Source organism: Tenrec ecaudatus, chromosome 5 (assembly GCF_050624435.1).
Source record: "Tenrec ecaudatus isolate mTenEca1 chromosome 5, mTenEca1.hap1, whole genome shotgun sequence".
NCBI lineage: Eukaryota > Metazoa > Chordata > Mammalia > Afrosoricida > Tenrecidae > Tenrec > Tenrec ecaudatus.
In genome coordinates, this window is record NC_134534.1 from 132,815,158 (window position 1) to 133,103,515 (window position 288,358).

Here is a 288,358-nt window from a genome sequence, read left to right on the forward strand (position 1 = left end):
GCTGGCACGATCTGCATCTTTTTTCTCTTTTGATGACCTATGCATCAATGTGTTTGGCCTGGCTCTTGCCAGAGTATCTGGTCCTCAGCCCAGGACCTATGTATTATGTGTATTTCTTCCGGTGCCCGCTCTGCTAGTTGAACTTACCTCCATGGACCCATGTTGTACTCATCCTTTTGTGCTTGGCTAACTTCACTCAGCATAATCTTATTCAATTCTTTCCATGAGGCGAGGTGCTTCATCTTTTCTTCACTGTTTTTTGGTGATGCATAGTACTCCATTGTGTGTATGCACCAGAATTTTTTTAAAAATCCATTCTTCTGTTGATAGAAATTTATGCTGTTTCCATTGTTTTGCAATTGTGAACTACACCGAAATGGACATTGGAGTGCAGATGTCTGGTCATCGTCTGTTTCTTATTTCTTCTGGGGGATTACTGGGGTGTAAGGTCACTTGATTTTCATCTGTTTTTGGAATCGCCAAATCACTTTCCACAGTGGCTGTATCTACAAGACCACCAACAGGGAATGAGAGTTCCTATCTCACCACACCCACTTCAACATTTGTTGCTTTCTGATTTTTTAAAATTTAACTATCTTTGAGAGTATTAGGTGGTAACTCATAGTTGTTGTAATTTGCATTTCCTGGATGACAAATGATTGGGAATATTTCCTCATATATTTACCGGCCATTCAAGTTTCCTCCCTTGTGAATCTTCTGTTCAAGTCTCTTGCCCACCTCCTAAGTGGGCAAATCATATGTGTGTGTGTGTGTGCATGTTTCCCATTGTAAGCTTGAAGAATTCTGTAGATTTTAGTAATAAACCCTTTGCCTGATATGTCATTTAAATACCTTTTCCCAGTCTGTGGGTTATCCTATTACTTTCTGGATGAAGACTTTCAATGTACACAAGTATTTTATCTTTAGTATGTCCCACTCATCTATTTTAGTTTCCTCTGAGTGTGTATCCTTCCATATTTCCAATAGCCCATGGATTCCCTGAGCTCAGATTCTTAGCTTTGTCCCTATTCTCTCGATGATCCTGAGAGTTTGGGGTTTTACTTCAGGCCTGTGATCCACCTTGAATTTTTTTCTTGTGTATGGTGAGGTAAGGGACGTGCTTCATTTTTTTTCTGCAGGTAGATTACCAACTTTTTCAGCACTATTTGTTAAAATCAACTTCCCACTTGATATTTTTGGGCCCTTATCAAAGATCAGTTGTCTATATGCTGGTAGTTTTATTTCTGGGTTTTCTGTTCTTATCCATTGATTCGTGTCTCTATCATTTTACCAATAACATGCTGTTTTGACAACTGGCTGTATAATAAATTATAAAGTTAGATAATGCAAGTCCTCCCACTTTATTATTCATCTTGAGGAGTTCTTTGGTGACATTGGGCTTCTTCCTTTTCAAGATGAAGTTGGTAGTCAGCTTTTCCATTTCTTTGAAAAAAGAAGTTGTGATTTGTGTCAGGATTGCATTGTACTTCTTTAGTGTAGGGTAGGATTGACATCTTTGGAATATTGAGCCTTCTGATCCATGAACATGGGATATTCTTCCATTTGTGAAGTTCCCTTTTGGTTTCTTGTAATAATGTTCTGTAGTTTTCCTCATACCGATCTTTTGGGTTTTTTAGTTAGGTAATTGCCTAGATATCTCAATTTATGCTTGGCTATTGTGAAGGGTACCACTTTCTAAATATCTTTTCTGTAATCCCATTGGTTACATATAACAATCCTATTAACTTCTGCTTATTGATCTTGTATCCTAACATTCTACCACATTCCTCTATCACTTCCAGCACTCCTATTGTGGAGCCTTTGGGGTTCTCAATATATAGAATCATATCATCTACAAATAATGATAGTTTCACTTCTTCTTTCCCCAGACAAATACCTTAGATGTCCTTCTGTTGCCTTATGTTATTAGCTAGGACCTCTGGGATGATGTTGAATAAAAGTGGGGAAAAGGGACATCTTTGTCTAGTCCCCCTTTTTCAGTGAGAAAATTTTCATCTTTTCTCCATTGATTGTAATGCTGGCTGCTGGTTTTTCATATATAGTTTGTATTACATTGAGGTAATGTCCTTCCATTCCTATCTTCTTGAGTACCTTAATTAGGAAGGGTGTTGAATGTTGCCAAATGCTTTTTCTGCATCTATTGATATTATCATGTGGTTCTTATACTTCTTCTTGTCTATGTATTTCCTGTTGTACCAACACTAGGCTGGTTTTTTTTGTAGTTTGTTTTTAAATCATTTTATTAGGAGGCTCATACAACTCTTATCACAATCCATATATCCATCCATTGTGTCAAGCACATTCATACATCTGTTGTCCTCATCATTCTTAAAACATTTGTTTTCTACTTGAGCCCTTGGTATCAGCTCCTCATTTTGTCCCCTCTCTCCCACCCCCCACTCCCTCATGAACCCTTGATAATTTACAGATTATTATTATTTTGTCATGGCTTACACTGTCCGATGTCTCCCTTCACCCATTTTTCTGTTGTCCATCCCCCAGGGAGGGGGTTGTATGTAGATCATTGAGATGGATTCCCCCTTTCTTCCCCCACCTTCCCCTTCCCCTCCTGGTATCACTACTCTCATTATTAGTCCTGAGGAGTTTATCTGTCCTGGATTCCCTGTGTTTCCAGCTCTTAACTGAATTAGTGTACATCCTCTCATCTAACCAGATGTGTAAGGTAGAATTGGGTTCATAATAGTAGGGGGGAGGAAGCATTAAAGAACTAGAGGAAAGTTATATATTTTATCCGTGCTATACTGCACCCTGACTGCCTGATCTCTTCCCTATGACCCTTCTGTAAGGGGGTGTCCAGTTGCCTACAGATGGGCTTTGGGTCCCCACTCTGCACTCCCCCTTATTCACAATGATATGATTTTTTGTTCTTTGATGCCTGATACCTTATCCATTTGATACCTTGTGATCACACAAACTGGTGTGCTTCCTCCATGTGGGCTTTGTTGCTTCTCAACTAGATGGCCGCTTGTTTATCTTCAAGCCTCCAAGACCCCAGACGCTATATCTTTTGATAGCCGGGCACCATCATCTTTCTCCACCACATTTGCTTATGCAGCAGCTTTGTCTTCAGTGACTGTGTCAGGAAGCTAAGCATCACGCAGTGCCAGGGTACTAGCACAAAGGGTTCTTGCATTGAGGGAGTATTTGAGTAGAGGCTCAATGACAGACATGCATGTACACTACAATGTGGTTGAATCTCAAGAACATTACATTGAGCCAAAGAAATGAGAAAAATATACGTACAGTAAGAGTGCACTTATATGGCATATGGGGGCTGGAGGCACAGGGAATCCAGGGTGGATGATACCTTCAGGACCAAGGGTGTGAGGGGCGAGGCTGGGAGAGTGGAGGGTGAGTGGGTTGGAAAGGGGGAACTGATTACAAGGATCTACATGTGACCTCCTCCCTGGGAGATGGACAGCAGAGAAGGGGGGGAAGGGAGACTCTGGATAGGGCAAGATATGACAAAATAACAATCTGTGGATTATCAAGGGCTCATGAGGGAGGGGGGAGCGGGGAGGGAGGGGGGAAAAAAAGAGGACCTGATGCGGAGGGCTTAAGTGGAGAGCAAATATTTGAGAGTGATTAGGGCAAAGAATGTACGGATGTGCTTTATACAATTGATGTATGTATATGTGTGGATTACGATAAGAGTTGTATGAGCCCCTAATAAAATGTTTTAAAAAAAACAAAAAAATAATTAGAGCAAATTGAAAAAAAGAAGAGTGCACTTATATGAAGATCATGAATGGGCAGAGTTAAAGGCAACATAGGCACATACTGTTAAATACACAATCCCTCAATAGTAGTAATCTACAAGTAGATGATTAGACAGACCCTCGGGATGAATTGGTGTGGGAGGGAGACAGGAGGTAGACCCACTAATAAATATAGATTTGACCAAAGATATCTGTACATGGCTATTTATCTTTGCTGCAAAATATCCATGAATAGGGAGGAGCATATGGGAACAAAGCTATGAAAATTTCTTATATATAACTAACTACTTTGAGGCAATGAGGTGAAGGGCCTAGGGGCTCAGGATCACAGAATGAATATTACCAGAGACAATGATATAATACTGTTCACAAAGATGATGTTCTATGAGGTGGACCAGTCTCCCAACAATGGGTGTAATTGAGGGGTAAATTAAAAAGACATGAGACAAGGCATTCAAGGGCTCACCTCTTCCATGGCAACCGGAATGAGGCAGTAATGTATTCTCTCCAGATTTATATAATTTCGATAAGCACATATGTAACAGGAAGGGGTTGTAATTAGAGGCATACACTTAACATGAGGGGGAAGAGCTTGGAGTATACATGCAATAGGAAGGTGGGGTACTAGAGGCATATATATGACAGGAAGATACATATGTAACCAGATGGGTGGGTTCTAGTCAAGATGGCAGCCTAACCTTGGTAGTCTCTGAGTTGGCTTAACCTCTGAGCTCTTCTCCAGTGGAATAAATTATGATCCACATCAGAAAGGAGTGGGCCCTAATTAGAGTGGGACAGACAATAGGGTCTGATTGCTGTGGATGGCAGACAACCTTCAGGCAAGTAGCCTTCAAGATGTTGACCTTCAAGCATGTTCAGTAGCAACCATGTGCTTACAGGAAGCACCCCAAGATTTGCATTATTATAAGGGGACATTGTGGGGAATAACTTACTTAGGAGAATGTGACTGGAACACATCTACAACCTGTGAGCAGCCATCCTGGGTGTCTGCTGGTTTGGAGGAAAGAGGAATGATGAAATAAAAATACATGAAAATAATTAGTCCAAAGGGGTAATGGACCATGCAAATATCAGTTCCCACAACCCTAAGACTGGAAGAAGTAGACGATGCCTGGCTACCATGACCAGCTGTTTTGAAAATGATCACATTTGAGGGTCCTGGACAGAGTGGAAGAAAAATATAAAACAAAATCCCAAATAATAAGAGACCAGGTTTACTGGAAGTATGTCCCCCTTCAGGTCTAGAATTATCAACCATTGAGAATGAAAAGGCCTGGACACAGGGACCACAAAGAGGACGTGGTACAGTAACATGAAGGGGGCACCATGGCTTCACTGAAACAAAAAGTTATATGAATCATTGGATGTAAAACTGTTCTGTAAGTGTTCACCTAGTTCACAATGATAATCTAAACAAGAAACGGCAAGGTAAATCCTAGCGATAAATCAAAAGGGTAGTGGCTATGGAAGGCAAGGACTGACTGGAAAGAAAGCACCAGGAACTTGCTGGGATGACAACCCCCCCCCCCCCCCCCCCCGGTTTAAATCTTGCTTGGGCAATGGTTACACAGGGGATACAATTGTCGAACTTTGTTTAGCTGTACTCATAAGATCTGGGCATTTCCCTAAAGGCAAACCTTACCAGTAAACAAAAGATGAAGCTCAAAAGAAAAAGAAGGAGGCCATTCACAGTGGAAAAAGGATTGTCCCATTGGTGGCACTGGATGCTTGAGGACACAGGCAAAGGGCACTTCGGTTGACAGAAATGCAAGGAGATGACAGATAGCACAATTCTGCTACTCAAGAAGCACTCAAGACATTGGAGAAAAGGCCAGGACTTCAAGAAACTTTAGAAGAGTAACCTGAAACCGCATGCAAGAGTTTTATCAAATCTTAGTGAGAAGGTTCCAACTAACCTTCTCTTTGGTGCCTTTCCAAAAAAAGAGGTTAAACTAACGTGATCATCAGAAACAAGTTCACTTTCTCATTCTTCACATAAAATTTGTTTTTTGCAGCAAAAGTCCAATTGAAAATATACATATATGTATATATAAATAAGCAGGGGAAAATTTACTAGCTAGAGAACTTTAATAAATAATCACTCTTAATAGCCAGAGTATTTTTTCTCCAGGCTTGCCTTTTCTTTTCAAGCCTACATCTTTTCTTTCAAGATTATATCTCATCTTTTCAATCAGGTGGACAAATTTCCCTTTGCTGAAAACATTGTTGGGGAGGACTATAGATTCCAACAATTCAATCCTGTAATTAGTTGCATTTGCCCCTTTGAGGTGATCTTAAAATATCTTCTCAGGTGTCTCCTTTGCTAGCGATGGCTGTTATCTCAAGGCAATTCAATTTGCTTTTCACATTTTAGCATGCGCACCTTGAGATGTGTTCAATAATTTCAAGGGAGCAGGATTTCTCCGTGAGTGATTTCTGCCTAAAGATATAAACACCATTACTTGTATTTGCACAGGAAGCATGGCCACGAGCAGCTACAGAAGCGTGACTCTTAAAACGGAAGCATCAGAGATTACAAAATGAGTCTATTTCCTTTGATGGCCTTTTTGGTAGGCTGTGCACTTGTCAGTTCTTCAAAGCATCGCCGCAATGCCTCTGAGAGCTACCTTTCCCCTCTGGCGGGCTCTGTTAATATTCTTTACGCTATTCTCTATTAGAATACAAAGCAAGTGAGAGCCTGAGTGCCCAGAAGAGAGGGATGTTCACTGAAGATGTGTCGAGAGAATGAGTAAGTGCTCATGCAGTCATATTTGCTGAGTGTCTTCTCCCCCCTCTAACATCTCCCTTCTCTTTCCAGATGGCAAGGATGGTATGACGCTAGGGGTGTGGTGCCATCAAGTCAGCCATGATTTTTTTTAAAGTGTAGAGTTTATTTAAATTGCAATTAAAAAGGTCTACAAGGGAGCTCCAAGAGGACACAAGTATTTATTTTAAAGAGATCCCTCTGGCTGCATGTGGAGAATGGAGCTATTTATTTATTCATTCATTCATTTATTCATTTATTTATTTATGGGTGAGAGGAGACAAAGTAAAAGTAGGGAGACATTTCGGAGGTGATTATGGAAACCCAGGAAAGTGGATTGTTTCTGGATGGACGTGGGTGGAAGAATAATCAGGGGGCCCAGAATGCAGTTAGCAGGGACTAAACAAGCGATCGTGTCCACATGTCTTAGCAATTCCTACCATTTTATTCTTCACATTTCTCAGTTGATGTGACCCATCTCTTTCCAGAGACAGAGTACCTGATGGGCTTAACTGGAGGCCCTGCAGAGGGAGGTGTACTTCACTATGAATATCGCCTTTAGTGGGAAGAGAGTTGTGAAGCCAGAGAAATACTGGACTGCTGTTGTTAGCAGAGTCTCTGAGTCCTGGAAAAAAATAAAAAGCATGTAACCATTAACTAGAAGCACCTTGGGAGAAAGGCGGGAGATGTACATCCAAAGGGTCACAGAGCGACCATCCAAGGGCAGCTCTCCTGTTTTGAGAATAACTGGTTCGGGCGGCTATCAGGAGAAGACTGGTTGCTGGACCGACCAAAATACAACAGATAACCCTGCATGTGTTGTCTATAATCATATCATTGATTCCTCGTAGAAAAAGAAGTATAGGCATCGTTCTCGACTATGTTGCCATTTGTTCACTGCGGCTGAGTCCAGTCCTGTGTGTGGACTAGAACTATGGAATCGGGGCTTTGAGGCTGTGACCTTTTAGAGGCAAGCCATGAGCCCCTCTGCGGCTCCTCTGCGTGGGTTTGCACCACCAGTCTTCTGGCCAGTGGTACTACTCAGTCAAGACAGCACTGAAGCAGACTCATTGTCATGGACTCGCCTCTGACTCATGGCCACCTTATTCAGGCAGGTAAGCTCTGCCTGCTGGGATTTTGAGACCATAAATCATTCCTGGAGCAGAAAGCCCCGCCTTTCTCCTGTTGAGGAGCTGGTGGCTTTGAACCTTGAAGTTCGCAGTCCAACCTGTAACCACTTCACCACTAGAGTTCCAAAGAAAGCGTTAGAGAAATATAGACAATAATGTAAAAAAGAAAAAATTCCTAATGTCTTCTTCCTATACGTAAAACTGCTTCCAAAATCAAGTTCAAATGGACAGATTTTTACTTTGTCAACTTAAAATACTGTCCTGTCTTTTCTGTTGCTTTAAGTTGTTTTCAACAGTCTTATTGGGATAGAATTCACATATCATACAAGAATTCAATTGCATCGAGAAGAGTCGTATGGTTTTCACCACAATCAATTTCAGAACATTTTCTTCATTCTTGTCCTTAACTTTACCAGCTCATCATCTCCCCACATCCTCCCCTGCCATTCTGTTGCATTTGGGGGGAAAGATGAAGCTTTTTACTCTCATAAAGAGTGACAGTGTATATGTATGAACTGTGATAAGAATTGTATGAGCCCCTAATAAATTGTTAAAATTAAAAAAAAAAAAGAGTGACAGTCTCCGAAACCCATATGGGAAGTTCACCCTGCCTTAGAGGACCGACCGTGAGTCAGAAGTGACTCAGTGGCAGTGAGTGTGGTTTCTTGGTTACATTTCTGATCCTGATAGGCTTCCTAGTGCTTCAGTGATAAAGCTGTGTTTTCCTTCGAGCAGCTGTTTTCTCTTCCCTTTTCTTTTGTTCTGTGTGCCACTAGCTTCTCTGGTATAATGTGAGGGGGATTTTAAAAGTTCACAGAAAAATGGAATTGAAGGATAATGGCATTATCCCACAAACTCTGGACGCCTGTCTAAGGCTCTTTGCCTACACCAGCTAATTCAAAGAGGAGGCAGCCTTAAGATAGTGGGGAAAACACTTGGTTGGGTATCAACTAAGGGCTGGGCTATCTATTACAGCTTATGCTACCATGAGTTTTCTCATCTGTGAAACATTGTCCCTTGTTTATACCAGACAAGCAGCTGTTAGAATGGACTGAGAATGTCTGTGAAAATATTTAAACTGGAAACATTTGGCTAGTGGTGATAGTGGCACATGATGTTTAATGTAATTAAAATGACTGAATTCTGCCTGTAAAAAATGGGTCCTTGATATTTTTTATGTGAGGGTCTTCAAAAAGTTTGTGGAAAATAGTATTAAAAGATAATGGAGTTTTCCCTTGCACTTTTGAAGTTTGAAGCATATATTCCCCAAAATAGAATTTTTTCAAAAGCTATGTATTTAAAAATTTTACAAAACAACCTTATCACCTTTAAAGTACTCTCCATTACATTTAATACATTTTTCATATCTGTGACTCCATTCCTGGACACATTTTACTACCTCATCTGTCTGAATGGCTGACAGCACCTCCCTTGTTTTTTCTTCACCTCTTCTCTGTCATCAAATCACTGTCCTTTCATGTCCCTCTGCATTTGAGGAAACAAAAAGAAGTCACACAGAGTAAGGTCAAGTGAGTCAGGTGCATGGTGCAAGAGAGGCATGCTGCTTTTTGCTAAAACGTGGCACACTGAGATGGCTGCATGAGCAGATGCATTGTCGTGGTGGCAAAACCAGTCTCCCATCTGCCACAGTTCAGTCCTTTTTTTGTCATACACTGTTAGGCAATTTTTCAGAACTTCTAAATAGAAGGCTTGATTAATAGTGTGATCTAAAAAAATAAAATACAAAAAATAGTATGATCTAGTAGAATGAACTCCAAATGCACAATGAGTCAACATTTTCATGTTTGGGAAGGTGATGTACATCCAGAATAAGGTTTGTCATCAATCAACATCTCACCTTTTTTCCTTTTTTGAAATGAGAAAAGCACTTGTACATTGAGTTTTTCCCCATATTGCTGTCCTTGTAAGCTGTGTTCAACATCACAACAGTTTCTGTACCATTTTTCCTGAGCAGGAAACAAAATTTCACAGTTGCATGCTGTTCCCTTAAATCAGCCATCACAGAAAACAAGGTTGGAGTGAAAATGCTTTTGTGAAAAAAATTCACTGTGACCCGAGAGAACCTTCCCAGAAGACACCACTGGGTGCACTACCTCAGAGCAGGTTGCTCAATGCATTCCTAGCAGGCGAAAATGTGTACTAGGAACTCTCCCCTCCACTAAGCACAATCCTGGATTTGGGAAGGTATCCCCCTCATACTTGCCACAAATTAAGATAGAAACAGTTCGAAAAGTTATAAGAGCCATGTAAATGCAAAGTATGATTATTAATAGTGGGGTAATAAGGCCAGCCCTCCACAACTAATCACGGGTTCAACAGGTGCAATTATACGGTTCAGAAATATAAAGATTATAATAAAGTCATAAGCAACAAGAAAGATAGAGGAAAGATTAAAATAATGGAGTCAGACACATTTCATGGTAGCATGCTCATCTCCTGGATGGCCATGATCTTACCAGCCAGGTCTGTGAACAGCGTGGGCCAAGGTGAGGTGGGGCGGAGACTTCCGGCCAATTGGAGCCCCGTTTATTGCTCACCAAGGGTTGTATCTACTTAGGGGGCATGATTACAGGTAACCACACACGTCACCGGAAGAAGCTGTACAATAGGCATACACATCATAGGAGGGGGATACACAATGGGCATAGGCTAACCGGAAAGGGATGAGCTACGGCTGTACACATGATAGTAACGGGTGGAACTAGGGGTATACATGGTGTGACAAGATGGACAGACCCTAGATTCAATATGGTGGCCTAATCTTTGTCACCCTTGGGTGGGCTTGACCTCTCTGGGGTCTACTACAAGGAAACAGTCAGCTACTATCCCTATCAGAAGGGAGTGGGCCCTACTTGTTGTGGGATAAACAGTGGTGTCTGTTTGCTCTGGATGGCTGATAACCCTTAGGGAGAATAACCCCTGATCTACTTCTGATGACCTCCAAGTGTACAGTCATTCGCCACAAGTAGCAAGCAGCTGAGTTTGGCATATATTTGGGAGAGACAACTTGGGAGAAATCTTTCTGTTTCCCACAATTAATTATTAATGTGATTATTTTCAGGTGTCAGAATCCTTGTCTCTTTCCCTCCCCTATAAAATTCTCTGTCTTGCCTTCTCTTCTGTATACATTTGACCTGGAATACTGTCCCTGATCTATTTTTTTAGCTGACCCCAATATAAATTTCAAAGCACAGCTAATATCACCTTCTGCAAGTACCATTGTCCATTATTTTCTTGCTTTTGACCCCTCAATAGTTCTCAACAACGTTTGATGCCTCTATCAGGATCTGGACCCATTATTATTTCATGGATGCAAGACTCTTCGTCTCTTAGTACCGCTACTTCCCTGGGCATTTGTTTTTCTGCTAAATGATCCTGTTGCCTTTCTTTTATGTTGTTGTTGTTGTTTTTTAATAGTTTTATTAGGGGCTCATACAACTCTTATCACAATCCTTACATACATCAATTGTGTAAAGCACATTTGTACCTTCATTGCCCTCATCATTCTCAAACATTTGCTCTCCACCTAAGCCCCTGGCATCAGCTCTTCATTTTCCCTCCTCCCTCCCTCATGAACCCTTTTTAATTTATAAATTATTTTGTCATAACTTGTCCTGTCTGACGTCTCCCTTCACACTTTTCTGTTGTCTGTCCCCCAGGGAGGAGGTTATATGTAGATCCTTGTATTTTCCAACCCACTCTCCCTCCACCCTCCTAGTATCACCGCTCACACCACTGGTCCTGAAGTGATCATCCACCCTGGATTCCCTGTGTTTCCAGTTCCTATCTGTACCAGTGTACATCCTCTGGTCTAGCCAGATTTGTAAGGTAGAATTGGGATCATGATAGTGGTGGGAGGAGGAAGCATTTAGGAACTAGAGGAAAGTTGTATGTTTCATTATTGCTACATCGCACCCTGACTGGCTCATCTCTTTCCTGGGACCCTTCTGTAAGGGGATGTCCAGTGGCCTACAAATGGGCTGTGAGTCTCCACTCCACACTCCCCCCTCATTCACTATGATAAGATTTATTGTTCTGATGATACCTAATATCTGATCCCTTTGACACCTCGTGATTGCACCAGCTGATGTGCTTCTTCCCTGTGGGCTTTGTTGCTTCTGAGCTAGATGACCGCTTGTTTACCTTCAAACCTTTAAAGCCCCAGATGCGATATCTTTTGATAGTCAGGCATCATCAGCTTTCTTAGCCACATATACGTATGCGTCCATTTGTCTTCAGTGATTTTATTATGGAGGTGAGCACACAATGATATGATTTTTTTTGTTCTTTGATGCCTGATACCTCTGGCACCTCGTGATCACACAGGCTGGTGTGCTTCTTCCATGTGGGCTTTGTTGCTTCTGAGCTAGATGGCCGCTTGTTTACCTTCAAGCCTTTAAGACCCCAGACGCTATCTCTTTTGATATGCGGGCTCCATCAGATTTCTTCACCACATTTACTTATTCACCTGCTTTGTCTACAGCTGTTGTGTCAGGAAGGTGAGCACTATAGAATAGAAGAAATTTAATAGAAGAAAGTATCCTTGCATTGAGGGAGTACTTGAGTGGAGGCCCAATGTCCTTCTGCTACCTTAATACTAAACCTATAAATATATTCTGTTGCCCTTCTAACAATATTATTTTTCTCCTCTGGTCAGTGATAAGTCCATGCATTTATGATTCATTGTTAACCTACCATGAATCCTAATAGGTGCTACTGCATTCTGACTCCAGGAATTTGAAGTAAGGGATAGGTATTTTCTTGGCTATGATATGCTAGTACTGGATGTCTGGAGTCCATGGTAGTACAAGTCGGCCATGCACTTAGCAGCTAACCAAAAGTTTGTTAGCGGTTTGTGCCTCAAAAGAAAAGGCTGGTGACCGACTTGTGAAAAATCAGTCATCAAAAGTACTGTGTATCACAGTTCTATCTGAACCTATGGGTGCGCAAGGGTTGGCGCTCACTCAGTGGCAACTCTTCATCCTTTGAATGGTGGTGTCTTTGATTAACATGTCATTAACCACTTTCGTGGTGTGAAAGGGAAGAGAGATAACATTCTAATACATAAGAAATAAAACACAACTATATGAGTAACACTTGATCAAGATTTACTTGGAGATTCCTTAATTTCTTAAGAAGAAACAGTATGCCACTGTTTCAAACATCAGAAAGCTTTTTATAGATGAGGTCAACGTCTGTTCTTTATGTAGCTGCACAATTCCGTGAACACTAAACATTATTTGAATATTTTGGTTTAGTGTCTGGCCATCACTATCAGGTGTTTTGGTTGAATAATTGAATGAATGAATGAGCTATTTAAGTGGTTGGGAAAAATGGTAAATACAAATAGTAAGATTAATGTGATAAATTTATGAGGGCAATAGGAATATTGCAATTCATGGGTCCCCTTCTCTTTTCTAACATTTGGAACTGGGCCTTGTCACCTGAGTCTCTACAACACAACAGGGTGTACACAGGGGACTTCTCCTCCCACTCCATCAGGCCAGAGATCTCATCACCTTGCAATTGTATGCAGCTTGGAGCACACCCAGAGTGTCAGCTTACCTAGCAAGACTGGGGGAGGTTGTGTGAGATCTTTTAAACAACTTGAACCAAAAATAGCTCATCGCAGTCCAAAATAGCCAATCACACTGTCTGTAGTGGACTTCAAGCTACCCAGTTGAAAGCCAAAATAAATTCATCTTGTGGACTCTTGTTATTCTAAGTAAAATTGCGAGATAAAGAGTAAGAAAATGGCACAGATGATCAAAAGTGACTCAAAATCATCTTCCTCCCTGCAGGTTTAAGATAAAACCAATGTTGTTGTTGTTGTTAGGTGCTGTGGTGGGGACTCTGCCTTATAGCAACACTTTAGGGCAGGGTAGAGCTGCCCCATAGGGTGTCCAAGGCTGTAATCGTTCTCTGGTGGAGCCAGTGGGTTTGCTGTGTGGGATTATTTCGGAGCTTTTCAGGTGCTTGTATTCAGTTATCAGTCCATTTTGTTGAGTCGTGTACGTTTTAGCAAACGTCAAAACTCCCTGCCATCAAGTAAACTCTGACTAGGAGTGACCCTATAAGACAGAGTGGAACTGCCCACAGGGGCAGTTGGGAAAAAGTGTTGCTACTAAATCAGGGATTTCATGTTTGAAACGTATACATTCTTTTTTTTTTTTAATTTATTTTTATTTTAACAATTTATTGGGGCTGATACAATTCTTTTCACAGTTCATACATATACATACATCAATTGTATAAAGCACATCTGTATAGTCTTTGCCCTAATCATTTTTTTCTCTTTTCTTCTTTTACATTTTATTAGGGACTCAAACAACTCTTACCACAATCCATACATATACATACATCAATTGTATAAAGCACATCCATACATTCCCTGCCCCAATCATTCTCAAAGCATTTGCTCTCCACTTAAGCCCCTTGCATCAGGTCCTCCCTTTTTTCCCCCCTCCCTCCCCATTCCCCCCTCCCTCATATGCCCTTGGCAATTTACACATCGCTATTTTGTCATATCTTGCCCTATCCGGAGTCTCCCTTCCCCCCTTCTCTGCTGTCCCTCTCCCAGGGAAGAGGTCACATGTGGATCCTTGTAATCAGTTCCCCCTCTCCAACCCACTCACCCTCCACTCTCCCAGCATCATCCCTCACACCCTTGGTCCTGAAGGTATCATCCACCCTGGATTCCCTGTACCTCCAACCCTCATATGTACCAGTGTACAGCCTCTGTCCTATCCAGCCCTGCAAGGTAGAATTCGGATCATGGTAGTTGGGGGGAGGAAGCATCCAGGATCTGGGGGAAAGCTGTGTTCTTCATCGATACTACCTCACACCCTAATTAACCCATCTCCTCTCCTAAACCCCTCTATGAGGGGATCTCCATTGGCCGACACTTGGGCCTTGGGTCTCCACTCTGCACTTCCCCCTTCATTTAATATGATACATATACACATATATACACATACATACACACACTTATATCTTTCTTTTTTTGCATGATGCCTTATACCTGGTCCCTTGGGCACCTCGTGATCGCACTGGCCGGTGTGTTTCTTCCATGTGGGCTTATTTGCTTCTGAGCTAGATGGCCGCTTGTTCACCTTCAAGCCTTTAAGACCCCAGACACTATCTCTTTTGATAGCCGGGCACCATCAGCTTTCTTCACCACATTTGCTTATGCACCCATTTGTCTTCAGCGATCCTATCATGGAGGTGTGCAGTCAATGATATGATTTTTTGTTCTTTGATGCCTGGTAACTGATCCCTTTGGGACCACTCGATCACACAGGCTGGTGTGTTCTTCCATGTGGACTTTGTTGCTTCTGAGCTAGATGGCCGCTTGTTTCTCTTCAAGCCTTTAAGACCCCAGTCACTATCTCTTTTGATAGCCGGGCACCATCAGCTTTCTTCACCACATTTACTTGTTCACCCACTTTGGCTCCAGCCGTTGTGTTGGGAGAGTGAGCATCATAGAGTTCCAATTTAATAAAAGAAGGTATTCATGCATTGAGGGAGTGTTTGAGTAGAGGCCCAGGGTCCTTCCGCCACCTTAATACTTGACCTATAAATATAGACACATAGATCTATTTCCCCATCCTCCTATATATATTTGCATGTACATGTCTTTGTCTAGACCTCCATGAATGCCCTTTGACTCCTAGCTCTTTCCTCCATCTCCCTTTACCTTCCTCCTGCCCTACTACCATGCTTCATCGCCACCTGGGCTAGAGTATACCTCTTCTCTAAGCAACCTTACCCTTGATCATTTCCCACCAGGCCTGCCACTCCCCCTTCTCTACCATTTGGGGTCAGAAATCCGAATGGCCAACAAACATATGAGAAAATGTTCCCGATCTTTAGCCATAAGAGAAATGCAAATTAAAACAACAATGAGGTACCACCTGACACCCTCAAAGATAGCCCAATTCAAAAAATCAGAAAGCAACAAGTGTTGGAGGGGCTGTGGGGAGACAGGAACTCTCATCCACTGCTGGTGGGACTGTAAGTACGTACAGCCACTATGGAAATCAATCTGGCAATACCTAAAACAGATGGAAATAGAGTTACCATATGACCCAGCAATCCCCCTACTGGGCATATACCCAGAAGAGGCAAGAAACAAACCAAGACCAGACATCTGTGCTCCAATGTTCATTGCGGCACAGTTCACAATTGCAAGGAGTTGGAAGCAACCCAAATTTCCATCAACTGACGACTGGATTAAAAAACTGTGGTATATACATACAATGGAATACTACGCATCACTAAAAAGCAGTGATGAACGTATGAGGCACATAGCGGCATGGGAAGAACTGGAGGAAATCATGCTAAGCGAAGTAAGTCAGGCACAAAAGGACAAGTACAACATGAGTCCGCTGAGGTAAGAATTAAAAAAAAAAATTTTTTTTTAAAAGCAAAAGTGGCATAGGGAAATAAGTTACTGTATACAAACATTTTAGGGGTGAAGACGGTGTAGTATGGAAGAGACTAGACCAAAACCAGGGATGTACATGGTAGACAATGGTGGAGGAGGTGGGGAAAGGAAAACAAAAGGATGAATACAAGGAAGAAAAGGGTAGTGGGGTCATGGGGCATTAATCCACCCAAGGGGAGGGTATTGTTTATATCTCCACAGGGAAAGTGGGACCAGACTTCAACCCAGTGTCGCAAGGTGTGAATGCAATATCCCGGTGTGGAGGAGGGAACCGGTGGAGAGGTCTGGGAGGCTGGCCCCAGCACCATAAATTAAGTGGATTCCTGCCCCTCCCCCGAAAAGAATTTGTTCCAAAGGACGACATTGACTCTGCAGCTATGGGAGATGGACATATTTGATCAGAGCACACGGGAGCAGATGAAGGGGCAGGAGGAGAGAGTGGAGCACAGCCTGGCCCACCAGGCCGTGATGATGATGTTCCTGAGTAGAGCAGCCAGTCCACAGAGAGAACAACATGGCTGGCCCCACTATGAGACATGATGCCCCTCAGTGACTAAGGGCGATACAGGGGACAGCACTGGAGACACAGTGTGGGAATTGCACCTGACCTGATCCCACCACACCGAGGCAAATCACTGGGGGAGTGCAGCGGAACAGCAAGGGAATGGAGTGGCAAGGTCCCCAGGGAATGCTGAAAGTGGACTTTGGGGCCAGGGCGTGGTGCCCCAACAGACTGGACTGGAAAACGCTCCTAAGGGCCAGCAAACGACCCCTGAACTAACTACAAGCTTTTCTCTTGTGAACTGTTTTGTTCTGTTCTTTTTCAGTGGTTTGTTTTTGTTGTTTTGTTGTCTGGTTGTATGCTGTTGCTTTGTTTTCCTCTGTCTAGTTTTCGTGCATGTTAGTGACTCCACAGGTCTGTCTGAATAGGACAGGCTGGATGAACTATCTGGAAGAAAAACAACGGGACCGACAGTTCCAGGGGGACTTGGGGTGGGGGGGTAGGGGGGTTAAGGAAGTGGTGTTAACAAACCCAGGGACAAGGGAAAAACATGGGACCCCAAATTGAAACGTATACATTCTTACAAGAGTTTAGAAACTGAACCCACTGGGGAGGAGAAACAGCTCCAAGACTACGAGGAGAATTGGAACTAGAGATTGATTTATGGTCACTACGAGCACACTTATTTGGGTTGTTTTTGTTTTTTCATAGTGAGGTTATCTTCCTAATCTTGTGACCAATGCCATGTTTGAAAAATTATTCCTGAACTCTTTCACATACTTAGTGGGATTCTATTTTTAAAGTAATGAAAATGTTGTATGATAAATGCTTCCAAACAAAGTTCACACCATTGGCTTTAGTTTCTCCCTGATAAATACCATTAAGTGATTAATGTCGCTACTGCTCACCCATGTCCGTTGCCAGACATTCCTGAACATTGCTCAGCAAATGCTTCCATGTAACACAAACTAGCATCGCTTCTAAAAGTACTTGTAGGTATGACAGAAGCTTCTAAAGTGGAAGGAAACTGGATCTGCCACTGTCCACCTGAAATCCACTGACATGCAATCTGAGGGTTACAGAGGGTCAGACGGTGCTTTATAAAAACATCCCACTGGCAACAAGAGGAATCAAAGTGAAAGGTTATGGGGTCATAGTGTTGCATGTTTACTACAGGCACTACTTTTGGGGAGAAATTATCTGGCTGCAATTTTTACTAAAATAACCTTTGTAGCTTTTAATATAAGAACATGTGTGATTTCTAGTCATAATTCCCACCCTTTTAAAAGAATGGATGTCACATTGGACATACCCTTCCAGAAGGGTCACAAGGAAAAGGCCGAGCAAGCCAGGGTGCAGGATAGCACTGAGTAAAGATACAACATTCCTCTAGTTCTTGAATGCCCCCCCCCAACTATCATGACCCCAATTCTATCTTACAAATCTGGCTAGACCAGAGCATATACACGAATACAGATACGAGCTCTGGACACAGGGAATCCCAGCAGATAAACCCCTCAGGAACAATAATGAGAATAGCAATGCCATGGGGGTAGGGAAAGGTTGGGGGAGAGAGGGGAAACCAATCACAATGATGGACATATAACCCACCCGCAAAAGAGACAAACAACAGAAATGTGGGTACAGAGAGACTGTGGTTGGTGTAAGACATGAAAATAATAATAATTTATAAATTATCAGGGGTTCATGGGGACAGGAGGGTGGGAGAGGGAGGGAAAAACTCAGGAGCTGATACCAAGGGCTCAAGTAGAAAGAAAATGTTTTTAAAAGGATGATGGCAACATATGTACAGATGTACTTGACACAATGGATGTATGGATTATAATAAGAGCTGTAAGAACCCCCAATAAAATGATTTTTTTAAAAGAATTGATATTCTGAAAAGTGGACAATCTGAGAAAGAAGTGCATTGTAATATTTCTAGGGAAGAAAAGACTTATCGTTAGTGTATTTGGAACTAAAGGAGATCTATTTCTTGTATTCATTCAAGTGGAATTTCCTTCTTTCTCAGCGTTTGAATATGTTTAAAAGGCTTAAACTCCTCTCAAGCTGAAAGACTTGTGTATAATTTATTCAGTTGCTCAAACTGGAATTAAATTTTAATGAGTGTGAAATTAGTTCTTATACATTAGGCAAACTAATTAAACAGCAAAGCTCCCCTATTGATACCAATGCATCCAAGTAGGTTCCCAAGGCCATGTCAGGGCATGACCTGGCAGAAAATAACAACCACTGCCACTTGCTGAAGTTCATATTGCAGATTGGCGTTGACAAATACAAGGTACATCTACAGCTACACCTGTATGTCATGCCGAAGGCAGACATTCCTAACTGACTCTGATTCTGCTATTATGACCCAAATCACTGTCATTGAATTGATTATAAAACAACTTATAAGACTGAAAATAGGTAGTCACAGATATCAATCAACAAGGAAGATAATTAAAAAGTAACTAGAGGAGATAATGTAGAGATAAACCACCCCCCCACCCCAAGTATCTCTCAAGAGATAACTTACTGTTTTAAACTTGGGAAAGATGTCATGAATAACAAGGTAATCTCAAAAGACAAATCATACAAACAGTCCCCCAAAAGCTCAACAAAATAAAAATAAATAAAACTGAAAGACATAGTAAACAGTAAAACAGCAGCAAAGATTTTAAGACAAGAAAACCCACAAACAAAATGAATTCAGCACAGAATTTTTTTAAATTAAGAGATCACTTTATTGAAGACTCATACAACTCTTATTACAATCCACACATCAGGCATATTTGTACATATGTTGCCATCATTCTTTTCTAGACATTTACTTTCTATTGAGCCTTTGGTATCAGCTGCTCTCCTTCCCCCCACCCTTGTGGTCCCTTGATAGCGTATACATTATTATTGTTTTCATATCTCACACGGATCACTGTCTCTCTTTCCCCTTGGTTTCTGTTGTTCTTCCTCCTGGAAGGAGGTGTGTCAGCACAGAATATCCTAAAGGGCAAAGAAACCAATAGCAGCGTACAGAAATCACACTGCAAAACAATAGCAGTGAAGCCACACCTGCTCCTAGTGACACGGAGTGGAAATGGACTAAATGCTCCAATCGAGACACAGAGAGTAGCAGAATGAATTAGAAAGCAGGACCTATGGATACAAAAGGGTGCCCCTCCGAAACAGGATACTTTTCAAAGTTATACTTTTAAATTGTTCTTACAAAACAACCTTATCACCTTTGAAGTACTCGCGATTACACTTAGTACATTTGTCAAATCTGCGATTCCATTTTGGAAACATTTTTCAACTTATCTGTTTGCAGAGCTGACAGCACCTCCCTCATTTTTTCCTTCACTTTTTCTATGCTGTCAAATTGCTGTCCTTTCCTGTGCCTCTGCATTTGTGGAAACAAAAAGATGTCACACAGAGCAAGGTCAGGTGATTAAAGTACTTGCGACAAGAGATGCCTGCTATGTTTTGCTAAAACCTGAGTGCACTGAGATGGCTGCATGAGCAAGTGCATTCTGACGGTGGCAAAACCAGTCCCCCCACTGCCACAAATCAGGCCTTTTTTAGTCAAACACTGTTACACAATCTTTTCAGAACTCTAAATAGAAAGCTGGATGAACAGTCTGACCTGGGGGAATGAACTCCAAATGCACTATCCCCCTCACATCACAAAAAACAAACAAACAACCCCAAATGAGCATCGTCTTGATCTTTGATTTCACTTGACAAGATTTTGGGTGGGTCAAGGTGATGATGGCGTTTTCCACGGCCTTGATTGATGTTTGCTTTTGGGGTCGTAAGAAAAGCACCATGTCTCCTCACCAGTAATGACCTTGGAGAAAAAATTCTGATTCGCTTCGTAACTGTTCTTTCAAAGCAGGGCATGTTTCCACTCGACACCCTTTTTCCTGCTCAGTCAGAACCTGAGGCACAAATTTCAAAGTGGCCCTTCTCATTCCCAAATCTTCCATTAAAATTTGCTGAACAGAGTTCCAAGATAGTCCAGATAATTTCCCCATCTCTTCAATGGTCTTCAAGCACAAGTGCATGAATTTTGTCAACATTTTCGTCTGTTCAGGAAGTTAATCAATGTCCACAATGAGGTTTGTCATCAATCAACATTTCACCTTTTTTGAAACAAGAAAAGCACTTGTACACTTGAGTTTCTCCCATAGTGCTGTAGTGGTAAGCTGTGTTCAATATCACAACAGTTTCTGTGTCATTTTTCCCAAGCAGGAAACATCTCACGTGCTCTTCTCTTAAATCGGCCATCATAAAAAAACGAGGGTCAAGAGAAACTGTTTTCACGAAAAAGTTACCGTGACCAGAGAGAACTTTCCCAGGTGACGCCACCAGGTGCCCTAATTCAGAGTAAGTTTCGCAATGCTCACCTAGCAGGAAAAATGTCTATGCTGAAAGCTCCGCCCTGTGGAGCATTTCTGGGTTTGGGTGGGTACCCCCTTGTATGCTGCTCACAAGATATAACCTTAAGCAAAAAGAGACTAAAAATCAAAGGATTAATAACAAGATCAAGCTAATGGCAATAAAAAAGGTGTGCATGGAAATTATAATCTTTAATAATGAGAAGGACATTACTATAATAAATATTTATGCACCCAATGATAGACCTTCAAAATCCATTAACCAAGCTCACAGATTGGAAGAGAAAAATAGAAAATATTATAATAATGGGATATTTGCATACACTACTTTTGAAGAAAGACAGAACAACTCTAAAGAAATGAAACCAAAATACATAAGAACTGAACAAAACAATCAACTTTGACCTCACAGCCATATGCAGAACACCCCCGCCCAACAACAATAGGTGCATTATTTTCCAGAAAACATGGAATATTTGCCATAATAGATCATGTACTAGGCCACAAAATTAAAAACTCAAATGCACTGCAGTTGAGTTGATTCTGCTTCATAGAAAGCCTGTAGGACAGAAAGGAACTGCTCTTGTGGGTTTCCATAGCTGCACATCTTTATGGGCGTATAGCACGTCAGCATTCTCCCGCGGAGCATTTGGTTGTTTTGAATTATCTAGCAATGCATCACCCAGTAAACTACCGGGGCTTCAGAAGCCACAAAGCAAGGCGTAATAAATTTTAAAACATTGAGATATCACAATGCTATAAAATTAAAAATAAGAAGTTAAAAGGGGGGGGGAAATCCCCATGGAAACCAAGAGTAACTGAAGAAAAAAGTAATGAAACGTAAACCTTCCTTAAACAAGTGTGAATATAAATAAAACATAAATGTGAATATAAATACAACATACCAAAGCCTTTGAGAAACAAATAAAGCAGTATTCAGAGAACAAATTTTAATAATAAATTATGCTGAGACCACTTCCAACCATGGGCCTTGACAAAGTCAGCACATGAAGGAGGAGCATTCAAAGAAGGCTCCACCAAGGAAGGTCTCTTCTGCAAACCCTTTGAAATTATTGGCCTGATATCATTATTGATCATTGTAGCTGCTCTCTGGGTCCTGATAATTTTGATCACTTCCCCTCTTAGGAAACAACTGATGTTAACTGAGGAATATTCCCCAGAAGTTGAGGTTACTCCCCTTCCAATGGCTTTGGAAGATCCATGTTCTGACTGCATGCAAAGTGTATTGTATAATAAAATTAGAAACTGAAAGCCAGAACCCCACCCCCGCCTTAAGGAATTTATGTTAAATCTTGAGCAGGCTAAGCTATTGCAACGGAAACCCACGGAAATCTCAGAGGCTCGTTTGGACGCTTTTGTGCAAGACTCTAAAAAAGTTTATCATCCTCTTCCCACGGTTTTTCCTTACCTTATATTGGTTACCGCATAGGGGTAAAATATGGCATCCCCCTCCAGGAAATAACCCAAAGAGAAATAGAGTTTCTAGCCCTGATTTACCCTATACAGGGGCTTGTAATGGAAATGGCATAAGAATAATTAACAAAGAAGGTGTACAAGTTCATTTTCGTAGTTTAAGTTTTATGGAACGGTTAGCAAGAAGAGGGCCTCCGTGATGTTTGAAGTCCACTGAAGCAAAGCTGCCTATTGTGAGGCAACTTGAAGTCCACTGAAGCAAAGCTACCTATTGTGAGGCAACTCATGCCTTGGTACAGAAAGACTTTGGGGAGTTTAATTTATGGGAACTTAGTGGAAAAGTAAGAACAAGAAATGAAAGCCCTAGAGGAACAGCCTAAGAAAGAACAGAAAGAACAGCCAACGCCTGTCAAGTAATTTTTGATAATGAAATGTATTAATGCTTTATTGATTTCTTAGTTAGAACAATGCACCCTAGTTGGATGGAGTGTGCTCAGTTGTTAGAAGGTTTATGCCTATCGCCTTTGTAGTTGAGAACGTTTTAGTTTCAAGATGTACTAATTTTTAAACAAGAATCATGATGTGATTTATGTAACTTGTTATGATCTTGTGGCCTGAGAATTTCCTAATGTATAATCTCAGGTCATAAGCTTTAAGTCAAGAAAAAGAATATATAAGTTGAAGCTTTGCATGAATAAAATTGGAACAGTCACCCGCAACCTTTAAGTTGTGTGGTTTCTGTCTCCCACTCGCCGACGCCGTGGCCCACCTTGAGGGACCCCAGACCTTGCTGCAACTGGACTGCGACAAAATTAATTTATAATAATAAATTTACACATCAAAAAATAACCAGTCCATAAATTCTATATTAGCTCCTAAGTCCAATACTCGTCCATAAATTCATCTTCAGACTTACACAGCACATGCAATGATGCAAAATGCAGGAAGATCACAGGCCGGTGGGTGCAAAGTCTTGTGGCTCCAGTGGCGGTGGAAGCATCTCCAGGGCTCTTTCAGGTCTCAGTGAGGCTCCCGCAGCAGCTCTCCGAGTGACTGAGCAGCAGGAAGTGAAGCAGAAAGCACCAACTTTATTTTAATGTCTTTTTGTTTCTGAAATAACACAGAAAAAATTTAAAATTGTAAATATTCTATTTTTAAAAATCATAGAATAATTTATAACAAACCCTAGTGAATACCTCATCTAGTTTCATTGACCTATTTACTTCAAATATTTTCCAATGAAATAAATATTACAGTCAACGTTGTAACCCTAAGCTACTGCTTTCTTTCACTCATCTCACCCCTGCCCCAGAGAGAGCCCCTGTCCTGAATTTGGTGCTTCTCTTGCCCACGTGTGTTTCTATTAATTCTTTAAATCTATAAATCTAGGGATGACGTCAGCTGTCATTCTGATTTTTGTCATTGTGTAAATAATCTCTCTTCTCTCTGGTCATTCTTTTACATTCTGAATTTTAACTGAGTTTTCTGAGTATGACCAGGTGCTTATATATATATCTTTTCATTTATTTTATTCAGTATGTAGAGAAGACCTTCATTTTAAAGATATAGGTCTTTTTCCTGTTGGTAAAAAGAGAACCCATTTATCTTCAAGTATTATTTCTTTGCTATACCCTCAACTCTTTGTGTTTTTTTAAATTAAATACTTTATTGGGAGCTCTTACAGGTCTTATCACAATCCATACATCCATCCATTGTGTCAGGCACATTTGTACATATGTTGCCATCATCGTTTTCAAAGCATTTTCTTTCTACTTGAGCCCTTGATATCAGTTCATTTTTCCCTCCCTCCCTCATGAACTCTTGATAAGTTATAAATTATTATTTTCATATCTTACATCATCTGCTGTCTCTCTTCATCCACTTTTTTGTTGTTTGTCCCCCTGGGAAGGAGTTATACATCGATTTTTGTGATCAATTCTCCCTTGCTCCCCACACCTTACCCTTACCCTCCTGGTATCTCTATTCTCATTATTGGTCCTGAGGGGTTTATCTGTCCTGGATTCCCTGTGTTGCGGGCTCGTATCTGTACCAGTGTACATGCTCTGGTCTAGTTAGATTTGTAAGGTAGAATTGAGGTCATGATAGTGGAGGGCAGGAACCATGAAAGAACTAGAGGGTATTTGTATGTTTCATCAGTGCTATACTGTACCTTGACTGGCGTGTCTTTTCCTTGTGACCCCTCTGTAAGGGGATGTCCAACTGTCTATAGATGGGCTTTGGGTCTCCACTCTCTGTTCCCACTGCCATTCACATTTGTTATACCCTCCACTCTTATTCTGCAATTCGTGTTAAGCATTTTCCTGCCCCAGTTGATCTTTCACTTTTTTTATTAATCTTTCACTTTTTTGATATCTTATCACATTCTGAAGACCTCAGTCCTATTTTCCTAGTGTCCGGCTAGAGTTTATCTCATTGATGGTATTGATTATTTCAATAGCTATATTATTTTCTTCTCATTCATGGTATTGATTATTTCTATAGCTATATTATTTCTTTCCAAGGCTTTCCACTTATTCTTTTATGCTTAACTATTATTTAATATTTCTGATCTTAAAGTAGAAGTTATTCCTTTTTTATTTCAGTGAAGATCTTAAACATGATTATTTTTCTCCTTTTGTGATGAAAAGATTGTTTTTTGTCTTTGAGGTTATCTTGTAATTTATTTTCTTTCTCCCAAGTTTAAAACGGTCTGTTCTATCTTATAGCTTTTTGTTCAAATGATCCTTTTATCATTAGATAATATCTTTCTCTCTCACTGATGCTGGTTTTCATATCAGTCTATTTTTAGACTAAAATTAATATTGCCACTCCTGTTCTTTTTCCCTGCTCTCTTTTGATTGACATTAGTGTGTGACATATATTCTTCTACCCTTTAATATTTTAGTCTCTTTGTGTCTTTATGACTCATTCACCTATTGACCAGTTCTATTTCCTTAGCCAGTCTGCTATTCCGTCTCTCGACTGGTGTATTTAGTCTATGTATACTCAATGAAATTAGCAAGAGGCACAAGTTTATTACTATCATTTTGTTTGTGTGTGTATGTTGATAATTTTTCTGTTCCACATAATTTTCTGTTTGTGGGTTTTCTTATCTTTTCTTGGTTGCTACTGCTTTAATACTTACTAAATCTTTATGATTTTCCTTTCTCTTATTTTGACAAGTTATTTCATTTTAAGCATAATTATTTTTAAGTCTGTTATGGGTCCTATTTTCAGTTTTACAATATTTAATAACAAGCATTTTTACTTAATAAATTGTATACACCGTTCCACAATAATAAATATAGTTCAACATCATCCCACCAGGCATTCCAAAGGAGAAAGTTGAAGGTTTCCACTCCTATGAAGACTTACAACATCAGAAACCCACAGGGCAGTTCTGTGGAGTCCCGCAGCATCACGATGAGGTGGAATCCACGCAATAGCAATGCTTGGGGGGGGGGGGGGGTTGGGTTTGTATGCCTTTGTCCAACTATTTGGAAAATGCCACACCTTGAAGTATACCAAAACATACACCTGCTTGTTGTATAGGATATTAAGGATTTTGGGGTTCAAGTATCCTATTCTGTATGCCTGAGCAGATTTGGGTTTACTTCCTATCTGTTCACATCAGCATTTTCATAGCCTGCATTGCTGGGAAAATTAAGTTATTCTGAAATTGATTTGAAGATAACTTGAACTGATTTTTTGTGTTTAAAATATAAACACTATGGACTTGTTTTTCTGAAAATATTTTTAAAGGTTAGATTAAAAAAGAAATTGAATTTAATAAAAGAAAGATAACTGGTAATCCTTCCACCTCGTGTGACATTTTAGATTAGCCCCTTTAGTATTTTCTTCCTACACAAACACAAAATATATAGTTTTCCTTATTTGGAATTGCTTAGATCAATGCGTTATAAAGTGAGTTCTGAGAAACCCTGATCTTATAAACTGTATCCTGGGGGAGGGGGTTCTTGAGATCAACGAGATTCCCCAAAACCCTACTCTTCTGGTTTGGGTATTCACAAATCTCACAGGCGTGTTCACGGCCTTTGGGTAAGAATTTCTCGAGCTTCTTATACCACCACTTATTTTTTTCCAGACTAATTTGATCTAGGAGTCTTTCTACAGCCAACAGTTTCACATGCTCAGGCTGTGCCTGACAGCGGCAGCAAGGCTGCTGCGGATTCCAGTACTGGCGTCTGCCGACACCCTCAGGTTTGAGTCCAGCCAGCCATCACAGCAATGGCTTTCAGTGTGTTTTGATGCTATTGTTTTAAGGATGTGCAATATCACTGATCCTGGGCAGATGGGAGCACTAAGGGACACTAAGAGTCCTGACTTCAGAGACAAACAGTCTTTAGGTTTGTTTGTGTATTTTTGTTTTAATCATTTTATTGGGAGCTCATACAACTCTTATCACAATCTGTCCATCCATCCATTGTGTCAAGCACATTTGTACATATGTTGCCATCATCATTCTCAAAACATTTGCTTTCTACTTGAACCCTTGGTATCAGCTCCTCATTTTTTCTCCTCCCTCCCCCCTCCCCCATGAATCCTTGAAAATGTATAAATTATTATTTTGTCATATCTTACACCATCCGACATCTCCCTTCACCCACTTCTCCGCTGTCTGTCCCCCAGGGAGGAGGTTATATGCAGATCCTTGTAATTTGTTCCCCCTTTCTCCCTCACCTTCCCTCCACTCTCCAGAGGTTTGTTTGTTTTTAATCATTTTATTGGAGGCTCATACAACTCTTATCACACAATCTTCCGTTTTAATCTCTGCCTGAAACTCAATTTTTATCTTTGTAAAGGGGGCTTAATAAAAGTATCCATCTTTCAAGGTTATAGCATGAAGAAGTCTACATTTTGTATTAAAGGGTTTATCACAGGCCTAGCAGTGCTCAGTGCACAAGTATTAGCAGTATGGCTGTATAATTAGGTGCTGCAGTGCACTATCAGCAGGACTAGTAAAGTTCATCACAATACCACCTGTTACTCTCCAAAACACAGTAGCATAGTGGTGGTGGTGATAACAGTAATAGTAATACCAGTAGTATTTAACATTCCCCTACTCTTTTGGAGGGAGGAAGACGAGGCTTTCTACTCTGTAAAGAGTTACGGTGTTGGAACCCCACAGGAGCAGTTCTCCCCTGCCCTACAGGGTCACTCATCAGCTTGTTGGCAATGAGTTTGAAGTTTTGGATTCTGGGAAGCATACAGGAGGAAACTCATGGTCAATCTAATTTAAATTCAATATACTTTAAGAAGTTTGGGATGGCATAGGAAATAATTCAGACAAATTAGAAAATATCTCTTTATATTTCAAGATAGTCTGGGGTCTAATGAAAGCAAGGCAGACTGGGTATTTTGGCTTTGCAAGAGCATTTACCACATACATTTGGGAGTTCATCCCGAGGTAATGTAGCATGGGTCAGGGAAATTTGAGGAGCGAGCGAGGCATGTAAATGGCACTCATAACATCTTTGGGCACTTTGTAGCCGTAGGTGAGTCTTGGTGATCCCAATGGAATTGCGCCAGAGAGTAGCATGTCACAAACAGGATGGGACTGATTTATTGACCATCACTTAAAACCCATTTGTAGAAGTTGTATCCATTAGTAGCCAGTGTTTGGAGCTGAAGACAGACATGGGATGGCTTGTCCATAATCTTCCCAATTGTGAATGGGTGGGGAGTAGGAAAATAAATGGATCCAGGAAAAGGCATTTTGTCTTCACATAACCACTTTTTAGAAATGCATAAACTTTAAATTGTGTGTGTGTGTGTGTGTGTGTTATATGCACTGTTTCGGTGCAGGGTGCAAAAAAATAGGAAAGTCACTTTTTTCATTTCTTTGATATCAAACATTTTCTAGGCAAAAGGGATGAGCAAGGCACAAGTGAATGTTCATCGCCCCCCACACAGATACCACACACACACACACACACACACACACACACACACACCCATGCTACTTCCTTTGTGAAAGTATAATGATAACTAAAGTTTGTCAATAGTCACCATCACTCACGGCCGTCAAGTCAACCCTGACTCATAGTGACCCCATAAGATGAGGAAGCAGACTGCCTCATCTTTCTCCCCAAGAAATGCTAGAGTGGGTTCAATGTTTCACCTGCTGTATCACTAGATCGTCTGTGGTTGCTAAGTACTATCTTATTTAATGTTTTTCAAAACCCTGTAAAATAAAAGGCCTAGTTGTCATTTCACCATTTCAGGAGGTACCAAATAAGTAAGAACCAATGGTACCGAAACAAGTTCAAGCTGCGCTAAAGCAAGAGTCAAAAACAAGGCTCCAGGGATTGATAGAACACCAATTAAAATGTTTCAACAAGCTGATGACTCATGTACTTACTCGTCTGTGCTAGGAATTTTGGAAAGCTGGCCAATTAACTGAAACATGTCCAATTTGTGTCCATTCCCAAGAAAAGTAAACCAATAGAATGCGCTAACAATAGAACGATGTCACTGATATCTATCACAGGCAAGTACAATCATCCAACAACAGTTGCAGCAGTACAGGGGCAGGGGGCTGCCAGAGGTTCAGGCTGGATTCAGAAAGGACCTGAACAAAAGGCATCGTTGCTAATGTTAGATGGATCTTGGTTGAAAGCAGAGAATACCAGAAAGATTTATTTGTGTTATTATTGACGATGTCAAGGCACTTGACTGTGTGGATCCTAACAAACTATTGATAACCTCAAGAAAAATGGGAATTCCAGAAAAAGTCATTGTGCTTGTGTGAAACTTGTACGTGGATGAAGAGGCACTTGTGTGAAAAAGAACCAGGGAATCCTTTGTGGTTTCCAATCAGGGAGAGTGTGCATCAAGGTTGTATCCTGTCCTCATACTTATTCAATCTGTATGCTGAGCAAACCATCAGAGAAGCTGGTTTATATGAGGAAGAATGTGGCTGCAGGATTGAGGGAAGACTTATTAAACAATTTGCGATATGAAGATAACAAAGCTTGCTTGCTGAAAGTGAGGAGGACTTGAAGCACTTGTTGACAAAAATCAATGATTGAAGCCTTTAGGATGCATTACATCTCAATGTAAAGACCCAAATCCTCGCAATCAGACCAATAGACAGCGCAATGATAAAAGAAGAAAAATTTGAAGATGTGAAAGATTTTGTCTTGCTTGGACCCAGTCTAGAGATCAAAAGACACATGACATTAGGTAAATCTGTTGCACAAGACCAGGTTAGAGTCTTAAAACACAAAGTTGTTACTTTGAGGACTAAGGGGTGCTTGACCAAGCCATGACATTTTCAATGGCATCATAGGCATATGAAAGTTGGACACTGAATATGGAAGACTGATGAAGAATAAATGTGTTTGAAATCGCGATGCTGGAGAAGAATATTAGAAGTACCATGAAGCGCTAAAAGAACAAACCAATCTGTCTTGAAAGAAATACGGCCAGGGTTCTCCTTAAAGGCAAAGATGGCAAAGTTCCGTTTTACATCAGTTGGACATGTTATCAGGAGCGACCAGTCCCTGGAGAAGGACATCGTGCTTGGTAAAAGTGGGTAGGCAGCAAAAAAGAGGAAGGCCTTCAACAAAATAGATGGGCCCAGTGACTGCCACAATGGGCTCGAGCATGGGGACAATTGAGAGGCTGGTGCAGGCCTGGGCAGTGTTTAGTTCTGTCTTGCCAATGGGTCACTATGGGTTAGAAGTGACTTGATGGTACCTAACAACCACCACCATCACAACAACATCATGAAGGCATATTTATTACCCAGGTTCACAAGGAAAGTCACCGAGGAGCAGAGAGGATCTGTCTCTCAGAATGGCACAGGATAGAGGGGAATTGGTATTTGAAGCTCAGCATCCTGAATTCTAACTTAAAGGTTGATGACTCAGACCCACGACGGCTCCAAGGGAGAAAGATTTGGTGCTTTGTTCTGCATAAAGATTATAACCAAGTAAAGGCTGCGGGACCAACTGCTCTGTCACATGGAGCTGCTATGAGTTGAAACAGATCCGATGGCAGCCCACAGTAACTCCAAGTCCAGGCACCTGTGCTTAACCACATCATTACACTGCATTTAATGTATCCACAGGAGGAACTAAGACACAGGTCCAGTGGACCATGCGGTTGTTGGCAGAACCAGGGCCTGCCCTCGGGCTTTGAGGACCTGGTTTGATGGACTTGGGGTTGTGTTTCAAGTTTGCAGAGATGAAGGCCAAATGAATTAGGTTGCAGCTGTTTTGAAATGCCTGCTGTTTTGTACAGCAGCTTAGATGTTCCTATGGTTATAACATTTGGAGATTAGCTGGGGAGAAAAGTTCTGTCATTGAGCACTAGGTGAGGTGCCAGTGATGCGGGGTAAACCGGACCCCTGGTTCTCACAGTTACTGCCCGTCGGAGACTCAAGTGAAGTAGCAGTGACAAAACAAGAAGGGGACATGTGCATGGTCTGAGCTATGGACATCAGAGACACCAGACCTCATCTTTGAGGTCAGGGTGGACTTCCTAGAGGAGGTGATTTCTGAGTCACAAAAAGAGGGAGGCAAGAGAGAGAAGAGTGATTCACACAAAATGAAATGGGCACAAAAGTTGCTCATAAACAAGAATGTTTTTATCCTTTGAGGTTCTGCATATTGACTGTGGCTGGAACAAAAGATATGAGGTAGTGATATAGGGGAAAGAATCAATACTAGAAATATAACATATAAAAAAACATTTTAAAAAATCACACAAAAAAAGAAATATAACATAATTTGAGATTTAGTTGGTTGAAATTCAAAAATGTAACAGTCCCGCCCCTAGTAGTAAAAATTCCTTTTAAGTTTAATCAGCAGGAATGGTCCAACTCAAATAGGAGGTTCACAAGATCAGGAAGCTAAGTAACCAGACACGAATCATCATGCCGAGATCATACACAAGAATGCATGAAACTTCAGGGGATGGTGGTCTAATGGGGCCTGGGGAAATGTAAGTATAGATCATTTCCTAATGATCATTGCAAAACCTGCTTTCTAGAGTATCAGTTGTATCCTTTGACATTGCAAAAATCTGCTAATCTATTGCTATAAGCATTGTTTAAAAAACAAACTGATTGTGATAAGAGTCCTCAAAATGATTAAAAAAACAAACCAGCCCTGTTTCTTGTATCTTAACTTGTGTCATCAGAACTGCCCTCTGAAACAGCTCCGAGAAGAAACCTGGTTGTTTTCCTTCTGCAACCAAGGACTTGTAGGAATAAACTTATATTTCTGGAATAAACTTAGCATTTCTGGAATCAACCTTGTCTCTGTTTTTGGTCCGGTGACAGGCTCTCCTGGTCCCTTACAGCCTGACAGTATTGGGATTGCTGGGAAACACGGCTGGGGGAGGGAACAGTCAGCCTTCTGATGACCAGTGTAGGCTTGTCTATTGGCTACACTGGGGTGGGGAGGAGACACTGAAAGGACTAGCCAGGGCACCTTTGAAAAGCCACAAATGATAAAGAAGTCCCTGGGAGAGGGGCGTAACAGTTTGTGCTTGGTTGGTGACACAGAATAAGCAGACCTGGTCATCTGCTTCCATGATGACTACAGTCAAGAAAACACAAAGGTACAGTTCTCTGTTGATTCGATGGCACGAACAACTGCCATTTCAATTTAGGTGATCTTTTAGAAATGTGCATCATCTCGTGTGACTCCCTGGTTTGAGTCCATCCAGCAGTTTCCAATCCCACTTTGAACGAAATTCAATTTAGTTCTGATCCTAAAAACTAATCGGAGCTGACCCCCTGCCTACTTCCCCGCCCTCATCTCCATGTGCAGCAGAGTCTGGTCATGAGAGCCTACGCAGATCTGATGCCTTGCCTGCCTGTTGCCTCTGCTTAGGTTGCTGTTCCCTTTGCTTTCCATTCACCATGGGTCACCTCTTCAGAGGAGTCTTCCCTGATGTTATGAAAGGAAACTGAACCGAGTATTCGAGAAACGGGAGACCTACTCAGGATAGGGACCTTTAACACCACCAATGATTGTTTACTCATCTGTCTCCGCCACTCGAATGTGACTTTGCCCAACTTGCTTATTCTCAGATTCCTAGCACAGCATCTGGCACGGCAGACTGCTGAATGAGTGAATGAATGCAAAATGCCTTCGCTTTTCTGAGTCTGAGCTGCCAAACAAGTGCTTTGCACAAGCTGTGATGTCTGCCCTTTTACACATCAGGGTCACCTGGAAAGCTGTTTTAAAAAAAAAGGCAGAACCAGTCCGTTCTACACTTGAGAATTCTGATTCAGTAATGGCTAGGTGAGATTCAGGAAAGTTCATCGGAAGAATAATCTTCTCCAGGGGATTTCGCTACAAAACCAGATTATTTGGAAAGCCCTATCTGTTACCAATGGTTGTTCTCAAGTTGATTCCATCCCTTGGGCCCAGGGGTGCCAAACTGTGTTCCACGGGCCTTTCAAAACCTTTTGCAAGCAGACTGCCAGGCCTATCTTCCGAGGTGATTTCGGATGGCTTTGAACCTTCACCCAGGGACTCTTCCAGTTCCACCAATTATCCTAAGGTTTCTCGAGTGGGGCCTACCTCAGTTCTCGGCTTTGCCCAATGAAAGAATTCATGCTGAAGCCCATTTTGTAATCCAAGTGGGTTTTTAGGAAGGACCAGACAAGTTTCAGGTGGTACAGTCTCAAAAGGGCACATGCAATTTCAGGGAAGCATGCCAAGTCGTGCAGAGGCTGTGCTGAGGTTCACTCACAACTTGGCACCAGCAACCACGTGTAAGAGAGAGCACCCATACATGCGAACCTGGGGGCGATCCCCTGAGGCCAGAAGCCCCAGAATCCTGGAGGCAGGAGCATGTCCTCCCAGAGGCAGAGCGTGCTCCATGCCTTTATTCTAGCTCATCACCTAGCTGGGGGAAAGCGTGGTTGAAAGCATTGGTTGACCCCATTGGCTGGGTTGAGCCCACCTGGGTGATGTTATGGGCCTGGGCTAGTTTGGACCACCCAGGTGTACCTCCTACTTGGCTCCAGCGCTTGAGTAGGAGCATGCTCAATTTGGGGTCTTCATAGGCATCTAATTTGGTTGCCTGATTTCTTTACAACCTTTTATATGGGGGGGGGTCTTTGGAGACATGGGAGGGACAACACCCCCATCCCTTAATCTGCTTCCTTTTGATGCTATTGAGTGGATGCAGACTCATACTAACCCCATAGGACAGGGTAGAACTGCCCCTGTGGGTTTCGGAGACTATAACTCTCTATGGGAGCACAAAGACCGGAGGAGTAGCCAGTGGTTTGAACTGTTGGCCTTGAGATTAGCAGCCCAGTACATGACCACTGTACACAAGTGCTCCTGATGACATGATCCAAGCAGGCTTTCAAAAGTGTGGGGAGAAATTCCATTCTTGCTCCAACTGTTTGAAGCCTCCCCGGAGCTGGATCTGACAGAAATAGCTGAGGTGGAGAACATCATTAAGAGAAAGTGCTTGTAAATCATCTGTGTGTCGGCGAGGCTAATGACACTAGCAGAACCCTTTCGTCAGCATATGGATCCAACGCACAGTGGAAGCAGCTGGGCGAGAATGGCCCACTTCCTATCTCATTCAGCAAGATGCAAGTTAGCCGGAAGCCTTCTTTCCAGAAATTCCCAGTCAGCTTGATCATCAGGAGCAGAGTGGGCGCATGAAAACAGGTGGGCTTCATCAGAAAGGAATTTGAATCTGATAGCTTACAAGGACCATCCAGAACACTTCCTGGGAGAACTTCATATTTACATGCAAATAGCGGCTGTCTTCTCTTGTGTACACTTCCATCTACAAGTCTCTCAGCTGCGCTCTATGAAAACAACACCATTTTAAATGCCCTTTTGTTGGTGATGGCATTCTGCCACTGAAGTAACAGCTTCCATCATGAAATGCTTTGCAAATGTATTACATATTACAATTGTTTTTGATTTTCTTTAGATGTTTCTGTGTTTACCCATGAAATACAAGAGTAATAGCATATTTAAATATTTCTTGTGAGCTTACTACCCTACTAATTTATATATATATTCATATTCATATAAGCCTCTCAATAATTCTGTATTTGGGGATCAGATCCCTTTTCTAAATGAGGAAACTGGGTTAAGTAAATTGCCCATTATGACATGTGGAGAGTCTGGGATTTGAATGCAGGCCCCAGAGCCCAGGTCCTCTTCTTTTACAGAGAGATCCACATTTCACAAAGTATGATTCTTAGAAAGTGAATTGCGCAGCATGCTGCTCTTGTGTGCACGAGTTGATTCTGACTCTGAGTGGCCCTGTCGGGCAGCAGAAAGCCTCCATACAATTTCCAAGGCTGTTCATCTGGACGGGAGCAGGAGCAATGTTCAAAAGAAAACATGAACTATGGGGTTAAACAAATGGGCTTCTGTGGGATTGTGGTATGAGTTGGGGGGGGCATCCCCCCACCACTAATCACGGGTTCAGTAAGCACAATTATATGGTTGAGATATATAAATATATTATATTAAAGTCATTAAGAGCATGAGCGATAAAAGAGATTAAGATAAAGGAGTCAGACACAATTCATGGTAGCATGCTCACCTCAGCCCCACTTGGTGGCCCATGTGGAGAGAGGGGGAAGGGAAGGAGGACAAGGGGAAAGGGAAACGGGAGAGGGAGCTGAGGAGAGAGGGGAGAGAGACCAGCGAGAGAGAGCTTGCGCTCTCTATTGCTAACCCAGGCCTATATACCTTTGGGGGCGTGCAAGCCCACCAATTACAGGTAGAGACGTAGGTCACAGGAAGGGGTTGCACTATAGGTTATACAGCAATGAGAAGGGGTGGTCCAGTGTCAGGGGAAGCCAGCCCCTAACACATCATTACGGGTCAGGTAGGTGCAATTGTACAGCGATAATAAGTTAAGATCATAGTAAAGTTATAGAGGGCATGAGAGATAGAAGTGAAGTATTGAAATAAATGGGAGTCAGACACGTTTCATGATAGCATGCTCACCTCTGCCCCGCTGATGGTCCACGTGGAGGGAGAGAGAGAGAGAGTTTAATGGTAGCCCCGGCCCCTTTTATATTCTCTGGGGACATGCAAGCCCCCTAATTACAGGTGAGGACATATGTCACAGGAAGGGGCTGTACTATAGGTAATACAGTAATCAGAAGGGGTGGTCTAGGGACATACATGCAATAGGAAGAGGGATTGGGGGTATACATGTGACAAGATGGGCGGACCCTAGATTCAAGATGACGGCCTAACCTTGGTCATCCTTGGGGGGGTTTGACATCTGGGGTCTCCTACAAGGAAACAGACAACTACTATCCTTATCAGAAGGGAGTGGGCCCTATTTGTTGTGGGATAAACAGTGGTGACTACTTGCTCTAGATGGTTGATAACTCTCGGGGAGAATAACCCCTGACCTACTTCTGATGACCTCCAAGTATAGTCATTCCCAAGCAGCTGTCTGGCATATATTTGGGGGAGACAGTTTGGGAGAAATTCTTCTGTATTCCACAGTCCAGGGACAAACACGCAACAGGAAGAGGAGGGATTGGGAGTATACATGTGCTAAGATGGGCGGATCCTAGATTCAGTATGGCAGCTTAACTTTGACCTGTTCTCTGGATCTCCATAAGAACCATTAGCAGTAGGGTGTAAACCCCACCTACAGGAACCAAGCTAATGGTTGCAAGCTTCAGGGAGAAATAGTCCATTGCAGGGAGTGGGGGTACTGTGTAACTGCCTTCAGGGAGAATGTCTGTAAGCATCTGACCTCCCCCCACATGGGATCTCTCAGAGTCACCAAATAGAGCTTGAAAACACAGGGTACAGCATGTCCCAAACTACCTGGGGTTTCTAGGACTGTTTCTTGAGTAAGTGATGGATTTACAATATTTCAAATACTTCAATGTATAGACAAATACTTCAATATTCTATTATTATTAAAGAGTATACAACAAAATCACAAACAAACACTGCCATTGAGTTTATTCTTACTCATAATGACCTGTGAGCTTCCCGCATTGTCACTTTTCATGGGAGTAGAAAGCTTCATCTTTTTCTCACAGAGTGGCTGGCAGTTTCAAACTGCTGACCCTGTGGTTAGCAACCCAACTCATAAACACTAGGCCACCACTGTTCCTCTAGAATAGATAATAACAAAGTCTAGTTCCCATCCGTGTCCTCAGGTGACACAATTGGTTAAACACTAAGTTACCAACCAAAAAATTTGGTGGTTGAAATCAATCCATAGGCACCTCAAAAGAAAGGCCTGGTTATCTGTTTCTGAAAAGTCACAGACTTTAGAACACTATGGAATAGAGCAGAGGTTGTACACTGGTGCAGATAGGAGCTGGAGGCACAGGGAATCCAGGGCAGATGATACCTTCAGGACCAGGGGTGTGAGGGGCGATACTGGGAGGGTAGAGGGTGAGTAGGTTGGAAAGGGGGAACCAATTACAAGGATCTACATGTGACCTCCTCCTTGGGGGACGGACAACAGAAAAGGGGGTGAAGTGAGATGCCAGACAAGGCAAGATATGACAAAATAATAATGTATAAATTATCAAGGGCACATGGGGGGGGAGCAGGGAAGGAGGGAAAAAAAGAGGACTTGATGCAAAGGGCTTAAGTGGAGAGCAAATGCTTTGAAAATGATGAGGGCAAAGAATGTATAGATGTGCTTTATATACTTGATGTATGTATGGATTGTGATAAGAGTTGTATGAGTCCCTAATAAAATGTTTTTTAAAAAAACCACGATGGAGACAAGTTGGATAGTCATGGCCTGGAATCAACTTGATGGCAACTAATTTCTTTCCCCCTAGACAAACCAAACCCAACTCTCAAAGCTTTATTGGTTTCTTGTGTATCTTCTCAATGATATTTTACATCTTTAAAATGTTTAGATTTGCATATATTCTTTCCCTTTGTAGCACACAAATAATGTCATGTAAGATATACCGCTTCATCCTTTGCTACTCAAAATTGAATCATTTTATCTGTCCTTTACCCATGGGAGAGTTATCTGAAGGACGCAGTCCTAAAAGTGGAATTGTTGAGTCAAACAGTCAGCCATTTGTAATTTACAAATATGTTGTTTTCAGAGGTGTGTGTGAGAGAGAGAGAGAGAGGAGAGAGAGAGATTTCATGGCTTCTTGTAGGGCTTTCATGATTTGGGATTTTTTTATATTTCACCTTTTATTAATTCTATCCTAGCTTGATTGATGCTCAATAACAAAAAACAAATTGCTCAAACTATTAAGCTCTTCCCGCAGAGTAGAAATTCAAGCACTGGTTATCGCCATCCGTGAGGTCACAGCACCTAAATGCAAATAAGGACGCGCTGTGAGTTCAGCTTACAGAGCAGATGAAGAACGTAGCAGAGCCCTGTGCCAGCTTGACTTGCCTCCAGAGTCCACGTTGTAGTGAAGAGACAAGCCCCACGAGCTTGGTTTCCACCTTCAAGTGAGTTTTTCCCTTCAGTAGAACTCAGGGTGCTGGTTGGATTTCCCTTCTGAAATATTGTAAGTTTCCCTAATCATTTACATGAGAAGTGTGTGCACTTGTAATACTGCAGGGTATGCGGAGGGGGGTGGTGGCGGCGAGGCGGGTATGTGTGATTGTGTGGGCTGCCTGGATTTGTATGTTGAAACAGGAGAGCATATAGGAAAAGAACCACTTTCGTTCCCGCAGGACCTCTGTAGACAAGTTCCTCACCAGTGAGCATAAGCAGCTGTACGGAAATGTCAGATGGATTTGCACAGCTGACTCAAGTTGCCGAAAAGAGAGCAGCATAGTAGTTCCATAAACTGGTCCAAGCCAGTCAAGCCTTACTTAATATAGATTCGGCATGAGCTGAGCTGCAGTCTCCTCACTGCTCTGCAGACACCACTGAGATTCTTAAGGGGGGAACTCTCTCAAGGTGCAGTGGACCTGGGACACTTGTTAACAGGAGGGCCTTCTCGAGGTTTTTGTGTATGTGTGTGTGTTTCTTTTTTTTTAATCGCTTTTGATTATTTCTTCTTTTCTAATCGAAGAGGAAAATCATGTCAGGGCACAGCAAGCACTCAGATCAAGAAGAACTCTTGGATGAGGAGCTTGATGAAGACGAGATCTTGGCCAACTTGTCCCCTGAGGAGCTTAAAGAACTACAAACTGAAATGGAAGCCATGGCGCCTGACCCCAGGCTTCCTGTGGGAATGATCCAGAAGGATCAAACGGACAAGCCACCGACTGGAAACTTTGACCATAAGTCTCTCGTTGATTATATGTACTGGCAAAAGGCATCCCGACGCATGCTGGAGGACGAACGTGTTCCGGTCACCTTTGTGCCAGCTGAGGTAACCAAGGCTCTCTGTCCAGTAGAGAGACAGCTGCCTGGGGTCCGTGTTGTGGCTGTGACTTCTCAGGACTATGAAGCGTTTTCTATTCTTGCCATAGAGATGAGGGGTCTTCAGAAAGGTTGTGGGAAAATCCAATGAACTGCTCATGGAATTTCCCCATGACTTTTTTAAGCCCTCTCATCTATTAAAACATAATATTTACTCTGTCTCTAGAAAATAATTAAATACTTCTATGGAATAGTTTGGAGGAGAAAGTTGATCATGTCTTTTTAAGAGAATTCTGAGGGGTTTGCCATGTAAAGAAAATATGTGTCTGTAGTCTTGAGATATAGGGTCCTAAGTTGAACCTCAGAAGCAGTTGTTGTTAACTCTTCCTTTGCTCATAGGCCTCTGAGAGGTTGATGAGGGCCATTACCTTCATGTGCTGGCCCATTCACCCATGTGCAGTGTTTCCCATGCTATGTCACGGGTTTCATGGTACCCTGAAGTCCAGCCACACTCCTGGCCATTAAACCAAATCAAATCAACCAAAAGTGCCCAATATTCCTAATATGCCATTTAGAAACTGAGAGCTATAAAGCTGATTTTAAATAATATTTTACTGCGTTTTTGAGTGAACATTTACACAGCAAAAGAGAAAGAAGTCGCTTTCATTAAAGAAACGGGTTGAATTACTTTTAGCTTTTTTTTTTTCCTCCCCTTTCTCTGCTGTAATTGAAAGGATTGGCTGCGCCTGCTGGGTAATATGAGAATTTCAGCAGGGTAAGGCTCTCTGTGGTTATAGTAACTGTGTTACAACTGTCAACATAGAATTAAATCCTGAGCAAAAAGATTAAGTTCTTGCTTAGATGCACCTATGTCTCACATTGCTGTATCAACTTTCAAATGATACTGTTGCAATGCACACATTATAGAGAAAGCTGTGCTAATTGATGGGAAAGAATCCAATAAGCAGCATTGCTAGAACTCTGGTCATTTTCCTGACCAGTCTAAGCGATTGTTTTTCAATCGCAGGCCTCTTTCAATGGACCTGTCTCCTAGATGTCTGCCTTTAAGTGAAACCACATAGTGAACCTGCCTCAGGAATAGCCCACCCCTTGTTCACAGAGCAGAGGGGCTACAATGTAATTTCCAAAGTGCTGAACTGCTCTCACTTTTCCCACAACATTCTGTTTCCAGGAACCTTGATGTGCATGTCACACTGAATTAGTGAGCATTTTAGAAACGTACACATTAGGGCAATAAGGAAATTATTGTGTGGCCCACGGCTGCCTAGCACAAAGATGATATTCAGTTATGTGAAAAACGAAGAGTCCAGTGTGTTCATAGACAGCTTGAGAAAAGGTTTCAAAGCAGAGGATTTTTGCACTGCTTCTGGATTGAACCCCACTCTTAAAACAAAATAAAATTACTTGGGTTTTCTTGGAGCATGTCAGATGAGATTCATAAAGAGGGGGGGAAAGTCCACAGTCATAGAGTCGCTTCCATCTCCTAGTGACTCTCTGTGGGGTGTCTGAGGCTGTGGCTCTTCACAGAGCAGACAGCCTTGTCTTTCTCGTGTGGAGTGACTGGTTTGAACCACTGACTTTGGGACAGTAGCCCATTGCTTAAACCACAGCACTGCGGGGCTCTATTTATGAGATAGGGTAGACTGCCAAAAGTGTGTGCTTAGATACAGCTACTTGTATAAACATCTTTATTTTGGCAATATTTGCTTACAAAATTCATACGTGTGCTTTGTCAAAATCCCCACCTAGTAGAATGAATGTAGAAAATGCAAGTTGGCCAACTGCTGCCCCTCTTCATGTCCATCCGACTGATTATTTCCTTTGCTCAGAGATAGCCAGTAGTTACGTAGCCAGTCCAACAGTTTTTCCTACACGTGTGTAAACTTTCAAATGTATACTGTGTATTGGTACACATACACATACATTCACAATGCAATGTTGTTGTTGCTGCTGTTAGGTGCCATCGAGCTGGCTCCAACCCATAGCGACCTTATGCCCAACAGAATGAAACCCTGCACTGTCCTGTGCCACCCCCACAGTTGTCCCTGTGCCGAGCCCAGTGATGCAGCCACTGGGTCCATCCCTCCCATCGAGGGCCTTCCTCTTTTTGCACGACCCATACACTTTACCAAACACGATACCCTTCCTTCTCCAGGGACTGGTGTCTCCTGGCGGTATGTCGAACGTATCTCAGAAATGTGTGGACATTTTTCGTACTCTTAGTTCCGTTTCCCCACAGCTTTTGAACCCCTTTCATGCTGTTTATTAGATTATGTTTTTCACTTACTGTAATTACTTTTCAGATTTTTTCCTATCTGATATATACCTGATTTAATATTTCTTAACTACCATTTATTCTAACCTTCCAACACCTCTCTTTTAGGAGAACACACAAGAACAGCAGCAAGCAATAGCCAGACATAATCAAAACGTGTCCCAGTTTTTAAAAGAAAAGCTCAACAGTGAAATAGTTGCAGATAAAAGAGAACCAAAGGGCAATAACAGTGTTCATGAAACAGATAATAATGAAAGCGAAGAAGAGGAAGAGGAAGAGGAAGAAGAAGAAGAAGAAGAAGAAGAAGAAGAAGAAGAAGAAGAAGAAGAAGAAGAAGAAGAAGAAGATGAAGAAGAAGAAGAAGTAATAGATGATGGTGAAGAAAGTGATGGAACAACTAAAGAAGGTCAAACAAAGGCGCAAATTCTAAATGGCGAGGGCAACGGCCCACAGATGACCAATAAAACCTTCGGAAAACAAAAAGACGGATCAGAGACCCAAGAAAAAAGTGAGAAAAAAATCTCAAAGTTAGACCCCAAGAAGCTCGCTTTGGATGCCAGTTTTTTGAAGGTCAGCGCAAGGCCGTCCGGAAACCAGACAGACCTGGATGGAAGTTTGAGGCGAGTTCGGCAAAATGATCCCGACATGAAAGAACTGAACCTGAACAACATAGAAAACATCCCCAAAGAAATGCTCCTGGACTTCGTCAACGCCATGAAGAAAAACAAGCACATCAAAACCTTCAGCCTAGCGAACGTGGGCGCGGACGAGACCGTGGCGTTCGCCTTGGCGAACATGCTGCGGGAAAACAGGAGCATCAGCACGCTCAACATCGAGTCCAACGGCATCAGCGGCAAAGGCATCGTGGCCATAATGCGCTGCCTGCAGTTCAACGAGACGCTGGCCGAGCTCCGCTTTCACAACCAGCGGCACATGCTGGGCCACCAGGCCGAGATGGAAATCGCCAGGCTGCTGAAGGCCAACAGCACCCTCCTCAAGATGGGCTACCACTTCGAGCTGCCAGGCCCCAGGATGGTGGTCACCAACCTGCTCACCCGCAACCAGGACAAGCAGAGGCAGAGAAGGCTCCAAGAGCAAAAGCAGCAGCGGCTCCAAGAGCAGCGGCAATTAATAGCCATGCTGGAGAACGGCCTGGGGCTGCCACCGGGCATGTGGGAGATGCTGGGGGGACCGATGCCCGATCCGAGGATGCAGGAGTTCCTGCAGCCTCTTCCGGGGCCTCCCAGCCCGCGGGCAGGGCCCGCCAGTCACCGCAGCGAACCCCCAAAGCCGCCACCGCCGTCGCCGCCGCCTCCGCAGCACAGGGCTGACCCCGACTCCTTCCGGGTGGTGAAGCTCAAGCGAATCCAGCGCAAACCGCGCCTGGCCGCCGCCCGGGAGCCCGCCGAGAAGACCAACCTCAAGGACGTCATCAGAACCCTGAAGCCCGTGCCCAGGAACAGGCCGCCGCCGCTGGTGGAGATCACGCCGCGCGACCAGCTCCTGAACGACATCCGCCACAGCAACGTCGCCTATCTCAAACCTGTGAGTACAACGGGGGAGGACCGCGGAGCAGCCCCAGGAGACTGCAAATCTGTACCCCCCCTAACCCCCCAACACCCCTCCTCTACCCCCTGAGCTAGTCTGAGCCAGAGTTACCAGGACCTAGCTAAATGATCTGGTTGTCCCAACAGGTAAACATCGTCTTACCTTCATAAGGTGTGCGGAGCCCGCCCGCTGGGTCAGATTGGATGGGAGGTGCTGTGTTGAGCCCCCTCAGGGATGTGCTACCCGCTCCCATGTAAAGAGGAGTTCAATGGCACGCTGGGGAGACCCACTGGGGGAGTACTGGGGCTGACCTGAAACACAGTTCAGAGTTCAGGGTCAAGCCGGCTTCACCCCCGGTTCTGACAGTGACCTTTCAGAAGCAGACCACCAACCTTTCTGTTAGCAGTCGCTAAGTCACGGACGGACCTCCCACCTGCTATTTCGAACCCCAGAAAAGCATATTCAGGGAAACACCAAGCCAGCCGCCAGCCCCACAGGAGAGGCCAAGGCACGCACTGTCGGGGAGAAACCGGAGCACTCTAATCAGGCTGCTCTTTTGTCGATAACGGAGGTCTCCAAACAGTTATTTTATAGTGAATGGCGAGTGACCGGTAATCGCACCGATTCTCTGTGTTTTTAGGAAAGCAAATCTATGGTAAACTTAGGATCAGTTTGTCCATAAATGAATGGAGTTTTATTTTTTTCTCTTCCATCTTTTTTCTGAATGGAATTTTAAAATATGTTACTATAGTTCCATTTTTATATTTACTATTTTTCACTATTGATAGGGGGAGGGCTTCGCCAGCTATTAAACTGGCAGAACTTCGTATTTTTGCCCTTACTATGATGACATTTAGAGAGGGAGGGAGGTATGTGTACAAGAGCAACAGGTGATTGACGTTTAACTGCATTCTCTTCGTATCTCATGACAAGCTTAGCCAAGATGTTGCATTGATAAAATTTTCTTTTTAAAAATTTTCAATATATTATAAAGATTTCTGATTTATTATAAAGATTCCAAGTTTTCCTAAGACATTTTAAATAAATTTGCATGTAAATCCATTATGTTTCTGTTTAAAGAGGTTTACATTCTAAGATATTTATTTATTTACTTATTTATTATGTATTTATACACACACATAAAAGGGAGCTTTAAAAAAAAAAGAAAGAAAAGAGGGAGCTTTAAAATGTCCCTGGAAAATGGAATTTAAAAATAACGGAATTTCTCCATGAACTATTTGAAGCTCCAGGATACCTATGCATGTCCTATAGTCCCATTTCTTAGTAATGCAGAATTATCAACACTTCATTTTTCTAACTGAATGGAAGACTTCCATCTGTGATGAAGAGGTTTATCGATTGTTCCAAAAGGGGCCAGGGTAGAAGGTCACCCAAGGTCAGGCAGGAGCCCTTCCCCTGCCCTTGGGCACAGCCTCAGTGCGTTCTGTACCTGTTCTTCTTCTCCCGATGCTGGACTTCTATATGGGGTGGATCAGGGAACTGTTTTGAGAGAAAAAATTAGCGCCACCAATTTTTCCATAACCAGTTACTGCTAATACCTATCCAACTGCCATGGTGACGATACAGTTGAAAAATAACATTATCTCAGAGAAGAGAAAGGAAGTGCGGTTTGTTTTGTTTAAACTCAACAGGAAGGGGAGAAAGTGGACTCCCAAGTAGAAAAGAAAATGAAGTACAAATGATCATTTGAACCAATTCCCTGATCTACTGATAAAAATCTGCTTTCCCAGAATATGTTCCATTCCAACCCAACAATGCAATACATATTAATGTAGTAAATACACCTATTTATGACACCCCAGGTGTCAGGTACTGGCCAGGTAAAGAGGGATCAGGGCTGCCTGCTCTTCCTCATGGCGCATGCAATGGGACGAGTGGTTATTTTTTTTTGTAGTTGAACAATGCAGCCTTAGGGTCAGCAAAAGACAGAAAGCTAAATTCATGAGAATAACTGCAAAAATCCAACACATTGACCAATAGTGCAGTTTTCATATTTCAGTCAGATCTAAAATACTATTAGTTTTTTTTGTAATTTTAACAATTTATTAGGGGCTCATACAATTCTTATCACAGTTCATACATATACACACATCAATTGTATAAAGCACATCTGTACAGTCTTTGCCCTAATCATTTTTTTCTCCTCTTTTCTTTTTTTACATTTTATTAGGGACTCATACAACTCTTATCACAATCCATTCATATACATACATCAATTGTATAAAGCACATCCATACATTCCCTGCCCTAATCATTCTCAAGGCATTTGCTCTCCACTTAAGCCCCTTGCATCAGGTCCTCTTTCCCCCCCCCTCCCTCCCCATTCCCTCCTCCCTCATGTGCCCTTGGTAATTTATACATCGTTATTTTGTCATATCTTGCCCTATCCGGAGTCTCCCTTCCCCCCTTCTCTGCTGTCCCTCTCCGGTACCTGGGTTTGTTTCCTTATTTCTCCCCCCCCCCCTTTGTTTGTTAAGAAAGAAAGGCATGCTGCAAAGTAAACTCTGTCTCATGTAATTTTGAATGATTGTCTTGCCATACTTGCCTCTGCTTTGATATGACTCATCTATTCCAAGAAATTAGTGATTTCTTTTGCCTTGTGTTGCCTGGCTTGGCCTGTGAAAGGCATGGGGTTCTTTCTTTCTTCTTCTTCTTCTTTTTTTTTCTTTTTTGGCATGTACCTCAGCCCTATGTGCTCCATCCTGGAAAACACTCTGCAGCAAAAACGTGAAACCCGTTGCTATGTCCATAAAAACCCGCTTCACTAGCATCCATTTGTTCCCCGCTGCTCTGTTGTGAGCCTGTCTGTATCCACAATACATGTCTGTTTAATGCCGCATCACAGTGTGATCTTTCAGAAGACATCTTTGTTCCTTCTGTTTTCAAATCATCGTAGACTTACAGATAGTACAAGAATTGCTGCATTCATGGCTGATCAACTTAGCGGCACCATTTTACAGAAGGTATCTTGAGTGGCAATGCATCTTCCTGTGTGTAGTACCAACAGCACACTTAGCTCAACCGAGATCACGAGATTACATGAATGGCTATTTTTGACTCACGCTGTGGATAGCTATCGCAAGACATGGCCCGTGCTAAAATGCACCCTGCCCTCCAAGCTGCTCCAATGCCCTGTAATGTGAATTTTAGTCTAAATGAAATATAGGAATCATGGTGCAGGGGTGATATCCTGAAATCCCAGTAGAAAGGGGTATTTATGTTCAGATAAGACCTGATACCACTCACAATGTAGACATAAAAGAAAAAAGGAACATTTTCAGAATTTATTTTTCTGTCTTGCATTAGAGTAATGGGGTATATTCCAAACCCAGGAACTATCAAATATGAGGTTAAATTTAATACACATTTTTAAAATCTTGAGTTTTGTTTTTTTTCTTTAACATTTTATTAGGGGCTCATACAACTCTTATCACAATCCATACATATACATACATCAATTGTATAAAGCACATCTGTACATTCTTTGCCCTCATCATTTTCAAAGCATTTGCTCTCCACTTAAGCCCTTTGCGTCAGGTCCTCTTTTTTCCCCCTCCCTCCCCGCTCCCCCCTCCCTCATGAGCCCTTGATAATTTATAGATTATTATTTTGTCATATCCAGCATCTCCCTTCACCCACTTCTCTGTTGTCCATCCCCCCGAAAAGAGGTCACATGTAGATCCTTGTAATCGGTTCCCCCTTTCCAACCCACTCACCCTCTACTCTCCCAGTATCGCCCCTCACACCCCTGGTCCTGAAGGGATCATCCACCCTGGATTCCCTGTGCCTCCAGCTCCTATCTGCACCAGTGTACAACCTCTGCTCTATCCAGACTTGCAAGGTAGAATTCGTATCATGGTAGTTGCGGGGGGTCAGCGGGGGGGGGAAGCATTTAGGAGCTGGAGGAAAGCTGTGTTCTTCATCGGTGCTACATCGCACCCTAACTGACTCATCTCCTCCCCTAGACCCCTCTGCAAGGGGATCTCCAGTGGCCAACAAATGGGCTTTGGATCTCCACTCTGCACTTCCCCTTCATTCACTGTTTTGTTTCTTTTTTATACTGATGCTTGCTAGACTGACTATTGCATGTTAAAAGCATACTTAAAAATTATTCTAAGTAAAAATTTAATAAGAAATTTTCTTATTTATTCTTAGAAAACTTTTTTTAAAACTTGATATTTTCCTTTCCTGGATGTAGAAGTATTTTTTTATTTACTAGAATAAATCTCAATAAGTGCATTTGTATTTTAAAGTTGTATACTTTCATCTTAATACTTATTCCTCCCTTTCCCCATCCCTGTGGTTTGGAACTTCTGAAAGGAAGTTGCCAGCAAAGTATAATGGAAAATTTTATTTAACTTTTTGGATCAAATGTTTACTTCACTAAGAAACGATCCATCCAATTTAGTTTAAGAGATATTTAGTCTCTGGGCCAGGGATTGAGAACTGGTAGAGTTCAGGCCAGCTATTTTATGTGCTTAAAGGGTTATTGTATTTAAAATTTTTAAATGAAACTCAAGATTGCAGATATGTGGAGTATATATTGGAGATCAGATCTGTCCTCACTGGGCTTGCATTTGCACGGCACTAACTAATCAGCTGGTTTTCTCCCTTGAACTAGGATAATGGCATTCTAGTTTTGCTCAGTCCCCAGCATGCCCTATTGCCTAACATCTGGGACACTTACTTATTTACATGATTCTGTTATGTATTAAGGAGCTCAGGTGGCAAAGTGGGCTATGCATTGAGCTGCTAATGCCAATGTTAGTGGTTCAAATCCACCAGCAGCTCCATGGAAGAAAGATGAAGCTGTCCCATCAATATGTTCAGACAAAAAAGATGGGGCAGTTCTACTCTGTGCTATAGAATTGCTTTGAGTCAGAATCAACTTGATGACAGTAAGTCTGATTTTCTATCTGTTTTGGCATTTGGGTTACTAACTGCAAGGTCTGTGGTTCAAACCTACCAGCCACACTGCTGGAGAGAGATGAGACTACTTCAGTAAAGATTTCCAATCTCAGAGTTGCTGTGAGTCTGAATTGACTCAATGGCAATAGATTTGGAGTTGGAGGTAAACTTTTTAAGGAGCTCTAATAGTGCAGCTAAGTGTTAAGTGTAAAGCTGCTAACCACAAGGTTCAAATACACTTGCAGGTCCATGGGAGAAAGATGAGGCTGCCTGCGTCCATTAAGATTTGTAGTCTCAGAAATTCTAGGGAGCATTGGTATTGACTGGACGGCACTGGGTTTAATTTGGTTTTAATAGGTTTTGAACGGCTAACAAAAAGCACTTCAAAGCCATCAGTGAAAGATGAGGTTTTCTGCTCCAGTAAAGATTCAGTCTCAGAAATCCCATAGAGCAGTTCTAGTCCTAAAAGGTTGCTATGAATCAGAATTGACTCAATGACAATGGGCTGGGTTTAGCAAATCTTTTAGTTTGTCTTTTTCCTTTGTTATTTTTAGCTATATTTTAAAAGTCTTCTATCTAACAAATAAATTTAATTTCTTAATGACTAATTCATTTCTCAGAAAATATTTCTGAGTCATTGTGATATCAGTTCAATGGAACCACATTAGACTTGTACAAGCTCATCTGACCCTGGCAAGTATAAGATTTTCTTTCCTCCTTTTAAATTCTGTGATCTGCTCACTATCTACCATCCAGATGAGTAATTATACCTTCCATGGAGATAAAATCCCAAGGGCAACAGCTATTTCATGCACTGAGAACAACTGCACTGGAGGCAGGCCCCAGCTTTTGTGTGAATCAAAATGACCCTTTTAACACTCAGTTTCCCTCTGGGCTCACTTGTGTGCAGATGGATTGCTTCCGGGCAGTTGTTGGAACTTGACCACAGGCGTTGACAATTTATCCTTCAGAACATCTGTATCATGAGTACCTAGTTAGCCAAAAGATCCCATACACTTAGTAAGTGATACAAATACAGAATTTCATATGATAACCTCTTGAATCTTCACCTTCATCTCTGGCTAGTTCTTCTTTGTCTCGATTATAAGATCCTGTCTTAAACAACTTCTCATTAGTCTATCCTTGTTATGATTTTCTATTCTTTCCCGTCATATCCTCTCCCATTGTTTCAACTGTCACATAATCTAGGACAGGATTCAAGTCTTCTTTTCCCGTTTGGTGACGCAGGTACTTTCTCACCATCTTCATCAAATCTGCCCCAAATCAAACTCTTTTAGATCCATGGTCACAATATTCCATCATGTCTGCATTCTCTCTCAAGTTCAAGTCTAAACTCTGGGCTCATCTTCAGCTCCTCCTTTTTCCAGCCTCTTTTTTGCCTCCTAAAAAAGAACCAGATGAATCAAAAAATAATTTCCAAAGGTAAACCTAGTTTATAGCTGTGGAAACAGTATGATTTGTATAGAGTGAAGCTGTATGGGAGGAAGCAATGTAACCCTTAACACCCATCACAAAAGAGCCTCTTTACCAGGAATATATAGACTTCAAAATGCTTCTCTCTAAAACTTAGTGGAGAAAAGATTTTTATATACATCTTTTCTAAAATCAGCAATTCTTATCCTCATCGTGTTTATTTGATTCCAACTCATAGCCACCTTCTAGGAAGAGTTGGGTTGTCCCGCAGGGTTTCCAGGGCTGGGCTCTTCACAGAAGCACATTGCCTGTCTCTTCCCCAGAGCAGTTAAGTACAGTCAGCAACCATGTAACCACGGGTCCACCAAGGCTCCTTCACTGTGCCACCTGGGCTCCCCAAGTCTATAATAGTGACCCTGAAACCAGCATGCCTGAGTACCTGAAGGACCACACATAGATTGCGGAACCCACCCCTTGAGTTTAGATTCAATAGGCAATGGATGAGAGCTTTTGACAACTGTGCATCCTGACATTTAGGGGAAACTGCATCTATCTTTTCCTGGAAGGGTCCTGCTTCCATGCCTCCATATGGTCCTCTGCTGTAAATTACTTTTCCTTTTGTATCTAGGTAAGGGTCCCTGAGGGCACTGTGAGTTTGTGGGTGAGACATTGACCCACTAAAGGCAAGGTCAGCAGTTCCAACCCACCAGCTGCTCTCTGGAGCAGTTCTGTCACTCCACATGAGAATCAACTAGACAGTTAGTAGGGGGCAGTTGGTTCCATATTTATCTATAGACCTCTCCCCACATTCCAAGAATCAGTTCAAATAGGAATACTTACAAAGAATCAGTAGTAAATGCTCTTCCTGTGTATTTCCATTCTTCTTTTAAGTCTGTGTTTCACATAACTCCTCCCACAATCTTTTTCAGTTGCAAGCCCTGTGGATATGTTGCATGTAGTTCTACTAAATTCTACTAAGTTCTTCAGGCAGGTCTTTCCCATCTCTAACCTGGGCATCCACTGACCTTAACCCAGAGCAGGAACTCAATGTATGTTGTTGGGATCATTTAGTATTGGTCAGTTGAAAGGGAGCCCTGGTAGGTTATGCAAGGAAGGTGAGCGTTCAGAACTTCACCCCGCTATTTGGGAGAAAGAGGAGGCTGGCTGCTCCTGTAAAGAGCACAGTCTCAGATGCCCACAGGGCAGTTCAGCTCTGTCCTATAGGCTGGCTAGCAGTCAGAAAGGACTGGGTGGCAGGGAGTTTGTTTGAGTTTTGTTCAAAACAGTCTTCCCATCTTGGCCTCCATCCTCCTCTGAGTATGCTCGTATGTGTGCATCACCATGTGATCACACACACACACACACACGATTTTAACAAGTGAAGAGGGGAAGGGACCCTGAACAATACTACAAGTTGCTTTCTTCTGTTTGTATTTTAAGATCAAGTGATTTCCTTTAAGGCTTCTGGGTTTTTTTGTGCGTGTGTTCTGCGTAATAAATGACTTCTCTTGAAGCTTACTAAAATATTTGCCAGTTTTTCATACAACTTTTATAGTTTTGGGTGTCTAAGAGTGCTACCGATGAAGGAAAGGGTTAAAATTTAAAAGCAAATAGGCTGCAATAAAAGAGTCTTGGTTATGAATTTAGCTGCTAACTCAAAAAAAAAAATTGGTGGTTTACAGTGGAGAGGTCTGGGGGCTGACCCCAGTACCAAATACTAAGTGGACACCTCCCCCTCCCCCCAGAAGAATTTATTTCAAAGGGCGGCATTGAATCTGCTGCTCCGGGAGAGGGACATGTCTGATCAGAGCACATGGAAGCAAATGAAGGGGGAGGAGAAGAGAATTGAGCACATCCTGGCCCACCAGGCCTTGAGGACAATGACCCCAATTAGAGCAGCCAGTCCACAGAGAGGACCACATGGCCAGCCCCACTATGAGACATGACGCCCCTCACTGACCCATGGCCCTGCGGGAGACAGCACCGGAGACACAGTGTGGGAATTGCGCCCAACCTGATGCCACCACACCCAGGCAAAGCACTGGGGTAGTGCAGCGGAACAGCAAGGGAATGGAGCCGTGTGGTCCCCAGGGAATGCTGAAGGTGCACTTAGGGACCAGGGCATGGTGCCCCAACAGACTGGAATGGAAAACATTCTTAAAGGCCAACAAATGATCCTTGAACTAACTACAAGCTTTTCTTTCTTGTTGTGTTTTCTTTTGTTCTTTGTCAGTGGTTTGTTGTTGCTGTTTTGTTGTATATTGTTGCTTGGTTTTGCTCTGTCTTGTTTTTGTGCATGTTATTATCTTTGCAGGTCTGTCTAAATAAGATAGGCTGGATGAACAAGCTGGAGGAAAACAACGGGACCGACAGTTCTTGGGGGAAATGAGATAGGGGGATGTGGGGAGTAAGGAAGTGGTGTTAACAAACCCAGGGACAAGGGAACAACATGGGATCCAAATTGGTGGTGAGGTGGGTGTGGGAGGCCTGGTAGGGCATGATCAAGGGTAATGTAACGAAGTATTGCTGAAACCCAGGTGGGGACGGAGCATGATAGAGGGACAGGAGGAAAGTCAAGGTAAATAGAGCAAAGAGCTGGGAGGCAAAGGGCATTTATACAGGTCTAGACAAAGACATGTACATATGCAAATATATATATATATATATATATATATATATATGGATAGGGAAATAGATCTATGTGCCTATATTTATAGGATTAGTATTAAAGTGGCGGAAGGACATTGGGCCTCCACTCAAGTACTCCCTCAATGCAAGACTACTTTCTTCTACTAAATTGGCATTCTATGATGCTCACCATGCCAATATAACCACTGAAGACAAAGCGGGTGAATAAGCAAATGTGGTGAAGAAAGATGATGGTGCCCGGCTATCAAAAGATATAGCATCTGGGGTCTTAAAGGCTTGAAGATGAACAAGCAGCCATCTAGCTCAGAAACAACAAAGCCCACATGGAATAACACACCAGCTTGTGTGATCACGAGGTGTTGAAGGGATCAGGTATAAGGCATCATCAGAATAAAAAATCTGACCATAGTGAATGAAGGGGGAAGTGCAGAGTGGAGACCCAAAGCCCATTTGTTGCCCAATGGAGATCCCCTTGCAGAGGGGTCTAGGAGAGGAGATGAGTCAGTCAGGGTGCGATGTAACACTGATGAAGAATACAGTTTTCCTCCAGTTCCTAAATGCCTCCTGCCCCCCCTCCATTATCATGATCTGAATTCTACCTTGCAAGTCTGGCTACACCAGAGAATGTACACTGGTTCAGATAGGAGCTGGAGGCACAGGGTATCCAGGGTGAATGATACTTTCAGGACCAAGGGTATGAGTGGCGATACTGGGAGAGCAGAGGGAGAGTGGGTCTGAAAGAGGGAACCGATTACAAAGATCTACATGTGACCTCCTCCCTGCGGGATGGACAACAGAAAAAGGGTGAAGGGAGACATTGGACAGGGCAAGATATGACAAAACAATAATTTATAAATTATCAAGGGCTCATGAAGAAGGAGGGAGCAGGGAGGGAGGGGAAAAATGAGGACCTGATGCCAGGGTCTTGGGTGGAGAGCAAATGTTTTGAGAATGATGAAAGCAACGAATGTACAAATGTGCTTTTCACAATTGATGTATGTATGGATTGTGATGAGTTGTATGAGCCCCTAATAAAACATTTTTTTTAATTGGTGGTTTGAACCCACCAGGAAGCTCTGAAGTAGAGAGACCTGGTGCCCTGCTTCCATAGAGGTCACAGGCCAGCACACCCTGCACAGCTCTCCTCTGCCCGAGGGGTCACTAGGAGTGGGAAATTGCCTCAGGGGGACATGATAGGAAACAAAACGTCTGCTTAATGGCTTCTTTTTTCAGATAGGTAAGCAATAATTCTTTAGTGACTCATTCCTCTTTTGCCCAGTGATCAGAACTGCCAGCTTGGCCATATTTTAAATTCCTCAGTATGTTTCTGGGTTCCGATGCTGGGTCAGCACTACATTAATAATGCTTCCAGGGAGAAGGATGACAACGGACAGTGTAAAACACAAAATAACAACAATGCTATACAATTGATCAAGGATGCATGAAGGGGGAGGGAGGGGGGGGGAGAGCTGATACCAAGGGTTCAAGTAGAAAGAAAATATTTTGAAATGTGGGTGGCAATATATATGCGCAAGTGTGCTTAATACAATTGAATGATAGTAATAAGATTTGTAAGAGTCCCCCCAATAAAATGATTTAAAGAATACTAATAATAGTGCTTCTAACTGTAGCATTAACATTACTGTTGAACGCTTCCATGCATCTATAAACATATATGGCGTATATCATTAATAATGTTATTTTAAATGCACTAACACAGAGAACCACCTTGTCATCGTAGCTTTACAGTTCACGTAAATACCTGGCTTTAGGGCTCACTGCTGTGCTCACAAACAACTGGTTCCCTTTGGGGGAGTCCTACCCAGGTGCACTCACAGACTGCCTCTCCTGAAAGTCTGGCACTAGGGAGGGAGACGGTCAGAAGCACATGGAAGACCCCATGTGGTGAAGACTGTGCAGGAAATAGCCCATCCAAGCCCTCTAGGTTATTAGGTTTTAGGCAGAGAACTGGCTATGGGGAGGCTCCAAAGTAGACCGCCACAATGGCTTGCCACATTGGCAAAAGGGGTGCACACTAGAGAAGCTTTCTTAGTTATAGAACCTCTGAGTGCCCCCTGGATTTACTTCTTCAGTGTCCTCCGTAAGGTACAAGCCCTGAAACATAAGCCGGCTGCCATTGAGTCCATTTTAACTCAGTTGTGCCCCTACAGGGCTGAGCAGGACAACCCCATATGGCTTCTAAAGCTCTGCATTGATCCGGAAGCATCCTGCTGCATCTTTCTCCCAAGTAGCAGCTGGGGGTGGGTTTAGAACAACAGCATTTCTGTCGGCAGCACCTGGGCCCCTGCCCCACGGGATCAAAGGTACTGTCAGAGGCATCCAGGAGGCACTGTCCTGAGACAGAACAGTACTTGAAGTACTTTAAGAATATGCCTTGTCTTTACGTGTACCAGGAAACAACTATACAGTGCAGTCTTGGACTGAGTTTGTTCATTGTCATTATTTTTTGTCCTTGGAGGTTCTCCAAATAGTATTTTTAAATTTTGCTGACCACTTTCAAAGGAACATATATTTTATAGTCTCGTGGTTGTGTTTTTGGAGGCAGTGTATAATGGTGGGTAAGGCCTGGGCACTGAAATCAAGTAGATTCGGGTTCAATTCCTGGCTCGGTCACTTTCTAGCTGTATGGTGTTAGGCAAATTTCTTATCCTCTGTGAGCCCAATCCCAAATTACTGTAGGAGGGTACTTTAGGAGGAAACAAGGCAAGGTTTTGAAATAAGTATTAACGTTGAAAACTAAATTGTATTATTTATCTTAATTCATGGAACCCTGGTGGCGTAACAGGTACGCATTGAGCAGCTAACCACAAAGTCAGCGGTTCAAAACCACCAAGCCAACCCTTAGGAGAAAGAGGGGGCTTTCTACTCCGGTAGAGAGTCATAGTCTGAGAAATGCACAGGGGAAGTTCTACCACACTATATCTTTGGCTATGAACCAGTATCAATTCAATGGCTGGGAGTTGAATTTTAACTTAATTAATCAACTTAATTGTGCGTTAGGTAATTTTATTGTCCTTTGACAGTTGAGGGACGTGACACCTAACATCATGTGCCTTGTAAGTGCTAGTGGTTGGATTTGATCCAGGACCGCTTGACGCTATGACAGCGGTTCTCAACCTGTGGGTCGCGACCCCTTGGGGTCAAACATCCTTTTCACAGGGGTCGCCCGATTCATAACAGTAGCAAAATGAAAGTTATGAAGTAGCAATGAAAATAATTTTATGGTTGGGGGTCACCATCACATGAGGAACTGTATGAAAGGGTCGTGGCATTAGGATAGTTGAGAACCACTGTTCTATGACATATTTTGTCAAGTGCCCAGAGTGCTTGTGATCGTCTTTTGGAATCAGTAAATGCACACGAATGGTGGCTGTGGCTGCAGTTCTTCCTTGGTTCTCATTTGGGTGTGCTGGGTGTATGTGTGTTTGAGTCTCTGATCAGGATTTCTTTTCTTTATTTTTTATTAAAACATTTTATTAGGGACTCATGCTACTCTTATCACAATCCATACATACACCAATTGTGAAAAGCACATCTGTACATTCTTTGCCCTCATCATTTTCAAAGCATTTGCTCTCCACTTAAGCCTTTTGCATCAAGTCCTCTTTTTTCCCCTCCCTTCCCACTACCCCCTCCCTCATGAGCCCTTGATAATTTATAAATTATTATTTTGTCATATCTTTCCCTGTCCAGCGTCTCCCTTCACCCCCTCTTTTGTTTTCCATCCCCCAGGGATGAGGTCACATGTAGATCCTTGTAATCGGTTCCCTCTTTACAACCCACTCACCCTCTACCCTCCCTGAATCGCCCCTCACACCCCCGGTCCTGAAGGTATCATCCACCCTGGATTCCCTATGCCTCCAGCTCCTATCTGCACCAGTGTACATCCTCTGCTCTATTCAGATTTGCAAGGTAGAATTCAGATCATGGTAGTTGGGGAGGAAGCATTTAGGAACTGGAGGAAAGGTGTGTTCTTCATCAGTGCTACATCGCACCCTGACTGACTCATCTCCTCTCCTAGACCCCTCTGTGAGGGGATCTCCATTGGCCGACAAATGGGCTTTGGGTCTCCACTCTGCACTTCCCCCTTCATTCACTATGGTAAGATTTTTTTTTCTGATGATGACTTATACCTGATCCCTTCAACACCTCATGATCGCACAGGCTGGTGTGCTTCTTCCATGTGGGCTTTGTTGCTTCTGAGCTAGATGGCTGCTTGTTCACTTTCAAGCCTTTAAGACCCCAGATGCTATATCTTTTGATAGCCGGGCACCATCATCTTTCTTCACCACATTTGCTTATGCACCCGTTTATCCTCAGCGATCGTATCATGGAGGTGCGCATTCAGTGATATGATTTTTTGTTCTTTGATGCCTGATAACTGATCCCTTCGGAACCACGTGATCACACAGGCTGGTGTGTTCTTCCATGTGGGCTTTGTTGCTTCTGAGCTAGATGGCTGCTTGTTCATCTTCAAGCCTTTAAGACCCCAGATGCTATATCTTTTGATAGCTGGGCACCATCATCTTTCTTCACATTTGCTTGTTCACCTGCTTTGACTTCAGCGGTTGTGTCAGGAGGGTGAGCATCATAGAATGCCAATTTAACAGAAGAAGGTATTCATGCATTGAGGGAGTGCTTGAGTAGAGGCCCATGGTCCTTCTGCCACCTTAATACTAAACCTATAAATATAGGCACATAGATCTATTTCCCCATCCTCATATATATATTTGCATATGTACATGTCTTTGTCTAAACCTCTATAAATGCCCTTTGCCTCCTAGCTCTTTCCTCTATTTCCCTTGACTTTTCTCCTGCCCCACTATCATGTTCCATCCCCACCTGGGTTACAGCTATACCTCTTCAATACCTAACCCTTGATCATTCCCTACCAGGCCTGCCACTCCCACCTCACCACCAATTTGGATCCCTTGTTGTTCCCTTGTCCCTGGATTTGTTAACACCACTTCCTTACCCCCCACCTCCCCCTATCCCAAATCCCCCCAGAACTGTCGGTTCTGTTGTTTTGCCTCCAGATAGTTCATCCAGCCTATCTTATTTAGACAAACATGTGGAGATAATAACAGAAACAAGACAGAGAAAAACAAAGCAACAATATACAACAAAAGAACAACAAACCACTGACAAAGAGCAAAACAAGACATCAAGAAAGAAAAGCTTGTAGTTAGTTCAAGGATTGCTTGTTGGCCTTTAGAAGTGTTCTCCAGCCCAGTCTGTTGGAGCACCACGCCCTGGCCCCAAAGTCCACTTTCAGCATTCCCTGGGGACCACGCCGCTCCATTCCCTTGATGTTCCGCTGCACTCCCCCAGTGCTTTGCCTTGGTTTGGTGGTGATCAGGTTTTCTTATCCATTCTGCACCCTTAGAGGTAAGTCAATTTTACATATTTTGATACAAAGCGTGACAGCCTCCAGGACTAACCTCCCTTTTCTTCAATGATGAAACCATAGGTGCAAGTGCCAAAAGAATTGGAATAGAGGACAACTGAACCATGGAGAAGAACAAGACATTGGAACAATGGCTCTTGCCTGGGACCTTGGAGACTATTTCAACAGCTATGCTTCCAGATCCAGGTGGCAGAACTGGGAACAGTGTTAACATCTCATAGGGATATTTATAAAAGAAGAAAACAGGTCAGGAAAAAATAGAGGCAGAAGGGGCAGGAGGAACGACATCAACAATTAGCAGCCAGGGGCAGCATACTCTACTTCCAACTGCTTTTAGTGGTTGTGGTAAGATTGGGTGATGTTAAGTGAAACAGCGAAAACAAAGGTAATTTAAAAATATTTGCCTTACTATTGTTTTCTATGGGTAAATAACAATATGTATAATCACTAGCTGTAATAGCCCCACTTGTCCGTTTTCTCCTTCTGGTTCCCCTGCTGTACCTCAGCTGCAGTGGTTACCAGGCCTTAAAGGGAATGCGCCCTGTTGTACCCTATGGAACTATATATCACCTGAGCTCCAGCAACGTCCAGTGCAATGAGATCAGCGAATGGGTTAGCTCTTTAGAGAATCCATTGAACTTTCCAGTCCCCAAGCTTGCCTGGCTTCTCCCTAGGACATACCCCATGTTTCAAAGTAGACTCTGACAGAGTTTTCTATAATGGGCAGAATTTCACCAGAAGAAGAATAAAAATCTATGTAAAAAATGAAGTTTGCATAGAGGAAAGGACTTCAGAAATTTCATGGTAAATTGCACTGAGAAGGTCATTGAATTTTCCCATGGACCTTGAGTAGCTTCTGCTGCATATATACAAATTTCTCCCAGTGAGTTTCCAAGTATCTAGGGCCAGTGAGAGATACTATGCTGTTTTTGTAGGGATTTTTAAAAGATAATATTGTTAACAATAGCATTTGGTTTGTGCTAATGATATTTTCTAGTTTGTCTGTTTCGTTGCTGTGACTTTAAGTCTAGTCTGTGAGTTCACTTGGCTCTTGTTCCTCTCAAAAATCTTCTAAAAGAAGAATTGGAATCATGATAGTGAGGAGGAGGAAGCCTTTAAGAACTACAGGAGAGTTGTATGTTTCATCATTGCTACACTGCAGTCTCCTCCCTGCCACCTTTCTGGAAGGGGGTGTCCAGTTGCCCACAGATGGGCTTTGGGTCCCCACTCCGCACTCCCCCTCACTCACACTGATATGATTCTTTTGTTCCTTGATGCCGGATACGGGATCCCTTCGACACCTTGTGATCACACAGGCTGGTGTGCTTCCATGTGGGCTTTGTTGCTTCTGAGCTAAATGGCCACTTGTTTACCTTCAAGCCTTTAAGACCTCAGATGCTATATCTTTTGATAGCCAGGCGCCATCAGCTTTCTCCACCACATTTGCTTATATACCCATTTGTAATCAGGCTAGACCAGAGGATGTACACTGGTAGAGGTAGGAACTGGAAACACAGGGAATCCAGGGCGGATGATCCCTTCAGGACCAGTGGTGAGAGCGGCGATATCTGGAGGGTGGAGTGAAGGTGGGATAGAAAGGGGGAACCAATGACAAGGATCACACACAATCTCTTCTTGGGGGAAGGACAACAGAAATTGGGTGAAGGGAGACGTTGGACAGTGTAAGATATGACAAAATAACAATCATTTATAAATTATCGAGGATTCATGAGGGAGGGGGAACAGGGAGGGAAGGGAAAAAAATGAGCTGATACCAAGGGCTCAAGTAGAAAGCAAACGTTTTGAGAATGATGATGGCAACAAATGTACAAATGTTTTTGAGACAATGGATGTATGTATAGATTGTGATAAGCATTGTACGAGCCCCGAATAAAATGATTTTTAAAAATCTAAAGGAAAACTGCTTGCAGGATTCAATTTAAACTCCTCAACCTGTCATCTGACAACCCCAGTATCTGGCCCTAGTTTACTAGACCAGTCTTATCTCCCACAAATCCTTCTGTGCCTTTTGATAAAGTATTTTTGCACATCCTGTGCCTTTGTGTTTGTTCACTTCCCCTTTTACAGAACACCCCTACCCAAGAGGCTTCCCTCCAGTCCTGGTACCCAATTGTGAAGTTCCACCCAGTTGTGAAAGCCTGGGAAGGGTGCCATCTCCTCCATAGACACCTTCCCCACCAACTCCAACCCTAGGGGTCCTTCCTCCTTCCAAGTTCTTGCAGCTCTTAGCTGGCCACTGCAGCTTCTGGGTCCCTGCATTTGTGATTGTCATTACAGAAGTGGTGCAAACCCAAGAATCAACGCATCAAGCTTTGGTGCTTTTTCATTCTTTACCAAAATGAATAAGTAAGCAACTGTTTCTAGAACTCCTTTGAGAAAATTATAACCACACACGGCATTGAGTCCATTACCATCAGGACAGAGTCAAACTGCCTCATAAGGTTCCCACACCTGTACACAATGGATGGATGGAAGGATGAATGGATGGATGGATAGGTGGGTGGATGGATTGTAATAAGAGCTGTCTGAGTACCCAATAAAAATGATTTTAAAAATATATTTTTTAAAGTTCTCCAAGCCTGTCATTTACGAAAGCTGATGGCCTCTTCTTTCTCTATGGCCTCAAACCACTGACCTTTCTGTTAGTAACCGAGTGCTGACCTAATAGTGTAAATTGGTTACAAGAAAATTGATGAGTATTAGGAACAAACTTTAAAACAATATATTATTTGGAAGGATACGTGTGGGAAAGAAATGTTTCTATTTTCAAAAGATACATTGCCAAATCTAAACCCACTGCCATGGAGTTAACGCTGCCCCTATACAGTCACCCTATATTGGGTTTCTGACACTAAACCTTTATAGGAGCAGAGAGCCTCATCTTGTCCCCTCAGAGTTGCTAGGGGGTTTGAACCTCTAAACTTGTGGTTAGTAGTCCAACGCTTACCTGACAGTACTTCCAGGGCTCCTCAAGATAAGTCAGTGTGTACAAAAGAAGCCAAATTAAAAGTTTTAAATTAAGTGACTAATTTTAGGAGCGCAAACAGCTAATTGTCCGTCCACCCCCCCCCAATATATTTACAAAACATTTTTGCATATAAAGCAGAACACATAAGAATGGATTACAATAAATAAACTGCTTAAGTGTCTAGCACATGCTCTGTTTAAGAGGCTAATCTCTGATAGAACAAAATGCCCAGAATATTTTCACAAGGCTAATGTTTATTAGACGTTCTGAAAAGCCCCATGTATTGGCTTATGTAGCCACAGCAATAATACGGTCAGGAATTTTTTAAAGTGCTAATAATCTTCACGCAGGACTTTAGGTCTAGCTTATATATAAGGAAATCACATATAATTTCATCGCTGACTGCCTCAATACACAGGTTTCGTCCAAATAGACATGAAGTCATTTCCATATTTTTTCCCATCCATCCAAACATCATCTTGGTTTATGCATTTATGTTACATTTTTTCTATGATTATTTTTCCAGAATTGACCATTGATGAGCAATTATCATATTTTAAGACACCACGTAAAATCATTAAGGGGCTAAAATGTGTATAAACCGGTATCAAGTTGCAGAAAGCAATTTAATTCAATTTTATTCTGGCCGAAAGCATAGACAGCATAAACAGTACTTGAAACATTTGATCATATTTGCTGCGTGGCATATTCTTGTGGTGTATTGGGTTGTCACTGAGTCCCTTGGATGTTGAACATAGAATTTCATTAAGTAGAGTCTCATCAAAAAAAAAAAAAAAACAACCACAAAACCTTTGAAACATTTTATTCTTCATATTCAAGTAAGCAAAGTACAGATTCTAGACCGTCTGGGAAGTTGACGTGGCGACATCAATGAGCTAAAGTTAGCTAAGAAACCAAAATGCAAGAAAAATTAGGAATAATATTGTGCTTCTGACTCTAGATCACAGGGAGCCTCTTCAGGAAGCACAGCTTCAATTGTCTGTAGGATTCAACATGAAAGAAATCTGTTTCCTAGATTTTCTATGCAGTCACATAATTGGCAAGCAAAACCTTTCCCATGACCTATGTCTAATCCATAGGAAGTAAAGAGAAGAAAGAAATGGGGAAGAATGCATATACACTATGCCTATCTTAACTTTTAAAAATAATTTTGCTCAGTCATGTAAAAATGCTTTTCAGATTTCAAAAGATCATCTACTACCATCTTCATGGTACCCAAGGAATTAATAAAATGCACATTCATTTCCTTTGCTTTTAAATGTTCCAGTTAAAATAGAAAAAATGAAAAAAATGCACAGTAAACATGATCCTGGACACCTTTTGTTCTTTTTTTCTCCTATAATAATCATAAAACATAGGCAATACCAAGAAAACTCAATTTCTGCTTTTTTTAAAAATAAGGTGTTACGGAAGATGACATTAGGTTTCCAACAGATCTCTGCTGGTGAAACTACATGACTCATATTTCAAACATTTACAAAAAGTTGCCCAAATATTCTAACAGCCATCTTTATATTTGTAAACAAAGCATACACTGGCTTATCCAGTTTCCACTGCATGCCAACGAGGCTGCAAAGTGATAGAAATCATCTTTGATTTTAAAAGAACAATAATCACTAAAGTAATTTATCCTCCACACATTAAAAGCTGAGGGACTATTAGGGGCGGAGGAGGCTGGAGGGGATTAGAAATAGGCGGAGGCTACTGTGCCTGCCTCTCACTCACTCCCATTCCTCACGATTGACAATGACTTTTTCCGCTAGAGCGTCCTTGCTGTACTGGCCGCGCTTCTCTGATTCCCTAAGGAGATCGGTGGGATCTACTCCCTATCAGTTTTCCTAAACACGTGTGAAACTTCAGACAAAACGGGGCTGGCTCGGGGTGAGTCAGGATGGGGGCACATTTGGTTTCTACGACCTCGCTAACAGCAGAGGGATCCATCTCGCGGTCTTTACACGCACGCTGCCACTGGTAGCTGGGTGGAACATGCACCTGCTAGTTCAAATACACAAACGGAAAGTAGGTCTAGGCAGGGCCAAGCTGCAGCGGACCTCCTGCTGTGACCCGCCCCGTCACCAGGCCGGACGCTTAGTCCTTGGCTTTACTGAAGTAGTCACTGAATTTGTTCAAGCTTTCTTCCTGCTGCTCCAGTGCGTCCAGGAAAATGCCCATCGGCGTCTTCTTCAGCCCGATCCCCTCCATTTTATTCTCCAACTTGTTCTTGAGGTTTCGAAGCCTCAAGGACGCATGGATGAACATCACTGCGGGGGGGGGGGGGGGTAAAGGGGACATGGTTAGCAGCAATGCCGCCTTGTCTGGTCCCACATCAACCTTCCACTTCCTCCCTGTCAGTCGGTTCCAACTCATAGCGACCCTCCACGGGAGCCGAAAGCCTCATCTCCTGTGCAGGCTGCCTCAGTTGGCTGCCGCCCAGGAGGGCTTTGTAATTGCTCCAGTCTTCAACTGGGTCCTTGGCTGATGTAAAGTGGACTTTACGTAAAGCACCTCATCGAGTCACGCATTAAGTGCTCTTTGGTGTGTGGAGGAAACCGTGTGTGTGTTCAACTGAAAGGAGCATCATCTGTCCATCACACGTGCGATCCTGCAGCTGCTCCTCAAATGCCCTGGATTTCAAAGGGAATCTTTGTCATTGCAACCTAGATAAAAACTGACTTACACAAAACCTGTAGTGGTTACAGGTTGGACTGCGATCCGAAAGGTCTGTAGTTCCCAACCACTAGCCAATCCTCAGAAAGCAGGATCTAATTCTAGTTGCAGAATGCAATTTAATTCTATCTTCGAAAAGAGTTACAGTCTCAAAAACTCACAGGAGCAGTTCTACCCAGTCCGAAAGGGTTGCTGTGAATTGGAACCGATTGGATGGCAGTGAGCTTTCTGAGTTTCCAGAAAGGAGTTAGGGCTCAACTCAGGGATCCTGGATGTTTTCCCCTCAGGAGTCCGGGGTGGTGAGAAGGTTTGCGCCCACAGCTGCTGATTGGACGTTTGGGGGCCTGGTCCACCCAGATGATCTACTCTCCTCGGATGGCCACTGGGGTCAGGGGACATGCAACTAAAGGCCACTTACTTACAGAGTCCCTCCTCCCTGGGAGTTTCCCTAAGTGTTAGCTACAGATTTGTACTAAAAATCTAATAATTTTCTAGAGGTTATCTAGTCCCCAATGTTTCCCAGATTTGCTTGATCATTAGAAATTACCAGAGTTTGCTTATTTAAAAATAGATTACCAGGCTCCTCTCCCGGGCCTCCTAAATCATAAAATCATAACCGAATGGGCCTGGGGAGCCTGTACTTTGAAACAGGCAAACCAAAGGTCAGTACCAGTCCTTTTCAAGCGTCACTGTCCAGCTCACAGGTCGGGCTCCACGGAGTGTAACGGAGCCTGCTGCGCAAGCAGATTCCTGGGCTCTACCACGCCCACATTGAAGAGCAAGGCAGGGCTCAGGAAGGTTCCATTTTAATCATGACTCTGGGTGATCGTAGACCTTAAATCTGAGAACCATTCATCCTCCTTCTCGCTGGTGGTTGCCAGACTAATTGTCCATGTGAAACATTCAAGGAGCTATCTGAAAATGCCAGGTCAACAGAGAAGCAAGATCTCCCGCAACGTGGCTGGGAAATTTATATTTTTAAAAAGTGTCTTGCGTAGCAAGCATCCCACTGAGTGAACTAAGGTAGCCATGAAAGGACAAACCTTATAGGATCTCACTTACAGGAGCTGCCAGAATAAAAAAAATGCCTAGACTACAGGTTTTGAGTAACAACCCGGGGGGGGGGGGGGGATGGCAGACAGGGAGTCACTGCTTTGGAGGCACAGACTTTCTGTCAAGGGTAATGGGAAATTTTGGAAACTGATGGTAGTGATGGTGAATGTAATTAATGTCACTGAATGGGACATACGAAACATACTTCAGGGGTGGGGGTGGGATCCTGAGTAATTAGCACTGACGTATACCTTAGTCAACTATGGCCCGTTTTGACGACTGGCTCAAGTCAACATGGCTGGCTCCTAGCAAGTCAGGGCTAGAAACTGGGGCCATGACTCTCTGTCTCTGATGTATATCATTATCCTGTCCTTCTCCCAGGCTCTGATGTAGACAGGAACCCAAGTAAACAAGCTGTGCACTTAAACGAGAAAGAATCATGGACATAGAATGGACGCAATGGCCATGCGTGTAATAAAGAATCCTCTTAGTGGGGCAAAGATGACACTTTCTACTCCCATTAAGAGGTACAGTCTCCGAGCTGCACAGGGGCAGTTCCGCCCTGTCCGACAGTTTCTCCCAACAGGCATGTACTCAATGGCAGTGAGTCTGCTTGCTTATTTATTTTCCATTGTCGCGCACAAGGAAAACCTGAAGAACATTTTCCAAAGCTGACTTTGCACTTGCTGAGTCAAACTCCAACAGGAGGTGGCAGCCATCCAGACACAGTCTGGGCTCAATCAGCAAAACCCCAGAATAAGTGAATGACTTCATGAAACGGGATAAAAAGCACTCGTGAACAGCAGGAGAAAGTTAAAGGGATGCACCTGCCACTTAGTGCATTAGAATTTCAGCCAGTATCTACTGACGAAGCTGGAATTTTACCTGATCTCTATGAGAGGCTTCAAGTATGTGTTTGGGGCCCAAATAAACATTGCATATGAAGGTTTTAAAAATATCTAGTTCTCATGACCAGTACTGGTACCTATGAGGAGGCTTCAGAAAGTAGATGGGTCATGGTATTAAAAGATAATAGGGCTTCCCCACTTAAAAACAAACAAACAAACAAAACACCTTCATAAATATGCCAATTACTCCTACAGACTTAGAAAAATTTTACACCAATTATGGATCTTCAGAATAAGCAGAACACGAATAGTTTATTCCCAATGACTAATTCATTTCTGTCAGAATAACACTGAAACATTGAGAAGAGACAGTTTTGTGTTGGCTTAACCGGGGTTCCAATCCAGGCACACCACCTTCCTGCTGTGGGACCTGAAGGAGTACAGTCGGTGTGTCCCGCTTGGTGTCTCCCTATGAGTGTCTAGCCCACAGCAGTTTCCCCACAAATATTTCTGGAGTTGTTCTAGAAAATTCTAAATGTCATTCCCAGCCAACGATCACTCCGGTGTTTGTTGCCACGGGAGAAAAAGAAACATTAAGCTCACTTACTCAGCAAAGGGAAAGTGATGCCAAACAAGAAGACCAGGACTCCGCCGAACATGGATATGAGGAGATAGCTAGCCAGCATGACCGTCATCACAAACGTCATGGGGTACTCCTTCTTCATCCGGCGGAAGATGTCTTTGTTGTGGGCGCCCCACACAAACCCCGTGAACACCAGCACCACCACAACTCCTCCGATCAACATGTTGAAGGGACTCAAGAACCTGGGAGGAGAAACGAAGTCGTCAGCAGTGGCAGCCGCGATGGCAGCAGCCGGAGGAGAAAGGGCGCAGAAAGCCAGTCCTCAGTAAACGCAGTCCTACTGTGCACGCCACCGCATTGTCTCATTTAATTTTCACAGCTGGATGAGGCAGCTACTACCAGTGTAGCTCTCCAATGGAGGCACCGGGCACAGAGAGGTTTGCAAACCGTGGAACGAGGGCTCACACTGAGGCAGTTGGACGTGCACCAACCGGGTCAGTTCATCTCACCACAGGCCTCCAATGGTAACAGCTAAGGTTTCTTTGGAGGGGTTCTGCTTCTGTGCACATGAGCTTGTATTTTCTTACCTGCGAGGGTTTATTTCAATCCTCTGGGCCAGAACCAATGGACAATCACAGTGTTTTCCAAACCTCTCACTGAAATCCCAATGTATAAAAATAAAGCACCACAAAAAATAAAATAAAACCCAAACCAACGACAACAAAACACCACAACAAAAGTTTTCATCGTCTTAATTGTCTCGGAAACAGGAACATGTAACAACATTGGGCCCGCTTTCCCATGTCAACAACTGGCCGGCACCCCGGCCTCATTCAGACAGAAGACGACTCTCCATCCAGCTCCCTCCCACCACTCCCTTCAACATCCTTCACAGAGGCTACGAGCAAGCTGCCATCGATCCGGGATTCCAGCAGCTGCCCGTTATCTCTCTTTCATAACCGACTTGGTCCATGGGGGCACTGGAATCCACGATTCTTGGCACAGTATGCATTACAACCCTAGAATAGCAAATGTGTGCTGCCACCACAGACAGAACCCCAACGTGTACCCCACATTCTGAAGGAGGCGCTTGTGCTCAGTCTTCACATGTAATGGGCTACGAACTTTTCAACGTCTTGAAAGACTCAAAGGACAAAGAGTGCTGGCGGCTGGCCTCATGCTTCGATCATTACTCCCCTCGATGCAGAAGGAGGGCCCAGAAAGTGGAGCAAGGGGACGTGGGACCAAAGGTCTGACACGCATGTTTGCATTCATACTTTCATGTTTAGGATACCTGAAATTCCTTTATAAAAATCTCTCTACATCTAGGCTTTCTTTCTGCTCACCGAAGGTGGGGGGCTGTTTTAAATAATTTTAAACTTGGAGAAAGATGTTTTCCATACCTTCATCAGTTGTTTTTCTCAAAGATTATAATTAATGTCAAAATGCTTTGAAATTTGGGGGGAGATTTCTATTTTAAAAGATATAGAAGTAAACAGTGACAAGGGTGGCGGTACATAATCTGACAGGGACTCCTAGGAGAGAGGTTACTTTCGTGATTAGCAAATGTTTCAGAACTCCTGCAAATGACAGTATCCTTTAAGCAGTAAATGTCCAGTGAAGAATACAGTCTGTGGTAAGAAAATAAGGTCTGAGTTGTAACGCCATTTATACTAGTGGGGTTTATGATCAAAAACTTCGAGAAACAATGTTCTGGCCAGCACAGCTGTCAGACTGTGGAAATTACAGCTATTTGTAAAAGCGGAGGCATGCTTAGGAACACAGTGTTGCTGTGAGGGCCTGTCCTGAGGCTTCAGAGACACAGGTACCCCTGAGACGGCAGCAGCGCCGCAGCGAGGGTTTGCGAGGCTGTCATCTTTCTGGAAGCGGACCTTCAGGTCTTTCTCACTCGCAGTGGCTGGGCAAGCTCAAACCGCCAGTCTTTCACTTAGCAGCCACGCACCAAGCTGGTGCACCAACGGGCTCCTTACATAAATACACAGCAACATGTTCACAATAGATGGATTGAGAAAAAGCAATTGTAGCAAATTAATAAACTGTTAGGTTTATTATATATATATTCTAGCACTTGGAAGTAAAAAATTTTATAACTAGTACATTATTCTGTAATCAGAATATATCTATACATATGAAGTAAAATACTAAAATATTATTAAAAATTTAATTATAATTATTTTTTAAACTGGTAAGTCTCTCCAATAAAATTAGTGGCAAATAAATTTATACACCACAGCAAAAGACTCTTCTTGCTCCCAAACAAACCTCGGTGGCCTATTCATTCTCTCAAAACAAACAAACAAACAAAAACTCACTGCCATTGCATCAGTGCTGACTCACAGTGACCCCCTATGGGTTTCTCAGACTAATTGTTACTGGAATAGAAAGCTCAGTCCTTCTGTCTCAGAGCTGCTGGTGGTTTCAAGCCGCTGACCATGCAGACCGCAACCCAACTCGGAACCCCTACACCAGCAAGGCTTCCCACTTTCTAGGGCCTCTTATACTCAGCCTACCCACGCCCCAAACCAAACTCAGTGCTGTCGAGCTGATTCCAGGACAGAGTAGAACTGCCCTGTGCGGTTTCCAAGGCTGTAATCCTCAGGGAAGCTGACTCCTTGGCATGGCGTGTCTGCTGAGTTTGAATCATGCTCTTTCTGTTAGCAGCCAAGTGCTTAATCACTGCACCACCAGAGCTAAACAGCACACCCCACCCCCAAACTTCCTCCAACATCCAGCACACATTATTCTGTGTATTGCCGCTCTTTTCCTTGCCTCTTTACTATGTGGGTCCATGCAGCCTCTCAGTCCATTTCTCTTTAATTTTATCTGGATCACACCTACGTTTGATTTAGCAACACCTGATTTCTGGGAAAGACAAACCATCCCTTACAGTTCCATGGAGCGGTTGGGGGTGGGGGTGGGGCGGGATTTGGACAAGGCAAAGGAAGATTCTCTTTAGTGCAGGGTGGGGAGATGGAGTGGAGAGGACCAGAAAGTCTCACTGGTGGACAATCCCATCCCTATCACCAGGAAGATTCAGGGGGGAACTGTACCACATGAATGCATTCGCTATAGTGCACAGAAGGATCTGGTCATAGGTAATTTCCCTCTATTTGCTCATTTCTCTTTTTTAATTTTCTCAATGCATTGTTCGACTAATAAAACAGGTATTTTTAAACAAACAACAAAATAGCAGAGGGGGGGAATACGTTTAAAAAACAAACAAGCATCTTTTTCAAAGCCTTTGATGTTGACCTATAACCCACACAAATATTTGTGTGCTGTGAGACAAAGCAAGGATCAAAATTAACTAGAAGAACCAGAATGAGGGTAAAAGTTTAAGAAAACGCCTTTGCATACATTCCAAACAAGAGGTGGCTAAGGGCAGCAAATACCAAAAATCCACTCAGTCTTTTCTGGATAACCATTATAATAATAACGCATGAAGCGTGTAATAAATTGAGGTCAAACTTTTGTCCCCCCTATCTGGAATACAAAAAAAATAGACTATTACTTTGAATACCTAAATACAGCCAAGGCAAAGAACAACACAAAATGTAGGGCCGACTCAAGCAATTCCAAATTGCATTTCCCCGGTGCCTGTGGCTCATGCTCAGGGAAAGGAACAGAACAAGTAGTTCCATAGGACTGGTGTCAGTTGACAAACCTCCTCACCACGATCTATAATTAGAAAGCAAGTTTCCAAATGGAAAAAATGAACAAAGCCACTCAGAACAGACATGATTTCCCTCATTGGCACGCTTAGATACACGTCCATCCCAAGACCTGGGAACACACACACCAATGCCCTTGGAGCAAAATAAAGCACACACCATCCCTCATAGCTTGAGCTCATTTTCCAGGGAGAGAGGAATTTGTGGTTTTTTTTCCGAGGCGAGTAAAGCTTTTAATCAACAGTTGGGCTGCTAGTCTCCCCGGGCACAGTAACCTCCAAGCACCTGTGGGAGGCAGTTTCCATAAACATGCCGCCCACCTTGCTTGTGGACAGTGGCCACTGACCCTGCTGTGCGGAGTCTCTCTGTCGTCCACATATGAGAGGGAGGGCGAGAGAGAATGAGAATACACTGCATTATCTGAACTTGGAAGAAATAGGACTTCGTTTTGCAACCCAAAAATGTTAAATATTTTTTCGAATGTGAGATTTTAAAAAAGTATACACGTTTACATGAAATGCTCATATGTAGGAAGGACTTCAGAATGTTTGTAGAAAATTGGAATGAAAAGATCATGGAATGTTCCTATGAATACTATAAAGTCACTTTGCATAGCCTTTTCCATAGGCTGGCAAACTGTTGAGACAGAAGCGTCAACCCTGTCCCTCACAAAAATTTGAAAATTATTTGAGAGTCTAAGTATATTTTTACAAACAAATGAAATCACCATGGTCTGAATCATATCCTTTAATTTTTCTCAATTTTACCTCAGGGCCACATGAACGTACAGAAAGAGCCACACAAAGATTCAAAGACACCTCGAGAGTCAGAGAAGGGAAAGCAGGAGCGTTACCCCAAATAACCTCTCCAGCACTGTTACTCTGCTTCAGGGGACCCCGCCCGCCCCGACGCCACCACACACACATGCTTATACACAAACCCCTTTCCCTGCTGGCTCAGACAGCCAGTCATTTTCCTAGGGAATCCCTCAACATTCTCATTTCTCTCTGAAGAAAGGTGGCCACTAGTGAGTGTTGATGTATGGCTTTAGCTTTCCATTACGACTCAGCTAGCTCCATCTGCAGTTTCAGCACACATGGGTGAAAGGGACGGATAAAAATCTCGACCAGTCATGGAATTTTAGAGCTAGGAAGGATCTTCTCTATCTATTTATTTACTTGCTTGTTTACTTACTTACTTATTTTAGGAAGGATCTTAAAAACCCAACTTACACTCAGGGACAAGAGGACAACAAGTGATCTAAAATCAATGGTGAGGACATAGGATGCCTGGTGGGGCTTGATCAAGGGCAAGGTAGCCGAGAGGTATTACTGAAACCCAAATGAAGGCCAAACATGATAGTGGGACAAGAGGAAAGTAAAAGGAAATAGAGGAAAGAACTAGGAGGCAAAGGACATTTACAGAGGTTTAAAAATAGGCATATACATATGTAAATATATTTTATATAATGATAGGGAAACGGATCTATATATATATTTTTATGTTAAGTATTAAAGTAGCAGATGGACATTGAGTTAACTCTACTCAAGTACTCCTTCAATGCAAGAACTCTTTGTTCTAATAACCTGGCATTCTGTGATGCTCAGCTTCCCTACATGATTGCTGAAAACAAAATGGGTGCATAAGCAAATGTGGTGAAGAAAGCTGATGGTGCCCAGCTATCAAAAGATATAGCATCTGGAGTCTTAAAGGTTTGAAGATAAACAAGCGGCCATTTGGCTGAGAAGCAACAAAGCCCACATAGAAGAAGCACACCGGCCTGTGTGATCATGAGGTGTCGATGAGATTAGGAATCAGGCATCAAAGACACAAAACAAAAAAAATCATATCAATGAGAATGAGGGGAATTGTGGAGTGGAGACCCAAAGCCCATCTGCAGACAATTGGAAATCCCCTTATAGAAGGATCACAAGGAAGAGACAAACCAGTCAGAGTACAGGATAGCACCGATGAAATATTCAACTTTCCTCTAGTTCTTTAATGCTTCCACCCCCTCACTATCATGACCCCAATTCTACCTTACAAATCCAGCTAGACCAGAGCATACACACTGGATAAGATCTGGAAATACAGGGATCCAGGACAGATAAACCCCTTAGGACCAAAATGAGAGTAGCGATACCAGGAGAGTAAGAGAAAGGTGGGGGAAGAAAGGATGAACCAATCACAATGATCTACATATAACCCCCTTCCAGGGGGATGGACAAAAGAAAAATGGGTGAAGGGAGACAGTGGTCAGTGTAAGTTATGAAAAAAAAAAAAGATAAATTATCAAGGGTTCATGAAGGAGGGAGAGTGGGGGAGGGGAAATGAGCTGATACCAAGGGCTCAAGTAGGAAAAAAATGTTTTGAAAATGATGATGGCAACATATGCTTGACACAATGGATAGATGGATGGACTGTGATAAGAGCTGTACAAGCCCCCAATAAAATGATTTTTTTAAAACAAAACTTAATTTTACAAACAAACTAATGAATGGAAGATGAGTAGATTTGTCTGAGGCCACCCATTGCTGAGCCAGTGATAAAAGTTGATCCAAACAAAGATCCTGGAACGAACTTCAGGATATCTGAAAATCACCATGCTGCAGGAAGCCCTGATGGTGCTGTGGGTTAGGTAGATATTGGACTGCTAATTGCAAGGTGGGTTGTTCAAACCTACCAGCCCCTCTGTGGGAGAAAGGTAAGGCTGTCCTGTAGGGTGGCTATCCGTCAGAATCCACTCGGTGGTAGTGGGTTTGAAAGTAGGTGGTTTGCCATGCTGCAAAGAGCACAAGAAGCTCAAGGTAAATATTTCCTGTGTGCTCCAGTTTTCAAACTGAAACGGCTATTTTAGAAGTGTGCTTCCTGGAGAAGTCTGACTCACTGAAGAGAGAGAGAGAGAGAGAGAGAGAGAGAGAGAGAGAGAGAGAGAAGTGATTTTCTCTTAGAGGACCTCTCTGACTTGATAATGTTTGTCTGGAGTTCTTAAACAACCAAAGGGATCAATACAAATGCAAATCCACACACTCATTTTCTTGCTTCTCATTGCCCATATACTGCTAATGTCGGAGTTCACCAGCAATGACTGGGAAGTGATCTACATCTGAGAAATAGCCACTGAACAAACCTGTTCTTGCTCTGACACCTGGGAAGTCATGATGCATCAATGTCAATTGGTCAGCAGCTGGGTTTCAGGGTTAGTGATTGGTCTGAGGGCATCCTAGGGACTGGCTAGCCTGCCTCTCAACTTCCTCCAGGCCTGCCCTTCCTGAGTCTGCCTTCCAGCACTCTGGGCTTCTAGCCATCCCTAGGACTCCCTCCTCTCTCCTTCCAATCCCAGCTTTGCCAGCGTTTGCTGAAAGAAGCCCAGCTCACTCTCTCTGGCAGGTAGGAGCCTCCTCTCCATAGCACTTGCTCCCCGGGGCGGTTTCACATTTACTATTATGAACGAGTAATGGATGCCCGTCTCCGTCTCCTACGAGAGGGCAGGTGCCACGGAGGCAGGCTCCTTGACATTTTAGCCCCAGTGCTTGGCACAGTGTCTGGTCCACACAGGAGACACTCAGTACATGTTTATTCAAAGAAAGAGCAGTCCTGAGAATAGAGCCCATGTCAGTGTGATTTCAGTAAGTTCCCCACCGCACATTTCTCATCTTGGGTGGGCTGAGTGCTGTCGGGATGCCGTATGCAACGCCACCGATATTTCAGCTACCAGTGGGCTCGTTCATGGTGGAAAGGTTTCAGGGTCACCTGTAGACTAGGAAGAGCGGCCTGGCGGTCTACTTTTATGGGAGACCCTATTGGCCACAACACAATATTGCACTAGAAGACAAGCCTCTAGGCTAGAAGGCACTCAAAAGATACAGTGGCCACAAGAGTGGACACACAAAGACAGTGCGAACCAGACTGCGTTCGTTCTGTAGTTGCCAGGCATTGACTGATGATGAAGACCAGCTCAAGAGCTTTCCCAGGTGACACATCAAGGGACTTGAGATTTTATTCTGCTTGGACAGCTCACTGATTCCCTTGGTACCTAGATATTACTGGGGAAAGAATCCCTGTCCCTGTTCTTTCCCACACTGTGTGAAAGGAAAACAAAACAAAGTGATCCAAATCCTGATATAAGGGGCTCTCGCTATGACAGCAAAACTGGACAGAGGGAGACTCAGTGTGGCTGCTGGCAGCTGGCACCCTGGGAAGGCCTGTTGCTGGGCCAGCCTGAGGCTTTGTGGGGAGATTCAAGCCCACTCAGCCATCCCCACAGACCTTTCCTGCTCTTTGTTTCCTCGGACCAAACTAATAATCTACTGAGATTATTTTAGCTTCCCAACACCACTTCCATCCCAGCAAGAACTGTGTCTAGCTGTGAATTATCGATGTAGGTTTTAAATAAAATCCGCTTTAAGAAAGCATGAGTGAGCCTGTGTCTCCAGAACCCAGTGATCAGAGACTAAATAAGACCCAGCAGTGACGGTGGGGCGGGAGACTGTCTCTTAGAGTAACATAACCTTGAGACTGTCCTAACCAACTGAATTAGGGTAGCCCATGGTATTGACTGTGTACTTGCTATATAAGGAATGTTTATTGTGTCCAGCATTCTCAGCGCCACCCAACTAAACATTCACAGCCAAACTAACCCCTCTCTTCCCAACTGTCATCAAGTGAATCACAGTAAGACACACCTGATTAACTTCCATGTCTTCTCTTTTTTTTTTCCATGTCTTCTCTTACAGTTAGACATTTGTCTGTTGTTTGTTTTATTTTTAATAAATAATAAGTTAGACCTGAGTCAGAAGCCTCACATGTCACAATTTCCCATCGTGAGATTTGGAGTCAAGTAGCCATTCAGGTTCAAAGCTCTGATAAAACTGTAATAAGTACATGTTAAACTATTTAGAAAATGTGTAACACATACAAAAGTAGAGCAAATGATAGAACCTTTTCCTCACTGCCCTTGAAAAACCTCTGGCTAATATCATAACAAATAATTTCCCTGGGATTTAAGTGGAAAGATCATTGAATCGTTTATAAATTATTCTTCCTAAATGCTTTCAGTAGATTAGATTTTTTTAAAAAACAGCAACTAAGAATCACTGTCACATGACAATTTCCTACAGAGCCAGAGGAGAGAAAACAGACTCATGAACTTGGCTAACACACTACAGTCCTTCCCACCAGGTTTCCTAATCGATTGACCTCACACTGTCACCCTGGGCAGCACAAACCCTTTAGGGCTGACTACTAGCGGGAAGGTTGGCAGTGCTGACCGCCCCCCCCCCCCCGACACCCCTCGCCGGCTGCCTGGGAAAGCAGACCTGGCTACCTGTTTCTGAAAGGTCGCAACCTTGAAAACCCCATGGTGCAGTTCCACTCTGCCCACACGAGGCGGCCAGGAGTGACCATGGACTTGATGGGGATGAACAACATCTCCCCATGGGTGTGTTTTCACTATACCTCTGAGACAGGGAGCATGCACACTGATAGGATCTGAAGCACATTAATAGCAGGTCCAGAAGATGGCTTCCTAGTTCACATGGCTTTTCAGCCTCCCAGGTGTTGCCGTGCATGAAAGCGCCATGGGTGGGGAGAGGAAGGCCAGGACAAATAGCTATTTATACATGCTTACAGAGAACCAGCCTGTTGGTTTTGTCTAAGATTATGGACATGAATGGTTCCCTGATAAAACCCATTGCAAGAGACAGAGGAAGGAAGTGAGGGGAAAAAATGAGGAGCTGATACCAAGGGCTCAAGTAGAAAGCAAATGTTTTGAGAATGATGATGGCAACAGATGTACAAATGTGCTTGACACAATGGATGGATGTATGGATTGTGATAAGAGATGTACAAGCCCCCAATGAAATGATTTTTTTAAAAAGTCAAGGAATGCAGTGTCACCGCACCAGAAAGGATTGGTGGCCGTTCAGCCCTTTCAGAGGTTGCATGCTATCTAGCATGAGAGCGATGAAAGAAGCTGTCCCAATTTCACTGATGACTTTATCTGGAAAACAAGGCTCCAGGAGTGGACGGAATACCAGTCGTGTGCTTCATCAAATGGAGGCAATATCAAAAGAAACTTGGGAGATAGGTACATGGCCCACCAACTGGAAGAGATCGCTAACTCGTGTCTATTCCTAAGGAAGGTGATCCAACAGAATGTGGAAATTATCTACAAAATCATTCATATCACATGCATGAATTGTTAGAAGAGCTGTAAGAGTCCCCAGTAAAGTGATGTATTAATTTTTAAAAATTAAAGATAGGTTTTACATGGTTGGAACCATACATTGACAAGGAACTGACAGGGAATTTGAACAGGCTGGATTCGGACAATATGGAAGGAGAGAAACCAATGCCCACGTCAGAAGGATTCTGACTGAAAGCAAAGACTATCAGAGAGCTGTTTTTCTGTGTTTTATTTAGTATGCAAAGGCATTGACTTTGTGGATCAGAACAAATTATGAATAACATTGCAGAGAATGGGAACTGTAGCACACGTAACTGTGTTCAGTGGAATCTGTACACAAGAACAAGAGGCAGGCAGTTGAACAGAACAAGACTGTGTGGCTTAAAATCAGGAAACATCGGGGTTGTGTGTCCTTTGACCATACTTGTTGAGCAAATAATCTGGAGAGCTGTATTCCAGGAATCCACTGGGATTGGAGGAAGATTCATTAACAGCCTCCAATATGCCAGCAGCGGGCTTGCTGGCTGCAGGAGAAGAGGTTCTAGATTCCCTCACTGATGAAGATGGAAGACGACAGCCATCAGTATGGATGATAACTCAATGTAAAAAAATGAACAAGCCTCACAACTAGACAAATAAACAACATTATTGTTAAGCAGAAAACTTGCCATTGTCAGAGACCTCATTTTACCTGGATTCACTATCAACATGCACGGAAGCAGCAGGAAAGAAATCAAATGTAAAAAAAAACTAAAAAAATATGTATGGATTGTGATAAGAGTTGTATGAGCCCCTAATAAAATGTTTAAATTAAAAAAAAAAGAAATCAAATGATACATACATTGGGCAAATTTAAAGTATTGAAAGAGCAACGATGTCACTTTGAGGACTAAAACGCTTCTGATACAAACTAGGGTCTTTGTGAAATGTTTCATTTGTATGTGAAAGCTAGACAAGACACAAAGAAGACTGGTGAAGAAGTGATGCATTTTAATGATGCTGTGGGCAAAGAATGTTGCAGTTACCATGGACTGCCGGAGAAACAACTTGTCTCCAAGAAGTTCAGTCAGAATGCTCTTAGAAGGGAAGATGACAGTCATTGTTATCAGGAGAGACCAGTCCCTGCAGAAGGACATCGTGCTTGATAAAGCAGACGGTTAGGGCGACAGATGGTGGCCCTTGATGAGATGGTATGACACAGCGGCTGCAACAATGGGCTCAGACATAGCATTGGTTTTGTATAACACAATTACATTTTCTAAAATCATCTATAGTTGACAGACTTCTAAAAGTTCTATACTCATAAGAAATTGATAACCCATCTAGGGAAGGCAGCCTTCAACATGCTCTGCCTGGAGGGTCAGTAAAGGGCTAGGAGAGGGCGGGGAGAGCAGAATGATGGAGGAGGGGCTGAGAAGACATCTGAGCTACAAGTGAGGATTCTTAAAACTTAACTCTCTCACCTGTCCACGCACTGCATGCCTCTCCCATCCCTCTGAACTGAGACCATTAGAATCTGGAGTCATCATGGACAGGGAAACTCAGGGAAGTCAGCGTGAAAAGGGTGTGTGTTTATCTAGCTGTACATTTCTGTATGCTTGCTACAGTTTTATAACAATGATTATCTGTTTAGCATCAACTTGCTGCAACTCTAGGCTCTGACCTCCACACAGTAAGTTATTACAGCTGGCTGATTCACCACTGTAGCCTCTAGCACAGTTTCTGGGGATGCTGCCTACTCTGTAAAGTGAGTGAATCATGCAATTCAAGGAAAATTAAGATTGGGGAGTTGGTGTTGACGCTGACTAATGTCAAAAGCACTTGCCCTCCGTTCTAGCATAGTCAGACTGCAATGAATTCCACCGGAGTCTGTTTTAATGCACACACACGTGGACCCCGAGCATAGTAGGCCTGCCTTTCTCCTGCTGGCTGGACGCTTGGTTCTGCAACCCTGCAGCAACAAAGGTGGAAATGCCCCGATCCTTTCTTTATCCCACAAACACATCATCACAAGCCAAGAACATCTGATGGGACCCACTCATGTGGAAAAGATTTTTCTCTTTTTTTAAAAAGGCTTAAGTGGAGAGCAAATAGTTTGAAAATGATGAGGACAATGAATGTACAGATGTGCTTTACACAATTGATGTGTGTATGGATTGTGATAAGAGTTGTATGAGCCCCTAATAAAACATTTAAAAAAAATAACAAGTAACCCTGGCAGCCCATAGAAGAGCCTCATAAATAACTGACTACATCTCACACCAGCACTCCTTATGCTGATGTTGGGATAGTACCAAACTTTATATTATGAAATTACAGTCCTAGAAGAAAAATCATGGTCTACATAGACTCCAATGAATTTAGACAATTTTTTTAAAGTAGACATTTACAAAGATAATTGTATGGAAGCATGTGCAGTTCTAACAAGATATTAAGATTCACAAAGAATATTTTACTTACAAATGTCTAAAACCAATTAAATCCACCAGACTACATCACATGGCTGTATAAATAAAGTTTCTATCTTAAAAAAAAAAAAAGATTTTTCTCCAGCTTAGAATTGGCAGCGTTCCCATTTCAAACCCCTTATCATGTCAGGCAACAAAGTATACAGTGGCAACTGTATTTTCCACTCTGCTGGAGCTCTCACATAGGCAGAATTATTGGGCTCCGTGATAGAGAGATATTTGAGTCAAGAAAGCAGGGCTCATTCATTCAGCAGCTACATTGTGCTGCGGTCTTAAGGAGCAGGCAGGAATGTATACAAACGAGAATAAATGGCCCTTTCTGGCCGCAGACACAGAGGCATTTATGCACACTCATAAATTCTGTGTGTAGTTGGTACTGCTGGGGCCATGGGGGCATTGTGAGTTCTGGACAGAGGGAGGCGTTAAGACTGTCATCATGCAAGTAATATCATGAGAGTCAGGGATGTGGGTGGATTTGACTAACGCGCAGTATGGTTTGAAGGAAAAGTACCCCACTGCATATCAATAACTCAAGCTACTATTAGCAGTTTGGGTTCCAATTAGCCATGTTACCTCAAAAAAAATTGAGACGTTTGAGAGGTCCAGTAGCTCTCCATCGCAACTTTGGGATGTGCATCACAATCATTTCAGGAGTTAGAAAAACAATGACTGGATGCTTGGGTGCAGACAGGAACTATACATTGAGAATCACTCACGGTGACACCTCAGCATGCAAATTTATTTACTTCAATTTCTCTGGGTTCCCTTTGAAACAGACCAGGCCTATATCTCACATTTTGTCTCTTTCATGTCCTGTGGGGCATAGAGTGCCCACCTATATTTTCCTCCCCTGGGGTTTATTGGGCAGCTGCTTTCCCACTGAAAGTAGGTACAGCCATCAGATAGGGGCTTGGATAATTCTCTGAACACAAGAAATGGGCATGTGCAGAAAATTCTCATTTTGGCAGGGTATTATATGAGGCAATGAATCCTGTGATTTTGTAAATCTTTTGGCTGATTTTTCACTGGGATAAAAGCTTTGGTATGGGAAACAGAAAGATTTCTCCTAAGTTATCTCCCCCAAATATATGTTAAACTTAGGACACTGCTTGCAGCTAATGGTAAATGATTGTCAAGTTACCTCCATGAAGGCAGTCAATTGCCAGACTACTGTCTAGTCCCACCACAGGTAGGGCCCACTCCCCGATGTTAAGGATAATGGGCTACTTCTCCCTAAAGGCTTGCAGTCATCAGTTTGGTTCCTGTAGGTGGGGTTTACATCCTACTGATAATGGTTTCTGTAGTGAGCCAGAGAAAGGTCAAACTGGCCCAATGATATCCAAACTTAAGTTGCCTCCCAATCCCTCCTCTTCCTATTGCTTAGATACTCCTAGATCACCCCCCTCCCATTACTGTATTACCTAAAGCACAACCGTTTCCTTTGACATATGTCTTTACCTGTAATTAGGGGACTTGCTCGTCTCCAGACAATATAAAAGCCTTGGTTAGCAATAAATCTCTCTCTCTCCACGTGGACCATCAAGTGAGGCTGAGGTGAGCATGCTACCATGAAATGTGTCTGACTCCATTATCTCAATCTCTCTTCTTCTATCTCTCATGCTATCTATGACTTTACTATACTCTTTACCTGTTATCACTGTATAATTGCACCTACCATACTGGTGATGATGTGTTAGGGGCTGGTCAACCCTGACACCTTGTAAATATATTTCTGGGTTCCTGTGTGTTAGTTGATGGTTCCATGTTCTTTGGGAACACCATATTTTCAGGTGCTCTACACTGTGTGCGTCTATCAAAGGAGCTACAATATGGTACAGAGACCAGAGAGACATAAGTGCTCCATATAACTTTACCCTGAGAGTGCACAAGACCAAGTGCATCACACATAACCCTACTAAAGAGTTGAGAGGGGCATGTGTATTCCACGTAATCTCAATCTCTACACCCAATCCAGAGCAATATCTAGGTTCCACATAACATACAGCAAACCTGCATTTCAGAACAAAATTTCAGAAATGCTCCTTGATTCATCGTGTCTTCCATTAATGAAAGCACATGATTATGTATACACACACACGTCAAAATAACTGGATCATGATCATGAAAGGGTTAACATTGCTATGCATCTTCTGGGAATCTTGTTAAAATGCTTTACTCGGCTCAGTGTGTCTGGAATGGGATCTAAGAATCTTCATTTGTACCAACCTCCCAGGTGACACAGTTGCTGCTGGTCCGTGAGTCACACGGGCCACGCTTTGCAGCAAACGAATTGCCCCAGCTGCGGTATTCCACTAGGCAAGTAGAGATTTCTGCCCATGCTAGCAGGTCTAGTGTGCTTCATGCGTGCCTTGGAGCACATGTGGTCTTTGCTGCTCACTTTAAAAAACCGAGGTGTTGACATCCAATGCTGCGTCTGTGTTAAAAGAACCCACAGGGCAGAGGTGTTTCCTGGCCCTCCTCTTTTCAGTCTTAGACATGGTTCTCTTCTTGAATTCAAGTCAAATTTCGCAAAACACACATTGCCCAGTTGGTTCTTAGGGTACTCCTTTTAAGCAATACAGTCTCTTCAGAAGTCATGTCTGCATCCTAAAAAGGAAATTCAAGTCTTCAAGGGAAGCAAAGTTCTATAAGACATGCAAGTTGCAATATGACAAAGCCACTCATGTGAATCTGTCACCTAGTGCTTGTGATTTAAAAGAGCAAGAGTTGGGAGACTTTCAAGTGTGCACATAACCCAGATGCTTGGACCGAGATAAGAATGATATATTTAGAATCTCTGAAGGTGCCACTTAATACTAACGTAAAAGTAAGTTACATTAAGTAGCTAATATTGGAGTAAGATCATTTTTAGGCTCTAATGCCCTTTGTATTAAATAAATCCTTTAAGCCTGATTTTGTAATGGTGAAACTTCTGTAACTTCTGAGCAAAATGCTACTAAAAGAGGAGGTCAAAATTCTGTCCAAAAAGAAAAAGATCTAGTCTGTGAAATCAGTAGAGTCTTCTGGGCAGACTAATAATTGAATCCGTTTGGGCTAGTATGGATGGACAAACGTATCAAAGTTCAAAGTCACTCCTTCCTGTGTTTGAAAGGTCAGGAGCAGAAGTTCTAATCCATCTGATTTGCTCTGTAATAATTTTACAATAATGCTCTTGTGAGTGTGTGTGTCACTCGGTAGGTGGTGATCTTTCTCGGGAATGTGCTACTGAGGAATCGGCATGGTTTTCTGCGGCAGGAGAGCAAGGGTTCTCCATCAGGGGTGACTTTGTTCCAGAGGAAACACTTAGCAATGTTTGCAGCTATTTTTGGTTACCATAACTTGTTGAGGGCGGGGTACTGGCATCTAGTGAGCAGAGGACAGGGTTGACTAAGCACCCTACAATGCAGAGGGACACTCCCTACACCAGAGCACAATTCCATTGAAAATGTAATCCTGTCAAAAGTTGGGAAACCCTATTGTTCCCCCTGGATCAACACACATTCTGTGTGTGCGGAGTAGAACTGTGTGGGTTATCAAGGCAGTGACTTTCCAAGAGTGGATTGCCAGAGCTTTCTTCCGAGGCGCCTCACTGTGGGCCTGAACGGCCAACTTTTCAACATAGACAAACGCTCAATGTGTGCACCATCTGGGTCCCTGGGAAACCCCACACTAGAGTGTTTTACCAAGCTTCCACAAGGGTAATAAGAACAGCGACGGTTTTGCATTTTACACTGTGTAAGTGGAGCTTTCACACAGATCGAGTAATCATATGGTGCAGACTGTCTTCGGTAGCATGGAGTTGCTGGCAGGCTGCTATGTGTTTCAAAACAACTTGTCCCATGAATCCGGTTGAAAGTTGTTTCTGTGAACCTGCCAGACTCGCCTGTCATTTGTGAGAGCTTTGCACTAACCAACCAGGCACCTGCTATGTAGTGAGCCTCAGGGAAAGAGAACAGAAATAGCCTTCAACACCACAAGGACAAGACCCAAACAAAACCCAGCCCCAACTGGCCCAAGTCAACAATTTCAGGACCTACTGTCAGATACGGACAGGATGGAGAAGACGCACAGGGTAGGGCTTAATGCAGACAAGGAACTGAGAGAGAGGGGAGGAATTTTCCTTCAAAGGGGTAGTGCCCAAAGCTGAGTCTTGCAGAAGCAAAAGTGGTGAAGGAATCCGGAGCTTTGAGGTTCGGGTAGATGAGCTGCCAGTGTAAAATGCAGTCTGTTCTCAGTGTAGCACCACCAATGATAACAATATAATGATAATAAAAATATGATGTTTGTGGAGCAAATACTGGGGACCCAGAGCTGTTCTGAGAGCCTTGCCTGTATTAACTCAGTTGATTTTCTCACTAAAAATAGCACCTACCTGAAGTCCTATCAAACAAACAAAACCTCAAACTCACAGCCATCAAGTTGACTTCAACTGATGGCAACCTTATCGGGCAGGGTAAAACTGCCCCAGTGGGTTTCCGAGACTAATAACTCTCTGGTAACTCTTTGTGGAAGTGGAAAGTCTTATTTTTCTCCACGGAGTGGCTGGTGATTTCAAACCGCTGACCTTGAGGACTGCAGCTATGTTACCAGGGCTCCATCAGGTATGTACTATTATTAGTTTCATTTTAGGGGGAAGACATTGAAGCACTTGCCCCATGTCACAAAGCTAGTGTGCCGTTGGGATTCAAACGTCATTTTTTCTGGTTGCAGACGCTACGTTCTTAAACACTACCTTATACTACTCAATGAACCAGGAGATAGGACAACTTTTAGTTTTAAAAGAATATTAGCTAAGAGGCACAGTAGACCCACAGGAAGAAGTGACCTGCCTAAGTATGAACCATGCTCTTTCGATGAAGACAAAATCTAAACCATGGATGGTTGGCCATCCACAGAAGCTATCTCTATCCTAATCTCTCTCTATCTCTGTCTTGGTTAGATTGGTGTCTTGGCATCCCATGTAGGTGGTTTGGGACCTTGTGGAAAACCAAAGACCCGGGACGGAGTGTATGGGGTGTCATCTCTATACTCGTAATCACAGGGCTGGGAAGACTGGCTCTAGTGATAGGGAAAGATCTCCACAGTTCCGAGATAGAGATAATGCCAAATACATATTTCCCACTAGGAAAGCTGTCCCCACCACAGCCCTCCATAAAAAGGCTACTACCAAAATGTCTCCTACAGGCATCTGGCTGCTCACTTTGTGGCTAGAGAAGACCTATCTTTAAAAGCAATCAGATTCTTTTGTCCTTCCCACTCAAGGAGCAGTGGACTCCCTTTTTGACACTTATTATAGGGTGTTCCCCTGACGAGCTCAGGGGACATCCAAGAGTAAGATGCTACAGGTTTCTAATGTGTAGGTATGTGCTGGAGGCTTGCAAGCCTCGTGACTATATACACTCACTGTTAAATCAACTCCCTCTCTCACTCCTATGCCAACATCGGAGATGAGCCCTCGTGCCTCGCTTGTCTGTCTGCCTTATTTTCTTTAATTGCCCATTTCACTCCTGAGTACTCATTCTACAGTGGGACTGGATCCCACAGCCTTTCTTTTCGCTGACAAAAATCTTGAAGACCAGACCTTCTCGATCTTCAGCCAGGTCAATTTTCATCAACACTCAATGTTCACAGAGGCTACCCAAACCAACAGCCAAGTTGATTCTAAACTCTGTCCCTATAGTCAGGAGTAGAATTGCCCCTGTGGATTTCCAAGCCTGCAGGAGTAGAAAGCCTCGTCTTTCTCCCCTGGAGCAGCTGGTGGGTTTGTTGGTGGGTCTTAACACAACTGCTGAAGCCAAAGTGGGTGAACAAGTAAATGTGGTGAAGAAAGCTGATGGTGCCCGGCTATCAAAAGAGATAGTTTCTGGGGTCTTAAAGGCTTGAAGACAAACAAGCGGCCATCTAGCTCAGAAGCAACAAAGCCCACATGGAAGAACACACCAGCCTGTGTGAGCGAGTGATCCCAAAGGGATCAGTTATCAGGCATCAAAGAACAAAAAATCATCATATCATTGGCTGTACACCTCCATGATAGGATCGCTGAAGACAAATGGGTGCATAAGCAAATGTGGCGAAGAAAGCTGATGGTGCTCGGCTATCAAAAGAGATAGTTTCTGGGGTCTTAAAGGCTTGAAGATAAACAAGCGGCCATCTAGCTCAGAAGCAAAATAGCCCACATGGAAGAAGCACACCAGCCAGTGCGATCACGAGGTGCCAAAGGGACCAGGTATAAGGCATCATGCAAAAAAAGAAAAAAGAATATGTGTGTATATATATATATATATATATCATATTGAATGAAGGGGGAAGTGCAGAGTGAAGAACCAAGGCCCAAGTGTCGGCCACTGGAGATCCCCTCATAGAGGGGTTTAGGAGAGGAGATGGGTCAGTCAGGGTGCCAGGTAGTACTGATGAAGAGCACAGCTTTCCCCCGGATCCTGGATGCTTCCCCCGCCCCCAACTACCATGATCCGAATTCTACCTTGCGGGGCTGGATAGGGCAGAGGTTGTACACTGGCACATATGAGGGCTGGAGGCACAGGGAATCCAGGGTGGATGATACCTTCAGGACCAGGGGTGTGAGGGGCGATGCTGGGAGAGTGTAGGGTGAGTGGGTTGGAAAGGGGGAACTGATTACAGGGATCCACATGTGACCTCCTCCCTGGGAGAGAGACGGCAGAGAAGAGGGGGTAGGGAGACTCTGGATAGAGCAAGATATGACAAAATAACGATGTATAAATTACAAAGGGCACGTGAGGGAGGGGGGAGCGAGGAGGGAGGGGAAAAAAAAAAGAGGACCTGATGCAAAGGGCTTAAGTGGAGAGAAAATGCTTTGAGAATGATTGGGGCGGGGAATGTATGGATGTGCTTTACATAATTGATGTATGTATATGTATGGATTGTGATAAGAGTTGTATGAGTCCCTAATAAAATGTAAAAAAAGAAAAGAAAAAAAAAGAAAGAAAGAAAAGAAAATGATTAGAGCAAATAATGTACAGATGTGCTTTATACAATTGATGTATGTATATGTATGGACTGTGATAAGAGTTGTATGAGCCCCTAATAAAACGTTTAGAACAACAACAAAAAAAGAAACTGTCTTAAAGTTCATGACTCATAGGAAGATGACACATATAAGCACACAAGCTTGAGTCTATGACGCTGAGCAAGTCCTTTAACCTCTCTGAGCCTTGTAGTTAACAATAGTAAAATAGTCACAACAGATTACTCATTGCTCTGTTTGAGTTAGTAATATCGATAAAATGCATAGCAAGGTATCTGGGACACAAAGTGCTCCATAAATGTTTGCATTTATTGGGTTTTATTAAAATGTAAAGCAAGAAAAGAGCAAGTGGTAAAAAATATAACAAATTTTATGGAGGCAGAAAATTAATTCAGGAGAGTAGATTAACTAAGGAAAATTAATATTTTGTACATGTGCGATTTTTAAAATAGCTTTTACAACTGACCCATATCTTTTGCATATTCCTAAAAGATAATAATAATAATAAAAGATAAAGTTCATGGCTACTTTTTACTATGTCTTCCCTAAAATGCCACTGAGTCTATCTATATCTCCTATTAAGAATGGAGAATGGAAAGGGCCAACACCCTTAAACTTCCTGATTCAGTGGCAGGAGACATCACACCAACAATGAACCTATATTTAGTTAAGGGGCCGGTCCTTAGCTTTCACTATGAAAAAGTGCTCAAACTTGTTTTTGGTCTGGGCAGCATACTTTGCTTTTTCCCCCCTGTACATTTGGGTGGCTTGCTGTCACACTCTGCCCTCTAAGTTTTTGGAATTACCTCAAGAAAATACTCCCATCACTGGACCACCAGATACGCATAACCCACTGAGCCATGAGGGATCTTTTAGCAAATTCATGCCCATCTCTTTATGCAAAGAGAATGGGGGGTGTGGGGGGTACCAGGGAAGGAGAGGGACAGAGACAGAAAGCACAGGCAGATCTATTTCAGAATCTTAGATTGGCACAGTACTTTATTCTGTATTAAAGAACATTGTTAGCATTGAGGGAAAGAAGCCTCAACACAGGGTCACCATGAATCAGAATGGACTCAGTGGCAGTGGGTTGGGTTTGATATTGAGCTAGGGAACTTCAGACGGGCGTGGCCTCAGGCAGTAGACTTGCCCTACCCGGACAAGTTCACCTTTGGCTGCCACTCTAGTTCAGAGTCTACTCAGCGCCGTGGGCACTCCAAAGCACTCCCGGAGTGTGCCATTCTGTAGCTACACAGAATGAGGAGCCCACAAGTGGGTCCCCATCATTGCCTACCTGGGACAGTAGGAACCATAGCCGGAAATCATTACCTCCCCCCACTTTCCTCTCTGTGGTGAGTTTACTCCTCTAACTTCTCAACAAGTGCCACGTTCCCCTGGGCAGCACTGTAGTTTTGATTCATCGTGGTGTGCTGGGGGCTTGGCATGAGGCCTGGCACAGAGGTGGCTCAAAAAAGAAACCACCCCAGAGCCAGATAGGAACCACCAGATCACCATTCCCCCCCAGCCAGGTTTATTTTTTCCCTTAAGGATGTGTTGAAGATAATCAGTAAGATACACACACACACACACACACACACACACACACACCTTCCTGCAAAAGCAAGAGAAACATTTCTTAAAGGGTAAACTGCAGGGAACGGTGCTTTCTGGGGGACAGTGTGTGGCGTCTGAACTCTTCTGCAGCACCGGACACTTTTGATTCTCCTAGCAGGTATTGAAAAGCCCGTCTTTAGCGATACTGAGACCACTGGCTGGGCCGTGAAGATAAAGGGATCACCCATGGTCTCTCCTTGGAAGCAAAAAGAGGGTTTCCATTCTAACTCCAGGCAGCCTTCCCCGCACGCGCCCGGGGAGATGCGCCACCAGGGACCACCCATCCTCACGCACCGAGCCCAGCCTTCCAGTACATCGGAGCAAATGCTTGGAGAGACGCTAACCACGCACACACCACTTAGGAACCCTTTTAAACCCCACCCTCCAGAAAACAGGGTCCGGTCCACACCCAGTCGCCCCAGGCCTCGGAGGGCGGTGCCTGCCCATGCAGCCTCAGGATAGGGTTACACCGCTTTCTGATTTTAAAAAGAATAGCGTGCTGCAAATGTCTCCCCCAGTAAGAGCCTAATCGGGGCACATAAAGAGAAATTCCTGGTCCGAATGGGACAAATCCGATCCACCCCCCAAGTGTGTCTCGGTCTCTCTCTCTCTCTCTCTCTCTCTCTCTCTCTCTCTCTCTCTCTCTCTCTCTCTCTCTCTCTCTCTCTCTCTCTCTCTCTCACACACACACACACACACACACACACACACAAATTCCTGGTCCAAGGGGGATAAATCCGACCCACTCCCAAGTGTGTCTCTCAGTCTCTGACACACACACACACACACACACACACACACACACACACACACACACACACACGTGCCCTGCCCCCTAAGCCTCCTCAGGTCTCAGGCGGATTGCTGTGCCCCCCCCCCCGCCCCAACCCCCAGCAGGCAAGTTTGTCCGGGTTCGGCCGCTCCCAGACTTGTGCGAACGGGCGCGGGGCAGGGTGGGCGTCTTTGCACGCCCGGGGCTTGCAGACCGCGTCCCCTCCGTGCTGTCCCCGGGTCTGTGCCCCGGGAGGGGAAACGCCACTTACCCCACCACGGAAACCATCATGGCAGCCACCACCAGGTAGTTGGTCTGGTAATAGAGCAGGTTGCTCACCACGCGGTTGTTCCATTTGGAAATGTCCTTGAAATCCGGCCGCGCGAAGCGGTCAGAGCCCGGGAAGAAGTCGTCCCAGCTGCGCAAAGGAGGGACCTCCATGTCAACGTCTTCCTCGGCTTCTTCTTGGGAATCTGGGGGAGGCGGCGGCGGCAACCGAGCCGCGGAGCTGGGTCCAAGCGATGACAGCGGCTCCCGCGCCGTCGGCTCTGCGGTTGGCGCGCAGCGCAGCGAAGGAAACTCAAAGCGGCCGGGCGGATTTGCGCTTTTGACTTCGCAGTTGGCTCGAAGTGATTGGTTCTAAGAAACCGAGGCGTCCGCAGAACCGAAGTGAATCAACGCCAAGCAGCCAGCGGAAGTCCTCGGTCCGAGCGTGGGGGCAAAGCTTTTCTCTCCAGCAGTTCGACCCAAAATGCACCCGCCCGCGTTCTGAGGATTCGCTTCCTGGGGGTGCGCTCTGACTTAGCGTGGCGGGGTGGGGCCGGGGGGGTGGGCGATTGCAGCTGTTCGAATGCCAACCTACGTGAAATGGGGTGGCGGCAGATTTTAGTGACTTTTCCGAGGATGGACTGGTGTTGAGAAGTAACCAGTTACTCACCTTTGCACATCTGAATGCAAGTCTTCCCCGTTCCGTTGTTTTGTTTCCCCTGAGTCAAACGATGAGCGAAATGAGACTGGCACAATAGGAAAAAGGAGGTGCGGGCAGGAAGGGCTGGTTGGCCCTTTCACTTCTCTTTGTTCCCCAGCTCTCTTTTCTAGGGACAGAGTTATTGAATTCCTGTGCCATTCTGATGAAGTGGGCACTTCAGCATGTTTGCATGTATCAGTATGTCCTTGCTGTGAGCTGCTGTTTTATTTTAATTAATTTATGTTTTGGTTTATCCCCATGTTTGGGAACAACTTGCACTAAAAGAACACAGTCTTTTAATAAAGCCATTGCTTGGCACCCCAGCCTGAAGAAAAATTATTAAGGGGTGTTTTACTTGTACATTTCTTTCTAAAGATCTTCCGAAGGGTAGATTCTTCTTCCCCCTCCCTTTTGTCCCCCAGTTTAAGGGCTTGCTCTCAAATACTTGAAGGGAAAAAAAGTTTTATTCATTGCAATGGTATGGTAGGCAGAATTCTCAGATGAGTGCCCCTGAACCTGTGAATGGAACATCCCTAAACCTTGGATTCTTTCCGCTCAGATCGCCACTTTTCAAAAACTTGAAGGCAATACAATATGCCTAATGTGAAGTCTAGAAGACAAAATTTAGTTTTTCCTTGATGACTCAGAAATTGGTTCCAGGTCTTAAGAAATCATTACCACTACTGGTGGTTGGAAAATAGTCGTGAAGGACGTTGAATCAGTGTTGACTAACAGATGTATCTTTGGTGCTGCCTTTACGGGGTGGGGAGTTTAAAATAGAAAATGTTATTGAAACTGGGAAAGTTTAAAATCAAGAGAAAGCAAAATTCAACTTTCAGCACTCTCGGGTGCCTTTGGAGAAGCTACTTCTCTCCCGGGCAGGATTTTGTTTTGTCTTAATATACTGTGAAGATAATAACATCTACTGAGTAGAAAGGCATATGTGAAACTATTGATATGGAAAGTGTATCCTAGAGTGTAAGTAGTCACAGTTAGAATGTTACTGTTATTAATTATATTGATTTTATTTCTGACACATACCATAAGATACAAAACTCTCCACTATTGTTGGTTTACAGACACACACATATTCAGGTATAGACGTGGGAACAAAAGTTCCAGGAAGGGCCTTTGCAGTCCACCTGATACCACTGAATTAATCCTAACAAAGCTGCTTTGAATGGCATTTCAAACTGTACTAAGGAAAGATTCAATGTGTTCTTTTTAATTTGAAACAATATGATTACAAAGAGTTACTCCAACCCATGATTCACCTGGAAAGAAGCAACACTGTTTTGACCTGATTTGTTTTCTATGCTCTTATAAAGACCATCTCTTGATAATATTTTCTATCTTGTTGCAATTTTATTGCTGTAGTCCTGTCTGGATAGACATGCTGGAAAAAGAAAAGAGAAAGAAAGGCTGAGAAAATTTAGTACAAGGCCTACAGATAAGTTTACTCTTTGCGGGTACACAGGGCAAGGAGACAGCCCTGCTAGTCTCTCAAGGATTTTGCAATTCAGTGAAAGCTATTCACTTAAATACAAGATAGCGTAAACACACCCCTGCCGTGGAGACTATTTTATTTGTACAGGACTTCTGAGGCTATAAATCTTTGTAGGAGCTGATAGACTCATCTTTCTCTCACAGTGGCTGGTGGATTTGAATCACCAATCAGTTACAGGAAGTAGCATGTGGAGGAAATCCCCAGAGCTTAGCAATATCAAGGAGCAGCACTGTGGGCTAACCGAATCAATCATCTTGGTCAAGACGAGGCAGGGGCCAGAGAAGAGCCCTGAATCTGTTAGAGACCTCAGTGAGCATTAGGAGTGGTGAGCATGAGCATTCACCTTCCAAGTGCTCTGTGCTGCATGACCAAAAGCTGCCATGTGTCGTGTGTGTTGATGTGAGTAAACTGTTCTCAGACGAATCTCAGACTAGACTTTTCTTCTGTGTGTTTTGATGCATTTGCACCCATTGAAGGCAAGTAGATGTTGACTCATGGTTACCCCAAAGGACAGAGAGTGCTCCCAAGGTCAGGCTCGGTATGGAAGTAGACTGCCCTGTCTGCCACACCTGTCTTCCTGTGGTTTGAACTGCTGATCTTCCTGTGAGCCGCCAAGCTCTTTAACCCCTGAGTTACAGGGACACTTGTTTAAATTCCAAGGAGATTTCGACATTTTTCAACAATAGGAGGAAGACCAGATAAAGCTGTTTAAAGCATGCTTTCTTTCTTCCTCCCAAGATGTCAACTGTGGTTATTTTTCTGGCTAGATTCTGGGATCTTTTCCTCTCTCCTCCATAAGTCCCCCATTGAAATACTATTGTTTTAAATAAAATTGAACTCATACTGAGTCCTTACTTAAGTCTACTCATAGTTTGAAATGCCGCCCAAAGCAGCTCTTTGTCACTGTTCATTCAGAGGGATCAGGTTCATGACAGAGGCCTTTCCTGGAGCTTTGGGGGTTCAGGTTTGTACCTGAATATGTCTGTACATCAACAATAGTGAAGAGTCGTTTATGGTATGTGCCATTTGAAATAGGATAAGTCTGTTGAACGTTTCACTTGCCTGTCTCTGTCACTGTCATTACTAGCAAGGGCAGTAATTTCTAAACAATCGGTTGGAGTCTGTGGGAGTATCTGGTGTCATCTATCCAAATGCCATCAGCATGAGTCAGGGTCAGGGTGTTAGTCCCAAGGCACACAGATGTAGTCAGGTGCCTTTTCAGACCTCTTCACGGGCCAACTGTGTGCTATGCCTGGGGCTTGGTGTCTTCCCTGTGAAATGAATGGAATTAGAGTAGCAGATGTCGAAACAGCATGTTGGTCTTTTTGCCTACAGAGAGGGCTATGGTGCTGGCTGCCAGACCTCAGAGAGTTGTCTGAAAGCAGTCTTGTCCCACAGGAGCCTCTTTTGAGAAACTAGCATTTAACGTCAGTGGTTTCTCTCTGTGGAGTCTTAGACAAGAAAAAGGGTTTCTGAAGTGATACTGAGACATATTCAGTTGACTTGAAAAGAGGCAGCAAGAGGCTATGGACTATGAAAATGATCCCAGGACTTACTGCCTGGCACAGCCTTTCAGCTCAATGAACGCTGGAGACTTGAACTCGATTGGGAATACTGTGAGTATAGAACAAGGCTGCCTGAAGGTCCAGTGGCTAATAGGACACAGAAGAGGTTAAATATCACAATTCAGTAACAGTTACAGCTACATTTACTAAGTACCAACCAGGCTTATAAACCTTATTTCAATGGTTCTCAAACTTTTAAAAAAATCATTTTATTAAAAAAATCATTTTATTGGGGGCTCATACAGCTCTTATCAGAATGCATATATGCATCCTTTGTGTCAAGCACATTTGTACATTTGTTGCCATCGTTTTCAAAACATTTTCTTTGTACTTGAGCCCTTGGTATCAGCTCCTCCCCTTCCCACCTTCCTCCCCTACCCCCCTGATGAGCCCTTGATAATTTATATATATATTTTCAAGTCTTACACTGACTGATGTCTCCCTTCACCCACTTTTCTGTTGTCTGCCCCCCTGGGAGGGGGTTATATGTAGATCATTGTAATGGTGTCCCCCTTTCTCCCCTGACCTTCCCCTTCCTTCCTGGTATCGCTACTCTCATTATTGGTCCTGAGGGGTTTATCTGTCTTGGATTCCCTGTGTTTCCAGCTCTCATCTGTTCTCAAACTTTTCTGTGCACAGTCATCCACGTGCTTTCCTGATGGTCAGGGATGGGCCTAAAGCTAGCTTTTGTAAGAAGGTCCCAAGTGATGCAGGTGCTGTGTGCCGTTGCTGAGTGCCCTAGGGTCATTTGCAACCCCATGTGACAGAGTAGAAGTGCCCCACAGTCTTCCTGGCTGTTATCTTTACAGAAGCAGATTGTCAGCGCTTTCTCCCACGGAACCACAAGTGGGTTTGAACTGCCCACACGAGGCCTCCTTCTTGTTGTGGCTGATCCCCCAAACACAACTCAACTCCGGCCATTACCTATAGGACAGGATCTAAGTAGCCCTGTGAGTTTCTGAGTCTGTAACTCTATAGGAGTAGAAAGCCCTGTCTTTCTCCTGGAGCACCTGCTGGTTTCCAACTGCTGATCTTGCGGTTAGCGGCCCAAGTGTAACCCCTACAGCACCAGGGCTCTGTTGTAGCTGATTGAATGATATTTGATCTAAATAGCACAACCTCAATTTTACAAGACAGATACATTTTCTCCAGTGTACAGATGGAGAAACAGAAATACTCAAGGTGTTCTACTTCATCAGTGTAAGAAGCAAGCATTTCAGTGGCATCCCTAAGAGGGGATACAGCAGGGCTGTGGACCGCACTGGGTGGCACTCAGAGGGCGCGATACTAAAATGAATGTCTGGAAAGTTTTTGTATAGTGTTTCAACTGAAAGTTAGTATTTTTCATAAAAGTCTCCCAATGGTTAGTTGTAACTTTTTTTGTTTTGTTTTTTGGTAAGCAGAAATCACATGAATGAATATACCTCAAAGGAAAAGAAAAAAGAAAAAACAAACAAAACCCAAACTCACTGCCATCTAGTAGATTGCTACTCATAGTGGTCCTATAGGACAGAGTAGACCTGTCCCTGTGGATTTTGGAGACCAACCTTGATGGGAGTAGAAAGCTCCATTTGATCCTGAGGAGCAGCTGGTGGTTTTGAACTGGTGACCTTGTGGTCAGCAGACCAATGCATAAACACTACACCACCAGGAGCCCCCTAAAAGGCAAAAAATCTGTGCCAATTTACTTTTTGAACCTTTTAATGCTTCTAATGCTGAGTGTCCTTATTATTCCATTTCAACGAGGTGTGAAGTCTGTTTGCTATAACTGCCCATTGCTGTTTTCCTGGATGCTGGTGTTTTATACTCAATACTTTGGTCAAATTGCCTGTTGTTTAACTCCAATATTATGATAACCAGTATTTGTATACCTATACTAATAATTTCTGAGAATGAAGCACTAGTTAAAGGAAAGGAAAAAGAAAAAATTAGAAAATGGCTTCTGCTAATAATGTTTTCACTAATAATCCTGTAATTTAATGTAGAAAGATTTTACACATTTTTTGTTGTTGTTAGTCTTCATATCATCTAAAAATAGTATATCTAAGCAATTTTAAAATGGTATCACACATTATTCTATGAATAAGACTAACAATAAAAATTACCAAGGGTTTTGTAGGCTGGCAGGGCAGGTGCATCATGAGTCACAGACAACACTAGTGACGCTGCTGAAGGATGGGAACTGTCCATCTGACTCTGAGTCTCCTATCTGCCCCACTCCTTACAGAATGTGGAACTCAACTCACTATCGATTCAGATTTGTAGATATGTATTTTCTACTCAGTCATCCAGATTTTCTTTATATGAGCTTTTGATTCATTAAAAAATAGTTCTAACATTTATCATCACTAATCTTTAGGGATAAATTATGTGTGTTCTAAATTATTCTTTCATTTTCATTACACCTTTTAATATCTATTCTTAGTCACACAAACACTTTTCAAGTTATTTCCATTTCTGATTAATTGCTTCTCTGACAGAATATGACACTAAAACATTAAATATTGATCCTCACTAAATAAGAATATTCTCTCAACCTCACCCCTAAAAACTAGAGTTTTTCACGAAGATGGCACCAAAGGCGAAGAAGGACACTCCTGCGCCTCCCCAAACGGATGCCAAATCAAAGGCTTTAAAGGCCAAGAAGGCTGTGCTGAAAGGCGTCCACAGCCACAAAAAGAAGATCTGCATGTCACCTATCTGCCGGTGGCCCAAGACCTTGAGACTAAGAAGCCAGCCCAAATACCCTGGGAAGAGCGCCCCCAGGAGAAATAAGCTGGGCCATTATGCCATCATCAAGTTCCCCTTGACCACAGAGTCTGCCATGAAGAAAATCGAAGGGAACAACACACTTGTGTTCATTGTGTTTGTCAAAGCCATCAAACACCAGGTCAAACAGGCTGTGAAGAAGCTCTATGACATTGACGTAGCAAAGGTCAACACCTTGATAGGGCCTGACGGTGGGAAGAAGGCATATGTTCACTGGCTCCTGACTCTGACGCTTTAGATGTTGCCAACAAAATTGGAATCAGCTAAAGTGAGCCCAGCTGGCTAATGCTAAATATAAACTTTTTCAATAATAATAATAATAATAATAAACTCATGTAGATACTCTCTCCTACCCCCACCCACCCAAAGTGCTCACTTTATGTCAAGAGGTAGTTAAAACCATTCTGAAAATAAACCTGAAAACCTCCTGGCTATGCATCAGAGACTAGAGCTGGCATATTGAGGTGGTCTTAACAGTTAGTGAGAGATTGCCCATTGAAAGGTTGGGGGTTGAATCCACCTGGAGGCACCTGGGAAGACAGCAGGCCTGGCCATCCATCACACGGAATCTACTCTATGACAAAGACAACAGGCCTTTCCTATCACGGTAAACTGCATAAACAGACAAGGAATTGTGTCTGTGTTTCCACGCAACGGTGTAAGATGTAGCTAATGAGATGTCCTTAAAGTTACCCCAAAACACTTCCAGTCGCCCAGGGGCCGACGACCACGCCTCCCTGCCGGCGGCCCCGCCCACCGCGAGGGATTCTGGGAAGAGGCGGAAACCAATATGGCGGATGGCGAGGACCCGTAAGTACCGGGGTTTGTGCAGTCCCGGGCCGGGCAGGGCGGTGAGCGAGCTCGGCGGGGGGCGGCCGCTCCCGCCACCCGGGGTCCCCTCCCCTTGCCCCTGCCCCCCGCGCGGCGCCTAGCGTGTAGCGTGATGCTGACCCTTCTTTTATTCTCTCTTTCTTTTAGGGAGAAGAAAAGAAGGCGAATAGAGGAGCTGCTGGCTGAGAAGTTAGTGCTGCCGGGAGGCCGGGGTCCTCTTCGGGGACCCTCGCCTCCTCCCCCCCCGTCCCAGGCCTAGGAGACCAGCCGCAGCGGGTCCGGGGGGGTCTGGGCGGGGGGCACCCGGGACGCAGACCGCGCAGCCTCTGTCCCCGACCCCCGACTCCGTGCCCCGGCCGGGGCCGGCGGGCCGCGCCCGCTCTATGCAGCAGGCCCTGCAGGGGGCCCCTCTGAGCCCCCTCAAAGGGTCCTATCCACGACCCTGTAGAACAGGGTCCCAATGTCAACACATGCCAGCTAGGCACGAATTTGTTGGGGGCGAGGGGGGCTTCTCAATCTCAGACTTTGGGTGAGCACCTATCAGTGAGAGCATCAAACGCTTCGGCAGGGGTTGCAAAACCATCGTTGGCACCTAAAGGAGGGTGTGACCTTAACTCTCCCTCTTTTACTACCCGCCCTGCTGTCTATCTAATGCTGAGCTTTGTGCAAGGTGCAACAGATTTAAATAAAGTGTTTTTCAACCTTACTGCAGCCGCTGAATTCCCCCTCCCTACCAGGGCAATAGGTGTAGCGAGCTGGTAAATTTCTGTACCAATTCCCAGTACAGTTTTTAGACGGCTCCCTCAGAAAGAGGCCTGGAAAGACAAGCTTAAGTGCTCATCCTCTGCCACCTTTAACTTTGCCGAAATAACCCATACATTTGAGTGCTTACTAGTACCGAGTAGTATATACACAGCATTCGTGCAACGATTTCACTCAAACTAGACCCACTGCATGGAGTCGACTCCTAGCAAGGGGATTGCAACGAAGACAGAGTAGAAATGCCCCTGTAACGCGGAAAGGACTGGGGACTGCGGTAGACAGTTTCAGCGGCTTGTTTTGAACTGCTTGCTGACTATAGCAGCCCAGTACGGGTTAGGACACCCCCGGGGCACCTTTATTCTGAAAAGATCGAGTCGTCTATTTTTGTGGACTAGAGCAGTCCTCAATGGCTTTAAGCCGCTGCAATCAATCTGCTCAGGAGGCTTATGGATGTAAAGAATGTTCAAGGTCGCAGTGCTATTATTATGGCACCAATCCCAGCTGTGATAGCAAAGCCCAGCGTCCTTATCGTTGGCCAATACTTCCTGGTTTCTCTATTTTTGAACAGAACATGCAAAGATATTAATATATTTGAAGGTGAAAACTGTAGGGCTATAGAATATCTGAAATGTATAAATCAAAACCATATTTCACGGAGTGAGAAAGCTTACGTATTTTGTTAGAGAAGGCCCTCCTTCGTTATAGGTACTAAAAGGTTTCTAGATGAGGAAGCCTGGTAATTATAACCTAAAATGGTGGGGGGTGGGGGGCTTGGGGAAGAGAGAAGAGTTGTTTCGTGATATTTAAAAAAAAAGACTTCACAGGATTAAGAAATTCCTCATTGAAAATCGACTTTTATATCTTTCTGAGGAAATTGTGTGAAAATTCCTCACATCACACATAATCTTTAAATTGGATCTTTCAAACTTGGAAAGAGCACATGAGACGTATTACATCTAATACACATATAAACATCTCAATTTAGAAAGTGTAGTGTGTATTTCCTCTTGCAACTGCCTTGGGGACTAAAGCTTGTTGAACAACGGGTTAGGAAAGTTTGCAGGGTCTTTAGTCAGCACCAAAGATGGGGAAGCTATTTCTCACTAATCAGTCACTGCCCCAGAGTTTGATCTTGGCCTGGTTCAAGAACCCAGAGACAGGTAGACTGATGTAGCTCATCGAACATGAAGTACAACAGAAATGTGTGATTCTTAACTGTAAATGAAAGCAGAAACATAACCATATTGAATATTTGCTTTTTATTTGAGCAGGTCTGGTGTGGTTACCTTTTCTTTTGGGGAAACCGTCATAACTGTGGGTGTGGCTGGTTCCTACTGATGTTTGCAGCTGAATTTACTGTGTTCTGTGCAGAATGGCTGTTGATGGTGGGTGTGGGGACACTGGAGACTGGGAAGGTCGCTGGAACCATGTAAAGAAGTTCCTCGAGCGATCTGGACCCTTCACACACCCCGATTTCGAACCAAGCAATGAAGTGAGAAACGTTTCTTTTAAATAACTCCTCTAATAGTCTGATGTTTCAGAAATGATAAAATGCTTCCTTTTACATTTGCTCTTCTTAAAATAAAAAATACTAATACAGTTGTTTTGAGAAATTAAGATTCTTTGAGATACTAAATTCAATATGTGCAACTAATTTTGTTTGATTGACTAATTGAGTCTTCTCACATTTCTCATGTAATTAGAAAGTTAATCCTAATTTAAAATTTAAGTGGTACTTCATTTAAAAAATTCAGTTTAAATATCTGCTGAACTACTCCCCTTTTGTTAATCTTACTGTGAGAGATTAATTTCAACAGGAATATAGATATACTTATATTTAGAAATTTAGTGGGAATGAGCATCTAACATTGGGAGTTAACCGCATGGTAAAATTATGTGAATAATAAGCGCATAGTATCTTGGATTGATAGTATCTAAGCAGGCTCTCAGTTAAATACATTAAAAAATTTTAAATACATTTAAAAAATAAAAATTCTACTTTATAAGAGTATTTTCTATTATAGTATATCGTGAAGAACTTTGTGTTTATAAAGAGACATACTTTATATAATATTGTGTTATTGTTCATAGTTACAGTGCAAACTCTTAGGTTTGAATCAGTGTCTCATCTGCATACTTTTTCTCTCCTTTAATTCTTTTACTTTGTATTCGGTAGCGATTTTACCATTCTTTAAATAATCCGTCATATTTTCTTATACCTCTGAAAATATTTTTGCCTGATAATTTAAGTTAGCAACTTCTGTTAGGTGATTGTTTCAAGTTATGCTTCAGTTGGTAGGCAGTTTCCCTAAGAGTTTTGTTGTTGTTATATTTTGAATTTTTGTGAATTGGGTGAAGGCTTACAGAGCAAACTGTTTACCATTCAGCAATTCATGTGTGTGTCATTGATTGCAATCCCACAATGGGGCTTCACCCACTTCTATTCTGCGCCTCCTGCTTCCATTCCTTTCAGTTTATTGACTTTTTCTTCTTTTGTTCTCTTTTCCCCTTTCTTTTTTAATCCTTCCTATTTTCTAAGCTTTGCCTTTGGGCAGATGTTGCTCTTTGGATTTTGAATGATTGATACCTCCTTAGTGTTACTGTTTACTTTATAGACCTGTCTATTGTTTGGCTGAGAATTGAGACACCAGGATAAGTTGAGTGCTGGAGTCTGACGTGTGACTAGGGCTCACAGTCTCTGGGGTTCCGCTAATCTCTGTCACACTAGTAAACCTTGTCTTTTTAAAATGATTTTGAGTTTTGTTCCATGTTTTTTTGATCACTCTATTCAGGACCTTCTAATGAGATCCCTTTCAGAGCAGTTGCTTGAATATCCTCTAGTTCTGATCAAGGGCCATGGAGGCTGAAGGTCACCTGATCCATTAGTCCTTTGGACAGATTGTTTCCATTACCTTGATTTTCTTCCCTCTTTTCTCTGGACTGGGAGAGACCACTCCTTCCCTTCAGAGCTGCTCACAAACTTTAAGATCCTAGTTTCTACTCCCCAAAGTACAACACTTTCTTTGTGACTTGTTTTGTGCCATTGACCTAAGTACCCCCCAGAGACTGGTCATTAGCACTCAGGCCCAGTGACTTTCTTCCCAAAGTGTTTAATTGTGACTAAGAAGTATTTTTCCTAAGAGTTTAATTTCTTTCCTCTTATTCTTGTCACCTCCTGCTTTATAAGTTTCACTGTAAACTTACACAGTGAATACACTTAAACAGTGTATTCCAAAGCAGCTTTTATTGTTTTTACCTTTTAAAAAACTTGTAAACATCTTGTGCAATATGTGATTTCTTTTAAGGTTTTGAAATGTTTCCTTTTGTTTGTTTAAATGTTTCTACTTTTAGGAAATCAGTTAAAAAACAGAATTTAATCATTTTCAACCTCTTTCAAAAATAAAAAAGGGAAGGGAACTCTTACATTTGAAACTGTTTTTCTTGCTAGAGAAGTAACTTTTGCATTTAATATAATTAAAGTCAGCTGAAATGTTAAAATTTAAACTTAAATCACTAGGATTTTAGAACTTCTGGACTTCCTGGTTTGCAAATTTAAATATTTTATTTATTACATATGCAGTTATGTTTTTATCAATTGCATTTTTCACAGACACATTGGGAACTATTTTATGCCTGTTGCCTTATTGATGGTATTCATGATTTTTATTTCCCAGGTTTTAATATGCTTTTTCATTCTTTTCAGTCTCTTCAGTTTTTGTTAGACACATGTAAAGTTCTAGTCATTGGAGCTGGCGGCTTAGGATGTGAGCTCCTGAAAAACCTGGTAATATATATATATATAATGTATTTATATTTCTTTTTGTTAATGAAACCTTGTGTAGTATTCAGAAATTTCTTTATTGTGATTAATTGTTAACCTTTTCTCTTAAACAGGTAAAATTCCAGAAAATAATTAAAATGATGTAACTTTTGGGGCTTTCTAAACTCTCAATATCTCGACTGTAATGTTATTGATAGAATTTGTTGTTTTCATTTGCCTCTCTTTTTTACCAAGCAAATGTTGTGTTTCTTACAATGTGCTCATTAGATTTAGCAAAGGAAATAAGAAAATGAGTGATTCATATTTTAACATGTATTTTTAGAAAATTTAGTACTTGTGTTATCTCTCAAAATAAGGTAGGTACGTAGGTAGGTAGGTAGGTAGGCCCTGGCCCCATTTTATACAGAGAAGTTCCTGCAGAGCTGTTAAGTGATTTGCCCAATTTTTAAAATTCTTAGTCAAATTGCTTTTTATTGGATTACACAACCATCTAGTTACATGATATAGTATGAATAATTATTGACGATGATATGGTAGTGATCCCCCTAAATTTGGGTGACCTAGTGCCCCCCCACTTCCTATTCCCTTCTGAATTTGTATCTAATGAGTGTCATGTAATTAGAGGGTATGATTTAGTGACACTGATTCCATATTTAGAAATATTTTCAAAATCTATAATTTGTACTTCATTGGTGTCCGTGATTTTTTAATACCACAAAATAGGTATGGAAAATAATTGACTGTATTTGTATGCCTGGACCTAAAAGTTGCTCACGGGGCAACATGACTAATTTTGGTAGGGTGCCTGAAGACTACTCCCAGTGAAACTGCAAAAACGTCAGCGAGCTTCACCAGGTATAATCCTGTGTTCCTTGAAGATTGGAGGTCATGATAGTTACTGCCCTCAGGGAGTTGAAGTTTCACTGGGAGAAACAAGTGGTGTGTGTATGATGTTCTCTGATAGGGGCGGCCAAATGGCAGTGTCTGGCCTGGCATAAATACACTGACACTTAGGAACTGGAGCAACCTAGAGGGAGAGGGGTTGCGGAGGACGGACAGTGTTCCTCCTAGGACTGTGTGTACACATTGCCTAAGGTTTGCCTTTTCTGCTTTGAAGCTGCTCTTTGCAAATGTGATCTGCACTAACTTTAAGTGTAAAATGATTGAGCATTCGATCTGGAAATTACTGTAGTCACCAAGCAGTTTTCTGAGTGTCTTTGTTTTAATAGCTTCTTACACAAAAAGGAAACTAAGGACTTTTGATTTTACCACTTTCTAATTTGCTCACGAACAAGATGCAACATGAATGTGGATTGAACCAATCCTCTTCCCTCCCCTCTCATATGCTAGGCACCATTTTCAATGCTAGAGATGCTGCACTGAACAAGAAAGCCACACAAACTACTGTATGTACTCGAGTATAAGTCAAGGTTTCCAGCACATGTTTAGTGCAGTTTTTGTGGTAAAATTAAGTGCCTTGGCTGATACTCGAGTCGGCTTTATAATCGAGTATATACGGTATACAGTATGTCAGATGGTAAATGCTGTGGAGAAAGAGAGCAGGGAAGATAGGTACCCTGCCAGGAAAAGAAAAGACCTGCCCCAAAGGTGATAACATGAGTAAAGAAGTAAGTGCACTTTCCAGGAATGTGGAGGAAGAACCATCTCAGGAGAGGGGAGAGCAGGTGCAGACACCGTGAAGCAGGCGCATGCCTGATAGTTGAGGACAGCATGGAGAGCAGTGCAGATAGACCAGAAGTGGGCATGGGGCACGGTTTTTGGCAAGGATGTCAAAGAAATAATGGGGAATGGGGATGGAGGGATGTACTGGAGTTGGCCACAAAGAACTCTGGGGGCTACTGTAGTCACAGCTGAGTCAGGAAGTCATTGGACTGATTTAAGCAGATGAGTGACAGAATATGGCTTTTCATCTGTGATGTGATTCAGAGGAGGTCAGCGGAGGGAGCAGAGAAACCAGTTGGAAGGCTGTTGTAGTCATCCAGGCAGGAGACGCGGTAGTGACTTGAAATAGGACGGCAGCATTGGCAGAGGTGAGAAATGGGCAGATTATGAATATATTTTGAATTTGGAGTCAAATAGATTGATTATGGGATATATTAGGTTGGAATCAAGGATTTGCTAATAGATTGATTATGGGATATATTAGGTTGGAATCAAGGATGGCCCAACAAGATACTTTCCCAGGAGAATTGGTGGGATGGAATTATTCACAGAACTGAGGAAGGCTGTGGGGAAAGAACAGGTTTGGTGGTGAGGGAAGATGTTCAGGTACCTGGTCTTAGAAACTGTTCTGGATCTGTTAGATGGTGCTCTATGTTTTAGCCCGTAAGAATAGAAAACTAAGAGCACTTCAATTTTTTGGCCAGTAAAATAGGAAAACTCTTGAGTGGTGAATTAGGAACCAATAAAAATGAAAGTGTTAAAATTCTCACCAATGTGATAATCAAGTGGAGAAAAAGTGTTTCATTGAGTTGCAAGTGATCCACCTGCCAGATAGACCTAGAATTGGTCATTAGATTGAGGAGGAAGGTCATTATCATTGGGGACTTTGGAAAGTGTAGTTGTGGAGTAATGAGGTGAAAGTTAGTTTGAAGTACTGTATGTACTCGAGTATAAGCTGACCCGAATATCAGTCGCGGCACCTAATTTAACCACAAAAACTGCATTAAAAATGTGCTGACAAGCTCGGCTTATACACGAGTATATATGGTAAGCGCAGGAAAACAGTGAGGATCTTGTTGTAATGGGGGCCAGGAAAATGGGAGAGATTATTGATAAGTGATTTGATTTGATCATTAATGGGATTAACTGAAATAATCCGTCCAAAGACCAGAAAATCAAAATTATTCAGACTTAATTGTAGTCTAAATAGTTGCTTGCATTTGGATGGTAAATTTTAGCAGTAGTTCATACTGTTGGGATGCTTGGCTTTGCCGCTGAAACGCAGCAGTTTATTGCATTTCACTAGCGGTTTTCATTGATTGCTTTTGAGGCATTTCTTTGACATGTGCAGTGTACATATGTGTATCTAGGTTTATAGGTACACCCACTCTTAATCAGTCAAGCTAGGTTTCCAAAAGATGGGTCATTATGTGAAAATGGGGATGATCTCATCGGTTCACAAAATGAATTACTGCATCAGTGTGTAACTGCCAGATTTTATTATCACATACCTGCCAAACCATTGAGAATCACGGGCCAACCCTGCACCATCACAGCCAGTAACCTGCACCATCACAGCCAGTGTTAGCCTCACCTTGCATCTGGTGTTACTCTTGGCATATGCTACTGCCAGACATATGTTGTTAATGTGCAAAACAGTTGGAGGGTAGCAATTTTACTATTGTAAATGTGAGATGTCAGGTAATAAGACACTAAGTGAGGAGTTGGTCCGTGGGTGATAAAGAATCACCGTTTCAGACCTTATAGCAGTGGTTCTCAACCCTCCTAATGCCACGACCCTTTAATACAGTTCCTCATGTGGCGGTGACCCCCAACCATAAAATTATTTTCATTGCTACTTCCTAACTCTCATTTTGTTACTGCAACCCCTGTGAAAGGGTCGTTTGATCCCCCAAAAGGGTCGTGACCCACAGGTTAAGAACCGTTGCCTTATAGACATGTTACATAAACTAAGGTAAAGTTTGTAAGAATTGCTGTTTAATAATGTTTTGAAAAATACAAGCTCAGTTAACAAAAAAATAAGAAAAATTTATCAGTGAAACAACTAATGTTACAAATGTGTTTATGGAATTATAAAACAAGTTTATAGAAATTTTGGGTTTTAGATTAGTTAAAATGAGTATTTGTACATTAAAAAAACTTGTAAGAACCGTGAATTTTATATGCCTTACAGATTATTTTTAGCCATTGACTAAAATTACGCAGATTTTTGTTACTGAGGGTTTATAATTTTAGCACTACCGTGAAAACAAAACTTTTAAATATTCAAGGATAAGGAAGTTTCTCTTTAACAAGATGATTTTTATCTCCACAGGCATTGTCTGGTTTTAGACAGATTCATGTTGTAGACATGGACACTATAGATGTTTCCAATCTAAATAGGCAGTTTTTGTTTAGGTAAGTGTTAATATTTTAGTTTATTTTAATTCTGATAATGAGTTGAATGTAATAAATATTTCGCAGTTGACTAATTTTTAAAATATAACCGAGAAGATAATACTATTTTTCCTGGAAGACAAAAATGAAACATTCTGTTCCCTTCTCCATCTTAGGTTAAATTTGGGGCCTTCTGATGAAAGTAGTAGTTTTGTAAGCAACTATGTTTTTGTCTTTGAATGAAATCTACCCCAAAGATTATGTGAGTTCAGAATAGCCTCTTGGTGATGGCTGCTAGGAGTTACCAGGTGGGCACGTGGTCGCAGAGGAGAGCCCGAGCGGGAGAGCAGGCCCCAGGCCCTGAGTGCCCAGTGCACTTTTGGGAAACAAGATTTCAGTGATGACTGTGGGGAAAGAAGTTCAGCAGAGCTTGGACTTTTCATAGAAGGGGGAAGAACCTAGACCAATTGACATGGAACAAACAGGGCTAATTACCTTAGAAATGTGAAATTCAGTTACCATCAAGGACTAATCTGGTAGAAAGACTTCAAAAATTACAAATAAATTATAACTGTGGATCAAAGGAGAGACTCGCGAGAGAATTTCAGTGTAGGTTGGGGTGTATTTTAGTCAGTCAGGGCCTGTAGATGTAGCTCTGGAGAGAGGTGGACCTTTTTCTCTTAAGTCGGATATGGACAGAAGTACTCCAAGTGCCTTAGCTATGTGCGATGAGTTTGCCTGGCTCTCCAAGTGCCTTAGCTATGTGCGATGAAGTTTGCCTGGCTGAAAGGAAAAAGTAGCACTAAATTATTAGATAAATGACTTTGTCGAAGATCGTCAGGATGGGTTAAATTCAATCAAGTTAAGGAAGAATTGTAAGTGCAATGTGAACTCCTTGTTCAAGTTGTTTACTTTATTAAATCTTGCTATTTCCCTTCTTTATAAAAAAGTTCGTGAGCCCTTTCCAGTTTGACAGATTGTAGTGCATGAATACACCATAGAAGACACCACTGTGTTAATTAGCAATGGATAGGCACTGTGCCCTTTAACTGAGCTGGGTTTGTGACTACGGTAGGGGAGATTATAATAACAATAGGTAAAGGTACTTTTTAAGCCCATCATGTGTATTTTAAATCTAGTTATCCTTTTATCTTCAAAACAACCTTTATGAGCAGGTTTCTAAGATTAAGTAATTTGGCCAAGTTGTACCATAAGGATTAGGTGGGGAAGGGCATTTTGTTCAGATTACAATTTTAAGTGGAATAATCTCTGATTGCCTGGTATCAGGTTAGTAAATTAGCTGTTTGTGTGTTTAATATTCCAGAAATGTACTTAATGTTTGCTTGACTACATTTTGTAGAGAGATTGAGACTGTGCTGTGGGAGCCGCAGTCAGGCTCAGGGAGGCTGAGCCACAGAGGGGCCTGTCTGGGGATGTCAGGCCCAATGTCAGGACTGTTCTTGGCCCAAGGATCGCGCCTCTCCTGACATTAGGATTAGGCTGCTCCTTTATAAAAAGCACACTGTGAGACACCAGCCGACACTTAGGAGGGCGCTTCACGCCCTGGTTTGTTAGAGCATTTAAATACTTGGAACTAAAATAGTCGGCCCTGAAGTTTTCAGTACTGGCGAACTTGAACTCTAGGGCTTGCACAGCCCCGCCAGGCAGGGCTGCTTGGTGGTCCTGAAGTTGGACTCGGTTCCCACAGTGACTCTTCAGCTGGGGCTTCCATTTCTTCAGCATCGTCATCCTCAAACGCTTCTGCATTTTCTTGCTCAAGTCTCCTGTGCTGCCTGGTAAGCTCAGTCTCGTCTGCATCGGTGACCACTTTGGGCACCATCTGAAGGTAGAAGACCCCCCTCTGTTTTTCGATCACAGCCACGTCTTGGCTGAGGACAGAGGCCTTCTGCTCTCTCCAAGGTGCTTGTCGCCATCACATACCGAGGAGGAGCTATTAGATGAATCCGTGGGGCAGTTGAAGCCTGCTCCCAGGGCTGCTGATACAGCATCAGTGCCTTCAGACCCGTCACAAGCCCCTACAATGTCTGCGCGGATTGTGGCAGCCTGTGGAGTCAGCGCCCATTACTGTTGTCAATGAGTTCTCGCCGTTCATTTTCATTCAGAGCTAAAGTGTCCGAAACAGCTGGTCTGAGACTGCGTGCGGACATGCCTCACAGGCACCGTTTCCGGGTCTCCTGAACTTGGCATCAAATACCCAGGCGGGCCTCTGGCACAGGTTCTCCAGCTGTTCGTCCTTGGTGTATTCCAGCACCTCAGTCACCTGACGAAGGATGCGGTGAACAGTTTGGATTTGGTGAATTTGTCTTCACATTTGATTGCTTCCTCTGGAGAAACTTTTCTTTTTCACGAATCCAGTGTCCTTTCTCTGCCCACTCGAATGACCACCACACATTCATTCCTGCCAATTCAGATGAGTTTGTTTATAGACAGATCCGCCTTCTGGACAGCTCCGTCAGAAGAATCATGCCTTCAATATTGTCGTACTCCAGCAAGCTGACATGGGCCCCATTGCAGCGGTGGATCTCACCTTCACCTTCACCTTCACCTTCACCTTCACCTTCACCATCACCATCACCATCACCATCACCATATCCTCCACCTCAGGCACGTGTGCTGATAAAATCTACAGTTTACACTCGGCATCCTGGCTTACCTGTTTCAGTCCCACTCTAGGGTCTCAAGTCTAGCGTTTTGATCCAAACAAAAGATCCCAAGTCTCTCATCCAGCAGCTGCAGCCGAACCCAGTAGTAGGGGGTCGAATGTGAGAGGATGTACAATGTAACATTTCAAACGATTTGGAAATCTACTCTTTCCCTTTTAATAGTAAGAGCAACTTTGTTGCAAGTGCTCATAGGCCCCGTGGGAAGGTAGCTACGTGCACAACAAAGGTAGGTGGTAAGAAGCAGGGAGGGCACCTGATAGGCCTTGTGAAATTGCTGTGACAGCGAGAGGAGGAGGAGGATCAGGATCGTCGTCGGGAAGAACGCACCAACAGGCACAGAGGAGGAATTCATGCTCTTTCTCCGCTGTGGGTAGTATCTAGGAGTGCCCTTTCCAGGCCTTCTATTTTTAGCCTTTTCAAACTCCGGTAGCAATTACAATTTTAGATAATGCTTTTGGAATTACTCTTTCTTGATAAACACGGTTGCTAGTGCTTCTCAAGGGACACAGATTTTAGTACCGAATTAGCACGCACTGTATGAATGGGGGAAAGTGAAATTTGTTTGATTGGAATAAACCTTATCAAGTCTATTTCAGCTAAGACCTGCATGGCTGATGTGTTGAGGTTCAGTGAGAATAATAGGTACAGTGTATGTCTATATAAAGAATCCAAAAGATCTTTATGAAGTGAGGTAAATTTCTACTCTGGGATATGCCACAGTGGGAGTTAGCTGAGAAACACTTCATATTTTCACTTCAAAATATTTAATCAGATTTGATCGTGTTGATACTGTTAGTTTTGAACACCAGCAAGGGTGTACAGAATAATTGTTCATCAAAATGTATTTCCCATTATAAAAATCCTTAGATAAAAATATTTCTTGGATTTGTTTGTTGCTTGAAAGTACATGATGTAGATCCTTTAGAACTGTAATGTGAATGAATGCTAATTTGAATATAACTTTTCTTGTAGGCCCAAAGATGTTGGAAGACCAAAGGCTGAAGTTGCTGCTGAATTTCTAAATGACAGAGTTCCTAATTGCAATGTAGTTCCGTATCCTTTGGATAGAAAAAAAAAAAAAACACTTAATTTTCATCCTTTCTCTGTTTTTCATGTTTGACAAAAAAAACTTTCTTAATTGTTTTCCCACAGAATACATGCTGTGTTAGTCCGGTTTGATTAGAGAAACAAATCTAGAAACACTCCTATGTGTGTAAGAGAGAACTTTAAGGGGCCAGTTCAGATCAAGCCCCTAAGTCCGATATTAGCCCATGTGCCTGATAGCAGTCTATAATTTCCTCTTCAGACTCACGCAACACATGCAACAACACCAAATGCAGGAGGTTCACAGGCTAGTGAGTGGAAAGTCTTATGCGTCCAGTGGGGGTGGAAGCATGGGTCTCCAAGTAGCTCTATGTGTCTTGTCAGCAGGAAGATGAAGCAGAGAGTGTATCTGGTCTCCAGTGAGCTGTTTATCTCCTTCCTCCAATGAGGTCATCAGACTGTGACCTGTTTGACAGGCTAAAGACTCTACCCCTTCACTCTTAATAGTCTCAAGTTGACATCAGAGTTTGTAACTACCACACATACTTCATTGAAAATACAGAGAAATTTTTCAAAATCAGCAGTGAGTAATCTTATTACTGAGCTTACTTCTAATCATGTTTTACTTTATATCCTCTTTATGCTTATATAGATAGTTTCTTGCCTTTATTTTAAAATTTAGTTATGTGGCCTATATTGCTGTCAACTTTTATTTTAAATTTTTGCTCTTAATTTCAGAATCGCTTTTTTTCCTCTACTAAACTGGGTTCCCAGGCTGCGTCCAGGAGAGCTTCATGTCCCGTCAGCAGCAGACAGGATAGGTCATCATTGTGTCATTGAAATGTAACAGTAAAGAGCTTTTTTTTTTTTTTTTAAGAGTTAAGCTTCTTTTTACATAAGAAAAAATGCTCTTAAAAAAGAGTATTCACATCCATTTAGATCTGGGGAGCTTTTTCATAGCCATTGAAATCTAGCAGATAATATTTCTCTGTTAAAAACGTCAGAGAAACTACATAAACTCTTAGAAAAATAAGTGAGTTCAGCAAAGCCACAGGATACAAGACAACAAAAATCCACTGTATTTCTATGTCTAATCCGAGCTTACGGGTACTGAACTAACCGTTACAGAAGTACAGACCTTGAAATCCGTACATGTAAACCTATCAGCCTAAAAACTACCAATACTGAGCTTTTAAAAAGAAGCAATAGTGTTTATGGATTAGAACGCTTCAATGATGTCCCTTCTTATATTGGTATTCAGTTTTTATACAATTTCTATTAAAACTCAACAAGGGGTTTTATAGTTCTAAACAAGATTCTGAACTTTATATGGAAAGGCAAAGGACTCAAGAGAAATTCTGAAAAAGAATACGAGAGTAGGAGAGATCATTCTGCCCAATTTCAAGATTGATGATAAGTTACAGTGGTCAAGACTGGTATTGGCAGAGGGTAAGACACAATCAGCAGAACCCAACAATAGCCCCTTCTGCAAGGATGGCCGGTTACTTCGACACAGGTGCAGAAAGCAAGTCAGTGGAGGAAAGACAGTCTTCAAGAGGTCTTGGGGCAATAGGAAAACTTAACCTTGACCTAACTCACACCTTACACAAAATTAATTTCAAGTAAATTGTAGGTTTAAGTAGAAAAATGTAAAGCATGATACTTAGAAGATAACACATTTTTTTTCAGACCTAAGACCCGGTGAAGAATTCATAACAGAAAAAGTCAATAAATTGGACTTCATCAAACCAAATTTTTTTTTCTCTTGTGAAAAGTAGGTCTTTTCACTAAAAGGCAAAACCATAGACTAGGACAAACTATTTGTAAATCACTTATCTGGCCAAATGCTCTTTTATAATATATATAAAGGAAAAAAATGTAATGCCAATTTACAAAATGCAAGAGACATTGCACCAAAGAGGATGGCAAAAAGCACAACAAAATGGCTTAACATCATTAGCCATCACAACAAACACAACCCAAACCTGCCACAGAGCAGATGCCGACTGATCTCACTGTAGGGCGAGTGGAAGTGTCCCTGAGGCGTCTGAGACAGATCTTCACGGGAGGAGAGAGCCTTGTATTTTGAGAAGCACTCCCGGGTTTGAAACACAGCCCTTGTGGTTACCAGACTAGTGCTTAACTCATTGTGCCACCAGGGTTCCCTTCTTTTGGTTTGATGACTTTATAAAAAAATAGCCAAAGCAAAGTAATTAGTATGCCTTTAACACAATCCTTTATCTTTTGATTTTATTTTTCCACGAACTTTTTGAAGCCTTCTCTTATAATAAAGGGTAAGAGAAACTAAAGTGATTGGGAGAAAATGTGAATTAGAAAATGTGTTTTGTTTGGAAATAGGTTTTCATTTTGTTAGATTATGTAATCCTATTGCTTTAAATATTAATGACTTTTTTGTTTTAGGAATACATATATACTTTGTATCTCATGGCATTAACATATTCATTTTAGAAATTAAAAACTCCAACAGCTTAATTCCTTTACTTACACTCAGACATTTCAATAAGATTCAAGACTTTAACGACACTTTCTATAGACGTAAGTTGCCCGTTTGGAATTCCTATTAAATTCTTTCTATTTTTCAGTTAAACTGTTTTTTTTTCCTGTTCTGTTAGTCTGTTTTAGTGTTGATTTCCAGTAAGTTGGTTGGCTGATGGAGAAGAGACTGAACTGTTTTAATTCTTAGAGTTAGCAGTATTTTCTAAGTACTTAAGCAGCAGGAGCTGTGTGTGTGTGTAGGTATTATGATAAAAAGTTGGCTTTGAAGAAGCAACCAGCCTGAGTGTTCATGAGGTGTTGACGGGATCAGTAACCTGGCATCTAAGACCCAGAACAAAGTCATACCCAAGGCGAATGGGGTTGGGGGGTGGCATGGAGTGGAGACCCAATGCCCATCAATAGACAATTGGACATCCCCCGACAGAGGGGTCCCAGGGGAAGAAATGAACCTATCAGGGTACAGTATAGCACTGATGAGAGACACAACTGTCCTCTAGTTCTTTGGTGCTTCCTTCCCCCGCATCCCCACTATCATGACCTCAGTTCTACTTTACAAATCAGATTAGACCAGAACATGCATGCTGCTACACACAAGACTCCACAATACAGTGAATCCAGGATAGATCAACCCCCCAGGGCCAACAATGAGAGTAGAGATATCAGGAGGATTAGGGGAGGGGAGGGGGAGAAAGGGGTACTTGATCACAAGGATCAACCTATAACTCCCTCTCCTGGGGACGAACACAGGAAAGTGGGTGAGGGGTGACAGAGGACGATGTAAGATATGAAAATAATAATTATAACTTATTAAAGATTTGGGAGGGAGGGTGGTGAAGGGGGGGAAAGAATTGGAGAGCTGATATCGGGCTCAAGTGGGAAGAGAATGCTTTGAACATGACAATGGCAGCATATGTGCAAATGTGCTTGACACACTGGAGGAATGTGTGGATTGTGATAAGAGATGTAAGAGCCCCCATTAAAAATATTTAATAATAATTAAACCCCAAGGTGACCGTGTTGAGCTGGAAACTACGTTTAGCTCAAGCAGTCATTCTGTGGCGACAAAGCAGGTCACTTTTCTGCTTCAAAGCAGAAAAAGAAGTTGACTTTGTTTCTTTGGATACTTAGAAAGATTTTTGTTTCTTTTTTCTCACAGAATTTCACATTATTGTTTGCGGACTGGACTCTATCGTTGCCAGAAGATGGATAAATGGCATGCTGGTAAAGACTGTGGTTGCGGTTCTCTGAAGTCCTTTCTTATTTTCTCTCTGAAGTTGTTGACGCTGCTCGTGACATAATCAAAGAATTGCATGTCATATATTTTTTAAAATCAGAGTTTATTTTAAATTTATTCCTAGTCACTGGTTTTCAGTTGAGGCTCAAAGTTGCTAAAATCATAGTCCTCTTACGATACATTAGCACTCAAAGGTAAGATCTACTTGAGGAATTATTGAAAGCACATGGTATGTGCCTTAGAAATCTTTTTTTAGATCTATTGTCCTTTTTTTCCGACTTACACAGTGTTTTTGGCATAGTTCACATATCATCCAATTCAGTAGTTTAAACATTAAAAAGGCGTGCGAGCATCACCATCATGAGTTTAAAATGTTTTCTACTTTCTTGTTCTCATTAGTAGCTCCCCATGACTTTTATCTCTGCTGTTGTTTTCATAGATATCGCTCCTAAATTACGAAGATGGTGTGTTAGATCCAAGCTCCATCGTCCCTTTGATAGACGGAGGCACTGAAGGTTTTAAAGGCAATGCCCGAGTGATTTTGCCTGGGATGACTGCTTGTATTGAGTGCACGTTGGAACTTTATCCACCTCAGGTAATCAGCAATGCTCTGCATCTAAGATCAGGATAGAATTAGGTAGAATTATGTAGTCTAAATTAATTAATCCCCCAGGTGTCAGCTTAAACTGTTCTTGATCAGCCTGCCTGAAATGATTTCTCAGTCATTCACACGTGTTTTTCTTTGTCTCTTCACATGTGTAGTTCCATATTTTTAAAAGTTATAGTAAGAAGATAAAATGGGAAATTCTGCTCAATTTGGGGAATTATAGGACTAAACATCATTAGTTCAAATGCTCTTCTGTTTCCGTAATTCATTTACGTTTTTAAAATTGGGGACACACTGTCCAGGGAAGTTGCAGGGCCATGTTGGAGTGGAGCTACAGTCCACCTTCTTTGGTTTCCCCCTGTATTTGTCGCAGGGAAATACATGGTACCAGGTGTGCAAGTGCTCTTCCCAGAGATGAGGCTCTTCAGATCCCACTTTAAATTTTGTGTAGATTTATTTGGAATTTACTTGTAATTCCAAGTAATTTAACTCAATGTGTTTTTTTATTTTTAAAACTTCAGATTGAAAGTTAGGTAAGCATAAGCACCTGTTTGCATTTGAGAGTCTGTTCAGCCGGTTCCTTTTCTTGGTCTCATAAGGGTCAAACTTATATGCTTGAAATTTAATTCAAATGGGGAAATTTAACAGTGATATAAAATGTTTTGCTTATGTAAGCGACAGGCTAAATTGAATAAATAGAACCTGTCGAAAGTAGATAAAATTAGAAGCTGGGTTTTAAAATAATTTCAGAATACTAAAGAAAAGCATTCTGTGCTTTTAGGTTACTTTTCCCATGTGCACCATTGCTTCAATGCCCAGGCTACCTGAACACTGTATTGAGTATGTAAGGATGTTGCAGTGGCCTAAGGAGCAGCCTTTTGGAGGTAACAAATTTAATTTCATAATGTAGCGTTATGTAAAATATATTTGTTAATGTTCATTTTTGAATAATTACATTAAACAAAATTATTTCATTAATATATGTCGGTCTTCTCATTTTTCTTGCTTGCTTTTAATTTTCAACAGAAGGCATTCCATTGGATGGAGATGATCCTGATCATATTCAGTGGATTTTCCAAAAATCTCTAGAGAGAGCATCACAATACAATATTAGGGGTGTTACATATAGACTCACTCAAGGTAAGTTAGTGAATCATCTTTTTTTTTTTTTGAATCATCTTTAAGGTCTTCAGATTATTGTTTTTAAAGGGTTGGGGGTGGTTTGGGAGGGAAATTGATAAGGAGCAACTTTAGGTTGTACAGTGCATTTGAGATTTTCATTGTAGCAGGGGAAACCAGTTTGCAGGTGCCCTAAAGGAAAGGGACCGAGCTTAGGCGAGTCCTACTTGTTGCTGTTGTTGAGGCCCTCAAGTCAGTTCCTCCTCCTAGAGACCCTGGGTACCACCAGACGAGCCTCGGCCTCACCTGTGTCACATTGGAGCCTGCTGTCGCAGCCACCGTGTCAGCCCCTCTCATCAAGAGTCTTCCTGCTGAGAAGACCGAAATAGATTAATGAAGTGATTGCTGTTTAATGTAATTATTCAAAAATGAATGTTAACAACTGTATATTTTACTTACCTCCAGATGGTGAAATTCATTGCCTCCACAAGGCAGCTCGTAGGCCACTGCCAAGCATTACGCGCTTGTCCAGGACTGGTCTCTTCTGATAGCCGTCAAAGCACCTTGAGTCTTTGTCCCATTGAATGGTTCAAGTCTGTTTCTGGAGCCATTATGGGTGACTCCAGTCAGCCCTGTTTCTCTCAGCTGAGACATCTGTGCTAGAATGCAGCATGCTAGGGTTGGTCTTATTTTAGGTTACAGCCTTCTGATGGTTGTAGTCTGATGCAGTCTTAGAACAGCAGGGATTTTAATTTTAAAAATTGTTTTGATACAAGTTTAGTTTGAACCAAAGAATCTGTAAGCGTTCTCCACATGCATTTGCTGAGCCACATCTCCCCATTGCAGATTTGGTAGTTTGGACCTTTAGTTTTTTTGGTCTCAAGGAAACTCAGGCACGTCTCAGTGAACACTCTTCGAAGCGTACAGGTGTAGTGATAGCCACTGCTTCCTGGTCAAGTGCGCACAGTTCCTCCTCCGAGAACTTGTGGTTATTTTCCTTGATCTAAGTGTAACACAAAGCCTCCTTTCCGGTCTTCTCCGGCTAGCGGGAAGGAGCCCGTCGTTATACATGTTGGCACTGCTCTAGTTGGGCAGTGTCTCTGTTACTTGTGGTGTGTGATGGTGTGCTTCCTGCTCTAGCTGCTTTACCAGAGAGCTTCCAGTTTAAGTCTTAGGACGTAGATCCTTCCGTTTCCCCATTTCCAAGTCTACACATACTTATATGGTCAGAAAACTTTAACCGTTTTCATTGATATTTGCCTGCCTTTTTGTGGAAGTTTTCACAAGCTGCCTGCCTGAAGGGTTGGGAACACATCTTCCTGAACTCCCTCAGAAACTCCCAAGATAATATGGCAACTGTTCAACGATGTTCTTGTCTTCTAAAGGCAATAATTTACATATTATGAATTCGAAATATTTTGTACTTAAAAAAACCCTTAAATGTGATTTTATTCATCCCTAATATATAAATTTTTAATTAAAAAAATTTAAAGTACGAATCAACTCATTGGCAATGGATGTCAATTTGTGGATTAAGGGAAAGTTTACAGAGCAAATTAGTTTTCCATCGGACACTGCCTACACAATTTGCTCATGTCGTTGATTGCCAGTCCCCAAGTAGCATCACTTACCCGTTTCCTCCGTTTTTGTGCCTCTTCATCTGCTCCTAGCTTGTTCTGCCCCTTTGTGTTGAAATGCTGTCCTTTTGATCTCCAGTGGTAGATGTTTCTTCCTAGTTGCTATTCTGCAGACAAACCTGTCCTGATGTTTGGCTGAGTTCAGTTCCAGACCTGAAATGCTTATGGGCCTCGGGCCTTCCCATGGAATCCCTTTCAGAGTGGTTTGTAGTGGCACCTACCGTGTTTCCCGGAAAATAAGTCACACCCATAAAATAAGCCATAGCAGGATTTCTAAGCATTTGCGCAATATAAGCCATACTCTGAAAATAAGACACAGTGAGAGGCGTGGCTCTGCAGTGAACCGGTGTGTAGCGGTCACGAAGACGGGCAGCCCTTCTCATCTGCCCCGTCGTGACAGCTGCTATCTCGGAGGGGATGGGAGCGGTGTGTGCGGCAGCCCCATCCATAAGGTCGGCTCCCGGCTCAGGTCCCTGTCGGTCGTTCTGTGCATGCTGCTAGCAGAGGTGCAGAGGAGACAGACAGTGAAGTGAGGAGCGGACACTCTGCTCCAGGTGTTGTGTCCTCAGGGGGAAGAAGTAGAGGCGTGGCTGCCGTTTGCTCAGCACTGTGGTCCGTGTTCCAGAAGAAAACGACTAACTGTATTGGAATCAGTGTAGATTGTTGTACCATACTTAATAAAGATAAGACATCCCTGGAAATAACCATAGTGTGTCTTCTTGAGGAAAAATAAATATAAGACCGTGCCTTTTTTCCAGGGAAACACGGTAAGCAACCATCTAGTTTTTCTGGTCTCAGGGAAGTAGAGACTAAAGAGAAAGTAATCAATCCTTCACTCCCCAATTATGAGAATGTTCATATGAATAAATGGGAAAGAATCAGAGAACTATGCTGAATATTCTATTTAGTCGTAGAGTAAAATGAACATGGTAAAGAACAGTTCATTGTTTTGTAAATGTTTTATGTGGAACTATTATTTTGCCTTCCACACGCTTCACAGAGTACTGTGTCATCCAATGTGCCAGTTAAGAATACAGCCTTGTAAGATTCTGAACATGCTGCAAAATACGGGGACTGTGAGAAAAGATTGATTCCTGGTTGAACTTGTTTGTTTTCTAACTTGGAACTTGAAAAATCCAGATCATGGAACTATGTAATAATTGTATAGGCAATGCTAACATAGGAACCTTGGGGTAATAGCACGTAGCTCTGAACGAAGTCAGATCTGAATAAAGGGTCAGCCAGGCGCGAGGTGAGGCAGTGCGCTTCTGTAAGGATGACCGGCGGGGGTCCTCGCGGCCAGTCGCACTCCGTCCCGCAGAGTTAGGATGCTTTTCTTTCACTTAGTGGCAAGTGGTATGTGAACAGATATGTAAAACTGGCATTTAAAAGAATGACCATATTTTAATGTGTTTCAGGGGTGGTGAAACGAATTATTCCTGCAGTAGCTTCCACAAATGCAGTTATTGCAGGTGAGGCAAACAGTACAGCACGCATTGCTATTTTTTCCCTTTTGTTTTCATTTCAGTCTCATGGTACTAGCTTGGCTGGTCTACAGCTAATGCGTGTCAGAGCACTGGAGTTCTTCTTGGGATTTGCTATCTTTTAGAGTGGGATATGTGATGCAGTTGGGGAAGCGATCCCACATTGTGGAATCTCTGTCTAAATCGGGTTGTAGATAACAGTACTTGGTGTGCTAGCACAGTAGTTACTTTAGAGCAACTTCCTATGAACCAGTGTAGCAAACGCCTCACTAATCTGATGAAGAGAAACACGGGAATTATGTTAAATATAAAAGGTGTTACTTCCTCAGTTTTTAAATGTGTATATGTACAAACGTAAACGTATTTTAATCTATCTTTTAAAATAGATAGCCATGAAGGTGGGTAAACATGTTCTATTTGAAGCGATTTCAAATGTATCTGTTCTAATAGGCATCCCTCAGAAATTCTGCAGATTTGGTTTTAGACCCCTGCCTGCAGTCAAATAAACATAGCTATAAAATGAGCCCCATGAATTGTTTAGGTTTCCAAGTGCATCTAAAGTTAGGACACTGTTGTATCGGATTTCACAGAGTAGACTCATAGTCTGCATTACAGTGTGGAGGAGGAGGCGCAGGCACTGTGCTGTTGTGAGACTCCCACGGACAGCTTGTTCAGCACAGGGTCGCCCCAAACCTTCAACTGGTGAAAAAGCATATTTGAAATGCAGTAAAGCAAAACCTCACTAAATTGAGATGTGTCTGTATTTTAAACTGCTAGTTTTAAGTAGTAAGAGTTTTCATTGAATTTAAGTACTGTGTTTTCTCCTCTTTAGCTGTGTGTGCCACTGAAGTTTTTAAGATAGCAACAAGGTAATGCATTTCATTTTGACACCTATGTGCATTCTCGTGTTGAGCGGACTTCATCATATAAAGAGAAATTGGTTTTTTTTCCAGTGCATACATTCCCCTTAACAATTACTTGGTATTCAATGATGTGGATGGGCTGTACACCTACACATTTGAAGCAGAGAGAAAGGTTAGTAGAATGTTAATGAAACATTTTGTTCATGCACACATTGGTTTTAAATGTTAATTACTGGTTAGAAACTTGAACTCAATAGCCCACTTTCTTAGGGTTTTATTTTCTAACTTTCTTAACTGTATTTATTACATGTCTTTTATAATATAGTCTGAAAATAAAATCCGAGGTACCAAAATAGTTGAGAAAAGAGGTCTATGAAAACGAATTTCAAAGCGTAAGAAAGCGCCGACGGACATGTGCATGATTATCAAGCAGTTTTGTTCCTAGCTGTTGTCAGTGCTGCCTGTGTCGTGATGACGCGTGTCTCTCACATGTAGGAACACTGCCCAGCTTGTAGCCAGCTCCCTCAGAACATCGCGTTCGCCCCTTCGGCCAAACTGCAGGAGGTTCTGGACTACCTGACCAACAGCGCTTCTCTGTAAGTGTTCGCATGCTGTTACGTTACACTGTAAAAATCATTTGGGTGGCTTCTAAACTTTATAAATCAAGAGAAAAGTTTCCCCCCCGCAAATTATCCTTTCTGCTTTCTTATATTTAGGCAAATGAAATCTCCAGCCATTACAGCCACATTAGAGGGAAAAAACAGAACACTTTATTTACAGGTGATTGGTGTTGATTTTTTTTTTAAGGAAATTATATGAAAAGCTTAAACTTTAATGTGCTTTAAAATAATTGTGTTTTCTAGTCAGTAACCTCTATTGAAGAACGAACAAGGCCAAATCTCTCTAAGACATTGAAAGGTATTTTAAATAAATGTATTTGCCACTAGTTTTCTTCTTTGGGGTTGGGCAAAGGAGTGAAGAAATACATGCTCATTCTAGAAGATTTGCTCATAGAGGTTTTAAAATACCCTAAAAGCAATTGATTCATTATGTGATTCATTATGATCACAGTTAATTATATATTTAAAGAGATTAATAATAGAAATACATTTTTTAGAATATTTGAAAATTGCTAAGCAATCAAGTATATCACCTTGATTAAAGACTAAACTCTGTGGGGTGTGTGCGTGTGTGTGTGTGTCTAGCTGTCTGTCTGTCTCTGTCCTTTCAGCTTAGATTATTTTGCTTTGGCTACTTACTTGCTTTTTCCATTTTTAGAACTGGGACTCATTGATGGGCAAGAATTGGCAGTTGCTGATGTCACCACGCCACAGACTGTACTCTTCAAACTTCATTTTACTTCTTAAGGAAAATAAATGTACACATAATAGTAAACTCATGGAAATAGACTTTGTGGCTATCCAGAAATTTAACTTCACTTTTAGCATTGGTGTTGCTGGAACTGACTTTCTAAAGTATATATACAATGAATCCTCTTTTTTTACAACTTTGTAACTTACCCGTGAAGACAGAATTTTGGGGTTGGTGTCTGTAAGCATTTTCTCGAATAACCTGTGAAATGCCTGCAAAGACGATGTGCATGCGACTTGCTTCTCCCGGAGGAGAGACGAACACTCTTGTGTGTGAATTTTGTTGGTTGTGGTCAAAGAAGGTATTCTTCAGCTTTCAGTTGTGTACTCACACCCCTCGACAACAATAAGACAATGAACTTAAAAAAACAAAAATGTATCCACCTATCAACCATCTAGAGCATAGTCACCAGAGTATTTTTGCGTGATTTAATAATTAGTTACTTGTGACTCTCCACATGAATGTAAATTATTGAAAAGGTTTATCTTGTCCATAATAATTTGTAAATGGTGTTATAGCCAAATACCTGTGCATGGAAATGGGAATATTTTCATGTATTTATGTGTGGCGCCATAGAGGCTAATATGCACATCATTAAAGCCAAGATGTTTAAGAAGAATTTAATGTTTAAATAGTTATCACTGATACTTTCACATTATTTATTAATAAAATCATATTGTCTACTTTTTTCACTGAAATTTATGAAATTATATAACGTTACTTCCATAGTAATGTAGGAGTAATCTTGAAATGTGTAACAGAATTGCTACCATAACTTTTTTTTAAGCACAGCATTTTTATTGGTCCTGAATGAATACATCTTTTAACAAGAGATTTCCAAACTAAAGATCTAGTGATTTAATTTAACTTTGTTCTAACATTACTGTTAATGTAATGAATTGTAATATTTTTCTTTATTATGATATCTTAATCCCCCTTCCCCCAAGGACGAAGGTGTAAAACAAAGTTAAGCTTAAGGTTTAAACAAAGTAAACCAAAATGTGTTCTTATATCTTAATGTGGGACCATGTAGCGCCTATTCTCTCTGTTCTAAACCAAGATAAGGGTTTTTTTACCTTTTATAATATAAGAACTTTTTGATTATGTATCACTGGGTTTCATTTATTATTCATTCTAGCTCCATACTAAGAACTAATTAAAAATTTATTAGGAAACCATACAGGATAGATTATATATTTTATTTAAAATGTTACAGAGTTGCTTAAATTTTTTGACAGTGGAAGAACTTTTAAGTCCAGGTGGAAGTCAGATTTGTCGTCATAGCGGGATCCTCATTGAACTGCAGATACAGGCTCATTGGTTCTAGTGTGGGAGAACGACGAGGCCCTGTTCTTAGAAAGATGACAGCCTTGGAAACCCAAACAGGCACTTCTGCTCTGTCCTGTAGGCTCACTAGGAACAGAACCAACTTGATGGCGGCCAGGTTTATTTTGGTTTGTTTTAAATACAAGTAATAGTGTATAATAATTCTCAAGTCGCTTTTGAGACGGTGACAGTCTGTGTGGTTGAGAGCTGAATCAATAGCTGGAGAAGGTTTGGGCCACGTACTTTGAGCTGTGCCACTAAGAGAGGAGCCCTGCTGGGTTACGTGTGGTGGGACGTCAACCTGAAGTTCACCAGTTCGAAACCACCAGTCTCTCTGCAGGAAAAAAGACGAGACTTTCTACTCCCAAAAAGATTTATAGTCTTGGAGACCCAAAAGGGTAGTTTCTATTCTGTTCTGTAGGATCATTATAAATCAGAATTGCTTCAATGGCAGTGAGTACAATTAGGAGTTCTGGAATACCTTCTAACCCTTATGTGCTCTAAATTTTTTTTATTATCATTTTAATGGGGGCTCATTCCACTCTTATCACAATCCATTCATCCATTGTGTCAAGCACATTTGTAGATTTGTTGCCATCATTCTCAAAACGTTTGCTTTCTACTTGAGCCCTTGGTATTAGCTCATTTTCCCCTCCCTGCTCCCCCCTCCTCCCTCATGAACCCTTGATAATTTATAAATTATTTTGTCATCTTGCACTGTCCATCATCTCCCTTTACCTACTTTTCTGTTGTCCATCCCCAAGGGAGGAGGTTATATGTAGATCCTTGTAATTGGTTCCGCTTTTCCACCCCACCCTTTCGGTATCACCACTCTAAGCACTGGTCCTGAAGGCATCATCTGTCCTGGATTCCCTGTGTTTCCAGTTCCTATCTTGTTGGGAAACCAGCCCCTAACACATCATTACTGGTCCGGGGGGCGCAATTGTATAGCAATAATAAGTAAAGATCATAGTAAAGTTATAGAGAGCACGAGAGATAGAAGTATTGAAATACATGGAGTCAGACATGATTCATAGTAGCATGTTCACCTCAGCCCCGCTTGGTGGTCCACGTGGATGGAGATAGTGAGTTTAATGCTAGCTCAGGCTTTTTATATTCTCTGGGGACATGCAAGCCTCCTAATTACAGGTGAGGACATACATCACAGGAAGGGGTTGTGCTATAGGTAATAAACAGTAATGAGGGGGTGGTCTAGGGACGTACACGCAATAGGAAGGGGAGGGATTGGGGGTATACATATGGCAAGATGGGTGGATCCTACATTCACGATCGCAACCTAACCTTGGTCACCCTTGGTCGGGTTTGACCTCTGGGGTCTCCTACAAGGAAACAGACTACTATCCTTATCAGAAGGGAGTGGGCCCTGTTTGTTGTGGGATAAACAGTGGTGACTGCTTGCTCTAGATGGTTGATAGCTCTCAGGGGGGGGGAATAACCCCTGACCTACTTATGATGACCTCCAAGTGTAGTCATTGGAAAGCAGTTTGGCATATAGTTGGGGGAGACAGCTTGGGAGAAATCCTTCTGTATCCCACAATCATCACCACAGTCAATTTTGTAACATTTTCTTCTCTCTTGTAATCCCTGTTACTAGTTCCCTGTTTGTCCCAACCCCACTTAAAAGCCCCAGTGATCCTGTCTCTAGATTCACCCATCCTGAATTTCATATACTGAGAAACATACAGAAACAAAACACAAAGTGTCCACAGAGGTAACCACAATGACAAAACAGAAAAATCCCAGTTGAAAAGAAAACAAAATACTAAACACTAGAACTTTAAGATGGGTCAAAAGGGAGATGAATTGATAAGGTGTTAGATTTTAAATGAACTTCGTCTGCCATGATCTACTTCCCAATGCCCTCTATATAGCAAACTATTCACTTCCCTGGTCTACTTTCAGAGGAGATTCCCTTGAGGCTTACTTAATCCATGTGTTTTCCTCCTCACTTTATTTCCCCCCCTTCACTTTAAAAAATATTTAAACAACACACTTTGAACTGGGTAGAAAGGAGGATCAAATTCAACTTTACATTTTAGCTTGGCCTTATCTACTATAATCATCTCTCCAGTCCTTTGGTAGCGAGGAGATCCCCATCCTTCAACTATGGTCAGAGGGAAATCACCAGACACTTGATCTCTCTCTCTGTGGATCCTGCAAATTGGTTTTGGGCTTCCACCGTCATCCATAGCCCTCTGCAGTCCAAATGCTCACAATAGTTGTGATGCCTTTCCCTTCAGATTTGCCTATGTACCATCCCTGTAGCGTACAGGCTGAGGTGCTGCTTCGTGTGCCCTACATCTTCCTCAGAGTTTTAGCTGAGCTGTTTGGAAGTACTTTAGATATTCAGTACTAGTCCAGATTGTGAAATCCTGGTGGTGTGGTGGTTCAAGTGCAAGGTTGCTAATTGCGAGGTCCGCAGTTCAAACCCACCAGCCACTGCAATAAAACTACGAGGCAATCTTCTTGCATAGAGAGTTATAGCCTGGAAAACCCTATGGGGTAGTTCTCTTCTGTTCTAGATGGTCACCGAATCAGAAGCCCACAGTGGTGGGATTTCTTTTGTAGATGTCTAAAGTGTACCTTTTTTACATGCAATTATTTATTGATTTAGATAAAATGATTAGACGATATAGCAGACGAGTTGAGTTTAAGGGGGGAAAAAGTCCTTTGTGGCATAGTAAAAGATTCTAAATGTGGGGAACAGGAAGGTAACACAACCACAGGAAAGCAATATGCAATAAGACCATGTGAGTATCTCATTTTTTACAAAACCCCAAAGCAAACTTCCTGCCAAGGAGTAGATGCCAACGAATAGTGGCTCTATAGGACAGGTTTCTGAGACTGTAACTCATTTCTGGGTAGAAAGCCCTGTCTTTCTTGTAGGGCTGGTGGTTTAGAACTGCTGACCTGCAGTTAAGCAGCCCAATGTATTACCACTATGCCACCAGAGTTTTTAATTTTTTTACAAGAAGCTTGGTAATCTATAGGGACAGTTCTACCCTGTTCCCTAGGATTTCTGTGTGTCAGAATTGACCAAATGGCAAGTGAATTTGTTTGGAATAGAAGAGATTCCTAACTATATTGTGAACTAAAGTAACTATTAGCTGAATTTTAAAATAAATAAACATAACCAAGAAAAAAAAGAAGCAACATGAGAGGCCAAACCAAATGCTGAGGAAGAATAGGAAGACCAGAAATATAGGATTCTTTGGCCAAATGTCTGCAAAAACGCAACGAAAAAGTTCCCTGTTAAGTCATAATCACGTTGCACATTAATAGGGAACGTCTTCATGCTTCTCAGATGTTTGTCACTGAGAGCAAATGTCCCACGACTGAGATGAGCTTGTGCCCTCTGTCCCCTGGAGATCATCCATATCCCTGTGTGATCTCACCTGGATGATAATCCACTTGCTTGTGGAAGGTGGTTGATTCTACCCAGTGGCCTAAGACAAGCCTTCAACAATCTCCCATTGATCAGGCAAACCCAAACACCTTTCCTCCCTACGGCTAAATTAACACAGCTTATTAAATATTTAAGACCAACGGAGTTTTGTCAGTGAGTTGTGATACTTAAGCTTTTTGATTATTTTGCAATTAGAAAAAAAAACAAACCAAGAACTGCTGTCATTGCATTTCGACTCACAGTGACCCTTATAGGGCAGGGTAAAGTACTTCTGCTGTAACTCTTTTCTGGAGCAGAAAGCCCAGTCTTTTTGCCACAGGGGCAGGTGTGGTTTCAAGCTGTTGAACTTGCAGATAACCAGCCCCTTAAAGCTTTACCAAGTACTGATGCCACTTAAGCACACAAGGACAAGCCTCATGAAAGCTCTCATCATCAGGCAACCCAGCCCGTTCGGCCCTTGCGTGATCAGTCCACTAGGGGGCAGGAAGGAGCTCAGCCGAAGCCAGGGTTCCTCGTTCGTCGGTAACTTAGGGCAACCCTGCGCCTCCGGATGTGACGTCAGCGTGCCGGATCCTCCCGTTCTTCCGTCTCAGCGGAACTTCTGCGCTCCGGGCGTGCGGTCGCTGTGTACGTGGAAGGAGCCCGCGCACGCGCAGTCGGGCCCTCCGCCTCAGCGGTGCGGGAAGAGCTCCGGTTAACACCCCGGCTCGGCGCAGTCGGTTCGGGTCATGGCTGCGCGCTGACGGAGCCCGACGGGTGGAGAAGGAGGCGAGGCCGCCCCTCGGCACCCTTCCCGGCCTCGCCTCGTCGCCCTGGCCCTTGCCTTCGCCGTCGGAGCTGCCACCGCCCCCGTCGGCCAGGCCGGCGAGATGAGCTGGTTCAACGCCTCGCAGCTCTCCAGCTTCGCCAAGCAGGCTCTGTCCCAGGCCCAGAAGTCCATCGACAGGGTCCTGGACATCCAGGAGGAAGAGCCGAGCGCCTGGGCCGAGACCATCCCTTACGGAGAGCCGGGTAAACCGGGGGAGGGGCAGCGGGCACGGGGCTCCTGCGGCTTCCCTTCCCAGGCAGACAGGTGGAGGGCTGGAGAGGGCAGCCCGCCTCGCCCAGGCTTCCGAGGAGGTCCGTCCTCCCGGCCCGTTTCCTTCCCCGACGCTGCTTGGAAGGGCAGGCCGGCCTCTGCTTTTGCCCGGACAAACATTCAACGCCGGGTGCCTTCGTGCCCCTGGCCGGCTCGGCTCGGCGTGTGCTTCCTTCAAGCCCGCCCTCGTCACAGCGCCTAGCTTGTTGTTGTTGTTGTTGTCGTTGTCGTCAGGCGCTGCGGACTCAGCGAGTCCCCCAGTGCGCCCGAAGGAAACGTCGCCAGGTCCTGCGCCATGCTCACAATGATGTGTGAGCCCATGGTTTGCAGGCACTGTGCCAACCCATCTTGGGTAGGGTCTGCCCGCTTGACCCAGCATGATGCCCTTCTCCAGGGACCCGTCTCTCCCGACGACGTGTCTAAAGTGCCCGAGACAAGTGTCGACCTCCCCGCCTCTAAGGAGCATTCTGGCCGCACTTCTTCCAAAAAGTAGCCTTGAAATTCAGCTGCATCCATTGACCGTGCGCTCGGGACACTAGTTGGTGCCAAACTCTCAAGTCTGCTTATCCAAGAGGTAGAAGGAACAGTAGCTGACGGTTAGTGAGCACACTTCGCTTGGCTGCGCACAATGTGCTTTACACTTCTCATTTTCGAATTAGCTCCTGGAGCTAGGTTCGTGCTTTGTGATGTTTTACAGAGGCTCAGAAAAGCAGTTTTCCCTAAGTCACACGGCTAATGAGGGGTGGAATTTGCTGGATGTATCACGCAGGGCGAGTATGGCCCGAGATTTCTGGTTTTCCAGGGCTGTTTTTTTTTTTTTTCTTTTCTAAATAGCCTTCAGATTTGGACATATGACCCTCGGTTGCAGTCCACGTCCGATGTGGACAACTTTCAGGATCTTTGCATGTTACGCTGTCTAAGGAACAGTTTAACATATCTTGTGTGTGTGGTAGAGACTTGCACGTGTGGGGGAGTGAACTTTTGTGTGAAAAAGAACAAATTCTTCTTGACTTGCTTCTTTCTGGTTTCTGTTTTTTTGTTGAAAATTCAGAACCTAAACTTGAGACTCCTCGTTTTAAGATTTTTATCCTATTTTGCTTTTTACAAATGTACGGCTTTGGTGGAATAGCTTCTTTTTTTCTCAGGTAACCCGCATTTTCAGTGATCAAACTTTAGAGGAGACAGAATATGTTTACATACAAAAATACTTATTTCATTATAACTGTAACTAGATTGTGCTACATACTTTAATTTTAAAAACAGAATATCCAGAAGAGTCTTAAGTGTTGGTGACACGTTATAGACATTTATAGGACACCTACCATACTTTTTATTGTACTCATTCAAAGGCGCCACTATGCCTCACACTGTAGTTATTCCTTTTTTTTAAAATACTTTTATTGGGGACTCTGACATCGCTTATCACAATGCATATATTCATCCTGTGTGTCAAGCACATTTGCGCATATGCTGCCATCATCATTTTCAAAGCATTCTCTTCCCACTTGAACCCCTGATATCAGCCCCCAATTCTTCCCCCCCATGAATACTTGATAAGTTATAGATTATTATTTCCGTGTCTTCCATTGCCCTCCATCACCCCTCACCCCCTTTTCCATTATTTGTCCCCCTGGGAGGGGGTTCTAGTGGATGCTTGTCACACTGGCGTTATTTCAATGCATAGTAAATAATCCTGGAATTTGTTACTCTCCAAGAAGCACGTTCGCTACATGTCATTCATTAAGATGACTTAATATGTATAACCAGCAGACCTAATTTTGCATCTTTGAAAAGTTTTGATATGCTGCATAAATTGACATAAAATTATGCTCCCCCAGTGTGTTATCCTCACCAACTTGTAACTGCAGAATGTTTGAGAATTGTGCTCATTTAAATTTAGAAAATGAAGGACTTTTGAAAAGCAGTGCTTTAAACATTTTAGCCAGTAGCCCTTTGATTAGTGCTTTCTTTAGTGGTGTCTGTTCCCAAGACTGATGTAATAATTACCCACTCTTCCCAGAAGAAAATTTTCTCCATAGTGTTTTTTTTTTCTTTAAAATAATCCTAGAGAGCGGCGCCAACAGTCTGTTTGTCTGATTGCCAAAAGGTGAGTGGTTTGAATTCTACCAGAGGTGCTTGGGAAAGCTACCTCTGAAAGATGGCAGCCATTAAAAACCCAGCGGCATGAAGCTGTACTCTGATGCACATGAGATCACTTAACAGCTATCTTAAAAAACCATACTTGTAGGGTAAAAATGCATGTTTCTGAAATTTAGGCATTCTCCTAATTGTTGACATATTTTCAAATTTGGCAAGTGAACAAAACTTTCTCTTAAAAGTGGGTTTGGAGGCTGGGACTTGGAAGGTGGGGTTGTTAAGTTGATGAAAAAGAAATTGTTCTCTGGAAGTTACTGTTCTTTTTTTAAAAATCATTTTATTATGGGCCCATACAACTCTTATCAAATCCATACACACATCAATGGTGTAAACCACATTTGTACATTCATTGCCCTCATCATTCTCAAAACATTTGCTCTCCACCTAAGCCCCTGGCATCAGCTCCTCGTTTTTCCCCCTCCCTCGTGGCTCCCTCCTCCCTCATGGATCCTTGATCATTTATAAGTTATTGTTTTGTCATATCTTGACCTGTCTTACGTCTCACTTCACCTACTTTTCTGTTGTCCATCCCCCAGGGAGGAGGTTATTTGTAGATCCTTGTAATTGATTCCCTCTTTCCTACCCACTCTCGGTCTACCCTCCCAGTATCACCACTCTGACCACTGGTCCTGAAGGGATATCTGCCCTGGACTCCTGCGTTTCCAGTTCCTATCTGTACCAGTGTACATTCTCTGGTCTACCCAGATTTGTAAGGTAGAATTGGGATCATGAGAGTGCGGGGAGGAGGGGGAGGAAGCATTTAGGAACTAGAGGAAAGTTGTATGTTTCCTCGTTGCTATACTGCACCCTGACTGGCTCGTCTCCTTCCCGAGACCCTTCTGTAAGGGGATGTCCAGTGGCCTACAAATGGGCTTTGGCTTAAAGGTAAACAAGCAGCCATCTAGCTCAGAAGCAACAAAGCCCACATGGAAGAAGCACACCAGCCTGTGCGATCACGAGGTGCCGAAGGGATCAGGTATCTGGCATCATCAGAACAAAAAATCCTATCACAGTGAATGAGGGGGCAGTGCGGAGTGGAGACCCAAAGCCCATTTGTAGGCCACTGGACCTTCCCTTTCAGAAGTTACTGTTCTTATCAATTTAGCTTTACTTTTGGAAAAGGACAGGAGCCCTGGTAGTGGATGTCGTGATTACGCAATTGACTGCAATCCAAAAGGTCAGCAGTTCGAAGCAATCAGCCGACAGTCTCCAGATCCTTCTAAGGCAGTTCTACCCTGACTTATAGGGTGACCGTGCAATGGAAACCTGCTGATGCTAGTGAGTTTTGTTTCGCTGAAGGCTATTTGTCATTAGTACTTTGGGTTCAGTTTTTCAATGTTGTCCTCTTTCTAGCGGGAAACTATGTGTTTTGTTGTTGTGAGTGTAAGATGAAATTCACAGGAAGCTGAATAGCAGGTAGGGTTATTTCGCATTGTGTGTCACAGGAGCCCTGGTGGTGCTGTCCCGCAGCATTGGACTGCTAACTCCATGTTCGTCAGTTCAAACCAAGGTCAGTGGTTCAAACCCACTAGCAGTTTCACAAAGATGAGACTGCGCCTTTGAAGATGTATAGCCTTGGAAATCATAGATAGAGTTGCTTACTCCCTACTATCGTGTCAATTCTAACTAATAGTAATCCTGTAAGACAGTAAAGCTCTCTCTGTGGGTTTCCATGAGTGCGACCCTCATCTTCCTCCCTCAGAGTGGCTGGTGGTTTTGAACTGCCGATCTTGTGGTTAGCAGCCCAACTCTAGCCTTCATCACTAGGGCTGGGGCTATAGCGTGACTATGAGTGAAAATAGATTCGATGGTGAGGGAATGATTCTAAGTGAGGTACATGTTCTCGTTGGTGAAACATATTTCTACCTGTGATTAGTTACATAATAAATTCCATTACTTCCTTAATTTGTTATGAGAGGAAAGGACAGACTTGCTTCTGGTGGGCCAGGCCAGGCTGAGTCTGTAACCTGTGCTTCTAACCCCTTGTAGGCAAATCCATACCATTTTCCTTCTTTAAGGCCCAGCTTCACCTGTAAACGAATGAATGATGGAATAGGCAGGAGTTTAACAAATGTACATTATAGGTTGTACAGGGGCGCTTCAGATAGTTCATGGAAGAGTGAAATTGAAGCCCTCTTGTATTCCATAGGTTTCTTCCTTTTTGTTTGTTATATCGCATTATAATAAATTAAGCAATAATAAAATGTTTTGTTTTGTTTTGTTTTGTTTTGTCAAAGGAATAAACCCCTCTGTTGGTGGAGGATGGGACACTTCAACTTGGGGCTTACAATCAAACACGGAACCTCAGAGTCCACCGATAGCCTCCCCTAAAGCAATCACAAAGCCTGTTCGGAGGACTGTGGTGGATGAATCTGAAAATTTCTTCAGTGCCTTTCTCTCACCAACGGAGGGCCAGACCATTCCGAAGAGTCCAGTGGTGTCCACACCTCCAGCTAAGTCACAGCGACCAGAAGAGGAAGTGAAAAGCACTTTACAGGAACCCTTGCACACTGGAGAGGCGAGAACAACCGAAATGGTAGAGTGTAAAGTAAAAGACGCCCCTGTGTGTGCCTCAGGGGAAACTGTGGCCATAGATACTCTGTCGCCTGAAACTGAAGTCAAGCATGAAGAAATGGCCAAGCAGGCAGCTGATATCCAGGGTCCAGCTGGACACTTGAAAGTCTCTGAAAGTGTCATCAGTGTGAAAACGACTGCCCACAGCACGTCTAGCATTTCCACCCCGTCTCTCACAGCAGAGACAAAGGACGCGGCTGTGGAGCCTAAGGAACAAAAGCACGAAGACAGACAGAGCAATACGCCATCTCCTCCTGTTAGTACCTTCTCCTCGGGTACTTCTACCACCAGTGACATTGAAGTTCTAGATCATGAAAGTGTAATAAGTGAGAGCTCAGCAAGTTCAAGGCAAGAAACGACAGACTCCAAATCAAGTCTTCACTTGATGCAGACATCTTTTCAGCTGCTCTCTGCGTCTGCGTGTCCTGAATATAACCGTTTAGATGATTTCCAAAAACTCACTGAGAGTTGTTGCTCATCCGATGCATTTGAAAGAATAGACTCATTTAGTGTCCAGTCGTTAGATAGCCGGAGTGTAAGTGAAATCAATTCAGATGATGAATTGTCAGGCAAGGGATATAGTTTAGTACCTCTTGTCCTTACTTCTTCAACTTCAAAGACGAAAGTAGCGGAGTCTGCTGAAGGCAAATCTGAAGACGTAAATGAAACACTTATACCCACAGAAGAAATGGAAATGGAAGAAAGTGGGCGAAGTGCAACTCCTGTTAACTGTGAGCAGCCAGAGAGCTTGGTTTCTGCTACGGTAGTAAATGAAGGCAATGCCGTGGACGAGAAGACCGAGCCGAGCAAAGCTGCTGAGAGCCAGCCCGAAGCACCTTCAGACACGGACGATATTTGCAAGGTAATTCTAGAAAGCACAATGCTTCCCAGAGATAAAATAATTGTCTTACAAATATTCTCAGTGATGTGTAATGGTTTGCATTGATTAAAGAAGATTGCGATAGTGCCATTTCAGTGTGGCATTCAGGACCTTAGATTTCACTAACTAAATAACTAACTACATAAATAAAAGAATTCACCAACTAGTGCTATTACATTATTTGAAAAGTCTCCAAAAGAGCTATTGTAAAATAACTGAATGGATCTCTAGCTAGTTATTAAAAGGTTAGCACCTTCCTTCCTTAAAATTCTCTCTAGCTAGTGAGCAGTTCCGATTATAAAGCACTAGCTCCTCCTTGTAACATCTCATTTTAACTCCTTTCCAGGTAGAGATGTTGAAAAAAGTATTTTTGCCTAGCCACAGTGTTGGTAGTAAATCGTAAATGAAAATGTAACCTTTAGATTTATTGTTTATGCTTTCCTGGTGTTATGAATTGCTTAGGTTGTTTTCCTTTTAAGCTTTTAAAAATCTCTTATTTATAGCTGCTTCACTTGCATAAGTAAAGGAACAAAGAGGCATACCTTAGGAAAGCCAGCTTACTCTGAACAAATAACATACAAAAGGGCAGCGATGGAACTTCTTTAATTAACATTAAGTCACGGTTTTGGTTTCCTGTGATCTTCAGATGCAGAAGCTGCATTGGCTCTGGCATCTATGTTAGACTCCTGAAATTAGAATGTCCTGTAAGTGCCATATATTGGATTGTTTAATATGAAAAAAGTGCTAGGTTCTGTTACCTTGGCTTCATATTACTCACAAAGTACAACCATGTTATAGTATCAAGCAACAAGAGCAGTTTGTATTGTTAGAAGCCAACACTAGTTACTATTGCTAGGGTATTTTTGGCTCTTTTCAGTGTGTTTAAAGAGGTAAGTGATTTCTAAAGTAATCTCAGATTTAACTCAAGACTTTGAGTCTCTAAGATACTACTCTTTCCCTTGCAAACTTGGCAGAAGTGAAGGAAGTGGCTATTTTATTTTTAGTTTTATGTTGATAATCTGGGGATTATAAAAGTACATGTCTGTAGGTTTTCAAAAACAACTTTTATTTTCCAAATGAAATGTATCATACTAAAAATAAGTATACATTCTTATTTGGGTTAAAGAGTAATAAACGAAAACAGACACGTATGTACCCTCTGCCCAGCTTATCGATATAGAACACTGTTAGAGGCTTTGGCGCCTATTTCTTAACTCCTGATTGCATCTATCTGTCCGCCTCTTTTAGTGAGCGTTCAGATTGTTCCCAGGTTCTTGCTTTTACAAGGAAGCTGTCATCAATGTTCTTGGGCATGTCACCTAGGGCACATATGCAAGACCCTCCTTTTCTGAGAGGTTCCCAGAGTGACATTGTCTTAGCCACTGTTTTACTCCATGCAGTAGGGGATGTACTGATTTATACTCCTACCACCTAGACCAGTGGTTCTCAACCTTCCTAATGAGTGACCCCCAACCATGAGGTTATTGTCATTGCTACTTCATAACTGTGATTTTGTTACTGTTATGAATCTGGCGACCTCTGTAAAAGGGTCATTTGAACCCCAAAGGGGTCGCGACCCACAAGTTGAGAACCGCTGACCTACACATAGGCTCTTGTTCTGAACCCACTATTCCTGATAGTGTTTTATAATTTCTCTATAAGTTAGTGCTGTTTTTATTTATTTTAGTGATCGAATTGCCTTTATATGTCATCGCCTGCAAGTACAAAGGGTCTTCTAGGGTGAATTATTTTGACTTTTATGTGTTCTTCTTATCCAGACAGTTGATTTTCTGAATGAGAAATTGGAAAAGAGGGAGGCTCAGCTATTATCTCTTAGTAAAGAAAAAGCCCTTCTAGAAGAAGCTTATGATAATCTGAAAGAGTAAGTATTTTACAAATGAGGATAAGTTTACACATCTAATAGGGTTTTATACTCTAATAAGGAATGTTAACTTGTTAAATTATAACTTAATTAAATTATTGAAAATGAAAACATTTAAATTCTACCTAATGTAAAGATTACTTTTCTCCTCCAATTATTCTTATTAGATTACATTTGACATTGAAGAGAGATATTTGTAAAAATCCAACAGCAAAAAAACCCTCAACTTTTTCCTGTTATTATTAATTATGTTTTAGTGTTAGAAATTTAAAACAAGTATATCTAAGAAACTGATATTTTAATTTAAAAATACAGAATTCTAATTTATTTTAAGGAGATGAGTAGGGAGATATTACATTATAGGATAGGATTGAAATATGTCTCCCCAAGTGAAAATTCTTAACCAAATTAGTTTCAACTTTCAGAAATAAAAAATGGTATTGACTTTTTTCTCACTTTCGCACATAGTGAAATTTCTCAAATTTTATTGTTGGGGAAATTTTCACTTAAAAAATTTTTTTGAGGTATGTTAAATACATTAAGCAAGTAATTTTTCTCTTGAACATTAATAGCCCGTAAGCTCTATTTTAACAAAGTATTTACTAAACATAATGTTGTCTTCCTTTTGATATTGGAATTCATTTTGTTTCCTTGGGACTCTATAAACATTATTATTATTTTGAATTTAGTGAAATGTTCAGAGTGAAAGAAGAAAGCAGTAGCATTTCTTCCTTGAAAGATGAATTTACTCAAAGAATTGCAGAAGCAGAAAAGAAAGTTCAGCTGGCCTGCAAAGAGAGAGATGCTGCTAAAAAGGTAAAGAGAGTTTAAAACCATTAAAATGAAATAAAGCTATCAAATTTTGAGTAATATATTTATAATACTTTGGTATTAGACGCAAATAAAATTAAAGAGATACCAGGTAGCATATTCACACTTGAATTGTAGTTTTGTGGTGGATGTATTTAAAATGACAGATTTATGAATGCAAAAAAACTGAAAGAATTATACGTCAGTGCTTTTGGGAGATGTATAGAAATGATTTTTTTTTTTGTGAATGATAATCTTTATAAGTGATAGTTCCATCAGACTAACTTTTAAATCTTAAAGGCAGTATATAAATCAGTTTATCATTCCTCTCATATACTATTTTCCTAACATTTCAAACATACATGTTTATGCCAGCCAAATTAATTTTAAAATACAAACTTGTAACAACTAAGCCCTTTTAGGAAGGTATAATATTGATTTATTCTGATGCTGGGTTTCTTAGCCTGGACTCTACGAATTTATATTGTATGAGACTGTGCTACACAGTATAGGATGGTTAGCAGCATCCTGGCCTATACACACAAGATACCAATGGCAACCCACCCCAGGTTGTGAAAACTGAGAATGTCTTCAGATATTGCCAAGTGCCCGTGGAAAGCAGAGCGGCCCCTGATTAGGAGCCTTTATTCTATAGCATTCTAGTGTGGAATAGTTGACTCTGAACAGAAATTGGTTAACCAACTAAGATGGCATCCCAACTAATAGTCATAACATGGACTTAGTATTTGTTTTTAAAGCTCCATTCGGTTGTAGAAGTTCCCCCTTAGTGTTACCTCTTTATTAACTTGAGTGTTAAAGGGCCGGCATTTTAATTTTTCTGTGTATGTTTTCACAGAAAGTCAGTATGTCGTATACGTCCCTCTACCTTTTATTGACTGGCACTTTTCAGACATAGCTTGAGCCTACATAACTAATTTTTTCTCTTTTTTTGTCCAGATATACCAGTTAAATTAAATTAGGTTTTAAATAGTATTTGTATTCAAACATGATAGCTCAGAATAGATTCAAACCATCAACTATCTATGATAAAACTTAGGTCAACTCAGTTTACACATGTTATGGGTACTGCTCCTCTGATTAGGATCCTCAGAACATTCAAGGGGGATTTGAATTACCGTAGGTGAATTGGGAGACAGATAATTTCAACAAGTATATACCACATAAAGAATGTTCTAGATAGAGAAAGTGTTTGAAATAGTATAAAGAATGAATTCTGACTTGAGGAACTTGGGGAGATCTTACGGAAGACATGCTGTTCTTATGGAACCTTCATGAATGGAGCAGGTTTGGGCTGTGGAAAGTGGATAGCAATGTTGTGATGGTACACAGCCTGGACTTCGGTGTCTCATCAACCTGGATTCGAGTCCTAACTATATCAATTACTAGTTGTTAGACCTGCGAAGCTTACTAGAGCTCGCTAGGCCCTATTGGTGTCATTGAGTAATACTAGTGCCTTCCTCAGAGGATTTTGCAAGGAAAAAATAATAATGGATGCAAAGCATGGATTAAATCCTTAGTAGACATTCATTTGTTGTAGCTGTAACTTACTTCTGGAGTATATTTGAAAGAAAATTTTAAATCAGAACACTTGTTTTCCTCACCACACTTCTCCATGGCCGTCTTCCAAGATAGATGCTCGTGATGTTTGTCTTGCTGAATCTCTAAGAGAAGAATATTGAAGCCTTTACTTACATTTCACCACACATTGCTCAGCTTGAAGAGTTCTAAATAAGGAAAATACAGTAAAAATGGAGTTAGATGCTCTGAAATGTTTTTCCCAATGTAACTTTCAACCTATAGAATATGACAGGGTACCAAAAACTCCAAAGTTGCACTGGGCAGAGTGAGGCTTTCTTAGTTTGCAATTCTCCCGCTGGGCGAGCATCCAGCACCTCACTCTGAGTTAGTGATGCCCTCTGGTGTCTCTGGTCACAGTGAATTGTTTCGTAAAAGTAGTTTAGCTTCAACCTCTTTTTGTTGTGATGGCTGATTTAAGAGAACAGTGTGAGGCTGTGAAATTTTGTTTCCTGTTTGGGAAAAATGCTCCAGAAACTGTTGTGATGTTAAACACAGCTTACAGGGTCAGCACTGTGGGAGAAACTCAAGTGGACGAGTGGTTTTCTCATTTCAAAAGAGGGGAAATGTCGATTGATAACAAATCTCGTTCTGAATGTCCGTCAACTTCCTAATGGACGAAAATGTCAACTCATAGTTCATTTGGAGTTCAATCCACCGGGTCAGACAGTTAACCAAGCTTTCTATTTAGAGGTTCTGTAAAGATTGTGTAACTGTGCGACAAAAAAGGCCTGATTTGTGGCAGACGGGACTGGTTTTGCCACCACGACAGTGCACCTGCTCATGCAACCATCTCAGTGCACCAGTTTTTGGCAAAATGCATGCCTCTCTTGCCCCATGCAACTTACTCACCTGACCTAGCTCCGTGCAACTTGCTTTTGTTTTGGCGATTGAGGAGGGACCTGAAAGGACCATGAATTGATGACATAGAAGAGGTGAAGAAAAAACAAGGGAGGTGCTGTCAGCCATCCAATCAGATGAATTTGAAAAATGTTTCCAAGAATGGAATTTCAGATTGGACAAATGTATTGAGTGTAATGGAGAGTACTCTGAAGGTTATCAGGTTGTTTTGTAAAAAAATTTAAATACATAGCTTGGAAAAATAAATTCTGGGTTTTTTTTTTGTATGTTCTCATTTGTACATGTTTCCATATTAAAATGTGTTCATATCTGAATTTAGGTTTTGCATGTCATTTTCAAAGCTATAAACTTATTAAACAAAATTTAAAGATTTCTATAAGGAGCCCTGGTGGAACAGTGATTTAAGTCCTAAACTGCCTGCTGACATCATTGGTTGGAGCCCACAAGCTGCTCCTCAGGAGAAAGATGAGGCAGTCTGCATCTGCAGAGATGTAAAGATCCTTCTCTGCCCTGTGGGATGCTCTGAGTTGGAAATGGCCCTATGGGGATGGGTTAGAGAGAATGTGATGATTGATGGGCTTTTTGAATATTGGGGGGAAGTTGGAAAATATAACTAGAATTAAAGTAATTTTTTTCCAAGTAATTTCTTTATGGTATTCAAAGAATGGTTTTCTCTCACATTAGGAGATCAAGAGTATAAAAGAAAAACTTGCCACGAGGTTAAATAGTTGTGAAACTACAGACCTTTTGAAAGACAAAGATGAACAGATCCGAGGGTTAATGGAAGAAGGTATGTAAATGGTTTAGTTGATTATGAAAAGTAAAATAAAAACCGTACATGGAGTATCTAGAACAGACAAAGCTACTAGGCTAGAGTTTTAATGTGGTTGCCAGCAGTGGGAGTGGTGGAATCATTGTACAAGAAGAAACGAGTTTCTGTTTATCGTTAAGGAAAATTATAACAGTGATTATTGGTGATAGTTCCATGTATCATCAATGTAATTAATATCACTAAATTGTACACGTGAAAGGTTGAATCAACAAATGGGTTGTATTTTTTTTTCAACAGTAAAAAATATTGTTAAGAAAAGAGAAGTATCTGTGGGGGGACTGATTGCCACGTGCTGATAAAAGGGTTGAAAGCCAGAAAGATGTGGACTTAAACCTCAGAGATGATGATCGGCATTTAGTGGGGAAAGAGAATTAGATGCAGAGAATCTATCTAGCTGTCTGTCTGTCTGTCTATCTATCTATCTATAGAGAGCTTTTTGTTTATAGGGAGGTAAAAAATATAACTCCATGAAATTAGGTAGAAGGTTGTTGGCCCCTAAGAAAGATTGTAATAGGTCTTAAGAACCTGTCTTTTGAAGCAAGGCCTTCATTCTGTGGTTCATATAACATCAGAATCTCTAATTTGGGAATATACAATTATAATTCTATGTTCTGGCATCAGAAAGTGAATTTTTCATTTTATAATTTTTTAAATTAATAAATCTTTTTATTGGGACTCATAAAGCTCTTATCACAATCTGTACATACATCAATTAAGCAAAGCACCCTTATACATTCGTTGTACTCGTCATTCTTAAAATTCACCTTCCACTTGGGTTCCTGGAATCAGCTCGGTTTCCCTTTTTTTTTTTCCTCTCCTTCCCTCCCCGCTCCCCCCTTCCCCTCATTTTATAATTTTTAAGGGCTTTGTCTAGGAATAGATTTCTAACATCGGGATCATAAAGTTAATTTAAATTACAAATCAACACTGAATTTGTTTATGTAATGTTTTAGAAGATTTTAGAATAGGCAGTCAGGTTCATTCTTTTTTTCTTAAAATTGTTATGGTTATAAAATTAATGCTTGCTATTTGTTGAATTTCTTGCTGTAGAAAAACATACAAATGAGAAAAAAGCTTATAATAAAGACTTATTAGCTCAATGTAGTGTGAGACCAGGCTGACCAGAGAACAATTCAGCGACACTCATATGTGTGTAAGAGAAAGCTTTATATCAGGAAGTGAGTGTATATTAAGAAGGAAGCCCGGCCCAGATCAGGTTCCTAATTCCAATACTGCTTGTTAAGTCCCTCTCAGACTCACAGCCTCAGGCAGAATGCAGGAAGACCACAGGCAGGTGGGTGCTGAGGCTGCTGGATACAGTGGCATTGGGAAGCTTCACAAGGCTTTGGCAGGTCTCAGCCCTGTGGCTCACCAACAAGAACTTGAAGGCAGAGAGAGAGGTTCCCAGGACCCTCTTTATGAGAAGGCGGTACCCACAAGTCAGATTCATCAGCCTGTGACCTACTTGACAGGCTAGACTCCACCCCTTCATTCTTAAACGTTCAAGCTGACACGAGATTATGTAACTACCACATATATTTTCTTGTAGTTTTCTTTCAACACAATTTCAAAAACTTTTAAATCAAAGCTCATATATATCATTTGCAACCATCTTCTTTTTACATGTCCTATGCCATTAAATGCTTTGTCCACCATTGTTAATGGAAAGCTCACTGTATGGTTCTTTCATAATTATTTTTACTATTTTCTTAATTTTGGACACTTCTTAAAATGTCAATATTGTAAATTTGTAGGCTGAACATTCCTATGCTTAAATCATTGAACTTAATCATTGAATTTACAGAATAAGTATAAAGCTTCAAAATAACTGGAATCAGCTCCTTTTTCGCTCCACATGTATTTATTAGATACTTACTAGTAACTAGTATGCCAGATGTTGCGTTTGACGTAAATGATAGATATGACATAGTTCCTGTTTTTTACAAGATTTTAAAGGATACACAAACTTCCTATTTTCAGGAAATGATTTTTTTCAAAGCTATGTATTTAAATTAATTTTTAAAATCATTTTGTTAGGAGCTCTTACAGATCTCATCACAATCCATAAACCCATCCATTGTGCCAAGCACATTTGTACATCTGTTGCCAACATCATTTTCAAAACATTTTCTTTCTACTTGAGCCCTTGGTATCAGCTCATTTCCCCTCTCCCACCCTCTCTCCTTAACCCTTGATACTTAATAATATTTATTTTCTTCATGTCTTACACCGACCAGTGTCTCCCTTCACCCACTTTTCTGATGTCCATCCGCCTGGGAGGAGGTTATATGTATATCATTGTGATAGGTTTCCCCTTTCTCCCTCCCCCCCCACCTTCCCCTTCCCCCCCTCCAGGTATGGCTACTCTCATTATTGGCCCTGATGGGTTTGTCTGTCCTGGATTCCCTGTGTTTCGCTCTTATCTGTACCCATGTACATGCTCTGGTCTAGCCATATTTGTAAGATAGAATTGGGGTCATGATAGTCCGGGGGAGGAAGCATTAAAGAACTAGAGGAAAGTTGTATGTTTCAACGGAGCTATACTACAGCCTGACTGACTCGTCTCTTCTTTGTGACCCTTCTGTAAGGGGTGTCCAATTGTCTACAGATGGGTCCAGTTGTCTCCAATCTGCCCTCTCCCTCATTCACATTGATAGGCTTTTTAATTCTGGGTCTTTGATGCCTGATACCTGATCCCATCGATACCTCATGATCACACAAACTGGTGTGTTTCCTCCATCTGGACCTCGTTGCTTGTCAGCCAGATGGCTGCTTGTTTATCTTTAAGCTTTGAAGACCCCAAATGCTGTATCTTTCGGTAGCTGGCACCATCAGCTTTCTTCACCACATTTGCTTATGTACCCATTTGTCTTCAGCAATCTTGTTGAGAAGGTGAGTATCACAGAATGCCAGGTTATTAATACAAAGTGTTCTTGTGTTGAGGGAGTACTTGAGTAGAGGCCCAATGTCTGACTGCTACCTTAATACTTAACATATAAATATATGTACATAGATCTATTTCCCTATCATTATATATAAATATATTTACATATATACACACCTATATTTAAACCTCAATAAATGTCCTTTGCTTCCTAGTTCTTCCTTCTATTTCCTTTTACTTTCCTCTTGTCCCACTATCATGGTCGGCCTTCATTCAGGTTTCAGTATTGTAATTCCTCTTGCCCTTGAAGAAGCCCCACCAGGCCTCCCGTACCCTCCTCGCCATCACTTTAGAACACTTGTTGTCCCTGGGTTTGTTAATATCAACCTCCTTTCCCCACCTTCCCTCTCCCATGTTCCCCACGGAAATGTTGGTCCTGTTGTTTTCTCCCCAGATTGTTTATCCCGCCTGTCTTATCTACATAGTAATGCAGAGACAATGAGCACAAAAACAAGACACAGCAAAACAAAAGAACAAACCAAACAACAACAACAACAAAGAAAAGCCTATAAATAGTTCCAGGTCTTTTTGTTGACTTGTAGGGGTGTTTTCTGATCCAGTCTGATGAGGTGCTGTGCCCTGGCCCCAAAGTCTATTTTAGTATTCCCCAGGCACTTCATTGCTTTTCTTCCCCATGCTGCTTAGTTGCATGCCCTGAGTGTTTCACTCCATTTTGGTGGGGTCAGATCAGACACATTTCCTGCATTGTGTCTCCAGTGTTCTCCGTATAGCACTATGGGTCAGTGACGAAGGTCATGTCTTGTGGTGGGGCGGACCTATGGCCCTCTCTGTGCATTGGCTGGTTAGGGCAGGAATATTGTCCACGGGGCTTGGTGGGCCAGGAGTTTTTCCACGCTTTCTCCTTCCGTCTTCCTTTGTTCCTGTGTGCTCTGATCAGATGTGCCCCTCTCCCTGAGCTGTAGCTTCAGTGCTGTCCTCTGAAGTACATTCTTCTGGGGTGGGTTCCATTTAGTTGGCACTGGGGCCAGCCCAGGAAATTATTTTTTAAAGAATAATTTATTTTTGTGGTTTCGAGAGTATAAACATAAAAACATAAATAATTAAATGATGTTGATTAATTGTATGTAGTATCTATTACTAATAATAATTAAGTCATTCAAGTTGTACAATAATTTCCATGCCCCCGTTTGATATTGTTTTCCTCCCCTGTTCCACTTACTGTCTACTAATATTCCTATCTAATCTTGGTAATTGTTGCTGTTAGTTTGATCCAGTTAAATCTGAAAAGAACACAATGCCCAACAAGACATTCTTTACTCAAAAAAACTCAAACTCTGTCATTGAGTTGACTATGACTCATAGTGATCCTGTAGGACAGGGTAAATGCTGCCCCACTGCCCTTGTGGGTTCAAGACTGTAAATCTCCTTTTTTTTCTTTTCCCCAATTTTATTGGCATATGGCTCACATATTATACGATACAATTCATATCATTTAGTTTTAGAACTTTTCTTTATGCTTATACTTGTTATTAGTTCCCCATTTCCCTTCAGCCTCCCTTGCCATGCCCACAAGGAAACACTAATCCAGTTACTTTCTCTGTAAATTTACTTATTCTAGATTTCATATACAGAAAAACAGTTTAAAAACATGAAAAAATAAAAAAGAATAACAAAGTAAATCAGATAAAACCCTTTAAAGAGTATCTCAGAGCAGTCGTTTTGGAGAGTTTTATCCAGCCTCCCTAGGAACATATTTAAGGAGCCTGGTGGTGGTGTGGGTTGGGTGTTGTGCTGCTAACCGTAAGGTCAGTGGAACCTCCAGCTGCTCCAGAAAAGAAAGATGCGCTTTTCCACTCCTGGTAAGATCTAGTCTCAAAACCTGCATGCAGTCCTACCCTGTCCTACAGGTCACTGTGAATTGGAATCAACTTGATGACAGTGAGTAGAAGTATACTCAGATAATTACAAAACAGAAGCTAAAGACTAAAGTAGAAGAACAAGACACAGGTCAGCATCATCATCTTAAGATATCTGAAGTGAGTACCTGCGTAATATTGAAGGAAAACGTGGCGGCAGGATCGGAGGAAGGCTTATTAACAACCTGTGATGTGGCGATGACCCACTCTTGTTTGCTGAAAGTGAGGAGGACTTGAAGCTCTTGCTGATGTCTATCAAGGATTGCAGCCATCGGATGGATTATAACTCATTGTAAAGAAGACCCAAATCCTCACAACTGGGCCAGTAGGTAACATCATGGAAAACGGAGAAAAGTATGAAGTTGTCAAGGATTTTGCCTTGCTTAGTAGATCCACAATCAATGCTCATGGAAGTAACAATCAAGATCAAAAGACAAGTTACATTGGGTAATCTGCTGCCCCTGACTTCTTTAGAGCATTGAAAAGCAAGGCTGTTACCTTGAGGACTAATGTGCCCTTGACCCAAGCCATGATGTTTTCAGTTGCCTTATGCATGTGAAAGTTGGACACAGACTAAAGAAGACTGAAGAGCAGTTGACGCATTTGAATTGTGGTCCTGGCGAAGAGTATTAAAAGTCCCAAGGACTGCTAAAAGGATGAGCTGAGCTGTCTTAGAAGAAGTACAGCCAGAGTGCTCCTTCCAGGTAAGGATGGGGAGACTCTTTCTGACATATTTTGGACACGTTGTCAGGAGAGGCCAGTTTCTGGAGAAGGACTTCATGCTTGGTAGACCGGCAGTGAAACAGAAGAAGACCCTCAGGAAGATGATTGACACCGTGGCTGCAAGTGTGCTGTCCGTTACCAGCCTGCCTCAGACCACACAGGGTTTGGTTCTGTTGTGCTGTAAGTTGGAACTGACTCGATGGCACCCAACAACAACAACACAACATAACACTAGAGATGGAGGAGATATCTAAGGACATGTTTTCGATTATTAAAAATCTTGTCATCAAGTGTCATCAAGTACAGATAGTCACCAACTTACACTGAGGTTCTGTTCTGACAAATCTAATTTCAAGTTTTCAATATCATTCCCTTTTATTATCAGTATGCTGATTAATCTAATATTTTGTATTGCCTTGGGGGGTTGGAAATATTACATCAAAACTAATATGTTTTAGTAGATAACATTTACAAAAACATAAATTTATGAACATTTACTCTGACAGTTGCGAAGAGTGGGTCAACCTAGACATTTTGTCACTTGCACTATTTCCACTGTGGATAGTTCTAGATCATCTGCGTTATCCAAGAGAATGGAGTTGGTATTTCTAGTCCAAAATTTAAGGGAGACTTTTTTTCTGTGTGGTCCTTGTTTTTCTTCATGTGTGTCATTGTAAAGTTTCACTACTTGCTGAATCTCTATGGACTTCAGCAGAGCAGTCTGTGTGGGGATCTGTGTTTTCGAGAAGCGGAAATAGTCCCACTGGTTCTCTCACGGTAAACTGAGTAGGCCCTGCTCTCCTTCCTGTTCTCGTTCTTGGTGCTGCGGCACTTCTTCCTCCTGACCGTTCTCTGCGTCCTGCTCTCTCAGTTGGCCTGGTCCCCGATCACACTGTATTCTTGCCCCGGGGATGATTTGCTCACATCTTTTATCAGATTATTCTGATCAAATGCCTAGAGCATGTTCATATAACACAGATTTCTTTTTAATAACTTCTGCATCCATTTTTCTATAACTTCCTCCTAGGAAGATACTATCATCTTTCCGTACACCAAAAGATACGATCATTTCTCCTGAAATTGCAGAATGTCCATGTCCCTCCATCTGTTGCAACGATTGCCTGAGCAGATGTTTGTCTCTAGGTAGAGTGCTTTGCAGGAGATGCTTATACCCTGCTCCATAGGTTGATTGCAGCTGTGATTTGGGGAGACAGCTATACCACATTCACATTTTGATGTAGATCATAAGTTACCAAATGTATTTGGCTTGCCACTCCCTTTTCAGAGACATTATTCTGTGCTCCTTGCCATTAAAACTTTTGTACTAAAGTCCTGATCTGGGATAAAGTGTAGGTGTTTTCTTTCACAGCCACTCCCACTCCATCGTTTCAGTGCCCAGCAGGGGTGATGTCACCCACCTTGGGAAACACGGATTTAGATCATCTATGGGAGCAAATCCTTGGGCATTATCACATGGCAACAGTACCTTGAAAAGAAGCATCTTTTCAGGGCAGTCGGCATAATCTTATATTATGAAACCATTTTAAAAATAATCTTTGACTAGCATAATCATCAACTAGGCCTTGGGGCTATTGTTTTGAATAAATCGGCAGCTTAGTGTTGTCAATATCTGTGAATGCTTGGGAGTTTTCAGACACACAGTGTCATAACTTCCTTTCCTAGGCATGTGAAAGGGAGTATAAGGATGCAGGCATTGCATTGTGAGGAACTTGAACAACGTGGCGTCACATTAACAACTGATGCTTTCCCTGATAGAAACAATGGGTACGATCATGCCAGGTGCCTGCTGTGCCATGAAGTTGCCGTCCGCATGAGCACCGTGAAGTGGGAGTCGTGAAGGCTATCTAGGGTCGGCATGCTTCCATTGTCCTGTGTCCATAGAGTGGACCGTTGCTCAGCTCTCTGTCCCCTATGATTCCCAGTGCTTACTCCGACTCATTATTGACCAGGCTGCAGCCTGCTGGATGGCATGGTTTTGAACAGTAAATTATAACCTTGAACAGTTGTGAGTGAACATGGGAGAAGGAGGACATCAGTAAATTATATAGTACGCATATGTGTAGTACTTCTTTTTTTTTTTTCACAAGCATTTAGTTTATTTTTAGGTAAAGAAAAACAGACTTTTCCAAGGGTGACATGTGAACTGAAGGTCAGGAGGAAGCAGGTGGGGGCTCCTCACAGCTCTTGCTCCGACCCCCAGGTGCCATGAGGGGGGGTGTCTCATGGAAGGAGAAGGCCCATCAGCGGGACCTCCTCTGCAGCCACAGGTGGGGCAGGGTTCCCTCCACAGGTGGGGTGGGTGAGGCAGCAGCTCTCCCTTGGTCACTGGATTGGTTCGAGTGTATGATTCCATTTGTAGTGGATTGGCATGATTAACGCTTGGGGGCGGGGGATTAAGTTAAGGACGAACATAAGGAGCCGAGTAGCTTATTCGGTTGGATTCTGAACCACAATCAGGAAATAGTCTTTATCTGGTGCAACCATAATTTCATTTTTCTTGGAATGAATTCGAGAAAGGTGAGGTCATTCTGGGGGTCGATTTCTCGCACAGTGCTCCTGGCCTTCAAGATGAAGTTGTGCATGAGGTTGGCATACTGTGCAGTGGTGGGATTGTCCATGGTGCTTTTGATGGGAATGCCTTCCGTGTTCACCACGATGATCCCCTGCACACCCTTCTGGCTCTGCAGTCGCTTCAGGGTTTCTTCCACCTCTGCCATCTCGAAGCGATCCTGCAGCTCCGCGTCGCCAGCACTCGGCCAGGCTCAGGGCCGTCCTGCTAGTACTTCTTACTAATAAGATGCGAAAAACAAAAACAGATGGTTATAAATGTGATTCATTGAAACGCAAATAAGCTGTGAGCCAGAGCTGTCTGTATTTTAGAATTCAGTGATTCAGTCAGGATACGTGGACGTTTTCATGCTTAGTGAACCTTTCTATAGAGAAAATGGAATGATTTCAGGTGGAGTTTACATAATGTCTCCATGTCCCCAGATATACTTAGGTTGTTGTTGTTTTTTTTTAACTTAGAAAATTTTTCAAATTTGTAGAAAAATGGAAAGCACTACTGTGAATGCTTGGTTACTTCATTACCTAAGTTCATTAACTGAAACAACGTGCTAGACCTTTTATTTATTGTACATATTCATCTACTAACCTTTTGCCCTACCATTTGAATGCAAGTTACAGATAGCATGCCATCCTACCCCAAATAGTATGCAGCTCCCAAACTCAAGTATACTCTTTTACGTAGGCATTTCATAATTATACCTAGGAAAATATCTAATGCAATGTGGAGCTCATCAGTTGTCCTCAGATTATCCCATTATGTCTAAAAAAGACTCCCTGTCCCATCCCACTTTTTGCAGGATCTAATAAAAGTGGGTGTGGTTCATTTGACTATTAGGTCCCTTTAATCTAGGGTAGTCCTTTTGTCATGACCTTGAAAGCTTTGTAGGGTCCAGGCCAGTTTTCCTATAGAATGCCTCACACTGGGGAATTAGTTGGTTTCCTTGTGATTAAATTCCAATAAAATATTCTCATTGAAATAGCATGTGCACCTACTACTCCCTCACTCCAGTTGCACTTACCCAATTGGTGATGTCAAAATCCAAAGCTTGATTAAGAATGTGGTTGCCACATTGTTCTTTTGTGACAAATTTTTCTGTTGAGATTAATAAGTAATGTGTGAGAGTAATTCCTTAAACTTTGCAAATACTCATTCCTCCAAGTCCTTGCACCGAATAATTCATTAATCAGTTCTTATATGCCTGTTCAAATTTATTTTTTTTAATTTTACCATTTTATGTCATTGGTTTGATAAAACATTCAGAACCTTAAGGAATCAATATTAATAGAATCTACCCTCTATTTATTTATTTTTACCATTACCAGGAGAAAAACTTTCAAAGCAGCAGTTGCATAACTCTAACATCATTAAGAAATTAAGAGCTAAAGAGAAAGAAAATGAAAATATTACTATAAAGCTCAACAAAAAAGTTAAAGAGTTTGAAGAGGAGTTGCAACATTTAAAACAGGTGAGTAGCTGCTAACCGTTCCGTGTATCTTTTGGTATTACTTTTATGAACAACTGGACATGGTTTGGGAGCACTTAGAATGATTTAATGGGGCACTATGATGTGTGAAGTGTTCAAACAAATACACAGATGTTTAAAATCTTCCTTCATTTGAAAGGAGGAGGATCCTACCAAGTATACTAAGGTGTTACTTGTTGAAAAATGCTTCAATCTGTCTCTGAAAAAATAGGTACTCGATGGCAAAGAAGAGGTTGAGAAACAACACCGAGAAAACATTAAGAAGCTCAATTCCGTGGTAGAGCGTCAGGAGAAGGATCTCGGCCGGCTTCAGGTGGACAAGGATGAACTGGAAGAAAAGAACCGAAGCATTCAGGCTGCCCTTGATAGTGCATACAAGTAAGAAAATGGAAATACTCTTGTTACCGATTTCTAGCAATACTGTCAAACTTATTGTACATACTTTGAATAAATTTGCTTACTGGTCAAAGCAAGCTCAACAGAGTATCCCCCATTGTGGCCCTTGTTAAATATGTGGTAAACTCTCCCTCATTCTGTAGATTGTCATAGTGTTACTGCATATTATTTTCAATAAACACTGTCGATCTGATTTCTCAAGAGAACTTACTGAGCTTCACAAAGCCAATGCTGCAAAGGACAGCGAGGCACAGGAAGTTGCTCTGAGCCATGAGATGAAAGCGAAGGAAGAGCTTTCTGCCGCGTTAGAGAAAGCCCAGGAAGAAGCCCGCCAGCAACACGAAACATTAGCGATTCAAGTAAGCAGGGGACAAGGCATTGAAATGTTCCATATGCTTTTGAAAAATTAACCATTTCACTAGCTATTCTGTTGGGGCATATTTCAGAGAGTCCTGAATTGTGTTAAGTTTTGTTGTAAACTATTACTAAGGTGATGCTGACATCTTCCCAGTATTGCTTTGTTTCCTGGGAGTTTTAGACCTATTTGATGAGTGAATATGGTGAGCGTTAGGGACCTTTTACCAGAGACATGCACGTGTGTGTGTGTGTGTGTGTGTGTGTGTGTGTGTGTGTGTATATATATATATATATATATATATATATACACACACACACACACACACTAAATATTGAGTGTGGTTCTAGAGCATTCATGGTACACAGACAAGGTGTTTTTTTTGTTTGTTTTTAAAAATCATTTTATTGGGGGCTCTTACAGCTCTTATAACAAGCTATACATTAATTAAAACTGCTTGACACGGATGGATGGATGGATGGATGGATGGATGGATGGGTGGATGGATGGATTGTGATAAGTTGTATGAGGCCCAATAGAATGATTTTTTTTTAACAATTTATTGGGGCTCATACAATTCAACAAGGTGTTTTTTAAAGGGCAATATTTGTTTTATAAAATCAGAATGTTTATGTAGTTAGCTATTGGTCACATGCTTCCTTTTGAAAAAATTAATATGAAAAAAAAGAGAAAAAATTAATATGAGTTATATGAAAAATGACTTAATAATCAAGGAATTCTGACATTGGGATTCTGCTGTCAAGGAACATGTGCTTATTTGTCCTAGAGAGAAAGATTCTGGCCTTGCACTACAGTCTGTTTCTCTTACAGGAGCTCTGGTGGTGCAAGTGGTTGAGCACTAGGCTGCTAACCTCAGAGTCAGTGGTTCAAACCTACTAATTGCTTCTCAGGAGACAGTTGTGGCAGTCTGCTTGTGTAAAGATTACAGTCTCGGAAACCCCATGGGGCGTTCCTACTCTGTCCTGTAGGATTTCTAGGAGCTGGAACCAACTGAACGGCAATGGATTTGGTGTTTTGTTTGTGATTTGCTCATTTATACATGAGAACCCCTCCTTTGACATACCTTTGACTTCGGGTCTAGAATAGATTGTTGCGTTAGCCGGCTCATTTGCCCGGTTACCTCTAAGTTTTTATATTCAACCACACTATTCGTCAGTGCTTGGTTGGTCTTTTATCCAACTTTTCTTGCCCCCACAGGCATTTAACCTTTCCCAGCTGACTAGCCTGTCCTTTAAAGCCCTCGGCAGTCACTTGCTCTACAACCATTTATACAGGTTTTTTTAAAAGACACGAAGGAACTTGAAAATTTTGAAAAATTTGCTTATGTGTTCATTCCATCTCCCACAAACTTATTGAAGCCCCACTGGCACTGGTACTTTCACTGCTTGCACTTTCCCTGTGAGGCCTGGTGGTTGAGCAACACCGAATTACGTTTTCCTATGCTGCTGCAACACTGCAGCCTCTCGGAAACCTTTCCTAAGACCACTCCAAAAGAAAGTAGTCCTGCTCCCCCCTTCCCTGATAGGTATTTTCAGGTATTGTATTAAAACTTTCTGAACATACGTGAGAGCAGAGGCTGTGATAATGAGTTGTTCTTGCAAGAATTAATAATAAGCCTTCTTGCAAGAATTCATAATATCAGTGGTTGGCCAGTTGCTTTGTCTTTCTTTTTCCCTTCTTGTGGCTCTAAGATTTTCAAGTGTGCTGAAAATATAAATTCCCCTTATAAATATCCATATGTGTCTAAGAAAAAAGACCCCTTCTTAGCTAACTACATCTAACAAAATAGCATTGACTCCTTAATGTGTACTGTCCAGGCTCTATCCAAGTTTCCTCGACTGTCTCAAAAGTTATTTAAGTGAGAAGAGTCCCCACCCCACCTCCCATGCATTGACTTGGTGAAGAAGCCATTATTTGTTCCTAATGTAGAATGACTGCTCTATGGGTGTGTGTCTGATTGCTTCCTTGGGGTGACAGTCAAGTTTTTCCTGTGGCCCCTATCTTTTCTGTAAATTTAAACGTTCAAGTGAATGGAGTTAAGGTGTAGTATTTGCAGGAAGAGAACTTTGTGAGTGGCGGTGTGCCTGCTCCATTGCCCCCGTGGTACGCGACGCTAGACCCTGTGAGCAGTGGCAAGGTTTATCAGAGAATTTATATCATAGCAGCCTGAGCCTTGGGTTATAAAAGTCCCCGTAAGCCTTTCTCCTTAGGCTTTAGCACCCATTCATGATGGCTGTCTTGATCAGTTAGTTCTTCTAGAGTTGAAAAATGTACGAGCTTCAAGGCTACCACTTGTTTTTTTTAACTTGTTAAGAGTTTAATGAATGAAGAATGGTCACATCAACAAGAAATAGGTATTTTCTTACTTTAAAAGGTGGGTTTGCAGATGGGAACTGGAAACACAGGGAATCCAGGGTGGATGATTCCCTCAGGACCACAGGGAGGGCATAGGGAGGATGGGTTGGAAAGGGGGAACCGATTTCAAGGATCTACATGTGTCCTCCCTGGGGGATGGACAACAGAAAAGTGGGTGAAGGGAGACATGGGACAGAGCAAGATATGACAAAATAATAATTTATAAATCATCAAGGGTTCATGAGAAAGGAGGGAGGGGAAAATTGAGGACCTGATGCCAGGAGCTTGGGTGGAGAGCAAATGTTTTAAGAATGATGAGGGCAATGAATGTACAAATGTGCTTTACACAATTGATGTATGGATGGATTGTGATAGAAGTTGTATGAGCCCCTAATAAAATGATTAGAAAAATAACAAAAAAGGTAGATGACTAGTATGTATTTTGGCATGCCTTTTTATTTTTAATGTAGCAATCGGAGCTAATCTTTTGGGATTGTTTTTTTTAAGGTATTTTGTTTTAATCATAGTTTTTAATTATGTTGAAATTATTCTATCTTCAGCCAGTTGGTAGCCCCTTTAAGATGATTGAAGTGACTTTCTGTGATGACCACTGTATGGTTCCTGTCTCTGTTCCCATAACTTGATGGCTTTAACAGACACTTAATCTCTCAGTTCTGGATGGCAGAAGTCTGAAATCAGCATCACAGGCCAGAATCAAGGGGTGGGCAGGATTGTTGTCCATGGAGGCTCTACGGGAGAGTGTATCCTTGCCTCTTGGAGCTTCTGGTGGCTGCTAGCATTCTGTTTTTTTTTTTCTCTTTTCTTCTTTTACATTTTATTAGGGACTCGTACAACTCTTACCACAATCCATACATATACATACATCAATTGTATAAAGCACATCCATACATTCCCTGCCCCAATCATTCTCAAGGCATTTGCTCTCCACTTAAGCCCCTTGCATCAGGTCCTCTTTTTTTCCCTCCCTCCCTCCCCATTCCCCCCTCCCTCATATGCCCTTGGTAATTTATACATCATTGTTTTGTCATATCTTGTCCTATCCGGAGTCTCCCTTCCCCCCTTCTCTGCTGTCCCTCTCCCAGGGAAGAGGTCACATGTGGATCCTTGTAATCAGTTCCCCCTTTCCAACCCACTCACCCTCCACTCTCCCAGCATCGTCCCCCACACCCCTGGTCCCGAAGGCATCATCCACTCTGGATTCCCTGTACCTCCAACCCTCATATGCACCAGTGTACAGCCTCCGTCCTATCCAGCCCTGCAAGGTAGAATTCGGATCATGGTAGTTGGGGGGAGGAAGCAACCAGGATCCGGGGGAAAGCTGTGTTCTTCATCGATACGACCTCACACCCTAATTAACCCATCTCCTCTCCTAAACCCCTCTATGAGGGGGCATTCTATGTTTTATGGCTGTGTCCCTCCAGTCTCAATCTCAGTGCTCACATGACTCCTTTCTTCTGTGTCAGGTCTCCTTCTGGATACAGAGACCAGAACCCCATGGTTCCCCCACAAAGTTTTCTAAATCCTAATTCCTGGTACTTGTGTATGTTACCTTGTATGGCATAAAAAAAGGACTTTCTGATGTGCTGTTATGGTGAGGCTTCTGAGAGTGGGAGAATATGCTGGATTATCTAGATTGACTCTAGCTGTGGCCACGTGCATCCTTATACACGAGAAAGACACGGAGGGAGATTTGACACGGAAGGCGGAAGGTGACGTCAAGATGGACGCAAACAAAGAGATTTTAAAATGTTACCCTGTTGACTCTGAGGATGGAGAATTGAACCAAGGGATGTAGCTCTGTTGTTATTAGCTACTGCTGAGTTTGTTCAGACTCATAGCTACCCCACGTACCGTGAGACAGAACACTGCCCAGCTCTGGCCATCCTCACAATCATTGCTGCAGTCCCTGTGTCATTCCATTTCACCAAGAGTCTTCCTCTCTTGCTGATCTTCTACATTACCAAGTATGATGCCCTTTTCCAGGGACCGGCCTCTCATGATACTATGTCCAAAGTGTGGGAAACAAAGTTTCACCCTCTTCCTGTCTAAGGAGTATTTGTTTCTGTTGTCCACAATGCTTTAAATATTCTGAATTTATATTCAGAATTTAAATTCTGGCAGTCCACAATACTTTAGATATTCTTCACCACCATAATCCAAATATATCATTTCCTTGATTTTTTAAAATCAGTGTCCAGTTTTCACACGCCTATGAGGCTGTGGAAAATATCATGCTCTTGGTCGGGCTGTAGGTCTCAGAGTGGCATCTTTGCCCGTCAGTATGTACGAGGTCTGTGCAGCAGATGTGCTCGATGCCATATGTCATTTGATTTCTTGACTGCGGCTTCCATGCTCATTGATTGTGGATCCAAGGAAAATGAATTCCTGCACAACTTCTAGATCCTCGAAAAGGCAGGGAAATGGATTCTCCTCTCCAGCTCCTTTCTGTGTTGATAGGTTGCTTTGATCTCATTGAAACGAATTTCCCTCTAGAGCGGTGATAGAGTAAGTTTGTGTTGTTTAAAGCAGCATAGGAAATGAATGTAGTCACATTAGTTCACAAAAGCACACCATATTCCAGGCTCATATGAGGGGGTAACCCCCCAAGAGCCCCAAAACAGATGTGTTTTTCAAAGTTATGTATACCTTCAAAGTACTGAATACATTTGTCAAATCTGTAATTCCATTCTTGGAAATATATATTTTTCTTTTTCTCCTTTAATCATTTTATTGGGGGCTCATACAACTCAAAACAATCCATACATACATCAATTGTGTAAAGCACATTTGTACATTCGTTACCCTCATTATCTTGGAAATATTTTTGAAGCTCATCTTTTTGGATGGCTGATAGCACCTCCCTTGTTTTTTTCTTCACCTCTTCTACATCCTCAAATTGCTGTCCATTCATGTATCTCTTCATTCACAGAAACAAAAACAAGTCACACAGAGCGAGGTCAGGAGAGTAAAGTGTGTGAGGCACGAGAGACATGCTGTGTTTTTTGGAGTTTTTTTTCCCCAAAACCTGGTGCACTGAGATGGCTGCGTGAGCAGGTGCATTGTCGTGGTGGCAAAACCAGTCCCCTCTCTGACACAAATCAGGCCTTTTTTGTTGTACAGTTATGAAATCTTTTAAGAACCTCTAAATAGAAAGCTTGATTAACAGTCTGACCTAGTGGAATGAACTCCAAATGAACTATGAGTTGAAATTTTCGTCCATTCGAGAAGTTGATGGACATTCTGAATGAAGTTTGTCGTCAATTGACATTTTACCTTTTTTGAAATGAGAGAACCACTTGTACACTTGAGTTTCTCCCATAGCTGTCGTTTTATGCTGTGTTCAACAACACAATGGTTTCTGCGGCATCCCCCGGCCCCAAGCAGGAAACAGAATTTCACAGCCTCGTGCTGTTCTCTTAAATCAGCCATCGCGCGCACACACCACCACCACTACCACCTGCCGAAACTGCTTTTATGAAAACGTTCATTGTGACCAGAGAGAACCTTCCCAGGCTACACCACTGGGTGCACTAACTCAGAGAGAGCTACTTGATGCTTGCCTAGCAGGAACAACTCATACTACAAAAGCTCTGCTTCACCCAGCGCAATTCCAGTTTTGGGGGGATATGCCCTCGTATTCCACATTTCTTTCTTTTTTTTTTTAACAATTTATTGGGGCTCATACAATTCTTATCACAGTTAATACATATATGTACATCAATTGTATAAAGCACATCTGTACGGTCTTTGCCCTAATCATTTTTTCTCCTCTTTTCTTTTTTTACATTTTATTAGGGACTCACACAACTCTTATCACCATCCCTACATATACATACATCAATTGTATAAAGCACATTCATACATTCCCTGCCCCAATCATTCTCAAGGCATTTGCTCTCCACTTAAGCCCCTTGCATCAGGTCCTCTTTTTTTTTCCCCTCCCTCCCCTTTCCCCCCTCCCACATGTGCCCTTGGTAATTTATACCTCGTTATTTTGTCATATCTTGCCCTATCCGGAGTCTCCCTTCCCCCCTTCTCTGCTGTCCCTCTCCCAGGGAAGAGGTCACATGTGGATCCTTGTAATCAGTTCCCTCCACATTTCTTATCCTAAACTCAAAACTGTTTCTCTAGTAACTCAGTCTCTTTTAATGGGAAAAGGTTCTTAGAGACCATAATTTGGTTACTAGGAATACTTTGTATTAGTGGGTTTAAAAAAAAAATCATTTTATTGGGGGCTCGTACAACCTTTTATCACAATCTATACATACATCCATTTGTGTCAAGCACATTTATACATTGGTACTAGTGGCTTTTTATTGCTTCTAAATTTTCATAGTAGATGGGGCCAGATAATATATACTTTTACAAATAATTAACTATCTTGAGATTATATTGCTTTGTCCACTTCAATTTAACATTACAAGGTTTTAATTTTTATTTAATTTTAAAAATATCTGCTTCTGTTTTTTAGTCTTACACTGCAAATAATGGTCTAACAAAAAAGATCTCGTTTCCTAACATTTACATGGTTACTTATTCACTTTATTTTAATTAAAATTTATTCATGGTATTAATAATGTTATTACTAAAATAAAAACTGCTGAGGAAAGCTTGAAATTTCTCTGCTTCTTAATCTTGGACTTGTATGTGCATTCCCTAATTTGTGTTCTGCAGTTCCCTTGAAAAAGTATCTTTTTGTGGGTTATATCACCCAAGTTATATATGTTTTAGATATGTTTTTGGATTTTAGGGAATGTTTTCCTTTTCTAATGCCCTTTATTAAGACACTTAATTGAGATGACAACATGTAGAACAGTCATTGTTCTAGCCATTCAGAAGTGTACAATGTGGCTTTAGCAGATTCAGAGTGTTGGGCAACCATAGCCACTGTCTTCGTGCTGACATCTTCAGTCTCCAGAAGAAGCCTTGTGTGTGTTAACAGCTCCCCGCCTTTGACAGTCAATCACTGATCCACTTTCTGTTTCTATGGATTTGCTGGTTTGGGACATTTCACATCAATGGAATCATGCAGTATGTGGTCTTTTGTATCTGGCTATTTCTACTTTGCATACTATTTTCATGGTTCACGTTCTAGAATGTATTGTTAGTTCATCCCTTTCCATGGCTGAATAATATTTTATGGATGTACTGCCTTTTATTTATCATTAGTTGAGGGATGTCTGGGTTGTTTCCATGTTGGGCTGTTATGAATGCTGCTGTGAACATTGATGTACAGGTTTGTGTTGGAACAGAGGTTTTGAGTCCTTTTGGATAGACCTACAAATGGAATGGATAGGCTGTAGAGTAACTTGATGTTTCATTTTTTGAGAAATTGCCAAATTGTTCCCGCAGTACTTGTATCATTTTGCATCCCGACCATCAGTGCTTGAGGGTTCCAACTCATTTTCTTCAATACTTACTGCCTTTTTTAATTTTTGTGATTGACCATAACCATCCTAGTAGGTGTACAGTGCTGTCTCATTGTAGTTTTATTTGCTTTTCCCTAATAACTTACAGTGCTCATCTTTTTCCCCCTGTTTATTTCCATGTATAAACAAGTACAGTGTGTGTTACCTAGCAGTGTCTTGACCAGCAGAGTCAAATCAGCAGTGCATGCTCCAAGAGGTGGCCAGCAGAGTCAAATCAGCAGTGCATGCTCTAAGAGGTGGCCAGCAGGGTCAAATCAGCAGTGCATGCTCCAAGAGGTGGCCAGCAGGGTCAAATCAGCAGTGCATGCTCCAAGAGGTGGCCAGCTGCACTCCTTTGAATGCATATTGTGCACCGTATTGCTGGAAATACTCCAGCCTCCTAGTTGATGCTCCTGAAGGGGCTGACTAAGCCTCTGCCTAGCCTCCCATGCCAGATCTTTGACTGATTGTTTTCCTAGCCTGGTTGTTATCTTGGTATACCCACAGCTTACCTGCTCAAATCAGTTCCATTTTCACTGCGTTGGTCACGACTAAACCTGTTCAAAGCCCTACTCTTCAAACTTGTTACCATAATCTTCCCAAAACGCAGTGGCAGTTTACAGTCTGTAGCTGAGTGTAATACTTGGTTTTAGGAGCTTAGGTCGGCACTTCAAACCCGTCAGCTGCTCTGAGAGAGAAGATTCAAGCTTTCCACTCCTGTGCAGATCCTGCGTAGGGTCTGTATGAGTCAGGGTTGGCTCGATGGCAGCAGGTTTGGCTTTTGGTCCTGCCAGATCCTCCCTTACATTTCAAGCATCCCTGAGTTCATTGTCTTTCCTCTTAGATGACCTGGCACAGGCTGTGCATATTTACATACTTTCTTTTGCCTGGTAGAGTGCTTTCCTGAGTAGGTGCTGCTTTGAGAATTGGTGGAGGTAGTACTAGTGTTACTTAGAAGAGTAATTGACACAAGACTAACGAGTTGTACAAACCCTTGGATAATGTTGATCGTGTGTGTTTCTCTTCCGACAGGTGGGGGACCTCAGGCTGGCACTGCAGCGAGCAGAGCAAACAGCCGCCAGGAAAGAGGATTACTTACGTCATGAGATCAGCGAACTCCAGCAGGTATGTCACAGTCAAAACATCCAAGGGTGCTTTATATTTTCTCCAAGAAGTAAAAAATTACTCCTAGTGGTAATATTCCTAGAATTGAGAAGATAACTAATGTACCTTTCATTTGCTATATTTGTATGGTTATAAGAATAAAATCATAGTGGGTAATTCAAATTATGCAAAAACAGTTTCTAGTTTTGTTTATATGAAGTAATTTCATCGTGAAAGATTTATTGTTCATACTCAGTATTATTTCCTAATCTGTAGTTTTGTCTTATTTATCATTGTTATTCTTTGATTACTGTGGGCAAGTAATTGGTGCCCAGTTTTATTTTACTTATTTTCAGTCATCGATGATATGTAGGAAAAGGAAGTGTGGCTCAGATTGATCTTTCTGCGTTTATAGATAGGTAAAAATACTTGGGTGAGATGTCTACTGGGATATTGGATTTATTCATTCCCTTTAGGTAAAGACTATCTTTATTTTAGATATGGTCTATAAAGAAGCATTTATTTAAATATTCTGTTATAAACCCGAACTCTTAACTTTAAGGATTGACCAGTTAGAAAATAAGTTAAAAGTCTCAGGGAAAATATTTTTTCTTTCTAGAAATATCTCATGAAGTTTAGATTTGTTAGTGTTTTTATTGCTGTCTGTGGTAATAACTTAAGAATTTCATGATTCAGAGACTCCAGGAAGCAGAGAATCGAAACCAAGAACTGAGTCAAAATGTTTCTTCAACAACAAGACCATTACTTCGCCAGATAGAAAATTTGCAAGCAACTTTAGGGTCCCAGACATCCTCGTGGGAGAAGTTGGAGAAGAATCTTTCCGATAGACTAGGTAACTGCTCTGGTTTTTATACTCGAGGCAGAAGTTCTTCCATCTTGTTGGTGGAATTAGAAGAATGGTATGAAATTGAATTCACTTGCTCTGATAGTCACTATTGTCTCACTTGTAGATTTTGAACCTTTCTCTTTTAGTACATTTATCTTCTAGTACTGTAGCTGTGACTCTTTCAAATAACGTCCCCCTTACCCATCATGTCATACACTGTCAAAAGCACTTCTGTGTTGCTCTTCCCTTCTTGTATGGACTATGGCACTCCATGTTTTTCTTGTCTGTTGGTAAATTTGACCACTTTTTATCTTGTCTGACTAGTGTAGGAGAGATTGGCAGTTTCCCAAGAGCAGAGATAGATCTGAGGCGGTTCTGGATCAAACCATAGTAGAAAAACACATGCAGTCTTAAGATTCCATATGTTCCTTCTTTACAGACCTGCCCTGGGTTGCTCTTTGGTGCTGCTTTATAATAAATAAGATTATTCCTTGATTTTATCTTCAAACACAGACATTTACAAGGGGCCTCTGATAAGTTTGTGGCAAAAATTCTATTATCTTTTCCTTTCCACAAACTTTTTTTTAATTAAAAGATTATTTTATTGGGGCTCTTACAGCTCTTATAACAATCCATACATCAACTGTTCAAGCATATTTGTACATATGTTGCCATCATTATTTTCTAAACATTTACTTTCCGTTTGAGCCCTTGGTATCACCTCCTCTTTTTTCCCCTTCCCTCCCTGGCTCCCACTGACATGACCCCTTGATAAATTATAAATGATTATTTTCATATCTTTCACCAACCGCTGTCTCCCTTCCCCCACTGTTTCTGTTGTTCGTCCCTCTGGTGGGGTGGGGTAGTTATGTGTCAATCATTGCAATAGAGTCCCCCTTCCTCTCCCCTCCCTACTTTCCTCCTACCCTCCTGGTATTGTTACTCCCATTCCTGTTTCCAGATTCCGTGCGTCGTGAGCTCTTATCCCTTATCTGTACCAGTGCACAAGCTCCTGTCTAGCCTGCAGTGCAGGACTGGGGTTAAACCCCCTCATGTAGTTCATGAGGAATTTGTGTGTGTCTGCTGTGTCCAGCATTGACTGTCATTTAGAGGCATCGTGATCTAGTGAGTATATAAAGGATACGTGGAATATACTCTGTTTTAGTTCATTTTAGATCAACCAATCAGTGTGAAGCAAGTCACCTAGCTTCTCTGGCTGCTCCCTGCAAACCAGAAGGGGTTAGTGAGGCCATTGCCTTCCAAGCCCAGGTTCAGGTGGTCTCCCGCTGCTGTAGGGCGCTGTCAATGGCTGGGGGAAGCTCGGTGAATAGGTGCTGGGTCCATCCAGGCTGCTTTAATGAAAGTAGCACATCCACTGTCTTTTTAATTGGCATTTCTTTGTCCCCCCAAAAAGCTTATCTGTCTAAGAAAAAAATCTTCCTGACTAGATGAACTTCCATATATTTAAAAAAATTATGGGTATACATTTTTCTTAATGACCAGTGCGTGAAACATATTTTCATATGCTTATTTTCTTATTGTACATCTGCCTTGGTGAAATGTCTACATATACTCACTGATCCTTTGTTGGACATGTGATTCACAAATAGCGTCTCCCAGTGCGTCTTTTCTCCTGGTCTAAGTTCTGAAAACTGAGTTTTCATGGACCATTATCTTCCCATGGACTTGTATAGACCAAAAGTTTAGAATTTTGATGAAATTTGGACTGCCAATTTTTCCTCTTACAGCTCATACTCGTGATACTAAATCTAAGTATTTTTTACCTATCTCTAGATCCCAAAGATTTTATTCTCTTTAACATTTTTACTTTGTTTTGCATTTGTCTATGCTCCATTTTAAGTTAATTTGTTGTAAATATGGTATGAGGTTTTGTTTGAGTTTTTTAATTTATAAGCGACCATTTGTTCCGGCAAATTTTGAGATCCACTACTTTTTTTCTCTTTTTTACCCTATTACTTTTTAAATACATTACTCCACAATCTAATTAAGATATTTTTGGTGGGGGTTAGATAGAGCAAGTTACTGCATTTCTTTCTCTCTGGGCTTCCCGGGTTTAGGCACTAAGTACAGACAGATCTTGGGGAAACTGATTTCTTTCCAGACCACTGCACTAAAGTGGGTATCTTGATAAAGTGAGTCACACACAAATTTATGCTTCCAAATGTATATGCCAGTCTATTAAGTGTAGAATAATAGCATTGTGAAAACATTGAAATATTGTGAGAATTACCAGAGTATGACACAGACACCCAAAATGAGAAGAACATTCAGTGGGATGAATAGCTCTGAGGGACTTGGTCCATGCAGGATCGCCACAAACCTCAGTTTATACGAAAGAAACACGGTATTTACGAAATGCAACAAGCGAAGATCAATAAAGCAAGGCATACCCATACTTCTGTCAGCGTTCTGTCAGCATTCAGTATGGCGATTTGCATCACTGTATGTTGGAAGTCTGGATCTACTTGGTCACTTAGGAATGTGAGTCTTTTTTATTTTTGTGTTTTAATTTTCTCATGTCATACAATCAGGTGAGTCCCAGACTTTGCTGGCTGCAGCAGTTGAAAGAGAGCGTGCAGCGACAGAAGAGCTCCTGGCCAGCAAGGTTCAAACGTCGTCCTTGGAGTCACAGAATTCTCTGTTACGGCAGGAAAGTGGTAGATTTCAGGCCCAGCTCGAGGCGGAGAAAAAGAAGCTGAGAAAGCTGGAGGATGAAAATAACCGGTGAGCTGGATTTCTGCAGTTATTCTTGGTAGTCTCATGTCAGTTTGAAGAGCTGTTTAAAGTCCATGTTGGCTTTTAGTTTTATAGCACTGAGCGCTAAAAATAGTTTTGCTGTTGAAAGTCAAGGTCATTGTAAGAAGATTTAGCATACTAGTGCAGGATGCATTAAATCTCACATGCTTTAAAATTATTATTTATATTATTATATAAACCTATTATATATTATATAAGTGTTTTATATATTTATTAGTTATTTTAACAATCATTTGTATCGAGCATGTTTGTACATATGTTGCCGTCATTCTTTTCTTTCTTTTTTTTTTTGATTTGAATATTTTTTAAAATTAATTTATTTATTTTAACAATTTATTAGGGACTGATACAACTCTTTTCACAGTTCATACTTATACATACATCAATTGTATAAAGCACATCTGTACAGTCTTTGCCCTAATCATTTTTTTCTCTTTTCTTCTTTTACATTTTATTTGGGACACCGTCATTCTTTTCTAGACATTTACTTTCTACTGAGCCCTTGATATCAGCTCCTCCCCCCGCCCCCCACGTGACCCCTTGATAAATTCTAAATCACTGTTATTTTCATATCTTAAACTGATCTCTGTCTCCCTTCCCCCATGGTTTCTGTCGTTTGTCCCCTGGAGGAGTATGTGTGTGGTTGTGTCGATCACTGTGATCGGTTCCCCCTTCCTCTCTTCCTCCCCTTACCCTTCTGGTATCACTATTCCCATCACTGTTCCTGAATTCTGTGTGTCATGTCACATAGACACTTGAGGTTCTTTTTTGTATGTTTGTGCCTTTTTGCAGGACAAGTCATAGTTTTAATCTTAGTTTTCCAAGGGGCCTGTAAGCAGGCAAATGTACGAGTATTCAATGAGCGTGTTTGTAAATTAGAAAAGGGATTTTTTTTACAAAGCAGCATTCCAGCCTATCTAAACAGAGGTCTGTTTTTGAAAGTTATAAGCTATAGAATACAGCTCTCTGGAATTATAATGAAGCGATGTTTTGCTCTGAGCTTTCCCTTGGAAATTCTATTTTTAAGAAAAATCACCCAGACATGCTCATTTATAAAGGATTTGTAACTTTTACAGACATTAACAAGTTTTTTAGAAGCCCGGGATGGTGGTATTGAGAATTGTTTTAGAAAGTATGTTTCAAATGAAATCTTAACCCAGAGCACCAGTGAACAAAAAGGACAAAAGGTGTTTCATTTGTACTTTGATTTCTCAATGGAACCCAAGTGATCTAGGAATGCAGTTGGCAAATCACTAATGTGGGCTTGGAATCAGGGTAAATAAAGTAGTTTTTAATACTCTGTACAATCACCTTTTTTGTTTGTTTTGCTTAATTCCCTCTTGTGTAATAGGTACCAAGTTGAATTAGAAAACCTAAAAGATGAATATGTCAGAACACTAGAAGACACAAGGAAAGAAAAGGTACTTTTTAATTACTTGCTCATCTTTTCAGGTTTACATTAGAGAATAGTGGGGTGAAGAGAGACTAATGAGAAGCCAGGGCGAATTGGATGAGATCACTGCTTTTGGAACTTGGTTTGAGACAAACCAAAAAAGAGAATATATGAAAGGGCTTCAAAAAGTTTCTGGGAAAATGCCATTATCTTTTCATTCCATTTTCAGCAAACATCTCGAAGCTTTCTCATACTTAATGATCCTAATTTTAAGCCTGGCTTCATATGATTTCTTGAGTGAATACCATAGAAATTATCTAACTTTATCTTCCTCCATTAGCTACTACTGAATAGTCAGTTGGAAATGGAGAAAATGAAACTTGAACAAGAAAGGAAGAAAGCAATTTTCACTCAGGAAGCACTAAAAGAAAAGGTATGTTTTTTTCTCTCTCTTTGTTTCTGGGGTAACCATTCAGTGATGGTTTTGATTAATCAATGATTGTTATGTAATTTTAGTTATACTTTATAAATACCATTTTAAAATTACTGAAATCGGTAGAGTGATGAGTTGTAGTATAAGCAGTGTCCTGCTCAGAGTAAATCCACCTTTACCTGGTATATCTACAAATTCTGTGGATTTTAGTATATTTCATTTTCAGAACCCCTTCTCCTTTTTTTTTTCTTTGCCCTAATCATTTTTTTCTCCTCTTTTCTTTTTTTGCATTTTATTAGGGACTCATACAACTCTTATCACAATCCATACATATACATACATCAATTGTATAAAGCACATCCATACATTCCCTGCCCCAATCATTCTCAAAGCATTTGCTCTCCACTTAAGCCCCTCGCATCAGGTCTAACCCTTCTCCTTTTTAAAGTAAAACTTGTCATCGCACTATTTATGTTCCACCTCATTTGACCCCTCAACAACCTTCAGAGAATAGCTGGTCTGTTCCTTTCCCTTCTGATTAGTGGAAGTAATATTTTTTTAAAGACAGTTTTATATTTAGAAGATGGAATATATTTAGTGGTTAGTATATGAAAACTGTAAAAAACTTACCAGAACTAGTGGAATTTAAAAGAATACAATCAGAATGGAAAATGGAAAATTTTTTTATAGTTTATTGTATTTAAAACTTAACAGTAATTTTTATTCCAGAGAAATAGATCAAATTGTGGTGGCACGTTATGGCATTGTAACTTAGTTCATGTAATTGTTTCAACAAAAACATTCTCATCACATGAGAAAAGAAAAGCCAAATCATACTGAAAACCAAACCCAAATGATCCTGAGGTTATTATATCAAGGGCCCTGGTGGTGTAGTGGTTACTCGTTGGGCTGTCATCTGCTTGGTCAGCGGTTGGAAGCCACCAGCAGCTCCCAGGGAGACTGACTGGGCTTCCTACTCCTGTACCAGTTACAGTCTTGGAACCCCACGGCGGGGTGGCTATGAGTCAGCATTGACTCCATGTCAGTGTGGTTTCTTTATTTCTACTTATAAATTGAGTGTTGTGCCTTTGATAAAACATCGCAAATCATATTTGTTAACATTTTAAAAGAAATGAGAATGAATGTTTTATATCATTGATCTTAGAAAATTTTCTTTTTCTAAAATTTAATTTGCTCTTTAATCTGGATTTTTTTTTTAAATTCCTTTTAGGAACGCAAACCATTTTCTGTTTCTAGTACTCCTACAATTTCACGCTCAAGTTCAATAAGTGGAGTTGATATGGCTGGGCTTCAAACATCTTTTCTGTCTCAGGTGATACTTTATTACTAATATGAGAGCTGTTCTAAAATTTAATAATGGTAAAGGAATGAATTATGATAGATTGACCATCACCAGAATCTTGCCACTCCACAGGCAATGCAACAGAGTATTTGTGAAGGGTGTTCTTTGCAGTGAGGAAATGGAGATGATGTCTGCCTTTGAGAAAGTCATAGATATTTTAAAGCAAGGATTGACAACTCTTTATCTCAACTTCATAATGGAACACACCCTGTACTAATGTGTCCTTTCTTTTGCCTAACATAGGATGAGCCTCATGATCACTCATTTGGACCCATGTTAACATCAGCAAATGGCAGCAGTCTTTATGATGCTGTAAGGATGGGAGCAGGATCGAGTGTCATTGAGAATTTGCAATCTCAGCTAAAGCTAAGGGAAGGAGAAATTACTCATTTGCAGGTATTGGAAAAAATTAAATGTACTATAAGAAGTAAGTGGCATGTAAAGTACAAAATGTATCCTTTAAGTTGCGGACATGGATTAGTTAGATAAAATAAGGATGAGAGGTCAGAGAGCCTGATAACTGAGTCCTAGAATGGAACCAAATTACATACTCTGTTACAGGAACTTCTGGGCTCTAGCAGGCCAGGCCGTGTGTGAAATTTAGGCCTCTATTGGTACAGAACACCTCCCTTCTAAACAGCTCTTTCCCAAGATGAAATAGGGAAATTGCCACACCAAGCATTATCTACTTTGTTCTTTCCAACTCTGTCACTTGATAGTTGCACCGACTTTCCCAGTGAGGAGTAAGTAAAAGGGAGAAGAGACATTCAGACTCTAAAACCCTATGCATAGAAGGAAATGACATGAGTAGGGAGGAAGCACCCCTCATTTCTAGCTTTTCAAGACCTTAATGCATTCAACAACAAAAAGAAAAATGACCCAACCATAAAATAAACAAGGACTTGAATAAATGTTTCATCAAAGAAGACATTAAGCTGGCCACCAAGCACATAAAGATGTTCCATGTCATTAGGCATCAAAGGATGCAAATCCAAACAAGAATGCAAATCCCAGAACCATTTTTCGATCACTAATATTGCTAAGATTACTGCGGGGCCTGCCTCAATCCCAACTATGTGAACCCTCTCCCCCCCACCCCCCCAAAGAATGCACCTCAGAGGACAGCACTGAAGCTACAGCTTGGAGAAGGGCAGGTCTAAGTAGAGCACACAGAAGAACTGAAGAGGGAGGGCAACACAACCTGGCCCACCAAGCTCCGAGAACAATATTCCTGCTCAGAGCAGACAATGCATAGAGAGGACCATAGGGCCGGCCCCTCCATGAGACACGACGTACCTCACTGAACCATAGGACAGCACTGGAGACACAGTGCGGGAATTCTGCCCAGATTGACCCCATCACAATGGAGCGAAACACTAAGGGCATGCAATAGAGCAGCAAGGGGAGCAGAGTGGTGACACTCCCGGATAATACCACAAATAGACTTTGGAGACAGAGTGTGGCACCCCATCAGACTGGAAAGCACTCATAAAGACCAACAAACAGACCTTGAACTATTTATAGGCTTTTCCATTTTTGTCACTAGCTTTCATTTTGTTATTGGTTTTTTTTAGTTGTTATTGTTTTGTTGGTTTTGACTTTGTTTTGTTTGGCTTTGCCTGGTTTGTGTGCTTATTAATGTCTCTACATGTCTATCTAGATAAGATAGGCGGGATAAATAATTCAGAGATGAAAGGAACAGGACCAATGGTTCTGGAGGGATTAGGAGAAGGGGAGGTGGGAGAAAGGAAAAGTATTGGAGAAACAACCCAGGGACAAGGGAACAACAAGTAAACTAAAATCAATGGAGAGAAGGGCATAGGAAGCCTAGTGGGGCTTAATCAAGGGCAATGTAGCAATGAGGAATTACTAAACCAGAATGAAGGCCGAACATGATGGGGGAACAAGAGGGAAGTAAAAAGAAACAGAGGAAAGAACCAGCAGACAAAGGACATTTATAGAGGTCAAAATACGGGCATGTACAGATGTAAATATAATTTTATATAATGAGAGGGGAATAGAACTATGCACTCAAATCTATAGGTTAAGAATTAAGGTTGCCGATTGACATTGGGCCTCGACTCAAGTACTCCCTCAACACAAGAACAGTTTGTTCTAATAATACGGCATTCTGTGATGCTCACCTTGCCCATATGATTGCTGAAGACAAAATGGGTGCATAAGTAAATGTGGTGAAGAAAGCTAATGGTGCCCAACTATCAAAAGAGATAGTGTCTGGGGTCTTAAAGGCTTGAAGATAAATAAGTGGCCATGTAGCTGAGAAACAACAAAGCCCACATAGAAGAAGCACACTAGCCTGTGTGATCATGAGGTGTTGATGGGATTAGGTATCAGGCATCTAAGACCGAGAACAAAATCATACCCAATGTGAATTGAGGGGATGGGGCATGGAGTGGAGACCCAAAGCCCATGTGTAGACAATTGGACATCCCCTCACAGAAGGGTCATAAGGAAGAGATGAGCCCGTCAGGGTGCAGCCTAGCACCGACAAAGTACAACTTCTAGTTTTTTAATGTTTCCTTCACCCCACTATCATGACCTCAATTATACCTTACAAATCAGATTAGACCAGAACATGCACCCTGCTACAGATAAGAGTCCACAAACACAGGGAGTCCAGGATAGATAAACCCCTCAGGGCCAACAATGGGAATAGAGATACCAGGAGGATTAGAGGAAGGTGGGGAGAGAAAGGTGGAATCAATCACAAGGATCAAGATAGAACCCCCTCCCAGGGGGACAAACTATGGAAAAGTGGGTGAAGGACAACAGAGGACGATGTAAGATACGAAAATAATAATCTACAATATATCAAGAGTTCAGGAGAGAGGGCAGGTGGGCGGGGAGGGACTCAAATAGAAAGAAAATGCTTTGAAAATTATGGTGGCAGCATACATGCAAATGTGCTTGACACATGGATGGATGGATGAGATATAATAGCCCCCAGTTAAAGTCTTTGATTAAAAAATAACAAAAAGTAATAAATGTTGGTGAGGAAGTTGGGAAATTGAAATCCTGCTTTGATGGAAAACAAAGTGGTGCAGCCATTATAGAAAACAATATAGTCCTTTAAAAAAAGCTAAACTGAAAATAGAACTCGCATATGATTCAACAATTGCATTCCTAGGTATATACCCCGAAAGATTTGAAATCGGAGACTTGAACAATCAATGTTCATTGTACTATTATTCACAATAGTCAAAAGTGGAAACAATTTAAAAGTCTATTACAGATGAATAGTGCCCATGTACAATGAAATAATTAATACTCAGCCCATAATAGAAATAATTTTTAATACATTCTATAGATGGGTCTGGATGACAGGCTGAGTGAGCTAAATCACTGAATCAGTCACAAGAAGCCAAATATTGTCTGATCCCACTAATGTAAGAAAGACTTAAAAAGGCAAGCAAGGCAAGCAACGTTGATTACTGTCTACAGGGGCAAGATGGAGGGGGAGAGAAAGGTTAAAGGTACAGGAAATATAACATTGATTAAGGATCAGGTTGACCAGTTGATAATTGTAATTGGTGTCAATAAATTGTACACCTGCAAAAATTGTATTGATAGAAATATTTACAACAATGAAAGAAAATATGAAACTTAGCTGACAGGGCTGCTTATGTACAATCAGACATGTCGTAGGATTTGGCTTCTGGGTTTGGAGGGTTTGGGTCATGGTTTCACAGGACCTCCCAGCTAATCAGCCTCGTGTGTGTTCAGCGTATCTCCTGTGCCTTCTAGTTTGTTGGTAGTGGCTGGAGTTTCAAAAGCTTGAAATGAGCCGTGGAAGGCGCAATCGGTCTGATTTCCTGGGTCGGCCGAGAAGCAGAGGGGCAGGTCAAGGACATGGGCTGCGTGGCCAGTTGACTACATGAACAACTGCCACCTCTGCCACGGCAGCAAAAGACTGGATGATATCCAGCTACCAGTACTGTACGTTTTGATGAAAAATCTTTATAAGCATCCTGATCAAAAGAGGGAAATGCATCACGTCCCAGAATTCCAAATTCTCATGGAATCCAAACCTCCTGGAGCCGGGAAGGGTGAAGAGACTCCTAAAACCGTTGCCCTCGGATCACCTTAAACCGATGCCCGCAGCATCCTAGTGGAGTCCTAAACAGTAGGCTAGCTTAGACTAAAGTACAACAAAAATTCTTTTTGTGCATTATACTCGTATAAGAACTATTTGTATGGGATCCAAAGGAGCCCTCGCATCACTCGATGGCTAACTGCCAGGTCGACAGTTCAAATCCATCAGCCTGTCTGTGGAAGAAAGATTGTATGCTCCATAAGGATTTACAGGTTTGGAACATCTATTATGGAGCTGCTGAGTTAGAATGGATTCAGTGGTATTGGTTTATTACTAGGTATACAATTATGAATAAAGAATATGAGTTAAAAAACCAGCCCAGGACATTAGAACGGACATTTCTGTAGTGGTGCTCCCCAAGCCTCTCAATAAAACCTAAAAAAATTCCCTCCCCCACTCTTCACTCCCCCCCAAAAAAAGAAGAAAGCAAGAAAGAAAGACTGTGGGAATGCTTGCTGTGGTTAAATCCCAGAATAGTACTTTTTAAATGGACACACTGCAGAGTCACAGGCAGTTGTCTTAGGGAAGAGCCCTTGTTGACTTGGCCTACTTTCTCCAGATGGTAACATCTTGCAGAACGATGGTGCAATGTGACAACTGTAAGTTGACATCAACACAGTTCATCCGTTTGACTCAAATTGCCCTCATTTGTGTGCATGCCTTTAAAGCTGTCTGCACTTTGATCACTGTCTGAGACTGTCGAGGGTCTCTGAGTCAGGACGGCGGAAAGCATCCAGGGTCAGCGTGACTCCAATACCTGAACAGCACCGTAGGGCAGTCCTGGTGAAGGGGTAACGCACATGTAGAAACAGTTGAACTGGAACATGATATGCTGTGTGTTTTCTCAATAATAACAAAAATTTTTAAAGAAAGAAATCATAATGGCAGTGAGAAACATTAACATGTTTGCCTAAAAAACGTTTTACTTGTTTGCAGTATTAAACTGATACTCAAAAGTGAAGTCAAACATGTTTTTGGAAACAAACAAACAAACAAACAAACAAACATGTTTTTGAAAAATGACAGTAAATGTGCTTACATTAGCAGGAAAATTAAGCAAGATGCATTTGAATTAAGCTCTTTTCTGGTAATATTCTACAGCTAGAAATTGGCAATCTGGAAAAAACCCGAGCGATAATGGCTGAAGAGCTCGTTAAGTTAACAAATCAAAATGATGACCTTGAAGAGAAGGTGAAAGAGATACCCAGACTTCGCGCTCAGTTAAGAGTAAGTATTCCTCATCAAACGTGAGTGTGAGATAGTTTTAATTTTGTTATATAAATGCCATGGTGTATTTACTAAAAGTAAGCTTTAATGATGTCTTTGAAAATCAGAGTGTTGATATTTATACCGATGAGTAGCCCTGTGGGAGCAGTCCAGTGCTTGGCTGCTAGCCCCCAAAATGGGCTGTTTAAAATAACTAGAGTTTTAATGTATGATTAAAGAGCTTTAAGGGTAAGTCTTTTTATTTTTCTTAGCACATTGATCATTCTAAGTGGAGTGTTTTTCACACATTAACTTGGCGAAGACCCATTTATCAGATTGCTTTGTCTGTGACGTGTAGTCACTTGTCCATGTGTGGCACCAATGGGTGCCACTGGACTGACCACTAACCGGAAATGTGACGTTGCAGAGCCTGCCGGAGTCTTCCTGGGGAGTAAGGCCTAATCATGGACTTCCCAAGCCCACAGCCTTGAACACCTTCTGGAGCAGTTGGGCTCTGCACACCGGAGTTGCCCTGAGTGGGCATTTACTCTCCAGGAACAGCAATATGAGAGGCTTTCAAAAAGTGTGTTGAAAAATGGAATTAAAAGATAAAAACATAAACTGTTTTTCTCAGGACACTTAGAAGTGTCGATACAAACCCTTTAGTGTGTCCTTAAGGAACTGAGGATCCTGGAAGTATCTTCTACATTATTAACGAAAGGAAGTGGCGGGCCTTTTAAGGACTTAGTTACTGTTTGGGAACAAAAAGAAGTCAGAAGGATCCAAACTAGGACTGCATGGTGGATGCCCATGGAAACTCTGAAACAACTGCCTGCCCAGTCCATAGGAGGCATGCGCATGTGGTGGGGAGGGCTCTGCGGCAGCGCTCCTGAATGCGTTTCTGCTAATGCTTTGACTTCCTCAAACATTCTCATAACAAGCAGATGGGACCGTCCCTTGCCCCGCAGAAATCCAACAAGCATAATGTGTGAACATCCGAAAAAAGCGGTTACCCTGATGTTTGCGCTTGGATCAATTAGCTTTTCCTTTGGGTCCCTTCCCCTTGGTAAAAACTAGTCTTTGGTTGTGCTTTGCTGTATTTTTTGTTGACAATTCTTCGAAGAATTGCTTTAAGATCTTGATCCCACTTGTTTAAAATGTCTCCCAAAAACTCTTGCTCGCAGCTAATCTGAGTGCATCGATTTTGGCACCCGGGGAGCTGAAACTGTGCCCAAGGTTAAAAGTCCCATCAGGTCTAATGAGAGTGGCGATCCCTGGAGGGAAGGGAAGGTCAGGGAGAAGGGAGAACTGATCACAGTGATCTCCATATAACCCCTTCCCTGGAGGACGGACAACAAAAATGTGGGGAAGGGAGACATCAGTCAGTGTAAGACATGAAAAAATAAGAATAATTTATCATTTATCAAGGGATCGAGAGGGAAGGAGAAGGGAGGGGGAAATGAGGAACTGATACCAAGGGCTCAAGTAGAAAGAAAGAAAATGTTTTGAAAATGATGATGACAACAAATGTATAAATGTGCTTGACACAATGTATGCATATATATATGTATGTATGTATGTATGGTGATAAGAGCTATATGAGCCCCCAATAAAATGATTAAAAAATTTTTTCCATCAGGTATAAGTTGCACTGATTGAGTTGTCAATGAGGTTGGTCATTGGTCCTCTTCAATTAGAGCATGAATTATATTAATATTTTTAATGCGATGATCTGCTGCTGTGGGCTTCATCTCATGTGTAGTCCTGCCTTTTCTTAAAACAGCTCTCAAAAAACCCCACCAAGCTCTCTATTTGGAAATGCAGATTTCTTTGGGGCATTGTCCCCAAAAGCCCAAGTTTCCCCTTAAAAAATTGATGTATGTATATTTGTGCTTCAAGTTTAGCAGAAATCCAGTTGCACTGATAGGAACTCTCTTCAAATCGATGTCTTCTTTTTTGTGCCTCCAGGTAGATCCTGTTCAGATGTATTGTAACAAGTTAGAAGTTGTTTATTTTGAAATCCATACGGTTTCTTCATAGTAACTGTTTTCTTTTTTTTTTAAACATTTTATTAGGGGCTCATACAACTCTTACCACAATCCATACATATACATACATCAATTGTATAAAGCACATCTGCACATTCCCTGCCCCAATCATTCTCAAGGCATTTGCTCTCCACTTAAGCCCTTTGCATCAGGTCCTCTTTTTCCCCCCCTCCCTCCCCGCTCCTCCCTCCCTCATGTGCCCTTGGTAATTTATACATCGTTATTTTGTCATATCTTGCCCAATCCGGAGTCTCCCTTACCCCCTTCTCTGCCAATAGTAACCGTTTTCTATTAACTTTTTAAAAAGACCTCTCTACATGTTATTAGTAATATTTTATTCATGGACATTATATGTATCACCATAATTAGCCTATTTGATTTTAAGAGACAGTGTTATGTCTTAAATTCAAATGTATTTTCTTTTGGCTTTTCCTGTGGGCTAAATGACAGGTAATGAATACAATTATAATTATCACATATACTTGTGTATAAGCCGAGTTTTTCGGCACATTTTTAATGCACTTTTTGCAGTAAAAGGTGCCTCGGCTAATATTTGGCCCGGCTTATACTCGAGTATTTATGGTAATCAAAGAGATTTAAATTACATCAAATGGTTTTTTCAAATGTTTTTAACACTGGTGGGAGAGAATAGAAACAATTATATATGAGGAAAATTGCAGACTTAGTGAAAAGAGTAAGATTGAAACCATCTGACTTGTAAGATTTTATTTCAAAATCCTTTACTTTTTTTTTTAATAATTGGGGGCTCATACTGCTCCTATCACAATCCATGCACCTATTGTGTCAAGCACATTTGTACCTATGTTGCCATCATCATTCTCAAAACATATTCTTTTTACTTAAGCCCTTGGTATCAGCTAATTTCCCCCTCTCCCACCCTCCTGCCCTCATGAACCCTTGATAATTAAAACAAAAGTTTTTTTCATGTCTTACACACCCACCGATGTCTCCCTTCACCCACTTTGCTCCTGTCCGTCCCCTTACCAAATCATTTACTTGTTATGTAATTCCAAGTTAGATCGTAATGTGAACTTAAATTTTAAAAGAGATGAGTAGCATATTTTTGCACAGATAATACATGTTTTAAACATTTTTGGTCAACAATGTCCTTCCTAAAAAGTATTTTTGTAATTATGTAAGCTGTACTAATTTTTTAGGGCAAAGCTAAAGGGTACAGTTGGCAAAAACATTTAATGTGTTATTTATGTAAAAAGTATATATTTTCATTTAATGTAATGTGTTTACTGCTGAGTCATGTGTTCAACATGTTATGTGCAGGTAACTTAAAAATTAAAAACCTTTATTTTGTAGGATTTGGATCAGCGATACAACACTATTCTGCAGATGTACGGAGAAAAAGCAGAAGAGGCAGAGGAACTTCGACTAGATCTTGAAGATGTGAAAAATATGTACAAGACTCAGATAGATGAACTTTTAAGACAGAGACTCAGTTAACGTCTGAAAATGTCATTCCCAGCAAACTGAATGTAAACACCTCATATCGAAATGTAGACTTCCAATAAATTCTTGTAAAGAAATAGGAAGTGGATTTTAATTTACTGTAAGTTCAGGATTTGAACAGATGGCTTTACAGTGTGCAGTCCTGCTTGCAGTTAAATTACCTTGTGCAATATTTGACTTTATTTTTGAAACTCTTTGTTAAAAATTAATTTTTTAAAGTGCCCATTTTATTTTGCCTTGTATAGCACAGAAATTTATTAATCCTTATCCATGTGGCTATGGAAGGAGAATGGTGTTCATGTGTATCATAGAAATATAACTAATTGTATCTATAATTTGTATGTGTATGTATATATTGAAAACATTTAAAGAGAATGTTAACATACTGAAACTTGGACTCTCACTAAATCTTCAGCATTGGAGCTTTAACATCTAGGCTGAAGTAACTGGATTTCACATCCAGTCATGAAAATGTGCATTAAGCGTTGACAAAAGTTGCTTGCAGTTGTTAAGCTATGATGTTATTTTTAATGTAGAAATCATACTGATGACGCAGTGTAGCAGGCAAATAAGTCAAATATTTAAATTTCTTTGAAAGTTTTCTAAATTTCATGTTCTTGATATAGTACTTATCACATGAACTAGCTTTCTGTTACATACTCTAAGAAAGCTACAGCTATTCAAAGTTAATGAAGTGTCAGGAAAAACTTTACTTAAAATGCTTTTTATGTTTAAATCAGTAACACTTAGTGATTTTGAAGGGATATTGTTTTACTACCCTAGACAGTTAATAAAATGCTCGGTAATTATTCATTTAATTTATTCTTTAAAAGTTACTTGATTGCATTTTCTAAATCCAGAACTTTGTCACATTAAAAATTGAGTGTTTACTATTACAGAATATTTATAACAAGACAGTTATCAAAGCAGGAGTTAATTTAAATTTGGTATTTTGCAATTCTGTGGAATGTACCCTTTCTTCCTTAACTCAGAAAGTAGAGTAGCTTTAAAAACTGCTTTGCCTTCTTTCAAGTGTTAGTTCATTCAAAATCTGACCTGCGTTTTAGACCTGTGAACTACTGTAATGATTTTACTATTAAAAGTTATTTAACTGCCTTTACCTGCAACTAAAAACTGTCATTTGATTTTCAGTTAAATTTTAAACACCAGTTTTTTTAGAGTGTAGCTAAGTATAAATCATGCAGAAGATTTTGGATAACTTCCAGGTTAATTAAAGTGGCCTCATTTTCTTTCTTTTTGTATGCAAGACAGCATTTCTGTCATTTCATCTTTGATTAATAGCTTCAATGAATAGTTGATAAGTGTGAGCCAAATTCATCGGATGACTTTTCTATATTTTAGTGGTAAAAAGGCAGACCGATATCTGTTTCTTCTGAATATTCAGGGGCAGAATGTCAAAACTGATAGCAATAAAAAAATGTATAGCATAATAAAATGTAGACAACTTCAATTGCAGAATTCTTTTAGCATTTGAAACTGAGTAAAAAAATTTTGAAATTGTTCTTTTACAATATCCAACAATGAACCAAAAAAAAGGGAAAATACTATAATTTCATATTATTTTTTCTTAATCCTTCTTAATCTTAATAAAATTGCTTTAATAAAATTTAATTGTTTTCTATTTATTTGATTAAAAAAACAAGAGCTACTTACATTTCTTTTGCTATGTCAAAGTTATTTTGATTACTGTCCACCTAGATCACCTGATACATTCCTCTATTTGGAGTTACTGATTTCGCTTTTTTTAAAACTACAGAAAATGGCAGACTCCCCTACTTAACATTGATTGCTGTATTTTGCTGTTTGTGTAAACATTTCTTCTCCATATTCTAGTAAATGACTTTATAAAGGTAAGTAAAAAGATATTGCTAGAAAAACAAAATTATCAAAATGTGAAGCTTCTCTTCCTAGACCTGTCTTCCATCCAGGTCTGTACGCTTCCGAAGGCAGCGTTTCCATCTCTTGGGCACTCTTCCATTGTCACCCTGTCAAACAGTAGTTTTGACATCCTCGAAGGATACAGATCTTGCCCCCTTTACATGTTATTTGAGTTGGAGGAACAAGTAGTCTGAAAGGGCAAGATCAAGTAAAAGGCTTATGGGATAAAGTTTCCCAATGAAATTCTCACAGGACAGCCCCTGCTCTGCACATAATGAATGAGCATGGCTGTGATAGAAAAAAAAAATTCTTGGTAAAACTTTCAGTTCTCCTAAAACTTCATACTAATCCCTCGCGATTATCTGTTTCTTTGGGGGGGGGGGGAAACTAGATTACCCCTTGGGAATCAGAAGCAGTTTTAACCTTCTGAACTGACCTGTTTTGAATTGTCGCAGCAGAACTCCTCAGAGGTCAATGTTTTCATTGGATTGTGTTTTTAAAAAGGCAATCCAGATAGGTATTATTGAGGGAACTTGCCTGCAGCCATCCACTGATGGCAGATCTGTGAGACAGGTTTCAGTGGGAAGAAACATGTATAAACTATAAACCTGGTAGCAATACTTTTTGATCCACCCTTGGACTTTAGTTGAGAAAATACTTTGCCATTTGATGTTTTCAGTCTTGGAAGAAAAGAAAGGTATTATAAAGAATTGTAACAAGTGCAAGGATATTAAAAAAAGTAAAATTATACTGTTGTGTGAGACGAAACTTCAAAATGTTCATAGAAAAATGGAATAGAAAGATAAAGGATTTTTCTTTTTTTAAAACATTTTATTAGGGACTCATACAACTCATCACAATCCATATATCAGTTGTGTAAAGCACATTGTACAGTTTGCCCTCATCATTCTCAAAGCATTTGCTCTCCACTTAAGCCCTTTGCATCAGGTCCTTTTTTCCCCTCCCTCCCCACTCCCCCTTTCCTCATGAGCCCTTGATAATTCATAAATTATTATTTTGTCATATCTTGCCCTGTCTGACATCTCCTTTAACCCCTTTTCTTTTGTCCGTCCCTCAGGGAGGATGTCACATGTAGATCTTTGTAATCGGTTCTCTCTTTCCAACCCACTCACCCTCTACCCTCCCGGTATCGCCACTCTCACCACTGGTCCTGGAGGGATCATCTGCCCTGGATTCCCTGTGTTTCCAGTTGCTATCTGTACCAGTGTGCATCCTCTGGTCTAGCCAGATTTGTAAGGTAGAATTGGGATCATGATGGGGAGGAAGCATTTAGGAACCAGAGAAAAGTTATTTTGATTTGAATCTATTTTAAGTCTTGGTATTCATATCCTTCTCCAAGTTCTCTTAGCATTCCTGTGTTCAACTAACAACAGGTAAAAAGGTTAGCCTCTATTCCTGAGTTCCTGTGGCTTAACTTTCCAGTGGCACTTCTTCCCCAGTGTGTGGTGCTGTGGTGGCTTGCTTGTGGCTGTGATGCTGGAAGTTATGCCATCAGCCTTGCAAATATCAGGAAGGGCACTCCTGGTGAGCAGATTTCCTTGGAGCTTCGACTAAAACAGATTAGGAAGGAGTACTAGCTCACTTCTGAGGTGTTAGTGGAAACCTGATTCATAGCAGCAGAACCTTGTCTGATACATGATGGTGAAAGATGGCCATTGAGTCGGCTCCAAGGCTTTGTAAATCTACAGGAGCACACAGCCTTGTCTTTCTCTCACTGAACTGCTGGTAGGTTTGAACTGCCATCGCAGTTAGCCGCCCAAAACTTACCCAATAGCAGCACAACCTAGACTTTGTTCTAGGTCTTAGTGAGCTAAAATATAATACTAGTAATTAAATGCAAAAGGAAATGAAAAGGGGTCATAGTTGGAAAGTATGCTGATAGAAACGAAGCTGGGGGTTGCATGGTAAGGATTGTGCAAGACCAATGATTTCACTACAAGTACCTTTTTTCAACAATGTAAACAACACCTGTACATGTAGAACTTGCCAGATTGAATACACAGGAATCAAAGTGACTGCATCTGTAGGAAGGATGATGGGAAAGCTTAATATCATCAGTCATAAGGCCAGGGGTTAAAGGTGGAACAAAGTATCAGTTGCTCAACTGTAAGTTCAAGTTGAAGCCGAAGAAAATTAAAGCCAGTGCACAAAAGCCAAAGTATGACCTTGAATATATCCCCCATGGATTTCAAGGCCATCTTAACAGATTTTATGCACTGGACACTAATGACTGGAGACATGCTTAATGGTAAATGAGATCAAGACCATCACATTTGAAGAAAGAAAGGGGTCATTTAAAAAAAAAAGACTAAAGTAAGTGTCAGACAAATGGGTGCATAAGCAAATGTGGCGAAGAAAGCTGATGGTTCCCGGCTATCAAAAGATATAGTCTGGGTTCTTAAAGGCTCAAAGGTAAACAAGTGGCCATCTAGCTCAGAAGGAACAAAGCCCACATGGAAGAAGCACACCAGCCTGTGCGATCACAAGGTGTCGAAGGGATCAGGTATTAGGGATCAGAACGAAAAATCTTACCATAGTGAATGAGGGGGGGGCGTGCATAGTGGAGACCCAAAGCCCATTTGTAGGCCACTGGACATCCCCTCACAGAAGGGTCTTGGGGAGGAGACAAGTCAGTCAGGGTGTGATGTAGCAACGATGAAAAATACAACTTTCCTCTAGTTCCTAAATGCTCCCCCTCCTCACACACACACACACACACACACACACACACACACACACACACACACACACTGTCATGATCCAAATCCTACCTTGCAAGTCTGGCTAGATCAGAGGATGTACACTGGTAGAGATGGGAACTAGAAACAGGGAATCCAGGGCGGATGATCTCAGGACCAGTGGTGTGAGTGGCGATACTGGGAGGGCATAGGGAGGGTGGATTGGAAAGGGGAACCAATTTCAAGGATCTACATGTGACCTCCTCCCTGGGGGATAGACAACAGAAAAGTGTGTTAAGGGAGACATGGGACAGGTCAAGATGTGACAAAATAATTTATAAATTATCAAGGGTTCATGAAAGAGGGGGGAGGGGAAAATGAAGACATAATGCCAGGGGCCTAAGTGGAGAGCAAATGTTTTGAGAATGATGAGAGTAACAAGTGTACAAATGTGCTTTACACAATTTATGTATGTATGTATTGCAATAAGAGTTGTATGAGCCTGGACTCCCCCAGCCCAGACATTGTAGACTGTGGGACTTTGCCCAAACGGGGTTTTTTTTTTCCTTAATAAAGCCTGTTTGCAAAAAAAAAAAAAAAAAGTTGTATGAGCCCCTAATAAAATGATTTTTAAAAATACCGTATATACTCGAATATAAGCCGACCCGAGTATAAGTTGATGTACCTAATTATTACCTGGGAAACCAGAAAAACTGAATGACTGGAGTATAAGCCTAGGGTGGAAAATGAAGACGCTATTGGTGAGTTTCAATAATCAAAACAAATGAAAATAAAATTACTAAAAATTGACACATCAGTGGAGTAATGTATTTAAATATTTATTTTAAATAAAAACAAATAAAAGAACAAGTCATTTACCATTAGTAAAACAGCACAGTAAGCGGAAAATAGGTTCAACAAAAACAATAAAGTATCAACAATGTTACCTTAAGAGTACTATTCCCTGAGCTCATGAGATTTCCTCCTTTTGTTAGTTGGGCTTGACCAGATGACATCCATTCATGCCACGTCCTTCGCACACAGTCTTTAAAAGGCTTATTCAAAGATACTTCTAGAGGCTGCAGTACAGATGTAAGCCCACCTTGAATAACAGCTAAAGTAACTTGACTAGATTTGCCAATTTTTTTTTTATGATAGGTGAGCTTTGAACGTACCCCAAACAAGTAACTATGGCTTTTTCTTTAAGGCTGCTCCTGGTCGTCAGTTCCAAATTTCTTCCAACCATTTTTTTGTTCCGTCTCCATCCAGCCAGCCTTTAGCACATTCACACACAGTAATTCTTGGTGGGAAATTGATCTTTTTAGGCAAGGTCTTTCTTTTAAAAATAATGACAGGACACAGCTTAGTTCCATTAGCCAAACATGATAGAACAACTGTAAAGTGTTTTTTTTTCTTCATTTCTCCTAAACTTGCCACAGTTCTGTTGCTTGGAAGATCAAAAGTCATGGCAGTTTCATCCATATTCCCAATATCTGCCAGGTGATAATTATAAATCCTTCTTTGTTGTATAATAAATGACTGGAATGACGTATGGTAATTTTTTCTTCAAGGTCTTGTGGCAATTTCTGGGAAATCTTTGTTCTTTGTCTCAAACATAGTAGGCCAAACCTATTCATGAAGCAGGTACACCATCCTGTTGACACAGCAAAATTTTCAATGCCTGGTGCTTTATAGTTGTCATCCTTAGCCATTTGTAGAGCATGTATGCAGATTCCCATGCATGTTACGCAGTAACCATTTTGACGACACTCCATAACCCATTTATGCAATTCACGCTCTAGAGCCCCATAAAAAGACGTTAAACTACGATGAGCTTTTTCAGCTTTTGGAATCTGTTCCAAGTCAGCCTTCATTTCCTGCCACCCCCTAACTTGCTTTTCATCAACACAGAATTCCCTACTTGCAATACTGTTATTGCTCTCTTCTGCTCTTGACACAACCCCCATTTTGAAGCCAGCTTCATATGACCTGTGTCTTTGTTTTGGTTCAAGAGTATCCATTTCTAATAGGATAAAAATATAAGACTTGAAAAAGAACTTTAATGGTAATGCTTCTCCCCCTCCCCCCATGACGTGTTAGTTAGGAGGAAAGGGGGGAGTCTGTGCGGGCAGGGGATGCAGGATGTGAATTAACACAGAGACCAGAGGGGAGAGATGGAACACAGCCACAGACACATCCTTACCAGTTCAGCTGCCGGCGTAAGTGAATCACTACAGGTGCTTCTGCTAATTGGAGCCGTCCACGTCATAAAATAGCTCTGATTGGTTAGATATGAGTAAACAAACATTCAAATCCCTGCAGTATCAGTGGGGCTTTGAATGAACAGAGGAGAAATAGCAATCACCATGAGATAATGGGCGCTTGTCCCGTTACCTTGGGAGGTCCCCAGTGAGATGTTAAACCTGGCTGGGGTATAAGCCGAACCTGTTTTTCAGCACATTTTTTTGTTGCCAGTTTGCCTATAGATGGGCTTTGGTTCTCCACTCCACACTTCACCATGATATGATTGTTTGTTCTTTGATGCTTAATAACTGATCCCTTTGACACCTTGTGGTCACACAGACTGGTGTGCTTCTTCCATGTGAGTTTGTTGCTTCTAATTCAGGTGGCCGCTTGTTTATCTTCAAGCCTTTAAGCCCCAGATACTATCTCTTTTGATAGCCGGGCACCATCAGCTTTCTTCACATTTGCACTTTGTCTTCAGTGATCGAGCAGAGAAGGTGAGCATAATGGAATGCCAGTTTAACAGAACAGTGCTCTTGTATTGAGGGAGTACTTGAGTGGAGTCCCACTGTCCATCTGTTACCTTAATACTAAACCTATAAATATAGGCATATAGATCTATTTCCCAATCATTATATATATACATATGTGCCTGCCTGTATTTAGACCTCTATAAACACCCTTTGTCTCCAAGTTATTTTCTCTATTTCTTTTTACTTTCCTTTTGTTCCACTACCATGCTCAGCCTTCATTTGGGTTTCAGTAATTCCTCTCGGTTACATTGCCCTTGCTCAAGCCCTACCAGGCCACCTACATCCTTCTCGCCATCCATTTTGGATCACTTGTTCCCTTGTCCCTGGATTTGTTAACACTCACTTCCTTTCTGCTTCCTCCTCCTTTACGATGTCCCCCTGGAACCATTGGTCCTGTTGTTTTCTCCTCCAGCTTGTTTATCCCGCCTATCTTAGACCTGCAGAGATAATAATATGCACAGAAAACAAGACAGAGCAAAGCAAAGCAACAACAACAACAAAACAACAACCCGAAAAACCCCAGCTGCTCTTTCCCCCTCTATTCCCTTTCCTCATGACCCCTTGATAGATTATGAATTATTTTCATATCGCACACCGACCAACCCTTCCCCCATGGTTTCTGCTGTTCCCCTGGAGGGGCTGTGTGTGGTTATGTGTTGATGCAATCGGTTCTCCCTTTCTCTTCTCTCCTCCCCGCCCCCCCGCCCCCCTACCCTTCTGGTAGCACTATTCCCATTCCTGTTCCTGGATTTCATGTGTCTTATCTACACCTGTGTAAATGCTCTGGTCTAGTCCAAAGTGAGAAGCAGCACTGGGGTCATGGTAGTGGGGGGTGAGGAAGCCTCAAGGAACCAGAGAAATAGTGTGTGTTCCATTGGTGGTTACTGCACCCTGGTTGACTCATCCCTTCCTTGTGACCCCTCTGGGTCTCTGCTCTGACCCCCTCATTGTCAACAAAATGTTTTTGTTTGTTTGTTACCGGTTTTCTGATACCTGTTACCCAGTCCTGATGACACTTCATGATTGCACCGACTGGTGTGCTTCTTCCATGTGGGCTTGTTGCTTCTCTTCTGGATGGCCACTTGTTTAACTTCAAGTCTTCAAGACCCAGATGCTCTATCTTTTGATAGTGGGGCACCATCTACTTTCTTCACATTTGCCTATGCTCCTATTTTCTTCAGCGATTGTGTCAGGAGGGTGGGCATCTCAGATTGCCAATTTTTTTCTATGTAAAATTAAAAATTTTTTAAATCATTTTATTGCAGAATCAGATTGCCAATTTGCTAGAACAACGTGTACTTGTATTGAGGGAGGGTATGAGCAGAGGCCCAAAGTCCATCCACTACCCCAGTGTATTGCCAGATAAGTACATGTACATAGGCCAATACTTCTATTTTTAAGGATTAATGTATTTACATATATACACACCTATGCTTATAAAATTAAAACGAAATTAAAAACGAAAATTTAAAATTCCTTAAACAAAACCTTTGATACACAGCAAAAGCAATTTAGAGCAAGAAGCTCACATATCAAAAAATAAGTATCAAAAGCAAAGCATTAATGCAACATTGTCAATAATTAGAACAAGAGTAGCAAAATAAACTTTCAGTTACCAGAAGAAAATAATAAAGATTAGAGCAGAAATCAATGAATAAGGCAACAGAACACAATAAAACAAAGCAAAACAAAACAAAAAAAAAACCCTTCCCTCAACTCAATGCCAACTTGTAGCGACTGAATAGGACAGCGTAGAACTGTCCTGTGGGTTTCTGGGTATGCAAATCCGTAAGTGAGTAGAAAGACCTATCTTTCTCCAGAGCAGCTAGTGGTTTTGAACTGCTGGCCTTGAGGATCACAACCCATCCCTGGTGGTTAGTGGCTACACTCTGGACTGCTAACTGCAAGGTCAGCAGTTCGAAACCACTAGCCACTCTGCAGGAGAAAGAGGAGGCTTTCTACTCCCATAAAGAGTTACAGTCTCAAAAACCCTCAAGCACAGTTATACCCTGTCTTATTGAGTCACTATGAGTCAAAACTGGCTTGATGGCAGCAAGTTACAGAACACAACAGAAAAGAATAAATAAGGTGAAAATCTGGTTCTCTGAAGGATTATCAAAATTGACCAGTGCCTGGTAAACTGAAGGAAAAGAAGCAAATATCACAATTCAGAAACGAAAAAGCTGGTATCAGGAAGAACCACGGGGGAAAGTAGACGGTATTATACTGAGATGGGTGTTGTACTCATCTTTCTCCAGCAAAGGCGTCTCTGGTGCAACGCTAGCAGGCGGTTTCTCTCTCCCGTGTGTGGCTGGGACGAGACGCGGGGTCCGGCCTTTTCCGGGGTCTAACTTCGGTAGCTGGGTCGGACGCTCGCACCCTCACCTTACGGGGAGAGCCCAAGGAGAAACGGAAGGTGCCCAGAGCTTCGGCGGCGGGGTCGGGATAGCGCCCGCGTCAGCCCGGACCCAGTCAGTGCCATTGCCACCCGCAGGTTCCGCCCGGGCCCCGCCCACTGCCGAGCAGGCCCCGCCCACGGCGCAGGGCCCCGCCCACGACGCCGGCCGGCGAAGGTGTCCGGCTGCTCTCTGGCGCCCCCTGGGCGGGCGCGAGCGTCCCAGGTTTCCGGTGAGCGGCGGCCGCCGGCTGTGACGGCTCCCTCTTCGCGAGCGAGCGGCGGTGGTCTCTCCTCCTCCGTAGCGCCGGCTCCAGGTGGGACGCGCCCCGGCTCCCGGGGTCTTACACCCTCCCCTCCCGCAGCGCTCTGCGCGCCACTCGCGCCGGTGGGCCGCCTGCCCGTCCCGGCGCGCCTTCCTCGCCGACTGCAAGCTCTCGGCTCTCCCCGCCGGCCACTTCCCGTGCCTGGCGGCCGGGGCGGAGGGGCGTGGGCAGCGGGCTCCGGCCCTCGGGGCTGCGGGCGCTTACCGCACGCGCAGGTCCCTGCGGGCTCGCTCCCCGGGCGCCAGGAGGATGCCGGGCTCGCTGCTAGCGACGCGCGGGCCGCTTTCCTGGCCGGCTGGAGCCGCTCTCCCAGGCCTCTCCCGGACGGCCCGAGGGCCCGGGGAGCTGTGGGGTTGGTTGGCAGGATGTCCCGGGGATCTTGGCGTCCCCGATGGAAATCTTGGGCGGCGCCGGGGGTCGAGGCCCCTGAAGGCTTAGGGAGGGGCGCCTGCTGCTGATCCTGTTGCAGTCATCCTGAGCTAGGTCATAGCGGACGGTTGGTGGCCCTCCAACTCGCTTTCTCAGGTAGGCGCAGCCAAACCCTCTGTAACGCCTGCCTGGTACCCAGGGTGGGCCTTATGGCAGCAGACGGGGTGGGGGAGGGACCTCTAGAAGGCCTCACAAGTCTCAGATGCGTGTTATCTTTTGTCTCCGACCTTCTTAAAACGTTCCCACGGTCCCTACCACGTTCTGCAATTTTCTGGAATCCTTTCTAGCACCCCTTCCTTCGTTGGAAACCCACAGGGGCAGTAACACCGTGCTCTACAGATTTTATGAGTAGGAACCTGAGTGAACATGGGTGGTGGGTGGAAATTTCATCAAGGGACCTAAGAGGGGCGTGACACCCTCCGCTTTGTGCTGAAGGAATAAAGTAGCATAACCACTAACACTCGCTCCTGGCTGAGAAGTGCACCCTCCTGGCCCTGGGCGCCTTGCAGGAAGACTCAACTCCAAAAAGGCTTTCTGCCAAGCCCCGGGGTGCTACCAACAGCCACACTCATCCAACTTGCTTCTGCAAGTGGGTACGTGCTCTCTGCAAGAATCAGAGTACTAATTGGCATCATTAAAATTTTCCCCAAACCGAACTACTATTCCTCCTGCCACGGTAGGTGAGTACAGTTCTCTCCAGCGCTCAGTAGAGGACAGTGGATTTGGGGATCGTCAACAATGACTTTTTTAAAGGGCAGACCAAGTCCAAAGATGCACTGGCTGGCCCATTTATCCTTCCACCTCCCTTCAAGCTCTGAGCAGTGTGATCCAGTGAGCACAATTGCTCCAGGTGGAGCCTGGGGAATTAGTGTGTTAATGTATGAAGTGGTCATTTCCTTCCTGCGCACCATCAGAATCTAGCCTGTAAATTTACCGCCTTAAGGGCCGTACCTGTAGCGGCTTTTGACAGGTACATTAAGGTGGTGCAACTATTTAGTAAGCCCGTTTGTTAACTGAAAGGGTGGAGGTTTAGGCTACCTGAAAGTGCCTTAGAAGAAAGGCCTGCAATGGAGATCCCCTCATAGAGGGGTTTAGGAGAGGAGATGGGTTAATTAGGGTGCGAGGTAGTATCGATGAAGAACACAGCTTTCCCCCAGATCCTGGATGCTTCCTCCCCCCAACTACCATGATCCGAATTCTACCTTGCAGGGCTGGATAGGACAGAGGCTGTACACTGGTGCATATGAGGGTTGGAGGTACAGGGAATCCAGGGTGGATGATACCTTCAGGACCAAGGGTGTGAGGGACGATGCTGGGAGAGTGGGTTGGAAAGGGGGAACTGATTACAAGGATCCACATGTGACCTCTTCCCTGGGAGAGGGACAGCAGAGAAGGGGGGAAGGGAGACTCCGGATAGGGCAAGATATGACAAAATAACGAGGTATAAATTACCAAGGGCATATGAGGGAGGGGGGAATGGGGAGGGAGGGGGAAAAAAAGAGGACCTGATGCAAGGGGCTTAAGTGGAGAGCAAATGCCTTGAGAATGATTGGGGCAGGGAATGTATGGATGTGCTTTATACAATTGATGTATGTATATGTATGGATTGTGGTAAGAGTTGTTTGAGTCCCTAATAAAATGTAAAAGAAGAAAAGAGAAAAAAATGATTAGGGCAAAGACTGTACAGATGTGCTTTATACAATTGATGTATGTATATGTATGAACTGTGAAAAGAATTGTATCAGCCCCAATAAATTGTTAAAATAAAAAAATTAAAAAAAAAAAGAAGAAGAAAGGCCTGGTGTTCCGCTTCTGAAAAATCAGTCATTGAAAACCTAGTGGAGTACAGCTCCCTCTGCACTGACATGCCTGGGGGTGCCGTGAGTGGATGTGATTTTATCATAAGGACCCAGTGCCCCTCCAGTCATCTCATTTAATTAGTTCATGTGTTGCTATTTCACCTTCATTCAGAAGATGGCAAAGTCTTTTGGCATCGCTCTCAGGCAATGTGTTTCTTTCTAACAGGTTTGAGGAACTGAACCATCACAGCAGCTTCTTGGCGGTACTGAGTGTTAAAGGGGTAAATATACTCATTACCCGTAATCCGATCTGTTCTGTTAATATAGACAAGGGGGCTTCAACTGACTTGTGGAAAACTGGGATGAAAGATCATAGATTTTCCCACAGACTTTTTGCAGCCCCCCTTTGTACTTGGTACATTTTGTAAACTTGCTATCACTTTACTGTTAGTTGACAGTTCTAACTAAAAAAAAAAATTTCAGCTCAGTTATGCAACAGATAACTTTCTTTATCCAAACTCACTGCCATCGAGTTGATCCTGACTCACAGTGACCCAACAGGACAGGATAGAACTTCCCCTGTCCGTTTTCAAAACTATTCATCTTTACTGGAATAGAAAGCCTCATATTTCTCCTTCAGAGAGGCTGGTGGTTTCAAACTGCTGACCTTCAGGGTAGCAGCCCACTATGCCACCAGTGCTTCTACTGGGTTACATTGTAAAAAGTGAGTTCTGTAAAGAAGAAAACTGAACAGAGATTGATGCCTGGGTCTAGGGACAGGCAAGCTTAGGCCCGAGACTGGGAAGCTTACTTTGGAGGGGTTTCCAAGTTAGGGGGGATAGCTGAGTCAGGGCACCATATGTGTTAGGTTCCGAGGGCTTTTCCTCGATTCTTGCTTCTCAGCATGGAAAGAATTCACACGGCAGAAGCCCAAAGCTGAGTAAAAGTTAAGAAGTTACATTTTCGATGGTACATTCTCACAGATAAGCACTGGCCATCTCCAGGGATCTTGGAGAAGCCTTAGAGAACCCTGCAAGGAAACCGCTGTGCTCACCACTCCAGAGGAGACCTGGATTTCCTCCTGGCAGTTAGGACCTCTGGTATCAGACCTTGAATTTGATTGGACATGGACATCTCTGCCCATTGCCCATGATCAGTGAAAACTGATCAAGAAAACAACCAGTCCATCCTAGCGAAGGGCAGACCTCACAGGAAAGCATCAACGATGTACTTTAATAGCCTAGCCTTTGATGGGGGTGTCCTTTTTTTGTAATGCAAATCAGACGGAACCAGTTGCCTTCCTGTCCCTTCTGAGTCTTGGCAACCCCATGTGCATCAGAGATAATGGTGCCTCACCAGGTTTACTGTGCTGGTCTTCTTCGGGAAATAGACTGAATGGTTTTTCCCTGGGACATGGTAGAAAAATCTGACTCAAGAAAGATGGTCCTTTCAGGATGAGTTAGAAATGCAGTGAGGTTTGTGACCACGATGTATTATTGAGGCAAGACCAGAAAACAGCAAAACTCCTGGCTATCGATGTGGATGGTGCTGATTCAGAGCCACCCTACCGGACAGGGTAGAACTGCCCCTTTGAGTTTCTCAGGCTGTCAGTCTTTATGGGAGCAGAATGCCACGTCATTCTCCTGAGGGGTGGGTGCCAGGTTTGAACGGTGAATTTGTGGGCTCTTTTAAGGCTGGCCAGAGGAGACTTTAAAGGCAGACTGCTTGTATTTCACGTCTGACTTAGCTGTGTTTCTCACAGATGATTGTTATACCCACTGGAATATGCGCTTTACAAGGGCAAGGAGTTTTGTTCCCTCCCACGTTTCTTCAGTTTACCTGTGATTCTTGAGGTGATCGGAATTCCAAAGTATATGACTCTTTAGGGATGCCTTCAGAATGTTTGCTCACTGAGAAAGTTAGCTCCATTCGTTACTTCAAGATTTTATCAGAGAATCATGTGGCCCTCAAAATCTGAAATACAGACTCTCTGGTTTACAAGCCACCTCCTTGTCTGTTTCATTCATCGCAAGTTGATTATTGGCTGACTTGTTTGATGGCTCTTCTAGGTCAGCGGTTCTTAACCTGGGGGTCGCGACCCCTTTGGGGGGGGGTCGAATGACCCCTTCACAGGGGTTGCCCAATTCATAACAATAGCAAAATGACAATGATGAAGTAGCAACAAAAATGATTTTATGCTTGGGATCACCACCACATGAGGAACTGAATTAAAGGGTGGCGGCATGAGGAAGGGTGAGAACCACTGCTCAAGGTGATAGCTCTCCATGAGAACAGGGGTCTGTGCTCCTGTTTTCTTCACACCTGCGTCCCTAGCTCCCAGCGCTGTGCTTAGCACTCAGTGGGTGCTCAGTACATAGCTGTTGATGAAGGGGTGTCGCTCCAGGAGGCGCTGCAGTTTGTTATAGTATGCCTAGCCCAGGACCTCTTCTTGACTGAGGCAGGACGTTTCTTAGTGAGGATCCTCTCAATATGTTCTCTAGGTGTGGAGTCGGCTATGTTCATGCTGCTTGTCTTTGGGGCCTTGCTTCCGGAAGTCCCACTGAGCAGCCAGGATGCGGCCCCTCCCGGGGCCTCTGACCATCCAGGTGAGCCTCTGTATGACTTCGCCAGCATCCGCCTGCCGGAGGAGCACATTCCCTTCTTTTTGCACAACAACAGGCACGTTGCTGCGGCCTGCCAGAAAGACTTGCGGTGCCCTTATAAGGTTGGTAACACTCCTTCTATTTTCAGAGGGATGGATTTTAGGTTGGCTTACTACTTTGGCTTTATGATTGGAGCTTGCCAGTGAAATTCTGTTTCCATTGTCCCTGTGATCCGCTGGTTTTATGGATTTCATAAAGGCTTTCGCTGGACTGAACTTTGCTGAAGATTGTGTCTCTCCCATGTGATCTCTAGCCTCTGTAAACCAGCAAGGATTAGATGGGGTGCAGAAAGTCCACCTAGTGAAATGAAAGACTACCCCATTTCCTTAAACTGCACACTGTACGGGTTCCTCAGTAAGCATCAGAGGCCACACCTCTGGCTCTGTGTCCAAATCAAGTCAATGATGACAGATGGCTTCCCTTTGCATTTAGAGGCGCTGGGAAAGGCCTCCATTTGGAGCCCATTAGGACACCACATGGGCCTGGAAGGTCAAAGCTGGGCATTGTGAGCCGCTTCCTTCCGGCCACTGGCACAGGAAACATGAGGAGGCAAACTTGGGAAGCAGAGCAGCTGGGGTCTTGCAGAGGCCCCTTCACCACACTAGAAGGCCAGCCCACCTGCTGTGCCCCGATCTTCTGGGGCCTCTGCTGATCCTGATGGATGAATCAGCGGCTGACTCAGTGCACTTCGCTGTGATTCTGGTGGCCACTGAAATTCTAGTGTATATGACTGTGTAGAGACTGACGCTAGAATGTGCTTGCCCATTGCGACCGGCAGTTCCACTTGCTACTTCAAGGGATTCTAATTCCAGGCATCCCTGGTAGTCTGGGGCCCCTGAGGAACACAAACGGTTTATTTTCAGCTATTAACCAAAGGTTGGCAGTTCGAAACGTACCCTCTGGTACTGCCAAAGAAAGGTCTTGCCGTTAGGTGTCCAGCCAGGAAAACTTTATGGAGCAGTTTTACCCTGTGACACATGGGGCCTCCAGGGGGTAGAATCGGCTGGATGGCAGTGGGGTTTTCTGTTTGTACATCTAGGTAAAGCTGAGTTTGACTTAGGGGACAGACGTGGTAGGGACAGTGATTAAGGAGCATTATTGTTCAGTAATTTGGGGACCTCTATTCATAGTACTTCAGTTGTTTTCCTTACCACCCACCTGTCCATTTGTCATATTGCTGGGCCTCCCATGTTGCTCTAACGCTGTGTGCCATGCCTGCTGTATGTCAGACACAACAGCGTCACCCAGGGTGGACAGGTTTCCGCTGAGCTTCTGGGCTAAGACAGATAAGGAAGAAAGAACTGGCAATCAGCTCCCCCAAATGAGGGAATGAACACCCCGTGCATCACAGTGGTCCAGCGGTTCTCAACCTGTGGGTCACGACCCCTATGGGGGTCAAACGACCCTGTCACAGGGGTTGCCCGATTCATAGCAGTAGCAAAATTCCAGTTATGAAGTGGCAATGAAAGTAATTTTATTGGGGGGGAGCCACCACAACGTGAGGAACTGCATTAAAGGGTCGTGGCATCAGGAAGGTCGAGAAGCACTGCAGTGGACCTCTGACTGGCCCCGTGTTGAGTGAGGCGCTCCCCTAGGTTGGAAAGAGTGACGCACGCAACAACAGGCTTACCCATAAGCATCCTGAAGGTGGGGTGGGACCCGGCAGCGTTTTCGTCTGTCGTGGATAAGGCCGCCGTGCTCGGAGTTGGCGCGCGATAGCGAAGGGCAGCGTTTTCACGGTGTGAATTCACAGAAATGTAAGGAAGAGAGTGCTGGAGAAGAGTTGTTTTCTGTGTGGATAAGACTCAGGGTAAACGTCAGAAGCAGGGAGACAAGTCTAAATGTACCTGTTGTATGTTTTAGAAACACTTAGAACATCTCGACTCCTGCTGGGGTTACGAGAAATCCTGTAAAGCCGGCTTCAGGTTTGGGTACCCTGTGTGCAGCTCTGTCGACCTGGGATGGTAAGTCTCTCCCTTCCAGCCCGCCTTCCCTGTGGTGTATGTCGAGCTCCAGTGATACCCAGCTAAGTTCTTTTTGTGTTCGGTAGTCATTCCTTTAACGATAAATTTGCTGCTACATTAGCGAGTTCAACTTCACTCTTTCCGGGTGGGGTTGGGGGCAGGAATGTCTGCCATTCCCTCAGCCGGGGACACGAGTGTTCCCATAACTCACCTACCCACCGTCCCTGGGAGGTGCAGTGCGAATGATTAACACCCCACAGCCAGCTGGAAAGCTGACGGCTTGCACCCACCGGGAGGCACCGTGGATGAACACGTGGTGGTCTGCTTCGACAAGGCCACGGCCTGGCAAAGCCCTAGCAGCAGTTCCGCTCTACACACGGGTCACCGCAGTCAGCATCGCCTCCACAGCGACTGACACCAGAGAGCGCTCTAAGGAGGATGAACTGATTCCTCTGGATTTGTCTTGGTTATTGAAGTACAGTCAGTACTTCCCTGCAGGCCAGATCAGCGGGGCAAAGAAAGGGCTAGTTACCAACAGTGTATTTTCTTCCGTTCCCCATGGTTTCAACTTTAGTTACCGCTGTTGTGCGTTTTTACTTTAAGGGGCTAAATCTGGGAATAATTTAAGTGGATGATCTCATGTAATCAGGGAGAGTTAGGGGATACTGATGGTAGTGTACTTGAAAAAAACAAAACAACGAAAGTAATGACAACAGACCCTAAGAAAGAAAATCCAAGGCCCAGGAAAAGCACGACGAAATAAGGGCCTAAACGTTGGGATCTTTTTGTTTACAATTAGGACGGACACGCTTGAGTCGGCGCAGGACATATTCTGGACACAAGCTGACTTTGGGTACGCAGGGGAGCGCCTGCGAGAGATACAAGTGCTCTGCCAGCCTGAGCACACGGTGGGTGTTTCAGTGCCTTAAAACTGAGCTGTTTTTCAATTCTATAATAGCCAGGCCAATGGCCCTTGGATAGCGCATTCCCTCACTGTTACTTCTGTACTGGCTTGGGAAAGTTTATTTAATTTCCCCAAAGAAGTCATTGTGTTTCTCTTGGAATGAATGGCCTGGTTTCTACATGAGTGCCAAGCTCTGGATGGGACACATGGTTAAACATAGCTACTCTTTTGAAGGTTGGAGGTTCCTGTCCACTGGTTCCCAAATGTATTTGGCCTACCACCTCCTTTTAAAAAAAGGGTGGGGGAAGTTCCTCAGCCTACCAGCCCCTAGCAATTAAAACCCTTTCTACTTTAGCTCATAAGCCAGGAGTAAGTCCAGGTATCTGCTTTTGCAGTGCCTTGGGATTGTTTCAGCACCCCTCCACCTCCTTCCCCCAAAGGGGATGGTGTTGCCCACTTTGGAAACAATGATGTAGCTAATCCAACCAGAGGAGCTTTAAAATAAAGCGTTGGCCATTCTAGTTCCATAAGATCACAGCCGTTGAAAACTGCTGGAGTGTAGTTTTACTCTGGTACACATGGGGTTACTTTAGAAAATGTTGACAAGATATATTTCTCTAGCTAGCTAGTCTAAGTTTCACCTGGGAAGAACCCAAATCCCTCCGAGTAGGTAAGCTATGTCTGTAAGACCAAACAGCAACTATGTTGACTTATACCTTGAACGCAGGTCTTCTCAGTGTGTCCTTTCTCAGGAGCTATATTGTATCGAAGTGGCTTTGACCATCAGGTGGCAGTGAGGCAGTTTAGGGATGTAAGCTAGAGGGCAGCATACCAATCTTGGCTCTGCTACTTAATAGCGACAGGACCTCTGAGCAGGTACTCAACCTTCAGTGCTCCAGTTTTCTCTGCTTTAAGACTTTCCCAGTTTCATAACTTGTGGTAAGGCGGAAATAATATGTATATCGTGCTCAGTGTAACACCTGGCTAATGACTTGGCTCAGTGTTATTTTTTAAAGGCTTGTGGAATTGTAAGCACTTAGGGTTAGAGCCAACTGATCTGTAGCCCAGTGAACTTCAGGGCTGAGTCCTTGACATCTTGAGGGTCACTGTTCTCTTCAAACAATTTGAAAACTAAAAAAAAAAAATCTTTCCCTATTTGCATTAAAAAAATGAAGTATATGCTCTGTAGCCCTTTGGGAGGGTGTCACTTACTGGGACTTTTAGCAAGACTAGCAAAGGCCGAAGGTGGCACTAACCTGCACCGCTGCAGGTGTCTTTAACAGGTGTCTTTGCCTGGAGCAGAGTTTGTGTGGCGGCGTTTGATGGGAGTCTAGCTGCTCATGTAGAGAGGGCAAGAGAGCAACCCCGGCATCTGTCAGACTTCCCCAAAGAAGCAAACCCAGTAGCGGCAGCACTCAGTTGTGTTGTTCTTTTGGGGTACAGTTGGGTCGACCCCAATTCTTTGTGACCCTGCAGGACAGAGTGGACTGGCCCCAGAGGATTTCCTCAACCATAACCTTTACGAAAGCAGATCACCAGATCTTTTCTTCCCCAAAGCTTCTGGGTGGTTTGAACTGCATCTGCTGCATTTTTTCTAGCAGTGGAGTGCTCAAGCATTGGGCCGCCAGGGCTCGGGGATAAAAAAATGGGTCACGTGAGAATTCTCTGGAATAGCGTACACAGATGCTTAGCTCCGGTTTGATGGGCAGAGGAAAACCCTTAGCTAGACATAGTCTTTGGGCAACTTCTCTTAACGCGGTGAGTGTTTTAACCTGAGGGTTCCCGTGCCATCAGAACGTCCGTGGAGTCTGGTAAGTCCTTGTAATATATGTGCTTGGAGTTATTTTTTATTTTCTCACCATTATTTTAGGGTGACTCGAGTCTGGTGTGTTCCCGTTACCTTCAGTATTGTCGTGCAACCAACCTCTACCTTGATTTACGAAACATCAAGAGAAATCACGACAGGTGCGTCCACCAACAGTTGACATTACAATCTAATAGACGTTCCGAGATATTTTCAGATCCAGGTGCATGCTTTAGATTTGCCTCGCAGAGACATGGCAGTGTGTAAAGACTTAGAAATATGCAGAGGGCCCCACAATTAGTGAATGGGGAAAATGATGGCGCGAAGAGCTGAGCAGAGCATTTCAAGGGGCAGCTTTGAAGAAGGTTCAGTAAAGCCCTGTAGTGCAGGGTGCAGAAACCTGGAATTAGAACGCCCAGAAGGAACAACGCCCTCGGCAAATCTCAAGCTAAACGAACGGAGGGAAACTTTCAAGTCTTAATTTGCAGTATTGAAAAAGTCTATGGGCACAACAGTGACTCTTGTAGGAAGCATCACAAGAAAATGGAAGGAGCACGCAGCCGCTCTACCAAAAAGAGTCGGTGCATGTTCAGCCAGTTCAGGAGGCGGCATATGATGAAGAACTGCTGTCGCAAAGGGAGAACTTCATGCTACGCCAAAGGCATAGTGAGGAGCAGGGCTCTGTGGATTGAGAAAATCCCACCTGAAAGGTTTCAACAAACTGGCCACACTGGGAGCACTCATTAGTTGATGTTAAGAAATTGGGAAGAGAGCCACTTGGCCACCTGACTGGAAGAGGTTCATGTTTGTGCCCCTTCCAGGGGAAAATGGCCAACAGAGTGGACATTATTAAACAATATCATTAATAGTACACACAAAGTTCTGCTAAAGATAATTAAAAAGTGATTGATAATTAAAAATGATTGGAGCAGTATGTCAACAGAGAGCTCCCAGAAATTTAATGTGGATTCAGAAGGGGAAGTGTAGCAAGGGATATCGTGACTGATACCAAATGGATGGCTGAAAATAGAGAATAGCAGAGAGGTATTTACTCGTCTTTTATTAACTAGGCAAAGGTGTTTGTGTGGATCGTAGCAAACTATGGACGACATTGAGAAGAATGGGAATAACAGAACATGTAATTGTGCTCATGTGAAGCTCGTATACAGAACGAGGTAGTTTTTTAAACAGATCAAGGGAATACTGCACGACTTAAAATGAAAAAACAGGTGTCCACCAGCGTTGTATCCTTCCGCCATACTTCTTCAGTCTGTGAGAGCCCTGGTTGTGTCGTGGGTTACACATGGGGTTATTAACCGCAAGGTCAACAGTTCAAAACCAGTTGCTCCGTGGGAGAAAAGAGGAGACTTTCTCCTCCCATAAAGATGTACAGTTCGGAAGCCCACAGGGGCAGTTTTACTTTGTCCAAAGGGTCTATGAGTCAGAATTGACTTAGTTTTTTTATTCAATCTGCATGAGCAAATAATCCAGAAAGCCCAACTCTATGAAGAAGACGGCAGCTTTGGAGGAAGGCTCCTTCACATCCATCAGTATTCAGATGACACAACCTTGCTTGCTGAAAGCAAGGAGGGCTTGAGTGCTTTCTGGTTAAGGTCATAGACTGCTGTGGTCAATATGGATTAGATTACAGCTCTATGTAAAGAAAACCAAAATCGCAACATCATGGCAAGTGGAGAAAAGATTGAAGTTGCCAAGAATTTTATTTGACTTGGATCCACTTCCAACACTAAATGGAAGCAGCAATCAAGAAATCAAATGACATACTGCATTGTACAAATCTGCAAAAGATCTATTCAAAGTGCTCAGAAGAAAAGATGTCTACGTTGGGTCTGACTCACGGCATGGTATTTTCACTCTCCTCCTAGGGGATGAAAGCTGGACCATAAGCAAGGCATGTGGAGAGGAATCAATGCACTTGAATTCTGGTGTTGGCAAAGAATGTGGAAAGTATAACTTCAATGATCTTTAGAAGTGAAGCTGCTAAGACTTTGTCTCAGGTGCTCTGGACATGTTTAGCATCAGCATAGCCAATCCCTGGAAAAAGACTGCATGCTTGGTAGAGGGTTAGCGCAAAAGAAGACCCCCGACAAATGGGATTCAGGCAGTGGCTGCAACATCGGGCTCAAACATAGCAAGCATCGTGAGATGGTGACAGAGCTGGCAGTGTTTCCTGCTCTTATTCATGGCGTTGGGTTGAGTCAGCACCAGCCTGAGGGCACCTAACAGCCTTGTGAGTCATCAGTTCTACTTTTAGGTACATAGCCTAGAAATGGCTAGATGAATAAGTGTGATGGATGCATAAAATGGAATATTATGCCCATAAAGAAAGATGTGTTCCTAAAACAGCTGTATGTTTATGAAATAAAACAAGGATCATAGAAACAGATAACTTCTTAGATAACCAATCACCTTACAGAATTAACTTTCTTGGTTTAAAGACAACTCAATTAATTGACATAATCTAGTTTATAAAGTTTATGCTCTACCAAGTCTGACAAGTAACATCTGAGATCTTAAAACCCAAAAACCTCCATTAAAGATACAATTATTGGTCTCTTCTCATCTGGAGTAAAAGAAAGAACAGGAAGCCCAAGAGTCAGAAAGGAACCTGTTTATAGGACTACTTGTCAACATAGCCACAGCCTCTTCAACCCTGAGGCCAGAAAAACTGGATGGTGCCTACCTACCACTACCATCTTTTCTGATCACAGTAGATGGATTCTGATAGAAAGAGACACATTGTACAATTCAGCAGCTATGCGTGTCGTTCTAATCCCATTTTGGAGGAAGTCCTCTCTTTAGGATTAAGATGGGATGTATTCTGAGTCTCCACCGTAGAAGAGGATGTGACTCCAGTTACCATCTTTTGTTTTGTTGGGGTACGCCGTGTCCGGTGCAGGAACCCAGAGGAACCCCAGAAGAAGCGCCACCAGTGGAGTGCATTTTAGATCTCTCTCTCAGGTGGTGGAGGCTGAGAGCAGAGACCAGAGGCTGTGGCTTGGAGACCATAGAACAGAGCAAAAGGGCCTGGCTGAGAGTGGAGGCTGAGGCAGGGGACTGTGAGACATAGGAGTAGAACTATGATCATGGGCTTGCACAGAGGCAGCGCCAAGGGGCTGTGTGGCTGAGAGACCAGAGAGATACTTGGGGACCAGAGAGATACTTGGCTGCTGAGTGAGGAGAGGTGCTGCTGTGGTCCAATGGTACATCCTTGCTGCTTACTGATCTGACTTACGGCAGCCAGTTAACTCCCCTAATAACCCCCCACCATTGTGGGTTTTGTCTGCGAGTTCTTTGTGGCCACTGCCATCAATTATCTAACCCAGCAGAAAAATACGAGTGTTGTCGGGGAGCAAGTTGGTGTCAGGCTGGAGTAAACAAGTGGAGAGGTGGAGGCGTATCTGACCTGCCTGTGACAGCCTGCCCTGGGTTTGCATGAAGATTGATTCTCCCTCTCCCTGGTGTAACCTCCCTGCCCACAGTACGGCCTCCATGCCATTTCTGTAGAAAAAGAGCTTCTTCTACTTCTACAATAATCCAGACTTACTGGACCTAGCGATACACGAAGAAACCCTGAGATTAAGTTTTAACCATGAATCCAAGCCATCCCCTCAAGTCACCTTTTAGACAAATAGCAGGTGAGCCCATGAAGTAAGGAACATCACCCTGAGTATTATACTTTTTAAAATACAGGAACGATTTGAAACCAAATGGTCAACAAAGGCTCTAGAGTGCAGATGAACAGGTTGGGGTCTGTGAATGGGAATGGATCGAGGCTGAAATACTGAGAATGCTGATTTAATGTGACCAATGTAAACATATTACCAAATAGTAAGGGTAGACATTTTTGACTGGGAATCTATTTTGCTGTTCCTACCTTTCTACCAAAAATACAGTGCAATATTATTTTTTAAAAATTCCCATGACAAGTTGGAGAGTGGATGGGAATGGATGGGTCAGATGGACGACAGTTGATCCTTGGGGAGCTGGGTAATTTGCTACTTTCATGTGTGTTTGACATTTCTACACAGTGTTAAAGCCTAATGCAGAATTGATGTTTTGGACATGGATGAGCTCCTTAGTTACAGTCCATGCGCTTGGGGCATCAACATGCTTTCTGACCTTAATTTCTTGTTATCCAGATTTAAGGAGGATTTTTTCCAGAGGGGTGAAATCGGAGGACACTGTCTACTTGATATTCACACATTGATGTCTGAAGGTCAGCGCAAAAGCCCTCTGCAGTCTTGGTGAGACTTTATTGTTTAAGCATACGTTCCTGAGGGTTTGTCTTTATTGTGGGCACTGTCAGTTTGGGCTAGGAACTGCCCAGTGGAAAAGGGTTTTATTTTACTTTTTAGTCATTTTATTGGGGGCTCGTACAACTCTTACCATAATCTATACATACATCCATTGTGTCAAAACACATTTGTATATTTGTTGCTGTCAGCATTCTCAAAAACATTTTCTTTCTGTTTGAGCCCTTGGTATTAGCTCCTGCCCTCCCCGCCATCACCAACCCTTGATAATTTATAAATTATTATTATTTTGTCATGTCTTATACCGACCAATGTCTCCCTTCACCCACTTTTCTGTTGTCCATCCCCCAGGGAGGGGGTTATATGTAGATCACTGTGATTGGTTCCCCCTTTCTCCTCCTACCTTTCCCTTATTCTTCTGGTATCAGTACTCATTATAAGTCCTGTGGGGTTTATCTGTCCTGGATTCCCTGTGTTTCCAGCTCTTATCTGTACCCGTGTGTACATCCTCTGGTCTAGCCAGATTTGTAAGGTAGAATTGGGATCATGATAGTGGGGAAGCATTTAGGCAATAGAGGAAAGTTGTATGTTTCATCGTTGCTACACTGCACCCTGACTGGCTCATCTCCTCCCCGCGACACTTCTGTAAGGGGGTGTCCAGTGGCCCACAGATGGGCTTTGGGTCCTTACTCCCCATTCCCCCTCATTCACAATGATATGATTTTTGTTCTTTGATGCCTGATACCTGATCCCTTCAACACCTTGTGGTCACACAGGCTGCTGTGCTTCTTCCATGTGGGCTTTGTTGCTTCTGAGCTAGATGGCTGCTTGTTTATCTTCAGGCCTTTAAGACCCCAGGTGCTATATCTTTTGATAGCCAGGCACCATCAGCTTTCTCCATCACATTTGCTTATGCACACATTTGTCTTCAGTGATCGTGTCGGGAAGGTGAGCATCTTGGAATGCCAGTTTCATAGAACAAAGTGTTATTGCATTGAGGGAGTACTTGAGTGGAGGCCCAATGTCCATCTGCTACTTTAATACTAAACCTATAAATATGTGCACATAGTTCTATTTCCCCATCATATATAAATATATTTACATATGTGCATGCCTGTATTTAGACCTCTAAAAACGTCCTTTGCCTCCTAGCTCTTTCCTCTATTTCCTTTCACTTTCCTCTTGTCCCACTATCATGCTCAGCCTTCATTTGGGTTTCAGTAATTCCTCTCGGTTATGTTGCCCTTGATCAAGCCCTACCAGGCCTCTTATACCCTCCTTGCCACCGATTTGGATCACTTGTTGTTCCCTTGTGCCTGAATTCATTAACACCACTTCCTTTTCCCCACCTGCCCCTCTCTCATGTTCCCTCGGAACCATTGGTCCTATTGTTTTCTCCTCCAGATTATTTATCCCACCTATTTTATCTAGACAGACCTGCAGAAACAATAACATGCACAAGTGACAAGACAGAGCAAAACAGAGCAACAAATGAAAACAAAATAACAACAACAACAACAAAGCAATGACAAAAAAACAAAAAATAAAAAGAAAGAAAAGCTTGTAAGTGGTTCAAGGTCTGTTTGTCGACCTTTAGTCGTGTTTTCCCGTTGAGACTGATGGGATGTCATGCCCTGGACCCAAAGTGTATTTTTGGTATTCCCTTTGGTCTTCCATGCTCTACTCCCCTTGCTGTTCTGTTGCATGCCCTTAGTGTTTTGCCTCGGTATGGTGGGGTCAGATCAGGTGCAATTCCCGCCCTGTGTCTCCAGTGTTGTCCCCCATTGGGCTATAGGTCAGTGAGGGATGTTGTGTCTCGTTGTGGGGCCGGCCCTATGGTCCTCTCTGTGCATTGGCTGCTCTGAGCAGGGATGTAGTCCTCAAGGCTTGGCGGGCCAGGATGCATTCCACTCTCTCTTCCTCCCCCTTCATTTGTTCCTGTGTGCTCGGAAAAGGGTTAAGTAATTTGTTGTAACCTGGCTTGAGGTCTTGGGCAGTAATGAAGGTTACAGAGTGAATCTCATCGTTTTATCTGAATTAAATTTTAGTTATAAAACACAGATGACTGTTTGCCAATTGAATTACTATTTAACAATGAAAGGAAAAAACACCAGGAGTTCAAAATGAGTTTGTAACTCCTTGTAATTACTACATGTGTTAGAAGAGCACTTTTTTTTCATGTGCAATTATTGAAGTATTTAACAAACAGGCAAAAAAGTATATGGTTTGGATTATGAAAAACTGCGCCCACTAAGGTAAGTCATTACCCAGGTTACAGAACAGACCATCATCAGCACGGGAGACCCCTTTCCAGTCCCTGCCACGCCCTGTCCCCCAACGACCAACACCACCATGATTGTTAACACCACCAAGGGCTTTTCAACTGTCTGTAAACTGGAGAACACATTCTGATTTAAAATACTTTCTTTAAAAAATTTTTTTTTAATACTTTCAATGTTGCATGATCTATCAAGAAATTCACCACCTCTGGAAAGAAAGGAATTCTACACTGGTTTTTAGATTTCCATTGAAAAATCATTGTAGACTCACATGAAGTTTAAGAAATTCTATAGAACTGGGGTCTAAAAGGCTTGAAGATAAACAAGCGGCCATCTAGCGCAGAAGCAACAAAGCCCACATGGAAGAACACACCAGCCTGAGTGAGCGAGTGATCCCAAAGGGATCAGTTATCAGGCATCAAAGAACAAAAAATCATCATATCATTGGCTGCACACCTCCATGATAGGATCGCTGAAGACAAATGGGTGCATAAGCAAATGTGGCGAAGAAAGCTGATGGTGCCCGGCTATCAAAAGAGATAGTGTCTGGGGTCTTAAAGGCTTGAAGATAAACAAGTGGCCATCTAGCTCAGAAGCAAAAAAGCCCACGTGGAAGAAGCACACCAGCCAGTGCGATCACGAGGTGCCAAAGGGACCAGGTATAAGGCATCATGCAAAAAAAAGAATATATATATACACACACGAATGAAGGGGGAAGTGCAGACGGGAGACCCAAGGCCCAAGTGTCGGCCACTGGAGATCCCCTCATAGAGGGGTTTAGGAGAGGAGATGGGTCAGTCAGGGTACAAGGTAGTACCGACGAAGAGCACAGCTTTCCCCCAGATCCTGGATGCTTCCTCCCCCCAACTACCATGATCCGAATTCTACCTTGCAGGGCTGGATAGGGCAGAGGTTGTACACTGGTACATATGAGGGCTGGAGGCACAGGGAATCCAGGGTGGATGATACCTTCAGGACCAAAGGTGTGAGGGGCGATGCTGGGAGAGTATAGGGTGAGTGGGTTGGAAAGGGGAATTGATTACAGGGATCCACATGTGACCTCCTCCCTGGGAGAGGGACGGCAGAGAAGGCGGGGAAGGGAGACTCCAGATAGAGCAAGATATGACAAAATAACGATGTATAAATTACAAAGGGCACATGAGGGAGGGGGGAGCAGGGAGGGAGGGGGAAAAAAAGAGGACCTGATGCAAAGGACCTAAGTGGAGAGCAAATGCTTTGAGAATGATTGGGGCAGGGAATGTATGGATGTGCTTTATACACTTGATGTATGTATATGTATGGATTGTGATAAGAGTTGTATGAGTCCCTAATAAAATGTAAAAAAAGAAAAGAGAAAAAAAAAAGAAAAGAAAATGATTAGGGCAAAGAATGTACAGATGTGCTTTATACAATTGATGTATGTAAATGTATGGACTGTGATAAGAGTTGTATGAGCCCCTAATAAAACTTTTAAAACAACAACAAAAAAAGAAATTCTATAGAAAATTCCCCTTTTACCCTTCCCCAGCTCTCCCACCTTACATAATCTCAGTGCAGTGATCAAAACTAAAGTCTAACTAATACTATCGATTCAACTAATTTAGATTTCATGTGTGCTTGCCTGCAGTCATTAAAAAGAAATCAGTTCCATGAAAGTTTTATCACCTGTCAGGAAGCATGTACCTACCACTACAGTCGGCACGCAGATGGCAGTCCTCATGGTGTCCCTTGATAGTCACGTAGGGCACTCTTATCTTAGGCTAAGTTTTCAGGTCTCACAAAAGCTAGCCTTATAGGAGAGCAAGCCATTCCGGTTTGTAAGTCACAGATGTATTATCATAGGTGAGTACGAGACCCGATAATGTGAAATACTCTATCTGACTTTCACAGTAAGTGATTCCTGCATTCAAGGAGGCATTTGAGTTTCTAGTACATTGTGTTACCTGGTTCTCCATGGTCATCCTCTGTAATTAAAGTGTCAACAAGCAAAAAGATCTCTCTTCAAGGACTAAGGTAAACCTGACCCAAGTCATGGTATTTTCGTTCGCCTTAAATGTGTGTGAAAGCTGGACAATGAATCAAGAAGACCAAAGAATAGATGCATATGGATTGTGGTGTTGGCGAAGATTATTGAAAGTATCATGGATGTTCACAAGAAAAAACAAATCCGTCTTGGAAGGAGTATAGTTAGAATGCTCCTTAGAAGCAAGGATGGTGAGGTTTTGTCTCATGTGCTTTGGACATGTTATCAAGGGAGACCCGTCCAAGGCCATCATGCTTGGTAAAGTGGAGGGTCAGCAGGAAAGGGGAAGACCTTCAATGAGGTGGATTGACACAGTGGGTACAACAATGGTCTAAAAAATACAGCAATGATCGTGAGGATGGCAAAGGACTGGGTAGTATTTTGTTCTATTGTACATAGGTTGTAACAACAACATTTGCATTAGTTAACTGTTGATATCTAACCAATTACTCTCAAAGTTAGCAACTAAAAATTATTTTTGTTGCTACCTCACAACTGTAATTTTGCTTCTGTTATGAATCAGTGTAAATATCTGATATGTAGGATGTATTTTCGTTGTTACAAATTGAACATAATTAAAGCATAGTGATTAGTCACAAAAACAATATGTAATTATATAGTGAAATATTTATTTCTACTGACAAATAAATGAAATTTTGTCTTGAAGCCTGGTGTAGCATGGGTAACAATCTTAATATAACAACAGTAAACTACATTGCTACATTTTGCAACAGTATGCGTAAAAAGCCAACGCAGGGGCAAGGTTGAGATAGCTTCTTTCTCACCAGATCAGAATCTCTCAGGACAGTCTTTGCAAGAGCACAACGAGATCATCTTCCACAACACGTCTACTTGTGTATTTGGACTTGATAACCAACAACCTGGAAGACCCTGCTTCACGAAGATATGTTGTTGGAAATGGGAAGACGAAGGCACAACACAGTCTCAGACAGAACAGAATCTGACTGCAAACACTTGATCCAGGATTTTGTAACTGGCATTGAAGAAAAATTAGTTCTTGCTGCATCACTGTTAATAAGTTCAGTGAACTCCTCTTGTGCTGTCTCAGGAACATCTTCAACTTTGACTGTGAATGGGCTTTTGGCAAGTGCAAATGGGGTGTCAGGTAGATTTGGAAAATACAATGAAATTTTATCTGCAAGCCTGTGCAAGTGTTCTTTCACAGAAATTATCATCATAATCCTTTTGTGTCTGGTTCAATGTCATGCTCCTCAAAGAAAGCAGATAAGGTAGGCAACGTATATATTTTTTTTCTTTCCAATTTTTTTTTTTGCCAAAGCTGAAATTTAATTTGGAATGATCAGATCTTTTGAGACAAATCAAGGTTTGTTGCATTTGGCCCTGGCAGTGATAAATTTAACTCATTCAAGATGGCATCGATGTCAACCAAGTAAGCTATTTTCTGCAGTTCACTTTTATCGCTGAAATGTGCTTTCTGGTTAAAAAATGTTTTGAAGCTCAAAAACGCGTTTTAAAATGTTTCCTCTCAACTATCTCAGTGTTAGATAGCAGAACATCATTTGGCGCATCAAACTCATAGCCAGTAGCGAACACAGTTGACTGTTTAAAGTGCTCGCCTTTACAAAATTGACAAAACTTATGGCGCTTTTCATTACTTCCTGTAACTCTTGTGGCAGCGTCTTTGTTGCTGATATTTGCCGCTGAATCATACAGTGAGTTCCAATGACTTTTGGTGACTCATTGAATACTGAATGTTGAAATCCAGATCGACATCCTAGCATAACTGGAGCACCATCTGTGCAAACACTGAATCCTTTTCCCAAGAGATCTCATGCTCTTTCTGAATGAACTAACTGTGCCGAATACCTCACGTGCAGTCGTTGTCATTTCAAGAGGTTTGCAAAAAAGAAACTCATCTTTAAAGTTGTCATCACTGATGTACCTCACGTAAACTAGTAACTGAATAGTTTGCAATGTCTGTACATTCATCGAGCTGGATGCTAAATATTGGAAGTGGAGCAGATTTAATTTCATGGCTTACCTGATCAAGAATATCAGCAGACATGTCATCTATTCTTCTGCAGATAGTGTCGTTAGGTAAGGAAATTGCACTCAATTTTATAACAGATTTGTCACCAATCATAACTCAAACAATGTCTTTGGCTGCTGGCAACTGTAAATCCTCAGCAATGGTATGAGGTTTCATAGCTCTGGAGATTCTGAGTACCACCAAATATGAAGTTTCAATGGCTGCTACGTGTTGTTTGTGGTACTTGCCACCAGTGTCAAGCCTGGCATCTTTTAGTCCTTCAGCTTTGCTTCTAATATAGTTGGTATCCTTGCTGGCAAGGCTCGGATGCTTGCTATGAAAATGGCATTTTAGTTTGTTTGGCTTCATGGATTTGGCTGGTAGAACTTCATAATAGATAACACATTGTAGTTTCTCAATTCCTACTGTAATTATTGAGGTAAAACCATACTGTAAAAAAAATCCTCACTATATTTTTTCTTAATGTTCTTCCCTAGATAATATATAACAATAGCTTTAATAATACAAAAGGTGATACATGGCATAGTTTGGTCAATACAGTTCATTAAAGTTTCCTATGATTTACCATTCTGTGTGTTGTTGTTTTTTAACAATCTTGTTACTATCACAAGGGGGCTGTGTTCACATCAACCACAGCTGAATATAAAAAGACCAATCAGCATCCAGATTAAGTTTCCAAGGTACAGATTATATATATATTGCAGTAGTTGATGATTTTACATTTACCCAGTAATTATAAATCACGAAGGGTCGTTTTACCTCTAATACTGCTGCTTTCAACACAGCAGCTGCTTTTTACATAGTAGCTGCTCTCTACACAGTAGCTGCTCTCTACTCATGTGACTGGTCTGCATAAGTACATTATGGCACCAACCCTGTCACACACACCTGTATTTGTATGGGGTGTATCTGATGGGGTTGGCATGATGATGTCATCACTGGATACTCATAGGTGGGCGTATCTGCATGTGGGCACCATTGCTCTAGGGAGATTCCAACCTGTAACCTTTTGGTTAGCAGCTGAGTGTTTTTCAGTTTGGGCGACCCAGGGACTCCCTTACCTACTCTACTGTAGATTATTTGGGTAACAAACTGCATAAATACCTTTTTTTTCTGGAGAGTGCCCAGCTATCTATCTTACACATGAGACTGACTGTTAAATTATCAGTATCTTTGTTCCTCATCTCCTTTAAATTGATATGAAATTATAGCAGTGTCAATAAGCTTGAGAAGTTACACATGTCTCCATAAAGTGACTTACATTTTAGAACTCAAATCTCCCAATGAGTGGCTCCTCATCCTACGATGATGTAATAGGTTTGGGTGAATCACTTGGAAAGCATGTCCCAATTCATATTTTCCAGGTTTGCTGAGCTACAGAGCTATACTCAGCTCAACTTCAGACCCATTGAAGATGCGAAATGTGACCTGGTGATTGAAAAGCCAACCTACTTCATGAAACTCGATGCAGGTGAGATTTTAATTTGTCTGCAATTTCACTTTTGGTTACTGTAGATGTCTGTCTATGTTACATATCTATGTAAGAAAGCATTTGATATTTCAGCATTTTTCACACACTCAGTTCCAAACCCCAAATCAAACCCATTGCCATCGAGTCAGTTCCTACTGGTGGCAAATGGTGTTTCTCAGGCTTTATACATATTGTGAATTATGTGGAAGGGCTTACATTTCAGACTGTCAACTGTATTCAAGCCATCCTCCCACCCCATATGCCAACCCTCCCTGCCTCCCCAGCCTTCTCTCTGTCCTCCTTCCCTGTCAGCCTGTAGCCTGTTGCTTCATCGTCCTACCCTGGCCTTCTTCCCTTAGGAACCCCCAGAGTCTGTCCCCTTTGGTCTGCAGTTGTTTGTCTTGGTTCTTATCCCTTATCACTTTCTTTCCGAGAACAGTAGAACATTAAAGAGAGGAATTTTGTTGTTATTTTCTTGTCTGAAGAAGTAGATGAGCTAGTTGAAATTTTCCTTTATTTTCTTCCTTGGGTATTAGAGCAGATCTTCACATAAAATGACTTAATCAAATAGAAAATTGAGAGATGAGGGTATGCATACGCTTTTTATAATTAACTATGCTCTATCTGGCTTCTCAAATTGCTTGATTTAGATTGTGCTTCAGTAGAATTTTCAAAATTAATGATGGGAAGGAGCCGTGGTGGTGCAGTGAGTTAAGAGTGAAGCTGCTAACCTGAAGGTTGGCAGTTCAAACCGACCAGGGACTCCTCTGGAGAAAGATTAAGCAGTCTGTTTCTGTATAAGATTCAGGGTCTCAAAAACCCTGTAGGCACAGTTCTACTCTGTGCTACACGACTCGACAGCAGTGGGTCAGCCTTGCCTGATAGTACTGTGGGTGTGAAAGGAAGGTCTGTCAGCCCTCTGGTATGCTTCCTGAGTCACGTCCACTTCTTTCTGCAAACAGTCAAGTTCTCCTGGAAGTTAGCCCTGCTGTACATTAAAAGTGCTGGAAGTGGGTGTGTGGGGAGTTTAAAAAACAACAAAAGTTACTTTTCTGCTTATGTCTTTGGCTGTCTAAGGCTCATGTTGCCAGCATAGTTTTAAGTGGTGAAGCAGCTGCCCCGGGGCGGAGAGAGCCGGATCCAAGCACATCATTTCTCTCATTAGGAGCGACAGGGATGCTGCCCTATTCCCTATCAAAATTCATGAGAGGCTGAGCTTCCAGTGAATTATGGAGGACCGGCTGTCACCCCCAATCCAGAATGGCTCTAATTTATTGATCATATTTGTAATGTGCCCTGCCTTCTGAAGTCATAATTCTTATATGACCAAGTATTAAGTTCCGAAATCAGACAAGTTTAGGTTTGTGAAAAAAGAGCCAGTAAAAATGTTCTGTTCAAGGCCCTTAGTCATTTTTCTAACATGCAAATGAAGGGGGGGGGGTAAAAACACTGTGATCTGCCTGCAAAAGAGGTGTCTCTGTGAGCCATTGCATTTATGTAGATATTTATGCAAAAAGTATGCAGAGTAAGAACTCGAGGCAGTTGGGGAGATGTGCCAGTGCTTTTCGAGATTCAGTTCTTACTTTGTTCTTTTAACGGAGGCCGCCGTTCAACTTCCTTCTGCTCGCGTTAACTCTCACCTTGGGAGAAAGCGCGTCCAGGCACAGGTCTGCAGGCAGTGTTTACTCCTCGCTGATGCGTCTCGGGCTACGCAGTGCTGGTTTGCGCAGCTCCGCTCCTCGTGGGGCCTTCCGGGCCTGCTCTGTGGCGAATCTGGGCAGAGGGGAGACATGCTGTGACTGAGCTTTCTTCTTTCCTTGATTATTTGAGAATGCATTCTCCCCCCCCCCCCCCAGCTGCCAAAGGGAGCCCCTCCAACCATTCATCAGAAATTCCAAAATAAAAAGAATTGAGTTTTGTCTTTTTTTTCACCCGTATTTTTTGGCACCCAATGTTGTTTGTTAACATTGATAGGATATCAGATGTTTTCTGATTTCTGCATATGAGGGTTAGTTTTTCTTTTTAGTTACAATTTCTTCTTTTTTAAGAAATACGTATTTTCAATGTCAGTGCTGTTGACAGCCCCAGGTGGTACATCAAATCACCAAACCTTTCTTCCTAGGAGCCTTTGGGCGGACCTAAACCTTCAACCTTTTGGTTGGCAGATAAGTGAGTTAGCCATCTGTGTCATGCAGGTATTTCTTGCCCATTTCACTCGATGCCAGTGAGTGGATGCCGACTCATAGCAACCCAGTAGAACAGGGAGCAACTGCCCCTGTGAGTTTCCGAGTAAGTCTTTATGGGAGTAGAAAGCCCTGCCTCTTTCCCTTGGAACTGGTAGTTTCAAGCTGCAGACCTTGCAGCGAGCAGCCCACCAAGTAACTAGGACCCCACAGGGCTCCTTCCTCTCCCACATGTCCTGCTGCTCTTATGGGCCATCCCCACCACTGCAGTCCCCTCTAGTCTACTTGACCTTGGAGACTCAGCTGGTCTTCCTGAATGGCTTACAATGTGCCAGGTGCTGGGGCTGGGCACTCTCAAACACATTCTCCTGGGATTTCTCATGATGAAGATGCAGTTGCTTCCTGTTTCTAGTAGAGAAACTAAATGGAGAATGGAGGGCCTTTTGCAAAGTTGTTTAAGAATGTCATTCCTCTACAGCTGAGTTGGAGCTGAACCCTGTTCTTCTGACACAGGGGTCCCTGCTCCTTCTGTTTGGACACAGTACGTGATGCATGGCTCACATTTCCCCAGGTACTATAAATAATGATACAATAAGGGGAAAAGGAGGCAGGAGTGAAAGATGCCACAATGTTAATAGTTACTACCCTTGTCTTTTATTTTTTTTAAAGCAACACCTAGGATGCACAGAGGTTGCTTTACTGATATAAAAAAATAATGTCATGGTAAAAAAAATTGATCAATCTTTATGGTTCTGTAGTTTTCCCCCATTTGGGGCTGAATAGACTTGTGTTGCATCTTTAATGAATATAATGATCTTTTGCTACCTGGCTGGTAGGGGAAAATTCATTCCTAATTTCTGAGTCTTAAAGTGGCCATTTGAACCCAACCAATCTGTAAATCAAGGACTACCTGTGCAAAGGTCATGTTGTATTTGGACAAAAATACTTATTCTTTCCCCATTTATTCCCAAATAAGAGTTTCTCAAACTGTCAACAGAGGATGCTGGAGGAGAAAGTAGAATTGGTGAATTAACACTTTCTTTTCTCCATCACCAGGTGTTAACATGTATCACCACTTCTGTGACTTCCTGAACCTTTACATCACTCAGCATGTCAACAACTCCTTCAGTACAGACGTGCACATCGTGATGTGGGACACGGTGAGTGAGACCTCGCTCCGAGCCTGCGTGACTTCTGTGCTGAAAGGGGAACATCTGAGACACACACCCTGAGTGGCACACACACACACAATTGATACACAAGGAGATGAGGATGAATGGATGCATGTGTGCATTTACACACACACACGCGCGCGTGCGCACGTGCGGGTGTGTATATATCTGTGTGCTTTTGTGTTTGGGAGAAAGGGAGGCAGCGGGAGATTTTTCTGTCCTCTTTGGGCAGATAGAGCTCTGGAGACCAGGGGTCAGTGTCCCTCTAGGGCAGCGGTATGAGGACTTTTATTCACGTAATGGCTGTGACCTCCGTTTGAAGAGCTCGCCTCTCTTTGCAGTTTGGCCTCTGGCATGACCTGGTCTCCCTTTGCTTTCCTCTCACTACACGCTTCCTGCCACCGTGGGCTCCCCCGAGACAGCGAGTCTTCGTTACCTACCTAAGCAGAGGCATGACTCACATGGGGGACATCAACAGTTGACACTAAAGCTCCCCAGCTTGAACGCACCCAGCGATGCCATGGAAGAAAGACCTGGCAGTCCACTAGCATAAAGATGTGGCCAAGAAATCCCTATGGAACAGTGCTGCCCTGTAACACGTGGGGTCACCCTGAGTCAGGCCTGACTCAGTGACGGGTTTGTGCTTTCGGTGTGTTTCATTGCTTAGTTTCATTTTAGTGCATAGCGGGGCCTTGTCCTTCTATTCCCATGTCATCTTCTCTTGGCCCTGATCCCCCACTTGCTCCCTCTCACTTCTTCCTTGACTGCTTATTCCCTGCCAAGGGGAACCCCCAAAGCCTCATCCGAGCATCGAGCGCAGTGTCCTGGTGAGGATTAACCACAGCCTGTGCACACAGTCGGCCCTACCTGGCGCACAGTGAGTGCTCTCGGCATACTGTAACTGACGGTGCCGGGACTTTGCACACTGGAGAAGTTTCCTCAGCTCTGAGAAGTTGGAACATCACACAAGAGGTCTTCTAAGGTTCAGTGAAACACTCTGACTCCCACAAGACGCCTTGGAGTGAATCTGCCCAGCACGGAAGGGGGAGCCCTGCATGGCAGCAGGACCACACTGGGCTTTTCTTCCAGGGGGAACCATTCCAGCAGCCCACTTAGCACAAGAAAGCTGACATGCAAGGGGATGAGGTCCCGTTGGGCCCAATTTGACTGAAGGACCTCATGTCCCTCCGAGGAGGCCAACAGCCCGGGGAGCAGCTGTGTGGGCAGAGCTCCAGATCCCCGCAGGAGACTCACCCAGGGTCAGGAATCAGAGCAGGAGTGACGCCGAGACGTGGCGCAGTTCACACATCAACTAAGTCCTCAGCAATGTTGCCTGGCTACCTGGCCATCACACACCATCTTTCTTTTCCGAGGTAGATACCCGAAGGTCGGATTTTTGCTCTCCCTTAGATCGGGGACTCATAAGACAGCCCCCCAGAAAGGTTTTCATTCTCACCGCTCCCCCCGAGAGCTGTGGTTGAACCTGCAGTCTGATGAGAAGGCCCCTGCTCATTCTTGGCACGTTCGTGCTAACGTCGGGCCTCCTGCTGTACGTGCGCCCGCCTCCCTCTTGTGTTCCCGATTTGCTGATGTAGTTTGCTGTCTTGGAGATGCTTCTGTGAGCAAAGGGAACTGCCATTCCTTCGTTTGTGTGTGTAAGCACTTCCTGGCCACAATCAGCAGCAGCGCAAATGGCCAGTTGCGGGCATTTTGCCTTTTTCTTTTTCAGTCAGACCTGACGGGGTCTAGTGTACAGCTGAGCAGCGGGCACGCGGTCCAAGGTCACGCCGCCTACAAGAGGAGGAGGCCAGGGAGGCCGAGGGGAGGCCCGTGCAGAGAGCTGCTGGCTTTGTCGCCTCCCTGCAACCTCTACGGCATCTCTGCGTGCAGCCAAGGTTAGCGCGCTGGGCTCCTGGCTGGAACGGTAGCGGAAAGACGATGGTTTACTTACAAAAGTCCAGCCATTAAAGACCCAGGGTGCACGCTTCTGTTTTGACACCCACCGAGGGCTCGTGGTGAGTGAGCGTGGACTGGACAGCACCTCGCTCGGTGCCCGATGGCGCTGCGTTCCGGCCCATGTGCGCGCGCACATGGGTGGCACAAGAGTGGCCTGTGCTTGCCGACTGCACTCAGGCGTGGCCCGTCAAGCTGATTGGCGCCAACCGCAGGGCAGAAAGGCCTGAGGGTCTGCTGCCGTGGAAGCCTCTGCAGCACCTGGCAGCGGCCTGATCCTCAGACGCTGCACCTTGTCGCGCGCTGCTCCATGTCCTCCTGAAAGGGACCCAGTGAGACGGAGCCTACTGTGCTAACCCGGCCCCTCTCCATGCCAGCCTGGGGTGAGCGGTCTCCCAGGGAACTGGGCGTCGGTAACAAGGCAGGCTGCCTGAGGTGTGGACCCTAGGCTGACCGGCAGGCAGCCTTCGCAGTCAGGTTGGCACGGATGCTGCCCCTCTCTCCGGCTACTCTCTGCTGTTCTGGTTCTTAGGCACGGCAGGGTGCTTCCAACTCACAGTGGCCCTGCGGACCGGAGAGGGAAACACGGCCGGTCCTGCGCCATCCTCGAAATCCCTCTTCATGTTTGAGTCCTTTGATGCAGCCACTGGGTCGAGCCATCTTGTCGCTAGTCTTCCTCGTTTCCGCTGCCCTTCCAACACGTGTGCTCGTGGCCAGGTGGCCTCGGCAAGGCGCTCAGTCAGGCTCCCAGCACAGGCAGCTCTCTCTGCCAGACTGCTCCACGGTCGTCCCAGAGGATCGATGGGGTCAGTGTGATGATTTTGTGTGGCTGCTGCTGGGTTCCCATCGGAAAGGAAGGCCTTGGATTAAGGCACGCTGTGCGCCTTACCCCAGCACGCCTCACGCTGCCCCCGACCGTGACGTGGGCCCCCTGAGTGGATGGCTCTGCGGGTGTGGAGGTCAGGGGGTGGTAGTGGCTGCCGTTCTGGCTTGGTGACACAAGACCCTGTGGCATTTTGCAAACTGCTTCTACCCAGAAGCCCGTGGGGCCTCAGAGCTGCTCCTCGCAAAGCTGGGCGGCGGAGCCACTGCCTGCACAGATGCAGAGAGGGCCCCTGTGCAGGTGCGGTGCGCTCCGCACAGCAGGATGCCCCTGAGAAGCTGTATCCACAGAGGAGGCGACTGCAGCCCCTCTGCAGTTTATGTGCAAAGACATTGTATAGCTTTACTCATTAAAAAAAATCCCCTGTGTAAAACCTGGTTCTGCCCACTTGATTCTGACTCGTGGCCCCGCGTGTTGTAAGTAGAAATACACCAGAGGGCTCTCCTGATTGTTGTCGTTACGACAATTGACTGCCAGGCCTTTCTTCTTTGTTGCGGCTGGGTGGGTTTGAACTGCCAACTTTTAGTTAGTGTTAAACGCAGACCATTTGTTCCACTCCGGGGCTTGCAGGAAAGGGATACTTGTTCATAATGTGTTCAAAATCATGGGAAGTTCAGAAGACGGCAAACATTGTAAATGCCTCTCCTTCACCTCTGATTTCGTCTTTCCCAAATACAATCTGAGCTAACAGTTGGATAAGTTCTTGCAAGACTTAATTTTTAAAATAAGTATAAATATATCCTCATAAAAATTTAATTAAATGTTTGTATAAAGATGTTTGCGTGTGTATTAAACGCAAAACCCGTCCTATGCCCAGTGATTCGATTCTGAATCAAGGTGACCCATTGCGTTACAGACTAAAACTCATCCATGGAGATTTCATGGCTGTAAGCAGATGACCACACCTAAGGTGTCTTCTGCCGTGCTGCTGCATGAGTACAAAGCCAGCCTTCAGGAGATAACGTAGGCAGAAGCAAGCCGTCTGTCTGCTCCCTGTACTCTATATGTACGCATACACACACACACACACACACACACACACACACACACATTCCAATATACTTTATCGCTGCCGCTGCTGACAATGCACACAGCAGGACAGACGCCGATTGAGGAGTTTCCACTTGTACCGTCAGCTCATCGATGACATTTTTTAAATGATGTAGCCACTCTCACATCCTTTTCTGAGTTGTCCTTCCCTCATTTACATACACCCAACGGCCCCAAGACTTCTGGGTAATTTTCCATTTGATACCACACAGATAGCTCTTCAAAGAGATGAAGGCAGGCATTCTCTATTTGATTTTAAGATGCCTTCAGGGGGTTTATGGTCTGAAGATGATTTCATGTCAGTAGTTTTGGGGATCAGGGTAAATTTTCATCCTTATATAAAACATACACTCTCACTAACTGATGGGTCTTATATCACGGGCATCTTTCTCAGGCAGTACACACGGGGTACCAGGCTGTAGTGGTGACGTGAGGCTGAGTATGTGGGTATTCTGGACATTTGATGCATCAGTGCACATACTTACCTGGTGATATTTAGTTTGTTTTTTGTTCCTTGTTATTAATTAAAATGTTGCAGTGAGTACCGTTATCTTACATATACAACTTACCCACTCGTTGACCCTCATATTTCTGAGGGACCACTGCCTGTAAGTTAAACTTCTAGGTCACGGGTGATGTGCATGTGTAAATTGGCAAGACACGCAGGGAGAATTTTCATGTCATCTTTTAGAATATGCAAATGTTATTAGACATAAGACTTGGAAGAAAATTCTCCTTCCTCATGACAGGTCATTTGAATTTGGGGGACGTGAGTGGTGGTTATTACTGAATAATGCATCGTGTCTCTGGGAGGACCAGCATGACAATATTTTATTATTAAGCTTTCCTTTCAAAGGTATCTCTTGCTATCTCAAGTATTTTATTTCAAGCAAATGCCTAGACTTTTGATGGCCCTGTATTTATTATTGAGCCCGCCCAGGAGTTTCCTTGTAGATGGTGTTAGAATGGCATCTAACAGTCCTCCGTCACTTTGAAATAATTTGAACTTGTCCAACATGCAGTCAGGTAAAAAAATGCTGTACAATTTAAAAGACATGAACATAAGATGTATAGACCCAACTGTACACCTTGAATATAATCTTACAGTATAGATTTATTTCAGTGGGCTGAACTTTTTGATAGCAATTGTACTGTTGAACATTTTCCATCCTTTGGGGGTTTAGAAGGCGCACAGTATAGATTTATTTCAGTGGGCTGAACTTTTTGATAGCAATTGTACTGTTGAACATTTTCCATCCTTTGGGGGTTTAGAAGGCGCTTATAACTACTTTCGACTTTTCAAGAAGGAAATGCATTCAGTAGATGTGGTAGAAAGAGCTAGTGCCACTGAGAGGCAGCCGCTGTGAGGAGATTGCAAACCTACAACGTGGGACTAGATGGACCAGGCACACTCCCAGTCCTGCAATGACTTTTGTGCGTGTGTTTACATTTTCTCATATGTAAGAGGGGTATAATATTATGCTCTAATTAGGGTGTTAAGACAGGTTAGTGAGTTAACAATGTCAAATATTTAATTAGGGCCTGGGAAACTGGCTCTCACAAAGTATTATTGTCACTATTTGTTACGACTGTGAATGGGGAATCACATTTTTGTCCAGGAGCCACTGGGGAAATGATTCCATAGCATTCATGCATTTTATTTGGAATGTTGGGGGTTTAGAGCTGTTTTCCTGCTCAGACTTCCTTTTCAAAAGGACATTTTATTTACTTTCATGGGTTTTCTTTACTCACTGAGCATGCCAGAGTGTGTACAGATCAGTGTGTGTGTGTGTGTGTGTGTGTGTGTGTGTGTGTGTATTACACGCATCTGTGACTAGTTAGCAAGTTCACAGTGAAAAATGGTAAGCTGCTTTCTAAACTGTGAAGATAATATGGATCAGAGAGTGGAAAAACAAAACACTTTGATCTGGTTCAGTATCATACCCCCATCCGTGGAAAGCGTTTACATGGGGAACTGTCCTGAAGGTAATGTGTCTAGGAAGGTTGAATCTTTTCACTATACTTGTTCAGTGTGCATGCTGAGCAAATAGTCCAAGAAGGTGCCTTATATGAAGAATGCAATATTAGAACTGGAGGAAGGATTAGGAGTAGCCTTCAACATTCCGGTGACATACCTTGATGAAAGTGAAGCGCCCTCAGCATTCCCTGGTGAAGCCTGTAGTTTGCAGGACAGCCCAATATAAAGAAACCAGAGCCCCTCACCACTGGACCAGCAAGCCGACTGTGATAAAGGGAGAATGCATCGAGCTGTTATTTCACTTAGATTCACCATCCACACCAATGGAATCAGCTGTCCATAAACCAAATGACACTGTGAATGGGGAAATCTGCTGCAAAAGATCATTTCAAAATGTTCTGAAAAGCAAAGGTGCTACTTTGAGGACTGGGTGTGCTGACACAATTCGAGCTATTTTCTGTGGCCTTACAGGCATGTGAATGCTGGACAGTGAGTAAGACTGACGCAGAAGAATTGATGCATTTGAATTATAGTATTGTTGGAGACTATTGAAAGTGCGATGGCTTTCTAGAAAAACAATCACCTGTATCTTGGAGAAAGTACAGCTAGATTGCTCCTTAGCAACGAGGACGATGGGTCTTTGTCTTGCGTACTTGTTAAATATTATCAGGAGAGACCAGTCCCTGATGAAGGGCGTCATGCTTGGACCAGAGTAGAGGGTCAGTGAAAGTAGAATGCAGTGACAGGGGCTACAACAGTGGCCCGGGGATTGCGAGGATGGCATCCCGGGGATTGCGAGGATGGCACGGGACAGAGCACTGATTCTTTCTGTTGGACGTAAGGATGTATGAATTGCAGCAGGCTCTATAGCACTTAACACAGCAGCAGACTTATAATAGTGATAATTATTTCTGATGACAGTCATGATAGATTAGACATTTGCTCAGCCACCCTGATTCTGTCTAAGATGAAAAAAATGTCTTATATAATTTTTAATAGCTTGGTGATAGATTGTATGTCATCTGGCCTGGGCCAAGGTTCTCCTGTGATGTGACCAACAGAGTGTGGTCAACTCCATGATAGGATCTTCTGCAAAGCAGCCAAGCTGTGTGGGGAATATAGGCCTTACTCTGCTTACAGTCTTGATGTGATAGGAGATTTCATTCAGGTTGTAGCCTACTCTTTAGGTAAAGTGACAGTGTGTGGAATCTAGCAGACTTATCCTACTGGATTTGGATCCTGTACCTGGTTGGGCAACCTACTGTTATATCGCCTGCACATCCCAGGAGCTGTGTCAGTGCGGGTTGACTAGAGAAACAAATTCATAGACATTCATATGTGTATGAGAAAGAGTTTTATATACAAAAGCAATTGAATATTAAGAAAACATCCCAGCCCAGTCCAGATCAAATTCATAAGTCCAATATTAGCCCATATGTCTGATACCAGTCTATAATTTTTTTCTTCAGACTCATGTTGCCATGCAATAATGCTGAATGCAGGAAGATCACAGGCCAGTGGGTGCAAAGTCTTGTGGATCCAGTGGCAGTAGAAGCATGTCCAGCTGGCATGGGTGTCCACGTGACTCCTCCAGCATCAGGGCTCTTGTGTAGCTCCATATGTCTTGTCAACAGGAAGTGTCTCTCGCTGGGAGAGTGTATCTGGCCTTCGGTGAGCTATTTATCTCTGTAGCGCCTCTAAATGAGGTCATCAATGTGCTACCTGATTGACAGGTCAGACTCCACCCCTTCAAAAGTTGACATGAGATTATGTAACTACCACAGGGGCCATCAGCTGACTGCTGACTTTGGATCCATTTGGCTGGCTTCCCATTCCTTGAGCTCTGCATCCACCAGCTTGTGGTCTTCCTGCTTCAGCTTCCTGCTTCCTGTTCATCAGGCCCTGCAGCTACCGGAGTCAAGAGAAACCTTCAGCTCACATCTGATCTGACCCTCAGACTTGAACCGGGCTGGACTTACCCACTTCTGCAACTGTGTGAGCTATTTCTTGATATAAATCTCTTTCCGTATACATAGAAGCATGTCTGGTTTGCTTCTCTAGAAGACCCAGCCTAAAACATCTGGTTTAGGGTGATTAGTTCTTAACCCTGACAAGCTAATTCAGGCATTGTGTTCCATCTAGGAAAAGCCTGGTAATAGTCCACTGCTCTGACTTTCTCTCTCGTTCTGTCTGCAGAGTTCCTATGGATACGGTGACCTGTTCTCTGACACGTGGAAGGCATTCACTGACTATGACATTATACATTTGAAAACGTACGACTCTAAGAGGGTACTGCAAGCTTTACCAAAATAATCTGTAAATGTTGTCATGTGCAAATGGCTCACTCTTTAAACTCCGCGATCCCTCAGTTGTAGAACAGCTTCAATCTAGAATTTTCCACTACTGGAACAGCAAAATTCAAAAAAACAAATCTACCCGGTGTTTCGAAAAACAAATCTACCCTGTGTTTCTAACTTCGCTCTGTGGTCCAACCAAAAATGTGACCTGGACAGAAGTGTACGTGCTGAAAATGAGTCCCAAGTCAGGTCTCGCTTCGGACACAAAGGGACGGTGCTTCAGCGTAAGCACCGCTCTCGCTCAGACGTCATAGTGCGTTTGTGTTAGTGCTTTAAAACATCCGTCTGTGGACTTTTTAGTGTGTGCTTTATTTGTGTAAAATGTCAATTCTACTTTTATTTACTGTATTGTGTTTTAACATTTACTGTACTGTCTGTATTGTGCTTAGTTGCTTTAGGGGGCATTTCCACAAACTGTTAACTTTGTGTAAAAATCCTAGAAAAATGAATTTACGAGTGTAATTTTTGGACCTTGCAACCAATTACATGGTTTTCCACGGTTTCTTATGGGAAAAATAAGTTCTCAAACTTTTCGGTGTTTGAGCATGACTTTGGAGTGAATTGAATTTGACAAGCAAGATTACACGGTATTTAGCAGATGTCTGCCTTAGTCATTACTATTGATTTCTGGCTTCTTTGTCTCCTTTTTTATAGCTCACATCCTCACTTTTATTATGCCTGTACTTTTAGAAACTCTTTTCCTAGTTCCTCCTAGCACAGGAAATTCTTTCTCCTTGAGTGAAATGATTGGCTATTCAAATATCTCAATGCAAACTGGAGATTCATTGATCACTGCTCTCCGTCCTTGTAGGTGCTATTTTGGTGTGGCGACTGCAAGGTCTTCCCTAATCTTGTCAAATGCCTCCATTCTTAGGTGTGCTTTAAAGAAGCCATCTTTTCGTTACTCCCCCGCATGAGGTACGGCCTGTTCTACAATACCCCTCTGGTAAGCATCTGGCCTGTGGTCAGCGTTTGTATTTGTCCAATTTATTCTGGACGGGTTTTAAGATGACATTTGCTTGTGACCCAGGAATGTCTTAACTAGCGATGAAGAACTTTTTACTCTAAGGTGACCTGTGGCTTCTGTTCTAGATATCAGGCTGTCGGAATACTGGGTTGTTTAGGGCATTCTCCCAGCACGTGTTACACAGACTGAACATCACACAGGATGGACCCCAGGTAATGCATGCATTCTACGTCCTGAGGGGGGCGTGACTTTCAGTGCCAGTAAAAATCAATCAAACCTCTGCCCAAACAAAAGAACGGGGACACAGTTTCCTGTCTTACCATATCTGACGAGGTTGCCCTAGGTGCCGTCGAGTGGGTTCCAACTCATAGCACCCCTACGTACAACGGCGGGGCCACGGTCTGGTCCGGGGCCACGTTCCCAGTGCTTCTCATGTGGGAGTCCCGGGGGCGGCCACAGTGTCAGTCCATTTACCAAGGGCCTTCCTCTTCCCACTGCCCCGCTGCTCTCCCATGCGCAACGTCCTTCCTTCTCCTGGGACCGGTCTCTCCTGCCAACATGTCCGGCGCATGTGGGACTAAGTGTCCCTATCCTTGTCTCTAAGAGCACTCTGGCTGTACCGCTTCCGAGACAGATGTGTTTGTTCTCTTGGCAGTGCATGGTGCCTTCAGTGTTCTTGGGCCGCCGGGATCTGGGCTCAGCGATCAACAAGCGATGAAAGACCCGCTAAGGGACACTGGAAGATTGTGCTTTCTTTTCCCTTTTTCTCTCTCCTCTTTCTCTCGCCATAATTCTCCATCATCCCTCAACACGCCCCTTGTCAAATAACTCACCATTCCATTTCTAAAGAGAAGCTTTGTCTTCTGTGGCTAACGTGCGCATGGGCTTTCACACAGCCGTCCTGGGAGCACGTCCTTTCTGAGCTCTCTCTCTGGAAATCCCTGTGTTGCTCTGTGATGTTCCCCCGACTGCCCAGGCCAGCACAGTATCATTTTGCCTCTGCCTCTCGATTGCAGGGTGGAAAAATCCGAGTCGCCGTTCTTGCACGGAGTACAGAGTACCGGAAAATCCTAAACCAACAGGAGGTGAGTGTTTGGTGCGCATTTTTAATATCATGTGGCATTTACAAGGTTGCCGTGTTTCTTTTTTTTATGTTCTATTAGGAGCTTTATTTGAAATGTTTAGAAAAGTTTGATGGACAATGAATGCGCAGTTCATTTGTTGGTTTTAGATCTCTAGTGGAAATCAGCAAAGAACCCATAGCCCAAACCACATCATCCTTACTGTAAATCTTCCTCTGTACCAACTCAGGGGAGACAGAGGCAGGAACTGACCCAGAGTCCTGCCCTCCCCAAAAATTCTCCTTCCAAATCACCTGCGGCCACCACAGGAGAGGAATTTTGTGTGTGGGTGTGGGGGAGGTAGTGGTTGAGTGCATGGTGGCGTGTGGCAGAACTGTGAGTGCAAGCGACTGTGTGTCTTAGCAATTGTTCCTGTCTTAGGCTTCCCAACTCACCAACTATTACATTTTTAAAGATTTAAGAGTTTTATTGACATGTAGTCTGTATATCCTACAATTCATTTAAGCATATTATATTAGAAAGACATAATCATTTTCAGTACATTTTCTTCTCTCTTGTACTCCGTATTATTACCTCTCAATTTCCCCCCTCTCCCTGAGAAAATCAGGCCATTGAGTTAACGCCTTGTCTTTGTCCCGAGGAGGGGCTGGTGGTTTCAAACTGCTGGACTGGTGCGTTTTAGCCCTACTCATAACCATTAAGCCTCCAGGGACCCTTGTCCGAACCCTAGGAAACCTTGAGTCCCGTCACTGTCTCTGCAGATTTACCTATCCAGGGTTTCATGTAAAGGAAAACATGCAAAAACCCAACCCAAAACAAAAACACAAATACTAGAACAAACTTAAAATGGGTCATAGGAGGAAAAATGATGAGCTGCTAAATTTTAACCTAACTGCAACTACGTTAGTTAGTTCACGTTCCAGCGTGGAATAAACTGTCTTCACTTCAGTGAGCCCACCCTGGCTGTCCTTTCTCTGCTTGGCCCCACTCTAGGCCCTGGGGGTGTAGCACAGAATAAGGCTGTCCTCACAGAATAAGCCCTGCTCTCAGTGTTTGTAGGCTAGAGGGGAGAGTGCTTTATCATTAAAAATACCAGGTGGAAAAAAGACAAAAAATACCAGGTGTGGTTTTAGGGTAAAGACAGGCAGGTGTCTTTTGCTGTGAGGTGCTGCCAAGTGATTTTGATTCAGTGACCGGTGTGACACAACAAGTGCCCTGTAGGGTTTCCTTGGCTGTTGTCTTGGCCGGAGCAGATTGCCTGGGCTTTGCCTCACTGAGCCACTGGGTGGGTTCGATCCGCCAACCCTGCAGTTACAGCTGTGTACTTAGCGATTGTACTCCAGGACAGAGTAACATTATATTACAGTGGTAGGCAGGGGCTGAAGTGTGACAGATGGGTGGACTCCATGTGGATGGGCTAATTTCATGGTCTCCAAGACATAGAAGCAAGGCCAAGTTGCTCGTACCTAGCCATGGGCTGCTCAGGGTAAATACACAGTGACCCCAGAATCTGAGCACCCCTTAATGGCTGGACTGAAAATCCTCCAAAAGAGCATGCTTCTCAGGGGCAAGTGTTCCTTTCTAGGTGGGCACATTTCAAATAGGTAAATCTGTAGAGACAGTAACTAGATTAATGGTTTCTTAGTGGTACCGTAGGGGAGTTTGGGAGGTGGGGGATGGGGAGCTAATAATAAGTACAAGAAAGAAGAAATTGTTCTAAAATGCATTGTGTTGATGATTGCACAACTCTTAATATGATTGAAATACTGAATTGTATGATATGTGGATCACATGTCAGTTAAAAATACAACTGTTTTTTTAAAAGAAACAGCATATTGGGAAAAATCGAAACTCCCCTAATTAAAAGAAAACAGCCCTGAGCTTTGTGATATTAAAAATAGATATAGCTATAATTTAAAAAAAGAAAAGAACCAGGTTCATGTCATCGGATTAACTGTCTTGGACATCGGAATGCCAACCTTCGAGTCTCCCTGTTTCTCAGAAGATTGTGGGGATTGCTTAGAGAGAATGAGATTTCCTGTCTCTGTGCTCAGCAGAGCGGTAGGAGTTGGGTTTTGACCATTGCTTATCGCATTTTATAAGTGGGAGAGTGGAGTGCATTGGGTAAAGACAGGTTCTGAGGGCAGATGGCTGGGATTTAATTTTGGCTCTGCCACTTAGTATGTGAGAGACCCTAAAAGAGTTACTTAACTAATTCTCTGTGTCCTCTTTTATAAGACGAGCATAATCATTATGGTACCTACTTGGTGTGATTTTATGAAAATTAGGTGGCGAATACTTAAAGCGCCAAGAGGTGGCAGGTACAGTTCTGGGGCACAGTAAATGCAGCTTGTTGAAGCTGCTCCTGAAGCAGTCCAGCGAGTGCCACAGGGCAGCATGGCACAGCCTAGTAGTTCTCAGCTGCTAAATGGAAGGTAGGCTGTTCAAGCTCCCCCAAGGCTCTGTGGGAGAGAACCCTGGTGATCTGTTTCCAGAAAGCCCGTAAGCACTTTTGCCATGTCATGGTTGCTATGAGGCAGGTTTGACTTGGTGGCACCTGAGAACAGCAGAGATGCAACAGGGTTGGGGTCCAGAAAACCCAAACCGAAACCCGCTGCCAGTGAATTGATCCTAATTCATAGCAGCCCTCTGGAGCAGTGGTTCTCAACCTTCTTAATCACAGCCCTTTCTAACAGTTCCTCATGTTGTGGTGACGCCCCAGCCATAACATCATTTTCATTGCGTCTTCATCACTGTACTTTTGCTACTGATAAGAATCGGGCGACCCCTGTGAAAGGGTCATTCGACCCGTAAAGGGGTCGTGACCCACAGATTGAGAGCTGCTGCTCTCTGTTTTTTCTGACTCTGTACTTCTTTTTAAAACTTTTAAAAAATCATTGTATTGGGGGCTCATACAGCTCTTATCACAATCAATACATACATCAATTGAGTAAGCACATTTGTACATTCATTGCCCTCATCATTCTCAAAACATTTGCTCACCACTTAAGCCGATGGTATTTAACTTATTTCCCCCCTCCCTTCCCACTCACCTATTCCTCATGAACCCTTAATAATTTATAAATTATTATTATTTTTTCATATCTTACACTGTCTGACATCTCCCTTCACCCACTTCTCTGTTGTCCGTCTCCCAGGGAGGAGGTTATATGTAGATCCTTGTAATCGGTTCCCCCTTTCCACTCTACCCTCCTTTCACCCTCCCGGTATCGCCACTCTCACCACTGGTCCTGAAGGGATCATCCGTCCTGGATCCCCTGTGTTTCCAGTTCCTATCTGTACCAGTGTACATCCTCTGGTCTAACCCGATTTGTAAGGTAGACTTGGGATCATGATAGTGTTGGGGGGTGGGGTGGTTAGGAAGCATTTAGGAACTAGAGGAAAGCTGTATTTCTCATTGTTGCTGGAAGCGGTGCATCTTTATGGAAGCAGTAGCCTCATCTTTTTTCCTTGGAGTGACTGGTGGATGTGAACTGCTGACCTTGTGGTTAGCAGCTCAACCTGATCTAATTATGAGGGATGTACATGGCTCTGACGTGGAGTTTTAATTTTATTTCAGTTGAATGGTGCTTAGAAATTTTCTGTTTGTTAAAAGGGTTTTTTTTTTTTTTTTTTTGCCTTCTGGATTTAGTATTTTCTAAAGGTCAGGATTAGAGGCTAGAGTTTTGTCAGAAATGAGCCCACAGATGGGAAGAAAGCTCTTAATGCACTGCCTGGGACACCAGCGGTCCCCATAAATGTACATTGAAGGTAGATGGAATAACCAGTAATAACAAACAGCTCACAATGACTGTGCTTCCGGGCCAAACACTGGTCTCTAAACCCTAACCGCCCAGTGAGGTGGGACTCGACAGAGGTGACGTTATAGGTCCCGTGGGTGGTGCGGAACCTGGGTTTGAGCTCAATGAAAGTTGAACAGTCGACCTCAGGGTATTAAGAAAGGGGGAGATTTGATATGGGGCATATAATGTTTTAACACCAGAATCTATAAGGGAAAGTAAAACAAGAGAAAAAAGCAAAAGAAGTTCTGAATGTTTCTCTCTTTTTTTTAACATTTTATTAGGGGCTCATACAATTCCCATCACAATCCATACATATACATACATCAATTGCACAAAGCACATCTGTACACTGAATGTTTCTCTCTTTGTCCCCCTCCCATACCCTCCACTTTCAGCTTGTAAATGCACTGAAAACGGTGTCCACATTTGAAGTCCAGATCGTGGATTACAAATACAAGTAAGTACATAGCCTTTTTGCTGCTGGGACGCCTTTATGGGGATAGAAAGAACGGTTTCTCCTTTAACATAAATTAAATTGGCATATAATTAATTTATCATACGTTTCCATAATTCAATTATATTAATGAGAGTTGTATGTTCATCACTACAATCAATTTCAGAGCATTTTCCTCCTTTGTGCATCATTATTTTATTTTAAAATTATTAATTTGGAGTTAATACATATATCATTTTATAGTTCAATCATGTCAAGAAGTATTATTGTACAATTGCTACCGCAATCAATTTCCAAACATTTTTCCTGTGCTCCTTGACATCATCTTCCCAACCTTACTGCAAACCTGCCCCCAAACTCCTCCCCACCCCACCCCCAAAAAAACCCACCTTATTTATAAAGGGGCCTCTTGGCACTATATAGACCTAAAGCAAGTTTTCCAAAGTGGGTGATGCCACCCTCTGGGGTCCTGGAATAATCTAGAGGGGTTGAAAAAGCAGATTGCCACATTTTATCCATGTTTATGGACTAGATTACAAAAGTTTTTAATTGCTAGGGGTACACTGAGTTATTCTTCTGAGAAGTGGGTGGTGGGCTCTATTGGGGTGGGACCCTGTCAGACACACTGGTTGGCGTAGTGGTCAGGACCCCAGGGACAGGGACAGTTGCTCTCCAGCTGATACTGAGACTCCGTGTGTTTCAAGAAGAAATGATGCATTCGGGTTTATTTATTTGTGAAATTTATGAATTTTTAAAAGTTAGCAACTAATGTGGAATTTGAAAAAAAATATATGCTGTAGACCTACTATGTTGTGGGTAAAATTGAAGAAGACCTTTACTGAGATGAATCAACACAGTGGCTGTCGTGGTGGGTTCAAGCAAAACAAAAATTGTAGGTACGACGCAGGCGGCGGCGTTTCGTTCTGTGCTCCGTGGTGTTTCCGCAAGTCAACCGGCTCAATGGCACCTCAGACAACGGCAGGCTAATTGGCTCAGCCAGCTGCCACCTTTAAACTTTTGGCCTAAAATTATAAACATGGCAACAGTTGAAAGACAGGGAAATTATATGAACTCTTCAATATTTTAAGCATTTACATTTCTCATTTACTCCTGACACAAATACAAAATTTAGATGACCTATACCTAACCCCAGTGTTGGGTTATTTATGCTGACTTAGAAGCAGTCACGGCAAGAAGCAGGATATGTGTCTGGGTGAAAAGCAAGCAGCATAGGAAAGGGCCAGTGGAGAAGTGAACCTGGCTGCCCGGCCACTTCACTCAGCAGGAGCCCCTGTGCTGCAGGGGTGAAGGCTGGGCTGTGAGTGAAATGTGGGACTAAGCCCCCAGCTTCTCCATGTGGGGAATGGTGTGACCACCTGCTTCTGTAAAGGAGGCAACCTCAGAAGCCCCATGAGTAGGGCCACCTTGTCGAAAGGGGTCACTACAAGTCAGAATGCATGATAACCATGGGTTTTCTTGGCCCACTGGCATTTATAGTCTCTTGTTCCCAAAATTTAACATGACAGACAATAAGTCAATAGGTATAAGTATGCCGGCATATGGTTATCTACTAAGGATGTCTGGTGCTGTCGGATTGGTCCTGACCTCCAGTGATTCTGGGTGCATAAGTCTGCGACAGGCGGCCCTGTGACATCCTCACGGTTGTTACTGTGGTGCAGCCACTCTGTCATTCCATTCTCACTGAGGGTCTCCCTCTCTCCCACCCACCCTCTGCTTTACCAAGCAAGATGTCTTCTTCCAGGGGCTGGTTCCTTCCAGAGTATGTGAGACCAAGTCTGGCCATCCTGCCTCCTAAGGAAAAGTCTTTATTTTTTTCCTAAGGAAAATTCTTACTGGACTCTTCCAAGACAGCCCGAATCTATTCTGTTGGCAGTCCACGGAACTTTCCATTTTCTTTGCCAGCAACACAGTTCAAATGCATTCGTTCTTCTTTCACATCCATTTGAGGCCACTGAGCATATCATGATGTGGTCAGGTGTACTTATTCCTCAGATGAGCTCTTTGCTAGTCAACATTCGAAAGAGGTCTTGTGCCGCCGGTTTGCCCAGTGGAGGTTCATCCTCTGAGTTCCCGACTGCTGCTTCCATGAGCATTGATTGTAGAGCCAAGTAAAATTAAGTTCTTGACAACTTCAGTCATTTATCTCTTGGTATTGTCTGTTGGTCCAATTGTGAGGATTTCGGTTTTGTTTACACTGAGTTGTAATCCAGACCGAAGATTGCAGTCCTTGAGCTTAATCAGCAAGTGCTTTAAGTCCTCCTCATTTTCAGCAAATAAGGTTGTATCATCTGCTGTCAGAGGTTGTTACTAAGCCTTCCTCCAATTCTCAGGCCACATTCTCCCTTTTTCATATCGTCCAGCTTCACAGAATGTTTACTCCGGATACAGATTGAATAGATAATCAGTATTGAAAGGATAGACTCTTGTGCAGTGAGTATTCTGTTGTTGCCTCTTGGTCCAAGTACAGTTTCTGCAGGGGTACAGTGGTCTTCTGGAATTCTTGTTCTTTGTAATGCCCTGCATAGTTGCTTATGATCCACACAGTCAATTGCCCTTGTATAGTCATTACCCATGTAAACATCTTTCTGATATTATCTGCCTTTCGCGAAGACCCATCGGATGTCAGTATGAGATCACTGTTGTACGTTCTCTTCTGAATCTAACTTTAATTTCTGGCAGCTTCCTGTTGATGTACTGTTGTAGTCACTTTTAAATGATCTCCAACAAATCATACTTGATAGCGATACTATTTGATAATTGCTGTCTTCTGTTGGGTCACCTTTCTTTGAACTGGGCACACATAGGGAGCTCTTTCCAATTTTGGGGGCACAGATTAGTGAATGCTTCCCATTTTCTTGAGATGTGCCCTACACTCAGGTGGGTAGACTCATGGTTGTGTGTGGACTTATTTGATGTCCTCCAACTTCAGCCCGAGTGCACAGTCTGCCCCTGCTCTCACTCGGCCGGATGCTGTTGGCTCCTCCATGGTCTCTTCCCACAGATGTCGTCGATTTTTAAACTGTGTCTGCAGTGCGGCGAGGTCCACCTGGAGAGTTGCTGTTTGTGTTGTTGGAAAAAGATGTTTGCCTTGAAGAAGTCTGTTGATCCTGTAAAATTCTATCACGTGATCTTCGTCTTTGTTTCTATCACCAAGGCCATATTTTCCAATAACTGATGAAAGTTTCCAACTCTTTTATTCTTATTCCCAGTAGTAATCAATGCATCTTGATTCCTTCTTTGACCAATTTCAGACTGAAAAAATTGGTAGAATTCTTCAATTTTTTTTCACCAATAGCTTTGGTAGTGGTTGGTGCATAAATGTAAATAATAGTTGTATTAACTGAACTTCCTTGTCGGCCTGCAGATACTGTCTTATCACCGATAGCATTGTACCTTAGGATCTTTTTGATAATGAATGTGATGTCATTCCTCTTGAATTGATCATTCCTGGAGTAGTGAACCATGTGACTGTCTGACTCAGCATGGCCAATGCCAGTCCATTGCAGCTCACTGCCCACAATAGCAATCCATGCATTTCATTCCATTTTTGTTGGCGTCTGATTTCCCTGATTCACACATCATGCTTTCCATGTTCCTGTTATTAATGGATGTTTGCAGTTGTTTCTGCTCATTTTGAATCATCCCTTACTAATACAGACAGTACTAAAGGCATCACAGAGAACATAACATAGGCCTTGGATTTGTACCTCATTCATCACAAATTAGTTCATTTATACAACAACTCTTCATTGGGCACTGGCCCTGAGATATTCCCCGTGCTTAGCATTTGGGTCCCAAGGTGAGGATGACAGGCTCTTGTCTTGAGGATTTCAGATGCTGCGTGCCCGTGAATAGCAAGCATAAAACTAGCTATCACTGATTGAGACCTACCATTACGTGCTATCTCATTTCCCTCTATCAACAGTCCTGTTAAGTTGGCAAGACTATTCACAGTTTATAAGCTACATTGTGCTTTGGGGATACCGCTGGTTGCAATGTGAATAAATGTGGGTGCTGTGCAGGGGGCGGCATCTGCCTGAGGGTTGGGAGAGCACCCCTGAGTTTGCTTCCCTTGTTTTAAGGGTACATACATAGGACTTTCCTGGAGTCCCTGGGGGTTTCCCGCGGGTAACTTGCTCTGCTGGTGCGTTAGGCAGGGTTCTCTGGAGAACCCAAACCAGGACACTTATGATTATAGATACAGAAAGAAAAGGACAGGTTTCTGTAGCAAATTTACAAGAGCAAATGAGTCCACAAAGCAATACAGAAAGCTCAGTCTAACTGCCTATATCATAGGACAGTCAATTTACTGAAGATCCTTCTAATTCACGCTGGCTGCTAGTCCAAGGCTAAGGCCAGGGTAGCAGCCAGTAGGAAGATGAGATGTGGAGGCCTAGCAGAGGCCAGTAGCTCAGTGTAGCGAAGCAGCAGACACGGCAACATGGGACGGCACTGTGGCTTGGAAAGGCACGGAACAGTACGCTCCAGCACTGTCCAGTATAGTCCATGGGTTGGCTTGGCCCACAGGGAGCACAGTACACGTGTAGAGGCAGGGCAGTGCACTGGTCCAGCCACTAGGGAAAAGAGGAAGGGGACAGCCTCTCAACCATTTATCTTGGATGAATCTTCAAAAGAGGCCATCAAGCTGCAACCTCATTGACAGGCTAAACTCCACCTATATCTTCATACGGGTGCCTTGTGGCACAAAAAAACCTAACTGTCATAACTGCTTACTGAAAGGTTGGAGGTTTGGGCCCACCAAGGGGAGCCCCAGAAGGAAGTCTGTCTGATAGTCAACTTCGGCACAATCAGCCTAGAAACCCCCGTGGAGCAGTTCTACTCTGACCCGTATGGGTTTCCCAGATGAAGAAAGACAGTCTGTTCTTATATTGCCAACAGTAGGGAGATTCATGAAGGCTAATGTTGCCCTAAACCTGGATCCTTCAGGGGCATAGTCACCCGGCCAAATGGCCGTCCTTTTGCACATAGTCCTCATTTCTGGACTACCGAGTCACAGTACCTGATGTAAGATACCTGCCTTCCACTGCCGTCTTCTTTTCTTTATGGGTGTGAAATGTTGGTCATATTGGGGAAGGAAGTTTTATAAAGAAAAGTACCTGATTTGGGGACAATTAACCTACCCTTCTTAGAGCCATGGTGGCCCTGTGGAGTAGGCCTTGGGCTACTAACCACATGAGCAGTGTTCAAACCCACCAGCGCCCGGTGGGAGAGAGATGAGGCTGTGTGCTCCTGGAAAGGTTTCCGGGCTTGGGAACCCGAAGGAGCAGTTCTGCTCTGTCCTGTAGAGCTGCTCTGAGTTGGAATTGACGTGATGGTGATGGGTTTGCATTTATTATTTCATTCTTGGGTTCAAAATAATTTTGGTTGTTTTTCTTTACTTTAGGTGAATTAAGATGAAACTGAACTCCAAAGTGTTAAAGTGATTTCCTTATCTCAGCATTTTAGTTTCTATTTTTAATGATGGTGTGGGCGACTCTTTACAAAACAATTTAGTTTCTCATTCAGGACTTTACGTAATCCTTGTGCAGTCTCCTCTGTGTAACTGCGCTCCCCGCTCCTGCTCCTTTCCGTTTGTCCTTCATTCCAGTTCCTTCCCCCTCAGAGCTCTGTTTGGCAGCAGATGCTGCCCTGGTCCCCTGTGGCTGTTGACTCTGAGAAGAGCATCCTTTGGGCCAGATACTGCTCACTTGACGGACCTCACTCTTCTTTCCTGCCTGAGTCTCATGAACTATATTCAGCATTGGTTTCCTGTTGAGAGTAGTTTGTGCGTCTCCTGTGTTTTGGACTTAAGAGACACCCCATAGTTGTAACCAGCACAAAATTAAGGATTAGCATGTCTCTGGTGGTGCCATGGGCAAGTGTGGATTGCAACCCAAGAGCCAGCTGTTGCAATCTGCTTGCTGCCCTGTGGGAAAAGACCTGGTGCTCTGCTCCGGTTGACTGCAGCATAGGAGACCTGTTGGGGCAGTTTTCCTTGGTCTGATGGGTTCCCTTTTTGAGTTGGAGTCAAGTGGATGATACCTAACAATAACAAAGCAGAAGAATGCCCCATTGGCATTTCCTGAGATAATTTTAGGTGGAGCCAGATGGAAGTGGAAAATTAAAATTGAACAAGGATAAGCTTCTTTTTAAAAAAAGTTCTTGTGTTAATGGATGGATGTATGGATTGTGATAACAGTTGTATGAACCCCCAATAAAATGATTTTTAAAAATTAAAGAAAAAAATAGAGCATGTCCTAAGTTGGATACACAATGAAATAATTATAATTGTTTTCTTTTAATCAATAAAAAAATTTGTGCAATCAAGAAAAAAAATTCTTGTGTCATGGCAAGGAATTGGTTTTAAGTTTGGTTTTAGTATATCATAGCACCTCTTTAATACTTAGCATTTTAATACTTTAATACTCTTTAATACTTAGCATTCCCATTTTCCCATTTTCTTTGCAAAGAGAGCAGACTTAGAAGTTTGCTTTATATCTCATCTACCTCAATTAGCATACTTTTTGTTGCATCTATTTTTACAAATGTCATGACACACGTTAGAGGTTTTCTTTGGAAGGTAGATCATTAAAAAAATTTTTTTAATATGGGAATTTTTTCTTAAAGGTGAGCTGTCATTATTAACTATTTTGATAGAAGATTCTATAGAAGAATCCTGATCTAAAGGTGGGGGAATGGGAATACCAAACAGGATTTCAAATTCGGTGAACTCTGGGCTTTCTGGAGCTTTGGAGTCTCCATGGTTCCCTAAATTTATTGCCTGGGAAAAGCTTTAAACCTTAAACCAGAAGTATCCCCGGAAGTCCTTTTTATACCAAAGAATAGTTCAACTTAATTTTAAAATTAAGTAAAGAAGAATGTCTGCCTTGAGCAGTCTGTCCCCTTGAGAAATTAGCACAGCAGAACAAGTGTGGCACTGGTGGAGGGGTAGGGTGGGCGCAACAAGGAGGCTGCTGGGGGGGGGGGGGCGATTGTGGACCTTGAAGAATGAACTTGCTGCCCCGCGTTGGCAGGCAGACAGGTCAGTCGGCGCCTTCTGCCCGGACTGGAATGGTAACAGTCACAAAACAATAAAAGAAAACCGTGAGCCGGCGTAGGGAACGATGTACAGATATTAATTAAGTAGTTAATAGCATTGACTAACATTAGACAAAAGTCCTCAGGTGGGATGTGGCTCAGGCTCAGGAAATAGCCCTTCTCTGTACCCTGGACTCACTCGTGGTTTTCCCTTTCGCCCCACCCGACCCTGCAGGGAACTGGGGTTTCTAGAGCAGCTCAGGATCACCCACAACACGGACATATTTATCGGGATGCACGGAGCCGGCCTGACCCACCTGCTCTTCCTTCCGGACTGGGCTGCGGTGTTTGAACTGTAAGTGTGCGGGGCTAGTTGGCGCGGCCGAGAGATGCTCCGTCACAGGGAAGCCAGCTCCGTGGGCACGGAGGGGAAGCAGGAGGCAGTGCCAACATTTTCAGGTCTGCCGCTTGCCGTGCACCCAGGACGCAGACTTTGTCCTCAGCTCCCTCCCCACGCACAGGCTATGAAAAAAGCCTGCCCCGCATGGCCCCGGGCTCAGTGAGCTGCCCTCGGAGAGAAGCGCAGCCGGTTGTGTTGCTCTGCCTCATGCGCAGTGGCGTCACGCAGGGATTTCCAGGGTACTGCCATCGCTAAGGGGAGGTGGCCTTCCGAACCCCAGCTCTTCCACCCTTGCCTTACCAGTGGCAGTTACCTTGTGTCCAAATAGCTTGATCTCCTGATTGGGTTTTGAAAACAATTAGACTCGGTGTCTAAGTGGTGGGGACTCTTGAGAAAAAGTTTTCACCAACTGTCACTCTCTTCCAAACCACCCACTGTGCGCTTAATCTCCAGGGTGATTCTGCTCTGTCACAAGGGCCTCTCTGATTGGAGTCACCGTGATGACTGCCAGTCGGCCAGCCTTAAGTCAGCAGCCAGGCCGCCCATCAGCCGCGGCACCACCTCGACCATCTCGCCCTCCCCTGTCTCGATCGAGAGGGAAAGAGAGTGTGTAGATATAGATATATAAGTATATATATACACACATTTATCTCTATATTGCCTATGTCTATAGAGTATAAATGTATACATATTTACATATATACACATACACATCTTGTGTGTATATATACCATATATACATATGTTGATATGTTAATAATACATAGATCTATATGGAGAGAAATGTGGGGCTTTATAAATATATAAAAATATGTATATATATACATACACATCTCTATAGATAGACCTATGTAGAAATGGTGATATATAGAGATGTCTGTACATGTATATTTGTATTTATATTTGAGTACATATACACATACACAGTTCACTTCAAAATGTTGGTGGGAAAATTCCATTATCCATTAATTCAACTTTCCCACTGAACTTTTTGTATCCCCGCCCTAGTATATATCTCTGAGAAATAGGTAGATAATTATGGATTCTTCCTGATGTCTTTCTCAAAGAGAGATGGGAAAAAGTTGAGAAAGCTTAGACCTGGGAATTCAGCTTCTGCTCCCTCCATGCAGCGGCTCAGCGGTCTTGAATGGGCTTCCTCTGCCACAGCCACCTGCTTATCTCTCTGGGCCGACATCTAGCAGCCAGATTGAGTGTGACTCCCCGGGGAGCTGGCCTGGCTGTTGTCTTTATGGAAGCAGCGCTCCAGACCTTTCCTTCGGTGACACTGCTGGGCGGGTTTAGACCACCAACATTTTCCTTATCAGCTCAGGGCTAGCTCTTTGTGCCCCGCAGGGTCCTTATCTGTCACAGACAGAGACATTTCCATGAAGCCTGTCAGAACTGGAGCTTGATAGAACTGCCTTGTTTTCCAGAGTCTCACAAGTTTCCTGCAACCTTTTTAGCACACATTTCTGTGGAAATGGTTGGCGTTTTCTTTTCCTGTTTCTGGCTTTGCGTGGTTTCCAGGTTTCACAGGTTTGCTGTGTAAGGCAGTACAGAGGTCATGGCCAGTCAACCCTTTTGATAATGGGCCGCCTCACCGTTCTTTACCCTACTCTGAATCTAGTTCTGAGGTGGTTTAAAAAAATAATGCCCTGTCTTATTTTGTGTTTACAAGTCCCTTTGGGTGAGTATGTTGAAGGGTGCACTTCCCCAACCTGTTGACTGCCACCAGGTCTGGTGGCAGCCTCATGTGCGAGCGCCCTCTGCCCTTAGGTACAACTGCGAAGACGAGCGCTGCTACTTAGACTTGGCCAGGCTGAGAGGTGTCCACTATGTCACCTGGCGGCGGCGGGACAAAGTCTTCCCTCAAGACAAGGTAACGCTCACCCACAACCCTCACCTTGATTTGCTTTCTAATTGGTGTTAAAAGGATGGAATGGGTCACAGGAAGAACCGTGATTGCATTTTAATCCCACGGCACTCTGTTTTTCCTTCCCTGGGCTGGTGCGGTTTCATGCTTCTGTTGAACAACTTAGGGCAGGAAAGGAAAACTAACAACTCTGTATCTTCAATGGCAATAGGACAACCTTGTGAAGATGGGGCCTATAAACAGCTATCAAAAGAACCGTGGTGCAGAGTGGGTTAGTTCCTCAGCTGCTAGCCACAGGGTCTGTGGTTCAAACCCATCAGCCTCTCTTAGTGGGAAAGATGTGGCGGTCGACTCCGTAGAAGATCATAGCCTGGCAGCCCTAGGGTGGCTGGAGGGTGGCTATGAGTCTAAGTCAACTGGATGGCCATGGATTTGGTTGGGTTGGTTGGTTGGTTTTTGAGAACTATTCAGGAATCAGCCTATCCCAAAACACTGCCTGGTTTTGTCAATAAAGTTTTATTGGAACCCGGACATACACGTTATTTTATGGGTTGTCTTTGACTATCTTTGTACTGCAGCAGAGTTGAGTATCTGTGACAGAGATTGGATGTTTCACAAAGTTCAATTTACTTATTACCTGGTTCTTGAAGGAAAACATTTGCTAATGTTTGACAGATCACAAATGAAAATATGTGCTTGGGAAAAATGGAAGGACCTTCTCTTTGTACTAATGACCTTCACTACTTGTAAATGTATGTCTGATTTGCTTTTTAGGGCCACCACCCAACTCTGGGGGAGCACCCGAAGTTTACCAACTACTCTTTTGATGTAGAAGAATTCATGCACCTTGTCCTCCAGGCTGCAGACCATGTGTCACAACACCCCAAGTGGCCATTTAAGAACAAGCGTGATGAGCTATGAATGTGTTGAGTCCGTTTGCAAAAAGAGAGTATTTAAACCAGTCACATCCAGATTCACTAACATACCTGGATTCACATTGAAATCAGTAAAGAAGACAGCCCAACTACCCTGTTATTTGCTATCCCAAAATGACATTTTCTGTCCTCAAACCTACCCTCAAGAGAACACTTGTTTTATAGTTTTTAAGTCAGCGGTTCTCAACTTGTGGGTCGCGACCCCTATGTGGGGGTCGAACGACCTTTTCACAGGGGTCGCCCGCTTTATAACAGCAGCAAAATGACAGTGATGAAGTCGCAATGAAAATAACTTTATGGTTGGGGCGTCACCACCACATGAGGGACTGTCTGAAAGGGTGGTGGCATGAGGAATGTTGAATCACTGCTTTAAGTGTTTTTGTGGTTTTTGTATCGTTACTCTATGAGGATGATACTTTTGCACTGGGGACTTTACTGTTTGTAGTTTAAACACTAGTCGTGGGCTCTCTGGGCTAACTGCCCTCGGTGGCTTCTTTCGGGTTGGTGTGACCCCGCTGTTACCCTCCTCTTCCCCTGGGCCTCCCACATGGGACCAAACAAGATCCTTCGTGATGCTCATGATCCGCCTCCCAAGCGTGCTGTAATATGTGAGAGTAATTGTGAATTTTTACTTTTTCAATTACATGAATACTAACGACAGAATTACTTTATAAAATCGTTCTACATTGAATCATGTTAGTTGCAACAGTATTAATAACTGAGTGGAAACCGTTCAACTTTTTCTCTTTTTTCCTCTAATTGCTACTTCATTTTTTTAAAAAAGTGACTAATACAGTTTCACAAATACTAATTGCCCTGTTATTGTAGCTAGACTGCCAGAGAATTCGACCAACAGCAAAAAAATGTACAAGCGCGCCCAGTTGTTGCAAGTGCAGACGAAGCCACGTGCGCTGAGTCCCTAAGACGGTTCAGAGTCAAGCACGGGGGGTGGGGGGTGGGTGGGGGGGGTGGGGGGGGTCTTGGAGGCACATTGAAACACGTAAGCTGGGCTCACGGAAATGCGTTTCTTGTTACAAGTAACTTCAGGGATTCAGAAAAGTACATTTCTGCTGAAACACTGCCCACAAATTTTATGGACACTTTGGTCCCTCCTGAGTGTCACCGACGCAGTTTGCATTCCATGTCCTAGTGCCGCCTCTGGCTGCACCTCCTTCTCAGTCTCCCGCTCGCCGGGCACGAGAGCTCCTGCAGGTCTTTTTGGTGAGGCAACCCACAGCACACGCTTTTTGAAGACTGTGGTTTGGTTCTCTGTCCAGGCTAATGGACCTTGTTATAGCTCACGTTATAAACTCACTGCCCTCGAGGCCAGGCCGCCTCAGTGACCCTCTGTGGGTTTATGAGACTAACTCTTTCGGGGACTAGAAAGTCTAGTCTCTCCCGCAGAGCTGCTGGAGGTTTTGAACTGCCAGCCACGGGGATTGCAACCCAGCGCATAATCACTACACCACCAGGGCTCCTCCAGTTACAAGCACATCGATTTTATTCTACCATCAGAATCCAGATGCATTTCCGGTGAATTCTCTGTTGAATCCTTTTAATCAGCTCCATGTTATGTGAATCAAGAACCAGAAGAAACCATGTTTTCCATTGGTCTGTATTTGAATAATACAATTCCCAAATCATGTATTTGATTTTTCATTTCCACGTGTATCATATGTAACAAATACACAGGATAACAATGAACCTCAAGTTCTATAGGACTATGTGTACCTTGTAGATGATCATCTCACTGGCTTCTTCTTAGCAGGGGAGAGTGTGTGTATTGAATGTATCCATCAGATGCAGATATCTGTTGGTTGTATATTTGTAACTGCACACAACTGCACATGTGCATCAGCTACCTCTGTTAGTGTGAAAGGATTCGATGTTGATTTTTGTAACAAAGCCAGAGAAGCCACACGAAGATAATTTCACCCTATCAGTGAATGAGCCAATTCAAACCGAGAAAGAATGAAGCAAGCCATCAGAAAGTGCCAGCGAGGGCAGACGCCTCGGGAAGGCTGTCCCATTCTTCGATGGCATCCATTTATGATTGTTGTGTGAACTTTAATTTCTCTCTCTCTCTCTCTCTTTTTTTTTTAAATCAAACTGGATAGATTGTGAATGCAAAGTGTACATGTTATTAATATTTGAGTAAAGATGAGTGGCTTTTAAATTTTAAATAGAGGGATAGCAAATGACAGCAGTACTAAGATAAATATATGTTTCTTTTTTGAGTTGTTAAGTTGAGAGAGAGAACGAGAATACTGGGCAGGAGCCAAATGGCCCACAAAGTCTAAAGTATCAAGTGCCCTTTTCCTAGATCATGAACTGTTTCCTAGAGCTGAGGGCTATTTATTAAACTGTGGGTAACAAGGAAGCCTCGCGGCCAATGCTGTGGTGAGGATCTCGATATTGCTCAAGAAAGGGAGTTATAATATATTTGGAATATTTAAATAGCAGGTGTTACTACTGGTCAGCATGCAGAATACCAGAATTTCCACTGGGGATGTGTTTCACAGAAGAAGTGTTTGTGAAGACAGCATTCCCCCTTGAATCAGTGTTGGGAGAGACGTCTGAAGGAACTCTGGGAAGAAGCACTTCTTCAGGCTTTTCCGACCTCCTTTTAAGAAGCATGTCGGGAATGTCATTCAATAGCATAACAAGCATTTCAGAAACTGCCAGCAATTTTTTAAAATGATAAATAACTATATTTGCATATGTCACATTTAAAGAGAATAATCTTTGTATGAAATAAATATAAATATTTTAAGAGAAACAAATATATTTGACACTTAAGGAATTAGTTTTCATCAGACCTTTTATAGGAACAAAAGAAAGTATTCAAATTGTCATAAAGTTTTTAGGTGTAAAGACTTCTCTTTGTATTGATTAAGTCTGTAAAACGGATGTATTTCAACTATTTGTACATTTTGGTATGGCTTTGGAATGGAATAAATTTTATATTTTATGTGAATGTCAATTTTTCATTTTTTTTGTGCGTGTGTCAGAATGTTATTTGCTTACTTTTTGGACAATGTACGAATTTTTAGTTATAAAAATCTAAGCCAATTAGTGATGAATTTACTGTAACTAAAAATTACACCGTACATTTTTTAGCATGTTATTATGTACTGCTTTTATAAATGGTTTGGGGCATAATGCTTACAAAATAGCCACATGAAGGATTGTTCTAATTTATGCATGAAACAGGGACTTCTTTAAAGGCCACGGAACTCCTGGTCCACAGCCAGGCTCTCCCATTCACTTACTCCTTTGGTCAGTAACTAGTGAACTACTGTTGTGCCAGGCATGAGGCTCAGACACACAGCAGAGAAATGGGAGACACCAATTGTTGTCCTCCTGGAGTTTACATCCCAGCAGAAGAGATGGGAATTAGGAAAATACACTGCCTTTATTTTATTTTATTAATCATTTTATTGGGGCCTCTTTGTGTATGTGTTGTTATTTTTTTTAAATTAACTACTTTTATTGGGGGCTCTTACATCTCATCACAATCCACGCAATCATCTGTTGTGTCAAGCACATTTGTACACATGCTGCCATCATCATGTTCAAAGCATTTTCTTTCTACTTGAGCCCTTGATATCAGCTCCTCATTTCCCCCCTCCCTTCCACATCCTCCTTCCCTCATGGACCCTTGATAAGTTATAGATGATCATTTTCATATCTTACATTGTCCTCTGTTGCCCTTCACCCACTTTTCTGTTGTTTATCCCCCTGGGAGGGGCATATAGGTTGATCCTTGTGATTGATTTCCTCTTTCTCTCTCCACCTTCCCCTTATCGCCTGGTATTCTCATTGTTGACCCTGAAGGGTTATTTGGGGGCTCTTACAGATCTTAGAACAATCCAAAAATCAATTGTATTAAGGACACATGTACATCTGTTGCCATCATCATTTTCATAACATATCTTTCAACGAGCCCTTGATATAAGCTCCTTTTTTCCCCTCCCTCCCCCAAGTACACTGCCTTTATAACCAGACATTTGATCAGTCTTTTTTATAGAGAAAAGAAGTTCCCTGAGCCATGATGCTCTTGGGTGGTTCTGAGGTACAGTTCATATCTAGAAAGCAGGGGGATACTCAACTCTCTCCCTGTCGTGAGGAATGCTCAAAGGGGAGAGTGTGAGTGTGATGTCTCAGCGGACTCCAGGGGGATCCGCCGAGGCGCTTCCTTTGCTCTCCCCGCTCTTAAGAGTCACAGGGTTTGCTTTTGCTGGGAACGTAGACAGCAAAACACAGTCAACAGTTTGAACGAGTACAATCCAGTGACCGATTACGTTCATCGAGTTGTAGAATCATTCTCCCACTTTTTTGAGTTTTTCCCTTTCCCCTGAACATAAACTCACTGCAAACCATCCCCCCCCACCCAAGTTCCTGTTTAATAGTTTGATTTTTGCTCTCACTTTGATCCCCAAAAGCTAGACTTTTAAGAGTCTTGCATTGGTTAAGGTTATATGTCATCTTGGGTAACCCACGGTTCTCAGGGGTCTGGCAGATAGTCTGGAAGCATCCTCTGTGTTGTGATCTGATGCTAGCAGGCAATCATTTGAAAGGGACATTTCCTTAGGGACATGGCCTGCTTACAATATAACTGAATATTCTGGCAAAGGTGGCCCCTGCTCAATTCTGTATCTGACTCATCGCCTCTGACCCCTGGTCCTTTGGACTTGAGCCAGCAGCCTGCTGTCTGCCCTGCAGGTTTTGTGATTTCTCAGCCTCTATAAGTGCATAAGCCATTTCCTTGAAATAAATCTATAACCACAAGGGGACTTCAAAAAGCTCATGGGAAAATAGAATGCAAACAATGGTTTTTCCTCCTGTAGAGGACCCAGCCCTAGACAATGCTCTAGACATTGTCTAGCTAAAGTGTTGCTTGCCTTTAAGGAGACTTCAGGGCATATTATTGGTTTAAGTTTTAAATATTAATTCAAGGCAGTAGTTTCAGGAGCTTACTTATTCTCATAGCTCCAGGAAATCTGAAGTCCTAGAGAATTTAAAATTCGGTGCTACATTCCCTGCCTCCCTCCTTGGATCAGAATTCATCTATAGCAGCTGTTCTCAACCTGAGGGTCGTGACCCTTTGGGGGTGGAATGACTCACAGGGGTCACTCGATTCATAACAGTAGTAAAATTACAATGAAGTAGCAATGAAAATAATTTTAGGGTTGGGGTCATTACCACATGAGAAACTATATTAAAGGGTCTCGGCATGAGGAAGTTTGAGAACCACTGGTCTAGAGAGTAACCTAGGTGTTCAGTAATGGTAGCTGAGCACCATCCAGTCCTGGCCTCATAGCAAAGGGAACCGTTGTTCTTGAAGGCAATTACTACACATCGCATGTCCTCCAGGTCCTAACTCATGACCTTTGGCCATCTTATCCAGAAGGGCCAGACATTGGAGAAGGACATCTTCCTTGGTGAAGTCCAGGGTCGGTGAAAAAGTGGAAGACACTCAACAAGAGGAATTGACATAGTGGCAAAGATTGTGAGGTTTCAGTCTGTTGTATCTGAGGTCGTCCCGAGGCAAAGCTGACTCCCTGCCACCCAACAAGCGGCAACACATTCCTGACTCTTCTTTGTGCTCCAGGTGGAGAGAGACCATCTGGCCACCGGCACGCTTCTAAGACCCGAAGCACTACACCATGGAGTAGAAGGTAGAGCCCCCATTCATCACGTTACTTGACTAATTAACGGGAGTCCTGTGAAATTTTGACCCTGAACCTCCAAACTAAGGAAGTGAGTCTTGGGAGGGTTTGATGGGTATCAACAGTCCAAGCCCTCTGTTCTGGGACACTGAACTCACGTGGTTGGTAGATGCAATCCAGTTGGTTCCCTCCCTGTGGACAACAGAAGGAAGAATGGGAAAGACTGGGAAGACGGAGCAGGCTGTCCACATCTGCCATTGAAAACCTCACGAATAGCAATGGACTATTTGCTCATTCATAGCCTTCAGTGGTTTTAGAAATGTCAAATTATTTGTTGCGATATTCAGATAATTCCTTTTTTGGGGGGCACTAGCAATCCTTTCAGGTTGGTCCCTAAGTCTTTTTGTTTTTAATAGCGTCCTGATCCCTTCCTGATCACACTAACTTGAAGGTTAGCAGTTTGAAATCTGGTGCTGCTTAAGAAAGGCCTGGTGATCTAATTCTATAAAGATTATGGCAAACTAACAACTTTGGAAGGATGCTACTGTGTAACACATGGAGTTGCTGCACATCGTAATTGGCTAAGTGCTGCTTTGTGGCACAAGCTCACCTTGTAACCCTGACCCTAGCCTCGACCTAGAAGCGGTCATTTCTTCAGGGATTCCTGGCTCCTTGGAGAGAAAACAGTTTTTAGGCAGCACAGTTTCAGCAAGATAGTTGGGATATTGAGCCTTTTCTAAGCCTCAACCAGGTAACCAAAGTGGAAGGAAACCATCAGGACACGCCCACCCACCTTTCCCGCATCTCAAACGTTAGATGTGTGGTACTCGATGTGAGTTCTTTGATCTGACATTTGTGTCTTTTCTGGCCCTGGTGGCGACAATTTTGTTGAGAGGGTTTTTGGGTTTTTAAGGCCCAAGCATAGAGAGACTAGGAGAAGAAGGCTACCTGACAAACCCTAGGGAACTGGGAAACAGAAACGCGTCGTCTTAGCATCTGCATGGGAGAGCCAGACAGTGAACCAAGGAAACCAGAAGACAGGATGCGTTTGGGTTCTGGCTCTGACAAAGGGAAGGGGAAGCCTTGTGAGCTCCGGAGCAATGAACACATCTTTCTTAGAGAAGGACAGCCAGAATGCGCCTTGGAAGCAAGGACAGCAAGAGTTGGCCTCACATCCTTTGGAGGAGGGAGTTGTCCTTCCTAGAGAAGGACTACATGCTTGGTGAAGTAAAGGCTTAGCTAAGAAGGGAGCACCCTCAACCAGGCAGGCCCTGGCTGCACCAACGGGCAGGACCATGGGTAGTGAGCAGGACCCAGGTCCTGGCAGGGATTTGTTCTCTTGGAACCTACTCGCCTGCCCAGCGTCTCAGGCTCATTACAAAATGACCTGGTGTAAGCTACGCAGAACCCTCAAAAGACGGGGGGACAGGAAGCATGTGGCAAGTCTCTTCTAGAAGCCAGTGTAAGAAGAGAGCTTCGCACAGGGTGGTCAGAAGTGCTTGAAGGAGCACTCTCCTCACCTGCCCCCCCACTCCCTCGGTAGGCAAGGAGGGCAAGGGTCTGCATACTTTCCCTGTAAAGGACAAGGTTGCAAACAGAGTAGACTTTCTAGGCCATGGACAATCTCCGTCATTTATTATTAAATTTTGTTTTCTTTGCCACCCAACACCACCTTTTCAAAATGAAAAAAAAAAAGAACGCAGCTTTAAGAGCCCCCAATAAAATGATTTTAAAAATCAATAAAAATGTAAAAACCTTGACGAGGTTTGAGCAGAAAGCGGAGACAGGAGGGAACGTACTCAAGGCAACACAGCTAGTGCATAGGAGACGGCTATGACCCAGGGCTTTCTTTGCGAGGAGGCTCGGTTACGCAGGGAAACCAGTTGCTGTCAAATTGACTTTGGCATCATGTGTGTCAGGATAGAACTGGGCTCCACTGGGTGTTCAATACCTCGTCTTTCAGAATTAGATCGCCAGGCCTTTCTTCAGCAGGTGGACGTGCACAGTGAACCTTTCAGTCACTAGCCAACTGCATTAACTTTTTACTCCACCCAGGGATTCCTAGGCAGGTAATTGCAATATTAAAAAGTGTGAAATCAGCAAAAATACAAATTCTTACCCCCTACCATCGAATGGATTCTGACTCATCGAACTACCCCTGTGGGTTTCGGGAACTGAATCTTTACAGGAATAGAAATCTTTATGTGGAGCAGCTGGTGGTTTAGAACCACCGACATTGTGGTTAGCAGTCCAGCTGTGAACTCAGTAAACCAACAGGGCTCAAATGTAGAATGGGGAGTTAGTCTTGTAGTAAGATCCCTTCTTGAAGTTGCCAAAGTATTCTTGGAAAAAGAGTGGAGAATTTGGAAAATGCTTGCTATTTCTAAACTAGGAGTCTGAGTCTCAGTTTAAGAGTCTAAATCGTCTCAGGCATACTTGCCCTAATGAAGCCATTTGATTAAAATAAACTACTCCAAACCAAGTGACATTGCCCAAACCCAAACCCAAACCAAACCCACTGACCTCCAGTCGCAGCTGATGCATTTCACCAGAACACAAAATGCTTTCTTCTCTTTCAGCTCATTGGAACGTGTTGAAGGATTTTACGACCTCAGGCGCTTACTGCAATCTTGCTCTGGGCAGTAATGCACAGTATGGACACTAGGTGGCAGCCAAACTCTTCCAATGATCCCCTTGTGGTCTGTTGCCCCATTATGGATTCCAGGCACCTGAGAGACAGTCTGTGCATGATGGATTTGTTTCATTCCTGGCTCAAGGGAATGTGGGAAAATAACCGAGGATGAGTTTCAGACTTAAGTGTGTAATTTCTTAGATTAAGCCAGTCCCTGACTCATGTATAATATCTCTCGATTACATTTCCTGCAAAAAGCACCTGCCCAGGGAAGAGAATTTCTAGCGACACCCCCCCTTTATGTTACTGACGTACAGGGGAATCTGGTTGGAAGCGAACTCTATTGTAGGATCTACAACTAGTATATTCGCTTGTTAATTTTTTAAAAAGATCATTTTATTGGAGGCTCTTACAGCTCTTGCTACAATCCATGTATCCATTGTGTCAGACACATTTGTACATATGCTGCCGTCATTCTTTTCTAGACATTTACTTTTTGTTGAGCCCTTGGGATCAGCTTAGCTTAATTCTTCTTACGTAGGAATTTGTTTTGTACTGGCCTTTTAAATTTTCATGTACACAACTGCTGTTATCAGAACAGCACTGAGAACCAGAACAAACCCTGAGCAGAGTTTTTCCTTGAAAGCGGAAGTCCTAAGAAGTAACAAGCATGCCTTTTGGAGAGCTAGTGAGCAAAAGCCCCGTTGTTGCGAGTCCACACTGATTCATGGAGGCCTGGGTGCGTGAGAGAACTGGGCTCCCCTGTGCTTGTTGGGGCTAGGTGCTGTGGGTGGATGCTGACGCATGCACAACGGAAGGAAACGCCGTCAGGTCCTGCACCACCTCACCGTGGTTGCCACGTCTGAGCCCATTGTCGCAGCCACCACTCTTGAGGGCCGTCCTCTTTTCAAGGGAGCGGTTTCTCCCCACCCATCACTTGTCCAAAGTATGTCCTCCTCAGGTCGAAGGAGCATTCTGGCCTCTTCCAGGACAGAGCTGTTCTTTCTTCTGGTGTATTCAGCAGTCTTCAGTAACACCATCTTTCACAGGAACCCCGGTGCAGTGTTCCTCAGTAGTCCAGCGCGGGCGTGCAGATGGGGGTGGGGTGGGGGCTTGGGTCCCGTGTGCTTTTTCACACTTTAGGTCACAGGCAGCAGGTTTACCCAACCAATACAACGCGTCCTTTGGGTTCTTTATGGCTATTGCCCGTGTTGATTGCTAATTCCGGGTAAGAGGAAATCCTCCGATCTTCTCTTGGTTTATCATGAAGTTGCCTATGGGTCCAGGTGTGAGGATTTTGGTTTCTCTAAGTTGAGGTCTGCGCTAGGCCGAAGGCTGTTGTCTTTGATCTTCACTGATTTCCTTTCAACAACTAGAAAACATCCTTTCTGATAGAGAGATTTCAATACCAGATCAAAACCCCAGCCCTCAAACTCCCAGCCCAGCTGCTATCCAGTCAGTCCTGGCCCTGGAAGCCGCCCTGCCAGGTTTGGTGGTTTGACTGTGCCCAAGGGGTTAAGATCTCTCACCAGGGCCAAGCTATAGAAGCTCCCTCTGTGCGAGGTCGGTTTATGAGCCACATCGGAACCATTAATGGACCACTTATGTACTTAAGCTATGAACTGGGGTTTCCTTTCCACACCATCCAAACAGCCCCCCAAACCTACTGCCATCGAGTCAGCAGGAGCAGCGCTCCAGGTACAGTCACCTCCACGTTACACGACCGAGATAAAAGCTACTGAGGACGGTGGGCAACTGGCATCGAGGGCAGCGCCGAGTCTGGATGCCCCGTACAGCTGTGACCACTCCATCGGCCGGCCAACGGTCGGTAAGAAGCTAGTGTCGCTTCCAGAAAACTTGGGAAGTCAACTGCGGGGACACAATCCTGTCCACCCGGGAACAGCGGTTCAATAACGGCGCCAGCGGAAGCGGGCTGCGTGATGCGAAGCCATTGGACTAGCGATCAGCAAGTCCAGACGAAGTTCCAGGTGACAAGAGGATAACAAGGGCGGTGCGGGGAAGTACTGAGCAGACAGAAGGCAAGACAGGAAAAGGCCGCGATGCCTGCTGGGGAGCAGGGGGCGGCAGAGAACAGCCAAGGTAACAAGTTCCCATCCTGCTGTGGGGACGCTGCCTCCCTTATGGCCCCCGGAGGGCGGGGGAGGGACACAGGGAAGGAGGGGGGCAAGCCCCGAGTCACAGGATGAGCAATTCCACATCGAAAAGGGGCGGGGTGTGAATCCTCTGGGAATGGCATTTCGTCTTCGCCGCGGTTTTTCAAACATGCTCGGGGGCACAGTGCCCACGGAGAGCATTCACACAAGGCCCCTTCAAAGTGCTCTCGCCCACCTTGTCCACCGCCGGCCTTTCTAGCCAGTTCCAACGAGCAGGTTTCCTAGCGCCCTGGACAAACCACCCGGAACAAAAAACTGCCGCTGGGACGGGAGCTGGATGGGTCCTGGCTTTGGTGGGAAGCTCGGTGTCCTGGGTCGCCTGGCTTTGCAATCCGCCCCCTCCAAAGAGCGCGCTCGCTCGGCAGGTGGGACGCAAAGCTGCTGGGCCCAGCTCCTCCTGCGCTTCTATTTGTCCTCTTGCTGCGGCTGCTTGGAGCCTGCTGTTCTCTTTGGAAAGTCTGCGGTGGGAACGCCTGCTCTTTGGTAGAACGGAGGAGCTCCCAAGAATCGAGCCTAAAGGTCTGCCCTGGCCGGTTAGCAGGTGGCAGCAGCCTGTCCCCTGATTCTGGGAGGAGGTCAGCTAGCATGGCAGATTTTGGCTTCGTCTCTGGGCACCCGGGCCTGTCTTTCGGAAAGGACCCCAAGCATACCACAATTCTGGCAAAACCAGATGCCTGAGGGTTGAGTCTGACTCCTGCGACCTGTATGTGTCAGGTCACCAGGCCTTTCTTCCGAGGTGCCTGTGGGTGGACTTGGGCCCCAAGCTTCCTTGAGCTGCTGAGCACCTTGTTTGTACCACCCAAGGACTCAGGGCTCCAGCTGGCCCTGTGGGTATTGTCTGGCTCATTCCCCGCGATTTCCTGCGGACAATGACCTCGGAGAGCACCAGTTCATGTAGCACGTCCAGGGGCGTGGCAGGGTTTTGATGAGAGGCCTGTGGTGGAGCAGCAGAAGTACAGGCTCTGGCATCGAGCAGACCCTGTGCTGCCTGAGTGATCTCCGCTAAACCGCTGACGTGCATGCATCCTCAGTGTTCTCACCTGTAAAGGGGGCTTCTGTTGATGGTACCCCGAGTGGCATAAACAGTGAGCGTGCCTGGCTGCTAACCAGAAGGTTGAAAGTTTGAGTCCACGCAGAGGTGTCTGGAGGAGTCCTGGTGGCGTAGTGCTTACGAATAAGAAATCACCAGCCGCTCCTCAGGAGAAAGAGGGTTTCCATGTCCGTAAAGAGTGACAGTCTTGGGGACACACGGGGCAACCTACCCTGTTCTATAGGGTGGCTGTGAGTCGGCCTCGACTCAATGACAGTGAGGTAGCGAGCAGTGGCTCAGAAGAAAGGCCGAATAATCGATGTCCCCCAAACACAGCCACTAGAGTCCTCCTGGGGTCACCGTGAGTTGGGAGGCAGTAGAGCGCAGCCACCTCAGAGCAAGCGTGGCCTCTAGCGCATCAGGTGCGGTGAGGAGCTAGGCATTCAAGCTGTGTGGTAGGCCCATGGCTAGAAACACAGTGGTGAGCGACTCGGGGGACTGGTACCAGGCAGGTCCTCACACATCTTCCCGTTGTCATTGGAAACTCCTGAGCAGCTTCTCGACCTCCAAGGAGTGGCCCACGGCAGCCGCTTGTCTGTGATCTTTCTGGGGGTTGATGACCAGGGCTTCCTCTTGAAGAGCTGATGGTGGGTTTGAACCAAGAGCTCAGCTATGTGTACCACCAGAGCTCCCTCAACACATGAGGGAGGGTGACAACCCGATAAACTGAGGAAGGGAAGCCCCAAACCCACCCCGCAGCCTCCAAGCCCATTCCCGTGCACAGTGACCCTGCAGGACAGGGCAGCACTGCCCTGTGTGTCCCCAAGACTGTAACTCTGGAGAAGCAGCTCATTTTTCTGAACTGCTGACCCTGTGCTTAGAAGTCCACCACCTAAGCCCCTACATTACTGGGGTGTGAGCACGCTTGTACCTGGGGTAAAGCTCTAGGCTGCGGAGGGGGCTTGGGGAGAAGGTTATTTCATGGAAACATATGGTAGCACACTTCAGGATGTCTGGCACACTGGAGACCTTGAGAAACAAGGAGAGGAGGAGGCAGAGGAGGGAGCGGAGGAAGAAGATGCAGACACATAGGATTCTAAGGTCCTGTCCCCTCCAGCGCCACAAGAACCTCTGTTCAGCAGTGACTTGGATTTGAAATGGTACCCTGACAATGGCCACTGAGGTCTGCAAGCACAGGATGCTCAATCCCGTGAAGTGCCGAGTGGCCAAGGGGTAGAAAACCTCAGCAAGGCCAGGTGACAAAGCAAGACGCTCCTGCCATCTCCTGGAGAAAACCAGCAGAAGCCATGCGATCTCGAGGAGCCTGTTGACCGGCTTTCTCAGCATCGTCTGAGAACCTGCCTCCAAGAATCTGCCACTGCTGGCCTGCCTTCACCAGCCTTTGGTTTCCACCTGGGGCGCATCAGGCTTTGACCCCCATCTCTAAGCGCTATGTTCAAATTCCATGCTTTTTGAAAATCATGCAGGCCTCCTTCCAAGTTAACCTTCCATGTGTCTCTGCGTGTTATATGTGTGTGCTCTTTCTAGTGACCTCGTTAGAGCCCACCATTAAGTGACAAGCCATCTGTGAATAGATGCAAAAGGACAACTTCCCCAGTGGAAATTCACATTTCAGTTGCCTTGTCGATCTTCTGAGACATCGCATGTCTTTATGCAAAATGATTGGGCGATGCACCCTCAGAAGGAAATAACTTCATTTGCTGAAGGTTTAGAGATGGGTTGAGACACAGAGATATTGATAATGTTCTCTTATAAAGGTGCAACGGAGGTGCAGGGGGCGGGGGGTGGATGGAAAGAGGGCAACGGAAGCTTTTATTTTTTGTAAAATGAAATAAAATGAACTACTGTCTAGGGAAAAGAGCCCTGGTGGTGTAGTGGCTACACACTTGGCTGCAATCTGCAAGGCCAGCAGTTCAAAACCACCAGCAGGCTCTGCAGGAGATAGATGAGGCTTTTACTCCCATTACCAGCTACAGTCTTGTATACTCACTAAAATAGTTAGTTCTACCCTGTCCTACAGGGGCACTGTGAGTCAGAATTGACTTGATGGCTGTAAGGGTTTGGGGGGGTGCGGCGCTGTTTAGGGAGGGATGGAAAACACTTAAAACAGGTTTCATTACTAATGTGATCATGACTTGGGAGCTCATAGAGAAGGGAGCTGCTGACCAGAAACTGGAGTTGTGTGTCTCAGTGCAAGTTTCAAGTCTGCCTTTATGAATTCAGGAAAAGGAGAGTCCTTTGCACAAGGGCTTGAGTGCTGAGATAATTAAGTTTATTGTGCCAGCCTGGCTGATAAACACATGTGCGGTTAATTGAAAGGCAGAGAGCTAAATGGCTCGGTGAACCTCACCTTTTTCGTTCTTGAGTCTCTTGCTTTCTGATGGTCACACCAGGGTGCAGCTGCGTTAGCCCATTCCCTGCTTCAGCTGGCAAGGCTCACTTCCTGCAAGAGATCCCTGAGGAGAAGCTACATGGATCTACCCTGATACAGTCCTGGGTGCTGGAGCAGCCATGTGGAGATCTCTGCCAGCGCTGAGATGTTTACATGCTCACTGATTCAGCTTTCCTCCTGCAGTCGGCATCATTGTGTGTGTTATGTGAGACCGAGGAGGACTTTGTAGATGGGTGTCAGACATATGGGCATATGGGCTTGGGCAGCATTGGGTTGGGATGCTGTCTTAATGTACACTTTCCCTTGATATAAAACTCTCTCTTATACATACGAGTTTCTGTGGATTTGTTTTTCTAATGTACCCAGACTGACACAAGTGCACTGAGGCTCATCTCCGCTGAAGGGGACTTTTGTTAATCCTAAGCAAAGCTTTAAACAAAATAAAACAACAAATAAATCCTTTCCTCTTGCATCAATTCCGACTGAGTAGGGTTTCCCCTTAAGGTGTCTTAGGTTGTAGTCCTTAACAGAAGCAGATTGCCACATCCCTGTCTGGTGAGGGTGCGTGTGAATGAACTTCTTGTCGGCAGTCAAATGCTTAACTACTGCATTGCCTGGGCTGCTCAGGGCTACCAAGAGTTTCCTAAAAGGTCGCTCGGCGAATCTTAAAGTCTTCAGAAGGCATTTGCCTAACGAGATTGATTTAGATTTGACCTCCAGTAGGAGAGACCGTGAGCTCCGGGTGGCGTAGTTGTTACATGTTGGGCCGTGAGCTCCAGGTGACGTAGTGGTTACATGTTGGCCCGGTAACTGCAAGGTCAGCATTTCGAACCAGCATCCGCTCTGAGGGAGAAAGATGAGGCTTTCTACTCCCGTGAAGGGTTGCTCTCTTGGAAACTCACAGGGGCAGTTCTGTCCTGTCTTACAGGGTTGCTGTGAGCCCGAATCAAATGAAGGCAGAGAGTTTGGGGTAGAGATATGGGGAGGGATGGTGAGTCTTTAGGTGGAAAGCAGAGGGTAACTTGAAAATATGAACACCGATCAGTCCTAAGGACAGCACCCTCCTGACTGATATGGGTGTCCTCTCTTTGCTTTTCTTGTCCCTGAGCCAGCAGACTTAGCATTTTTAGTTAGATATCGTTGCAGTTAATATCCAAACCAAAGTCACTGCTGTCAGATTGCTCCTGACTCTTGGGGACCCTGTGTACTCCTGATCAGAATTGAGCTCTGTAGGGTTTTCTTACTCCATGGTCCCCTTTCTGGAAGCAGTTTGCCCAGTCTTTCTACTGCAGAACCACTGGGTGGGCTCACACTGTCAACGAGCAGGCCATTAGTGTCACCCAGGGGTGGAGGAGCTTGCACATCAGAGAAAAAAATCTTTTCTTTAGTTAGAAAGCAGACCATTTAGATGGTACTGTTGTATAGCAACTGTGTGGAATGATAATGTGTCTTTAACTTTGTGACGTTGCAATGATAAGCAACACACTCCTATCTGACACTGATCTTATCCTTGACCTTCACCTCATCTTCCCTTACACCCCTCAGGGACTTCCTCATCCCCTTCTTCAGTAAGTCCCCGAGTGTCACCTCAGCCTCCTGTTTTACAAGCCACAGAAAAGGCAGCAAACATCATCCATCACCCCCGAACAATGCCGCGCAGAGCCCAAGGGTTGTGTGCGACGGTGATGTCAATGGGAACCATTCATTATTCCATCAAGTACTTGGCATGTCAGTCAATGAAAAAATATGTGCTGTAGGACTGACAGCTCAAAATAGTCTTGGCAGCGATTGGCATGCCAAGATCTTGATAGTGTAATGAATTATTCTTTAAGCCTATCATTTCATCCCATCAATTTGGCCATCTAGACTTTTCTTTTGAGGGGGATGGGCAGAGGACTCCATTACAGAAGTTTTCTAAGAGAGCCCACAGCATAACTGCAGGCTGGCAAAGAAAGACCCGGGCTACGAGAAGTCGAAGTCAAAGGCAGGTTCCCGCAGAGGGAAAAATGGGGGTACGTGTATAATTCAGAAAAGTTTAAGCAAAAATCCTGACCGTATAGGACTCTTGGGCATGGAAGAAAACACACACACATACACACACACAATCCTCTTCCATTGACCACGTGTAGACTGGCACCAGCATTTCATGTTTCCATTCTCATTTTCCACGACAACACACTGGGAAATTTATCATTTCTTTTGTATTGTTCTGCAAGCTTGCTGAGCAGTATCGCTCCTGCTTATTTAGGACACACAGGGGTTTAGAACCATCTTGGATTGGACTTTGGGTGTAAAAATCAATTTCCCCCAGTTAAGCTTCATATGTATATGACTTTTCCCACACTTGATGTATGGTTTTTTCTTACACTCATGTGGCTAATTAATTCTGTGCATTCTCAAGTCTGACCTCTTTAAAGATTTGCACCCACCTCTTCTCCCCCGAGAGCTTCAAAGTCAGGGTGAGAAATTGGACGGGCTTTCTGGGGGTGTGTTAGCAGGTTGGCATGCACTTGGCTGACTTCTGAGTGTGGCAGAAAACATGTTTAGGGTTCAGCTGGCCAAATGGCTTTCGTCCTAAAATTCCTATTTATTTCTAGGAACAGCAGCTGCCACATCCACCCCCAGCCCCCCCAGCCCCAATATCTCTGCTGAATTGCTTGGTGTAAATGGTTATTTTCCATCCTGTTAAATAATGCCTCGCTGCTACAGCAGTGGTCATTTTAAATATCATCACAAAACAACAGCGGCATCAATTTGTTCCCAGGATTGGGTCTGAATTGTTCACCCATTGTTTGAAAATAGAGAACTGCCTCATTAATCTACTGCAGAATATTAAGCATTTCATTAAAATATTGCCCCGAAAGGAGACTTACTTCAAACCCCCTTGATGTGTCCTTCACTGCTCCCAATCTGATCTTGTCTGCATTTTTAACTCTCAACCTGCAGAGAAATCTGGGCATCCGTGACCTTTTAATTTGGGCTTCAAAGAAAACATTTCTTAATGTTATGTAATAAATCAATCATTACTTGCCTAATAATCTTAATGCATGTCTTTGAAGTCAGCAATTCACAGGAGAGGCTGGGATTTTTAAAAATTGACAACTCTCTGGTCATTTGATGTAAACGGTGTTTTATTGATCAGCTGTGAAACCGTATTTGCTATTAGCTGCATACAAAGGCAGGCGATTGTGGGGAGCACTGGAAAATGAAAAGTACACATGTGCATACTGTTTGCATGGTATCTCTGTGTGTGTGTGTGTGTGTGTGTGTGCATGTGTGCGTGTGTAACACAGGTAACCCCTGACTTGGGAAGTATCTGAGTTACGGGAACCTCATTGAAGGAAGGTCGCAGGGCATCATTTGCTGATGTTGTCGTTCTCATGTTAACCTGAACGACAAAGAGTGGATTGATGATGATGCTGGTAATAAAAAGGTGATAATAATGAAAATTAAAAAACAAAACAAAACCAGACTCTTATCATAAGTCACAGGCTCCTTAGCCTCTGTGTCTAGGCTCTGAAGTACATAAGAAATAGGATGAGCTTAAATTTTACTATTTGAAATTTCTAAGATCAGACTAATTTCCCTTTAAGTTTGCTTATGTTTCTACATGCACATTCCCACACACACAATATTTATATACGTCATGGTTTGTACAACTCTTGAAATGGTAGCATTTGCAGCTGTGTTCTTGTCGGTTGGTGAGTTGGTCCTGACCCGTGGAGACCCATGTGGCAGAGTGGAACTTCCCCTTAGGGTGCACTCTTGATGGCAGCAGATCAGGAGGTCTTTGTCCTGCAGATCAGCTGGGTGGGTCGAACCTCCAACCTTTGGGTTAGCAGTAGTATGCTTAGCTGCTGTGTTGTGGGGCTCCTCCTGGGTAGTCTAGGCTCAGTTAATGGTCTTTGGTCTTTGAGCCTGGATTTCTTTTGTGAAGACTTTTAAAATGTAGACATCTCTCAACTTAGACATAATAGTCTAGTTACTTGATAATGGGTGCTTTATTTATAACACAAAATCAAGACTCCCCAAACCACCTGGGTGTTCACTTTATTCGTAGATGAGCTTAGGTAACAACCCAGGCCTGGATTCACTGCTGCTTTGATGACTGATTATGAAGTGTGTTTAGAAAAAAACCAACAAAATGCAATTAATCTAAGATTGACAAGAAGGGAAGGTAATGTGGCCTTGAAGCTAAACTGCTCATTGGGAACATATAGCCTGAATTATTTAGATTAAAATAGATTCTTTTCTGGTTCCTAAAAAAGGCCCTCTCATTTGCTTGTCCATCTCAACTCAACCTCATTCTTTAGAGAATTCTTACCCAGACTACCCAAGTCCTGTCTGAGATGCTAACATAACAGAGACAATATGGGTTTGGAAGCTTTCTTGGGCCCCATCTCTCTAAGTCGTTGAGAACCGCTGCAGCATAATGGTCAAGATATGCTTGGATTCATGACCTCACCTTCGAGGTCAGCAGCTATAGGACCTTGCATGAGTCATTGAACTTCACTGGGCCCCTTTAAGAAGATCTTCCTTAAGCGTTGTTGCATATTGTTGTTGCAGCATTCCTCACAGGAGCCCCAGAAAGCCCCACACACGGGTAAAAAGGAAGAGCCAACATTCGAGAGTACTCTCCTGGTGTAGGGGCCAGGGTACTGTTTTTGCTGTGTGCCGCGGTGTCTATTCCATGACACTAGCAACCTTCTATGACAGGTACCGCTGCCCCATAGCTTTCCTAGACTGCACGCTTCACAGAAGCCCATCGCCAGGGCCTTTCTCCCACGGGGCCTTGGAGTGGGCTCTGACCTTCTGATTAGCAGCTGAGTGCTTAATTAACCCCTGCTCCATCAGAACTCCCTCGCGAAGTCCAGACTTGAGTGGGGCGATTATTACCGATTGCAGAGTGACTCCTCTTCACTCTCCCCTTCCTTTATTAATAAGGAAAGGCTTTTGTTTCTAATGAAGCTATGCTCCCAGTTTGTTTGTTTTTTAGGTTGTTTCACTAGTCTTTTTGATTTTTTTAATCTGAATACTAAAATTGCGTTTAGATAGAAAGGTTTCTGTCTGCTGCTTTCCTTTCTTTCGTTCTTACATAGACAAAGAAAATCGAATTCCCTGCCGTCAAGCCAATTACAACTTACAGTAACCCTGTGGGTGCGGGCAGAACTGCGCTTGGAATTTCCAACTGCTGACCTTGCCGTTAGCAGCCCAACGTGCCACCAGGGAGCCACTGGGCCTCCTGTTCCCTGACCCAGCGCCTCCAAGTTCAAAGTAGGAAAAAAGGCAAATAGTGATAGGAAACCAAAATCCTCTGAAAGAACCCAAACTGATGCTGTGCACACCCAACGGACATGCTCTCTCTCATTCACATACTCAGCACACACATATGTAGATAACAGCTTTTCATGCTACACATTAAATATAGCCCCATATTTATGTGTTCAATGTATGGCCTCCAGGTTGGCAGTTTGAACCCACCCTGAGGCATTTCGGGAGATCAAAGTCCCATCCTTGACACCCCATCCCCACCCCAGAGCAGTTCTCTTCTGCACACATGCCTCACAGGAGTCACAGTGGACTCGCTGGCCACTAGTGACAGCATGCATGTTTGGTGATCCACCTGCTTTCAAATGGGATCTGAACTATTTCTCAATGACCATAAAACGATTACATCTAAATCTTCCAGGGTCTGCAGGGCTTTTTTGGAACCAATTTTCTGTTGTTGAATGGTTAGGTCCTTCCTAATTGATTGATATTGTGTGTATTTTAAAAAAAATGACATTGAACATCCTTGCACATACTCATCGCACCATGTGCCCAATTACTACCACAGGGTTAATTCCTGGATGGGACAACACAGAGTCCCAAAGCATGCGCATTTTTAGAGCTGTGATTATAAATGGGCAGATTTCATCCAGAAATATGACATTCCCCCCCCTACTAACAGTCCAGCAGTTACCCCAGCTTCTCCCCTCTCTGCAGATATACAACAGTGGACTGCCTCAGTTGAGGGGGGGGGGTTTAACGTAGAACTAGAGTCATTTTTTTGACCAAAACATGGAGAGACGAGGACACGTTGGTTTGATATTTGTTTCACACATTGAAACAATTCCAACTGCTCTGGGCAGCCAGACAAGTTGCAACACTGATGGTCATGACAATGATCCGGATGAACGAGAAAGGATAACCACTTCTGGAGAGCTGGACCATGAGCAGCAACTATTGTTTTTGACTGAATAGACCCGCTAGAAGAGCAGTGGCCACGTTATTTTAGACAGCCCAGTGGCTGTCACTTCTCAAAGTAGGTTAAGTGAAAAAGGCTACACAGGTTAATTAAAAGATAAAACCATGCAGTTGGCCACAGTGTCTGGGTAATTGTTTTGTGCACTAAGGTAAGTACGCAATGCATATCACAGAGGTCTAGGAAAAACACACCACCCACCAACCGTGTGCGACAACAGTGAGATATCTGTGTCTGCATCTGCTGGAGAGCTCTTTCTATGTTTAGATATTTATAAGCCTACCTAGCTTCAAAAAAACAGTTTCAGAATTATCTGTAAATGTTTAAGGGCTATTCTGATCTATAGGAGATTGGAGCTATTTGCAATGATATAAACAACCTTTCTTTAAAAAAAAATTGCACTTAATGAAACGACCTGATCTCTTTTACCTGACTAAGTTAGATGGCCCCCATACATTATTTTCACATGTTTCTCCAACATTATTTTTCAACTTATCCAACATTCTTTTAAATGACCCAATATAAGCAACCGTTTTATAATGGTATGGTTCAAATACACACAAGCATACGTGAACATGCAGGTACCCATCACCTTCTTAACAATAGCCATCAATTCCCAGCTACTCAGGTCCTCACCTCTGTTGGATAATTTCAAAGCAGATCCCAGACATCCTATAATTATAGTCAGAAACATTTTAGTGTTGGAAAAGCTGACTTTGACTGAATGGACCCCAAATTAGATCATTTAAATTTCTGATTCAGCATTATTAGAATCTCTTTGTAAAATATGATTCAGTGTGTAAGCAGTTACTTAACAACGACAACAACAACAACAGGCCACCTGGCTTCTCTGAGCCTCTGTTTCCTGCTCCGGAATGCCATAGACATCACAGGATATTGTGATGATTCCAGGAGACACCTCAAGATAACGAAGGCCTCAGACCTGTAAGTGACTGTCACCACTCCCCTCCCCACTCATTAGTAAGATCCAGATTTCGCAAGTAAATGAAATTTGGTCATTCTGAGAAGCTGCGTGATAAGATGCGGCGGCTTCCGGGGTGGCTGGGAAATGAGAGGTGGAAAGTGTGGCAGGGAAAAGTGGTTTGGAGGAGAAGGAGGGGAGCGCTCCGGCAGCTGGGAGAATGGCGCCCTGGATGTTTGCACAATGGGGAGCCCAGGGGACACGAACAGGACCCTCTGCGGCTGATTGCCAGACTGGAGGTTTGAGTCCACTCGGAGACGTGTCCGAAGGAAGGTTGCGCATCTCCTTCTGAAACTTCAGACACAGACAATGCTTTTGAGCACAGTTCCAGTCAGACACACGTGGGGTCTCCATGAATCCGTCAGCAGCTGTGTGTGTGTGTGCGTGTTGCCCCATGGTGGTGCTTTATTTCTAAGCATCAAGATGGGAATTTCGGGGAGTGAAACATCAGCGGAAGATGGATACGGAAACAGAGAACTTGAATGTCAAAAATGTTAAAATTCTATTAAAGGGCAAATTGAAGTATCATAATAAATAATATTCAGTGGAGAAATAGAGCTATATAGGGAAACCATTTTTAAGTCTTCCTTGATGAGTCCCTCCTTGTGTGACCCATGCAGTTAAGCCTTTCCTTGGAAAAAACTTTTGAGGGATCTGATTGGGTCCCTTGCTATGTGGATTTTGTCAAAAGGAGGTTAGTGGATTCCCGGATGATCTGGAAATTTGTTATCGGGTGTCTCCACTATCCATCCTGTGGACCCTCCACTACTTTTTAGCTGCTACCAGTCACTATCTAACTTCTTTATGCCCAAACAAAGCAAAATAGCATACAGAATATTCCTGCCATCGAGGATCTCACCAGATGGTTGAGTACTTTACATACATCACTAAATTATTGTAATTGTGCTTCAGAAATGGCTTCACGTACTCACGTAGGCAACCTGTCCCCTTTTCATCAAAATTTACCTGTCTTATGATTCATCTTTAAAGGATCTAGTCACCACAGAGATACTTTGACAAATGATTGAGGAGTTGGTGACTGATGAGATTTTAATTGGGGCTACTGCTCTTAGGTATAGTCTGTAGTTAACAGGGATGTTGCTTCCTTACTGAAAGAAATGGTTAATACGGGCATTTTACTTAGCTAGGCAATATTAGTGAGGCATGTGTTAGGGCAGGAGGGCATTTGGTGTCTGCAGATCAAATGACATTAATAGCTTTGCATATTATCTTCAATAATGTGTTTTCCAAAGAAAATTGGAAGTGACCTATCGTATTTAGACTTTAGGAAGGTCACTCTGGATTGTAGGGAAGCAAGAGAGGAAGTAAGAGAAGTAGACAAATACATAGATAGATAGATGGATAGATAGATAGATAGATAGATGATAGATAGCAATTTAGACAACATTTTGTTATTGGCCGCAAGACTTTTACTGGCTAATTTTTTCCTAATCTGAACCTGTCCACCATGGCTAAGATGACGAAAGAAGAAATCCATGAATACAGTAATGCCAGTGAAGACGGAGGGACTCGGGTGGAATTTAGGGGCAGACCCCACAGGCATTGGCTGTTCATGTAACGTGGAGAGTCGGAGTACAGGAGCACTCAAGGATGCTGCTTAGGATGCAGATTTCTCAAGCAGGTAGGTGACTGTATTGCTTACTGAGACAGAGAAAGCAGGGGAAGAAGCCGATTTTGAAGGGAAACTGGCTCGTTCCACTTTGGATGAGTTGACTACTCTGTGATGTAACCGGCTGCAGGTGCCTGGAGCTTGGGAGAGTCGATGTTACCGGCATACTCAGCAAAGGTCATTAAAGCCATGGGGATGCATCAGGTCACCCAAACAAACCCAGAGCCAGGTGGCAAGTCATGGGGACCCCTCATGTGCTGTCCGACTAGAACTGTGCTTCTTAGGCGCCAAAGGCTGATGGTGTTGGACGCAGATTGTCTGGCGTTTCTTCGACAAGTGTCTGGGTAGTAACTGAGCATGCTGACCCGTCACACCATCCCGGAATTCTCAACATAGCATCATCACTCCAGATGTTGCCAAGCAACTGAAAACACAGGGGAGCACCCAGGTGCTGAGCTTTCTGCCCGTGAGGCCTCTCAGGTCTGCAGTTTTTCTCTCCGGTATAATCGGTTTCATTGAGAATAATCTTTCTGAATGACAGCGAGTCAGAAACAAGCTTCTCAAGATCTTTGTGACAGATTGAAGACGGCCACCTTCTTTGACATTTCTCCATCAAGCCGCAGGGTTCTGTTCCTTCCCCAGACTCCTTTAATCTGGGTGGGTTCTTTGTGTCAACCAATCCACTCTGGCAGATGTCATCCTGTGACTGTCTGGGCAGGGCTCTTGAGAGACTGGGAGCCTCTACTTCCTGTGTCCTGCGAAGTTCACGCTGGGACCCAAAGCAGCGTGCAAAATGCCCCACCACCTTGCAGCATGGCGTTTTAGGATATTTTATACAACAATGGAGAACCCAGCCCTATACCACACCCCTTCCCAATGTAACTTTGTAACCATCTATTGCACCAGTTAAGCCAAGGGCACCTCCCATGGAGACGAAAACGTGCATTTTCATCTGTAAATCAAAGATGGTAATATCTGTCATCCCTTCTCAGCATTATTTTTGGGCCCGAGTGAGATGATATATGTCAATGCACTTCATAAACTATAAAGCCCTCTACAAACAGATGAGTGTAAGCAGTTATAATGCACTCTGCAACTCAGATTAATTTAAATTGTCATTTATTGTACAATGAAAGTTTAAAAACGGACACAACAAATTCTTAAAAGAGTAATATAAGGGGTTCCCCCCACAAATCCAGAATTTTTATTTCTTTTTTTTTTAGAATATACAAATTTATTTCCTTACATCTTAGAAAGCTAGTAATCTGAATACTTTAGGGGAGGCTGTACAGAATTTTTATTTCAAAGCTATGTTTGTTCTTTTTATTGGGGGGGGGGAATTACTAGCACTTTTAATGCAGTCTAATCAGATCAATTCACGTCGTGAGGTCAAGCTGGGTTTGCTCCAGTGTGACACACACCAGGTACACAATGTCCCCAACCTGCTGGCTCTCCTACCTTCCTGGTCCTGAGAGCACCCAACCCCATACCTCCCTGACCAGACTGGCATTACAAAGCTATGTGTTTCAATTTTTTAAACAAAACAACATTATCATCTTCAAAGTACTCTCAATACATTTGTCAAATCTGTAATTCCATTCTTGGAAACATTTTTCAAACTCATCTCTTTGGATGGCTGACAGCACCTCCCTCAATTTTTTCCCCTCTTCACCTCTTCTAAGTCATCAAATTGCTGTCCCTCTTCATTCACCGAAACAAAAAGTCACATGGAGTGAGGTCAGGTGAGTATAGTGCATGAGGCGAGAGAGGTATGCTGTTTATTGCTAAAACCTGGCATACTGAGATGGCTTCATGAGCAGATGCATTCTTGTGGTGGCAAAACCAGTCTCCTAACTGCCACAAATCAGGCCTTTTTTTGGTCACACACTGTTATGCAATCTTTTCAGAACCTCTAAGTACAAGGCTTGATTAACAATCTGATCTGGTGGGACAAACTCCAAATGCACTACAAATCAACATTTTCATCCATTCGGGAAGTTGACGGATGTCCAGACAAGGTTTGTCATCAATCAATATTTCACTTTTTAAAATCACTCATACACTTGAGTTTTTCCCATAGTGCTGTCCTAGTAAGCTGTGTTCAACATCACAACAGTTTCTGGAGCATTTTTCCCAAGCAGGAAACAAAATTTCACAGTTGCATGCTGTTCTCTTAAATCGGTCATCACAGAAAATGTGTTTTGAGCAGTACTGCTTTTATAAAAAAATTCACTGATCAGAGAGAACCTTTCCAGGCAATGCCACTGGACGCACTAACTCAGAGCAAGTTGTTTGCTGCTTGCCTACTGGGAAACATGCGTACAACGAAAGCTCCACCCAGCAGAGCTTTTTTTATTTTTGAGGGGGGCACCCCCTCAAATACAATGTAGTGTACTTATGCTTTTAACTGATGTCAAGATTACTCAGGATTTCTTTGGCACTCCATTCGTTGATTTGGAAGCTTTTCAATCAGTTCTCCTTTGCTTATTGAGTATTTCGATTCTTTGCCAATGGGTAAAGGTTCATTTTCACCTCTTCTTTCACCCTGTGTTCTTCTTTACATACGAACATTGAGCAGATTCATCTTGGTCAAGAACGTGGAGCAGACGTGGACTCAAAGTGACACGCAGCAAGTCCAGCCGCCCTCGGAGGGCTTGGTTCTAGCTACAGCTGGCTGACCAGAAAGCATTTGTCACCTTACCTCTTTAGTAAATTGAATTGCAAAATCAGCATGACCTGTTCAGCAATCTTGGTGACCTGGTACCAGTTTTCTTCAGGGTAATTGAATTAATTTGTGTGATTCACATGCCTGCCCATCTTGCAATGTCTTCATGCTGACAGCTTTGAAGAAGTGGGTGGAGGGAGCATCCTCGTTCCACTGTGATCCTTAATGGATGCATAGGGATGCCTCGTTGGGTTCATCTTCCGTTGTCCACCACATGCCTGCAGTAGTCAGGTCAAAGTGAAAACCAAGTCCAAGGTGAGGTCACTTGGGCTGAGGTGGTCCCTGTACCAAGACTGAACATTTGGGGTCAGGTCAATCCTTGTGGTGGGTGGCTGTGTTGTGCATTGGAAGAAGCTGAGCATTATCCCCTAGTTTCTATCAACTATGTGCCCACAGCACTATGTGACCTGTGACCAGGACCCCCAAACAGGTGCTGGCGACCCTCCCTCCCGATACCCGCATGTGTCCGAGTAGCATCGAGCTCTTCAGGCCTCTGAAGGGTGGAGTTTCAGGAGTAGATCTCCAAGTCTTCCTTCCAAGTCCCCTTTGGGGGGCTCGAACTGCCTTCTTCTCACTCAGCTGCTGAGCATGTTTCCACCACCCAGGGACTCCAAAGACCCCTCCAAACATGACCATAGATCTGAAACTGCCCTGCGTTTGGACCCGCAGCTGTAGAGCACAGAGCATGTTTCTCTTACTGAGAAGGAGCTAAAAACGGCTTCTCCAGACTCCTGCCCCCACTTCCCCCCACAGAGCTGCACACGTACGTCCACTTCTGTGCAGTCGGCGCAGTGAGTCCTTGGCCGTCTCTGTTTGCTAATCTCCCACGGTAGCTTACCATGAGCCCCTCTGCCTGAGCCGGCTGGGAAACTGACATCTACCTTGGAAGTTGATTTTTTAAAGAACCCATCCTTTCAAAGGTCATAAACTACTTGGCATTAGGTTCTTAGAGTGTGTGATGAATATTTTAATAGTTAAAAACGTAGCCAGGCAGCAACGGAATGATTTAATGCTGTAAATAAATCTCTTTGTGGGATTTAATGTGCAAAAATGGACAGCAGTGGCTTTAAAAAAATCACTCCCCAGATGGTGAGATGTCCACGTCGGTGCACTCTGCACGCTGGATCCATATCTGGAAGAAGGTTCGCTATTTCTTCTTTAGATATTGGAGGAAGACACGGAGGTCATTTTCTCTCTTAGGACCTCCGTCTCTTCTTCTCAAAACTAGAGGCCCCTACGATTGCCTTTCTGGGAAACCGAACTCATACCAGATCCCTAGAGAGCATAGCATGCATCACGTTCATGGAGGATGAGCAGCAGCACCACCGAAGTCTTCCTCCCGTGTGCCCAGCACCAGTCTAAGAGCTTTCACTGGACGCATGAGGGCAGGGGCTGGCAAGCCAGGCTCACGGGCTAGACAGTGCTGCAGCCTGTTTTCACAGAGCCAGAGTGACAATGAACATCAGGGGAAGAAGATCTGCTGTCATGTGAAAGTGACGAGACATCCATTGGCTGTGTCCATAAATAAAGTTCTACTGGAATGCAGTATCCCCGCTCGTGGGCCTATTATCTAAGGGTGCTTTTGTGATCTTACAGCAGAGCCGAGGGGTTGCCACAGAGATGATATGGTCTGTGAAGCCAGAAATATTTACTGCCTGGCCCTTTGCTGGAAAGTTTACCAGCCTCTGAGCTCGAAACCAGCTCATTTTGCAGAGATGGAAGGGGAAACAGAGAGGTTGGGCTGTTTACTCAAAGTTACACAGCAGCCCTATGCACACAGCCGGTCTGACGCCATCGTCCCTTAGCTCTGCCTCGACGCAACACTGTGGTGACCATCAAGTTTACTAGTACAGCACACCTTGTTCTGAAATCAAACGAGTTAAAACAACTCTCCATAGTCCACTGCTTTTATTATGCCTCACAGTAAATTCGTCTTGAAAAAAAGATTGCGAGTATAGAGAGAATTTACACGGCAAATTAGGATTTCATTTAACAATTTCTACCCATCTTCTTTAAGGAATCCTGGTGGCACTGTGGGTAAGGGTTGGGCTGTTAGCCAAGAGGTCTGTGGTTGAAACCGAGGGGAAGGATGAACCATCCGGGAAGCCCCAGATGGGGTCGCTGTGAGTCTGAAGGGCGGGATGGCTGTGGGTTTGGTCAGTAGAGACTTATTTTTAGTGACGTTGGCTATACTTTCCCCACAATATATCAACTTTCTCATCATGTCCATTCTGGTGGTTCTGTTTCCGTTAATCTAGCTTCCTTGTCTCCCCTTGCCTTGTCACTTCCGGCCGAGGGGCGGCGCTGACAGGTCGGTGTCAGTGAGGTGACTGCGGAGAGGATCCCAGCACTCCTGAGTGAGAGAGACTGGCTCTAGGAGGAGCCACTCTGCCTTTTGACTGGCTGGGGCCTCGGAGAGGGGTTTGGATGGCACAGTTGAAACTCCAAGTACCCAGGACAATTGTCTTGGGGGTTCCTCTAGTCTCCACAGGTGAGCGAAGCCTGCCCTTCTCTTTAGGCATTTGACTTTTGTTCTCCACCCCTCACCCCTACCCCATTCTATGCGGAGCTATCTCTGAGAGCCCCTGGTGGGAACAGTTTTGTACTCAGGGTCCAGGCGCAGAAATCACTGAATGAAGTGAAGAGTGTTTGCTCTTTTCAGGCTATCTGTACCGTCCCCGCCAAATGTCTCAGTCTGGGGGTGTCTATAACTCCTTTGATCCCGTGGGATTGCTGCCGTACAAGAAAGGTCCCCCAAAGTGCAGTGTCTGAGGGTTTCCTGCTAGGTAAGACGTAATGAGGGAGGAGGAAATGCCAAGGACAGAAGGAGGATTTCTAGGTCTGTTGTAATTGAAGTTTTAATGTCTGTAGGAACTTAAAGAAAAAGAAAATCCTCATGCAGCAGCCCTGCCCAGCAATTGGCCTTCCTTCCCTCAGTGCGTCCATTTTGGAAGATGAAAGGCTGCCCAGGCTGCCAGGATTTAGCGTCCAGGCCCAGGGAATCATTGTGCCTTTAATCTGATGTTTGGGCCATGACGCCATCCCCTCCGCCTGCTGGTTAAGATCATTCCCTCGTTTTGTTATATTGTTAAAAGGCCCTGCGCGTGGACTGGTTTCAAACAGCCTTGAACTCCATAGGGGATCTACTCACAGGCTTTCATTTTTTTATTTCATGCCTTTTGGAATTTAAAGGGCTGTTTCATTCCTAGTAGCAGAGGGTTGTGATAATTCTCATTTTTTGAAAACTGCAAAAAGAAACAAAAAGAGCATAGAATGTTCTAGATTTTGATTGGGGTGATGGTTGCAGGGATATATCCACTGTCAAAGCTCAACCAACCTCTGTGTACCAAAGATCTCACCATTTTATTTTTGTTTAAAAAGTGTAAGAGAGGAGAGGAGAGAGACTGGATTGAGAGAGAGAGAGAGAGAGAGAGAGAGAGAGAGAGAGAGAGAGAGAGAGAGAGAGAGAGAGAGAACGCTTAATTACAGCACCTGTCCAAAGCTGGATAAACCTAGAATTACTCTCTAGTAATCACTTTTAATTCTTTAGATTTCTTGAATCCCAGATCAAGGTATCCCCTTATGGGAGGCTTAAGTTCATGCTTCTTAATTTGTGTTCTGCCTTCTTTTGAAAGATGCCATCCAGAGGCCACATCAGAAGAACTGATATTTATCCCCCCAAACAGTCAGTGTCAGAAAGGTGATCTTCATCTTGAAGTTTCTTGATTGTGCTAGACTGGATTTGCAATTAAGTCGGGGGGGGGGCATTTACTTAGGTGGGGAGAGGGGCACAAGAGTATATTTAGTACTTATTTCCTAAGAGCTTGTGAAAAAAGCAGAAATGTAAAGATGAGAGAATATGACTTTAAAGCCAGTCTTTGGTTGCAATTGCTCATCGTGTCTCTGATACAGGTTTCCAGTCTCAGATATAAATATTTCAGGATCAAGATGCTTGCATCTTTCTCTGCCTTGCAAGAAGGGAAGCTTGGAAACAATCTTCCTTAAGCTAAGCAGCTTTAATCATTGTTTCTAAATCAACTGAACTGCGGAGGGAAAAAAAGAAGACGTGAGAATCCTATAATCCCCGGTTTAGTTCTAATGAAATTGTCCAAGCTGAGAAGGGAACAGATGGATTTTGATTAATTTCAACTAAAACCAGCAAGTATCAGCCCCAATACTCTTTATAAACATGTCAGGGTAAATGTTCTGTAGTCATAAGAGGATGGGGACAATAATAATAACAAGGATATAAAATGAACATGAACTTATCACTGGGTTATGAATAGTTAAGAGGAAGCTACTTAAAAACATTATCTTAGTGGGGCAGGAGGAAGGAAAAAATAAATAGAGGCGAGAACAAGAAAGCAAAATTATGTACATAGGTATAAATACAGAAATGAATATATATAAATACATAAGTATATACAAATAGGTGCATTTTCTATGTATTTATTTATATGCAAATACAAAATATATGTAATATTTACATGTAAATATGTATATAAATATACATACAACAAGGAAGCAGATGAACTTTGGGCTTCTACTCAAATCTTATCTCAATACAAGAACAGTTTGTTCTAATAATATGGCACTGTATGATATGCACCTTCCCAACATGATCGCTGAAGACGAAATGGGTGCATAAGCAAATGTGGTGAAGAAAGCTGGTGGTGCCTGGCTGTTAAAAGATATAGCATCTGGAGACTTAAAGGCTGGAAATTAAGCAAGCAGCCATCTAACAGGGAAGCAACAAAGTCCACATGGAAGAAGCACACCAGCCTGTGTGATCAAGAGGTATCAACAGGAATAAGTATCAGAAGTTCAAAAACAAGCAAGCAAATTGGTGTGAAGGAGCATAGACAAAGTGGAGACTCTAAGACCACCTGAAAGTTAATTGAACAGTCTCTCACAGAAGGGTCACACAGAAGGGGTGATACATCCAGGGTGCGGTATAGCACTGTTGAAACACATAACTATCCTCTAGTTCCTTAATATTTCCTCCCCTTACTATTATGGTCTTACTTTTACTTCATTAATCCTGTTAGACTTGCATATGTTCATTTATATAACTAAGATACTTCGATGCATGCAAGCCAAGATAGATAAACCCTGCGGAAACAGTAATGGGAGTAATGATTCCCTGAGGGTGCAGGCAGAGTGGGGTGGGGGAGAGGGGGAACTGATAGCAATGATGATTATTGAACCCCACTCGAGGGGAATGAATAACAGAATGGTAGGTAAATGCATACATTGGATGGTGTAAGATATGGCAAAAGAAGGAAATAACAATATTAATAATATTTAATATAACAACAAGGGTTCCTGGGGTAGGGTGGGGGAGGGGGGATAGAGGGGAGCTGATATCAAAGAGTGCAAGAAGAAAGAAAATGTTTTGAAAATGATGGTGGCCGCAATTGTACAATCATGCTGATCCAATTGATCGTTATAATATCTGTAAGAGCTCCCCATAAAATGGAAAAGCATTAAAAAAATTAAAAACTATCTTCAGCAACATGTCAGAAATTCAAATTTCATTGATTCAGGGCAATATTTTTCTCAGAGATTCAAGTTTAATTGCTTAAAATTAGAAAAAAATAATATATCTATTTTTCCTTTAGGAGAAGGCTTCTGTCCATTAAAGTTATCCCATACACATCTTCTTTAATGCAAGGCTTATATATAAGCAAGATGCAAACAGGATCCACAGAACCGAGAAGCTGTGCTCCGGATCCGGCATTTGTGATTCTAGGATGATAATTGAAAACAAAGATGAACTTTACCAAGACATAATTTGGAATGAACTTAGACAATTCAGTTGCTACAGTTCATTAGTTTTATGGGTGATATTTAGGGTGTTGAGGGGCACATTCCAGCTCACTGTGTCCTTTACAGGACTTCTTTAGTCTTCTCGTCCATCAGAGAACTGACTGGAGAGAGAGGGCAGACAGACTCAGGAAAGTTGAGATTTAATTGTGTCATGAACTCAAAATTGGAATTAAACTTGTACAGGGAGGCAAAGGAAGAATCCACATGTTGGTGGAATATGAGATGTTCACCTCCAGCAGGAAAGAAATAAATGTTTGCTTTGGATTTAAAACTATTTCTGCTGCTTACCTTTGTCATCTTCCCAGAATAATTTCCCATGTTTCCATTTCTTTCTGCCTAGTCTATGAGTTCGGTACAGGCTGAGAAAATCCTAAATACACCTTCTAAATAAAATCCTCTATCTATAAAATCCTAAACATAACCGTTGCCAGGTAAAGGCAGGGTTCACTCTCAGGATAAAAAGATGGGTTCTCATTTCCAAACAAAATAGGGAACAGGCCTTGCCATTTCAGTATTGGGAACAACAAGTGATCTTTTTGAGAAGCGGGCGTTAAAAAGATTTCTCCATCCTATTCTCTCTAAAGCAGTGGTTCTCAACCTTCCTAAAGCTGCCACCCTTTATTATAGTTCCCCATGTTGTGGTGACCCCAACCATAAAATTACTTTTGTTGCTACTTCATAATTGTAATTTTGCTACTGTTATCAATCATAATGTAAATATCTGATATGCAGGATGTATTTTCATTGTTACAAATTGAATATAATTAAACAAAGCATAGTGATTAATCACAAAACAATGTTATTACATATTGTGAATATGTATGTGTTTTCCAATGGTCTTAGGCAACCCTTGTGAAAGGGTCATTTGACCCCCAAAGGGGTCACGACCCATAGGTTGAGAACCGCTGCTCTAGCATGCTATATTTACGTGGAATTGAAGATTTTTAATGGAATGCATACTTGTTTTGCCTTCACTCACTGGAATGTGGTGAGCAGTGAATGAATTAGCTATTAATTCAACACTAGATACTCCTTTCTTCTTCTTCTGTTATTATCTCATCATCGTAGCTGTGACTTGGAAACAGGATCTGCTCAGGGACAAGGCCTTGAGTTCACTGTCACGGTAAGAAGCTGTTTGGGAAACCTGACCTGGGCATCAGCATTTTAACTTGATAGTCACCTACCTTCCTGAAAGTGCCTGTCCATTTTCTGTCTGTCTGGCGTATAGGGAGGGAGAAGATATTGGTAGGTCAGCACCCTGAGAAAAGGCAGGCCAGGCTGACTTCTCCACGAGGCACAATGAGCACAGTTATCTTACCCTGTCTTTAGGAGCTCATACACATATTTTCATTTCTTTTAAAATCAGAGAAGACCTGGTGACCAAGGGGTTTATGGATTTGGCTGCTAACCCCAAGGTCAGCAGTTCAAACTGACCAGTTACTCTTCAGGTGGCAGACGAGGTTTCCCATTCCCATAAAAAAGTCAGTCTTGGAAACCTACAGGGGCAGTTCAGTCCTGTCCCATAGAGTTGCTGTGAGTTAGAACTGACTCAATGGCTGTGTTTGGTTTAAAATCAGAAGGAAAATTGAATATAATTCAACATTGGTTTTGTTTGTTTTCATATCAGTGCCGGATGAAAATGAAATGGTGATCTTAGCCAATGGAGATCCTCTGGATCCCATGGCCTTGACATTGCCCATAGGGTCGCCATGCCGCCATAGCTAGCGTAAAGGCTGATAACAACATGTGTCCATGTAGTTATAATATGTAATTGTAAAAATGGAGGAGGGGCCAAAGGGAGGTAACAGTGCCTAGGACCCACAGAAAGCCAAATGTGTACTCAGAACTGAATGGCTGATGCTGAGTTTAACTGAATAGAATGACGGGGACCGTCCTTTGCAAAGGTGTACAGAGAGCTAAGAGAGCCATTGAAGCATCTTGGGGGACAGGAAGCCATGGGAAGCCATCACCTTCCCTTGGCCTGAATCAACAGGCCATTGGTCAAACTAACCAAAATCAAGAGAGAGAAGAACCCTTAGAGGTTTGTGCACAGAGGTCAGCTTCATAGGACACAGAGTAGAGCAGACCAAGCAGAGATGGATTGAGGGTAGAGATGAGGTTCAACCAGGAATAAGCTGTACAAGGACTCAATTCAATTATTCCCTATTTCTAGAAAATTAAAACAGCTGTAACTCTAGCTTTTGTGTGTGATTAATAGGTTCTATGTCTCGAGTCGAGAAGGAGCAATTTATTTTTTATTTCAAAGAAAAAAAATATTTGAAAGGCTGGGATCCCAAACAGGTGGTGATGGCTTAGCTATAGCCTTCCTTGCTCATTTGTTTTATTTTGGCATCATGATCCTTGAGAATTTCAGATCTATCTGTGATCAGGGCCTTAGTCTCCTTCTGCTCTAATGAGAAGGTAGTTTGGAGAAGAGGTCAAGAAAAGATTCTGAATCAGACTGGTTGGCCTAGCTTTGCCATCTCATAGCCGTCTGACTTCCATTGGCTTCCTTTGTAAATCTAGTCGGCACGTGGTTCCGAGGAGGGGAGAAGGACCAAGGACACAAGAGTAGCAGAGGTGGTGATGACGTGGACGAGGCAAGGGGCGGCGAACTGCAAGCTGGTTGGGTGAACCCTCAGGAGAAAGATGAGGTTGCTGCTCTTGGAAAGATGTCCAGTCACAGAAACTGACATAGGTTTCCTCTCAGTCACAATGGACCAAATGACATTGATCTTGGTTTGCACTATGAGCTCAATTCTCTTCTAAATCATGTGTGTTCATTCATATAGCCACACAGAAGTATCAATATACACCTATGCTTGAAACTAAAGTACCGCTGGATTTTTCATATATGTGAATTAATGTCCCCATTTTTTGTGTGTAGCAGGGAATGCCAATCCAGTCAAATATAATTTCTGTCACTTGCAACCAAGACAATTTTAGTAAACTTTACACACACACACACTCACTCACACATATGTACATGATGTCAAAGATTTTTGTCTTGCTTGGATCCCCAATCAATGTTGATGATAGCACCAATCAAGAGATCAAAAGGCATATTGGCACAGGTAAATCTGCTGCACAAGACCTCTTTAGAATGTTGAAAATCAAGAATGTTACTTTAAGGACTAAGGTGCACCTTTGCACCTGACCCAAGCCATGGTATTCTCAGTTGCCTCCTATGCAGGTGAGAGTTGTGCATTGAATACGGAAGACTGAAGAATCAATGCAACTGAATTGTGCTGGTGAAGAATATTGCACATGTCATGGCCTACTGAAAGGACAAACCAATCTGTCTTGTAAGAAGTATGGCCAGAGTGCTCCTTAGGGGCATGGGGTGAGACTTGATCTTAAGTACTTTGGACATGTCAGGAGAGACCAGTGCCTAGAGAAGGACGTCATGCTCGGTAAAGCAGTGAAGCAGCAAAGATGAGGCTGGTCCTCAATGAGATGGTTTGACACTAGCTACAACAATAAGCTCAAACACAGCAACAATGGTGAGGATGGCACCAGACTGAGCAGTGCTTACTTCTGTTGTGCATATGGTTGCTATGGGTTGGAACCAATTCGATGGAACCTAACAACATGTACTATACACAGGTACAGATCAGAGCCCGCACAGGGAAGCCAGGATAGATAGACCCTTCAGGACCAATAATGAGACTAGCCATACCAGGAGAGTAAGGGGAAGGTGGGGGGAGAAAGTGGGAATGGATCACAATGATCTACATATAACCCCCTCCCTGGGGGACAGACTACAGAAAAGTGTGTGAAGGGAGACAGCAGTCAGTATAAGACATGAAAAAAAATTTATAAATTATCAAGGGTTCATGAGGGAAGGAGGAGGACAGAGGAGGGAAAATAAGCTGATATAAAGAGCTCAAGTACAAAGAAAATGTTTTGACGACAATGATGGCAACATATGTACAAATGTGCTTAACACGATGGATGTGTAGATTGTGATCAGAGCTGTAAGACCCCCCCAATAAAATGATCAAACAACAAACAAAAAGCAACATGTTCATGATGTTATCTTTCAAAAAGTTTGGAAATTATGAGATTAATAATGGCACTTTCTGAGATATATGTAGATGTGTATGTATAGATGCACACACACACAAATATTCTTGTTAAATAATTCAAAGTAGAAAATTAATAGTGTAGCATTCGTGGTGAATATCCTTAAACTTCTAGCATAATGGATGCTCTGTAAGAGACTCCCATTAAGAGAACTAGTGATAGTGACCTCGAATTTCTTCAGGACCTATGATGCCAGAAACTTGAGGGTCTTATTTCAAAAAGTTTGTTGAAAACAATTCTATCAAGGAGGGGCAAAGAAAGGCGGGCATAACTTTCTCGAGGCCAATTAACTAGTGAGACAACTGAACCAGGATTCAAACCCAGGCGTCTGACTCTCAAACCCAAACTCTGATCATAGTCGACATTGGCTCCTCTTCCTATGTCGAAAGCTGGAATTTGACCATGGATTTGAATAATCGTTTTCGCCATCTTCTTTAATTCTACCAGAGAAGGCCAGAATAACTTCCAGAATGGCAGAGTGAAGGGGGTTGGTTATATTGTGGCAACGGAGAGTGCTCCGCACCAGCATTTTAAAAGGGAACATCCCTTCCGCAGGAAACTGCGTCCACAGAGGCTCTGGTCTACCTGCGCTGTACACTCACTGTGCACGTGCATCAACAACACAGCTCTTTGCATTTACTTCTGCAGCACAAGATCGAGCAACTGTCTCACCATATTATGCTCTTTGGCAACAACAGAGTCTGAAACGGGCACCAACTGGCCCCAATCCAGAAACTAATTCCTTCCTAATGACTTCTATTTGTTTAACAGTCTTCCTGCCCTTCTGGAAACAAAAGGTCCTAATGGTGGGTGGAGCCCCATAAGAAGGGCTCAGCGGCACATGACATTTCCTGAGTGCAGCCCTTCCTGCCTGGGTTCAAAGCTTCCAGTCTCTTGGTACTCCCGAGGTGGGCCCTGGGTAGAGGTGGGAGCTGATATGTCTTGAAGCTTATTTACTCCTGCAGTCTCCAAGCCCAACCTGTGTCCATCAAAAATAAAGAACAGCGGAAAAAACTTCTCAGATTTTTTTCAAGCCCAAGTTACCCAGCCCCTAGGCTCATATCAGATTGTCTGTCTAACGTTCCCTGACCTTCTCAGGCCAAGTTCCCTTCTCCAATCCTGTGTTTCTTCAGCTTTAATCAATCTCTTATTATGGTTTACTCTAATACACCCTCCTTTCGAAAACAATTTTACCCTCTCCGTGTGTAAAAAGACACAATATTCTAGGCCACTAGGAAAGAGAAATACGCCCAGCGCCAGCACCAGAGAGAATTGCTCTGAGCCTTTATCTTCTTCATGTGTGTAAAGATCTAGTCTCGGCAGCCCCAAGCCCAGTTCCACTCTGTCCTACAGGGTGGCTGTGTGTTGGGGTCCACTCATTGGCCATGACTTCGGTTGCTCCTTTCTTTTGTGTATTAGTCTGGGTACTTTAGAGAAACAAATCCACAGAAACTCATGTAAAAGAGAGTTTTATATAAAGTTTAGGTGCACATCAAGAAAACATCCCAACCCAGTGCTGCCCAAGCCCACAAGTCCAACATTAACCCATATGTCCAACACCAATCCACAAAGTCCTCCTCCATCTCACAAAACAGACACAATGATGCCGACTGCAGGAGGAAAGCTGAGTCAGTGAACGTGTAAGCATCTCAGCGTTGGCAGAGATCTCCACATGGGTGCTCCAGCACCCAGGGCTGCATCAGGATAGGTCCATGTGGCTTCTCCTTGGGGATGTCTTGCAGGAAGTCAGCCTTGCAAGCCAAAGCCGGGAACTGGCTAAGGTAGCGGGACCCTGGTCTGACCATCACAAAGCAATAGACCCGAGAACTAGAAAAGCGAGGCTCACCAAGCCATTTATCTCTCTACCCTTCAATTAACCCCTCATGTGTTTATCGGCCAGGTTGGAACAATAAACTAACTCATTTAGCAAAGAGAAATTAGATTTTTTAGTTAAAAGCTTGTGGCTCCCAAAGGGCATCGATCTCTTTATCTTCTAGGTGGCTGGAGCATAGTAGATGCTTGAGAAACGCTTACTGAGGTGACCACATGCGTGGCCATATTCTTATTTCTGATTAGTCACACCAAAGTCACCTGGCCACCTCGGCAGTTCAATGAGGAACAAAGCTTCTCCTGGTGATGGAAGTCATTCCTCCGCTCCATCTCACGCTCTGCCGACTTCCTTTGTTTTTTAGACAACGGGTTCACTGGGATATAGCTCAGATGCTGTATAATTCACGCAGTGCACAGGGTGGTGGTTTGTAGCCTACTCACAAGGTGACACAGCTCTTACTACTAGTGGATTTTAGAACATCTTCACCATGCCCTGCCCCCTAACCGAGAAACTCTGCTCCTGCCGCTGGTCCCTCCCCACTCCCTCTTCCTGGTCTTCCGACTCGATTTTCTGACCCTAAAGTTGGACCTATCCTCGAACAGAATCATAAAATAGAGTCTTTTGTGACGAGTTCATTAGGATAATGGTTTTGAGGGTTCATCCACGCTTTAGCATCTTAGGAATCGAATCCTTTCCATTGTTCCGCTGCCTGTTTATTTTCCTCTGTTTTCTCCACATTCTTGGAGAGCTCCCGAATGGTATCCTTTATGTGTTCAGAGAGCCCCTGCTATCTGATATATGCCTTCTTGACCCAAGCAAGCATCCTATCTAACATATCCCATTGCCCACGACTCTGGAAGATCAAGTAACAAGCAGCTTACAAGGGGGCAGACTCCAAGAAACGCTGTTTGGTGTGATGGTCGCCTGCACGATGAGACGTTTAGCCCCTAGAAAGCAGGCTCGTCTGTTTGCGGGTGGCAGTGTTGGCACACACGCATGCACATGGACACAGACAGACAGAGAGACAGGCAGTGAGATGGCACATATACAGCAACCCCAAGGATTAGCTAAGCAGTTAGGAAGAGGAAAATCAAGTGTTCCGGCTGGATCTGTTGAATGGTTCCTTTTTTATTTTAAGAGTGCATTCCCTCCAAAGAATTTTCATTAACTGAGAAAGGATTGGCAACCCCTGGGTTCTTGGAAGTGTTATATGATTAGAAAAACATGCTTCTCTTCTAGCATTGTTAGAATGGGGACATTCGGTTGAAGGTTTACCTGGAGCTTGAGTGCCTTGCTCTCAGCCCAGCAAGCGTCTGTTACCCCAACACGTGCTGTCAGTAAGATGCTCGCGTCTTCCCTGCAGGTAGCGCAACCATGGCTGAGTGGGATGCCAGGCTAATGCTTCCTTATGACTGCCATCTGTAAGTACACCGAGTTCTTTTCTAACTGTACTTCAGAGGTCTGGGATATTTCTGGATTTCATCAATCGGTCTCATTTTTCCTCTACATATCATTAGGGCCTCCATTAGCCCTCAACAGCCTCTACATATCATTAGGGCCTCCATTAGCCCTCAACAGCCTCTACATATTATTAAGGCCTCCATTAGCCCTCAACAGCCTCTACATAATATTAGGGCCTCCATTAGCCCTCAACAGCCTCTACATATCATTAGGGCCTCCATTAGCCCTCAACAGCCTCTACATATCATTAGGGCCTCCATTAGCTCTCAACAGCCTCTACATATCATTAGGGCCTCCATTAGCCCTCAACAGCCTCTACATATCATTAGGGCCTCCATTAGCTCTCAACAGCCTCTACATATCATTAGGGCCTCCATTAGCCCTCAACAGCCTCTACATAATATTAGGGCCTCCATTAGCCCTCAACAGCCTCTACATATCATTAGGGCCTCCATTAGCCCTCAACAGCCTCTACATATCATTAGGGCCTCCATTAGCTCTCAACAGCCTCTACATATCATTAGGGCCTCCATTAGCCCTCAACAGCCACTACATATCATTAGGGCCCCCATTAGCCCTCAACAGCCTCTACATATTATTAAGGCCTCCATTAGCCCTCAACAGCCTCTACATATCATTAGGGCCTCCATTAGCCCTCAACAGCCTCTACATAATATTAGGGCCTCCATTAGCCCTCAACAGCCTCTACATATCATTAGGGCCTCCATTAGCCCTCAACAGCCTCTATATATTATCAAGGCCTCCATTAGCCCTCAACAGCCTCTACATATCATTAGGGCCTCCATTAGCCCTCAACAGCCTCTACATAATATTAGGGCCTCCATTAGCCCTCAACAGCCTCTACATATCATTAGGGCCTCCATTAGCCCTCAACAGCCTCTATATATCATTAGGGCCTCCATTAGCCCTCAACAGCCTCTACATAATATTAGGGCCTCCATTAGCCCTCACCAGCCTCTACATATCATTAAGGCCTCCATTAGCCCTCAACAGCCTCTACATATCATTAGGGCCTCCATTAGCCCTCAACAGCCTCTACATATCATTAGGGCCTCCATTAGCCCTCAACAGCCTCTACATAATATTAGGGCCTCCATTAGCCCTCAACAGCCTCTATATATCATTAGGGCCTCCATTAGCCCTCAACAGCCTCTACATAACATTAGGGCCTCCATTAGCCCTCAACAGCCTCTATATATTATCAAGGCCTCCATTAGCCCTCAACAGCCTCTACATATTATTATGGCCTTCATTAGCCCTCAATAGCCTCTACATATTATTAGGGCCTCCATTAGCCCTCAACAACCTCTACATAATATTAGGGCCTCCATTAGCCCTCAACAGTCTCTACATAATATTAGGGCCTCCATTAGCCCTCAACAGCCTCTACATATTATTAGGGCCTCCATTAGCCCTCAACAGCCTCTACATATCATTAGGGCCTCCATTAGCCCTCAACAGCCTCTACATATCATTAGGGCCTCCATTAGCCCTCAACAGCCTCTACATATCATTAGGGCCTCCATTAGCCCTCAACAGCCTCTACATATCATTAGGGCCTCCATTAGCCCTCAACAGCCTCTACATATCATTAGGGCCTCCATTAGCCCTCAACAGCCTCTACATATCATTAGGGCCTCCATTAGCCCTCAACAGCCTCTACATAATATTAGGGCCTCCATTAGCCCTCAACAGCCTCTATATATCATTAGGGCCTCCATTAGCCCTCAACAGCCTCTACATAACATTAGGGCCTCCATTAGCCCTCAACAGCCTCTATATATTATCAAGGCCTCCATTAGCCCTCAACAGCCTCTACATATTATTATGGCCTTCATTAGCCCTCAATAGCCTCTACATATTATTATGGCCTTCATTAGCCCTCAATAGCCTCTACATATTATTAGGGCCTCCATTAGCCCTCAACAGCCTCTACATAATATTAGGGCCTCCATTAGCCCTCAACAGCCTCTACATATTATTAGGGCCTCCATTAGCCCTCAACAGCACTGCTGAATTTGACTTAAGTTTGAAATCGTGCCCATGGTAGGAGAAATGTTTCCACAAACCCCTTAAAGCATTATTAAGCTGCACTCTTTCCCCCCTCAGAATTTCTTTAATCTCATTAGACAAAACAACGAAAACAATCGGGGAAGCAATGGGTATCGTTGTCTTTCTTTTTTGTGTGAGTCAAAACATGAAAAAGAACGCAAGCGCTCGGGGTAATGAACATTGGATGTACTCTGTAGTCAAACTGTTTAGACTGAAAGCAAAATAAAATACTTACATGTCATTATCTGAAATACTTATGATGAGCTCGCTTTTCCTCCAAAGAAATTAATCTGTAAGAAATCTGTGTGAGAGCGTAACTGGGAGTAAAAACAGACTGTACCAACTTAATTTGACTTCAGGGAGGAGAACGAAGCAGATGTGGAAATTAGCGTCGTAAATATTAACCCTCCAAGTTAGCATTTGCAGACTCGATACTGGTTGTGGAATTTTGCTTGGGAAGCAGTAGATTCACCCATTCAAGATCCCATAGCCTTGATTATGTCTTGGGGCCCCCGGGATCTAAAAATAAAATCTTGTATTCAGAGACAGAGCTCATAGTATCTCAGTGACGAGAACTTTCCATGCCATTCCTGCACTGGTACCATGCGAATCCCTTCTGGGTCATTTCAATGATGCGTGCTACCAAGGTGAGCACTAACAGCCGAAACCAAACCAAACCAAACCAAACCAAACCAAAAAACCAGGACTCAGAAGAGGCAGATTTCAGTTCTCTGTTGCTTGCTAATTAAGTTGATGTAGGCAAACCACTTAATTTCCATGAACACTAGTTTTCTCTTCAGTACAATGGAACAACCATTAGCTGCTCTGCATGCTTGGCAAAGTGGAAAATACAATGAAAAGTAGAAATCACTAGAGCAACAGAAGATGTATGTGCTGCCAGCAGCCAATCGCTTGGACCCCTGAGACAGTGATTATTATAGCCATGAACCCACAAACATCAACTTGTTTTCTGTTACGAACATTCCGCCGGCGTTTATCCTAAGAGGACAATTAAGGGCTATGTGAAGACATCTCCTTTCACATATATTCCCTTCATATGCATTCATCACAGCACTACCAACAATGGTGAAATATTGGGAGTTACCTGCATGTTCAACCATTGGGGATTCGCTGATTAAATTCTGCATGGCTCAGAAACTCACAGGGGCGCTTCTACCCAGTCCTATAAGGTCAGTGTGAGGTGGAAATGACTCAATGGTAATGAGGTTAGTTTGGTTTTATGGCTACATCAAGGAATACTATATTTGAATGAAAATTCATGGCATGGATTTCAGGTTAAGCATGCAGGCTACAAACAGTACCAACCATGTGACCCCCCACTTTTGGCTTTATGGAAAGAAAATACCTGTACATAAAAAATATTAGGCATAGATTTCCTAAACCACTAACAATGATTATTCCTGGCTAAATGAAATGTGGATGCTTTCCTTAATTTTAGGGTTCATTTTCTGTGCATATTGTGTGTGTTTAAGCTTTCTCTAAAGTACAACTAACTTTTTATTAGGAAGATATATGTTTGTGTGTGACATAGCTATATTTAACGCTACATCTATATTTACAAATATACCTCTCTCAGGCCTGGAGACATTTTTTTTTGTTGTCACAACTGGGAGGGAGCTGTTAACTAATACCAGAGGCCAAGGATGCTGCTCAACATCCCACAATGCATAGGGAAGCATACCATAGCAATGACTTCCCTGGTCCGCACTGTTAGTTGTGCCAAGGTCGAGAAACCCTAGCTAAAACTCCTGTAGTCCTTTCACAAACGGGGGCTGGGCCAACTGGGGCTGGCCAGGAGAAGGGTTGCTCATAGAGTCTCCGCATGATGCTCACTCGCTTTACAATCTTCTCAAACTGTCTTCTCTTCCACCTAGCCCATGACCCCAGGATCTCATCTGAAAATAAGGCACGAAGTTGTATCCCCCTATCCATGGTTCAGAATAGGCCCTGGCTTTTTGATAGTCAAAAACTTGGCGTCTGGGGCTCAAAAACCCTTTCAAATCTATTATCTCTGGCATGGGTTCCAGCTGCCTATTTTGAAACTCATAAGCCAAGGCTTTGTCTCTTTGTTCTCTGAGTTTTCCTTTGGTATCTTTCCCCAGGACTGCAGGCGGGTGCACTGCCAGCTGCGCAGATTCGTTGGGGGCAGGGATGGAAATAAGGGTCATGGAGCAAAAGGAAGGACAAGGGAAATTTAAAAATGATCCGAGCACGTTTATTTGTTCTTTTAAATTTCTGTCAGCGTGCACTGATGCCATCCAAAATGCAGTGCTGACAGGATGAATCATAATTTGCTTTTTGTTGTTAAAATATCATTTTAGTTAGGATGTTCTGAGCTCACCAGGGAGAAAGTCAGGTCCGTCTGGAACCTCTTGCTCATCCCTGGGAAGCAATGCTGCTCTGCGGGCTCATCACCGGTGTCCAACCGCACACCCACTCCTAAGAGTCCTCAGGCCTCGGTCCGCGCTCTCCCTCTTGAACCTGTGAGGCCTGTGCTGATATGCAGGGTTCGTTTACAGAGTCAAATGTGTGTGATCAAGACAGGCCTTCTAGTCCTGCAATCGCAAAACATACCACCAACAGCTGGCTTTAGAGCACAGACATGCACTTTCCCGCAGTGGCCGAGGCTGAGTCCGAATCAGAGCCTCGGCCTGTCAAACGCTGGCACTGTTCTCTGTGAGTTTCTGGTGCCTGCTGGCAAGCCGTGGTGAGTCTTTGCTGCTAGACAAGTCCTCCCATGTCAGCTGCCTTCCTTCCATGTATCTATTCTTTATCAAGAAAATACCACCCGGAAGTTATTATATTTAGAACCCACCCTACTCTGATATAATCTCATAAAATAGATGACAAATGAAAGGCCCTATTTCCAAGCAGGGTCCTCCTTATAAGCAGAGGGATAGGATTTCAACACATATTTAAGGGAGTGTGGTGCGGGGCGCTGGGAGCACAGTGTGATCTGCAACAGCAGGGGAACTGCCAAGTCTAAATAGCTGCTGTCCTTTGCAGCGGCTGGCACCTTGACGCGTGACCACCGTGGTCTCCACGGGTCCTGCCCTCACCCTCTATTTGTCCGATGGCCTGTAAGGATGCCCCCAAAGTTCATGGAAAATGGAATCAAGAGATAATGATCTCTTTTCACCAACATTTTAAAGCCCCGTTTTTATGTAAAACACAGACATTTGGTGAGGGCATGTACCTAATTGATCGGGACTATAAGGGCATCCCGCATGCGTGGCAACATTGGAGGCCAGCAAAGAGGAAGCCCCTCGCTCAGTGAGAGGAACTGACACAGTGGCACACACAAAACAACCGTGGGGACGACTCAGGACTCGGCAGCGTTTGCCGTGACTCGGAACTCACTTTACGGCACCTAGCATCAGCAGCAACGTAACAAAACGGAACAGTTCTTTCCTAGTTAAGCTCTTTCAACTTGGCAGCCTTATTCCCTCCTTGGCGCTAATGAGTATCTTCAAGGGTTCAAATGATTAGAACAGACTTTGGGTTTATGGTAACTTCATTGGGATAATCATTCCTTTTAGGAAAATTAACCCCAGACTCGTCCCAAGGAGTGGGATATTAAAGATGTCCCCAATGTTCAACTCTTTCATGACGCTATTCTGTTTCATTCCTCCCCACCCCCACCCCCCCTGGAGTATGTGCTCACAGGTCCGGCAATGTCTCGACGAAACTCGTGGAAATGTTGAAGAAATGCCTCACGAAGGAGTGGGTGCTGTTCTGTGCAAAATCAGAATGTCAGGCAGCGGTGAACCAAATGCAGGGTCCGGAACCAGATGCCAGCAATGTCTCAAAGTGACAGCAAGTCTTCTTGTTTCCAGCAATGCTCAGTCAGGAAATGGAGACACGGCTTTCCAGGTGAGCTGATGTGTCAGAAGTGCACAACAGCGCCGGTGTACATACCCCATCCAAGGGAAGCCGAGGATGGTGTCTTGCCTCACGTCTTCTGCTAAGGTAGAGTCTTGAAGATCCTCTGTGGCTTGGCTCACACTCTCTACTAAAGGCAGGTCTTCTTTCCGCCCTAATCTTGGCCATTAGTGTAGTGGAGAATCTCATTCCAAAATGGCAGAGTACTCACAGGAGCAAAGGGTCCAGAATTAGAACATGTCACTTAAGGAATTATGGCTATAAGAGCCATATTAATTAATTATAGCTCACTTGTTATAAATAACAGTAGGTATAAAATTACAAGTTTGGTCCCCTAGTTTAACTTTTTGTGCATTAAAATGATTTATAACTATTAGGGAAAGAAAACTTGTGTTGCCACTAAAACCTTTCTGTAAGGCACATTTTGGAAAATATTAGATGAAGGTAATGGTTTTAGGAGACTTACATTGTTCAACAAATACGGTTCACACGTTAGAAGGTTACGGTAGCAGAAGTGATCCGGTCATCTGTTAGAATCCAGGAGGTGAGGGTCTATAGAACAAGAACAATTTGATGGAACAAAAGGAAGAGCAAAGCTATAATTGTTTGCTTATTACCCTTCTGCCCCACTAGACTGGCAGTCCTGTGGGGGCTGGGGCTGTGTCTACAGAACGTGGAACAGTAGGCACTGTGTTTATTAGAGGAAGAAATGATGCACTGAATTTAGGATGTTATTCAGACCATCGGAGTACCATTTTCTAAGTTCTTGGAGGTCAGGGATTATGACCGTCTCTTTGTCCCTCCTTATCAAGTACCTAGTAGAAAGTCTAGCACATACACATTTGTTAAATGGGTAGGTAAAAGAATTAGTCCAAGAATAATTGAATGACAACAGCGACTTTCTGGGTACCTGACAGCTATGAGACAACCTTGGGAGATGTTGGGGTGGTGGGGATCGGTAAAGAGGAGAAGGTACCAATCGTCGCCAGAGATTGGCTCTACTGAGAAGCGAGCTCCAACGGTTCCATGAAAAACCAGCTCTTGTGTGATCTCTAAAGATGAAACTGTGGTTTCATAAATCCCCTTATGCTAATTTACCCTGAAGTGCTGTTCCTTTCCAGGGCGTAAATTATTGAAGCCCTTGTGGTCAGCAAAGAGAAGGATAGCAAAACCCACTTTAACCTTCCAAAGCGGATGACCAGACACCTTGTCGGAGTTCCAGAAGTCTAAAACAAGCCTGACCACGCCTTCCAAGGCAGGAAGTCATTGAACAGCGAAAACAACTACCCACTTCCTGGGCAAAGCCGGGGCAGCCTGGGTCCAGTGAGAGAGGCTGCTCAGCTTTTCAGTGTTTCACGTTCCCAGGCTTCTCCGCACCAGGCCTGGGGGCGCTGTGAGGACGGAAAGTGATTCACAAAGACTAGATGTACCCTCTCAGACAGGAGGACCTATCCCTGTCTGGGTAAGGAGGGCACTGCGCTTGGGCAGGCAGGGGGCAGTGTCCCCTCTACTGGAGTGGGGGAAGGAAGCCCTTTGTCTCTGGGGCTGTCAATGTGGAGGTGTGGGTGTATGTGAAAATAGATCCAGTTATGAGAAGCTTGTCTGACATTTTGACGGAGGACACTGGAGAACAGACAGGCTGGACACAAACCAAAAAATCCACATCAGTTGTCTCGTTTATCGAAGTCCCCACAGCTCCCAGGGTGAGGCAAGGGAAAGCAGAGCAAACACCCGGCAAGAAAAGTGAACTTGACAGTGAGAGGGCTGGGGCAGGCAACAAGAGTTAGAAAACAGAGCTGGGAGACATTCGGAGACCCTTGCTCTCCGTCCGTGGCTCTTCAGTCTCCATCATCAGAAGGCCCAACGGACTCAAGCTGGGGCCGCGCCATTCCACGGTGGGTGTGATTGTGGGCATGCCACGGGGCCCCATTTGAGCCTAAGTTTCCTCATCGGAAAAATGGAGGATGCAAGAAGAGAATTTACCGCACAGGGCTTTTTTGGTTTCGAACATTTTATTCTGGCCTGGGCTGAAGGTTACAGAGCACCTAGTTGCCCATGCAACAATTTAAACTGTTTGTCTTGTGAATTTGTGATTTCCCTCAGAGGCCCAGCACTCATCCGACCTCCTCCCAGGTTTCTTATTTCCTGTCACCCAACTCTCCTGCCCCTTCCTGCATTCAGAACTTTGCTCTTGGACCAAGGCCAGTTTCATGTGGTTGATTGATCTGCGGACCATGTTTTTCAATGGTGTAATTGTTCACCTTGCGGGGAGGGGGCAGGGGGCTGCCTGTTGTTTGGCTAAAAGGTGATCTCTGGGAGTGAGCTCACTTCCGGGTTTGAAGAACATCTAACATCATCTCTGGGGTCCTGCCAGTCTCTATCAGAGCAGTAAGTCTGGTCCTCCTTTAGGATTTTGAATGTCTGTGTTTCCACTCAGAGCACTTGGCACTGGCAGCCAGGCACCATTTAGCTTTTCTGGGCTCCAGGCAGTGGAGGTTGTGGCTCTTGTGGACCTTGGACTAGTGGTCCCACATCTTTGATTTTCTTCACTCGTGTATTTGAGACAGGAGGAAACTAGTAGATGTGTCTTAGGATGGCCAGTCTCCAGTCACAACTCACGGAAGGAGGATGTGGAATGTTGACTTGATGGACTGTGTTGGGCATGTTGGGCATATGCTAGAATGACGAAGACGGAAGAAACAGAAACGTGGGTGAAGGGAGATGGCGGACTATGTAAGATATGAAAATAATAATAATTTATAATTTATTTAGGGTTCATGGGGGTGGAAGGGAAAAACGAGGAGCTGATAACCAAGGGCTCACGCAGAAAGCAAATGTTATGAAAAGAATGACGGCAACATATGTACACATGTGCTTGACACAGTGGATGTAAGGATTGTGATAAGAGCTGTAAGAGCCCCCAGTAAAATGATTTCAAAAAAGAACGAAGAAGAATTGATGCATTTGAATTATGGTCCAAGTACCATGGACTTTCAAAAAAAACCAAAAAACCCTAAACAAATCTGTCTTGGATGAAGTACAGCCAGAATGCTCCTTAAAAGCAAGGATTATAAGGCTGCGTCTTATGCTTTTTGGGCATTTTATCACCAGAGACCATTCCCTGGAGAAGGATATCCTGGAGGGGCAGCCAACAAAGAGGAAGACCCTCGAGGAGATGGATTGCTACAGTGATTACATCAAGGGACTCAAACATCACATTGTGAGGGTGGCGCAGGACGGGGCGGTTCCTTCTATTGTAGCATTCTTACCTGCCCTGCAGAGGTCCTCTTCCTGCCATGCCCTGGGTTCTCTTCCTGACCAATGCATGCCATGTACCCCCGTCTCTGCCCCCTCTGGCTCTCAATGGAGGCTGTGCATTCCCAGATACTGAATGGGTTTCAGCGGAACTCACAGACCAACGCAGACACAAGAAAGGCCTGGCAATCTGCTTCAGAAAATAAGCCAGTATGAAACATACAACTTTCCTCTAGTTCTTCAATGCCTCCTCCCACCACTATCATGACCCCAATTCCACCTTACAAACCTGGCTGGACCAGAGGATGAACACTGGTACAGATAGGAACTGGAAACACAGGGAATCCAGGACAGATGATCCATTCAGGACCAGTGGTGAGAGTGGTGATGCCTGGAGGGTGGAGGGAAGGTGGGGTAGAAAGGGGAAACCGATTATAGGAATCTACATACAATCCCCTCCCTGAGGGATAAACAACAGAAAAGTGGGTGAAGGGAGACTTCGGACATAATCATTTATAAATTATCAAGGGTTCATCAGGGAGGGGTGTGGGAAGGAGGGGGAAATGAGGAGCTGATGACAAAGGCTCAAGTAGAAAGAAAATGTTGTGAGAATGATGCTGGCAACAAATGCACAAATGTGCTTGACACAATGGATGGATGTATGAATTGTTCTAAGAGTTGTATGAGACTCCAATAAAATGATTAGAAAAAAAGAAAACAAAAGCCAATGAAAACAGGATCACAAAGGTTTAATCTGAAATTGACCATGGGAATGACACAGCACTGGGAAGCATTTCTTTCTGTCATGTATGGCGTCTCCATGAGTCCGGAGCTGACTTGAGAGGTGCTAGCAAGAGCAGAAGCAGCAGCAGGAGTTGTTTCATTCTTCGTAGCTCCCTCAGTAAAAACTATACTCAAAATTGAGGAGATTGATAACATTTTAGAAGTGAAGCTTCACTTGGTACTAAAAGATTTTATAAGCAGGTCTAAGAAAGCTGTCTGTTCCTTGCAGACACAGCCAGCCAACAGCGTATTGATCAAGCACCAGGACATACTGAGTTGTGTTCTAGATGTTATACAAATGAGGAAAATAAACACAATGTCCAGATCACATGGTGTCAACATCTACAAACACAGAGGCATGTTCAGGGAGCTTGTGTTATGTGTGCAAAGCCCTGTGGGCATGACTTTCCTGAGTTCTTACATAAGAACGTAAATAATTTGACCCCATTTTTATGAAACAGACATTGACTGATTTTGTACCGTCTCAAAGGATGTAAAATTGGTGACAAAGAAGGAAACAGGGAAGGATGATGTGCAAAACACGGCAGACTTTTGTTTTTGTGTTTTGAGAAATTGTTAGCTTTGCCTGCTTCCTTTTTCGGCCAGATTCTTGCTTGGATGGCTTTGTTTCATTTAGGTCCTGGCTCAAATGTCACCACCTCATAGGGACCTTCTCTGCACAATCAATTTAGAGAAAAGCATCTCCTGTTTTATAAAATTCTCTAGACTTCAATTTTTTCTTTTTATAATTCTGCACTGAAATGATCTTGCTTAAGTATTTGTGGATTTGCTTATTGTCTCACTAAACCCATAAGAATACACAGCCGTCTCATGAAGAGCTTTGTTTACCACGCTATCCCAGAGCCTGACACATAGGAAGCATTTGATAGATAGTTGAATTAAGAAAATTATTGACGTGTCTGGCTCATTTGGGATTTCTTTTCCTTCCTATGTAACTTGTCTTTTAAAAAAATTAGTTTGGGTGAAAATATACATAGCAAAATATGCTTCAATCCAACAATGTGAACTTGTCCAATTCAGGTCAGTGAGCACATTCTTCAAGTGGTACAACATCATCACCATGCTTTCCAAACGATTCCACCACCACAAGGATAAGCTCCCTGCTCCCTAAGCTTCTCATCTAACCTTTTGAGTTGCTCTTGTCCTTTTGATCCCATATAGATTATTCCTTAAAGAGCACAGCACTCAAGGAAGACGATCTTTCCTAATTAAACTAAAGTAGTTGATTTGGTTCGAAGGTGGCTTCATGGGATAGTTTCTGTTTAAGGTTTAAAAATTATGTCAGGGCAACAGTTTCAAGGGAGGGGGACATTCAGGTTCAATGGCTCCAGAAAGTCTGGATTTCATCAAGAGTTCGAAATCTTGTTCCACCGTTTTGGGCCAGACTCTTCTATAGGATCTTTGATCAGAATGTTTTTGTTGGTAGTTGGGCACTATTTGCCGGTAGCTCTTTTGGACTCCTGGCAGAGAAGGTAGTCTTTTTCATGGTGGTGGTAAGCTGGTTAGTACATTTCAATTAATCAGATCATTTTGGCTTTCTGTTAATGCACAAAATGATATCAGATCCATGGACTTGGCAGGCGGAGTCATTTAACACCATCCTTGTACTTTAGAAATATGAACATCCAGGATGGGGGAACATAGTATTTGATCGAACCCCATGGAATTGCTTACATCTGACCACCTTTTGACCTACAAAACAGCAGATTGATATGAATCAACCTAATATTTTTACTTTTGTCAATATAGGTTCCTGGATTGTTTGTTTCATTTTCGCACCAGGACAAGAAAATTTGAGTCTAGGGAAACATTTTCCAATATAGTGCAGGGATATGAAACAGTAGCCGAGGCTTGAGTAAGCACCCTGACCAAGGCCAGAACCATGCTTGGCATGTAGCATCGAATCAATAAATAGTTGGTAAATAAAGGAATGTGAACTTCTTCTCCTAAATGGCTTAGTTCCTGACTTCTTTCAAGTCTTTGTTAACATGTTACCTTCCCTGTCAGAACTGCCCTGACCACTTACATTAAAAATCACTACCTCTCCAGTTTCCCTTTTCTTCTCTCCACTTTCTCTCTACACAGTTGCTACTTTCTATCATTCTCTGTTGTGTTCTCTTCCTTGCCTCCCACTAGAGGCAAGCTCCACTGACAAGCAGGAATTTTCACTGTGCTGTTTACTTCTGTATATACAAACACATGTTGTGATGTCCATTGAACCCTAGTGGCATGGTGGTTGTGAGTGGGGCTGAGGTCTGCACGGTCTGCAGTTTGAAACCACCAGACCCTCCAGGGAGAAAGGCAGGGCTTTTTACTCCAGGAAAGATTCAGTTTTGGAAACCCACAGGGGCAGTTCTGCCCCGTGCTATTGGGTCATCATGAGTCAGAATTGGCTCAATGGCAGTGAGTTTGGTTTGGTTATGTCTGCCATATAGCAGGTCCTCAATTACATTGAGTAAATCAATGAATGACATCAAGAGATGCTCCTGGATCCCCTTAAGGCTGACCTGGGGGCTCACCCTGTCATTCAGGGACTGGTCATGATTTCTTGGCAGATTGGTGGCAGGTTGACCATTGTCTTTGTCACCAGTATCCCAGTTTGGATGACAAAAGAATAAATTGAAATGTTAAAGGATAATATATATATGACATAGTGTGTGTGTGGATGTGTGTGTGTGTGTATGTGTGTGTTAGCAGTAGTTGGAGAAGGACAAATATGCTGTGATTGCGATCAGGGTAGGAAGACATGGATGAGGGTAAATAAAAAAGCATTGTTATTAGTGTTCAAGGAACATGCATGCTGGATAATGAGCACACACACACACAGCTGATTCCTAACAAACTTATTTAAACATGTCTTTGTCAGAGGACTGGTAGCACTGTCGGTGAGCACTGGACTGCTAAACACACAGCTGGTGGTTCAGACCCACTGGCTGCTCCACAGGAGAATGACCAAGTGGCTCCTGTGAAGATTGACAGTCTCAGCAATCTCCGGCATTGTCACTGCAAGTTATAATCAACTAGACGGCAAAGGATTTTCTTGTTTTGTTTGAAATTCGTGGATAGTTGCAGGCAAATTCTCTCAGCAATATTCATGCCTTAGTCCCCTTAGGGGGCCTCAAAGCAAGAGACCACCAAAGCTGTGGCCTCTGAAGGGATCTGCTGGGGAAATTAAGTTCAAGGCAGAGAGGTCAGTCAGAAGGTTATGGTGACTGTTATTTGGAATTTCAAATGAATCATTTTGATAGATTTTCTCAGAGGACATAGGATGATCACAGGGTTTTTTTTTTTTAAGGCTTTTTATTGCGAATCAGATGAAGGTTTACTGAGCAGACGATAGGTTTATATCCCACAATTCATGCATGCCCGGTTTCACTCTTCCACTGCAGCCCCTCTGCTTCTCCCACTGTCTCCCTGTGTCCCATTTCCCCTCCCACTCCTTTTCCAGCCCTCTGAACTTTGCCCTTGGGTAAGTGCTCCCCTTTTGATCCTACATGGCTGACAATTCTAACATGGACGTGAGTTCAATTTCAGACCCATAGGGCGAGGGCCATACTTTTGGGTGTCCACCAACCGGGGGTGGGTGGTGGGGGGCTTATTATGAAGTTTTGAGAACATGGAAACCTGTGTTGGTGACTAAAGGCTAGCCCAGTTGTGCTGAGGAGGACAATGCGCCTGCTCATTCTTGGAGAGTACCAATCCTCGCTCCATCCACCCACACTCCCCCTCCTGCCCCCTCAGACTGTTTTGTTCCCCACACTCCAAGAACATTCCGAAGGAAAACAGTCTGAGACACCGGACGATGCCCAAACTGCCGACTCACCTGGTGCCAATCGAAGAGCACACAATTCTTAGAGAAGGGGTCCGAGAGAGATGGGAAACATCTGGATGGAGTCGATGTCAAGAGCCAATCGTTTCTCCTTCTGATATTTTTGCTGGAGAAGAGTTTCTTTGATTTTGTAGGGACACTTCTTGACTCCACTTCCTACTTTTTTATCAGTGCACAGTGAAAGGAACAGGAGTTTATAAGCCAAACCGAGGGCAGCATAGAGCAGCGTTGGCAAAGAACAATGGGTCCCAAACGTTACCCATTTACCAACCACCTGGAGATCCTTTAAATGAAGATTCGGATGCCAGGTGGGGCCTGAGAGTCTGCCTAGGCTTGACCACATGTTCTATGACAAAGAACATGGAAGCTACAGCCAGACTTCCTGTGTATGAACTTTACCCCCGACTTTGTAACCTTCCTGATAGTTAACCTGTGCCTCAATTTCCTCAGCTGAAATGAATATAAAATGACGTAATCTGTGTAATGGAAAATGGCAATTAGACGTCACTGATTATCAGGGAGATTTCACTTGGGAAAGTGAAGGGTGGAAAGAATTGGGCGAGGATCGTGGGGGGAGGGATGGAGTCAGAGGTTGGCTAAGCTTCAACTCTATTTTCATAATTTCACAAATAAGAAATGTCTTGAGGTGTTGATAGGCGTTCGGATCTTCTTCCACGCAAGCACATTACATAAGAAGTCCAGTAAGTCACGGGTTGCTACGCGCAGCGAGACCAAAGCAGCCTGTTGGGCAAACGGATTTGGGCCCTGGGAACGGAGACAGGTGCGCCGGGATTGTTGTGGACTGGGTGCCGCCCCCTGAATTCTTCTTCCCGATGGAGGGCTCAACGCGCCTCCCAGGGATTCAGAAGGAATCGCGGGCACCTGCGGAGAGGTGGCCACGGCGAGGCGCTCCGGAGAGCAGTCGGGAGCCGAGGGGAGGGGCGCGGGCCGAGCTGGGGTGCGGACGCGGAGAGGCCCGGCCCACGTGGACCGCCGGGCCGGGCGGGGGGCAGGGGCCGCGGGCCGGCCGGGCCAATCAGCGCGGCCCGCGGCGGCCGGGCCCCTCCCGGCGGGCGCGCTCCGCGAGCTCCGCTCGCACTCCTGGCGGCGCGCCGCGCTGGACGGGGCGCACGGGCGGGGCGCGCTGCTGCCCGAGCCCCTCGGAGCCCCAGCCGCAGCCCGCGCCTCCTCCGCACGCTCAGCCTCTCGAGCGGCGGCCCGGACTCCTCTTCGGAGGAACTTTCTCTCGGCGACGCCGCCAACAGGAGGGGCTGCTCCCGCGGCGCCGGGGAGACGCAGAGCAGTGAGCGTCCTCGGCGGCCGCCGCGGCTGCTGCCTCCCGGCCGGTGAGTAGGGACCGGGCGCGGAAGCAGGAGGGAGGACTGGCTTGGGGCGGCCGGGGACCCATCGCGCCGGCACTGCCTCCCGGGCCGCCGCTGCTTCCCGGGTTGGTATGAACTTGGCTCCGGGCAGCCCCCTGATCCCGGGGCTCCGGGGTGCGGAGGGACCGGCCGTGCCACGCAGTCTGTTGCCTCTGGAAGTTGGGAGCGGCGTTCCGAAGGCATGCTGTGTGACCGCGGAGGTGCCGCAGCCGCTTCCAACTTTGGGGACCGGCCTGCCATTGAGAGACCCCAGGGGTGCTCCGTAAGTGCAGGGGACGCCATTTGATGGTTTGGTTCGGGGTGGAAGGAGGGAGCCAACTCGTCCGAGTTCATCGTGGATCCGAGCCCGGATGTGCGTAGAAGTAGCCCCCCCCCCGCACCTGCCCTTCGACTTGGGGCTGGAGACCTGGTAGCGCTGCTTGTGGGGTTCCTGCCGGAAGACGGCGGCGAGCGCCCAGAATGCGTGTCCTTGCCAGGGGCGCAAAGCTCTCCGCCGCGCCATCAGAGAACTCTCCAGGGTCTGACAGTGCGGTAGTCTCTGCCCGCGTTAAGCATCCTGGACTCGCCCTCCAAGCGGGCGCTCTCTTGCATTTGTCTTCTCAGTTTTCGACGCCTTGCCTCTTTTGCCTTGTCAATCCGCCCTAGAAGGGAAGTCGTCGTTAACCCTCAACTGGGAGCTAGCTCATCCTTGGGGAGAAAGGATGGGCGTTAGCAGCTTGATACGGAGGAGCTGGGGAGCAGTCCCGAGCCAGTCGCGGCGGGCAGTTGGTGCGCTTTGCCTCCTGGATAAGTCTGAACATTTCGGGCCCCCGGGCCCAGCAGCAAACGCCAGTTCGGTTTTAATCAGCCCCCTGGAAAGAATGCAGTATGTGTACACGTGCAAGGCCCTGATCCCCGTCCTCCACGCTCCTCTCCCCACCAGGATTTAGCCCCCTTGATGGGGAGCCTTACCCCCCCCCCCCCCGCCCCGCCATGCCCCGCACTCTTGCCCCTAACTTTTCAGTGGCCATTCCAACAGGAGCAAGGTGGGTAAGATGTGACAGGCAGACAGGGTGTGGGGATGAGCCCTGGGGTGCCCTGGTCTGACTCTTTCTCAGACATGCTTGACTCAGGATCGTTCACAGCAACCTAAAGCCCCCACTTGCTGTCAGCCACCCAAACTTACCCACAGTCATGGCTTAGCTTGCCTATCTCCGAATCGGGGCTGCACCCCCCCCCCCCTCCTCCCACCCCTAATGTGCTGAGAGAGAGGACATGCCTGGAGAATATGTTAGTGTCTAAGCCCAGTTCAGGTGACGCTTGGAGTGAACAAGGCTGAAGTCATTTAGGAACATACATTCTGCAATGGAATTCGTGTTTCCTGACGCGGTCTTTGAGAGCAGATGCGTGACTGAATGATTCCTCAACAGCGCACTGTGGCTTTCACAGCGAGCAGCGTTTCGGCTAAGTTTGGAGTCGTAAATCAGCGCGCAAGCCCAGTACTTCCTTTGGATTGGAAATAAAGGTTTTAATAAGGCAGCATGAGAGCAGTTTTCAGAATCATTATGACTAACGATGACTTCTGTTCTCCCAAACTGACGGTGTGAGTTGGCATTGCTCGTTTGTGCACCAAGCTGGCTTCATATGTGTGGGCATTTCCCGATCAATATTCTCCGAGCGGGAAGCAGTATTTTGAGGTTTCCTGAGTTCATCTACCTATCGTTCTGCCTGGTGTGACTTTGCCCTCTGCCCCCGGTGCCACTGTAAACCCCTTTGATACCTTCACACAGTTGTAATTTGACATGGCCAAGCTTCCCTGTTAAAGGCAAGACATTTGCCTTCCTCAAAAAAGTCGTGGCAGACAACTGACTTATTTGTGGATGACTTTTAATTCAGCACACCCCCCCCCCATGTCAAAAGAAATCTACCTACAAATACTAGTGCTTTGGTTATTGAGTAATTTTCTTGGGTGACAATGATTCTCATATTTCTAGTACTAGAATAGACTAGCTCACTTCAATATTCATTTTCTGCTCTTTTAGACATGTGCATTGTTTGATGACCTAGTTCCATTTAGGCACAAAAAAGGGGGATTAAAACAATACTCTTTGCTTTGTCACCCCCCCCCCCCACTCCTTTCAGTGGCACATAGCCTTTCCCTAATAGCTACTTTTATCAGCATGCTAATTTATTGTAACAGTGTAATATTTTGTTATGTAAATGGTGTGTTGATGCACATGATATTAAAACTGCACTCACTAGGGATTAACCCATGGGTATGACGTCATCAGCAGCCAATCCTCTATCTGATTTGGACATGCATTGACAAAAGTCACATTATCATATTGAGCAGGGGATTCTGAATTGCTTGTGATGAATGAGGAAACGTGGCAAGTCTTTTTGATTCTTCTGAGCTCTCAATTAGCTGCCCAGTTGAAGAGTGCGGGGGCTTTCTAGACTAAGAAGCTTAACTTAATAATAAAATTCTCAGATGGCAGCTTGATCACTCCCGTTAGAATTTGCATAAGTACAATCCACCCCTTTTGCTTTCTTCTGTGGGCGCTTTTCACCCTGCACTCTGGCTCACTTGCCTTACAAATCTGTAGAGATTTCATGGTAAATGAACTAGTCTTTAGCTTGTGTGTGTGTGTGTGTGCACATGCGCATGTGCCCTTGTGATAGAAGGGCCATCTAAACACTGGGTGGATTCATTTGTGTGCATCTCTGTGTGTGCCTTGTCAGGTATAGGTTATAAATTTTTCAAGATTGGCAAGATGACTTCCAGTCCTGAAACCAGTCATAAGTGATTGGCAGGCCATATAGTCTAATGCACCCTAATTTGAAAAGAAGCTTCAGGATGAGGGTGGGAGACAGGCAATAGGACAAAGAAGTCCTGTCCCTGAAGGATTCATGAAGTGATCCTGTTCACGTGAATCACTTATGAATTATTTGCTTTGAAAGTGCTTGAAAAAAACAACCATCCAGATCAGAAATCTGGGCAGTCGTGACTGAGAGAGAATCTGAAGCCATTTTATGGAGCTTTAATAGCTCTCGCAGTCCGTGTTCTTGGGCAACTCATTTCTTTCAGGATGAAATTACCATGTCTCTGGCTTTCCATTTATTTGATATTTGTCGAAAAAATTAAAAGCAATTTTTCCTTGTTTTACAACCACCACTCAAACCCATTTCCTCTATAAAGTCAGTAAAAAGTCTCCCCGCCCCCATTGGTTTTCTTTTTAATGAAGCTAGATGTAATTGCAGACTCACAGGCTGTAGAATTTTAAATGGGGAAAGCCAGTCAGTCAGGAAAGCATCTCAGTGCTGTTGCTAGCAGATCAAGTCCACCATGGTTTACAAAGAGGACTTGGGTGGGAATCCTGGGATCCTAACTCCTGGCCTAGAGCCCTTTCAATAAGGGCACATAGGCCATGGCTGCTATGATGTGACAGCAGTGGTGATGGGGGTGTGGGCACCTCACATCTCAAGCTCTCTGCGTAACACGACCACTTTGACTTCTTTCACTCCAAGGTCTGTCTTTTAGACCCTGTGCTAATTAAATCCAGTGCAAGGGTTGGACCTCAGTAAGTACCAGCTAGCTGGAGTTACTTCCCAGTAGCTGTGGAGATACCCATAATTATAAAGAAGGGTTTATATATATAAACCCGTTATATATATTTATGTGTGTGCGTGTGTTAGGAAAGGGTTGGAAAGGGCGACTCAATCTGGATCCATCAGAGCACATAACAAAGCGTAGACATTGAGATGATGGTGAGGCAGTTAGTTTAAGGCTGACTTGTGGAAGAGAACTCAGAATATTCTCTTTCATGTTTTGTGCCTTTTAGTTGCTAGGAAAACCAAATAAATCGAGCAAAATCCTCCATTCTGGCATGGCCATAAACCATAGCAATGAGATCCTACATTTATTGAACACTTACTATGTGCCAGACAGAGTCATGATGTTAATGAAACGTTTTGGTGACTGGGAGGCTTTCTTTCTATGGATAAATTATTGACTTCATGAATGTAAAACCACACAGAATTTTTTTTAGTTACCCTTTTTTATTTCAAAAGATTTCAGGATCTTGTAATGGCTAAGCATTAGCATAAGCATAAATAATTTCAGTTCAGAAGTGTCGTAGTGCCAGATAGTAGAGTTTGTGTTAATAAAAATGGCAAATAAAAGGAAGATGCTGTATTTAGAATGATAATAAAGATGAGGATAATTTGTTGCTGTTTATGAGATTGCCTATAGTATTGTTAGTGCAATCGGGTAAAATATCCCTTTCAGGAAGATACAAAGATATCGCTGTGTTTCTTATCAAGTACAGAGAAAACATGAGGCTTTCTTTTCCTTTTTGTTTCCCCAATAAAAATGACAGTGCACCC

General features: G+C 43.3%; 6 protein-coding genes and 2 pseudogenes across 7 annotated transcripts; 5 read left to right on the forward strand and 3 right to left on the reverse strand.

The window, feature by feature from the left end:
- Positions 1-38,497: 38,497 nt before the first annotated feature.
- LMOD3 (leiomodin 3) lies at positions 38,498-42,795 on the forward strand. Its single transcript, XM_075550879.1, has 3 exons — positions 38,498-38,791; positions 41,186-42,622; positions 42,772-42,795. Exons 1-3 carry the CDS (start codon positions 38,498-38,500, stop codon positions 42,793-42,795), a joined length of 1,755 nt encoding a protein of 584 aa, XP_075406994.1.
- Positions 42,796-60,860: 18,065 nt separating this feature from the next.
- Positions 60,861-87,706, reverse strand: ARL6IP5 (ARF like GTPase 6 interacting protein 5). Its single transcript, XM_075549904.1, has 3 exons — positions 87,234-87,706; positions 65,251-65,468; positions 60,861-62,336 (listed from the first exon to the last, which is right to left on the reverse strand). Exons 1-3 carry the CDS (start codon positions 87,401-87,403, stop codon positions 62,164-62,166), a joined length of 561 nt encoding a protein of 186 aa, XP_075406019.1. The 5' UTR covers positions 87,404-87,706; the 3' UTR covers positions 60,861-62,163.
- A 5,863-nt stretch (positions 87,707-93,569) lies between these two features.
- LOC142448946 (large ribosomal subunit protein uL23-like) lies at positions 93,570-94,008 on the forward strand. The gene has a single exon (XM_075550735.1). The coding sequence runs from the start codon at positions 93,571-93,573 to the stop codon at positions 94,006-94,008; it is 438 nt and encodes a 145-aa protein (XP_075406850.1). The 5' UTR covers position 93,570.
- A 473-nt stretch (positions 94,009-94,481) lies between these two features.
- UBA3 (ubiquitin like modifier activating enzyme 3) lies at positions 94,482-118,892 on the forward strand. 2 transcript variants are annotated; one of them, XM_075549905.1, is made up of 18 exons: positions 94,482-94,580; positions 94,749-94,790; positions 96,735-96,855; positions 99,067-99,147; positions 103,163-103,245; positions 106,881-106,961; positions 109,465-109,508; positions 110,626-110,690; positions 111,143-111,298; positions 112,092-112,194; positions 112,337-112,450; positions 115,485-115,538; positions 116,383-116,419; positions 116,504-116,585; positions 116,909-117,009; positions 117,130-117,193; positions 117,277-117,331; positions 117,692-118,892. In XM_075549905.1, the coding sequence occupies exons 1-18, from the start codon at positions 94,561-94,563 to the stop codon at positions 117,778-117,780; spliced, it is 1,392 nt and encodes a 463-aa protein (XP_075406020.1). In that variant the 5' UTR covers positions 94,482-94,560; the 3' UTR covers positions 117,781-118,892. The 2 variants fall into 2 exon arrangements, with proteins under 2 accessions (XP_075406020.1, XP_075406021.1); XM_075549906.1 differs by lacking the exon at positions 94,749-94,790 and having other exon boundaries at positions 94,535-94,580.
- LOC142448522 (eukaryotic translation initiation factor 2 subunit 1 pseudogene) lies at positions 104,843-105,888 on the reverse strand (annotated as a pseudogene).
- A 4,268-nt stretch (positions 118,893-123,160) lies between the features above and the next one.
- On the forward strand, positions 123,161-171,724 carry TMF1 (TATA element modulatory factor 1). The gene is made up of 17 exons (XM_075549907.1): positions 123,161-123,548; positions 128,010-129,208; positions 131,005-131,108; positions 131,798-131,924; positions 135,060-135,165; positions 144,664-144,806; positions 145,036-145,202; positions 145,423-145,579; positions 154,413-154,505; positions 155,181-155,337; positions 157,884-158,076; positions 159,461-159,530; positions 159,843-159,935; positions 161,167-161,268; positions 161,542-161,694; positions 166,514-166,639; positions 169,999-171,724. Exons 1-17 carry the CDS (start codon positions 123,407-123,409, stop codon positions 170,140-170,142), a joined length of 3,276 nt encoding a protein of 1,091 aa, XP_075406022.1. The 5' UTR covers positions 123,161-123,406; the 3' UTR covers positions 170,143-171,724.
- LOC142448947 (dynein light chain roadblock-type 1 pseudogene) lies at positions 142,990-143,543 on the reverse strand (annotated as a pseudogene).
- An 8,373-nt stretch (positions 171,725-180,097) lies between the features above and the next one.
- EOGT (EGF domain specific O-linked N-acetylglucosamine transferase) lies at positions 180,098-230,987 on the forward strand. The gene is made up of 17 exons (XM_075549908.1): positions 180,098-180,235; positions 182,699-182,753; positions 184,974-185,197; positions 186,999-187,099; positions 187,899-188,007; positions 189,874-189,968; positions 193,971-194,075; positions 201,783-201,889; positions 205,129-205,232; positions 213,305-213,397; positions 214,340-214,411; positions 214,558-214,644; positions 215,449-215,517; positions 219,713-219,774; positions 227,066-227,185; positions 229,007-229,109; positions 229,878-230,987. The coding sequence occupies exons 3-17, from the start codon at positions 184,988-184,990 to the stop codon at positions 230,022-230,024; spliced, it is 1,584 nt and encodes a 527-aa protein (XP_075406023.1). The 5' UTR covers positions 180,098-180,235; positions 182,699-182,753; positions 184,974-184,987; the 3' UTR covers positions 230,025-230,987.
- Positions 230,988-288,358: the final 57,371 nt, after the last annotated feature.

Excerpts from the sequence above, each read along its gene's own strand:
- LOC142448946 (XM_075550735.1), top strand. The coding sequence starts at position 93,571 with ATGGCACCAAAGGCGAAGAAGGACACTCCTGCGCCTCCCCAAACGGAT.
- TMF1 (XM_075549907.1), top strand. The coding sequence starts at position 123,407 with ATGAGCTGGTTCAACGCCTCGCAGCTCTCCAGCTTCGCCAAGCAGGCT. Across the intron at positions 145,580-154,412 it reads ACGAAACATTAGCGATTCAA|GTGGGGGACCTCAGGCTGGC; the intron begins GTAAGCAGGGGA and ends CTCTTCCGACAG. Across the intron at positions 166,640-169,998 it reads GACTTCGCGCTCAGTTAAGA|GATTTGGATCAGCGATACAA; the intron begins GTAAGTATTCCT and ends TTTATTTTGTAG.
- UBA3 (XM_075549905.1), top strand. The coding sequence starts at position 94,561 with ATGGCGGATGGCGAGGACCC. Across the intron at positions 112,451-115,484 it reads TACATATAGACTCACTCAAG|GGGTGGTGAAACGAATTATT; the intron begins GTAAGTTAGTGA and ends AATGTGTTTCAG. Across the intron at positions 117,332-117,691 it reads TCTCTCTAAGACATTGAAAG|AACTGGGACTCATTGATGGG; the intron begins GTATTTTAAATA and ends TTCCATTTTTAG.
- EOGT (XM_075549908.1), top strand. The coding sequence starts at position 184,988 with ATGTTCATGCTGCTTGTCTTTGGGGCCTTGCTTCCGGAAGTCCCACTG. Across the intron at positions 213,398-214,339 it reads AAACGTACGACTCTAAGAGG|GTGTGCTTTAAAGAAGCCAT; the intron begins GTACTGCAAGCT and ends CTCCATTCTTAG. Across the intron at positions 215,518-219,712 it reads AAATCCTAAACCAACAGGAG|CTTGTAAATGCACTGAAAAC; the intron begins GTGAGTGTTTGG and ends CTCCACTTTCAG.
- LMOD3 (XM_075550879.1), top strand. The coding sequence starts at position 38,498 with ATGTCAGGGCACAGCAAGCACTCAGATCAAGAAGAACTCTTGGATGAG. Across the intron at positions 38,792-41,185 it reads TCACCTTTGTGCCAGCTGAG|GAGAACACACAAGAACAGCA; the intron begins GTAACCAAGGCT and ends CCTCTCTTTTAG. Across the intron at positions 42,623-42,771 it reads ACGTCGCCTATCTCAAACCT|GTAAACATCGTCTTACCTTC; the intron begins GTGAGTACAACG and ends TTGTCCCAACAG.
- ARL6IP5 (XM_075549904.1), bottom strand. The coding sequence starts at position 87,403 with ATGGAGGTCCCTCCTTTGCGCAGCTGGGACGACTTCTTCCCGGGCTCT. Across the intron at positions 65,469-87,233 it reads ATGATGGTTTCCGTGGTGGG|GTTCTTGAGTCCCTTCAACA; the intron begins GTAAGTGGCGTT and ends TTCTCCTCCCAG. Across the intron at positions 62,337-65,250 it reads CATCACTTTCCCTTTGCTGA|TGATGTTCATCCATGCGTCC; the intron begins GTAAGTGAGCTT and ends CCCCCCCCGCAG.